Here is a 288,358-nt window from a genome sequence, read left to right as displayed (position 1 = left end):
TGTAACTTGTGCTGTGCAGGTGATATCAGAGGAGGGTCCTGTGTAACATGTAACTTGTCCTGTGCAGGTGATATCAGAGGAGGGTCCTCTGTAACATGTAACTTGTGCTGTGCAGGTGATATCAGAGAAGGGTCCTGTGTAACATGTAACTTGTGCTGTGCAGGTGATATCAGAGAAGGGTCCTGTGTAACATGTAACTTGTGCTGTGCAGGTGATATCAGAGAAGGGTCCTGTGTAACATGTAACTTGTCCTGTGCAGGTGATATCAGAGAAGGGTCCTGTGTAACATGTAACTTGTGCTGTGCAGGTGATATCAGAGAAGGGTCCTGTGTAACATGTAACTTGTCCTGTGCAGGTGATATCAGAGGAGGGTCCTCTGTAACATGTAACTTGTGCTGTGCAGGTGATATCAGAGAAGGGTCCTGTGTAACATGTAACTTGTGCTGTGCAGGTGATATCAGAGAAGGGTCCTGTGTAACATGTAACTTGTGCTGTGCAGGTGATATCAGAGAAGGGTCCTGTGTAACATGTAACTTGTGCTGTGCAGGTGATATCAGAGAAGGGTCCTGTGTAACATGTAACTTGTCCTGTGCAGGTGATATCAGAGGAGGGTCCTGTGTAACATGTAACTTGTCCTGTGCAGGTGATATCAGAGAAGGGTCCTGTGTAACATGTAACTTGTGCTGTGCAGGTGATATCAGAGAAGGGTCCTGTGTAACATGTAACTTGTGCTGTGCAGGTGATATCAGAGAAGGGTCCTGTGTAACATGTAACTTGTCCTGTGAAGGTGATATCAGAGAAGGGTCCTGTGTAACATGTAACTTGTGCTGTGCAGGTGATATCAGAGAAGGGTCCTGTGTAACATGTAACTTGTCCTGTGCAGGTGATATCAGAGAAGGGTCCTGTGTAACATGTAACTTGTGCTGTGCAGGTGATATCAGAGGAGGGTCCTGTGTAACATGTAACTTGTGCTGAGCAGGTGATATCAGAGAAGGGTCCTGTGTAACATGTAACTTGTGCTGTGCAGGTGATATCAGAGAAGGGTCCTGTGTAACATGTAACTTGTGCTGTGCAGGTGATATCAGAGAAGGGTCCTGTGTAACATGTAACTTGTCCTGTGCAGGTGATATCAGAGAAGGGTCCTGTGTAACATGTAACTTGTCCTGTGCAGGTGATATCAGAGAAGGGTCCTGTGTAACATGTAACTTGTGCTGTGCAGGTGATATCAGAGAAGGGTCCTGTGTAACATGTAACTTGTGCTGTGCAGGTGATATCAGAGGAGGGTCCTGTGTAACATGTAACTTGTGCTGTGCAGGTGATATCAGAGAAGGGTCCTGTGTAACATGTAACTTGTGCTGTGCAGGTGATATCAGAGGAGGGTCCTGTGTAACATGTAACTTGTGCTGTGCAGGTGATATCAGAGAAGGGTCCTGTGTAACATGTAACTTGTGCTGTGCAGGTGATATCAGAGAAGGGTCCTGTGTAACATGTAACTTGTGCTGTGCAGGTGATATCAGAGGAGGGTCCTGTGTAACATGTAACTTGTCCTGTGCAGGTGATATCAGAGAAGGGTCCTGTGTAACATGTAACTTGTGCTGTGCAGGTGATATCAGAGAAGGGTCCTGTGTAACATGTAACTTGTCCTGTGCAGGTGATATCAGAGAAGGGTCCTGTGTAACATGTAACTTGTGCTGTGCAGGTGATATCAGAGAAGGGTCCTGTGTAACATGTAACTTGTGCTGTGCAGGTGATATCAGAGGAGGGTCCTGTGTAACATGTAACTTGTGCTGTGCAGGTGATATCAGAGGAGGGTCCTGTGTAACATGTAACTTGTGCTGTGCAGGTGATATCAGAGGAGGGTCCTGTGTAACATGTAACTTGTCCTGTGCAGGTGATATCAGAGAAGGGTCCTGTGTAACATGTAACTTGTCCTGTGCAGGTGATATCAGAGAAGGGTCCTCTGTAACATGTAACTTGTGCTGTGCAGGTGATATCAGAGAAGGGTCCTGTGTAACATGTAACTTGTGCTGTGCAGGTGATATCAGAGAAGGGTCCTGTGTAACATGTAACTTGTCCTGTGCAGGTGATATCAGAGGAGGGTCCTGTGTAACATGTAACTTGTGCTCTGCAGGTGATATCAGAGGAGGGTCCTGTGTAACATGTAACTTGTCCTGTGCAGGTGATATCAGAGGAGGGTCCTGTGTAACATGTAACTTGTCCTGTGCAGGTGATATCAGAGAAGGGTCCTGTGTAACATGTAACTTGTGCTGTGCAGGTGATATCAGAGAAGGGTCCTGTGTAACATGTAACTTGTCCTGTGCAGGTGATATCAGAGAAGGGTCCTGTGTAACATGTAACTTGTGCTGTGCAGGTGATATCAGAGGAGGGTCCTGTGTAACATGTAACTTGTGCTGTGCAGGTGATATCAGAGGAGGGTCCTGTGTAACATGTAACTTGTGCTGTGCAGGTGATATCAGAGGAGGGTCCTGTGTAACATGTAACTTGTCCTGTGCAGGTGATATCAGAGAAGGGTCCTGTGTAACATGTAACTTGTCCTGTGCAGGTGATATCAGAGAAGGGTCCTCTGTAACATGTAACTTGTGCTGTGCAGGTGATATCAGAGAAGGGTCCTGTGTAACATGTAACTTGTGCTGTGCAGGTGATATCAGAGAAGGGTCCTGTGTAACATGTAACTTGTGCTGTGCAGGTGATATCAGAGGAGGGTCCTGTGTAACATGTAACTTGTGCTCTGCAGGTGATATCAGAGGAGGGTCCTGTGTAACATGTAACTTGTCCTGTGCAGGTGATATCAGAGGAGGGTCCTGTGTAACATGTAACTTGTCCTGTGCAGGTGATATCAGAGAAGGGTCCTGTGTAACATGTAACTTGTGCTGTGCAGGTGATATCAGAGAAGGGTCCTGTGTAACATGTAACTTGTCCTGTGCAGGTGATATCAGAGAAGGGTCCTGTGTAACATGTAACTTGTGCTGTGCAGGTGATATCAGAGAAGGGTCCTGTGTAACATGTAACTTGTCCTGTGCAGGTGATATCAGAGGAGGGTCCTCTGTAACATGTAACTTGTGCTGTGCAGGTGATATCAGAGAAGGGTCCTGTGTAACATGTAACTTGTGCTGTGCAGGTGATATCAGAGAAGGGTCCTGTGTAACATGTAACTTGTGCTGTGCAGGTGATATCAGAGAAGGGTCCTGTGTAACATGTAACTTGTCCTGTGCAGGTGATATCAGAGAAGGGTCCTGTGTAACATGTAACTTGTGCTGTGCAGGTGATATCAGAGGAGGGTCCTGTGTAACATGTAACTTGTGCTGTGCGGGTGATATCAGAGAAGGGTCCTGTGTAACATGTAACTTGTGCTGTGCAGGTGATATCAGAGAAGGGTCCTGTGTAACATGTAACTTGTGCTGTGCAGGTGATATCAGAGAAGGGTCCTGTGTAACATGTAACTTGTGCTGTGCAGGTGATATCAGAGAAGGGTCCTGTGTAACATGTAACTTGTGCTGTGCAGGTGATATCAGAGAAGGGTCCTGTGTAACATGTAACTTGTGCTGTGCAGGTGATATCAGAGAAGGGTCCTGTGTAACATGTAACTTGTCCTGTGCAGGTGATATCAGAGAAGGGTCCTGTGTAACATGTAACTTGTGCTGTGCAGGTGATATCAGAGAAGGGTCCTGTGTAACATGTAACTTGTGCTGTGCAGGTGATATCAGAGAAGGGTCCTGTGTAACATGTAACTTGTTCTGTGCAGGTGATATCAGAGGAGGGTCCTGTGTAACATGTAACTTGTGCTGTGCAGGTGATATCAGAGGAGGGTCCTGTGTAACATGTAACTTGTGCTGTGCAGGTGATATCAGAGGAGGGTCCTGTGTAACATGTAACTTGTCCTGTGCAGGTGATATCAGAGAAGGGTCCTGTGTAACATGTAACTTGTCCTGTGCAGGTGATATCAGAGAAGGGTCCTGTGTAACATGTAACTTGTGCTGTGCAGGTGATATCAGAGAAGGGTCCTGTGTAACATGTAACTTGTGCTGTGCAGGTGATATCAGAGAAGGGTCCTGTGTAACATGTAACTTGTGCTGTGCAGGTGATATCAGAGAAGGGTCCTGTGTAACATGTAACTTGTGCTGTGCAGGTGATATCAGAGAAGGGTCCTGTGTAACATGTAACTTGTCCTGTGCAGGTGATATCAGAGGAGGGTCCTGTGTAACATGTAACTTGTGCTGTGCAGGTGATATCAGAGAAGGGTCCTGTGTAACATGTAACTTGTGCTGTACAGGTGATATCAGAGGAGGGTCCTGTGTAACATGTAACTTGTCCTGTGAAGGTGATATCAGAGAAGGGTCCTGTGTAACATGTAACTTGTCCTGTGCAGGTGATATCAGAGAAGGGTCCTGTGTAACATGTAACTTGTGCTGTGCAGGTGATATCAGAGAAGGGTCCTGTGTAACATGTAACTTGTCCTGTGCAGGTGATATCAGAGAAGGGTCCTGTGTAACATGTAACTTGTGCTGTGCAGGTGATATCAGAGGAGGGTCCTGTGTAACATGTAACTTGTCCTGTGCAGGTGATATCAGAGGAGGGTCCTGTGTAAGATGTAACTTGTGCTGTGCAGGTGATATCAGAGAAGGGTCCTGTGTAACATGTAACTTGTGCTGTACAGGTGATATCAGAGGAGGGTCCTGTGTAACATGTAACTTGTCCTGTGCAGGTGATATCAGAGGAGGGTCCTGTGTAACATGTAACTTGTGCTGTGCAGGTGATATCAGAGAAGGGTCCTGTGTAACATGTAACTTGTCCTGTGCAGGTGATATCAGAGAAGGGTCCTGTGTAACATGTAACTTGTGGTGTGCAGGTGATATCAGAGAAGGGTCCTGTGTAACATGTAACTTGTGCTGTGCAGGTGATATCAGAGAAGGGTCCTGTGTAACATGTAACTTGTGCTGTGCAGGTGATATCAGAGAAGGGTCCTGTGTAACATGTAACTTGTCCTGTGCAGGTGATATCAGAGAAGGGTCCTGTGTAACATGTAACTTGTCCTGTGCAGGTGATATCAGAGAAGGGTCCTGTGTAACATGTAACTTGTCCTGTGCAGGTGATATCAGAGGAGGGTCCTGTGTAACATGTAACTTGTGCTGTGCAGGTGATATCAGAGAAGGGTCCTGTGTAACATGTAACTTGTTCTGTGCAGGTGATATCAGAGGAGGGTCCTGTGTAACATGTAACTTGTGCTGTGCAGGTGATATCAGAGAAGGGTCCTGTGTAACATGTAACTTGTGCTGTGCAGGTGATATCAGAGAAGGGTCCTGTGTAACATGTAACTTGTGCTGTGCAGGTGATATCAGAGAAGGGTCCTGTGTAACATGTAACTTGTGCTGTGCAGGTGATATCAGAGAAGGGTCCTGTGTAACATGTAACTTGTGCTGTGCAGGTGATATCAGAGGAGGGTCCTGTGTAACATGTAACTTGTGCTGTGCAGGTGATATCAGAGAAGGGTCCTGTGTAACATGTAACTTGTGCTGTGCAGGTGATATCAGAGAAGGGTCCTGTGTAACATGTAACTTGTGCTGTGCAGGTGATATCAGAGGAGGGTCCTGTGTAACATGTAACTTGTGCTGTGCGGGTGATATCAGAGGAGGGTCCTGTGTAACATGTAACTTGTCCTGTGCGGGTGATATCAGAGAAGGGTCCTGTGTAACATGTAACTTGTGCTGTGCGGGTGATATCAGAGAAGGGTCCTGTGTAACATGTAACTTGTGCTGTGCAGGTGATATCAGAGAAGGGTCCTGTGTAACATGTAACTTGTCCTGTGCAGGTGATATCAGAGAAGGGTCCTGTGTAACATGTAACTTGTCCTGTGCAGGTGATATCAGAGAAGGGTCCTGTGTAACATGTAACTTGTGCTGTGCAGGTGATATCAGAGAAGGGTCCTGTGTAACATGTAACTTGTCCTGTGCAGGTGATATCAGAGAAGGGTCCTGTGTAACATGTAACTTGTCCTGTGCAGGTGATATCAGAGAAGGGTCCTGTGTAACATGTAACTTGTGCTGTGCAGGTGATATCAGAGAAGGGTCTTGTGTAACATGTAACTTGTGCTGTGCAGGTGATATCAGAGGAGGGTCCTGTGTAACATGTAACTTGTGCTGTGCAGGTGATATCAGAGAAGGGTCCTGTGTAACATGTAACTTGTGCTGTGCAGGTGATATCAGAGAAGGGTCCTGTGTGACATGGAACTTGTGCTGTGCAGGTGATATCAGAGAAGGGTCCTGTGTAACATGTAACTTGTCCTGTGCAGGTGATATCAGAGGAGGGTCCTGTGTAACATGTAACTTGTGCTGTGCGGGTGATATCAGAGAAGGGTCCTGTGTAACATGTAACTTGTGCTGTGCAGGTGATATCAGAGAAGGGTCCTGTGTAACATGTAACTTGTCCTGTGCAGGTGATATCAGAGAAGGGTCCTGTGTAACATGTAACTTGTCCTGTGCAGGTGATATCAGAGAAGGGTCCTGTGTAACATGTAACTTGTGCTGTGCAGGTGATATCAGAGAAGGGTCCTGTGTAACATGTAACTTGTGCTGTGCAGGTGATATCAGAGAAGGGTCCTGTGTAACATGTAACTTGTGCTGTGCAGGTGATATCAGAGAAGGGTCCTGTGTAACATGTAACTTGTGCTGTGCAGGTGATATCAGAGGAGGGTCCTGTGTGACATGGAACTTGTGCTGTGCAGGTGATATCAGAGAAGGGTCCTGTGTAACATGTAACTTGTCCTGTGCAGGTGATATCAGAGAAGGGTCCTGTGTAACATGTAACTTGTGCTGTGCAGGTGATATCAGAGGAGGGTCCTGTGTAACATGTAACTTGTGCTGTGCAGGTGATATCAGAGAAGGGTCCTGTGTAACATGTAACTTGTGCTGTGCAGGTGATATCAGAGGAGGGTCCTGTGTAACATGTAACTTGTGCTGTGCAGGTGATATCAGAGAAGGGTCCTGTGTAACATGTAACTTGTGCTGTGCAGGTGATATCAGAGGAGGGTCCTGTGTAACATGTAACTTGTGCTGTGCAGGTGATATCAGAGAAGGGTCCTGTGTGACATGTAACTTGTCCTGGTAAGTGTTTTTTGATTGAAAGAGCTCTTGATTATCAGTAAATATGACCTCCTGATGCTGCAAATTCAACAAATGACTATTTTACTTCTCTTTACAACCTGTAAATGTTCTGATCTCTGTGGTGCATAATAATGTGAAGCAAAAAAAATCTGTTCTCATTAGGAGATTTGTTCAATAAAATTCTCATTATCCTCCAGCGGTTGATGCTGAAGATTATACTGACTGTCATTGCATCGACTATTTAGGAAAATCAGCCAAAAATAACATTTGCATAATAATTTGGAACGCGGTATACGTACTGAGCTTTGTTCTGGTGCTGTATATATGTATAGAGCTTGGTTGTGGTGCTGTATATATGTACTGAGCTTTGTTCTGGTGCTGTGTATATGACAGAGCTTGGTTGTGGTACTGTATATATGTACAGAGCTTGGTTGTGGTACTGTATATATGTACGGAGCTTGGTTGTGGTACTGTATATATGTACGGAGCTTTGTTGTGGTGCTGTATATATGTAATGAGCTTGGTTCTGGTGCTGTATATATGTATAGAGCTTGGTTGTGGTGCTGTATATATGTAATGAGCTTGGTTGTGGTGCTGTATATATGTAATGAGCTTGGTTCTGGTGCTGTATATATGTATAGAGCTTGGTTGTGGTGCTGTATATATGTACTGAGCTTTGTTCTGGTGCTGTGTATATGACAGAGCTTGGTTGTGGTACTGTATATATGTACTGAGCTTGGTTCTGGTGCTGTATATATGACAGAGCTTTGTTGTGGTACTGTATATATGTACTGAGCTTGGTTCTGAAGCTGTAATTATATAGGATATAATTATAATAACAAAATTGCAGGGCAGATGGTGATGTTTTCAGTTCATTTAATAGGAACCTGTCTGGTAGTTTTAACCCCTTGAACTGCCACCTTGTGGTAATACATGGCCTGACAATATTCCCCAGTATGTTTTTTTTTCAGATTCAGCAAAATCTATAAAATCAACTTTTAAAACGGCACACGCTATATGCTAATTACTCATTAAAGGGTCATGGGGCGGTGCCGCTATCCTGAAGAGTCACATAGTCCGGCCTCCAAACGCACCTTTCCATGTTTGATTGACATCCCCCTGGCTGTAATATAGCACTACCAGTCTCCTCCAACTTTCTCTGATGCGCCATTGCCTTGTACTACTTGGGCACGCACTGTGCAGCGAGGTGTACTCTCCCCAGCTTCATCGCTGCACCGTGCATGCCAGGCCATGGCGCATCCGCAAGAGTTGTAGGAGGCTGCTAGTGATGTAGAACAGACAGGGGGATGTCAATCAAAATCTGGGGGCGCCATTTAAATTTTCGCCTCAGGCAGCAGAAAAGCTAGAATCGGCCCCGGTAGCCATAATGTACCGCGTCAGAGAGGTGCCGCGTTATAAGGTCTGCAGTGTCCATCAATCTACACAAGCGATGTAGGGGAAGACGGGTGTGGGGAGGCTAAACCAAGGCCTGCAGCAGTGATAGATAGAAGGGCAGGAGTAAGGCCCCATGCACACGACCGTGTTCGGTCCGTGATATACGGTCCGCATGTCGGCTGCATGTCCCGGACCGAACACAGTGCAGGGAGTCGGGCTCCTAGCATCACACTTATCTATGACGATAGGGGTCACTGCCTGTCCGCGGAACTACTGTCCCGTACTGTAATCATGTTTTAGTGTGTGACAGTAGTTACGTGGATAGGCAGTGACACCTAGCGTCATAGATAAGTATGATGCTAGGAGCCCGGCTCCCTGTACTTTGTACGGTCCGGGACAAGCGGCCGACATGCGGACCGTATATCACGGACCGAACACGGTCGTGTGCATCAGGCCTAAGACAACCCAAAATCAGAGCGTTAGGATGAAGGGCCTGACTATCAATATGCTGGGGGAGTAGACCTAGGTGCTACGTGTCTCAGGTGGAGTAGTATAGGGTTGGATTGACACACTATTTCATACGTTTTTTGTGTCGTTTTTGCATTGTTTTTTGTTTGGGCCAGATGTTACATATCTATAGTAAAATATAAAATTCACTGCACACAACTGTGTTTTGGTTTGTGGATGTTTTGAGGCAATTTCGAGGTCATTGGCGTCTTTTTCCCCAAACGCAGCGTGCCCTGGGTATAGTTTTTTTCCGGCGTTTTTCCCCATAGGATTCTCTATAGGACTTCAAAAACGGCAGAAAAAAGCATGTACAATATGACACCAAATGAAAAACACCACTAAAAAGACTTTAGAAACGCAGGTTACATTTTTATATCGCTAGCGTTTGTTTAAGTGTTTTTTGATGCAGTTTAAATTGGCAGAAAGTTTTTGTGTGTGAAGGAGGCCTAAATGTCTGGGAGGGGTAGCCCTCCGCGTGTGCTGCCAGTCCCCAATACTGTCTGAGGGATGAACCTAGGATCTTTACCAGCAACACCTCAAATAAAGAACCTTGAGCCGTATCCAGCGACCGTAACGTGCAGTTTTGCCGCGGTTTTAACCACTTATTATTCAGCATTGGTGCAGCACAAAGTGTGACTCTGGTTTACAGTCCGGATTTAATTGAACGAAAAATAGGACATTTACAGTTTTCATTATAGAAAGAAAATAACCCCTGGCGGGCATTGCACCCGACAGTAAGAACAAAGCGGACAATCATTTACTGAAGGTGATGAGATACTCGGGATACGCCTGGATGTCGTGGAATATGACAAACATTGTCGGCGTGGCCGGGTTGTCAGTGACGCTGTCGTACAGCTCAGTGGAGTTATTGGGGTTCTTGGCTGGAGGAGCCACCATTCCCTGCCGTCCCGCACAGAAGACCCCAGTAAGGACCCGGGCCAGGTACATGTATTTAAGGCCATTTGCATCTGGTTTGGAGTACTGGTCATGTGCAGAATAATTGGAATCCACCGCAAAGTACGTCCCATTTCCATAACAAGCAGCTGTGTATTGAAAGATGACAAATAAGAGAATCATTTTTTAGTGCTATACACTGTCATATATCCCATGAATCCCTCCTTGGGTCCCTGACTGTCATATATCCCATGAATCCCTCCTTGGGCCCCTGACTGTCATATATCCCATGTATCCCTCCTTGGGCCCCTGACTGTCATATATCCCATGAATCCCTCCTTGGGTCCCTGACTGTCATATATCCCATGAATCCCTCCTTGGGCCCCTGACTGTCATATATCCCATGTATCCCACCTTGGGCCCCTGACTGTCATATATCCCATGAATCCCTCCTTGGGCCCCTGACTGTCATATATCCCATGAATCCCTCCTTGGGCCCCTGACTGTCATATATCCCATGAATCCCTCCTTGGGTCCCTGACTGTCATATATCCCATGAATCCCTCCTTGGGCCCCTGACTGTCATATATCCCATGTATCCCTTGTTGGGTCCCTAATTGTCATATATCCCATGTATCCCTTGTTGGGTCCCTAACTGTCAGGTATCCCTTGTTGGGCCCCGGACTGTTATATTCAATGAATCCCTCCTTGGGCCCCTGACTGTCATATATCCCATGTATCCCTCCTTGGGTCCCTGACTGTCATATATCCCATATATCCCTCATTAGGCCCCCGACTGATATGTATCCCTCGTTATGCCCTTGACTGTCATATATCCCTTGTATCCCTTGTTGGGCCCCTGACTGTTATATCCAATGAATCCCTCCTTGGGCCCCTGACTGTCATATATCCCATGTATCCCTCGTTAGGCCCCTGACTGTCATATATCCAATGAATCCCTCCTTGGGACCCTGACTGATATATATCCCATGAATCCCTCGTTGGGCCCCTGACTGTCATATATCCCATGTATCCCTCATTGGGCCCCTGACTGTCATATATCCCATGAATCCCTCGTTGGGCCCCTGACTGTCATATATCCCATGAATCCCTCGTTGGGCCCCTGACTGTCATATATCCCATGTATCCCTTATTGGGCCCCTGACTGTCATATATCCCATGTATCCCTGATTGGGCCCTTGACTGTCATATATCCCATGTATCTCACCATTCTTCCCCGCGTAGCTCCGGTTAAATCCATTCTGGTTGACAGTTTTCATCGTGCTGGGGTCCGTGCCATGGAAGAGCCGCTTCTCGTTGGTGGTTGTCACGTTCTTGGTGTCGATTGCCTGTTTCTTTATCTGGTAATTCATCCACAGATTCTTGTTCTGAATTCTCTCTATCTGCAGAGACAGGAATACGAGGTCAGCGCGGCTGCGACTCAGCATGTGATGTTACACTACACCCATCATCCGCAGTGTTACCTGTTGTGTCTAGAGGATCTGGTCTCTTTACAAGGATGCAGGAGCAATGGCCCCCCTGCCAGGACCAGTGCCATAATGATGGACCACATCACCTCACACAAGTGACAATACACGTCAGGGTTCACATCGTGTGAGGAAGCTTTCAGATTAGTGTAGGACATACATCACAGCCTGCAGCTGGAAAGCCACATACAGCCCTCCGCAGAAGATGCCGCTACAATGTGTCAGCCTGAAGTCTATTAGGCCCTGATCAGACGCAGTTTCTTTACGCGTTTTTTGCCGCAGAAACTGTGGCAAAAACCGCGACAAAAAGCTACCAAATTGCCTCCCATTAATTTCAATGGGAGGTGGAGGCATTTTTTTCCCGCGAGCGGAAAAAGAAACCACAAGCCCTATCTTGAGGCATTTTCCGTCTCAAAAACCCCATTGAAATCCATGGGAGATGGGAAAAAACGGCGCAAACGGCCTACGTATTTTTTACACGGTTTTTGACAAAAACGATTGCGTTTTTTTCCTTTGCCTGTTGTGCAAAATTACTTTAAAAAAACCGGAGCTGATTTTTACAGGCAGAGTTTTCTGCCTACAAAAAACTCAGTGTGAACAGGGCCTTAGATAGATTTACATCTGCACACTTTCAGCAGTACAACATCTTTTATGAACACATCAGGACACCGCTTGTTCCCAGTCAAACAGGTAAGGAACGCTCGGTCATCGGCTGATTGCATTGTTTATGCAGCCGAAAATATTATCGTTGTCAGCAGCACATCTCCCAGCGTAAACAAAGCTCCTTGTGAACCTATCATGTACTGATCCTGAGTTATATCCTGTATTATACTCCAGAGCTGCACTCACTATTCTGCTGGTGGAGTCACTGTGTACATACATTACATTACTTATCCTGTACTGATCCTGAGTTATATCCTGTATTATACTCCAGAGCTGCACTCACTATTCTGCTGGTGGAGTCACTGTGTACATACATTACATTACTTATCCTGTACTGATCCTGAGTTACATCCTATATTATACCCCAGAGCTGCACTCACTATTCTGCTGGTGTAGTCACTGTGTACATACATTACATTACTTATCCTGTACTGATCCTGAGTTACATCCTGTATTATACTCCAGAGCTGCACTCACTATTCTGCTGGTGGAGTCACTGTGTACATACATTACATTACTTATCCTCTACTGATCCGGAGTTATATCCTGTATTATACTCCAGAGCTGCACTCACTATTCTGCTGGTGGAGTCACTGTGTACATACATTACATTACTTATCCTGTACTGATCCTGAGTTACATCCTGTATTATACTCCAGAGCTGCACTCACTATTCTGCTGGTGGAGTCACTGTGTACATACATTACATTACTTATCCTGTACTGATCCTGAGTTACATCCTGTATTATACTCCAGAGCTGCACTCACTATTCTGCTGGGGGAGTCACTGTGTACATACATTACATTACTTATCCTGTACTGATCCTGAGTTACATCCTGTATTATACTCCAGAGCTGCACTCGCTATTCTGCTGGTGGAGTCACTGTGTACATACATTACTTATCCTGTACTGATCCTGAGTTATATCCTGTATTATACTCCAGAGCTGCACTCACTATTCTGCTGGTGGAGTCACTGTGTACATACATTACATTACTTATCCTGTACTGATCCTGAGTTATATCCTGTATTATACTCCAGAGCTGCACTCACTATTCTGCTGGTGGAGTCACTGTGTACATACATTACATTACTTATCCTGTACTGATCCTGAGTTACATCCTATATTATACCCCAGAGCTGCACTCACTATTCTGCTGGTGTAGTCACTGTGTACATACATTACATTACTTATCCTGTACTGATCCTGAGTTACATCCTGTATTATACTCCAGAGCTGCACTCACTATTCTGCTGGGGGAGTCACTGTGTACATACATTACATTACTTATCCTGTACTGATCCTGAGTTACATCCTGTATTATACTCCAGAGCTGCACTCGCTATTCTGCTGGTGGAGTCACTGTGTACATACATTACTTATCCTGTACTGATCCTGAGTTATATCCTGTATTATACTCCAGAGCTGCACTCACTATTCTGCTGGTGGAGTCACTGTGTACATACATTACATTACTTATCCTGTACTGATCCTGAGTTATATCCTGTATTATACTCCAGAGCTGCACTCACTATTCTGCTGGTGGAGTCACTGTGTACATACATTACATTACTTATCCTGTACTGATCCTGAGTTACATCCTATATTATACCCCAGAGCTGCACTCACTATTCTGCTGGTGTAGTCACTGTGTACATACATTACATTACTTATCCTGTACTGATCCTGAGTTATATCCTGTATTATACTCCAGAGCTGCACTCACTATTCTGCTGGTGGAGTCACTGTGCACATACATTACATTACTTATCCTGTACTGATCCTGAGTTACATCCTGTATTATACTCCAGAGCTGCACTCACTATTCTGCTGGTGGAGTCACTGTGTACATACATTACATTACTTATCCTGTACTGATCCTGAGTTATATTCTGTATTATACTCCAGAGCTGCACTCACTATTCTGCTGGTGGAGTCACTGTGTACATACATTACATTACTTATCCTGTACTGATCCTGAGTTATATCCTGTATTATACTCCAGAGCTGCACTCACTATTCTGCTGGTGGAGTCACAGTGTACATACATTACATTACTTATCCTGTACTGATCCTGAGTTACATGCTGTATTATACTCCAGAGCTGCACTCACTATTCTGCTGGTGGAGTCACTGTGTACATACATTACTTATCCTGTACTGATCCTGAGTTATATCCTGTGTTATACTCCAGAGCTGCACTCACTATTTTGCTGGTGAAGTAACTATTTTGCAGCTTCAGAGCTGAAATCTCCCAGCATATCCTGCTTGTTCAGTGTCTATACATTGTTGGGAAGGTGATTTGCCTTCCTGGAAGTGTTGCCTTTATAACCAGGCACCAGTACAATAATTTCCACTGAAGTGGAGATATATTTTAAGGTAGCACTACATAGTTACATCTGTCCGGGCAGTGACACAGGACTATAGTGTATTATTGACCACAGATTGCTGTGACAGGATCTAAAATGTCAACATGTCCCTCTTCATTATATAGATCTGGTCTTGCTCAGAACTTTGATGAACACAAATCTCATTGAACTCAGAACTAAATGTTCTGCCAGTTTGTGCTATACACCATGTCATCATGTAGCTACAACCCCTTTATATAGTGCAGTCCGACCATGTGACCCATTAGCCAATAAAAGTTTGTGCACCCCCGATGTAGGAGAAGGTTAATGTAAGGACAATTACATTGACTATTCTCATCTGACAGGTCTTTTTGAATTGCACTTCAACATCATTGTATTCTTGACTTCCAGACGTTAATGGAACCACAGTCACATCGCTGTTCATCGGTGTCCAATCTGTAGGCAGCTCGAACTGTCCTGGAAGAGAAACTCTTATTAGTCGCTCATGTTCTTGTATTGATTTTTACTTCACTGTTGTTCACAAGGCGAGCTTTCTGTGTGGATGGGGCCATTAGTGTCTATACTCTGCCATACCAGGTCTATGCTATAACCTCTGCATCAATCCTGCCACCCCTTGAGCCTCCAGTATCCTATAGTGTCCAATCAAGGTGGGATTTTATCCATGGCATCTACATAAACGGATCTTCAGCAGCCCCAGCTCCTGGGTGGACTATATTGGTAGAGGCTAAAGCTGATGAGAAAAGTGCCGGAGCAAATATTGAGGAGGGTCTGATAACAAGGGTAGAGGTAGGAAGGGTTAAAGTATAAATGACAGGTGGGTAGGTAAAGGGCTTATCGCAGGGTGGCTACCAAAAACTGGTTTATCTGGGGAGGGGGGCTGGCCCTTTCTCTTCTGGACAGTCCAGTGTCCTGCCCTCTTTATTGGTCGATGTTTTTTTGGGAAATTTATTAATGTCACAGCAATAGAGCGGAAAAAGGTGTTTGTAAAGTGAAATAAAAGGCTTCAGTCAGGAAATTGTAGTAAGTAAAGAAATATCTCGGATAGGCCCAGAGGTCTCTATAGAATGTAATAGATGATGTTTGCTTATGTCTTGTGACAGCAGATGCTTATTTTTCTGGCGGATTCATACAGAATCTGACATAAAAAGATTGGATGCCTCTGCATGAAATCCAAGTCCTACAGACAAGCAACCAGTGTCAGACGGCTGCTGCCAAGGCAACTAAAATTATGGGACGCATCAAAAAAGCATAGATGTACGTAGAAAAAATCTATTAAAGAAAAGTCAGACCACACAAGTAATATTGTGTAAAATTGGGGCACCTGAGTATAAGGGTATGTGCACACACACTAATTACGTCCGTAATTGACGGACGTATTTCGGCCGCAAGTCCCGGACCGAACTCAGTGCAGGGAGCCGGGCTCCTAGTATCATACTTATGTACGATGCTAGGAGTCCCTGCCTCTCCGTGGAACTACTGTCCCGTACTGAAAACATGATTACAGTACGGGACAGTTGTCCTGCAGAGAGGCAGGGACTCCTAGCATCGTACATAACTATGATGCTAGGAGCCCGGCTCCCTGCACGGTGTTCGGTCCGGGACTTGCGGCCGAAATACGTCCGTCAATTACGGACGTAATTAGTGTGTGTGCACATACCCTTAGAACGACATAGTGAACTAGGGCAGGTGCAGAGGAGGGCGACAAGGTAATTAAGAGAATGGGTGGATCTAATTCCTATGTACAACTATATGAATGGACAGTACATACACTAGAATGGCAGCCCTTGTACAAGGCTTAATACGAGTGCATGATGCTTAATTAGAAACACAGGGCAGTGATTACCATGTTTAGAAACTCGTTCAATGTCCATCTCTTTTCCTGTAGGATCCCGCATAGAGTTCAGCTCCATCACTACTGTGTAGGTTACTCCGGCCACCTCAATCTTTAGACTTTGCACATTTGTGCTTTTGGCTTTTTCCAGCTCCAAGTTTGTCATTCGATCAAATAGGACAATTTTGGTGCCGTCGTGATATCTCCATTCCACCAGGTTACTGCAGAGTTCTGCCTCCCGCTCTTTGGTCTTCTTCTCTCGCATCTTCTTGATCATATGCTGGATTTTGTTGGTCATTTCTAGAACGTCTCTGGTGAGACCTCTTATTTTAACTGTGGAACCAGGAGATTCAAAAGAAACAAACACTTCGAGTCTCCTTTGATCCTGGGCCAAGGTGGCATGGTCCTGTTCATCAAACTCCAGGATCCAGTCATCGGTGATGAGGTTCTCGTGCTGTTCCTTCAGTATAAGATCTTGGAGCCAGGTGGATGTGTCCGTCACGGCTTTCTTGGTCTCCGCGCACAGGTGGAAAATAGCCGGCTCAATGTTCTCTCTTAACTCAAACACTTTTGGCTCCTTCTCCTCATCAGATTTTGATGTGAAATAACTGACCACAACTGTGTGATAGTAAAGATAAAGTTATGATATCAACATAAGGAAAGCTTTGGTATTTGTAAAGGTCCAGGCCAGTTTTATTAATGAAAAGTTCTGCAACTTTCTAATAGACTTTGTGTTTTTAAATTGCTTATCATTTTCAAGATCTCTGCTTGCTGCCAATTAATGGGAACAACTTCTCCTGACCTGGTTCTTCACTTGTACCTGAAAGTTTGTTACACTGTATCACTACAGGTACCAGCTATCAGCCTTGAGTCCAGGACAGAGATTTGTGCTGTTGTGTGTAGCTCACAGAGGATTGTCTACATTAATACATTGTAAAAACTCTCAGCTTTGCGATCAGGACTAAGAGAGTACAATTTTATAGTAAAACTCACGGCACATTTTTAGGGTGACTTGACATACCAGGGACGTTAATGTTTTCACTCTGGTCTATTACGTGCAGGTTTCCCAGGGCCTGTGTACACTATAGGTCCCTAACACTACAGGCTATAATAAAACGACTGCATGTTAAAGGGCTGTGGAGGAGAAGTTGCTAAAATGACACCCCCTTCTCTGACATCACTTAGCTCTCTGCTGCTTTTTAGTTAATTTCCCTTACTCTCTGGTCCAAATACAGGAGGAGCCAGCAAAAAGTGAGCAGCGTGTTAATATTACCATATGATGTGCAGCAGGGGGCGGACAGAGCAGGAAGTATGTGAGGTGCAGCTTCAGCCTATAGCTGCAGAGCAGAAAGTATGTGAGGTGCAGCTTCAGCCTATAGCTGCAGAGCAGAAAGTATGTGAGGTGCAGCTTCAGCTTATAGCTGCAGAGCAGGAAATATGTGAGGTGCAGCTTCAGCCTATAGCTGCAGAGCAGAAAGTATGTGAGGTGCAGCTTCAGCTTATAGCTGCAGAGCAGGAAATATGTGAGGTGCAGCTTCAGCTTATAGCTGCAGAGCAGAAAGTATGTGAGGTTCAGCTTATAGCTGCAGAGCAGGAAATATGTGTGGTGCAGCTTCAGCCTATAGCTGCAGAGCAGGAAATATGTGAGGTGCAGCTTCAGCTTGTAGCTGCAGAGCAGGAAGTATCTGAGGTGCAGCTTCAGCCTATAGCTGCAGAGCAGGAACTATGTGAGGTGCAGCTTCAGCCTATAGCTGCAGAGCAGGAAATATGTGAGGTGCAGCTTCAGCTTGTAGCTGCAGAGCAGGAAGTATCTGAGGTGCAGCTTCAGCCTATAGCTGCAGAGCAGGAACTATGTGAGGTGCAGCTTCCGCCTATGGCTGCAGAGCAGGAAGTATGTGAGGTGCAGCTTCAGCCTATAGCTGCAGAGCAAGAACTATGTGAGGTGCAGCTTCCGCCTATAGCTGCAGAGCAGGAAGTATGTGAGGTTCAGCCTATAGCTGCAGAGCAGGAAATATGTGAGGTGCAGCTTCAGCTTATAGCTGCAGAGCAGAAAGTATGTGAGGTTCAGCCTATAGCTGCAGAGCAGGAAATATGTGAGGTGCAGCTTCAGCTTGTAGCTGCAGAGCAGGAAGTATCTGAGGTGCAGCTTCAGCCTATAGCTGCAGAGCAGGAACTATGTGAGGTGCAGCTTCAGCCTATAGCTGCAGAGCAGGAAATATGTGAGGTGCAGCTTCAGCTTGTAGCTGCAGAGCAGGAAGTATCTGAGGTGCAGCTTCAGCCTATAGCTGCAGAGCAGGAACTATGTGAGGTGCAGCTTCCGCCTATGGCTGCAGAGCAGGAAGTATGTGAGGTGCAGCTTCAGCCTATAGCTGCAGAGCAAGAACTATGTGAGGTGCAGCTTCCGCCTATAGCTGCAGAGCAGGAAGTATGTGAGGTTCAGCCTATAGCTGCAGAGCAGGAAATATGTGAGGTGCAGCTTCAGCTTATAGCTGCAGAGCAGAAAGTATGTGAGGTTCAGCCTATAGCTGCAGAGCAGGAAATATGTGAGGTGCAGCTTCAGCTTGTAGCTGCAGAGCAGGAAGTATCTGAGGTGCAGCTTCAGCCTATAGCTGCAGAGCAGGAACTATGTGAGGTGCAGCTTCCGCCTATGGCTGCAGAGCAGGAAGTATGTGAGGTGCAGCTTCCGCCTATAGCTGCAGAGCAGGAAGTATGTGAGGTGCAGCTTCAGCCTATAGCTGCAGAGCAGGAAGTATGTGAGGTGCAGCTTCCGCCTATAGCTGCAGAGCAGGAAATATGTGAGGTGCAGCTTCAGCTTATAGCTGCAGAGCAGGAAGTATGTGAGGTGCAGCTTCAGACCTATAGCTGCAGAGCAGGAAGAATGTGTGGTGCAGCTTCACCTTATAGCTGATGAGCAGGAAGTGATGTCGGGGGTGTAATTTTGGGAACTTTTAATGTACAGCCCTGTACCATGCAGCCATTTTGTTTTTTTTATTATATATTCCCGTGTGGACATGCAGCTAATTGTTCTCTTTTACCAGTTTAGTATTTTTCTGCCATTTTTAAGTAACTTTCCCATTGCAATAAATGAGTCGTTTAAAGCTGCAGTGAGGGCTCTGACCAATCAGATTCAGTGTAGATCAGCAGAATATATGAGGTCACCAATCAGCTGCTAAATCCTGCATTCTAAGAGGGCTGGACAAGAGCGGAGCCCCTAATGAATATTCATTAGCCACAATTTTTATGATTATAATACTATAGAAAATATACATAAGGGAATATCCAGATAGGAATCCCTGACTGATGTAGCCAAAATGCTACACGGAGCCGTCCCAAAAGAGAGAAGCTCTGAAGAGATATCTGGGACATATCCAGCAGTCGCCAGACTAGAAAATAGAAGATTTATTCATTTAACTATATAAAATGAGGTGAGAAACCATTCCCCAGCATATTGCCTTAAAGTGGGTTCAGTTAAAATACCACCTGGCCAGGTGTTACCTATAAGGTGCCAAATAACATTTACTGCAGTTTATCAAATAATCACATATGGTAGAAATACATATATACACGCATCAAGATATACAAAATATACTGGTATGGAAACCCGGCAAACGGGAAACAACTATAATGATACAGAAGCCCAGAAAAGTGAATTGCAACATTTTATCCAAATGAAATCACTCAGTGTCCCAAATAGGGACCGAATTATAGAGGGACTATAAATTATACACAATAAATCACTGAATATAGCGAAAATTGGCCGCACCTGACCCTAGACAAAAGGATTGGTTTGCTGGTGTGAGTACCCCTAGCATGGTTCCTAGAAAGGCACCAACCTTAAAAGATCTCTTCGTAAAGTCTGAGTTTAAAAGAAGAACCAATTAAATAAACTCTGGTTGAATAGTCGTCCCAAAGGCCTGAACCAATGTGGTCCATGTTCATGCTGCAAGTAGGTTTCAAAAACAGATACATTTACTGATGCCAAACATGAGAGTATAAGGTGTGTGTATATAGGTATATAGTATACCTTCATTAACTGCCGTTCTGGAATATACATTGGCAAAACATAACGTGAACTACATATCCGCATTGGTGAACACATCTCTGATATAAGGGGAGGGGAGACCCCCCGGCACTTCAAGACTCATCATCAGCACTCACCAAAAGGTCTGAACTTCATGGGAATCTACCAGAGGACAGAAGAGGAGACAGAAACAAATGACTTCTGCAAAGGAAACTGTGGATTTATACCTTGTACTTCATCCCCGAATGGTGTAAATGATGAAATGAAGTGTAATCTGTCTCTGATTATATCTGCCTCTCCCTGCCGACTATCAAGTGGACAATCTATTTACTATCACGTGGACAATCTATTTACTATCACGTGGATCTAGACTTTACCGTTGATTTTATCAGGGTTACAGTTTATTTCCATCTCCAGACCGGGTTGGGCTTCTCTGTCGATCTCTGTATTATTTTTGTTCCTGACTTCACCCCTTTTCATGTCCTCTTCATCCATACAAGGTGAGATACAATATTTTTCTCGTGGGTGCTCCCTACCAGCCTGGACAGATGCCCTCCCTGATGTCCCTTATTTGAAGGCTATATTGGCTTCTTTTCATCGTGGAATACGGCTTGTGTCTGTCACGGATGATGGGCTCCCGGTCTGTGGCCCCTTGGGTCTCTGACTGGCTCCCCGCCATCTCTGACAGATTTTCTCTAGTCTGTTTTTCGATCCAAGACATATTACTTTTATAAATGTGAAACTGCGGACATATATTTTGAGTTCTCTCCTCTTGAATGCTTTGTATGAGGAAATTGAATTGGTTAGTCCTTTCTACCCTAATATATTTTTTGGGGTCCCTGTGGGGTGGACCTCTTTTGGGTCGGCTGTGTTACGAGCGCCCCAGATGATTGCCTCCCCCCTCAGACCCATCAGGATTCTTCACCTTATCACATGACGGTATATGGGAGACAGGGAGTTGTATATTGTTTGGTACCTGTTTTCTGCCTTGATAGGGTTACATGGGACCCAGTCCCTGATCTGTAGACTCTCCCTCAGCCATTTTTTGTCATTTTTCTGTCACGGATGGTGGGGACCTGGTCTGTGGCTTTTTTATGCCCCCGGCTGACTCCCTGACAGACCTTTCTTAGTCCCCTTCTTGTGTAAAGGATGTCTATATATAAATCTCCATAAGCAATACTTGTTCATTTTCTCTTATGAAAGGGGATATCATTATCTGTCTAGGCTTGGGGTTATCTATGGACTTTTCATTGAATATGTCCAAATACTCCCCTCCCCCCCTTCTTTTTTTCTCCCCCTTTTCCCCTCCCCTATTTTTCCGTAGGGCGCGGGACACCTCCCTGAATATGTTCTTAGAATTTCCTGCAAGATTTTCTATATGAATGTTGGTTTATTCTTTAATTGTATTGATAGATATTTATCTTTATAATATGATGAGAGCTCCTACTAAGATATCTGTCTGTTCTTCTCTCAAATAAATACACAAGATGCATTAGCAATATAAATGGAGGTTTTGGTGACTCCATGGATTAATAACCAAAATGAAAACAACGATTTCCAAATAGGTAATACACCTTTAAATGTCTATAATACAACCGGATGCTGGGAACGTGATCCAGCGGCTCTGAGGGAGTCCCAATGGGGATGAAACGCGTCAGCCTACTGCGCAGTCCTGAGTGACGTCATCACACCGCGCTCTCTCAGCGTGTTTGAATGCTACAGCGCGCTGAGGGCCACACCGTCTGCCACCTTGGTCTTTAGAAACCCGGCTGAGTACAATTGGTGCAGTCTGGTGCGTTACAATCTATCTTTTAGTGATTAATGTCCAAAAGGCATTGCAGTTTCTCTGGTGAAGCATTTGACGATCTGGATGGACAAATATCGCTACTTACCTGCTTGCTGCTGAATATGGGAGCCGGACTGACTTCTGTCCGGATAAGAATGGAAAACAACGACAGATGAGTGTTATCGAGTCCTTTATCTGATCGCCTATTATGATTATCATTTGCTGGCAGAACTGATTTTGCACCGTTAAAATGAAGGATGTAACCTGGATCCATTTATCCAACAGGATTACCTTTGAAACCCCATGAAATAGAAATGCCAAACAAGCTAATCGCTATGTTCAGTGATTTATTGTGTATCATTTATAGTCCCTCTATAATTCGGTCCCTATTTGGGACACTGAGTGATTTCATTTGGATAAAACGTTGCAATTCACTTTTCTGGGCTTCTGTATCATTATAGTTGTTTCCCGTTTGCCGGGTTTCCATACCAGTATATTTTGTATATCTTGATGCGTATATATATGTATTTCTGCCATATGTGATTATTTGATATACAGTGAAGGAAATAAGTATTTGATCCCTTGCTGATTTTGTAAGTTTGCCCACTGTCAAAGACATGAACAGTCTAGAATTTTTAGGCTAGGTTAATTTTACCAGTGAGAGATAGATTATATAAAAAAACAGAAAATCACATTGTCAAAATTATATATATTTATTTGCATTGTGCACAGAGAAATAAGTATTTGATCCCTTTGGCAAACAAGACTTAAAGGAACAGTGTCATCACAAATTATTTTTTTATATGTTAAAGATGTTAGTGCTTTATTAAAAACGTTTATATTCATTTGTGTGTTTGTGTTTTACTTTTTCTTATTTTTACACTTTTTCTTCCCTATGGGGGCTGCCATTTTTTGTTCCATTTCTGTGTGTGTCGATTAACGACACATACAGACATGGAATACGGCAGCCACAGTCCCATAGGGACTGCGAACGGCTCCCGTCCCATTGACTGCAGTGTACGGCGTCTGTGTGGGAACTGCGCATGCGCCGCTCCCACACAGTCCTATTCGAAATTGGCGCCGTCCGGCGCCATTTTCCTGTGGACCGGAAGTCGCGGCCGGACAGTAATATTACTACTTCCGGTCGCGGCTTCCGGATTTGTGCACTTGCACCAGCGGCAGCAAACGGAGCGGACGGGCCGGAGGGAGCCGCGGCGGCAGGAGCAGGTAAGAGATTTCAATGTATGTTCGTGTTTGTGTGTGTTTACTACTGTATGTAAACCTACTACACTGTGGGTTAGCTCAAAAAATGGCGACACACAGTGTAGGAGGTTACATCGTTCAAACCCCTCGTTTATCCCGGCACTAGCCAGGATAAAGGAGGGGGGGATGCTGAGAGCTCACTAGAGCGAGGGCTTTTAACCCAATGTTGCAATGCTGCAATTTTGGGAACAGCTCCATCTAGTGACCAAAAATGGGTAGTATTATAAATTAGAAATAATTTATAATATTTCCTGGACTCGTGCAAAAAAATAAAAAAAATTTGAACAATGTTTAATCACCCACACACTAAATATTTAATTTTTTTTAAAAAAACATGTTTTTCTGGCAACACATTCCCTTTAATACTTGGTGGCAAAACCCTTGTTGGCAAGCACAGCAGTCAGACGTTTTTTGTAGTTGATGATGAGGTTTGCACACATGTTAGATGGAATTTTGGCCCACTCCTCTTTGCAGATCATCTGTAAATCATTAAGATTTCGAGGCTGTCACTTGGCAACTCGGATCTTCAGCTCCCTCCATAAGTTTTCGATGGGATTAAGGTCTGGAGACTGGCTAGGCCACTCCATGACCTTAATATGCTTCTTTCTGAGCCACTCCTTTGTTGCCTTGGCTGTATGTTTCGGGTCATTGTCGTGCTGGAAGACCCAGCCACGAGCCATTTTTAATGTCCTGGTGGAGGGAAGGAGGTTGTCACTCAGGATTTGACGGTACATGGCTCCATCCATTCTCCCATGGATGCGGTGAAGTAGTCCTGTGCCCTTAGCAGAGAAACACCCCCAAAACATAATGTTTCCACCTCCATGCTTGACAGTGGGGACGGTGTTCTTTGGGTCATAGGCAGCATTTCTCTTCCTCCAAACACGGCGAGTTGAGTTAATGCCAAAGAGCTCAATTTTAGTCTCATCTGACCACAGCACCTTCTCCCAATCACTCTCAGAATCATCCAGATGTTCATTGGCAAACTTCAGACGGGCCTGTACATGTGCCCTCTTGAGCAGGGGGACCTTGCGGGCACTGCAGGATTGTAATGTGTTACCAATGGTTTTCTTGGTGACTGTGGTCCCAGCTGCCTTGAGATCATTAACAAGTTCCCCCCGTGTAGTTTTCGGCTGAGCTCTCACCTTCCTCAGGATCAAGGATACCCCACGAGGTGAGATTTTGCATGGAGCCCCAGATGGATGTGGATTGACAGTCATTTTGTATGTCTTCCATTTTCTTACTATTGCACCAACAGTTGTCTCCTTCTCACCCAGCGTCTTACTTATGGTTTTGTAGCCCATTCCAGCCTTGTGCAGGTCTATGATCTTGTCCCTGACATCCTTAGAAAGCTCTTTGGTCTTGCCCATGTTGTAGAGGTTAGAGTCAGACTGATCATTGAGTCTGTGGACAGGAGTCTTTTATACAGGTGACCATGTAAGAGCTGTCTATAATGCAGGCACCAAGGTGATTTGGAGCAGTAACTGGTCTGGAGGAGGCTGAACTCTTAATGGTTGGTCGGGGGTCACATACTTATTTCTCTGTGCACAATGCAAATAAATATATATCATTTTGACAATGTGATTTTCTGTTTTTTTTTTATATAATCTATCTCTCACTGGTAAAATTAACCTAGCCTAAAAATTCTAGACTGTTCATGACTTTGACAGTGGGCAAACTTACAAAATCAGCAAGGGATCAAATACTTATTTCCTCCACTGTATGTAAACTGCAGTAAATGTTATTTGCCACCTTATAGGTAACACCTGGCCAGGTGGTATTTTAATTTTTCAATAAAAATAAATAAACAATATATATTTTCCCATTTATTGACAAGAAGCAGAACTTTTCATTATAGAATGATGAAGGTTTCCTCACATTAATCTGGACACCGGCCCTTTAACCGTCTATAAAATGTGGAGTACTTACAGTTTGTTAATCTAGATAAGTGGGACCTCTGCTTGGGCAGGTCGGTTCCTTCCTTCTTCTTCATACTGGTGTAGAAGTCGGGGAGCATTTGCTCCTGGAAGATGATCACTTTCACCGTTTGAGGACTCTGGGCGGGTCTGGAGTTGGCAAATTCTGTTACAGCTTCTAATATGATATCCGCCACCACAGCCGAGGACACATTGCCCAAACCTGAGCCACAAAAAGCAATTACTTATATATTGCGGCATCTACCCGCGCTATCCATGAGTTGGGGAATATCTAGCAAATGGCGCATGTGGCATAATATATGTAGCGTTAACCAAAAAGCAATAAAAAAGGAGTAATAAACTGCCCAAATAAAGATGAAAAAATATAACGTTTATTTCTACCAGTTAAGAATGATTAACCCTTTACTAACCAGAATATTTTAGGCCTTAACGACCAAGTTATTTTTTAAGTTTTTCCATCGTCGCATTCAAAGAGCTAAAACTTTTTTATTTTTGCGTCGACATTGCTGTATAAGTTGTTGTTTTTTGCGGGACAAATTGTATTTTTTGGGGTACATATCATTTATTGATTAACTTTTATTAACTTTTTTGGGGGGAATAGAAAAAACAGCAATTTAGATTGCATCCTAAATCTACGCGGTTTACCGTGCGGTATAAATAACACTATAACTTTATTCAGCGGGTCCTTACGATTGAGGCGATACCAAATTTCTATATTTTTTTTATGTTTCACTTCTTTTACACACTAAATGCACTTTTTTTTTTTCTAAATTATTAGTTTTTGTGTCTCCATATTTTAAGAGCCATAACTTTTTGTTTTTCCCCCGCTGCGGCTGTACGAGGCTTTTCTTGGCAGGACGGCTTGTCGTGTTTATTGGCGCCATTATGGACTCTTGCAACTTTTTTTGATCACTTTTTATCACATTTTTTTTAAAGGCAGGATGAACAGAGAAATGCAATTCTGTCATTATTTTTTTATTTTGTATTTTACAGCGTTCACCGTGCGGGTTAAATAACGTAAAAGCTTTATAGTTGGGGTCGTTACAGACGCGGCGATACCAAATATGTGTAACTTTTTTTGTTTTTTTTATGATAAAGCATTTTTATAACAGGAAAAAGTGGGTTTTTAATTTTTTTTTACTTGGGATTTTTATTTATAATTAACTTCTTTTTTAGTCCCGCCAGGGCATTTTATTAGGCCATCATTTGATCGCTTTTATAATACACTGCAATACTTCTATATTGCAGTGTATTATGCCTGTCAGTGTAACAGGTATTCACTACAGGCAGATCTGGGGGCCTTCGTTAGGCCCCCGGCTGCCATAGAAACCATAGGCACCCTGCTTTGTGGGTTTGCCGGTGGAGTAAGAGAGGGAGCCCCCTCTCTCTCTAAAACCACTCATATGCAGCGGTTGCTATTGACCGCTCCATTAAGGGGTTAAACAGGCGGGATCAATGATGATTTTGATCCCACCCGCTTGAACAAATCTGCTCCCAGCCCTTAGTTACCACCGGTAGCCGAGAGCAGAGGGCCGGTCAGCTTCTTCTGATGCAGCGCCGTAAAAATGCTACTGCATCAGAATAAAGCCCGTTAGTGGCTGCCGTAAAAACACATATGGACGGTCACTAACGGGTTAACAAGCAATATGAGGTAAATAGAGAATCACTCCAAACAAACGACAGCTGCAAACGACAATCTACTCTCAGCACATGGATCACTCTTCCAATAGGTGGGATCCTGCGCATGTGCTGGGAGGAGACGGTGATTTGCCAGGTGTAGGTCACGTGGGTTATGGGACAATATATAAAAGAAGTGTCAACAGTTTAGAACAATACCCCCTGAGGAAGCGGTGACGTGAAATGTGCGTTGGGGCACGGTGTGGTGCAGTTGGAAAGACTCAGGATAATGGGTAATGTACCTTCCTGATTTCTTTGGGTCCCCATCGTACCTAGTGGTACCACGTGGGACTTAGTGGAAGGCAGTGAGGTTATTTTGTTGGGGCCCCGGTTATTTCATGTTCCATTTGGATATACAGCAACCCATGGCGTGAGTCCGGCCCTTCTCCGTTGTGCAGCTGTCCTTTGTTTGGAGTGATCCCTTATTGATCTCATGTTGTCTGTTAATCCATTTTAACTGGTCGAAATAAACGTTTGATTTTTTTATCTTTATTTGGGTCGTTTTACTCCTTTTATTATTGCTTTTTGGTTAATGTGTTACATGGAGTTTGTACCGATGTGAATATTAGTGTTGATTGTGTCCAGCCCCGCTGTTCTGCTGGCGTGTGAGCTTAATCTTTGCGGATAATATCATTTTCTGGATAGATTACACATTTCTCTCTCCACTGCCTCGTGGTTGACGGACATTTCCATGAATATTTTTCTGTAAGTCATGGAGCACGTCTTTAGTAAATGTGGGGTATATTACAGCTCTTCTTAATCAGTCTCCAACCACATAATAAACGTGGAGCACACCATGCACTCCACTGTGCAGTTCTGGTTAAATCTCCCCAACTAAACAATCTCTTCCTCAGTTCATCTCACGATCAGCACACAGTAGGACCCCATGCACGCGTCCGTAGTATTCATCCGTAATTAAGGATTAGGTCATTACGGATGAAATTGTGGACTTATTCATTTCTATTGGCCACGGACACCTATCCCTATACTTACGGATGTGTGTCCGGGACGCAGAAATGATCCGCAAAATATAGAACATGTCTTATTCCTGTCCACATTCGCGGCATGGACTCACCCATAAAAGTCTTTGGGTGTTTCCACAATTGGGGACGGCTACGGATGTGGATCTGTAGCCGTTGGATCGGTATTTGCGGATAGTAAAAACCCTTACGGTCATGTGCATGAGGCCTAAAGAGACAGCACCAAAAACACAGATATGATGGAAGTCAGACCTGTCCCTATGGCTGGGAACGCGACCGAGGAGGCTCCGAGGTTCCCACACTCGCTGAGAGACTCCGATATAAAGTCTTTGATTCCTTTTGCTGAATTTCTGCCGACAACGTGAAGAATCTGTTTGCAGAGAAGATTTCCGCTCTGAGTTGTAATGTAACTGCTCTTGTTTTGGGATCCTGCGGATACAATCATTTCCGAGCTATAAATGTATTACAATGTAGCAGAATGAATCATTATCTATGGAGAGATTACATGACATATCCAGGAAATATCACTCCAAGCTGATCCTCCTGCTCTCCCGGCCGCACGCTCTGGAGATATTTACTGTAACGTGTCCGTCCTGTGTCTGCAGATGACGATGAAATGTGGAGATTCACGGACAACCGCCATGAGGCCGCGGCTCCCACATTCTCTGTACGACTTGTCAGACGATGGATCGGCTTTAAATCCTAATCTTTGTATAATGAAAAGGTCTTTTGTTTTCTATTTTGGTGCATTTAGATGAGATGTTTATGGCCGCGCGGTAAAAAAAACACAAAAAAAAAATCGCAGTTTGCGATGCGATTTTTGCCTGTGCATTTTTTAAAGCTGAAGCTTGTATATTAAATGTGCATCACCAGTAAAAAAAACGCACAGGTGAAAACCGCATCGCAAACCGCAGCAATTCAAAATAAAACCACCTGCGTTTTTGCCACAATTTTTTAGGTGTTTTTTTTACCGCACCACCAAAAAGTCTCATCTTAATGCACCTTTAGACACATCTCTGCTTGCTGCTATTGACTGAAGACATGGAAACCTGTCCTGATCTTGTCCAGCAGATGCAGGTGCAGGGTTCATTACAGTGTATCAGAGCTCTGTTTAGTTACGAACAATGCAACTGCGTAACTTTGACATGTACAGGAGAGATTTTTTTAACCAATAAATCTTCCCATTGATTGACAGCAGGCAGAGATCTTGAAAATGGTGAGGAGGTGAAATACAAAGTCTATTAGAGAGTTGCAGAACTTTCCATTACACGATAAATAAGCTTTATTAATGTGTCAGATTCACACTGTGCAGTTTTTGATGAGTCTTTTTTAGAGGTGTCAGTTTTTTTGTTTTACTAAAACTGCACTGTATGAACCAGGCCATAAACCGGGAACCCCCTAAGTCAGTGGTCACCAGAGCCAGAAATGGTGTCTTACCGAGCAGAGCGCATTCGTCCTGAACACTCGGCCCCGCTGCCTCCAGGATAGATTTAGAGACACCTGCAAATAAAAGAGGATTTATATGAACACAGCGTAATGCAGAAGCCGATGTGACACCTGCCCTCCCCCGCTCAGCGTCAGATCGCCGCTCACACAATGATACTAGAAGGGGGGGGTTTATACTGCAGTAAAATGATGGGGAGTGCTGGGTACAAGGTTTTATTCTAATCTCCATGATCACAATGAGCGCAGGTATCAATAGAGGGGGGCAGATGGATTTGGTGGAGCCATTTTGTCCTGATACGTGTTACAGATTGGAAAAACCATTCATCAAAGGGACATGCAAATAATTGCTTCAAATTTATTACGGTCTTTGTCAGGGTTGTCCGGCAGCCATGAGGTGATGAAAGTCTCTCCAGAACAACAAATGTATGTGAGGACGCAAGGACGGGTGAAGTGGGGCAATGCTGTGGATTATGGATCAGCCAAGACTCAGGTCTAAAGGCGAATCGTGACTCACAGATAAATATTTATAGTAAAGGCTCGGAGACTTGGTTCCCCTCTTATGGTTATTGCCCGTTTGGTACTCGTTTCCCCGGTTCATGCATTGTGGGTAACATGCCCGTTAGTCCAGTATAGGGTGAATTTCAGGTGACATTGCTTGTTTTTGGTTTTTGCAGAGGTTGCCCCAATTCCCACCCTGTGGTTAAGCCGTTTGGGTAAATACCTGATCTGAGGTTAAAGGTTTGATCAGTAGAGTTGACAATGACGTCGGTGTCTTCCTTGGTTATGTCTCCAGTCTTCACCTGATAAGTGATGGATCCGACCCTCATTTCATGAACTCCCAGATTCAGAGTTTTCACTGCCCCAAAGAAAGCTGCAGGGAACGAGGTACATTGCATAAGCTGAATGAGGAGATGGAAGACTTAGACATGAACTGCGAAAGACAAATGTATGGAAGGAAAAACCAAGGCAGGATTTATCATTGGGACATGAACAGCAGCCATCACTGTGGAGCCTTCCATCTTCACCTTCACTAAAAACAACTGCAATTATATCAAATGTCTTATCACTTATGGATACTCTTAAGTCTACAGACGGTAGACGACTCTATACACGAGGAGCAGGAGTCACCAGAGCCGCCCGTACAGCCAATATCCTCAACCTATAACTCGCATATCTCACGATTTCTCCAGGACTGGAGATGTAACTAAGATCACCATCCGCTAATGATGATTATGGATGACTTCTGGAGAGATGTACTGGAGCTACACAAGATCTGCAGGCTGGGGGCCCCATAGCAAGGAAAACAATGTGGGCCCTTTCTGATGCTGCCTGACACCACCGCACTCCCAACCACCCGGTACAGGAAGGGCTGCGGCCGCCATCACAGTTTTTTTTTTAGTAGATTCTCCATTTGCTCCTTGTTTGCAGATTTCATCACTGTAGAGACCACATACCTGTGCAGGTTCTCCCCACCCATAAAATTGGGGACAAGACTAACCTGGAATAGCCCCAAAGCAGCCACATGGTCTGCCTGTATGGTACGAATGCCTCGGATGCTGCCTGGTTTAATAATGAGCTGGTCCTGGTCTCATGGAGTCTCCACAAAGCTCTTACCTGCGGCTGGACTCGTTGGGGGCTTCTGCTTGGCCTTTGAGGGGGTTTTGGACACTTGACTACTCTGCGTAGGATTTTTGCTCTTTCTTGCACTTAGTTCTTTAGAGAATTCCTAAATATAATATAGTAATGATGTTGAGTTCTGCTTGTATTAGCAGATGAGGTTACACAATATATATATATACACACACACACATATATGGAACAGATAGACCAGTAAGACCGGTGGTGGGCTACTGCCATTAGGAGGCCGACTGGTAGAATGAGAAAATGGAAGTCTTGAGTCCCCTGTTCATAGAGAGGTGGCCACACCTGCCCAGTCACCCTTCATTTTAGTGAGGGAGAGATTCACTTGACTGCTTCCATATCTCCCATAGACTGTAACCTTGTATGTGTGGCCACCATTCCAGTGCAAGCTGGAGGAAGCAGGACGTTGACAGCCCCCGGATGGAGTCAAAGGCCACATCTGAGACCCCCTAATATGCTACATCTGCCTGTAGAGACTGTATACATGATGTCAACAGCTATATAATACAACTCAAACACAAGGCACCATGCTCAGGTGTCTCACAGGTGTCTCACACTCAGTCCCATCCGCTCCACGGGACCATTTTCAGTCTTATATCTTTATGGGACATAAATGATTCAATGTAATTATCCATCCCATGAAGAACTTATATTATTATAGTACCCTCCACATCATTTGCTATTACAATCATCACCGTACATCACCTTAATAATTTCCCTGTCTTTTGGATGCAGCATGAAAGTCACTTGCTGAAGGAACTGATTTTCGGATGTGGTGCTGAAGTTGAGAACTTCTTCAAACATGAGAGCCGCCACAAGGTTTTTAGGAAAACCAAGAATTCCAGTTCCGATGGCTGGAAAAGTAATGGAGGTGAACTGTCTCTTCTCTGCCATATGCAGACAGGCCTTTATTATTTGTCTGAAAATCTAAAGTGAGAGACATTGGATAATAAGGTTAATAAAGGCTAGCGGGTGCCGGACCAGTAAATACAGAGGAGCATGAGCTAACATTGAAGACACATGAGAAGTGATACCACCGACTCACTACCTGACATGTAAGTATGAACCTGGATAATATAATACAGTCAGAGAAGATACCACCTTATGTAGTGAAGAGACGACCGCCGGATACCTAATCAGCGAGGAGACTTTATAGGGAGACATACAGGCTGATGGTGGGTGCCGGACACGTCGAATCATCAGGAATATTGTGTCTGACCTCTGTATATAATGCAGGGTTTGTAGAACTACCATGAGAGTCAAGAATCGGGTGTGAAAATCTATATTGATCGTCATGTGTGAAGATCAACCAGAAGATATTTAACATCAGAAGATCTTGACCATCCCATGTAGGGATCGCCGTCTTCTTTATATTCATATTGATCATTTTATATGGAGACGGACCACAATGTATCTGACGTCTACCATAGGGTGTATGACATGTGTGGAGGGATCGGAGCCACCATGAGATCTCTATTGTTATAATATGTGGAGATATAACATGAAATGTTTCAACTCTGAAGACCTCGATCATCATAAGATACATGACCTCTTTGTACCTTGTAAATCTGTCACCTAGAGACCCTCCTTGAGATGTCTGACCCCTCTATAGAGGGTAGGGTAGATGTCTGACCCCTCTATAAATTGGGTAGGGTTAGGGCTACCGTCTAGATTTATGAGCTCTTTATATACTGATAACGTTCCGTGTAGATCTACCAGGAGATTTCTGATCGCTATATACAGTACCTTTATAGAGATCAACCACAAGTTGTCTGACCGCTGTGGAGCTTGGATTTCTCATGTAGACGTCAATGATAAGATGGATGCTTAACATTGAAAATACAGTAAGAAGTCTGTCTATATAAATGCCCAGTCTCTGACCTCTATATAATGGGTGTAGAACGTTATATGCTCCGTTACTGGTCATTCATTATTTCCATATAGACCGGTTACCTTTTCTGAAGAACCTTTTCCTCCATCCCATCTTGGAACGACGACATGAATAATGATTTGACAGGACAGTTTGTAGCCCGAAGTTTCAAGAATCGCCCCATCAGCCACCAGGGCTCCAGATGCTGCTTTCGATAGAGATGCTTGCAGTGACTGTCCTGCCTTTTCATATAGCGCTCTGGATGCTCCACCACTGTCCAGACAGAGGTCCTTCCCCACACTGTTCACAATCACATCTGTCTGATCACACAGAGACACAGGGAACAGCAGTTAATAGAGGGGGTTCCTAGTTTGGTCCTTTTGTCAATTTGCCGGAGGGGAGCGCAGCTACAAAAGGTTTGTTACTGCTCTCTTTCTAAAGGATCCGGCATGTCTGTGCAGTACACAGAGGGCCCATTGGTTTCAGTAAGCACCAGGTAATGCTTCATTTCTCCTGTGGGAGCGCTGCAGATAAACTGAACACTTGCTGCCAGGTTTCCCCACAGATTACTGCGGATCATTTAGTAGAACAATCTGTTATCAGCTAAAAAGTAGAGCTCCGCTTTATGTTCAGATAAATTTTTCTAACTCTGTAAAATTTGTTAAAAGTTTGACTATATGTACCCTGCAAGACTTTTATGCCACAAACAGCATACAAGATATTTATGTTTTTCTACATGCTATGGAAAGGATTTCTACAGGCGGCCATTAGAGACAGAGGCTATGAGGTCGTGCATTTCTTCATTGTGAGCATCAGATCAGTTTCTACTGCCACAAAATCAAAACAGTCATCAGAAGAAAAGAAAATACTAATTGCTGTAAAAACGGTCAAATCATAGAATTGACTATCACATTGTTCTCAAAGTGCGCGGTGTACAGTCGTCCTAAAGAAGCAGTCTGAGATTTATTTCCACACAGCGCCCCTCCTGTCCATGGTTGTTTCTGGTATTGCAGCTTAGCCCCATTTAGTTGAATACTAGACATGGACATGAACAGGGGTGGCGCTGCTGCTGTAAATAAAGCTGACCCTCCCTCCTAAACTCAGACACGGCCAGAGGTGTTATATAAGAAGTTTTATAAGAAATTTACAATGTGACAAAAGTGTTTTCATTTCCTTCTACGCCTCATCATCAGTGCTGGAAGCTGCTCTGCTGCAAAGTCACAACGTCTACCTGTGTCCTGTCCTTGTCATAGAGACGTTGTGTGGATCCAACACGCAGAATAAAAAGCCTAACGTCACCACCTCAAGATGGTCTCCAGCAGCCATAACATTGCATTGCCTGGCTGCGGTCGCTTCTCGTCCAGATCACCCACCACATCAATGTTCACATTCTAACCGGGTTAATAGTGGCAGCTCTGTGTGTATATGCGGACACTGATGTGGATGGTATTTGGTTTTGACATATTTAATGTATACTCTTGTCACCTTCACAGTGTCCACCTCCGAACACCATTTTACATTAGAGAACAGGATGTGGAAAGGAAAACCACTGGAAATGTTCTACCACAAGAAGTGCAAGTAATCGTATAATGGGGTCACTACATGAAGGGATAATAAACAGCACTTACCATTGAGTCTTGAAGAAGTCCTTCTTTGACTTTTATGACTATATTTTGGTTGTCTATCATCTGACTCGCAGTAGCTCCTTGCTCTCTCCTTTGAGGCTTCGTCTCCTTCGCTCTCCTCACTGAGTTTCTTGGCGAAAGATCAAAGTTCTGATCCTTGAACTGTTCCTTGAGAGACTTGGTGAATGCTGCGATGGTTTCATCTTTGGTGTCCACCAGATTAATATTGGTAACTGAGCTGGATCTGCGTGTACCTTCCACAAACTCTTTGATGGCCTCTACAATGCTTTCTGCACATAGGTCTACAGGCAATCCGAAGATACCAGAGCTGACAGCCGGAATGGCAATGGACTTATGGCCTCGCTCATCAGCCAACGCTAAACTGTTCCTTATCGCTGTCTGTAGAAGACCCTTACATCTTTGTGATGAGGCGGCATTCCATCTTGGCCCCACAGTATGTATGACCTGCTTACATGGCAAGTTTCCTGCATCTGTGATCACGGATTCACCAGGGAACAAGCGACCTTGCTTACGGATAATACTGTCACAGTCGTTTTGGAGTTTGGGTCCTGCTGCGTCCAGTAATGCCAGCGCCAGACCCCCAATGTGTTTCAGATCTTCATTGGCTGCATTAACAATTACATCTGCATTGTGACTGCACAAGTCTCCTCTGTATACCGAGATAGTCACCCCCTGGGGCACTTGTATTTGGCATTGAGGCTCATCTGGAGTTGTTACGTTAATTACATCCTCATCTTCCCCGTCTTTCTGTAAATGGACCACACATTTGTATTTGTTCTTCGTCATTGTCACAAACAGCTCTTCATTAGACAGACAAAACTTGTTGGCTCCAGGTTTATCAATGTGCAAGGTATCATAATACACAGAGGACAGCAACTGCTGTACAAAGGAAGCCGCTTCCTCCACATAACTCTTGGTTCCCGTCAAGTGTATATTTCTAAGTCCTAAAACAACCCGAACATTAATTTGTTTCAAGTTATCCAAACTGTGTTTCTTCTCCTCCTTGATGAACTGCATGACTGCCATGGACTTGACCTGGATATTCTTCTGCATTGGAGTGTTTTTTTCTACAAATTCATGGATCATTTTGTAACCCTTGTGTACATTGGAAGACAAACCAGCGACCACCACATCATTCTCAGCTCCGGGAGGGAATTCCTGGATTATAACTGTGCAGGTCTCAGAATTGAGGGAGTCATGAAGATGAGATTGGAGACTCCGCCACTCTGGACTTTGTAGGATATTCTTGTCCTCAACTGGAATTCTCTGACAAATTAATTCTCGACTAATTTGCTCTTCTGCGTCCGTCAGGTCTTTTTTTGAGTAACCGGTCAGTTGGACGGCATTTTCTTCAATCCTCATTAGTGCATTGATTTTGTGACGTATAAAAAGAAGACAAGAGACCTCATCATTGTCGGCGAACATCAAGAACTGAAGGACGTGCGGGTTCAGCGGAATGGGTTTGGATTTCAGCTGCTGTTTGACATGAAGTATTTCACACTTGGCTTGGAGAACTTCGTCTCGCAGTCCAGTGAGCCTGACATTGTGTGTGGACGGGTCGTACTCCATCTTCAGCTCTGGGACCGCGGACAGTATCTTCTTCTCCTGGCCACTGCTACATATAATCTGATAGAGAGCTGCAGTCATAGGTTCTGTCATGGTTGTCACTTGACTGTTTCGATCTGCTTTTTTGGTGATTTCCTCCACCAGTTTCCTGAACGTCTGCTCAATCTTATTAACATCCTTCATTGTGCCGGCCAGGAAGACCGTCTCAGCATCAGCGTTGGGTTTGATCAATAGTCCGTCATAGGCAGGAGTGGAGATCTGTTCCTTGATGTCCTCCCACGCTGACGGATTTGTTTTACAGTCTATGACTTTATACCTTGAAATAATAAGTGAGAACTCAGCGGAGACTTTGTCAGTCCACATGTGGGCAACCTTCGCCATAGTCCGTATATGTGATGATAGAGAGTTGGGAAAACACAATGTGATGACGGGTTTTGAGCAGTTTAGTTCTGGCCATATGATGTCACACTTTTTATCGGACATGTTTTTCTCCATGCTTTGCTTTAGTCTTGCGTCTTTCCATATATACTCCATTAAGTATGGACTGATCGGGATCTGGATTGGCTGTGGTTTTACTACACAGGGTCTTTGCTTCCCATATAGCGCTATATCTAAGATGGGGTAGTATCGATACACAGAGATCGGCCGAGTACCAAAGATGTGTTTCTTTTCCATTATGACCTTCACAACTATAATAAAGAAAGACCTAGCATTAGTATTAGACAGATGTGTCCTCCGCAGGACGGCCTTCCATAGACTGTTCACACTTGCAGCGGGTCGTGTCTGCTTTTAGCTTCACTAAGTAATAGTATAAACAGAAACCATGCATTTCATGTAATTATTGTGTTAAGAGCAGAAAAGCAGCTGAGGGTTTTATATATATATCTCTAACAAAACTGCAATTTATCAATTGTGAGGTGCACCCCGACATTCACTGAGGTGACCTCCTCCTCCTCCTCAGGCTGACCCCGGAATGTACTTCTCCTCTCGCAGGTGGTCTATGTGACGTCATCCAGGAGTGACATCTTTGAACTTGCGCTTCCTAATGTAAGGCCGAGGAGGTCGATACGGATGGACATACATTAAAACAAGTGCAAAGGAAAAGCAGATTTGTTGGAACCGGCGCGATTGTACTCGTTCTATTATAATACAGGTCAATGAATGAGATAACAGACGGGATGAAAAAGAGGGAGACCAAAAATAGATTTAGGAAGTAATTGGGAAACTGGGGTGATGTTTGGGAAATATAAGGGTGAGTGGGGTGATACCTGTAGATGGGATGTTTGGGGGTGACAGAGCTGGGCTCATGGGGTGGGACCCGTCTGTGGGTATTTTACATATCTACTGTTGGTTTTCAGTTCAGGCATTAGTGATATAAATGATGGCAATATCCATATTATAATGTTTGTGATGACGTTTAGTCTCAAGCCCTTTTGATAGAATACGACTACAATGAGGTGATCCCGGGAAAGCTCATCTAGAACATCCGAACCTCTCTAGTTCCATTTATATTACAATCTTCTGTATTACGGTCAGGCCTCTCTACGTCACTTACTTTGTACATCAGAGAAGGTAACCAGCGCCGCCTCTTCCTCAGGGATCATCACTGCATCTTGTACTTCACCACCACCGAGCTTCGAGCTCTCGAAATAGATGATGACGTGGTCCTTTTCGGTGTTTGGGGGTAAACCTTCAGCCCTGATGCTTCTGGTCTCCTCTAGAGGCTTCGCTGTCAGTTTCAGCTGTTTTACTCTGTGGTTGTTGCAAAATTTCTGGATAAAACTGAAGACGTCTGATTGAAGAAAAACAAATGGTCTCGTCTCAGTACACATTGATGCTGGTAAAGAACCGACAGAGGTGTAGACCCGAGGAAACTGGCAAAATAAGACAACCACGTGCCCCTACGGGGCGCAATATCTAAAGTCACCTATTATTATGTGCTCAGGCAGTATGTGGGCCACATCACGAGTAAATATAAAGCTTTGTGTACTACAATATGTAAAGGAGAAATGAAGCAGGGTAAAAAAAGGTGGACAACTAATACAATAAAAGTGATGGTGGGGGGCCGGGATGATCCGGGTAATATACCAAATATATATACAAGGGTTATAAGGTCTGCTCTTTCCATGCGCTGTACAAACAACAAGGGGAAATCTCTCTGGAATTGAGGAAAAAACTTTTGTTTGTTTTTTTTGTAGGACCGGCCTAAGTGAAGCTTTTTTCATGGGACCTTCCATAATTATGGGCCAATGCTCTAACAACAAACGCTCTTTCAAAATTTCTAGTAGTCAGAACTTCCTGTCATTTCTCTAGTGCTTCATCTATGGAAGGATCAGGTCATTTTCCCCAACAATAAAGGTGGAAATCGGATATTTTTGACAAGTCTAGACTATTTTGGTGGCATCTGGGAATAGTTCTTCAAACACGACGACGCAGCAGCCAATATCTTACTACAGTCACCTACTGCTCAACGTCTACTGATCAAGTCTCATTCTCACGCCTCAAGAGATTCACAATGACTTGAAGGCAGACAAGGCGCAATGAATAATAGGTTTCCTATCCGGATGTCATATAGTCCTCTCCATTGATCTGTATAGACACTGTAAACATTCACATGATATGGATGATGGGATCAATTTCTAGTTCTACAAGACACAGTCTGATTTTTACCGATGTCACTGGTGAAGGTGATGACGGCCGAGTGGATCTCAGGGATTCTCTCCAAGTAAAAGTCGATGTCATCATTCCTGTCACTAATAGTCTCTATGAGAAGGGTCAACATCTCAGACAAGTGGGAGTCCTGGACGTTCTCGATCAGAACCACATTGGAGAGGAGGTGCTGGCCCTGACTTCTTGGTTTATTTTGTGAGATCTTTTCAGCTGTTAAATTGGGAAACATTCTGTTATTTATAAACCAGAGACTTTAACCCTCACATCAGCCCTAAATGTGGCGCACACACCCGATCCAGAGGAAGCCATTAACATTCAGATGTTTCTGGAGTGAAGAAAATGTCATTGATAAATCTGCTCTTATGTGATTTTATGGGCCTCCAAAGTTCTCACTATAAAACACATTCAGCTGTCATGTAGCAGAGCTCATATCAGTGACAGATTCTCATGCGCTATGACTGGTATCTTCAATAAGGGCCTGGCTGGACCCCACTACTACATGAGACCAGGGCCCCACTACAACATGAGACCAGGGCCCCACTACTACATGAGACCAGGGCCCCACTACTACATGAGATCAGGGCCCCACTACTACATGAGACCAGGGCCCCACTACTACATGAGACCAGGGCCCCTCTACAACATGAGACCAGGGCCCCACTACTACATGAGACCAGGGCCCCACTACAACATGAGACCAGGGCCCCACTACTACATGAGACCAGGGCCCCACTACAACATGAGACCAGGGCCCCACTACTACATGAGACCAGGGCCCCACTACTACATGAGACCAGGGCCCCACTACTACATGAGACCAGGGCCCCACTACTACATGAGATCAGGGCCCCACTACTACATGAGACCAGGGCCCCACTACTACATGAGACCAGGGCCCCTCTACAACATGAGACCAGGGCCCCACTACTACATGAGACCAGGGCCCCACTACAACATGAGACCAGGGCCCCACTACTACATGAGACCAGGGCCCCACTACTACATGAGACCAGGGCCCCACTACTACATGAGATCAGGGCCCCACTACTACATGAGACCAGGGCCCCACTACTACATGAGACCAGGGCCCCTCTACAACATGAGACCAGGACCCCACTACTTCATGAGACCAGGGCCCCACTACTACATGAGACCAGGGCCCCACTACTACATGAGACTAGGGCCCCACTACTACATGAGACCAGGGCCCCACTACAACATGAGACCAGGACCCCACTACTTCATGAGACCAGGGCCCCACTACTACATGAGACCAGGGCCCCACTACTACATGAGATCAGGGCCCCACTACTACATGAGACCAGGGCCCCACTACTACATGAGATCAGGGCCCCACTACTACATGAGACCAGGGCCCCACTACTACATGAGACCAGGGCCCCACTACTACATGAGACCAGGGCCCCACTACTACATGAGACCAGGGCCCCACTACTACATGAGACCAGGGCCCCACTACAACATGAGACCAGGGCCCCACTACAACATGAGACCAGGGCCCCACTGCTACATGAGACCAGGGCCCCACTACAACATGAGACCGGGGCCCCACTACAACATGAGACCAGGGCCCCACTGCTACATGAGACCAGGGCCCCACTACAACATGAGACCGGGGCCCCACTGCTACATGAGACCAGGGCCCCACTACTACATGAGACTAGGGCCCCACTACAACATGAGATCAGGGCCCCACTACTACATGAGACCAGGGCCCCACTACAACATGAGACCAGGGCCCCACTGCTACATGAGACCAGGGCCCCACTACAACATGAGACCAGGGCCCCACTACAACATGAGACCAGGGCCCCACTGCTACATGAGACCAGGGCCCCACTACAACATGAGACCGGGGCCCCACTGCTACATGAGCCCAGAGCTCTACTCCCTAAATCAACCCAGACGCCACTACTACATCACCTTTTATTATCTACAGCTACATACAAGATATCAGCAGTGACTCTATGATGAATTACCTGGACTGGGGAGAAGCTCGTCTCTTCCTAGTTTCTGCAAGAAAACGTAACAAAAGGTCAGAGCCAATGATTACCTGTTGCCTGCGTTTAGCTGATGTCAGTTCTGCTTTCTTTTGTTTTCCAGACTCTGATACAGTAAGGGAATCAGGGTACAGCAAATCTGTTTCTGCTGTGACAGGACACAAAAACAGTCCCCCTCCACACTCCTCTGTCCCCTCCACACTCCTCTGTCCCCTCCACACTCCTCTGTCCCCTTCACACTCCTCCGTCCCCTCCACACTCCTCCGTCCCCTCCACACTCCTCCGTCCCCTTCACACTCCTCCGTCCCCTCCACCCCTCCGTCCCCTCCACACTCCTCCGTCCCCTCCACACTCCTCCGTCCCCTCCACACTCCTCCGTCCCCCTCCACACTCCTCCGTCCTCCTCCACACTCCTCCGTCACTCGTCCCCTCCACACTCCTCCGTCCCCCTCCACACTCCTCCGTCCCCTCCACACTCCTCCGTCCCCCTCCACACTCCTCCGTCCCCCTTCACACTCCTCCGTCCTCCTCCACACTCCTCCGTCCCCCTCCACACTCCTCCGTCCCCCTCCACACTCCTCCGTCCCCCTCCACACTCCTCCGTCCCCCTCCACACTCCTCCGTCCCCCTCCACACTCCTCCGTCCTCCTCCACACTCCACCGTCCCCCTCCACACTCCTCCGTCCCCCTCCACACTCCTCCGTCCTCCTCCACACTCCTCCGTCCCCCTCCACACTCCACCGTCCCCCTCCACACTCCACCGTCCCCCTCCACACTCCTCCGTCCTCCTCCACACTCCTCCGTCCTCCTCCACACTCCTCCGTCCCCCTCCACACTCCTCCGTCCTCCTCCACACTCCACCGTCCCCCTCCACACTCCTCCGTCCTCCTCCACACTCCTCCGTCCTCCTCCACACTCCTCCGTCCCCCTCCACACTCCTCCGTCCCCCTCCACACTCCTCCGTCCTCCTCCACACTCCACCGTCCCCCTCCACACTCCTCCGTCCCCCTCCACACTCCTCCGTCCTCCTCCACACTCCTCCGTCCCCCTCCACACTCCACCGTCCCCCTCCACACTCCACCGTCCCCCTCCACACTCCACCGTCCCCCTCCACACTCCTCCGTCCCCTCCACACTCCTCCGTCCTCCTCCACACTCCTCCGTCCCCCTCCACACTCCTCCGTCCTCCTCCACACTCCTCCGTCCCCCTCCACACTCCTCCGTCCCCCTCCACACTCCTCCGTCCCCTCCACACTCCTCCGTCCTCCTCCACACTCCTCCGTCCCCCTCCACACTCCTCCGTCCCCCTCCACACTCCTCCGTCCCCCTCCACACTCCTCCGTCCCCCTCCACACTCCTCCGTCCCCCTCCACACTTCTCTGTCCCCTCCAGATAACCCCCCCCCCCTGTTCACTTTGAGCCCCTTCTCTCCCCTCCTCACTCCTCTGTCCCCTGCAGCCTTTACTGTCCATACCACACTCCTCAGACCCCTCTGGTAGATTGCTCATCTCGCAGTAGAAAATGGATTATACATGGTGAAGTCCAAGCTGCTCAATCCTAGCTTTCTGGGCAAAATCTGCTGTCAGGGGTCGACCTTATGTTGGATGGTGACCTGTGTGCAAATTCTCTGTTGCCCCCTTATGGTGTAACCAAACCAAACAATGCCTGATCATAAGTGTCATACAGAATAGTTCCCAAATATCAATGTCATAAACTGGCTAAGTAACTACTATACAATGCTGCCACCACCATACACTGCAACTATATACTGTACACTACAACATGACGTATATATCTGTATACAGTGACCATACATACTAATAACACTGCTATACAATATAGATTAAGAGTTGTGGAGGTCACAAGCCCCGAGTGCAGGGTCATCTGAGGTGCCCCCTTCAGCAGCTGACCCTGTATGACCCTTCAGGCTTATTTAGACGAACGTGTAATACGTCCGTGCAACGCAAGTGATTTTCACGCGACTCGCACGGACCTATGTTAGTCTATGGGACCGTGCAGACTGTCCGTGTGTCCGCTGCGTAAAACTCACAACATGTCCTATATTTGTGCGTTGTTCGCGCATTTCACACCCATTGAAGTCAACGGGTGCGTGAAAATCACGAGCACCACATGGAAGCACATCCGTGTGATTCGCGCAACAGCAGTAAAGACTATGAAGGAAAACAGAAAAGCACCACATGCTGTTCTGTTTACAAATCACGCATCATACGCGACTGACACACGGCACAAAACGCACACGCTCGTGTGAATCCGGCCTTAGGCGTTATGCATCAGTGTGCATTGCGAGTGGCATGCGTTTTTCACACCCTCACAAAGCACTTTATTTTTATTTTTATGGAATGGATGTGAATCCGTGTGCTGTGCGTGATTTTCACGTACCGATTGACTTCAATGTGCGTGCAGCTGCCTGAAAAACGTACCAATATAGGAAAAAACGCTGCATGAAAACTCCTGCATCTGTGAATGGCCCCATTGGTATCAACGGGCAGTGCGCTGTGCACGATTTTCACGCAAAGCACATGGTCGAGTTTTACGCTCGTCTTAATGAGCCCTTAAGGTCGGTCCTATGGAGGCCAGTCCGGGGGCCGCCATACTTAGCATATTGTCAGAGGATCCCGCATTATTAGGGTATGTTCACACGAGGGCGTCCATTACGGCTGAAATTACGGGGATGTTTCAGCCTGAAAACATCCCCGTAATTTCAGCCGTAACGGCATGTGCAGGCGCTTGAACGCCGCGTCCATTACGGGCGTAATTGGCGCTGCTATTCATTGGAGTCAATGAATAACGGCTCCAATTACGGCCAAAGAATTGACATGACACTTCTTTGACGCGGGCGTCTATTTGCGCGCCGTCATTTGACAGCGGCGCGTAAATATACGCCTCGTGTGAACAGACAAACGTCTGCCCATTGCTTTCAATGGGCAGATGTTTGTCAGCGCTATTGAGGCGCTATTTTCAGACGTAATTCGGGGCAAAAACGCCCGAATTACATCCGTAAATAGGCCGTGTGAACATACCCTGAATGTTATGTGCATGGGGAGTTTAATGAGGCAGGAGAGGAGATGATGGGGCTTATACTGACATTGATCATTAGGGGTTGTAGCTCTGTTCTCCCGCCTGTCCTGCTGATCCTTGTTGCCCCCGGGGCAGTGGCGGCTCCAGACACATCAGCTTGTTGCTGGATCTCGTGGACACCGGTGGGATTTACTGACAATTATCTAATGTGTACGTCCAGTTATCCCCACGTTATATGAGATGTGACTGGCGAGTGGTCGTTTTAAGCTTATTCAGACATCAGTAAATGTGAACATAGAAATTGAAAAGAAATTATACTTCATTTTCGCCTAAATTTTGAGGGTTATTTATTGGATGCAATTGCCCCGAACATCTCAATTAGGGGATTCTTATTTTAGGGTCTGTCCAGGGATCCAGCTTGTGGGAAGATGAGCGGCTGTTACATTGTCGCCTCTGCTATATCCTTCATTGCTTGTTATTATCAGTATCGCTCTGCACAGGGGTCATCATTCTATACTCCTACATGTATAACTCCCATCCCCCGCGCTGACCTCTCCCTGCTGCACGTACCGCTACCTCTTCCTGCGCTCCACCGCCCCTCACCGCGTCTACGGAGCTCACATTCAGCTTCAACTTCTTGCCCCCTTGTAGTTTCAGCTCATGACTCTCCTTCTGAAGAACCTGGTCCCGCTCTGAAAAATATGAATAAAATAGTTATAATATAATAATAACAGTGACCAATAAATAATACAATAGAATTCTACCGGAGTCATTTACCCCCCCCCCCCTCATCTCTGCAGTGTATCAGGATGTACCCCCAGTCCTCAGTACTTACCCCCCTCATCTCTGCAGTGTATCAGGATGTACCCCCAGTCCTCAGTACTTACCCCCCTCATCTCTGAAGTGTATCAGGATGTACCCCCAGTCCTCAGTAATTACCCCCCTCATCTCTGCAGTGTATCAGGATGTACCCCCAGTCCTCAGTAATTACCCCCCTCATCTCTGCAGTGTATCAGGATGTACCCCCAGTTTTCAGTAATTACCCCCCTCATCTCTGCAGTGTATCAGGATGTACCCCCAGTCCTCAGTACTTACCCCCCTCATCTTTGAAGTGTATCAGGATGCACCCCCAGTCCTCAGTACTTACCCCCCTCATCTTTGAAGTGTATCAGGATGTACCCCCAGTCCTCAGTAATTACCCCCCTCATCTCTGCAGTGTATCAAGATGTACCCCCAGTCCTCAGTACTTACCCCCCTCATCTCTGCAGTGTATCAGGATGTACCCCCAGTCCTCAGTACTTACCCCCCTCATCTCTGCAGTGTATCAGGATGTACCCCCAGTCCTCAGTAATTACCCCCCTCATCTCTGCAGTGTATCAAGATGTACCCCCAGTCCTCAGTACTTACCCCCCTCATCTCTGCAGTGTATCAGGATGTACCCCCAGTCCTCAGTACTTACCCCCCTCATCTCTGCAGTGTATCAGGATGTACCCCCAGTCCTCAGTACTTACCCCCCTCATCTCTGCAGTGTATCAGGATGTACCCCCAGTCCTCAGTACTTACCCCCCTCATCTTTGAAGTGTATCAGGATGTACCCTCAGTCCTCAGTAATTACCCCCCTCATCTCTGCAGTGTATCAGGATGTACCCCCAGTCCTCAGTACTTACCCCCTCATCTCTGCAGTGTATCAGGATGTACCCCCAGTCCTCAGTACTTACCCCCCTCATCTCTGCAGTGTATCAGGATGTACCCCCAGTCCTCAGTACTTACCCCCCTCATCTCTGCAGTGTATCAGGATGTACCCCCAGTCCTCAGTACTTACCCCCCTCATCTCTGCAGTGTATCAGGATGTACCCCCAGTCCTCAGTAATTACCCCCCTCATCTCTGCAGTGTATCAGGATGTACCCCCAGTCCTCAGTACTTACCCCCCTCATCTCTGCAGTGTATCAGGATGTACCCCCAGTCCTCAGTACTTACCCCCCTCATCTCTGCAGTGTATCAGGATGTACCCCCAGTCCTCAGTACTTACCCCCCTCATCTCTGCAGTGTATCAGGATGTACCCCCAGTCCTCAGTAATTACCCCCCTCATCTCTGTAGTGTATCAGGATGTACCCCCAGTCCTCAGTACTTACCCCCCTCATCTCTGCAGTGTATCAGGATGTACCCCCAGTCCTCAGTACTTACCCCCCTCATCTTTGAAGTGTATCAGGATGTACCCCCAGTCCACAGTACTTACCCCCCTCATCTTTGAAGTGTATCAGGATGTACCCCCAGTCCTCAGTACTTACACCCCTCATCTCTGCAGTGTATTAGGATGTACCCCCAGTCCTCAGTACTTACCCCCCTCATCTCTGCAGTGTATCAGGATGTACCCCCAGTCCTCAGTACTTACCCCCCTCATCTTTGAAGTGTATCAGGATGTACCCCCAGTCCTCAGTACTTACCCCCCTCATCTCTGCAGTGTATCAGGATGTACCCCCAGTCCTCAGTACTTACCCCCCTCATCTCTGAAGTGTATCAGGATGTACCCCCAGTCCTCAGTAATTACCCCCCTCATCTCTGCAGTGTATCAGGATGTACCCCCAGTCCTCAGTACTTACCCCCCTCATCTTTGAAGTGTATCAGGATGTACCCCCGGCTGCAGTCCAAGTCCCGGATCTGACATTCTCCACCATTAGACTTGTTCTTGCTCTGGAAATGCAGCAGAAGTTTGTTTTTCACTTGTTTCAGGCTGTCGGGGCCCTCGTCCCACTTAAGAGCCACAGGGAACTGGTAGGGGCCGTCTCCCATGGTCAGTGCGGTGTCGGAGGACAGTCAGGAGTGTGGGGTGCAGCTGCAGTGAGTGCAGGATCCGGAATAATAAGGCTCAGAGTTTAGTATCTGTGACATAAGCCATCACACAGTTTCACTTTCATTTCTTGCTAACATCCAGCAATGTGGACTCCACCCTCAGAAATCATGAGAATAGCTGCGTCCTCCAGGCCTTGTTCACACCTCACAGGCCTCACATGAACGCATAGAATTGACTATTACTATAAAGACCATGTAGATTATGCACAAACCTAATATCTGAACAGCTTCTCATCTCCTGGAGTAAAGTCCTGGTATCATCTTTAGAAATAGATCCCTGGTATCAGCTTCTCATCTCCTGGAGTAGAGTCCTGGTATCAGCTTCTCATCTCCTGGAGTAGAGTCCTGGTATCAGCTTCTCATCTCCTGGAGTAGAGCCCTGGTATCAGCTTCTCATCTCGTGAAGTAGAGCCATGGTATCAGCTTCTCATCTCGTGAAGTAGAGCCATGGTATCAGCTTCTCATCTCCTGGAGTAGAGCCTTGGTATCAGCTTCTCATCTCCTGGAGTAGAGCCCTGGTATCAGCTACTCATTTTCTGGAGTAGAGCCATGGTATCAGCTTCTCATCTCCTGGAGTAGAGCCCTGGTATCAGCTTCTCATCTCCTGGAGTAGAGCCATGGTATCAGCTTCTCATCTCCTAGAGTAGAGCCATGGTATCAGCTTCTCATATCCTGGAGTAGAGCCATGGTATCAGCTTCTCATATCCTGGAGTACAGCCCTGGTATCAGCTTCTCATCTCCTGGAGTAGAGCCATGGTATCAGCTTCTCATCTCCTGGAGTAGAGCCATGGTATCAGCTTCTCATCTCCTGGAGTAGAGCCCTGGTATCAGCTTCTCATCTCCTGGGGTAGAGCCCTGGTATCAGCTTCTCATCTCCTGGAGTAGAGCCCTGGTATCAGCTTCTCATCTCCTGGGGTAGAGCCATGGTATCAGCTTCTCATCTCCTGGAGTAGAGCCCTGGTATCAGCTTCTCATCTCCTGGGGTAGAGCCATGGTATCAGCTTCTCATCTCCTGGAGTAGAGCCCTGGTATCAGCTTCTCATCTCCTGGGGTAGAGCCATGGTATCAGCTTCTCATCTCCTGGAGTAGAGCCCTGGTATCAGCTTCTCATCTCCTGCAGTAGACCCATGGTATCAGCTTCTCATCTCGTGGAGTAGAGCCCTGGTATCAGCTACTCATTTTCTGGAGTAGAGCCCTGGTATCAGTTTCTCATCTCCTGGAGTAGAGCCATGGTATCAGCTTCTCATCTCCTGGAGTAGAGCCCTGGTATCAGCTTCTCATATCCTGGAGTACAGCCCTGGTATCAGCTTCTCATCTCCTGGAGTAGAGCCATGGTATCAGCTTCTCATCTCCTGTTGTAGAGCCATGGTATCAGCTTCTCATCTCCTGGAGTAGAGCCATGGTATCAGCTTCTCATCTCCTGGAGTAGAGCCCTGGTATCAGCTTCCCATCTCCTGGAGTAGAGCCCTGGTATCAGCTTCTCATCTCCTGGAGTACAGCCATGGTATCAGCTTCTCATCTCCTGCAGTAAACCCATGGTATCAGCTTCTCATCTCGTGGAGTATAACCCTGGTATCAGCTTCTCATCTCCTGGAGTAGAGCCATGGTATCAGCTTCTCATCTCCTGGAGTAGAGCCATGGTATCAGCTTCTCATCTCCTGGAGTAGAGCCCTGGTGTCAGCTTCTCATCTCCTGGAGTAGAGCCCTGGTATCAGCTTCTCATCTGGAGTAGAGCCATGGTATCAGCTTCTCATCTCCTGGAGTAGAGCCCTGGTGTCAGTTTCTCATCTCCTGGAGTAGAGCCCTGGTGTCAGCTTCTCATCTCCTGGAGTAGAGCCCTGGTATCAGCTTCTCATCTGGAGTAGAGCCATGGTATCAGCTTCTCATCTTCTGGAGTCGAGCCCTGGTATCAGCTTCTCATCTCCTGGAGTAGAGTCCTGGTTTCAGCTTCTCATCTCCAGGAGTAGAGCCCTGGTATCAGCTTCTCATCTCCAGGAGTAGAGCCCTGGTATCAGTTTGTCATCTCCTGGAGTAGAGCCCTGGTATCAGCTTCTCATCTCCTGGAGTATAACCCTGGTATCAGCTTCTCATCTCCTGGGGTAGAGCCCTGGTATCAGCTTCTCATTTTCTGGAGTAGAGCCATGGTATCAGCTTCTCATCTCCTGGAGTAGAGCCATGGTATTAGCTTCTCATATCCTGGAGTAGAGCCCTGGTATCAGCTTCTCATCTGCTGGAGTAGAGTCCTGGTATCAGCTTCTCATATCCTGGAGTACAGCCCTGGTATCAGCTTCTCATCTCCTGGAGTAGAGCCATGGTATCAGCTTCTCATCTCCTGTTGTAGAGCCATGGTATCAGCTTCTCATCTCCTGGAGTAGAGCCATGGTATCAGCTTCTCATCTCCTGGAGTAGAGCCCTGGTATCAGCTTCCCATCTCCTGGAGTAGAGCCCTGGTATCAGCTTCTCATCTCCTGGAGTACAGCCATGGTATCAGCTTCTCATCTCCTGCAGTAAACCCATGGTATCAGCTTCTCATCTCGTGGAGTATAACCCTGGTATCAGCTTCTCATCTCCTGGAGTAGAGCCATGGTATCAGCTTCTCATCTCCTGGAGTAGAGCCATGGTATCAGCTTCTCATCTCCTGGAGTAGAGCCCTGGTGTCAGCTTCTCATCTCCTGGAGTAGAGCCCTGGTATCAGCTTCTCATCTGGAGTAGAGCCATGGTATCAGCTTCTCATCTCCTGGAGTAGAGCCCTGGTGTCAGTTTCTCATCTCCTGGAGTAGAGCCCTGGTGTCAGCTTCTCATCTCCTGGAGTAGAGCCCTGGTATCAGCTTCTCATCTGGAGTAGAGCCATGGTATCAGCTTCTCATCTTCTGGAGTCGAGCCCTGGTATCAGCTTCTCATCTCCTGGAGTAGAGTCCTGGTTTCAGCTTCTCATCTCCAGGAGTAGAGCCCTGGTATCAGCTTCTCATCTCCAGGAGTAGAGCCCTGGTATCAGTTTGTCATCTCCTGGAGTAGAGCCCTGGTATCAGCTTCTCATCTCCTGGAGTATAACCCTGGTATCAGCTTCTCATCTCCTGGGGTAGAGCCCTGGTATCAGCTTCTCATTTTCTGGAGTAGAGCCATGGTATCAGCTTCTCATCTCCTGGAGTAGAGCCATGGTATTAGCTTCTCATATCCTGGAGTAGAGCCCTGGTATCAGCTTCTCATCTGCTGGAGTAGAGTCCTGGTATCAGCTTCTCATCTCCTGGAGTAGAGCCATGGTATCAGCTTCTCATCTCCTGGAGTAGAGCCCTGGTATCAGCTTCTCATCTCCTGCAGTAGAGCCCTGGTATCAGCTTCTCATATCCTGGAGTAGAGCCCTGGTATCAGCTTCTCATCTCCTGTTGTAGAGCGCTGGTATCAGCTTCTCATCTCCTGGAGTAGAGCCCTGGTATCAGCTTCTCATCTCCTGGAGTAGAGCCATGGTATCAGCTTCTCATCTCCTGGAGTAGAGCCCTGGTATCAGCTTCTCATCTCCTGGAGAAAAGTCCTGGTGTCAGCTTCTCTTTTCTTGGAGTAGAGCCCTGGTATCAGCTTCTCATCTCCTGGAGTAGAGCCCTGGTATCAGCTTCTCATCTCCTGGAGTAGAGTCCTGGTTTCAGCTTCTCATCTCCTGGAGTAGAGCCCTGGTATCAGCTTCTCATCTCCAGGAGTAGAGCCCTGGTATCAGTTTGTCATCTCCTGGAGTAGAGCCATGTTATCAGCTTCTCATCTCAGTGAGTAGAGCCCTGGTATCAGCTTCTCATCTCCTGGAGTAGAGCCCTGGTATCAGCTTCTCATCTCCTGGAGTATAACCCTGGTATCAGCTTTTCTTCTCCTGGAGTAGAGCCATGGTATCAGCTTCTCTTCTCCTGGGGTAGAGCCCTGGTATCAGTTTCTCATCTCCTGGAGTAGAGCCATGGTATCAGCTTCTCATCTCCTGGAGTAGAGCCCTGGTATCAGTTTCTCATCTCCTGGAGTAGAGCCCTGGTATCAGCTTCTCATCTCCTGGAGTAGAGCCCTGGTATCAGCTTCTCATCTCCTGGAGTAGAGCCCTGGTATCAGCTTCTCATCTCCTGGAGTAGAGTCCTGGTTTCAGCTTCTCATCTCCTGGAGTAGAGCCCTGGTATCAGCTTCTCATCTCCAGGAGTAGAGCCCTGGTATCAGTTTGTCATCTCCTGGAGTAGAGCCATGTTATCAGCTTCTCATCTCAGTGAGTAGAGCCCTGGTATCAGCTTCTCATCTCCTGGAGTAGAGCCCTGGTATCAGCTTCTCATCTCCTGGAGTATAACCCTGGTATCAGCTTTTCTTCTCCTGGAGTGGAGCCATGGTATCAGCTTCTCTTCTCCTGGGGTAGAGCCCTGGTATCAGCTTCTCATTTTCTGGAGTAGAGCCATGGTATCAGCTTCTCATCTCCTGGAGTAGAGCCATGGTATTAGCTTCTCATCTCCTGGAGTAGAGCCCTGGTATCAGCTTCTCATCTGCTGGAGTAGAGTCCTGGTATCAGCTTCTCATCTCCTGGAGTAGAGCCCTGGTATCAGCTTCTCATCTCCTGGGGTAGAGCCCTTGTATCAGCTTCTCATCTCCTGGAGTAGAGCCCTGGTATCAGCTTCTCATCTCCTGTTGTAGAGCGCTGGTATCAGCTTCTCATCTCCTGGAGTAGAGCCCTGGTATCAGCTTCTCATCTCCTGGAGTAGAGCCCTGGTATCAGCTTCTCATCTCCTGTTGTAGAGCGCTGGTATCAGCTTCTCATCTCCTGGAGTAGAGCCCTGGTATCAGCTTCTCATCTCCTGGAGTAGAGCCATGGTATCAGCTTCTCATCACCTGGAGTAGAGCCCTGGTATCAGCTTCTCATCTCCTGGAGTAAAGTCCTGGTGTCAGCTTCTCTTTTCTTGGAGTAGAGCCCTGGTATCAGCTTCTCATCTCCTGTTGTAGAGCCATGGTATCAGCTTCTCATCTCCTGGAGTAGAGCCCTGGTATCAGTTTCTCATTTTCTGGAGTAGAGCCCTGGTATCAGCTTCTCATCTCCTGGAGTAGAGCTCTGGTATCAGTTTCTCATCTCCTGGAGTAGAGCCCTGGTATCAGTTTCTCATCTCCTGGAGTAGAGCCCTGGTATCAGTTTCTCATCTCCTGGAGTAGAGTCCTGGTATCAGCTTCTCATCTCCTGGAGTAGAGCGATGGTGTCATCTTCTCATCTCCTGGAGTAGAGCCCTGGTATCAGCTTCTCATCTCCAGGAGTAGAGCCCTGGTATCAGTTTGTCATCTCCTGGAGTAGAGCCCTGGTATCAGCTTCTCATCTCCTGGAGTATAACCCTGGTATCAGCTTCTCATCTCCTGGGGTAGAGCCCTGGTATCAGCTTCTCATTTTCTGGAGTAGAGCCATGGTATCAGCTTCTCATCTCCTGGAGTAGAGCCATGGTATTAGCTTCTCATATCCTGGAGTAGAGCCCTGGTATCAGCTTCTCATCTGCTGGAGTAGAGTCCTGGTATCAGCTTCTCATATCCTGGAGTACAGCCCTGGTATCAGCTTCTCATCTCCTGGAGTAGAGCCATGGTATCAGCTTCTCATCTCCTGTTGTAGAGCCATGGTATCAGCTTCTCATCTCCTGGAGTAGAGCCATGGTATCAGCTTCTCATCTCCTGGAGTAGAGCCCTGGTATCAGCTTCCCATCTCCTGGAGTAGAGCCCTGGTATCAGCTTCTCATCTCCTGGAGTACAGCCATGGTATCAGCTTCTCATCTCCTGCAGTAAACCCATGGTATCAGCTTCTCATCTCGTGGAGTATAACCCTGGTATCAGCTTCTCATCTCCTGGAGTAGAGCCATGGTATCAGCTTCTCATCTCCTGGAGTAGAGCCATGGTATCAGCTTCTCATCTCCTGGAGTAGAGCCCTGGTGTCAGCTTCTCATCTCCTGGAGTAGAGCCCTGGTATCAGCTTCTCATCTGGAGTAGAGCCATGGTATCAGCTTCTCATCTCCTGGAGTAGAGCCCTGGTGTCAGTTTCTCATCTCCTGGAGTAGAGCCCTGGTGTCAGCTTCTCATCTCCTGGAGTAGAGCCCTGGTATCAGCTTCTCATCTGGAGTAGAGCCATGGTATCAGCTTCTCATCTTCTGGAGTCGAGCCCTGGTATCAGCTTCTCATCTCCTGGAGTAGAGTCCTGGTTTCAGCTTCTCATCTCCAGGAGTAGAGCCCTGGTATCAGCTTCTCATCTCCAGGAGTAGAGCCCTGGTATCAGTTTGTCATCTCCTGGAGTAGAGCCCTGGTATCAGCTTCTCATCTCCTGGAGTATAACCCTGGTATCAGCTTCTCATCTCCTGGGGTAGAGCCCTGGTATCAGCTTCTCATTTTCTGGAGTAGAGCCATGGTATCAGCTTCTCATCTCCTGGAGTAGAGCCATGGTATTAGCTTCTCATATCCTGGAGTAGAGCCCTGGTATCAGCTTCTCATCTGCTGGAGTAGAGTCCTGGTATCAGCTTCTCATCTCCTGGAGTAGAGCCATGGTATCAGCTTCTCATCTCCTGGAGTAGAGCCCTGGTATCAGCTTCTCATCTCCTGCAGTAGAGCCCTGGTATCAGCTTCTCATATCCTGGAGTAGAGCCCTGGTATCAGCTTCTCATCTCCTGTTGTAGAGCGCTGGTATCAGCTTCTCATCTCCTGGAGTAGAGCCCTGGTATCAGCTTCTCATCTCCTGGAGTAGAGCCATGGTATCAGCTTCTCATCTCCTGGAGTAGAGCCCTGGTATCAGCTTCTCATCTCCTGGAGAAAAGTCCTGGTGTCAGCTTCTCTTTTCTTGGAGTAGAGCCCTGGTATCAGCTTCTCATCTCCTGGAGTAGAGCCCTGGTATCAGCTTCTCATCTCCTGGAGTAGAGTCCTGGTTTCAGCTTCTCATCTCCTGGAGTAGAGCCCTGGTATCAGCTTCTCATCTCCAGGAGTAGAGCCCTGGTATCAGTTTGTCATCTCCTGGAGTAGAGCCATGTTATCAGCTTCTCATCTCAGTGAGTAGAGCCCTGGTATCAGCTTCTCATCTCCTGGAGTAGAGCCCTGGTATCAGCTTCTCATCTCCTGGAGTATAACCCTGGTATCAGCTTTTCTTCTCCTGGAGTAGAGCCATGGTATCAGCTTCTCTTCTCCTGGGGTAGAGCCCTGGTATCAGTTTCTCATCTCCTGGAGTAGAGCCATGGTATCAGCTTCTCATCTCCTGGAGTAGAGCCCTGGTATCAGTTTCTCATCTCCTGGAGTAGAGCCCTGGTATCAGCTTCTCATCTCCTGGAGTAGAGCCCTGGTATCAGCTTCTCATCTCCTGGAGTAGAGCCCTGGTATCAGCTTCTCATCTCCTGGAGTAGAGTCCTGGTTTCAGCTTCTCATCTCCTGGAGTAGAGCCCTGGTATCAGCTTCTCATCTCCAGGAGTAGAGCCCTGGTATCAGTTTGTCATCTCCTGGAGTAGAGCCATGTTATCAGCTTCTCATCTCAGTGAGTAGAGCCCTGGTATCAGCTTCTCATCTCCTGGAGTAGAGCCCTGGTATCAGCTTCTCATCTCCTGGAGTATAACCCTGGTATCAGCTTTTCTTCTCCTGGAGTGGAGCCATGGTATCAGCTTCTCTTCTCCTGGGGTAGAGCCCTGGTATCAGCTTCTCATTTTCTGGAGTAGAGCCATGGTATCAGCTTCTCATCTCCTGGAGTAGAGCCATGGTATTAGCTTCTCATCTCCTGGAGTAGAGCCCTGGTATCAGCTTCTCATCTGCTGGAGTAGAGTCCTGGTATCAGCTTCTCATCTCCTGGAGTAGAGCCCTGGTATCAGCTTCTCATCTCCTGGGGTAGAGCCCTTGTATCAGCTTCTCATCTCCTGGAGTAGAGCCCTGGTATCAGCTTCTCATCTCCTGTTGTAGAGCGCTGGTATCAGCTTCTCATCTCCTGGAGTAGAGCCCTGGTATCAGCTTCTCATCTCCTGGAGTAGAGCCCTGGTATCAGCTTCTCATCTCCTGTTGTAGAGCGCTGGTATCAGCTTCTCATCTCCTGGAGTAGAGCCCTGGTATCAGCTTCTCATCTCCTGGAGTAGAGCCATGGTATCAGCTTCTCATCACCTGGAGTAGAGCCCTGGTATCAGCTTCTCATCTCCTGGAGTAAAGTCCTGGTGTCAGCTTCTCTTTTCTTGGAGTAGAGCCCTGGTATCAGCTTCTCATCTCCTGTTGTAGAGCCATGGTATCAGCTTCTCATCTCCTGGAGTAGAGCCCTGGTATCAGTTTCTCATTTTCTGGAGTAGAGCCCTGGTATCAGCTTCTCATCTCCTGGAGTAGAGCTCTGGTATCAGTTTCTCATCTCCTGGAGTAGAGCCCTGGTATCAGTTTCTCATCTCCTGGAGTAGAGCCCTGGTATCAGTTTCTCATCTCCTGGAGTAGAGTCCTGGTATCAGCTTCTCATCTCCTGGAGTAGAGCGATGGTGTCATCTTCTCATCTCCTGGAGTAGAGCCCTGGTATCAGCTTCTCATCTCGTGAAGTAGAGCCATGGTATCAGCTTCTCATCTCCTGCAGTAGAGCCCTGGTATCAGCTTCTCATCTCCTTGAGTAGGGCCCTGGTATCAGCTTCTCATCTCCTGTTGTAGAGCCCTGGTATCAGCTTCTCATCTCCTGGAGTAGAGCCCTGGTATCAGCTTCTCATCTCCTGGAGTAGAGCCATGGTATCAGCTTCTCATCTCCTGGAGTAGAGCCCTGGTATCAGTTTCTCATTTTCTGGAGTAGAGCCCTGGTATCAGCTTCTCATCTCGTGAAGTAGAGCCATGGTATCATCTTTAGGAATACATCCCTGGTATCAGCTTCTCATATCCTGGAGTACAGCCCTGGTATCAGCTTCTCATCTCCTGGAGTAGAGCCATGGTTTCAGCTTCTCATCTCCTGGAGTAGAGCCATGGTATCAGCTTCTCATCTCCTGGAGTAGAGCCCTGGTATCAGTTTCTCATCTCCTGGAGTAGAGCCATGGTATCAGCTTCTCATCTCCTGCAGTAGACCCATGGTATCAGCTTCTCATCTCGTGGAGTATAACCCTGGTATCAGCTTCTCATCTCCTGGAGTAGAGCCATGGTATCAGTTTCTCATCTCCTGGAGTAGAGCCCTGGTATCAGCTTCTCATCTCCTGGAGTAGAGCCCTGGTATCAGCTTCTCATCTCCTGGAGTAGAGCCATGGTATCAGCTTCTCATCTCCTAGAGTAGAGCCCTGGTATCAGTTTCTCATCTCCTGGAGTAGAGCCCTGGTATCAGCTTCTCATCTCCTGGAGTAGAGCCCTGGTATCAGCTTCTCATCTCCTGGAGTAGAGCCATGGTATCAGCTTCTCATCTCCTGGAGTAGAGCCCTAGTATCAGCTTCTCATCTCCTGGAGTATAACCCTGGTATCAGCTTTTCTTCTCCTGGAGTAGAGCCATGGTATCAGCTTCTCATCTCCTGGGGTAGAGCCCTGGTATCAGCTTCTCATTTTCTGGAGTAGAGCCATGGTATCAGCTTCTCATCTCCTGGAGTAGAGCCATGGTATTAGCTTCTCATCTCCTGGAGTAGAGCCCTGGTATCAGCTTCTCATCTGCTGGAGTAGAGTCCTGGTATCAGCTTCTCATCTCCTGGAGTAGAGCCATGGTATCAGCTTCTCATCTCCTGGAGTAGAGCCCTGGTATCAGCTTCTCATCTCGTGAAGTAGAGCCATGGTATCAGCTTCTCATCTCCTGCAGTAGAGCCCTGGTATCAGCTTCTCATCTCCTGGAGTAGAGCCCTGGTATCAGCTTCTCATCTCCTGTTGTAGAGCCCTGGTATCAGCTTCTCATCTCCTGGAGTAGAGCCATGGTATCAGCTTCTCATCTCCTGGAGTAGAGCCCTGGTATCAGCTTCTCATCTCCTGGAGTAAAGTCCTGGTGTCAGCTTCTCTTTTCTTGGAGTAGAGCCATGGTATCAGCTTCTCATCTCCTGGACTAGAGCCATCAAAGCAGATTCTCATCTCCTGGAGTAGAGCCATGGTATCAGCTTCTCATCTCCTGGAGTAGAGCCATGGTATCAGCTTCTCATCTCCTGGAGTAGAGCCCTGGTATCAGCTTCCCATCTCCTGGAGTAGAGCCCTGGTATCAGCTTCTCATCTCCTGGAGTAGAGCCATGGTATCAGCTTCTCATCTCCTGGAGTAGAGCCCTGGTATCAGCTTCCCATCTCCTGGAGTAGAGCCCTGGTATCAGCTTCTCATCTCCTGGAGTACAGCCATGGTATCAGCTTCTCATCTCCTGCAGTAGACCCATGGTATCAGAAGTAGAGCCCTGGTATCAGCTTTTCTTCTCCTGGAGTAGAGCCCTGGTATCAGCTTCTCATCTCCTGTTGTAGAGCCATGGTATCAGCTTCTCATCTCCTGGAGTAGAGCCCTGGTATCAGTTTCTCATTTTCTGGAGTAGAGCCCTGGTATCAGCTTCTCATCTCCTGGAGTAGAGCCCTGGTATCAGTTTCTCATCTCCTGGAGTAGAGCCATGGTATCAGCTTCTCATCTCCTGGAGTAGAGCCCTGGTATCAGTTTCTCATCTCCTTGAGTAGAGTCCTGGTATCAGCTTCTCATCTCCTGGAGTAGAGCCATGGTATCAGTTTCTCATCTCCTGGAGTAGAGCCCTGGTATCAGTTTCTCATCTCCTTGAGTAGAGTCATGGTATCAGCTTCTCATCTCCTGGAGTAGAGCGATGGTGTCATCTTCTCATCTCCTGGAGTAGAGCCCTGGTATCAGTTTCTCATCTCCTGGAGTAGAGCCCTGGTATCAGTTTCTCATCTCCTGGAGTAGAGCCCTGGTATCAGTTTCTCATCTCCTTGAGTAGAGTCCTGGTATCAGCTTCTCATCTCCTGGAGTAGAGCGATGGTGTCATCTTCTCATCTCCTGCAGTAGAGTCCTGGTATCAGTTTCTCATCTCCTGGAGTAGAGCCCTGGTATCAGCTTCTCATCTCCTGTTGTAGAGTCCTGGTATCAGTTTCTCATCTCCTGGAGTAGAGCCCTGGTATCAGCTTCTCATCTCCTGGAGTAGAGCCCTGGTATCAGCTTCTCATCTCCTGGAGTAGAGCGCTGGTATCAGCTTCTCATCTCCTGTTGTAGAGCCCTGGTATCAGCTTCTCATCTCCTGGAGTAGAGCCCTGGTATCAGCTTCCCATCTCCTGGAGTAGAGCCCTGGTATCAGTTTCTCATTTTCTGGTGTAGAGCCCTGGTATCAGCTTCTCATCTCGTGAAGTAGAGCCATGGTATCATCTTTAGGAATAGATCCCTGGTATCAGCTTCTCATATCCTGGAGTACAGCCCTGGTATCAGCTTCTCATCTCCTGGAGTAGAGCCATGGTATCAGCTTCTCATCTCCTGGAGTAGAGCCATGGTATCAGCTTCTCATCTCCTGGAGTAGAGCCCTGGTATCAGCTTCCCATCTCCTGGAGTAGAGCCCTGGTATCATCTTTAGGAATAGATCCCTGGTATCAGCTTCTCATATCCTGGAGTACAGCCCTGGTATCAGCTTCTCATCTCCTGGAGTAGAGCCATGGTATCAGCTTCTCATCTCCTGGAGTAGAGCCATGGTATCAGCTTCTCATCTCCTGGAGTAGAGCCATGGTATCTGCTTCTCATCTCCTGGAGTAGAGCCCTGGTATCAGCTTCCCATCTCCTGGAGTAGAGCCCTGGTATCAGCTTCTCATCTCGTGAAGTAGAGCCCTGGTATCAGCTTTTCATCTCCTGGAGTAGAGCCATGGTATCAGCTTCTCATCTCCTGGAGTAGAGCCCTGGTATCAGCTTCTCATCTCCTGGAGTAGAGCCCTGGTATCAGGTTCTCATCTCCTGGAGTAGAGCGATGGTGTCATCTTCTCATCTCCTGGAGTAGAGCCTTGGTATCAGCTTCTCATCTCCTGGAGTAGAGCCCTGGTATCAGTTTCTCATCTCCTGGAGTAGAGCCCTGGTATCAGCTTCTCATCTCCTGCAGTAGAGTCCTGGTATCAGCTTCTCATCTCCTGGAGTAGAGCCCTGGTATCAGTTTCTCATCTCCTGGAGTAGAGCCCTGGTATCAGCTTCTCATCTCCTGGAGTAGAGCCCTGGTATCAGCTTCTCATCTCCTGGAGTAGAGCCCTGGTATCAGCTTCTCATCTCCTGGAGTAGAGCCCTGGTATCAGCTTCTCATCTCCTGGAGTAGAGTCCTGGTATCAGTTTCTCATCTCCTGGAGTAGAGCCCTGGTATCAGGTTCTCATCTCCTGGAGTAGAGTCCTGGTATCAGCTTCTCATCTCCTGGAGTAGAGCGATGGTGTCATCTTCTCATCTCCTGGAGCAGGGCCGCCATCAGGAATTTCAGGGCCCCCTACAGCGAAATTTTCTGGGCCCCCCTACCGTGGCACCGCCTGTTAACGGTATTCCGTCCAGCACTATATCATGGTACCTAGGGCCGCCATCAGGGGGGGTATTAGGGGTACTGATGTGAGAGGCCCGGCCAAACCTAATTGAAAGGGGGGCCCGGCAAACTGCCGCGACTTGCCTTTGGTAGAAAAAAAACAGGCCCCTGCAATGGGGCCCGTTTTTTTCACCAAAAGAATTGCATGAGCTGCGGGCCCCCCTTTCAATTAGGTTTGGCCGGGCCTCTCACATCAGTCGCCCGTGCGACCGATCGCGCGCACCCGCAAACTCCCGCGCATGCGCACCGGCGACCGCCTGGAACCGCGCACCGAATTTTGAGGCAGATTTTGACCTGCCCACACTATCTTGCCGCGTTTGTTGCCCGCGGCGATTGAGGACAGCAGACAGAAAACGCAGCGAAAAATGCATTTTCTGCCTCCCATTGATTTCGATGGGAGGTCAGAGGCGGAACCGCGGCAAGAAAGGACGTGCTGCTTTTTCTTTTTTCCGCGACTGGCTCCCATTGATTTCAGATTAAATCAATGGGAGGCGGTTTTGGAAGTTTTTTGGTGCTGATTCTGACGCAGCGTCCGAGTCAATATCAAGGCCCAAAAACTCTGTGAACTGGGCCTTATTGTTAGGGCTTATTCAGACGAACGTGTAATACGTCCGTGCAACGTGCGTGATTTTCACGCGCCTCACACGGACCTGTGTTACTCTATGGGGTCGTGCAGACTGTCAGTGATTTTCACGCAGTGTGTGTCCGTGTGTCTGCTGCGTAAAACTCACGACATGTCCGATATTTGTGCATTGTTCTCGCATCACGCACCCATTGAAGTCAATGGGTGCGTGAAAATCACGGCCAGCACTTCCGCAGCCGTATGAACTATGAATGAAAACAGAAAAGCACCACGTGCTACAAACAGAGTGTCATAATGATGGCGGCTGCGCGGAAATCACGCATCATACGCTGCTGCCACACTGAGCTGTTATGGACCTTTTGCATGCGCAAAATGCCACGTTTTTGCGCGCGCAAAAAGCACACGCTCATGTAAATCCGGCCTTAGGGTAGGAACACACTAGGCATGAACACTGCAGATTTTATGCAACACATTTTATTGTAGAGAATCCGCAGCGTATCACAGTCGCAGCCGAGGGGGTCAGATATGAACAAATCTCATCCACACGCTGCAAAAATAATGGACCTGCCGTGTGGCTTTTGGCTTTTTAAGCCGCAGCGTGTCAATGTATTCTGTGGAATCGCCGCTCCTCTGTTGCGGAAATGCTGCGGTTCTGCCGCAAAAATCACAAATGAGAAAAAAAAAGGGACTTTTTTAAATTTATAAAAAAGTCTAGACTTGCCCCGGCCGTAGTCCTGGTGACGCGATCCTCTATTCTTAGCGCAGCCCCGCCTCCTGTCATGACGTTTCATCTCATGTGACTGCTGCAGCGGTCACATGGTCTACAGCGTCATCCCAGGAGGCGGGGCTACGTTCAGAAGAGAGAGATGCGTCACTTAAACTACGGCCAGGGCAAGTCTAAACTTTTTTTTCCCTGCAGGATTCCCGCAGCGGGCATGCCTCACGAAACCTGCGCCACTATTTGGTGCGGTTTTGCTGGCAGAATTCCCTGCGGCTCCCGGGATAAGCTGTGTAGTTTTACTCAGCATATCCCCCTAGTGTGTCCCTTATGATGTCGCTCCTGGAGCTGCTGCCGGTCTCTAAATAGGCAGTTGGTCCAGTAGAATTTGGAATTATTTTTTTTTGTGAACCAGCTTAAAAAAATACAAAACTTTTGTGTTCGGGCCTGTTCACATCACCGTTCGCTTCCGTTCCGGGGTTCCGTCTGAGGTTTCTGTCGGGTGAACCCCGCAACGGAAAGTGAAAGTGACAGCACAGCTTCCGTTTCCGTCACCATTATCGCAGTCGACTGCGATATTGATTCCGTCCGAAAACCAGCCGGAATGGTGACGAACGGAAACCATTAGCGATGTTTCCGTCACCATTGAGATCAATGGTGACGGAAACGGAAGCTGTGCTGTCACTTTCACTTTCCGTTGCGGGGTTCACCCGACAGAAACCTCAGACGGAACCCCGGAACGGAAGCGAACGGTGATGTGAACAGGCCCTAACACAAAAGTTTTGTATTTTTTTAAGCTGGTTCACAAAAAAAAATAATTCCAAATTCTACTGGACCAACTGCCTATTTAGAGACCAGCAGCAGCTCCAGGAGCGACATCATAAGGGACACACTAGGGGGATATGCTGAGTAAAACTACACCGCTTATCCGCCCCGGTAGCCGCAGGGAATTCTGCCAGCAAAACCGCACCAAATAGTGTCGCAGGTTTCGTGAGGCTTGTCCGCTGCGGGAATCCTGCAGGGAAAAAAAAGTTTAGACTTGCCCCGGCCGTAGTCCTGGTGACGCATCTCTCTCTTCTGAACGTAGCTCCGCCTCCTGGGATGACGCTGTAGACCATGTGACCGCTGCAGCAGTCACATGGGATGAAACGTCATGACAGGAGGCGGGGCTGCGTTAAGAATAGAGGATCGCGTCACCAGGACTACGGCCGGGGTAAGTCTAAACTTTATCAATTTAAAAAAGTACCTTTTTTTTTTCTCATTTGTGATTTTGCGGCAGAACCGCAGCATTTCCGCAACAGAGGAGCGGCGATTCCACAGAATACATTGACACGCTGCGGCTTAAAAAGCCAAAAGCCACACGGCAGGTCCATTATTTTGCAGCGTGCGGATGAGATTTGTTCATATCTGACCCCCTCGGCTGCGACTGTGATACGCTGCGGATTATCCACAATAAAATGTGTTGCATAAAATCCGCAGCGTTCATGCCGAGTGTGTTCCTACCCTAAGGCCGGATTTACACGAGCGTGTGCTTTTTGCACGCGCAAAAAACGTGGCATTTTGCGCATGCAAAAGGTCCATAACCGCTCCATGTGTCAGCAGCGTATGATGCGCGGCTGCGTGATTTTCGCGCAGCCGCCATCATTATGACACTCTGTATGTTTGTAGCACGTGGTGCTTTTCTGTTTTCATTCATAGTTCATACGGCTGCGGAAGTGCTGGGCGTGATTTTCACCCACACATTGACTTCAATGGGTGGGTGATGCGCGAACAATGCACCAATATCGGACATGTCGTGAGTTTTACGCAGCGGACACACGGACACACACTGCATGAAACTCACGGACAGTCTGCACGGCCCCATAGACTAACACAGGTCCGTGCGAGGCGCGTGAAAATCACGCGCGTTGCACGGATGTATTACACGTTCGTCTGAATAAGCCCTAACAATAAGGCCCAGTTCACACAGTTTTTGGGCCTTGATATTGACTCGGACACGGCGTCAGAATCAGCACCAAACAACTTCCAAAACCGCCTCCCATTGATTTAATCTGAAATCAACGGGAACCAGTCGCGGAAAAAAGAAAAAGCAGCACGTCCTTTCTTGCCGCGGTTCCGCCTCTGACCTCCCATCGAAATCAATGGGGGGCAGAAAATGCATTTTTCGCTGCGTTTTTTGTCTGCTGTCCTCAATCGCCGCGGGCAAAAAACGCAGCAAAAAAACGCGGCAAGATAGTGTGGGCAGGTCAAAATCTGCCTCAAAATTCTTTAACTGGTTGCCGACACAGGACGAGTATGCTCGTCCTGAGCGGCGAGCACTTTGCGCATTAGGACGAGCATACTCGTCCTGTGTGACAGCCGTCCCTGCCGTCTCTGTGTGTGCGATCGAGAGCGGGGCAACGGCTGTAATACACAGCCACGGCCCCGCTCTGACAGCGGAGAGGAGAGAAACATCTTCTCTCCGCTGTTAACCCTTTGAACGCCGCGATGACAGCTGATCGCGGCGTTCAAGGAGAGGGGACTGCACATTGATCGCGTCACAGAAAATAACTGTGACGCGATCAAAGCCCACAACTCGTATGGCCAGACAGCCCAGGGTCCAGTGAAGGACCCCAGGGCTGTCTGAACATATTTCCTGTTGTTAGGGCATACTGAGGTATGCCCTAACAACTGCCTGTGTACGATCAGTAACAGGCTAATGTACCGGCATATAGATCTATGCCAGTACATTACAGTTACAAAATAAAAATCAAAATGATAAATCCCTTTATGGGATTAACAAAAAAAGTTAAATGAATGTAAAAAAAAAATAATGGTAAATAAATAAATAAAAAGTAAATAAAATACACAGAAATACACATTTTTTATAATAAATAAACTTTTTAAAATATAAGTCCCAAAACATGAAATAATATGGACATATTTGGTATCGCCACGACCGTAACAACGTGTACAACAAATGTATACCATTATTTATGATGATCGGTGTATGGTGTAAAAAAAAAAATATTAAAACTGCTGCGCAACTGCTTTTTTTCTGCATTTTAATCTAATTAAAAATTTATAGAAATTAAGCGATAATGTATTTGTACCAAAAAATGGTACCTACATAAAGTACAACTCGTCCCGCAAAAAACAAAGTCTCATACAACTATGTCGTACAAAAAATAAAAGCGTTATGGGCGTCGGGATGCAAAGAGGGAAATGTAAAAAAAATTGCTCTGTCCTCAAGGCTAAAATTGGCCGTGTCCTTAAGGGGTTAAGGAATTTTGAGGCAGATTTTTTTTTGCCTGCAAAATACTGTGTGAACAGGGCCATACATGATCAGCACTTTGAGATAATTTACTCACTGTGTCTGAAGAGCTGCTCCCACTCCAGTCCTCTTCCGGCGATGCCTTCCAGGCGAGGTCTTCGGTCCAGACGTCCAGTCCTTCACCTCCAGCCAGGCTCCAGGTAAGTTTTGTCCATGTGTTTCCACGGGTGCGCCGCGCGGGCGATCGCGGGCGGTCGCATGCGCGGGAGGTCGCGGGCGGTCGCGGGTGCGCGCGGTCTCGAGTGCGGGCGTTCGTGGGTGCGCGCTCGCGAGTGCGCACGCGCGGGAGCTTCGTTGTGCGCGCGATCGGGTGCGCGGGCGGACTGTTTGACGGCCCCCCATGACGAGGGGAGGGGGCCCGCAGCAGCAGCAGCTCACGACATTCTTTTGGTGAAAAAAACGGGCCCCATTGCAGGGGCCCGTTTTTTCCTACCAAAAGAATGTTGCGGCAGTTGCCGGGCCCCCCTTTCAATTAGGTTTGGCCGGGCCCCTCACACCAGTACCCCTAATACCCCCCTGATGGCGGCCCTGTCCTGGAGTAGAGCCCTAGTATCAGCTTCTCATCTCCTGGAGTAGAGCCCTGGTATCAGCTTCTCATCTCCTGGAGTAGAGCCCTGGTATCAGCTTCTCATCTCCTGGAGTAGGGCCATGGTATCAGCTTCTCATCTCCTGGAGTAGAGCCCTGGTATCAGCTTCTCATCTCCTGGAGTAGAGTCCTGGTATCAGCTTCTCATCTCCTGGAGTAGGGCCATGGTATCAGCTTCTCATCTCCTGGAGTAGAGCCCTGGTATCAGCTTCTCATCTCCTGGAGTAGAGCCATGGTATCAGCTTCTCATCTCCTGGAGTAGAGCAATGGTAGTGGCTAGGAAGCTGCAGAGAAAAACGTAAACTTGATCAGATTATGGGATATTTCCCACCAAAGCAGGAAGAAGTTCACGACTGTCACTCCAGTTAAACTCATGTAGAGCAAATATTCTGCCTAAGCCCTAATTCATACAGCAGTATTTAGATCTGTATTCTGCATCAGTATTTGAAAGTTAAAAACAGGAGTGGAACCTACACAGAGAAAATGATAATGGAAGATTTGCACGTCTGCCTTGTTATGGACCCGCTCCTGGTGTTGACTTTAAAATACTGACCGAAATACTGCCAAAAACACACAAAACTCTATTGCACCCTGAAATTTCTGCAGGAGTTTCTTCAGGTACCATATGGTTGCCTCAGCAACCGGACCACCCAGTCTGATGCTGCATCTCCCACCGCTGATCGCCACGGGGGAATCTTTAGGTTGTTCTGAGCTGTCATGAACACATGAGACGTGTCACCCAGGAGTCTGGATAGGAAATATATTGTGTCTCTCTATCTATAGTCAGGGTGGTCACTGATAAAGGAAGTCACTGACAGAGATCCGGGTGTAAGGGGGTGGGGGAGGTATCCCACCCTAATGGTATGTTCAGGCATTGCGGTTGAGGTTAAAACCGCATCAAACTAAGCCAGGTTTAAGGATGTCGGAGGTTTCGAGTTTCTTGCTGCTCTATTACATTATTTTTTTTAAAAGTGGTAAAACATAAAACAAAACATATAAATCTGGTATCTTCGTATCAACCTGTAGAATAAGGTGAATATGTAGTTTTTGCCGCCTGATGGATGCCGTAAAAACAAAACCCCCAAAAAATGGCGTAATCGCTATTTTTTGCCCATTTCACCCCACCAATAATGTTTTTTTCAGCTTCCCAGTACATTATGCGGTACAATAAATGATGCCATGAGAAACTGCAACTTGTCCCGCAAAAAAACAAGCCCTCGTATGGCTATATAGACGGAAAAATAATATTATAGCTTTTGGAAGGTGGGGAGAAAAACCAAAGTGAAAATCCGAAAAATGGAGGGACAGAGACATCAAGAAGCGCTCCAGGAGCGGAATCCCCAGCCACACCGGGATTCCGCTCCTTCAGGGAGCTACAGTGGCGCTAGTAGATAGCAGAGCAGGGAGATACCTCCCTTCTCTGATATAGTGCCGTCACTACCGCTGTAGCTACCGCCCTCATGCCCGGTGTCGCCGCTAGCAGCCGCTATGGCTGCTACAGCGGTAGCGACGGCCACTAAGTGAAAAAGCGCCTGGGCGGAAAGGCGACTGCTCAGTCGCCGGTCCCTGGCGCTTCTGAAACAAGCAGGGGAAGGGAGCCAGCACAGCGCCCCCTTCCACCTGCTGGAGTGATGCTCCCTATGCGAAGGCACAGGTCGCACACCCCTAAGGCTGGCCCTGAACGTAAGAACGGAGCATTAGTTCTCCTTACATCCACACAAGCGCTTCCCCCTCCCTTAAGGCCCCCTTCACATCACGTTGTTGCCCTAAGTTTATCGTGTAGTCAGAAAATCTCCTTGCGTACACTATAAACAACATCTACGATAATTCACAGGGCTCCATTATGTCCTTTTAGCCTACGTCGGGCTGGTAGACGTCAGTTTACCTTATTTTTGAAGGATGGAATAGCGCAGTAGACTTTGCTATTCCGGGGTCGCTAGGCAGAACATCACAAGTGCTCTACCCGTGGACTTTATCCCTGGGAAAGCTCCTGACATCACTGTCCATATATGTAAAGTGACGTCAGGGGATTCTCCAGCGTTGCCGATGCTCCGGCCGTGGACTCAGTCTTTGCAAAGCTTCGGATGTCACTTTAGGTATATGGACATCAGGAACAGCGCCAGAGTCCCTGGGCAGAGCGCTAGTAGAAGGCTCCAGCCCTGTTCATGGACAGTGACTTCAGGAGTTTCCCCAGGGTCATTCCCCAGGCGACGTATCCCACTATATGCCATACAGTCGGATACGTTTTGGCTAAATAGATCAAAATCCAGAACATTAAACGGTCACTGCCTGCTCCATGGTTTCCTTCACTGTAATTTACATCAGCAGCAAAATCAGTTAATGCGTATAATGTACAAACGTACTTTCCGTTTCCCACCCCTGGTAATGGAGGGGGGGCTCAGACATCTTGGCTGTATGGGGCCCAGAAATTCTTGATGGCAGCCCTGATTGCGGCAGATTCACTCCAGTTCATTTTAATACTGGAATATCTTCTATTAGATCAATGAACTCCATCACTCCAGAATATTGTGGACTGCTCAGCTACAATAGGATATAATCCGCATATAATATTATCCACACCATATTTGTATCCCTCTATCTCAGAGTTATCACATTTATATGAGCCATAGGCTCCATTGTTTGGGTGGAGAGGACAACCCTGTCTTGTCCCCTTTGTTAGCTGAAATGTTCCAGTAGCGAAGCCATTAATATTAATTCTGGAACATGCTCCGGTAGACAAAATATCATTCCACAGACCACAGTGCCCGCCTCCCCCACTGAATAGCATTATAAATCCCAAAAAAGCTGATGAACATTATTCAACGTAGTTCCCCCAGCAACAAAACCAACATGGCCAGAATGGATGAGTCCCGGGGCGACTGTACGTAACCTATTGGCCAGAACCTTGGCAAGTATCTTGTAATCTGCATTAAGTAATAACATTGGTCGGTGAGATGATGGATCCACCGGGTCCTTGTCAGTGAGATTCAGCCTCAGAAGATCCTCCTTCATAGAGTCGGGAAGTTCTGAAGTAATAGAAGAGATATGTTACCGTACTTAAAGGGTTATTCCCAAGTTAAAGTTCCATGTAAATACCTTCTGCTTTCTGTAGTGCAGCGTGTTGTAGTTATACCCTCCTCTGTAGCGCATCTCATTGATGTAGTTGTGCCGGTCATTTCTATGGTAACGACCACCACCGCCATTTCCTTCATTCTGTCGCACCTGCGCAATTCTCCCTATTCTACTCTCTCTTCTGTAGCGTGAGCGCGCCATAACCTACGCATGCGCACTTTCTTGCTGGCTGTCACGGCGCGGGGTGTAGACCCACTGGGCCGTACCACGTAGCGGGGTAGTAGCTGGCCAACAATGTACAAAACAATGACTATAGTCCAGAACGGGTACCTGAGGCAATGTAGACAGTAGCGCAAGCACGACTTGACTTTCACAGCAGGTGGCACCGTGGATGCAGCGGAAGACACAAGCTTGACTTTCTCCGTAGATACGATAGCACAGGATACAGGGTACAGGCTGCAGGAACGGGTAACACTGGGAACTGGAAAATACTGGGAGATCATTTGCAAGACAAACGTAGGTATACAACAACGCTCAGGCAAGGAACGAGTGGGCAGAGCCGTTTATTATAGTTCAGCTGCCATTTGGGCTAATTATTGGTTGATGACAGCTGGACACGCGCGCCCTGTGGGAAAAAGTCAGAGGACCCGGAAGTGAGTGCCGGCGTCTCCCTGGAGGGAGCGGATGCCGGGAAGACAGATGGCTGGGGCCGTCAGAGGGTAAGTCTGAACGATGGCCCCCGGCCATAGACGTTACGGTATCCCTCCTCTTACGCCCACTCTTCTTGGGACCAGGACGGGAGAGAAATTTCTTCACGAGGACAGGGGCATCGATGTTCTCCTCTGGCTCCCAAGACCTATCCTCTGGACCAAATCCCCTCCAATCCACCAAATAAAACGTCCTTCCTCCCACTTTCTTGGTGGCCAGGATCTCCCTCACTTCGACAGTTCCAGATGAACCGCCCAAAGCCACTGCGGAACTAGGAGTCCTGGAGTAGCGGTTCAGGACCATGGGTTTCAGCAAGGAGACGTGGAAGGAGTTAGGGCTCTTGAGGGTAGGAGGCAGTCGAAGCTTGTATGACACCTGATTGATCTGTAGCAGAATCTTGAAGGGTCCAAGGAACCTGGGAGCAAACTTGCAAGATGGCACCCTCAGCCGGATATTCCTGGAAGACAGCCAGACCTTTGTATCTGGAAGAAACTGGGGAGGTCCTCGTCTTCTAGTTTCTGCCTTTCTCTTCATGCGGTCCAACGCCAGAAGAATAGAAGATCGTGTCTGCTGCCATATCTGCAGAAAGTCCCTGAAGGTAGAGTCGGCTGCAGGCACCTGGGACATAGTAGAGATAGGTATTAGAGGATGTTGGCCATAGACTATGAAGAACAGACTGGAGGTGGTGGACTCACTGGTATGGCTATTATAGGAGAACTCCGCTCAAGGGAGCAGCTGCACCCAGTCATCATGTCGTCTGGAGACAAAGTGCCGCAGATAGTTCTCCATAATTTGGTTAACCCTTTTCGACTTGTCCATTGGACTGAGGATGATAAGCTGAGGAGAAGTCCAACTTTACACCAAGTGGGCCGCAGAGTGCTCTCCAGAACTTCGAGGTGAACTGGACCCCTCGATCCGAGACAATATTCAGAGGCAAGCCGTGCAGACGGAAGATCTGTTGTATGAAGAGGTCAGCCAGTCAAGCAGCAGGAGGCAGTCAGGGGAACAAAATGAGCCATTTTAGAAAAACGATCCACCACCACCAAGATCACACTGCATCCTGCTGAGAGAGGCAGATCTGTGACAAAGTCCATAGCAAACAAATATGGATTGGACCCTTGGTAGCTGGCAGGCCAGATACAACAATTGAAAAACAGATGCCAGAGGCAGAATAGCCCTATTTCCCAACTACCATTAGAATTATTTAAATTTTTATATATAATCTTTATTATGCTGATTCAGCAAACCAACATAAATGGTTAAAATTCTCAGTGCATGGATCGGGTCAGCAACCATTGACGGTTGTTTCAATATGCACGTTTATTTGCCGTCTATGCTTGCAGACCGGCAGAGTCTAGAGACCGTTGGTAGCAACAGCAGGCTCCTAAACAGTTAGATTGTTAATGGCCCCATGAACCCCTGAGGACGCTACATACGTAGCGAAACATGTCGGGAGGGCTCTCTTTTCAATTTTAATACATGCTGGAATTTAGGGTTTAACCTGCTGTTGCTACCAACGGTCTCTAGACTCTGGCACAGATTAAAGATAGCAGTGGGTGCCGACGAGACTCATCCAGGCTCCTCAAATACGGAATGGAACAACCGCACGAACCCCTGGAAGTCTCAGGTCTTGGGTCCCTGTCGTTCCCAGATTGGATTCGCCCACGCCAGGGCTTTGCCGGCAAGTAGAGATATAATGAAGGCGATCCTGGCTCCGTCCGAAGGGAATGCTCGGGCGTGCAGAGTGAAGTGAATGTGGCATTGGTTCAGAAACCCCCTGCACAAACTTGCATCTCCATAGAACCGGGGTGGCAATGGTGGACCCACTGGTTGGAACCGCGGGTACTGAGGGTCCGAACCGGGGCTGCCAGGAGGTGTAGCAGGAGGGTCGATCGGAGGAGCTTGAATAGGAGCAGTGAAGGAAGTAGCTAACGCCCCTAGCTGCTGTGCCATGGAGTCTACTGCCACAAGGAGTTGATCCTGTCATGCTTGCAGATCCTGCAGGTCCGCCTGCATGGCTTGGGAGGATGACAGGCCCTTGACTTGGCCAGCGGGGTCCATGGCCTGAGCGTATTGTCACGGCGCAAGGTGTGGACCCACTGGACGGTACCGCGTAGCGGGGTAGCAGCTGACCAACAAGGTACAAAACAATGTCTATAGTCCAGAACGAGTACCTGAGGCAATGTAGACAGTAGCGAAAGCACAACTTGGATGCAGTGAAAGACACAACTTGACTTTTAGGGTATGTGCACACGACCTATTTTCAGACGTAATGGAGGTGTTTTACGCCTGAAAAGACGGCTCCAATACGTCGGCAAACATCTGGCCATTGCTTGCAATGGGTCTTACGATGTTCTGTACAGACGAACTGTAATTTTATGCGTCGCTGTGAAAAGACGGTGCGTAAAATTACGCCTGTGTCAAAGAAGTGCAGGACACATCTTGGGACGTAATTGGAGCCATATTTAATTGACTCCATTGAAAAACAGCTCCAATTGTGTCCGTAATGGACGCCGCGAAAAACGCGTACACTTGTAAAAACATCTGAAATTCAGGAGCTGTTTTCGCCTGAAAACAGCTCAGTAATTTCAGACGTATTTTGCGTTGCCGTGTGAACATACCCTTATCAGTAGATACGATAGCACGGGATACAGGGTACAGATGGCAGGAACGGGTAACACTGGGAACTGCAAAACACCGGGAGACCATTTGCAAGGCAAACTTAGGTATACAGCAACGCTCAGGCAAGGAACGAGTGGGCAGAGCCCCTTATTATAGTCCAGCAGCCTTTTGGGCTAATTATTGGTTGATGACCGCTGGACGCATGCTGGCCCTTTAAGACTGTGCACGCGCGTGTGCCTGCCCTGCGGGAGACAGTCAGAGGACCCGGAGGCGAGTGCCGGTGTCTCCCTGGATGGAGCGGACGCCGGGTAGACAGATGTCCATGGCCGGGGCCGTCAGAGGGTAAGTCTGAACGACGGCCCCCGGCCATAGACGTTACACCGGCACTTCATCCTTCCTCTGCTCTTCACATTATTTCTTTTAGACATTCTTCACATTATTTTTTTACCATCATTGAAGCGCTCGGTGGAGATGTTGTTGAAGACTGCGATGCCGCTATCACAGGAGAAGAACAGCAGTCTCGGGAGCGCGCACATACACCAAGCAGCGTTGTGATTTTATTACAGAGCCGCTTGTGGTGAACACTGATATAAACAAATATATTGAGTAAAAAAAAGAAGAACATCTACAATTGTAATTGATGACAGAAAAAATTCTATTTTACGGACGATAAATATTTTAGATGGAAAATAATTATTTCGTTACATCTAAACAATTAGATAATAAAGAAAAATTAGGGTCAACTTGGGAATAACCCTTTAACCCAAATTTCTGCCGGAATACCATCAGACCCTGGTGACTTATTGTTCGTCAATTATCCTGCCGCTAACCGGATCTTATCCAGACCAACCCGCCATTCTAACAGTAACTCTAAGATGGCGTTCATAGCGGAAGGAGAATTCCACCTAAAAATAGATCGATATCCTGTAAGGAATATTTCCCCTCGAGGCCTATAGTTTTTTATAATATGTAATTAATTCACTTTCTTTTTTATAAATTCTTTTATTTGTCATTTTGTTATTTTATATCACAAATCGTACAAATAATATACACAACATAGTGCAAAAATGGCATTGAAAATCATGCAACAGATCACAGAACAGTTATCAGCCTCACATCAACACATGAGTTCACCTGAGAGTACCATGTCACTGAAAACACTTATGTAAGAAAACTCCGGTATGAACCCTGAACCCGCAGCCGTGCATGGTATGTCCTAAATGTGCTTAAGAGCATTAAAGAGAGCACCAGAGACAGAAAAGAAGGAGAGGCCAATTAGTAAGGAAAGAAAGAATAGAAAATGGGGAGTGAGAAAACAAGAAGGGAGGGGGGGGGGAGCTGACCTGACACTCCGGGTCTGGACAGGAATTCACGAGGCCATGATGATTTTATATTCCTCGGTCGTTTGGAAACGCCATGTTTTTAGGAAGGAGGCATGAGTCCCCTTCATTGATGCCGTGAGGTCCTCCATTCTCATGATTTCCTGGATCTTGCTGAACCACATGCCCACCGTCGGCGGACAGGACTGTCTCCACAGTGCAGGAACACATGCCCTAGCCGCGTTTACCATGTGTCTAACTACCGAACGTCTATACAATGGCAGTGGGACCTCACACAGATGAAGCAGGAAAAGGCCCGGGGATTTCGGCAGAGGGTAATCCGTAAACTTTGAGGAAATGCGCCACACCTCGGACCAGAACCCAGTCAGGAGTGGGCAGTCCCAGAAAATATGCAGGATCGTACCCACATGGTCCCCACATCTCCAGCATAATGGCGAGACCGCCGGGATCATAGCCTGCAATCTGGAAGGCACCCTGTACCAACGGGACAATATCTTAAACCCTGCCTCTTGGAATCTACTGGCCATGGAGGACTTATGTGTCATGGCGAACATACGGTCTTGTTGTTCAGGTGTAAATGTTTCGCCCAGATCCCTCTCCCAGCTGAGCAGATACGGAGGTGGCGGCAGGTTGGTGGGCGAGATCAAGAACGCATAGATTCTGGATAAAGCATGTCGGATCGTGCCTGTGCCTGTGCACAAGAGTTCAAACACGGAGCAGTCTCGCAATTGCTCTCCAGGATTTTCTAGGGACGTTAGGAAATGTCGCAACTGGTTAACCTGCCATGTCGAGAATTGGACAGGGTCCGACAGGGCTTGAATTTGATCGCTCTTCATCCACCTCCCCTCCTGCTGAAATTGTCGGGCCTGCCCCTTACCCGCCCGCAACCATACTTGGAATGGACTGCTATCCAGTCCCGGTGGAAAGGCAGGGTTGCCCAAGATCGGGAATAGCGGGGAGGGGGACGGCGAGATCTCTGCCCGAGTAAACACCCGCGCTGCGACTGCCAGAGTGGGGCCGATTGGCGGGTGTAACCCTGGGAACATGTCTGCCCCACCACGGCATAGCCTGCAATGAGATAGACATGAACGCCTGTTCCATAGACACCCATTCTTTCGTCCCGCCGTGCCGAAACCAGTCTAAGATTCGTGTCAAGTGGGAGGCGTGATGATAGGAGACAAAGTCCGGAAGACCAATACCCCCCTCCCCCTTTACACGAAAGAGCAAAGATCGGGCGATACGTGCTGGTTTCCCTGCCCATATGAATTTGTGCATCAGGGTCAGCAGGGACTGAAAGAACGGTAGGGCCTGTAGGAGATACAGAATCCGTGGCAAGATGTTAATTTTAAAAATCGCACACCTACCGAACCAGGTAAAAGTGCCCGACGTCCAAGAGTCCAGGTCCGCCTTTATACGTTGAAGAAGCAAAGGGAAGTTCACCGCATAAAGTCGAGAAAGATCCCCGGGAAGTCGGACTCCCAGGTATTTTAGCGAATCTCTTGCCCACTTGAAGGAAAAGGACTCCGACAGTTCAGTGACCAGAGCCTGTGGTAACGAGATATTAAGGGCCTCTGACTTCTGGTAGTTTATTTTAAAGTTGGATAATCTCGAGTATCTACCCAGCTCCGCCATCAGGTTAGGCAAGGAAATTCTAGGGGCTGTGAGGAAGAACAGCAGGTCATCCGCGTAAGCGGCAACCTTATGTTGTCTGCCTCCCAAGTCCACGCCTGTAATGTCCGGGTTGGAGCGGATGTGACACATCAAGGGCTCCAGGCATAAAATACAAATCAGTGGTGATAGAGGGCAGCCTTGGCGTGTGCCGTTAGTAATCGTAAAGGAGGATGAGAGTTGCCCATTGACCTTGACCTGTGCTGACGGGGAGGAGTAGAGACCAGAGATCCATGACATCATATGAGTCCCTATTCCTATATATCGAAGGGTGGCCAACATAAAGTCCCAACTGACCCTGTCGAAGGCCTTTTCCGCGTCCGTTGACAAAAAACAAGTGGGGAGTGACGTGACCGCCGCTTGGTACATTAAATTAATTGCCCGTGTGGTGTTATCTCACGCTTCCCGTAAGGGCATAAAACCCACTTGGTCAGTATGTATCACGGTTTGAAGGAGCGGAGACAACCGATATGCCAGAATCTTTGCAAAGAGTTTCAAGTCTACGTCCAGCAGAGAAATAGGACGATAACTCTGGCATAGGGATGGGTCCTTCCCTTCCTTGGGTATGACCGTAATGTGAGCCCTCAGCGTGTCCCTGGGAATGGAACCCCCTTCGGTGAGTGAATTAAAGGCCCGGATGAAGTGGGGTGCGAGCACTTCTGAATAGGTTTTATAGTACGGCAGAGACAGGCCATCCGGTCCCGGGGCCTTCCCCGTAGGGGAGTCCTTCAGTGCCCATGACCACTCTTCTGGGGAGATGGGGGCCTCTAAGGCCGCAAGATCATCAAGTGGGATGGATCCTCTCTAGGTGGCTGCCGCCGTCCTTTGAGGAGGGTGCCTTTGGGAGATTGTAGAGAGAGTGGTAATAGGCACGGAAGGTCTCAGAGATTTCATGTGGAAGTTGAAGTATTTTATTATGAGTACCTATGATGTGTGGGACGTATGTACGCGATCTGGTTTTCCGGAGGGCGCGGGCCAAGGTCCTACTGGGTTTATTACTGAATTCATAAAAGTGTCTTCTACATTTGACTAGGGTGGCCTTCGCCTTGGCCAGACAGAGTGAGTAATTCTGCCCCTAATAACCGGTTCTTTGATACTTTATGGGACTGTTCCATTCGGTGGATGCGTGACAGTAGGTCTCTGAGATGTGCCGTTCGCTCCTTTTTGAGTTTGGCTCTCAGTCGTATAAGGGAACCGCGCACCACACATTTATGCCTCCCATATACAGAATGGGTCCATCCCTGGTGTGTTATTTCTATCAAAGTATTCCACCAAGTCACGACGTACTTCAGAGACCACTGACGTATCCTGTAGGAGCGACTCATTCAGTCGCAACTGCCAGGAGGGAGGATGGGCCAATGGGCACGCTAGGGTGATGGTAATAAGGGCATGGTCAGATAACGTTATGTCGTCTATTGTGGCTGATGTAAGACTAGGGAGATGTGCGTGACGCTGGAAAAAATAGTCCAACCTGGAATAGGAGTTGTGAGACGCCGAGTAGTATGTGTAGTCTTTGACTGAAGGATGCATAACTCGCCACGTGTCAACAAGTTGATGGTCGTGCAGCAATCGCCGTATACGACGATGTGCTGCCCTGGGTAGGGAGGAGTGCCCACGTGATGTGTCTAAAACGGGGTCTAGGGTGACATTTAAATCCCCCCCATGATTAGGGTACCTTCCAGAAAGCCATCCAGAGCCCTTAAAACTCTGTCCAGGTAGGCCACCTGACCAGAGTTAGGGAGATAGTATGAGGCCAGTGTGTACAGTGCATTATCCAACTTACCCTTTATGAAGAGGTACCGTCCCGCTTCATCTGCGCAGGTGTCCACGTGTTCCCAGTGTAGGGAACGAGAGACCAGAATGGAGACTCCCTTGGTCTTGGAGTCGGGGGACGCACTATGATACCCTGCGGGGTAGTTGGTGTCCGTAAGTTTCGGGATGCTATCTGCCCGGAAGTGAGTTTCTTGCAGGAAGGCCACGTGTGCTTTTCGTTTCCACAGGAGACGGAGAATGGAGGACCTCTTTTCCGGAACATTCAGAGCCTGTGCGTTTAGGGAGACAACAGTAATGTCAGTCATGGCAGCGTAAATTTCAGGGGTGGACAGAGGGGGAAGGAGAGAGAAAGACGAGGAAGAAGAGGAGGGAAAAAAGAAGAACGAATATATTCAGAGCAAGCTCTCTAAATTCGGAGTGCAATACCTCTCCACTACTCAACGCGAGCTGTGCCGCCCGCAGGAAACCTTCAAACATGACACAGCTACACGGAACCCTATGAGGGAACAAGGAAAGACCGGAGTGCAAAGACAGCGCAACAACAGTTAAACTGTCAACTAGAAAATTCAAGTAACCAAAGTGCTTGAGAGCCCCGGACTCACCCTATTAACAGTTAACATTTCTAGTGTTCACCTTCCCCTCCGTGATAACCCAGGTTAGGCAAATGAAACAGTTAAAGCAGGTGAACCAGATAAAACCTCCCCCGACAGGTGTGGACCTGCGCGCCCCCTCAACCCACAATGATACAACCAGCTATATGGCAGTTCCAGCAATGTGTTCCTGACAGTCCTCCAGGAACCCTATGGGAAAAGAGAGAAGGAAAATGCAAAATGCAGAGCAGGAAAATGTCTACAATACAGGAGTCTGTGGACATTCAGTCCCTCTGCGGCGATCGTCGTCCAGGGGGATGGAGGTCATCTGGCCCGACCCTCGGTTTCTGCGTGGAGGTCGACGTTCCATGGCATGGAGATCGGATGGCTCTGCTCCAGGTCGGATTGGCTGACGAGACCCAAAATCCGGGTATGGGCCTCCTCTGGGAGCAAATGGCGTAGGCGGTTCGGTCCAGTCTGGTAACCGCACCGGCGTGGTCTCCAAGAATCGGAATGCTTCCTCCAGGTCGTCAGGAGAGCGGACAGCAAAAGACATTCCCTGCTTGCGAAGGATGATGTGGAAAGGGTGTCCCCACCTGTATGTTGCGCCTGCTGCCCTTGTTGCTTCCAATAACGGGCGGACCGTTCTGCGCATGGAGAGTGTCAATCTGGATACATCTGGCAGGACGGTGATATCGGCGCCATTGTATGGGACAGCCCCTTTTTCCCAGGCTCTGCGGGCAATCTCCTCTTTTTGCTTGTAGAAATGAACTCTACAGATAACATCCCTGGGTCTATTGCCGTCTCCATTCCTGGGACCTGCCAGTCTGTGAACTCTGTCCATCTCTATGGGCATATCTCGCGGACGCTCCAGGAGCTTGTTGAAAATGTGGGTCACAGCGTCGTAAAGTCCATCGGGGGGTACAGACTCGGGCAAACCCCTCAGTTTCAAGTTGTTCCGCCTTCCCCTGTTCTCGACATCATCTAAGTGTAGAGAGAGGTCTCGGAGCTGCGTAGCTTGGGTAGCCAAGGACTGGGAAAGGACCGATATGTCCAGGGAGTCGACGGAGTGCTGGCGTTCTAGTGTGTCCACTCTCACGGCTAGGGCACGTACCTCCTGGGTGACCTCACCTATTGCCCTGTCGTGTTTCTCCTCCAGTCGTGCGAGGCGGCGGTCTAAATCCGTTTTAGTGGGCAGTACCTTGACCATCTCCCAGAGTTCTGCCAATGTCCGTTCCATGGGTAATTAATTCACTTTCAATTAGACCTTAATCATCAAGTACTGAACCTCCCTGATTTTTAATAGCGGCTATATAATCATTAGTCTATTGCCCTGAAATCACCTGTGACAGATCTGCTCAGCGGTGCCCCCATGTGTATTTTCAGCAGTATCATACGTTTTTGCTGGCTTCTCTGTATCCTGTACGTTACTGGAAAGGTCCTAAAAGGTACAATCTTTAATTTTTTCTTTAAAAACAATTCCCCTCAGATGGTCTTAAAGTGTCTCATACCAATGCCAGCTTCTTTGACCATGCAGTAATGTTAACCCGTCGAAGCCCCATATCCCGCGCAGGAAGTATCTGCAATACCAAAGGGGTATGATCTGAAACCGATCTTGCCGCATCACCGACCGAGTCGAGTCCTGAGAACGAGTTATAGGATTTAGGCCTCGTTTACACGAGCGTGTGCGTTTTGCGCACGCAAAAAACGAGGCGTTTTGCGTGCGCAAAAGGCACTTAACAGCTCCGTGTGTCATCAGCGTATGATGCGCGGCTGCGTTATTTTCGCGCAGCCGCCATCATTATGACACTCCGTTTGGATGTTTGTAAACAGAAAAGGACGTTTTTTTTTTCTTAAATGTGTCTCTTGTAAGAGACTTGTAGCTGGAAGATGTGCTTTAATTAAATATCTCCAGTCCTGTAATATTCCAAGACTCTACATTAAACGCTACGTAAATCTTTGGGCACATTCTTCTTTTTTTACGTATTAGAGGTTCTAAAACAACTTTTTAATTGTTATTTTTGAGATACAGCTTCTCTTTATCCTGTATGCAGAGCAGCTGTATCTTGCGCTCAGATCCAAATCCGTCAGGCTAGCGGGACTGACTGTTTCGGTGACAGCGGGTCCTGCGTGTCCATGACACGCACGATCCACTTGTTATCAATTACATCTAAGTTCCTGAATTGGATGTGATCGATAACAGGTGGAATATGTAATTTGAGGGGGGAAAAAAAAATCGAATGCTTTTAGTGATTGAAAGCAGTGGCGTAACTACCATTGTAGCAGCCGTAGCGGCTACTACGGGGCCCTTGCCGCCTGCCGACACCCCCTCCATATGCCCGGTGGCGCCGCTAGCAGCCTTTATGGCTGCTACAGCGGTAGCGACGCTACTACAGGGCCCGCGCCGCCGAGCCTCTAACATTTATGAGCCCTCTGATGCTCGGTGGCGTCACTAGCACCTGAGGGGGCCTCGGTGCTAGCGACAGCCCCCTCTCTTGCAGTAATTGTACCTGCGTCTATAGCACGCAGGTACAAATACATGTATTAGCGCTGAATGACCGAGGACTACCCAGCCCAACCATTCAGTGCCTTACAATGACCCTGATTGGCGGGGCAAAAATGACTTGCCGTGCCAATCAGCGACTTTCAACGACGCACCACTTGCGTCATTCAGCTCCCGCAGACCTGTTCAGAAGAGGGCAGATCTGCATTGCCACTGGCTGCGCGGGAACGGGATCAGGGTGAGTATGTCAAGTTTTGTTTTTTTTCTACTAAAACTGTGAGTGCCATTATCTATAGTGGGGGCTCTGTCTACATGGGGGGTCTATATGTGGGGATGTGGAGCACTAGATACAGGGGGAGCTATATATAGGGCACTATACTATATACAGGGTTGGGCTATATGTGAAACACTATATAAAGGGGTGGGCTATATGTGGGACACTATATACAGGGGTGGGTTACCTGTGGGGCACTATCTACAGGGGGGCTATATGTGGGGCACTGTCTACAGGGGTGGGCTATATGTGGGACGCTATATACAGGGGGAGCTATATGTGAGGCACTATCTACAGAGGTGGGCTATATGTAGGACACTATCTACAGGGGTGGGTTACCTGTGGGGCACTATCTACAGGGGGGGGCTATATGTAGGGCACTGCCTACAGGGGTGGGCTATATGTGGAGCACTATCTATAGGGGAAGCTATATGTAGGGCAGCACGGTGGCTCAGTGGTTAGCACTATTGCCTTGCAGCTCTGGAGTCCATATGTGGGGCACTATCTACAGGGGCTTCTATGTAGGGCATTATCTACTGAGGCTCTATGGGGTCACTACAGGTAGGCTACGGGGGCACTATCTACAGGGGGCATAGTGTGTGTGTGTGTGTGTGTGTGTGTGTGTGTGTGTGTGTGGTACTATTATAATCAGGGACACCGTGTATGGCGATATATTTAGAGGTGTTGAGAATTTTATCTTAGTTTCTAAGTGCAGAAATAGAGGTCTGGACCGGAGGGAGAAGAAAAGAGAAAAATAACTTGAATCTGAGACGTCACCGGTGAGTCAATTAATGTAAATGTTTATTCTGCCTCTAATCAGCACTGTAGTCACTGTATGATCTGCAGCGAGTTGATTGGTGGTAGGATTTTTTTTTTGTGAAACAGCATCTCCCAGCATATCTTTACTACTGTTCGGGCAATGCTGGGAGCTGTAGTTTTATGGCGTACAAACCTATACGGCAGGGGTTGCACTAAATTGAGCTGTATTTGTTCTGGTGTTGTATATATGTACTGAGCTTGGTTCTGGGGCTGTATATATGTACTAAGCTTTGATCTGGGGCTGAATTTATGTACTGAGCTTTGTTCTGGTGCTGTATATATGTACTGATCTTGATTCTGATGCTGTATTTAAGTACTGAGCTCGGTTCTGGATATATGTACTGAGCTTTGTTCTAGTGCTGTATGAATGTACTGATCTTGGTTCTGATGCTGTATTTAGGTACGGAGCTTTGTTCTGGTTCTGTATATATGTATGAGTTTGTTTCTGGGGGTGTATTTATGTACAGAGCTTGGTTCTGGAGATGAATTTATGTACTGTTCTTTGTTCTGGTGCTGTATTTATATGCAAAGCTTGGTTCTGGTGTTGTATAGTTATGCATTGAGCTTTGCTCTGGTGCTGTATATATGTAATGAGCTTTGTTCTGGTGCTGTATATATGTAATGAGCTTTGTTCTGGTGCTGTATATATGTAAAGAGCTTGGTTCTGGTGCTGTATATATGTAATGAGCTTGGTTCTGGTGCTGTATATATGTCAGAGCTTTGTTGTGGTACTGTATATCTGTACTGAGCTTGGTTGTGGTACTGTATATATGTACTGAGCTTTGTTCTGGTGCTGTATATATGTCAGAGCTTTGTTGTGGTACTGTATATATGTACTGAGCTTGGTTCTGGTGTTGTATATATGTACTGAGCTTGGTTCTGGAGCTGTATATGTATTGAGCTTCGTTCTGGTGCTGTATAGATGTACGGAGGTTGGTTCTGGTGCTGTATATATGTATTGAGCTTGGCTCTCGTGCCGTATATATGTACAGAGCTTTGTTCTAGTGCTGTATATATGTACTGAGCTTGGTTCTGGTGCTGTATACATATATATGTACTGAGCTTGGTTGTGGTACTGTATATATTCATGAGCTTGGTTCTGGAGCTGTATCTATGTATGAACTTGGTTCTAGTGCTGTATTTATGTGATGAGCTTGGTTGTGGTACTGTATATATGTCAGAGCTTGGTTCTGCATCTGTAATTATATAGGATATATTTATAGTAACAATATTGCATGGCAGATGGAATTGTTCTCAGATCATTGTATATTTCATTGGAACCTGTCTGGTAGTTTAAACCCCTTGAACTGCCACCTTGCGGTAATACAGGACCTGACAATATTCCCCTGTATGTTTTTTTTTTCAGATGCAGCAAAATCTATAAAATCAACTTTTAAACCACCGCACACTATATTCTGATTACTCATTAAAGGGTCATGGGGCGGTGCCGCTATCCTGAAGAGTCACATAGTCCGGCCTCCAAACCCACCTTTCCATGTTTGATTGACATCCCCCTGGCTGATAAAACTCTCGGATACGACATTGCCTTGTACTATTTGGGGAGCTGTGTGGCACTATTTACAAGGGGGAGGGTTGCGGCTCTATCTACAGGGGGCTGTGTGTGGCGCATTCTCCAGGGGTCAGTGTGTGGCACTATCTACTAAGGGGGGCTGTGTGGCACTATATACAGGGGGGCTGTATGGCACTATCTACAAGGGGGAGGTTCGGGGCGCTATCTACAAGTGGGGGGCGACACAGTCTACAGTGGTGCTGAATGGCACAATCTATAGGAGACAGTATCTATAAGGGGGGCTGCAAGTGAGTCAAGCGTTTGCGATGGGGCCCAGGCTTTCCTAGTTAGGCCCCTCAATAACAGCAAGAAGAGATCTTGAAAACCAGCACAATTTTGCCAGTAATTAGCATTAAATTAATGTAGTCATTAGAATCCGCATGTGGGTGTAGTTTCTGTTGCATGTATCTGACAATATGTGGGACTGTACCTTTAAAGAAAGTATATTGGAAAATTGTGAAACTTTTCATTATATAAAGAAGAATCCCTTTAACCAATCAGACTATTTGGATGCAATAGAGCGGCGGTATTTATACAACTCAGAAGTAAAATAAAATGAAGGCCATATTAAAGGGGTTGTCCACTTCTGGACAACTAATGACCTATCCACTGGATAGGTCATCAGTACATGATCTGTGGGGGTCAGACACACGGACCCAGCACTGTTAAGCCGCTAAAACACCGAAAAAGGCCATACTTACAAATGGAGATAGCCAGGTCAGAAACACTGATGGAGAGTGAGCAGGTGCTTTAAATAATAATAGCCACTCCCACTAGTCTTGAGGAGAGTGGTGTGTGGTGCATGGGATGTGTACTAAGAAATAATAAATGAATAGTGTGTGTGCAAGTGTAATACTATAAGTGAAATATAGGGGGCAGTAATGAGTGAAGTGCCTCAATAGAAATAAATGGATAATGGGGTGCAAGTGAGTGAAACATGGAGGTAGAAGTCTATTTGTGACGCCTTGATAGTTCATAGAGCGGGCTACCCTGCTTGCTATGCCAAACAACAACACACCATGCTCTCCCAGCATCAAAGACCCGGCTGTGTCCAAGAGAAGCGAATATACGTAATAATGAAAAATACCTGGGGTATTAGTGATCATTTTGGCCAAAAGGACGCAAGCTCGCAATCCACAACAAGGATCCCCCCCAGACTTGCGAGTCCCTAAATCCTAAACTGGAACAGAATGTTCCTGATGCACAAACAAAACAGATAAAAACAAGGGGACATATACAAAAACACCGAAAAAGGCCATACTTACAAATGGACACAGCCAGGTCAGAAACGCTGATGAAGGAGTGAGCAGGTGCTTTAAATAATAATAGCCACTCCCTCCAAGTTTCACACACTTGCACCCAATTATCCATTTATTTCTAATGAGGCACTTCACTCATTACTGCCCCCTATATTTCACCTATAGTATTACACTTGCACACACACCATTTATTATTTCTTACTACACATCCCATGCACCACACGCCCCTCCCCTCAAGACCAGTGGGAGTGGCTATTATTATTTAAAGCACCTGCTCATTCCTTCATCAGCGTTTCTGACCTGGCTGTGTCCATTTGTAAGTATGGCCTTTTTCGGTGTTTTTGTATATGTCCCCTTGTTTTTATCGGTTCTGACTGTTAAGCCGCTGCGGATGCCTCCGAGAACCGGACGTACATGCTTGAAGTAGTTGGCTCCGGCCACGGAATAGTGGCCGAGCTGCAGTGCAGTATTCAAGTGAATAGGAGCAGAGCCGCAGTTTGTCAGCATGACCGCTACACGATGTAAGGAGCCAACTGCTTCCGATTCCGTACATAGCATAATGGGCCATAACATCCAGTGCCTGGAGATAGCCGGAGCGGCTTAATGGTGAGAGGTCCGGGTGTTGGACCCGCACCGATGATATACTGATGACCTATCCGGTCAGTTGTTCAGTAGTGGACAACCCCAAAAAGATCTGTCAACAGCAGCTTCTCAGCAGTTCCCTGTGGCAACATGGCAGGCGTAAAGTCAAAGTAAAACACATGAAAAGAGTGGAGAAGCTCATGAGGACGTGATGAGACGCTGCTGGAGGTACAGCTACTATAGAGACGGAGCTTCATAACCCATGTCCAAGTGTCCGTGCAGCCATTACAACCAGAGTTCAGCTTTTTATTTAATAAATTTAACAGTTGCTATGAAGAACTAGGCGTTAGCAACAAGAGATAGTTTGACACATGAGGCCTCGTAGACACCCTTGTGGCTGCTAGACAGGGGTTGTGTTCCTACAGGATATGGCAGTGAGGTCCAGGGCTGGGATTACTCTTCTCAGTGGTGCCCCCTCTCATTGTATTATGACCGCTGCTTAGCAGAAGGTGATGTGATACTCAGGGTACGCCTGGATGTCGTTGAATATTATAAACATGGAGGGGTTTCTTTGGTTGTCAGTGACGCTGTTGTACAAGTCAGTGGAGTTATTGGGGTTCTTGGCTGGAGGAGCCAACATTCGCGCCCGTCCCACACAGAAGACCCCAGTAAGGACTCGGGCCAGGTACAGGTGCTTGTGTCCACTAGCATCAGGTGGGGAGTAGCCACTGGCAGAGTAACTGGCGCTTACAGCAAAGTATGTTCCATTTCCATACATTGCGGCTGTGAGGAGACAAAACAACGAGAATTAGAAAGATGCAGATGTTCCCGGGGAGATTCACATTGTCCATAAGCAAGAAATGCTGGGGCCAAGGGGCATGCATACCATAGGGGGTGCCTATACAGCTGATGTGGGGGAAGTGGAGAGAGGGGGAACCCCAGATTAGGTTGACCTTCTCCTGTGGAATCCCGTTCTCTAGAACCAGCCAGAAGGCCCCTCATTCACCGCGTAGATATTAGTGTATATTGGGAGTGAACCGCCACCAATAAGTAGGGACCCCGTTTAGTTTTTGGTGTGGGAGCCTTTCTGCTGTAGCCGGACTTCCCCTGCACCCCTTAACAGTTACTTTGGAGCCAGAGTTAATTAAATTGATCACTTTGTCAGGTAGAATTATTAATAGTCGCTCCTCACCGTGTCTTCCTGCGTAGCTCCTGTTGAACCCATTATGATTGATATGTTTTATTGAATTGAGGTCAGTCCCGTGGAAGAGCCGCTTCTCGTTGTTGGTGGAGCCGTTCTTGGCGTCGAGGCTCTGTCTCTTTATCTGGTAGTTCAGCCACAAATCCTTGTTCTGTATCCTCTGGATCTGTGAGGAACAGAAGTCTAATCATTATATCAAGTATAAGAGACTAAAGAATACAAACAACATTAGCCACAGGACCAGCACACGAGATCCCAGAGGATCACAGGTCCAGCACCCAGAGGATCACAGGTCCAGCACGCAGAGGATCACAGGTCCAACACCCAGTATCTCAGAGATCACAGGATTAGCACCCGGAATATCACGGGTTTACAGGACCAGTACTCAAGATCTTAGGGTTCACGCATCTCAGGGGACCACATGAGCAGCACCCGGGATCTCAGGGGGTCACAGGACCAGCACCCAAAATCTGAGGACAACAGGCCCCCACCCTGGATCTCAGGACCAACGCCTATGATCTAAGGGAATAACACAATAAGCACCACGAATCTGAGGGGTTCACATGACCAGCACCTGGGATCTTAGGGGGCCACAGGACCAGTATCTGGGTTGTCAGGGGGCCACAGGACCAGCACCCGGAATCTCAGGGGGTTACAGGACCAGCACACGAGATAGATCTTTGGCTGCATGGCCGTAGCCCGAGTTACCTGTCCTAGTGTTGTAGTCTTGTGGGCTTCTATTAGACTTTATGGATCAGGCGGAAGCATCATGGACGGCGTGGACAAGAGAGCTTTAGCTCATCATGTGGAAAAGTGGTCATTTTGAGGGTTACAGGGTTAGCGGCAGTCCTCAGCATCAGTGACCTCCTTACCTTCAGTATTTGGCTTTTACACGTCTGTGCAAACAGCTGCTCAACCTGTAAATATTCAGTAGAAGCGGCGGAGACGTCGACCTCCATCACCAGACTGTTATTCATTGGCTGCCAGTGGTCCGGTAACTTAAAAGACGTTTCCTCTGTAATACAAAAGGTCTCATCAGTGCACCTATAATAACACTGCTACCTGTGCACCTCTGGTTATTTCCAGCTGTAATGTTCCTGGCTCTTCTCACTAAACCTTTGTGGTGTACGTTCGGCAGATGGGCACGGAAACGCCCCTGAAGTATTCAATGAACGTGTCCATGAGCCCGGCGTATGGCAATAGAGCGTTCTTACATCATTCGTCTGGCGATGTTATTTAATACAGGAGATCCCGCAGAAAATACGGCGCGGGAGTCATTGAGCATCGTAGAATACTGCAGGGCGTACAGCGAGAGTATACGGTCACAAAATGAACGCGATTAGTCACGAGATTCCCAGACACCCTGAGGTTCTGATCTGATCTCCACTGCAGAGAAAACATCGGGCTCTGTGTTACTTATTTCTAAATTAGAAATTTCAAGACGGAAAGTGCCAGTCCAGGTGTGATCTCAGGTATACGAGTAAGATTCCTGTCATTTTGAGGGTGCACTTTCTCCGTCAACACTAGGGGTAACCATTTCGGGCATGTTCACGTTGCTTATTTTTAGGCCTATTTCAAAAGCATAAAACACTCGTATTCTGCTCCAAAATACACTAGAAATCCACCTGCAAACAGATTCCCATTGATTTCAATTGAAAATTCTCCGTGTAATTCATATTCGGCGTATATCTACGCTGCGGAATTCAAAAGGCGCCTCTTAAAAATACGCCTAGAAAAAAAGGAGACGTCACTTCTTGAAGCTGATTTATGGACACTAAAAAAAAAATGCTTTGTAAATCCACTCCAAAAACGCTTGGATTTAAAGGCTGCGGTCTCTTGAAATCAGCCTCGTATTTTTCTGCCTCAAACATGTGCGTGTGAACATGTCCTTATAAACTCATTGCTCAGAGCCAATACCAGTCATAGCGAAGTACTGAACCGTTACCGGCATGTCACACGAAATATCACTGTGTGCAAAAAGACATGAGATCCACACATCTTATATACAGTAACAGCTATTCATCTATTACTACTGACAACTAGCCTGTATATCATGTGTGAGAGGTTGTCACAGCTCCGCCCCCTGTTACTGACATCACTGATATATAATATAATTACATGTGATCAGACATGAGATCCACACATCTTATATACAGTAACAGCTATTCATCTATTACTACTGACAACCAGCCTGTATATCATGTGTGAGAGGTTGTCACAGCCCCGCCCCCTGTTACTGACATCACTGATATATAATATAATGACATTGTGATCAGACATGAGATCCACACATCTTATATACAGTAACAGCTATTCATCTATTACTACTGACAACCAGCCTGTATACCATGTGTGAGAGGTTGTCACAGCCCCGCCCCCTGTTACTGACATCACTGATATATAATTACATTGTGATCAGACATGAGATCCACACATCTTATATACAGTCACAGCTATTCATCTATTACTACTGACAACCAGCCTGTATATCATGTGTGAGAGGTTGTCACAGCCCCGCCCCCTGTTACTGACATCACTGATATATAATATAATTACATTGTGATCAGACATGAGATCCACACATCTTATATACAGTCACAGCTATTCATCTATTACTACTGACAACCAGCCTGTATATCACGTGTGAGAGTTTGTCACAGCTCCGCCCCCTGTTACTGACATCACTGATCTTGTATAACCTATTATGTAACTATATGTATCACTTTTACTCATGATGCTTTGCTTGGTTGGAGTTCACCTTTAAGATCAGACATTACCATGTTTGAGGGTTCGCTCGATCTGTATTTGGTTTCCATGTTGGTCTGTGGCCGTCAGGTTTTTCAGGTTAACAGTGATTGTTCGGTTTCGGCTCTGGACTGCGACGCTGGTTTTATTTGCGTTCTTTTCCTCCTCCAGCTCCAGGTTCACCATAATGTCGAATGGAATCATATTAGAGCCGTGCTCGTACCGCCACTCCACCAGGTTGCCGGTGAGCTCCGCCGCCCGCTCTCTGCTCTTCCTGTCCTTTACACGATTCACAATCTTCTGGATCTCACTAGACACATGGAGGACGTCCCGCGTGAGGCCAGATATCCGAATAGAAGGGTCGGGTGGTGTGTAGACTAGAGAGACCTGGAACTTTCTCTGGAGATTCAGTATTTTCTCATATTCGCTCTCCTCCAGTTCGGAGACGCTCTCGTCTGTGAGCGTGGTCTCGGTCTGCTCATATGCGATTTGCTGTTGCAGCCACTGCTTGGTCTTGTGCACCTTCTCTTTATCATCAGAGCAGAGACTGAAGATCACCGGCTCAATGTTATCCAAGAGCTGGAAGGCCGTCAACTTCTGCACCGGCTTCTTCTGGATCTTCGGCTTTAGGGAGGCCGGAACCGAAGTGAAAAAGTCTAAAGACAAGAAAGACGAGAGAAGTCATCAGATGAGCCAAAAGAACAGTCACAAAAACCTCATTATGAATAATCCCCCCAGGTTCTCATGGAGATGATTTACTAGAGAGCCCCTCACAATCATTAACCCCTTAAGGACGCAGCGATTTCTTGTTTTTTTGATTTCTGCATTCCCCAAGCCATAAGTTTTGTTTTTTTAAAGTCCAACTATAAAACGTGAACATTTGATCTCCTGATCGCTTCTATAGTACTTTGCTATACTTCTATATTGCAGTGTATAATGAATGTCAGCGTTACATTGCCTCTGGTAGGGTCTAACAGGCTCTCGACATGGCAAACCTTGGGGGCCATTGTGAGGCAAGCAGCCACCATGACAACTCATCGGCACCCCGCAAATCTCATTGCATGGGCACCAATTGGGCTTGCAGAGGGATCCCCCACCTTCTGTAAAACCAGTTAGGTGCTGTGGTCACAATTGACCACAGCATCTAAGGGGTTAAGCGGCCAGGATCAGAGTTATTCTCCATCCCAGGCCAAGAGAGCGGGGTGTCGGATATATAATACATACACAGCCGATTTGTACACATGAAGCACTAATGGGCTATCTAAATAAACAATGATGCCGTATGTATGGCAATAAACAAAGTTATATCAAAATTGTATACCATTAAAGATGAACATAACCACATATATAAAGCAAGAACATGCACAAGGACCTATAAACAGAAATGGTCAAAAAACTAATACAGATCGATACAAAACAAGATTTAACATTTTGAGTCATACAATGTATAAAATGGCGTCAACTAAATGCAGGATAAGGAGTATAATCGGGGTATGAATAAGCATAAAAGAGGCCTATGAAATAACAACGTATCCAGAGTGTCCTAGCTGGACCTGAATAGTGAAAAATAGACGGCTGTTCAATCTATAAAGCACCGTTAAGTGTATGTAAATGCATTACAGGACATGAAGCCGGAATCTGAGCCTCACAGCAGAAAACGGCCATCAGCCCTATAAGGTTAGAAACAGCCTGAGGCCTCAGGCACACAACCGCATTTTTGTCCACCCGTAAATACCGGTCCTTGGTCACATGTATTACACCCGTATTTACGGGCACGTTTTTGGCTGCAAAATTACACTGCAGTAATCGGCAGCCCCTTCTCTCTATCAGTGCAGGATAAAGAGAAGGGACAGCCCTTTCCGTAATAAAAGTAAAAGAAATTCATACTTACCCGGCCGTTGTCTTGGTGACGCGTCCCTCTTGACATCCAGTCCCACCTCCCTGGATGACGCGGTAGTCCATGTGACCGCTGCAGCCTGTGATTGGCCTGTGATTGGCTGTAGCGGTCACATGGGCTGTAACGTCATCCCAGGAGGCCGGACTGGAGGAAGAAGCAGGGAGTTCTGGGTAAGTATGAACGTATTTTTTTTTTTTTTACAGCTTTATCTATATTGTGATCGGTAGTCACTGTCCCTGGTGCTGAAAGAGTTACTGCCGATCGTTTAACTCTTTCAGCACCCTGGACAGTGACTATTTACTGACGTCGCCTAGCAACGCTCCCGTAATTACGAGATCCCCATAGACTTCTATGGGCTGCCGGTGCCGTAATTACGGCCTGAAATAGGACATGTTCTATATTTTTCAACGGCGCGGGCACCTTCCTGTAAGCATGCGGGGAGGTACCCGTGGCCAATAGAAGTCTATGGGCCCGTAATTACGGGAGTTTTTACGGTCGTGTGCGTGGGGCCTGAATGAGTGAAAGTGCATACCCAAATTCATGATCCCGCATGAAGGAGACGCCAGACCTCTTTTATGCTTATTCATACCCCGATTATACTACTCCTTATCCTGCATTTAGTTGACGCCATTTTATACATTGTAAGACTCAAAATGTTAAATCTTGTTTGTATCTGTCTGTTAATAAAATGAATTTCTATTTATTTATTACGTCTGTATTCGTTTTTTGACCATTTCTGTTTATAGGTCCTTTGGCTATATAATACAGCAGACACTCAAGTGATGGTGTGGACATATCTCCTGTGCCAACGCCATCACTGCAACGTACGGTTACGGTGGTTCGCAGGAATGTGATAGTATTTCAGGGGGCAGGAAGGGGTTAAAGGGGCAGTGTCCAGTCTACTGTAAATAAAACGTCATAATTGCATCATAGAAAGTTGCAGAATTTTTCAACATAGTGTTACAATTCCACCATTTTCAAGATCTCTGCATGCTATCAGTGAATGGGAAGATTCTTGTTTACGTCCAGAAGTTGAAAATCCATCCTGACCGAATACTTCTCACAGCTGAGGGTTAGTTACAATTGTATCCAGTCAGAGCTAAATAGTCTGGACGCTATTTTACCTGCACTGATACATTGTAACAAACTATCAGGACAGAAGAGAGATTTGTGCTGCTGCGTTTACCACAGAAGATTGTCTACGCTGATACGTTGTAACAAACAACTCAGAGATTCTGCAAACGGTGAAGATTTGAAAGAAAGTGATTCTATTAGGAAGTAATTATAGGATGATTCGGCGTCATATACAGAGGTCTGGACTCCGGCCCTTTACTCTTTATCCGTATTCTTGTGCTGGTTACTTATATTGACTTCTAGGTCCATGAACTACGTGCCCCCTCATACCCTCACTCATGACTTACCTACAGCTGACCAGAAACCAGAGATTTTGGACGGCCGATTTAGACAATTTTCTGCTGGCGTCTTTTCATGACACGAGCGTGACAGACACCGCCTGACTAACGAAATCTGTGGATAACTTCAGTCAGTCGGGCGCAGTCCTGTAAAGTCGTTCATGACGACAGATCTGCGTCCCATCAATAAAAGTCCAGACCCGGCCACAGATCAAGGCAGAGATCAAGCTTTTCATTAGAACTTATGGCGTCGTCTAGAACGACCTTCACAGATCGATCGGGTCAGACAAAAAACGGCCGTCTGACACCACTAACTTCCCTCTCCACCGCGCCGCCACCGCAAAGTCTTCTGTATGCGGCATCCAGTTTACTGCTTTCGCGGTCCTTGGTCCTGTGCAGCCTCCTGAGGACCTGACGATGACCTAAAGGATGGTTCCCCCCCCCCCCACTATTACAGAAGACTCACTAGTAAGTTTATTAAAAATAGATTTGGGTCCAGACAGCGCCGTCCCCTCCATCTTCTTCATGCTTATATAGAAGTCGTTCAGCATATGCTGCTGGAATATCACCACCTTCACGGTCTGAATGGACTTGGCTGATCCAGAGTTGATAAAATCCGTCACGCCATCAAGAATGGAATCAGCCACCGCTGCAGGCGCTAATCCACCGGCCCCTGGAGCGACAGAAACAAGATCATTAATGTGGGTGAGGCCCAGGCCACATCCAGGCTGAACGTGACCACGATCTAGTGCGATCTCCCATAGGCCTTCCTGTTCGGGAATACGTTCTAGTGACTGGCGTAATCACATCCAGGGCCTAGAGGTCCACAGAGCACACGGCAGAGGCGTACGGTGGCGTCCATGTGCCGCTGTATAGTGCGTTCTATTACGACACTTTACATACAGAATCTGACAGAAGTAAACCTACGTATTCCTACATATCGCGCTACAGTGGGAGCCATTGAAGTCTACGGATGCCCGATTGTGGCTCCGTACACCATAGAGCCATACAGCCATGTACATAAACCCTGGGAAATGGACAACATTGTTATAGGAGACGCCCAGCAACATCCCGAGCACACCCGCCAACCCCACCCCACACAAGACAAACACCGGATGTGCTGAAAAAGCTGCACGAGCCAGAGCTTTACTGCCCCAACGATAACCCCAGCGTCCGTACTAACCACAGATCTGCCCTATCTTATACCTGTCCCCAGAGCCGGGAAGGCGACACAAGCCGCCTGGTACTTCTCGCTCTCCTGCAGACAGTCCAGGACAATCTTTTTGATGTCCGCCGCTTGTGACGGCCCCGATATATGGAGGATCCAGCTGCTCCCAACAAGGTTCCCCGACTTGGTCATGACGTAACCCTTGTGTGGCTGAGAACCTGAGGAAAAGAGACAGCAGAGCAGATATACATGAACGATTAGAATCAGGGGCATAACTAGAATTCATGGGGCCCCATATCAAAAATGAGTTGTGCCCTCACCACCTAGTGACGGGAAAATGAAACAGCAACATATAGAGCAATGGCGAATAGCGCTATAGTACCCACATAGCAGCGCTGGATAGCAGAAAGCCACCAACTTGTTCTTCTCCACAAAATAGAACAATGTCCTTGCACCGGAGTGGCCCCTCAACCTCTGGGCCCCATAGCAACTGCTGTGACTATAGTTACGCCCATGAGTATAATCCAGTCATGAGAGTCATTGACAGAAGATGCACAGCAACAAACACTGCAGATATTCTACAGGACTATAGAACGTGCGTGTGTTACATCTGCCCTATATGAAGGGTTATAGACACATGTAACAGTAACAAGACTGGGACGGTCTCCCACATAAGAGCTTCTCTGTGTATCAGGGACTGCAGAGGGGCCGGTATATGGGGTACCCGGAGTCTGGGAGGTCCGCACCAAGCGGAGAAGAGGAAGACCCCGAGGTAAAGGTCCTGCCCGTGATTGTAAGAGAATTGGGGGAATAAGAAAGGGATTACTAAAAAACAACAGTAAATAAATCGGTGGCGTTCTACCTAATGCTCTCGCGGCTGCCTGAACGCTGGGTCCGGCGGCTTCCAGGATGGCTTTCGAGACCCCTGAAAATGAGAAGATTGCACAAGATCACCAAGCGCCAACACACGAACGATCTGGATCTACCCCAAATATGTGACGTCTGAGCGCACTTCAAGACGGAAACTTACAGCAGTAGGGGGTTTATGTGTCCGGTGTATAGATTACAGCAGCAGGAGGTTTATGTGTCCGGTGTATAGATTACAGCAGCAGGGGGTTTATGTGTCCGGTGTGTAGATTACAGCAGCGGGGGGTTTATGTGTCCGGTGTATAGATTACAGCAGCAGGGGGTTTATGTGTCCGGTGTATAGATTACAGCAGCAGGAGGTTTATGTGCCCGGTGTATAGATTACAGCAGCAGGGGGTTTATGTGTCCGGTGTATAGATTACAGCAGCAGGGGGTTTATGTGTCCGGTGTATAGATTACAGCAGCGGGAGGTTTATGTGTCCGGTGTACAGATTACAGCAGCGGGAGGTTTATGTGTCCGGTGTATAGATTACAGCAGCGGGGGGTTTATGTGTCCGGTGTATAGATTACAGCAGCGGGAGGTTTATGTGTCCGGTGTATAGATTACAGCAGCAGGGGGTTTATGTGTCCGGTGTGTAGATTACAGCAGCGGGGGGTTTATGTGTCCGGTGTATAGATTACAGCAGCAGGGGGTTTATGTGTCCGGTGTATAGATTACAGCAGCAGGAGGTTTATGTGCCCGGTGTATAGATTACAGCAGCAGGGGGTTTATGTGCCCGGTGTATAGATTACAGCAGCAGGGGGTTTATGTGTCCGGTGTATAGATTACAGCAGCGGGGGGTTTATGTGTCCGGTGTATAGATTACAGCAGCGGGAGGTTTATGTGTCCGGTGTATAGATTACAGCAGCAGGGGGTTTATGTGTCCGGTGTATAGATTACAGCAGCAGGGGGTTTATGTGTCCGGTGTATAGATTACAGCAGCAGGGGGTTTATGTGTCCGGTGTGTAGATTACAGCAGCAGGGGGTTTATGTGTCCGGTGTATAGATTACAGCAGCAGGGGGTTTATGTGTCCGGTGTATAGATTACAGCAACGGGAGGTTTATGTATCCGGTGTATAGATTACAGCAGCAGGGGGTTTATGTGTCCGGTGTATAGATTACAGCAGCAGGGGGTTTATGTGTCCGGTGTATAGATTACAGCAGCAGGAGGTTTATGTGTCCGGTGTATAGATTACAGCAGCGGGAGGTTTATGTGTCCGGTGTATAGATTACAGCAGCGGGAGGTTTATGTGTCCGGTGTATAGATTACAGCAGCAGGGGGTTTATGTGTCCGGTGTATAGATTACAGCAGCGGGAGGTTTATGTGTCCGGTGTATAGATTACAGCAGCAGGGGGTTTATGTGTCCGGTGTATAGATTACAGCAGCAGGGGGTTTATGTGTCCGGTGTATAGATTACAGCAGCAGGGGGTTTATGTGTCCGGTGTGTAGATTACAGCAGCAGGGGGTTTATGTGTCCGGTGTATAGATTACAGCAGCAGGGGGTTTATGTGTCCGGTGTATAGATTACAGCAGCAGGGGGTTTATGTGTCCGGTGTATAGATTACAGCAGCAGCGGGTTTATGTGCCCGGTGTATAGATTACAGCAGCAGGGGGTTTATGTGTCCGGTGTATAGATTACAGCAGCAGGGGGTTTATGTGTCCGGTGTATAGATTACAGCAGCAGGAGGTTTATGTGTCCGGTGTATAGATTACAGCAGCAGGAGGTTTATGTGTCCGGTGTGTAGATTACAGCAGCGGGGGGTTTATGTGTCCGGTGTATAGATTACAGCAGCAGGAGGTTTATGTGTCCGGTGTATAGATTACAGCAGCAGGGGGTTTATGTGTCCGGTGTATAGATTACAGCAGCAGGAGGTTTATGTGTCCGGTGTGTAGATTACAGCAGCAGGAGGTTTATGTGCCCGGTGTGTAGATTACAGCAGCGGGGGGTTTATGTGTCCGGTGTATAGATTACAGCAGCGGGGGGTTTATGTGTCCGGTGTATAGATTACAGCAGCGGGGGGTTTATGTGTCCGGTGTATAGATTACAGCAGCAGGAGGTTTATGTGTCCGGTGTATAGATTACAGCAGCAGGAGGTTTATGTGTCCGGTGTGTAGATTACAGCAGCAGGGGGTTTATGTGTCCGGTGTATAGATTACAGCAGCAGGAGGTTTATGTGTCCGGTGTATAGATTACAGCAGCAGGAGGTTTATGTGTCCGGTGTATAGATTACAGCAGCAGGGGGTTTATGTGCCCGGTGTATAGATTACAGCAGCAGGAGGTTTATGTGTCCGGTGTATAGATTACAGCAGCAGGGGGTTTATGTGCCCGGTGTGTAGATTACAGCAGCAGGGGGTTTATGTGCCCGGTGTGTAGATTACAGCAGCAGGAGGTTTATGTGTCCGGTGTATAGATTACAGCAGCGGGAGGTTTATGTGTCCGGTGTATAGATTACAGCAGCAGGAGGTTTATGTGCCCGGTGTGTAGATTACAGCAGCGGGGGGTTTATGTGTCCGGTGTATAGATTACAGCAGCAGGAGGTTTATGTGTCCGGTGTGTAGATTACAGCAGCAGGAGGTTTATGTGTCCGGTGTATAGATTACAGCAGCAGGGGGTTTATGTGTCCGGTGTATAGATTACAGCAGCAGGAGGTTTATGTGTCCGGTGTATAGATTACAGCAGCAGGGGGTTTATGTGCCCGGTGTGTAGATTACAGCAGCAGGAGGTTTATGTGTCCGGTGTATAGATTACAGCAGCAGGAGGTTTATGTGTCCGGTGTATAGATTACAGCAGCAGGGGGTTTATGTGTCCGGTGTATAGATTACAGCAGCAGGAGGTTTATGTGTCCGGTGTATAGATTACAGCAGCAGGAGGTTTATGTGTCCGGTGTATAGATTACAGCAGCAGGGGGTTTATGTGCCCGGTGTGTAGATTACAGCAGCAGGGGGTTTATGTGCCCGGTGTGCAGATTACAGCAGCAGGGGGTTTATGTGCCCGGTGTGTAGATTACAGCAGCAGGAGGTTTATGTGTCCGGTGTATAGATTACAGCAGCAGGAGGTTTATGTGTCCGGTGTATAGATTACAGCAGCAGGGGGTTTATGTGTCCGGTGTATAGATTACAGCAGCAGGAGGTTTATGTGCCCGGTGTATAGATTACAGCAGCAGGGGGTTTATGTGCCCGGTGTATAGATTACAGCAGCAGGGGGTTTATGTGTCCGGTGTATAGATTACAGCAGCAGGGGGTTTATGTGTCCGGTGTATAGATTACAGCAGCAGGAGGTTTATGTGCCCGGTGTATAGATTACAGCAGCAGGAGGTTTATGTGCCCGGTGTATAGATTACAGCAGCAGGGGGTTTATGTGTCCGGTGTATAGATTACAGCAGCAGGGGGTTTATGTGTCCGGTGTATAGATTACAGCAGCAGGAGGTTTATGTGCCCGGTGTATAGATTACAGCAGCAGGGGGTTTATGTGTCCGGTGTATAGATTACAGCAGCAGGAGGTTTATGTGTCCGGTGTATAGATTACAGCAGCGGGGGGTTTATGTGTCCGGTGTATAGATTACAGCAGCAGGAGGTTTTTGTGTCCGGTGTATAGATTACAGCAGCAGGGGGTTTATGTGCCCGGTGTATAGATTACAGCAGCAGGGGGTTTATGTGTCCGGTGTATAGATTACAGCAGCAGGGGGTTTATGTGTCCGGTGTATAGATTACAGCAGCGGGGGGTTTATGTGTCCGGTGTATAGATTACAGCAGCGGGGGGTTTATGTGTCCGGTGTATAGATTACAGCAGCAGGGGGTTTATGTGTCCGGTGTATAGATTACAGCAGCGGGGGGTTTATGTGTCCGGTGTATAGATTACAGCAGCGGGGGGTTTATGTGTCCGGTGTATAGATTACAGCAGCAGGGGGTTTATGTGTCCGGTGTATAGATTACAGCAGCGGGGGGTTTATGTGCCCGGTGTGTAGATTACAGCAGCAGGGGGTTTATGTGCCCGGTGTATAGATTACAGCAGCAGGGGGTTTATGTGTCCGGTGTGTAGATTACAGCAGCAGGGGGTTTATGTGCCCGGTGTATAGATTACAGCAGCAGGGGGTTTATGTGTCCGGTGTATAGATTACAGCAGCAGGAGGTTTATGTGCCCGGTGTATAGATTACAGCAGCAGGGGGTTTATGTGTCCGGTGTATAGATTACAGCAGCGGGAGGTTTATGTGCCCGGTGTATAGATTACAGCAGCAGGGGGTTTATGTGCCCGGTGTATAGATTACAGCAGCGGGGGGTTTATGTGCCCGGTGTATAGATTACAGCAGCGGGGGGTTTATGTGTCCGGTGTGTAGATTACAGCAGCAGGGGGTTTATGTGTCCGGTGTATAGATTACAGCAGCGGGAGGTTTATGTGTCCGGTGTATAGATTACAGCAGCAGGGGGTTTATGTGTCCGGTGTGTAGATTACAGCAGCAGGGGGTTTATGTGTCCGGTGTATAGATTACAGCAGCAGGAGGTTTATGTGCCCGGTGTGTAGATTACAGCAGCAGGAGGTTTATGTGTCCGGTGTGTAGATTACAGCAGCAGGGGGTTTATGTGTCCGGTGTGTAGATTACAGCAGCAGGAGGTTTATGTGCCCGGTGTGTAGATTACAGCAGCGGGAGGTTTATGTGTCCGGTGTATAGATTACAGCAGCAGGGGGTTTATGTGTCCGGTGTGTAGATTACAGCAGCAGGGGGTTTATGTGCCCGGTGTATAGATTACAGCAGCAGGGGGTTTATGTGTCCGGTGTGTAGATTACAGCAGCAGGGGGTTTATGTGTCCGGTGTGTAGATTACAGCAGCAGGAGGTTTATGTGTCCGGTGTATAGATTACAGCAGCAGGGGGTTTATGTGCCCGGTGTATAGATTACAGCAGCAGGAGGTTTATGTGTCCGGTGTGTAGATTACAGCAGCAGGGGGTTTATGTGTCCGGTGTGTAGATTACAGCAGCAGGAGGTTTATGTGTCCGGTGTGTAGATTACAGCAGCAGGGGGTTTATGTGTCCGGTGTATAGATTACAGCAGCGGGGGGTTTATGTGTCCGGTGTGTAGATTACAGCAGCAGGAGGTTTATGTGTCCGGTGTATAGATTACAGCAGCAGGGGGTTTATGTGTCCGGTGTATAGATTACAGCAGCAGGAGGTTTATGTGTCCGGTGTGCAGATTACAGCAGCAGGAGGTTTATGTGCCCGGTGTATAGATTACAGCAGCAGGGGGTTTATGTGCCCGGTGTATAGATTACAGCAGCAGGGGGTTTATGTGTCCGGTGTGTAGATTACAGCAGCAGGAGGTTTATGTGCCCGGTGTGTAGATTACAGCAGCGGGAGGTTTATGTGTCCGGTGTGTAGATTACAGCAGCAGGAGGTTTATGTGTCCGGTGTATAGATTACAGCAGCAGGGGGTTTATGTGCCCGGTGTGTAGATTACAGCAGCAGGGGGTTTATGTGTCCGGTGTGTAGATTACAGCAGCAGGAGGTTTATGTGTCCGGTGTGTAGATTACAGCAGCAGGGGGTTTATGTGTCCGGTGTATAGATTACAGCAGCGGGGGGTTTATGTGTCCGGTGTGTAGATTACAGCAGCAGGAGGTTTATGTGTCCGGTGTATAGATTACAGCAGCAGGGGGTTTATGTGTCCGGTGTATAGATTACAGCAGCAGGAGGTTTATGTGTCCGGTGTGCAGATTACAGCAGCAGGAGGTTTATGTGCCCGGTGTATAGATTACAGCAGCAGGGGGTTTATGTGCCCGGTGTATAGATTACAGCAGCAGGGGGTTTATGTGTCCGGTGTGTAGATTACAGCAGCAGGAGGTTTATGTGCCCGGTGTGTAGATTACAGCAGCGGGAGGTTTATGTGTCCGGTGTATAGATTACAGCAGCAGGGGGTTTATGTGTCCGGTGTGTAGATTACAGCAGCAGGAGGTTTATGTGTCCGGTGTATAGATTACAGCAGCAGGGGGTTTATGTGTCCGGTGTGTAGATTACAGCAGCAGGGGGTTTATGTGTCCGGTGTATAGATTACAGCAGCGGGAGGTTTATGTGTCCGGTGTATAGATTACAGCAGCAGGGGGTTTATGTGTCCGGTGTATAGATTACAGCAGCGGGAGGTTTATGTGTCCGGTGTATAGATTACAGCAGCAGGAGGTTTATGTGCCCGGTGTATAGATTACAGCAGCGGGGGGTTTATGTGTCCGGTGTGTAGATTACAGCAGCGGGGGGTTTATGTGTCCGGTGTATAGATTACAGCAGCAGGGGGTTTATGTGTCCGGTGTATAGATTACAGCAGCAGGAGGTTTATGTGTCCGGTGTATAGATTACAGCAGCGGGGGGTTTATGTGTCCGGTGTGTAGATTACAGCAGCAGGAGGTTTATGTGCCCGGTGTGTAGATTACAGCAGCAGGAGGTTTATGTGTCCGGTGTGTAGATTACAGCAGCAGGGGGTTTAGGTGTCCGGTGTATAGATTACAGCAGCAGGGGGTTTATGTGTCCGGTGTATAGATTACAGCAGCAGGGGGTTTATGTGTCCGGTGTATAGATTACAGCAGCAGGAGGTTTATGTGTCCGGTGTGTAGATTACAGCAGCAGGAGGTTTATGTGTCCGGTGTATAGATTACAGCAGCAGGAGGTTTATGTGTCCGGTGTGTAGATTACAGCAGCAGGAGGTTTATGTGTCCGGTGTATAGATTACAGCAGCAGGGGGTTTATGTGCCCGGTGTATAGATTACAGCAGCATGAGGTTTATGTGTCCGGTGTATAGATTACAGCAGCAGGGGGTTTATGTGTCCGGTGTGTAGATTACAGCAGCAGGGGGTTTATGTGTCCGGTGTATAGATTACAGCAGCAGGAGGTTTATGTGTCCGGTGTATAGATTACAGCAGCAGGGGGTTTATGTGTCCGGTGTATAGATTACAGCAGCAGGGGGTTTATGTGTCCGGTGTATAGATTACAGCAGCAGGGGGTTTATGTGTCCGGTGTATAGATTACAGCAGCGGGGGGTTTATGTGCCCGGTGTATAGATTACAGCAGCAGGAGGTTTATGTGTCCGGTGTATAGATTACAGCAGCAGGGGGTTTATTTGTCCGGTGTATAGATTACAGCAGCAGGAGGTTTATGTGTCCGGTGTATAGATTACAGCAGCGGGGGGTTTATGTGTCCGGTGTATAGATTACAGCAGCAGGAGGTTTATGTGTCCGGTGTATAGATTACAGCAGCAGGAGGTTTATGTGTCCGGTGTATAGATTACAGCAGCGGGGGGTTTATGTGTCCGGTGTATAGATTACAGCAGCGGGAGGTTTATGTGTCCGGTGTATAGATTACAGCAGCGGGGGGTTTATGTGTCCGGTGTATAGATTACAGCAGCGGGAGGTTTATGTGTCCGGTGTATAGATTACAGCAGCGGGAGGTTTATGTGTCCGGTGTATAGATTACAGCAGCAGGAGGTTTATGTGTCCGGTGTATAGATTACAGCAGCGGGAGGTTTATGTGTCCGGTGTATAGATTACAGCAGCGGGAGGTTTATGTGTCCGGTGTGTAGATTACAGCAGCGGGGGGTTTATGTGTCCGGTGTATAGATTACAGCAGCGGGGGGTTTATGTGTCCGGTGTATAGATTACAGCAGCAGGGGGTTTATGTGTCCGGTGTATAGATTACAGCAGCAGGGGGTTTATGTGTCCGGTGTGTAGATTACAGCAGCAGGGGGTTTATGTGTCCGGTGTGTAGATTACAGCAGCAGGGGGTTTATGTGTCCGGTGTATAGATTACAGCAGCAGGGGGTTTATGTGTCCGGTGTGTAGATTACAGCAGCAGGGGGTTTATGTGCCCGGTGTGTAGATTACAGCAGCAGGGGGTTTATGTGCCCGGTGTGTAGATTACAGCAGCAGGAGGTTTATGTGTCCGGTGTATAGATTACAGCAGCAGGAGGTTTATGTGTCCGGTGTATAGATTACAGCAGCGGGGGGTTTATGTGTCCGGTGTATAGATTACAGCAGCAGGGGGTTTATGTGTCCGGTGTGTAGATTACAGCAGCGGGGGGTTTATGTGTCCGGTGTATAGATTACAGCAGCAGGAGGTTTATGTGTCCGGTGTGTAGATTACAGCAGCAGGGGGTTTATGTGTCCGGTGTATAGATTACAGCAGCAGGAGGTTTATGTGTCCGGTGTATAGATTACAGCAGCAGGGGGTTTATGTGTCCGGTGTGTAGATTACAGCAGCAGGGGGTTTATGTGTCCGGTGTATAGATTACAGCAGCGGGGGGTTTATGTGTCCGGTGTATAGATTACAGCAGCAGGAGGTTTATGTGTCCGGTGTATAGATTACAGCAGCAGGAGGTTTTTGTGTCCGGTGTATAGATTACAGCAGCAGGGGGTTTATGTGTCCGGTGTGTAGATTACAGCAGCAGGGGGTTTATGTGTCCGGTGTGTAGATTACAGCAGCAGGGGGTTTATGTGTCCGGTGTGTAGATTACAGCAGCAGGGGGTTTATGTGTCCGGTGTATAGATTACAGCAGCAGGGGGTTTATGTGTCCGGTGTATAGATTACAGCAGCGGGGGGTTTATGTGTCCGGTGTGTAGATTACAGCAGCAGGAGGTTTATGTGTCCGGTGTATAGATTACAGCAGCAGGAGGTTTATGTGTCCGGTGTATAGATTACAGCAGCAGGAGGTTTATGTGTCCGGTGTATAGATTACAGCAGCGGGGGGTTTATGTGTCCGGTGTATAGATTACAGCAGCAGGAGGTTTATGTGTCCGGTGTATAGATTACAGCAGCGGGGGGTTTATGTGTCCGGTGTGTAGATTACAGCAGCAGGAGGTTTATGTGTCCGGTGTATAGATTACAGCAGCAGGAGGTTTATGTGCCCGGTGTATAGATTACAGCAGCAGGAGGTTTATGTGTCCGGTGTATAGATTACAGCAGCAGGAGGTTTATGTGTCCGGTGTATAGATTACAGCAGCAGGAGGTTTATGTGCCCGGTGTATAGATTACAGCAGCAGGAGGTTTATGTGTCCGGTGTATAGATTACAGCAGCAGGGGGTTTATGTGCCCGGTGTATAGATTACAGCAGCAGGGGGTTTATGTGTCCGGTGTATAGATTACAGCAGCAGGGGGTTTATGTGTCCGGTGTATAGATTACAGCAGCAGGAGGTTTATGTGCCCGGTGTATAGATTACAGCAGCAGGGGGTTTATGTGCCCGGTGTATAGATTACAGCAGCAGGGGGTTTATGTGCCCGGTGTATAGATTACAGCAGCAGGGGGTTTATGTGTCCGGTGTATAGATTACAGCAGCGGGGGGTTTATGTGTCCGGTGTATAGATTACAGCAGCAGGAGGTTTATGTGTCCGGTGTATAGATTACAGCAGCAGGGGGTTTATGTGTCCGGTGTATAGATTACAGCAGCAGGGGGTTTATGTGCCCGGTGTATAGATTACAGCAGCAGGGGGTTTATGTGCCCGGTGTATAGATTACAGCAGCAGGGGGTTTATGTGCCCGGTGTATAGATTACAGCAGCAGGGGGTTTATGTGTCCGGTGTATAGATTACAGCAGCAGGAGGTTTATGTGTCCGGTGTATAGATTACAGCAGCAGGGGGTTTATGTGTCCGGTGTATAGATTACAGCAGCAGGGGGTTTATGTGTCCGGTGTATAGATTACAGCAGCAGGAGGTTTATGTGCCCGGTGTATAGATTACAGCAGCGGGAGGTTTATGTGTCCGGTGTGTAGATTACAGCAGCAGGGGGTTTATGTGTCCGGTGTATAGATTACAGCAGCAGGGGGTTTATGTGTCCGGTGTATAGATTACAGCAGCAGGAGGTTTATGTGTCCGGTGTATAGATTACAGCAGCAGGAGGTTTATGTGTCCGGTGTATAGATTACAGCAGCAGGAGGTTTATGTGCCCGGTGTATAGATTACAGCAGCGGGAGGTTTATGTGTCCGGTGTGTAGATTACAGCAGCAGGGGGTTTATGTGTCCGGTGTATAGATTACAGCAGCAGGAGGTTTATGTGTCCGGTGTATAGATTACAGCAGCAGGGGGTTTATGTGTCCGGTGTATAGATTACAGCAGCAGGAGGTTTATGTGTCCGGTGTATAGATTACAGCAGCAGGAGGTTTATGTGCCCGGTGTATAGATTACAGCAGCAGGAGGTTTATGTGTCCGGTGTATAGATTACAGCAGCAGGAGGTTTATGTGTCCGGTGTGTAGATTACAGCAGCAGGAGGTTTATGTGTCCGGTGTATAGATTACAGCAGCGGGAGGTTTATGTGTCCGGTGTATAGATTACAGCAGCGGGAGGTTTATGTGTCCGGTGTATAGATTACAGCAGCAGGAGGTTTATGTGTCCGGTGTATAGATTACAGCAGCAGGGGGTTTATGTGCCCGGTGTGTAGATTACAGCAGCAGGGGGTTTATGTGTCCAGTGTATAGATTACAGCAGCAGGGGGTTTATGTGCCCGGTGTATAGATTACAGCAGCAGGAGGTTTATGTGTCCGGTGTATAGATTACAGCAGCGGGGGGTTTATGTGCCCGGTGTGTAGATTACAGCAGCGGGGGGTTTATGTGTCCGGTGTATAGATTACAGCAGCAGCGGGTTTATGTGTCCGGTGTATAGATTACAGCAGCAGGGGGTTTATGTGTCCGGTGTATAGATTACAGCAGCAGGAGGTTTATGTGTCCGGTGTGTAGATTACAGCAGCAGGGGGTTTATGTGTCCGGTGTATAGATTACAGCAGCAGGGGGTTTATGTGTCCAGTGTGTAGATTACAGCAGCGGGGGGTTTATGTGTCCGGTGTGTAGATTACAGCAGCAGGAGGTTTATGTGTCCGGTGTATAGATTACAGCAGCAGGGGGTTTATGTGCCCGGTGTGTAGATTACAGCAGCAGGGGGTTTATGTGCCCGGTGTGTAGATTACAGCAGCAGGGGGTTTATGTGCCCGGTGTATAGATTACAGCAGCGGGGGGTTTATGTGTCCGGTGTGTAGATTACAGCAGCGGGGGGTTTATGTGTCCGGTGTGTAGATTACAGCAGCAGGGGGTTTATGTGTCCGGTGTATAGATTACAGCAGCGGGAGGTTTATGTGTCCGGTGTATAGATTACAGCAGCGGGGGGTTTATGTGTCCGGTGTATAGATTACAGCAGCAGGGGGTTTATGTGTCCGGTGTATAGATTACAGCAGCAGGGGGTTTATGTGTCCGGTGTATAGATTACAGCAGCAGGGGGTTTATGTGTCCGGTGTATAGATTACAGCAGCAGGAGGTTTATGTGTCCGGTGTATAGATTACAGCAGCAGGAGGTTTATGTGTCCGGTGTATAGATTACAGCAGCGGGGGGTTTATGTGTCCGGTGTATAGATTACAGCAGCGGGAGGTTTATGTGTCCGGTGTGTAGATTACAGCAGCAGGGGGTTTATGTGTCCGGTGTATAGATTACAGCAGCGGGGGGTTTATGTGTCCGGTGTATGGATTACAGCAGCAGGGGGTTTATGTGTCCGGTGTATAGATTACAGCAGCAGGAGGTTTATGTGTCCGGTGTATAGATTACAGCAGCAGGGGGTTTATGTGTCCGGTGTATAGATTACAGCAGCAGGGGGTTTATGTGCCCGGTGTATAGATTACAGCAGCAGGAGGTTTATGTGCCCGGTGTATAGATTACAGCAGCAGGGGGTTTATGTGTCCGGTGTATAGATTACAGCAGCAGCAGGTTTATGTGTCCGGTGTATAGATTACAGCAGCGGGAGGTTTATGTGTCCGGTGTATAGATTACAGCAGCAGGGGGTTTATGTGTCCGGTGTATAGATTACAGCAGCAGGAGGTTTATGTGCCCGGTGTATAGATTACAGCAGCAGGGGGTTTATGTGTCCGGTGTGTAGATTACAGCAGCAGGAGGTTTATGTGTCCGGTGTATAGATTACAGCAGCGGGGGTTTATGTGCCCGGTGTATAGATTACAGCAGCAGGGGGTTTATGTGTCCGGTGTATAGATTACAGCAGCGGGAGGTTTATGTGTCCGGTGTACAGATTACAGCAGCGGGAGGTTTATGTGTCCGGTGTATAGATTACAGCAGCGGGGGGTTTATGTGTCCGGTGTATAGATTACAGCAGCAGGAGGTTTATGTGTCCGGTGTATGGATTACAGCAGCAGGGGGTTTATGTGTCCGGTGTATAGATTACAGCAGCAGGAGGTTTATGTGTCCGGTGTGTAGATTACAGCAGCAGGAGGTTTATGTGTCCGGTGTATAGATTACAGCAGCAGGGGGTTTATGTGTCCGGTGTATAGATTACAGCAGCAGGGGGTTTATGTGTCCGGTGTATAGATTACAGCAGCAGGAGGTTTATGTGTCCGGTGTATAGATTACAGCAGCAGGGGGTTTATGTGTCCGGTGTATAGATTACAGCAGCAGGAGGTTTATGTGTCCGGTGTATAGATTACAGCAGCAGGAGGTTTATGTGTCCGGTGTATAGATTACAGCAGCAGGGGGTTTATGTGTCCGGTGTATAGATTACAGCAGCAGGAGGTTTATGTGCCCGGTGTATAGATTACAGCAGCAGGGGGTTTATGTGTCCGGTGTATAGATTACAGCAGCAGGGGGTTTATGTGTCCGGTGTGTAGATTACAGCAGCAGGAGGTTTATGTGTCCGGTGTATAGATTACAGCAGCAGGAGGTTTATGTGTCCGGTGTATAGATTACAGCAGCAGGAGGTTTATGTGTCCGGTGTATAGATTACAGCAGCAGGGGGTTTATGTGTCCGGTGTATAGATTACAGCAGCAGGGGGTTTATGTGTCCGGTGTATAGATTACAGCAGCAGGGGGTTTATGTGTCCGGTGTATAGATTACAGCAGCAGGAGGTTTATGTGTCCGGTGTATAGATTACAGCAGCAGGAGGTTTATGTGTCCGGTGTATAGATTACAGCAGCAGGAGGTTTATGTGTCCGGTGTATAGATTACAGCAGCAGGGGGTTTATGTGTCCGGTGTATAGATTACAGCAGCGGGGGGTTTATGTGCCCGGTGTATAGATTACAGCAGCGGGGGGTTTATGTGTCCGGTGTATAGATTACAGCAGCGGGGGGTTTATGTGTCCGGTGTATAGATTACAGCAGCAGGAGGTTTATGTGTCCGGTGTATAGATTACAGCAGCAGCAGGTTTATGTGTCCGGTGTATAGATTACAGCAGCAGGAGGTTTATGTGTCCGGTGTATAGATTACAGCAGCAGGAGGTTTATGTGTCCGGTGTATAGATTACAGCAGCAGGGGGTTTATGTGTCCGGTGTATAGATTACAGCAGCGGGGGGTTTATGTGTCCGGTGTATAGATTACAGCAGCAGGGGGTTTATGTGTCCGGTGTATAGATTACAGCAGCGGGGGGTTTATGTGTCCGGTGTGTAGATTACAGCAGCAGGGGGTTTATGTGTCCGGTGTATAGATTACAGCAGCGGGGGGTTTATGTGTCCGGTGTATAGATTACAGCAGCGGGGGGTTTATGTGTCCGGTGTATAGATTACAGCAGCAGGGGGTTTATGTGTCCGGTGTATAGATTACAGCAGCGGGAGGTTTATGTGTCCGGTGTATGGATTACAGCAGCAGGGGGTTTATGTGTCCGGTGTGTAGATTACAGCAGCAGGGGGTTTATGTGTCCGGTGTATAGATTACAGCAGCAGGGGGTTTGTGTGTCCGGTGTATAGATTACAGCAGCAGGAGGTTTATGTGTCCAGTGTGTAGATTACAGCAGCAGGGGGTTTATGTGTCCGGTGTATAGATTACAGCAGCAGGGGGTTTATGTGTCCGGTGTATAGATTACAGCAGCAGGGGGTTTATGTGTCCGGTGTATAGATTACAGCAGCAGCAGGTTTATGTGTCCGGTGTATAGATTACAGCAGCGGGAGGTTTATGTGTCCGGTGTGTAGATTACAGCAGCAGGGGGTTTATGTGTCCGGTGTATAGATTACAGCAGCAGGAGGTTTATGTGTCCGGTGTATAGATTACAGCAGCAGGGGGTTTATGTGTCCGGTGTGTAGATTACAGCAGCAGGAGGTTTATGTGTCCGGTGTATAGATTACAGCAGCGGGGGGTTTATGTGTCCGGTGTGTAGATTACAGCAGCAGGGGGTTTATGTGTCCGGTGTATAGATTACAGCAGCAGGGGGTTTATGTGTCCGGTGTGTAGATTACAGCAGCAGGGGGTTTATGTGTCCGGTGTGTAGATTACAGCAGCAGGGGGTTTATGTGTCTGGTGTATAGATTACAGCAGCGGGAGGTTTATGTGTCCGGTGTATAGATTACAGCAGCGGGGGGTTTATGTGTCCGGTGTGTAGATTACAGCAGCAGGGGGTTTGTGTGTCCGGTGTATAGATTACAGCAGCAGGAGGTTTATGTGTCCAGTGTGTAGATTACAGCAGCAGGAGGTTTATGTGTCCGGTGTATAGATTACAGCAGCAGGGGGTTTATGTGTCCGGTGTGTAGATTACAGCAGCAGGAGGTTTATGTGTCCGGTGTATAGATTACAGCAGCAGGGGGTTTATGTGTCCGGTGTGTAGATTACAGCAGCAGGAGGTTTATGTGTCCGGTGTATAGATTACAGCAGCGGGGGGTTTATGTGTCCGGTGTATAGATTACAGCAGCAGGGGGTTTATGTGTCCGGTGTGTAGATTACAGCAGCAGGGGGTTTATGTGCCCGGTGTGTAGATTACAGCAGCAGGAGGTTTATGTGCCCGGTGTATAGATTACAGCAGCAGGAGGTTTATGTGCCCGGTGTATAGATTACAGCAGCGGGAGGTTTATGTGTCCGGTGTATAGATTACAGCAGCAGGGGGTTTATGTGCCCGGTGTATAGATTACAGCAGCGGGAGGTTTATGTGTCCGGTGTATAGATTACAGCAGCAGGAGGTTTATGTGCCCGGTGTATAGATTACAGCAGCAGGAGGTTTATGTGTCCGGTGTGTAGATTACAGCAGCAGGGGGTTTATGTGTCCGGTGTATAGATTACAGCAGCGGGGGGTTTATGTGTCCGGTGTGTAGATTACAGCAGCAGGAGGTTTATGTGTCCGGTGTGTAGATTACAGCAGCAGGAGGTTTATGTGCCCGGTGTATAGATTACAGCAGCAGGAGGTTTATGTGTCCGGTGTGTAGATTACAGCAGCAGGGGGTTTATGTGTCCGGTGTATAGATTACAGCAGCGGGGGGTTTATGTGTCCGGTGTATAGATTACAGCAGCAGGAGGTTTATGTGTCCGGTGTATAGATTACAGCAGCAGGAGGTTTATGTGTCCGGTGTATAGATTACAGCAGCAGGGGGTTTATGTGTCCGGTGTATAGATTACAGCAGCAGGGGGTTTATGTGTCCGGTGTGTAGATTACAGCAGCGGGGGGTTTATGTGTCCGGTGTATAGATTACAGCAGCAGGAGGTTTATGTGTCCGGTGTATAGATTACAGCAGCAGGGGGTTTATGTGTCCGGTGTGTAGATTACAGCAGCAGGAGGTTTATGTGTCCGGTGTATAGATTACAGCAGCAGGGGGTTTATGTGTCCGGTGTGTAGATTACAGCAGCAGGGGGTTTATGTGTCCGGTGTATAGATTACAGCAGCAGGAGGTTTATGTGTCCGGTGTATAGATTACAGCAGCAGGGGGCTTATGTGCCCGGTGTGTAGATTACAGCAGCGGGGGGTTTATGTGTCCGGTGTGTAGATTACAGCAGCAGGAGGTTTATGTGTCCGGTGTATAGATTACAGCAGCAGGGGGCTTATGTGCCCGGTGTGTAGATTACAGCAGCGGGAGGTTTATGTGTCCGGTGTATAGATTACAGCAGCAGGAGGTTTATGTGTCCGGTGTATAGATTACAGCAGCAGGAGGTTTATGTGTCCGGTGTGTAGATTACAGCAGCAGCAGGTTTATGTGTCCGGTGTATAGATTACAGCAGCGGGGGGTTTATGTGTCCGGTGTGTAGATTACAGCAGCAGGGGGTTTATGTGTCCGGTGTGTAGATTACAGCAGCAGGGGGTTTATGTGTCCGGTGTGTAGATTACAGCAGCAGGGGGTTTATGTGCCCGGTGTATAGATTACAGCAGCAGGAGGTTTATGTGTCCGGTGTGTAGATTACAGCAGCAGGGGGTTTATGTGTCCGGTGTATAGATTACAGCAGCAGGAGGTTTATGTGTCCGGTGTATAGATTACAGCAGTAGGGGGTTTATGTTTCCGGTGTATAGATTACAGCAGCAGGAGGTTTATGTGTCCGGTGTATAGATTACAGCAGCGGGGGGTTTATGTGTCCGGTGTGTAGATTACAGCAGCAGGGGGTTTATGTGCCCGGTGTATAGATTACAGCAGCAGGAGGTTTATGTGTCCGGTGTGTAGATTACAGCAGCAGGGGGTTTATGTGTCCGGTGTATAGATTACAGCAGCAGGAGGTTTATGTGTCCGGTGTGTAGATTACAGCAGCAGGGGGTTTATGTGTCCGGTGTGTAGATTACAGCAGCAGGAGGTTTATGTGTCCGGTGTATAGATTACAGCAGCAGGGGGTTTATGTGTCCGGTGTATAGATTACAGCAGCAGGAGGTTTATGTGTCCGGTGTATAGATTACAGCAGCAGGGGGTTTATGTGCCCGGTGTATAGATTACAGCAGCAGGGGGTTTATGTGTCCGGTGTATAGATTACAGCAGCAGGGGGTTTATGTGTCCGGTGTATAGATTACAGCAGCAGGAGGTTTATGTGTCCGGTGTATAGATTACAGCAGCGGGGGGTTTATGTGTCCGGTGTATAGATTACAGCAGCGGGGGGTTTATGTGTCCGGTGTATAGATTACAGCAGCAGGAGGTTTATGTGCCCGGTGTATAGATTACAGCAGCAGGAGGTTTATGTGTCCGGTGTATAGATTACAGCAGCAGGGGGTTTATGTGTCCGGTGTATAGATTACAGCAGCAGGAGGTTTATGTGCCCGGTGTATAGATTACAGCAGCAGGGGGTTTATGTGTTCGGTGTATAGATTACAGCAGCAGGAGGTTTATGTGTCCGGTGTATGGATTACAGCAGCAGGGGGTTTATGTGTCCGGTGTATGGATTACAGCAGCAGGGGGTTTATGTGTCCGGTGTATAGATTACAGCAGCAGGAGGTTTATGTGCCCGGTGTATAGATTACAGCAGCAGGGGGTTTATGTGTTCGGTGTATAGATTACAGCAGCAGGAGGTTTATGTGTCCGGTGTATGGATTACAGCAGCAGGGGGTTTATGTGTCCGGTGTATGGATTACAGCAGCAGGGGGTTTATGCGCCTAGTTTGGAGCTTACAGGTGTATAGGGCCTAACATATCCAGTGTGGAGTCTATGGGCGGCTTTACACAGGTGTCCATCTTCGGGGCTAGAACAATGGTCCCAGATATTGGTTGGATATAAGTATTTTGAAGACTCACCTGAGTGAAGGCTAAAATTGTTATTGGAGGAGTTGACGACGACTTCAGCCTCTTCCTTGGTTATATCTCCGGTCTTGACTTGGAAGGTAAGAGATCCGATCCTCATTTCATGAACTCCCAAAGATGAATTTGTGACCGTTCCACAAAAAACTGCAAGACAGAAGAGGTCAAGGATCATCTGCATAAAATAGAACTAATTTCCAGTGGCGAAACTCAAAGCTTGTAAAGGAAACCCCGGCAATGCTTCCGACCGCCTCACCGCATGTCCTCCCTTATTATTGGCAATCAAAGCTTTATATTTATTTGTCCTGTGTCTTTAATGGATTGGACGGACAAACTACAGGGAAGAACTTGGATGACAGTCACCCACGGGAGCACGAACGATCTCGGATGAAAGCCTTACGAATCTTTTATATAGATTTAAATCTCCTTGCTTGGCAGACCTCCCACTCCAGACTGTAGCCCGGCCCAGGAGGAACGCACAGGTTGTTACCGGACTCTGCGGCTACATTATATTCACCCAGAACCCCACTATGGTGTAATTCAGGTCTGTCTCGCCTGGAGTCTCTGCCGGGCGCGGTGCGGTGGGCAGGGGTTAAATTCTTGGATCAACTTTACTCTACTGATACTGGTTTTCTATCCTTTTCTGACCTTGAGGGACACTATGGGGTCTCGAGAAAGACCTTTTTTACATTACCTTCTATTACGACTCGCCTGTGTGGCTCAATTTGGCTGTTTAACCTCGAGTGAAGTTTCTCTAAATTGGAAAACCTCCCTGGTGTCCTGAACCTTTCTAAGGTCTTCACTAAATGCTTTGCTACGCTCTCCTGGTCATAGTCCCTTTGTCAGGGCTTTTGCTAAGAGTGTGTTCACCTCCACGTTCAATTCCGTTGACTGGTTCCATCAGACCTTGCCATGGGAGGAACCATCAACGGAAAGACAGTCGGAAACCATAGCTTTCCGTTAGCATGACTAGTGATTTCAATGGTAATGCTTCCATTGCTAAATGTTTCCATTTGTCTCTATTCGGTAAGGTTTCAGTTTTTTGGACTGAATCAATAGCACAGTCGCCTGCGCTATTGTTTCTGTCAAAAAGAACCGAAACCTTACGGAATAGAGACAAACGGAAACCATTAGCAACGGAAGCATTACCATTGAAATCACTAGTCATGCTAACGGAAAGCTATGGTTTCCGACTGTCTTTCAGTCGATGGGTTCCTCCCACGGAACCCATCAACGGAACCTAACGCGGATGTGAACAGGCCCTAAGTGGCATGGTGATATCCCTGAGGTGACGGAGGAGGAGTGGAGGGAGGTGGAACTCAACTGTTTTGATTCAGTAGTGAATGCAAGAGACTTCCTGACACAATCTCGTTTTCTGCACCGGATTTACTATATTGCGGTCAGGCTTCAGAAAATGGGAGCGTCCGTTTCAGATTTTTGTTTTAGATGCCAATCCACCGTTCGCCATATACAGTGAAGTGCCATGTCCCAAGGTCTCACCCTTCTGGACTGAAGTGATAGAGTTCCTTTATGTTCATTTTGAGCTCCCTCGACGCCTCACCCCACAGATCTATCTCTTGGGTATTATAAACAATATTGTCCCAAAGTATTATGAAAAAAATGTATTCCGTTTTACTCTATTTTGCGCCAGAAAAGTCTTGATCATGACTTAGGCCACAACATGTCGGAGCTTAAAGGGTAACTAAACGTTTGACAAACTGACATGTCAAAGTGAAGTGTCAGAAGTTTTGATTGGTGGGAGTCAGAGTACGGAGACCCCCACCAATCTCTAAAACAAAGCCGTAGAAGCGCTCGTGTAAGCGCTCAGCCACTAAGTTTCTGTTTGGCTTTTTCCCGGAAAGCCGATGTATTGGAGGACGGGCTCATAGACTTTCTTTTGAGCCCGTACTCGGATACATCGGCTTTCCAGAAAAAGACGGCCAAGAAGCAGCTCAGCGATCACATGAGACTTTCTGCCGCTTCGTTTTAGCGATTGGTGGGGGTCCCAGTGCTCGGACCCTCACCAATCAAAACTTATGACACGTCACTATAACATGTCAGAAGATTGTCAAATGTTTAGTTACCCTTTAATCCATTGGTTGCAATTTATCAACAAATATATACCCATGTACCAAAAACTAGATCACAATAGAAAATGTCCTTATAAATTTGGGAAGATTTGGGCAAGGTGGTTGGAGACTTCGGTAACTGCGGTGTAAACCATCCTTCAGTATTGTGTAGGGTTATGTGACGCACTTGTTTTAATGTGGTAGGATTGGTGGTTTTTACTTTAAGCGTACGTGCACACACAAAATAAAAAACGTCAGAAAATACGGAGCTGTTTTCAAGGGAAAACAGCTCCTGATTTTCAGACCATTTTTTAACCAGTCGCGTTTTTCGTGGCATTTTTAACGGCTGAAATAGTGACATGCACTTATTTTTCGTGGCAGTTTTTTTAAGTGACCGTTTTGAAAAACAGTCGCGTAAAAAACGCCCCGTCGGAACAGAACGCCTTTTCTCATTGAAATCAATGGGCAGATGTTTGGAGGCGTTATGCTTCCGATTCTTCCGTCGTTTACGGCCCGAAAATGCCGAAATACACTCGGTGTGAACAAACCCTTAGAGGCAATGACTGACTATTATGATAATGCATTATATACACTTGCTATGTATCCTGCTCCTGTCTCTTGCCTCCTTGTATGATGTACGGTTGTCATATTCCTTGTTCAATAGCAAAAATAAAAAACAATCCACAGTCATCCACCAGGACGACTGAATGAGTGACAATGGCGGAGCACCCAGAACCAAGGAGCTCAGTGGTTGTCACCCAATACATGGCCTAGGTTGTTGCTCTGCAAAGGTCCCGGCAAATTCTGGGTTCCATTTTAAATAGAAGAATAAAAAGAGGAAACCTCAGCCGGAGACCGATGATCAACAGAAAGATCCTGGTTTTCACTGGGGTTTCCCATTTAAGAGGTTTTTTTAATGAATTTTTATTTGGTACAATTTCTATTGAAACGTTTTAAACTTTTTCTTTAACAAAAAACCAAACTCCTTTCTTAACCCCAAAGTATAAAACATATGCAGCAAAGTACAGCAATGGAGAGTCTCAACAGCTTTAACCCCTTCCCTCTTTAGCCACTTTTGACCTTCCTGACCAAGCCTCATTTTTCAAATCTGACATGTTTCACTTTATGTGGTAATAACGTCGGAATGCTTGTACCTATCCAAGCGATTCTGAGATTGTTTTCTCGTGACACATTGGACTTTATGTTACTGGCAAAATTTGCCCGATACATTCAGTATTTAATTGTGAAAAACACCAAAATATAGTGAAAAATTGCAAAAAATAGCATTTTTATCAATTTAAATGTATCTGCTTGTAAGACAGGCAGTTATAACACACAAAATTGTTGCTAATTAACATCACCCATATGTCTACTTTAGTTTGGCATCGTTTTTTGAACATCCTTTTATTTTTCTAGGACGTTACAAGGCTTAGAACTTTAGCAGCAATTTCTCACATTTTCAAGAAAATTTCAAAAGGCTATTTTTACAGGGGCCAGTTCAGTTCTGAAGTGGCTTTGAGGGCCTTATATATTAGAAACCCCCAAAAAGTCACCCCATTTTAAAAACTGCACCCCTCAAAGTATTCAAAACAGCATTCAGAAAGTGTTTTAACCCTTTAGACGTTTCACAGGAATGAAAGCAATATAGAGGGGAAATTTATAAATTTCGGTTTTTTTTGCAGAAATTCATTTTGAATCCATTTTTTGTGTAACACAGAAAGTTTCACCAGAAAAATGCAACTCAATATTTATTGCCCAGATTCTGCAGTTTTTAGAAATATCCCACATGTCGCCCTAGCGTGCTTATGGACTGAAACACCGGCCTCCGAAGCAAAGGAGCACCTTGAGGATTTTGGGGCCTTGTTTTTATTACAATATATTTTAGGCACCATATCCGGTTTGAAGGACTCTTGCGGTGCCAAAACAGTGGAAACCGCCCACAAGTGACCCCATTTTGGAAACTACACCCCTTGAGGAAATTATCTAGGGGTATAGTGAGCATTTTGACCCCACAGATTTTTTGCAGAAATTATTGGAAGTAGGATGTGAAAAATGAAAATCTACATTTTTCCCAATAAAACGTAGGTTTAGCTAATTTTTTTTCATTTTCACAAGGTCTAAAAGAGAAAAAGCACCACAACATTTGTAGAGCAGTTTGTCCCGAGTAAAACAGTACCCCACATTTGATCATAGACTGCTGTTTGGACACACGGCAGGGCTTAGAAGTGAAGGAACCCCATTTGGCTTTTGGAGCTCAAATTTAGCAGGAATGGTTTGCGGATGCCATGTCGCATTTGCAAAGCCCCTGAGGGCACAAAACAGTGGAAACCCCCAACAAGTGACCCCATTTTGGAAACTACACCCCTTGAGGAAATTATCTAGGGGTATAGTGAGCATTTTGACCCCACAAATTTTTTGCAGAAATTATTGGAAGTAGGATGTGAAAATGAAAATCTACATTTTTCCCAATAAAACGTAGGTTTAGCTCATTTTTTTTCATTTCCACAAGGACTAAAAGAGAAAAAGCACCACAACATTTGTAGAGCAGTTTGTCCCGAGTAAAACAGTACCCCACATTTGATCATAGACTGCTGTTTGGACACACGGCAGGGCTTAGAAGGGAAGGAACCCCATTTGGCTTTTGGAGCTCAAATTTAGCAGGAATGGTTTGCGGAGGCCATGTCGCATTTGCAAAGCCCCTGAGGGCACAAAACAGTGGAAACCCCCCACAAGTGACCCCATTTTGGAAACTACACCCCTTGAGTAAATTATCTAGGGGTATAGTGAGCATTTTGACCCCACAGGCTTTTTGCAGAATTTATTGGAAGTAGGCCGTGAAAATGAAAATGTAAATTTTAACCAATAAAACGTAGGTTTAGCAAAATTTTTTTTCATTCCCACAAGGACTAAAGGAGAAAAAGCACCACAACATTTGTAGAGCAGTTTATCCTGAGTAAAACAGTACCCCACATGTGGTCATAAACGGCTGTTTGGACACACGGCAGGGCTCAGAAGGGAAAGAACACCATTTGGAGTTCAAATGTAACTGGAATGGTTTGCGGTGGCCATGTCGCATTTGCAAAGCCCCTGAGGGGTCAAAACAGTAGAACCCCCCCACAAGTGACCCCATTTTGGAAACTACACCCCTTGAGTAAATTATCTAGGGGTATAGTGAGCATTTTGACCCCACAGGCTTTTTGCAGAATTTATTGGAAGTAGGCCGTGAAAATGAAAATGTAAATTTTAACCAATAAAACGTAGGTTTAGCAAAATTTTTTTTCATTCCCACAAGGACTAAAGGAGAAAAAGCACCACAACATTTGTAGAGCAGTTTATCCTGAGTAAAACAGTACCCCACATGTGGTCATAAACGGCTGTTTGGACACACGGCAGGGCTCAGAAGGGAAAGAACACCATTTGGAGTTCAAATGTAACTGGAATGGTTTGCGGTGGCCATGTCGCATTTGCAAAGCCCCTGAGGGGTCAAAACAGTGGAAACCCCCCACAAGTGACCCCATTTTGGAAACTACACCCCTTGAGTAAATTATCTAGGGGTATAGTGAGCATTTAAAAAAATGTTTCAATTAAAATCCATGGATGTGTGATAAACTTTGAAGCACTCTTTTATGCACAGGCCAGGTTTGTCGGGACAGGTTTCACAATGATAAGTTGTGTCTCGTCTTCTCCCTCTGTTGTAACACACTTTACACCTTTTTTGGCTCCTTCCCTTTTTACCAGTGGGGGGGATTTCGCCAGGAAAGTGTTGCCCTGGTACAATACGTGGACCATCGCTTCTAGAAGTACTGGGGCTCTCCCCTTCCTGGTCCCCAAATACAAGGGCCTTGATAACCGCTTCTTGAAACTGAAGGAATGTCCCTGTCCGGCCTGCACATCGGTATAGCACGTAAGCGTTATACAATGCCATCTGTACCACGTGCACGGCCAGCTTTTTGTACCACGTCTTTGTTTTACGCATGGCACTGTACGGCTTCAGTACTTGATCAGAGAGATCAACACCTCCCATGTACTTATTGTAGCCGAGGATGCAGTCTGGCTTGGGGGTCATTGTGGTGCTACCTCGGACAGGGACAGGGGTGATGCCACTACCGTGTATTGTGGTCAACATAAGGACGTCCCTCTTGTCCTTATACTTGACCAGCAACAAGTTATCGCTGTGTAGTGCCCTGCTTTCTCCTTTTCTTAGGGGTTGCCCAATCAGATTTTTAGAGAGGCCTCTCTGATTTTTGCGCACGGTGCCGCATGCTACAGTACTTCTGGTGGAGAGGCATTTAAATAGTGGGATGCTGGTATAGAAGTTATCCACGTAAAGGTGATAACCCTGGTCCAGCAGTGGGTGCATCAAGTCCCACACTATTTTTCCACTAACTCCCAGGACAGGGGGGCATTCTGGAGGTTCTATCCTGGTGTCCTTCCCTTCATAAACCCGAAACCTGTAGGTGTACCCTGAGCTGCTCTCGCACAGCTTGTACATTTTAATTCCATACCTCGCCCTCTTGCTTGGCAGGTATTGGCGGAATTTTAGTCTCCCCTTAAAATGTACAAGGGACTCGTCTATTGCTATGTTCTTTTCGGGGGTGTACACTTCCTGAAATTTGGTGCAGAAATAATCAATCATTGGCCTGATTTTGAATAGGCGGTCGTATGTGGGGTCATCACGGGGCGGGCACTGTGCATTATCATTATAATGCAAAAATTTCAGAATAATTTCAAATCGTGCCCGGGTCATTGCCATGTGGTATAATGGGGTGCTGTATAAAATGTCCGCACTCCAGTATTGCCTAATCTCTGGTTTTTTTACTAGGCCCATATGTAGGACAAGGCCCCAAAATTTCATCATCTCCGCTGCCTCTATGGGGGTCCACCTAGCAAATGATGACGTGGGGTTTTGGGCTAAAAATTGTTGGGCATATAAATTTGTTTGGGCCGCCATTACATTAACAAAATCCTCAGTGAAAAACAGATTGAAATAGTGAATTTCTGCGAGGCCTACAGTCTCAAATAGAATTCCAGAGCTCCCTGTGAAATCTGGAATGTGAGGCTCATAATTATCAGGGGGTGGGTTCCACAGGGTATCGCTCATTTGGGGGGTTGCCTCAGCTGATGTCCTGGGGCGTCTTTGCGGGGGTTCCTCATCACTGGATGAGGATGATGAGGTCAAGATGAATGGGGCAATTTCCTCTTCTCCCTCGCTGGCCGATTCAGTGTCAGAGGCCAGGATGGCGTATGCCTCCTCAGCGGAGTAGAGCCTTTGAGATGATTGGGCCATTTTTATTAGGGGGGTATGTAGTGCTTCAACACGTGTAATACTCTTTATAGAGGTGGTTTTGTATGTTGTGCTTTTACACGTGTAATATGAAATTTATAGGAAAAAAAAAAGAAAAAGAAGAGAAGAATAAGAAAAATTTAGGAGAAAGAAATTTATTGAACGTTCAATATAGAACTGTAAAAAAAACTGAGCTACAACTGTGTCGCTACGCTATCAGAAATTTAGTGAACAAATTTCAGTTAAAAAAAACTGAATGTCCGTCACTAAACGGACGCTGACTATAACGCTATAAATTTATACTAACTGTCGCTACGCTATCAAAAATTTAGTGAACGAACTAAATGTCCGTCACTAAATGGACGCTAACTATAAGAAGTCAATTTATTCAAACTGTATAAAAAAATATATAGCTAGAACTTCTGCTATATATCTTTTTTTACAAAACGGACGTCAGTAAACGTCCGCTACTCTAATGCTAGTCTTTTTTTTTTACAGTTTTATAAAATGAAGAAAAAAAGGCCAAAAAAAAACCTGCGTAAACAAATTACCACTGAGGCTGATTATTAGACTCAGCACTCAGTAGCCGCAGGGCGCACGCAAAAAAAAGGTGCAGTAATAAAAAAGGCCAAAAAATAAAAAAAATTACCACGGATGCTGATCAGTGATGGCGGTCACTGATCAGCACTCAGTGGCCGCAGGGCGCACACAGGGAGGTGCAAAATACAAAAAAAAAGGAAGTCCTGTGCCAAAAATTGGCGGTCAGTGATGGCGGTCACTGATCCGCACTCGGCGGCCGCAGGGCGCACACAGGGAGGTGCAAAATACAAAAAAAAAGGAAGTCCTGTGCCAAAAATTGGCGGTCAGTGATGGCGGTCACTGATCCGCACTCGGCGGCCGCAGGACGTAAAAAGGGAAAGATGGGGAGGGTGGGATGGGGGGGGAGGGTACAGGGATAAGAAGTTTAGGAAAAAAAACAAGTGCTGCTGCTAAAAAAAAAAAAAATCAGCAGCAGCACAGTTGATGATGATGACGGTTCACTCTTCTGCAGGAAGCAGTCGGATGAAGACGTCACAGCAGGATCGCAGCACAGAAGGCCTCAGATTCGGTAAGTTGGCTTCACAGACGGTCACACCAGCTCTGCTCACCGTTCCTAACCGGAATGAGGTGGGCAGGGCTGGTGTAGGGTGTTTCAAACACCCGCCATGGCTGCGATTGGTCGGTCGGTGCTGACCGACCAACCATAGCGATCTGGGGGCTGGCATCACCGCCATTTTTTACATGGAACATGGTAGTCATTGGTGCTGTCCTAGACAGCACCAATCACCACCATATCACTGTGCCCTGTGGCACAGTGATTGGCAAAAGCCGCAAACAGCCGCAATTGGCCGGTCTGAATTGAACGGCCAATGGCGGCGATCGCCGATGCGGGGGGGAGGCGACACCCCCCTGGGCATCGTGTACAGATGTCCTGCTGTTATGAACAGCAGCCATCTTTACTTTAAAACTTTTATTTTTGATACGGTAACCCCTTCTGCATTTGACGTACATGTACGGCAAGATGCGGGAAGTCAATGCTTTCCATGACGTACATGTACGGCAAATGTCGGGAAGGGGTTAAAGGACCTGTTCACACAGAGTTTTTTGCACGCCGTTTGCCGCGTTTTTCGCCATGGCCATTGAGCGCCACGGGCAACGCTTTCTCTGCCTCCCATTGATGTCAATGGGAGGTCAGAGACGTAAACGCATGAAGATAGGGCATGTCGCTTCTTTTTCCCATGAGCTGGTTTAACCACTCGCGGGAAAATAACGCCTTTGTCTCCTATTAAAGTCAATGGGAGGCGTTTTCGGACGTTTTATGGCGCGTTCTCAGACGTAGTTTCCGCATAAAAAAAAACTGTGTGATCTGCTGTGTCCAGGCTGTACAGTGTGCACGAGGTCTTGGATGTGGCAGAATCTCCGTCACTTCCATATCCCGCACTCACACTTTACATGAAATAAATTCTAGCACAATATTTTAAAAAAAAACTGATATTCAAAGCTAGACTCGTGTCACCTGGAACTTACCCGAGCCTGGCGGGGAGATTTGCTTTTTGCTTGATGAGCTGCCATCAGAGTAATTCACCAACTGATTGTTAAACGCCTTAAAAATGACACAAAAATGTAAAAATTGTTCAATAACAAAAAAAATCATTGCGAATAAAAAGCTAAACATTTCACATGGACGTTCTTAACCAATTATGTTAAAAAAAAACTTCTACATAGGGGGCAGTATTAGAGTAGTCACATAGGTACAATTAAGCAGAGACAGGTTAATTAGCAATAAGCATTAAATAATTAAGGACTTCCCCTATAAGTATGTACCGGTAACCGGGCCCCAGCGTATTTATACTCTCTCTCTAGGTCGGTTCAGAGACCCTTCCCTATCCTACCCAAGAAAAAGGTGTACCAAGATGGCGGACGTTCCTTGGTACACGGCGACGGGGGGCACCTTACCTCACCTGAGATAGCGGCAGCAGGAAGGGTATGGTTTCCTTCTTGAGCATCCCCATCGTCGAGGTCCGAGACGATTTGGCGGACCGGTCGCCTGCGCTTTTCCGATATCCGGAAGTGCTGCTCGGCGTTACAGAGGCATGGATGGGGGGGCGGAAGTGATGTCGTCCCTGGCCCCACCCCCAGATAGGACGCGTGGACGCAGCGGGCATGAGATGCCGACGTCTTTTCGAAATGATGGCACGCTCTGCCTCTGCTTGCTAAAAAGTTAGTATGGCTGTCTATTTGATAGGTCCTCATGTGTTTCTATGCTGTCGGCTATGCACATTTTCTACCATACGTTTGTCTCTCTCTGCTCCTATGTAGACGTCGGCCTCTAGAGGAGAAGGTAGGAAACAGAACCACAAATCAAGGTACAGACTTTGCAGGAAATGTCGTTAGCCCCTTCCTGATGACGTGGAGTCAGATCTGTGTGTATCGTGCTCCACCCCAGTCAATTCCTCTCCTAGGGAGGATTCTAGGGGATTTATGCAATAGTTCAAGCAACAGTTATCAGTTGATTTTGAGGAAGCAAAAAATCACCACACCCTGCTAAACAGGCCAGGCACTCTTCCTCTGAAACTCGTCAATACCAAGAGGATTCTTCCCCAGCAGGGGGTTCAGATTCAGAGGTGGTCCCTGATGCTCCAGATTTGGTCGACCATGAGGATTACATCATATCCGAAATAAGGATAAGCTCCATGATCTCCTCAGAGAGGTGAAGGATACATTGGAGATGGGGAAAGAGGTTCAACACAAACCTAAAAAAAGGACAGACTTTATTTTCCTATTTCCAAGGGGAACATTTTTCCCAGTCATCCTGTCCTAACGGAATGGATGAAACGAGATTGGGATAAGCCGGAATAGATGGCAGAACTGGTTTAGAACTCTTTACAGGCTGGATGAATCCGGCTCAAAAGGAGAGAATGTACCGAAGGTACATTTACCAGTAGTGAAATTGGCAAAGAAAGTAGTCTTTCCATCTGATGAAGCGCTACTGAAAGACCCTATGGACCGCAAAGAGGATTCCCCTTTGAAGAAAGTGTATACTTCGTCAGTTGGCTAATGCAAAGCCTCCTTGTCTTCAGTGTCAGTGGCTAGAGCACACCGGGTCTGGTTGAGCCATTTATCGAGAGATCCAGAAGGTGTCCCAAGGGCAGAAATTCTCCAGTCTCTCCCAGTAATGAAGGCAGCCTTGGAGTTCCTGTGTGACTCCCAATTGGATAGCATAAAGCATGCATCTAGAGCCCGATCCCTTTAGAATGCAGCCAGAAGAGCTCATTGGCTTAAGTTATAGTCGGGAGATAAACTCTCCAAAAATAATTTTTGTAGTCTACCTTTCCAGCCAGAGTCCTTGTTCGGTCCCCTACTTACAGATATCTTGGAATCCTTAGGGGAAGGCAAAGGGGCAAGGTTTCCTGAACCTAAAAGAAAGGCTACCCGGCGGTACTTTCGGGATCAGAAAAGGAGATCTCCAAAGTTCAAAAGAAGGTTTCCAGACAGTCCACGCACGTTTAGCGCAAAGCGGGAAAACCCTTCCTCCTTTCAGAAGAAAAACCCCAATCAAAAGCTCAGTGATTTGAAGCCAAGCCAATCCCACAAGTAGGGGCGAGGCTTCAGAAGTTCTCCTCACGGTGGTCGATGACATCATTCAACAAGTGGGTGACGACAACCATCAAGAGTGGATACTCGGAGTTCAAAGAGTTCCCCCCAGACCACTTTGTCCTCAATGTGCATCACAATCCGATAGTCCATCAGTTTTTACAGGTTTTTCTCCAGAAAGCAGCCTTGGAAGATGTTCCAGTCTTAGAGAGGGCGCAAGGAGTCTACTCCAGAGCGTTTCCGGTGCCCAAATCAGACAGCAGTTGGAGACTGGTTATAGATCTGACCTTTCTCAATCAATATCTGTTGAGGAGAACTTTCAAGATGGAAACCATCTGGTCAGTGAGGAACCTTCTGGAGTAGAACGTTGTTCTTGCAACGATCGACCTTAAGGACGCATAATTGCATGTCCCTATTCTGTCCGCTCACAAAAATTTCCTTCGACTAGCAGTCCAGACTCAGACTCAGGACACTCTGTGGTCCGGCAAGTCTCTCATTCCCCCACCGCAGAAAGTCCTCACAACGGATGCCTCCTCCTGGGGTTGGGGAGCCCATGTAGATCACCTATGGGTTCAGAACAGATGGAGTCAGAAGGAAGTGTTACTATCCTCTAACATGAGGGGGCAGTAAGATTGTCGCTAATATTTTTTCAAACTCATCTAAAGAATCTCCAGGTCCAGACGGACAACCTAGCAACCGTTTTTATATAAACAAGCAAGGAGGAACGAGGAGTGTCTCAATGTCGGCCGAGTGCAGATGACTTATGAGTTGGGAGGAACAACATTCTTTAGGAATTTCAGCAGTTCACATCAAGGGCTCGATGAACCATACTGCGGATTTCCTCAGCCGCAACACACTCTATCCGGGGGAGTGGAGTCTCAACCCTTAGGTCTTCAGCAGCTTAAAGGACGAGTGTCGCGAAAAAAAATATTTTTAGATCAATTTGCTTTTAGTGTTTTATTTAAAAAAAATATATTTGTGTGTTTGCGTTTTACTTTTTTTTATTTTTTAACTTTTTCTTCCCTATGGGGGCTGCCATTTTTTTTTCCATCTCTTTATGTGTCGATTAACGACACAGAGAGACATGGAATACGGCACATACAGCCCCATAGTGAATGCGAACGGGGCCCGTTCCATCCACTATGCTGTACGCCGTCTGTGTGGGAACGGCGCATGCGCCGCTCCCACACAGTCCAAATTGAAGGTCTTCGGCCGAGCAACGTCCGGCGCCATTTTCTTGTGGACCGGAAGCGGCCGGACAGTAAGATTACTACTTCCGGTCGCGGCTTCCGGACTTGTGCACTTGGAGCGGAGGGAGCAGACGGAGCGGACGGACCGGAGGGAGCGGCGGTGACTGGAGCAGGTAAGTTATTTCTGTGTATGTACGTGTTTTAGTGTGTGATTACTACTGTATGTAAACCTACTACACTGTGTGTTAGCTCAAAAAATGGTGACACACAGTGTAGGAGGTTTGACCGTTCAAATTTTGCAGCATAAAGCAATGTGGTTGCTTTACCACATGCCAGTGCTGCAATTTTGGGAATTGCTCCCTCTAGTGACCAGCACTGGGAAATGTTATAAATTAGAATCTAATTTAGAATATTTCCTGTCTCGTGAAAAAATGTAAAAAATTAGAACAATGTTTAATCACTTATACACTAACTGTTTAACTAAAAAAAAAAAAAATTCTAGCGACACACTACCTTTAACTGCCACATGGGGAATGCCAGACCTGGATGCGATGGCATCGGAGGAGAACAACAAAGTCCTCAGCTTCTGTTCTCTGTACCACATGCGCCATGCGGTAGCATTGGATGGCCTGTCTGTCAGCTGGAGAGAAAAATTAGTTTGTTTTTCCTCCCCTTTCCTTAATACCCAGAGTATTGAGAAAAGTTGAAGTTGAATACCCTTAAAGTTCAGTTTACAGCAATCAATGCCCAACTGCAAAATAGTTTCTCTAACCAAAAGTTGAAGACCTTCAAGGCTTTAAGAAACCTTCGCCCAGTCTCTCAGGTACCCTCTCCTTCCTGGGATCTTTCAGTGGTTGTGTTGGCTCTGACAAAGCCACCGTTTGAACCCATGAAAGAGTCATCCATCAGATTTCTCCCCTTCAAGACCTTCTTCCTGGTGGCAATCACATCTGCCAGGCGCATAAGCGAGCTGCAGGCCCTTTCCTTCAAAGAACCATATTTAAGAGATCTTGGAGATGGTCTTCTATGTACCATGCCTGGGTTCTTGTCTAAAGTTCCCTCTTTCAAAAATGTCAATCAATAATTATTGCCAGTCCTTTTCCCTCATCTCCAAGGTGAAGATCAGGAGAATTGGCATACACTGGATGTGAGAAGAGCAGTTCTCACCTACATTCATAGGACAAAGGCTTTTAGGAAAGCAGAAAATTTGTTCCTTCAGCATGCCGGTCCTAATAAAGGGCAAAGAGCAAGTAAAGCCCCCCCTAGCAAGGTGGATTAGGTCAACCATTGAAAAATGCTATCATCTCAGTGACCTTCAATCTCCTCTGCAGATCAGGGCACATTCCACGCGCTCTACAGTTACTTCATGGGCAGAAGTCGGGCATATCCCCCTGGACCATATCTGCAGAGCGGCTACCTGGGCATCCGCATCAACCTTTATCAAGCACTACAGGCTTGACTCAATAAACTGGACTTGCCAGTGGTTAAATTGGCAGAGAAAGCCGTTTTTCCACCCAATGAATCAGCCCTGCTGAAAGACCACATGTATCGCAAGGCGGATTCCCTTCTGAAGGTGTATACTAGAGCAGTGGGCTCGTGCAAAGCCTCCTTGTCAAGGTGGCTAGAGCACTCCAGGTCCGGCTAAGCCACCTGTCAAGGGATCTAGAAGATGGAGTCCCAAGGGCAGAAATTCTCCAGTCCCTCCCAGTAATGAAGTCAGCTTCAGAGTTTCTCTGAGACTCTCCGCTGGATAACATCAAGTATGCATCCAGGGCCTTGTCCCTATAGAATACAGCCAGAAGGGCTCATTGGCTTAAGTTATAGTCTGGGGATAATCTCTCCAAAAATAATTTTTGTAGCCTCCCTTTTCAGACAGAATCTCTGTTTGGTCCCCAATTAACAGATATTTTGAATTCCTTAGGGGAACGCAAAGGGGCTAGGTTTCCTGAACCTAAAAGGAAGGATACCAGGCGTTACTTTCGGGATCAGAGAAGAAAATCCCTGAAGTTCAAAAGAAGGTTTCCAGACAGTCAGCGCACGTTTAAAACGAAGCGGGAAAACCCTTCCTCCTTTCAAAAGAAAAACCCTGCTCAAAATCCAAAACAGTTTATGACGCTCAGCCAATCCTACAAGTAGGAGCAAGTCTTCAGAGATTCTCCTCTCGGTGGTCGGTGACATCATCCGAGGACTGGGTGACAGCAACTCTCCCCCCAGACCACTTTTTCCTCAACAAGCATCACAACCCGATAGTCCATCAGCTTCTGCAGGTCCCAGTCTCAGAAAGAGGGCAAGGCATTTCAGAGTGTTCCCTGTCCCCAAATCAGAGGGCACTTGGAGGCTGATAATAGACCTGACTTTCCTCAATCAATATTTGGTGAGGAAAACCTTCAAGATGGAGACTATCCGGTCAGTGATGAACCTTCTGGAAAGGAACGACGTGCTGGCAACAATCGACATCATGGATGCATACTTGCACGTCCCAATTCTGGCCGCGCACAAAAGGTTCCTCCGATTGGCGGTCCAGACGCAAGGCGGAGTACAGCACTTGCAATTTACCTGCCTACCCTTTGGGATTTCGTTGGCACCCCGTGTGTTCACGAAAATCGTGGTGGTCCGAACAGCAGCACTGAGGCTGAAAGGAATATGTGTGGTCCCTTACTTGGACGACTGGCTAATAAAAGCATCAGAGTCCCTTCTACAAGAACATCTCCAAACCACATTGGAGTTTCTTCACTTTTACGGGTTCCTGGTGAACTTCAGAAAGTCACAGCTCTCACCATCACAGAATCTGAAATTTTTGGGGTTCATGGTGAATTCCCAGTTGATGACAGTCAAATTGTCTCCAGAGAGGATTGCTACAATCCGGGGTTCAATAGAACGCCTTATTTGCCATCTGAATATATCGGTTCGAGGAGCTATGAAAATCCTAGGTCTAATGACCTCATCCATAGATGCGGTCCCCTGGACCAAAGCCCACATGAGATCATTAGAGCTTGACATCCTCAGAGCCTGGGACAAAAATGTCAGAAACCTGGACACCGTCTTCAAAGTCTCCAACTTCACCCTTCAAGACCTCAGCTGGTGGTTAATCCCGGACACTCTCCGGTCCGGCAAGTCTCTGGTTCCCCCACCACAGAAAGTCCTCACAATGGATGCCTTCTCCTGGGGCTGGGGTGCCCATGTAGATCACCTATGGGTTCAGAACAGATGGAGTCAGAAGGAAGTGTCACTATCCTCCAACATGAAGGAACTCAGAGCAGTGAGATTGTCGCTAATGTCCTTTCAATCCCATCTGAGAAATACCCGAATCCTGATCCAGTAGGACAACCTTGCAACTGTGTTCTATGTGAACACACAGGGAGGAACGAGGAGGCCTCAATGTCAACCGAGTGCAGATGACTTATGAGTTGGGCAGAACAACATTCATTGGGAATTTCAGCAGTTCACATCAAGGGCTCCTTGAACCACACCGCAGACTTCCTCAGCCGCAACATCCTCCATCCAGGGGAGTGGAGTCTCAACCCTCAGGTTTTCAGCAGCTTAGTTGCTACGTGGGGAATGCCGGACCTGGATGTGATGGCATCAGAAGAGAACAACAAAGTCCTCGGCTTCTGTTCTCTGTACCACACTCGCCATGCAGTAGCATTAGACGGCCTGTCTGTCAGTTGGGGAGGAAAATTAATCTACATTTTTCCTCCCCTTCCCTTAATACCCAGAGTATTGAAAAAAGTTCAGGACGAGAAAGCGGAAGCTATTGCAATCCTGCCATTTTGGCCCCGCAGGACCTGGTTCTCCCTAGCATTATCTCTCGAAGAAGGGCAGGTTCCTGAAACTACCAGTATCACCGAACCTCCTGTATCAGAAAGGGCTATATCACCTGAACCCCCGCAGTCTACATCTCACGGCCTGGAGACTGACCGGGAGAACCTGGCAGAAATGGGACTATCAGAAGTTATTAATACTTTGCTGTCAGCTAGACGACCTTCAACAGTCAAAGTATACAACAGAATTTGGACCCCGTTTACCTCCTGGTGCTCTAAAAATTCAGCAAACGTAGTCGCTCTGAATACTATCCTACAATTTCTTCAGGAGGGCTTCAATAAAGGTTTGAAGCGAAATACCTTTAAAGGTGCAGTTCACGGCAATTAATGCCCAATTGCAAAATCGTTTCTCCCACCAGCAGTTGGTGAAGACCTTCTTCAAGGCTTTAAGAAACCTTAGCCCAGTCTCTCAAGTACCCTCTCCTTCCTGGGACCTTTCAATAGTGGTGTCCGCTCTAACAAAGCCACTGTTTGAACCCATGCAACAGTGATCATCAGATTTCTCTCCTTCAAGGCCTTCTTCCTGGTGGCAATCATGTCGGCCAGGCGCATAAGCGAGCTGCAGGCCCTTTCCTTCAAAGAACCATATTTGAGGGACCTGGGAGATTGTCTTCTACTACGTACCATGCCTGGGTTCTTGCCTAAAGTTCCTTCCTTTAGGACTATAAATCAAGAGATATTATTGCCAGTTCTCTTCCCTCATCCCCAAGGTGAAGATCAGAAGAATTGGCATACAATGGATGTGAGAAGAGCCGTTCTCACTTATATTCAAAGGACAAAGGCTTTTAGAAAAGCAGAAAATCTGTTCCTTCAACATTCCGGTCCTAAGGGGCAAAAAGCAAGTAAAGCCGGACCCTAGCCTGGTGGATTAGATCAACTATTGAAAAATGCCATCAGAGCAGAGCAGCTACGTGGGCATCCGCATCAACCTTTGTCAAGCACTACAGGCTCGAATCACTGGCATCAGAGGGTTCTCTATTTGGCAAAAGAGTGCTTGAAATGGTGTCTGCTATCCCGCCCATATAGCTATTGCTTGGCAAGTCCCATTTGTGTTGCGCTGCCAAGGACGATCAGGAAAAGGAAAATTTACTCACCGAAATTTTTATTTCCTGGAGTCAGTAGGCAGCACATATTATACTTATATTCTTGTATATAGGGGCAGTATTATAGTAGTTATATTCTTGTATATAGGGGGCAGTATTATAGTAGTTATATTCTTGTATATAGGGGGCAGTATTATAGTTGTTATATTCTTGTATATAGGAGCAGTATTATAGTAGTTATATTCTTGTATATAGGTGACAGTATTATAGTAGTTATATTCTTGTATATAGGGGCAGTATTATACTTATATTCTTGTATATAGGGGCAGTATTATAGTAGTTATATTCTTGTATATAGGGGGCAGTATTATAGTAGTTATATTCTTGTATATAGGGGGCAGTATTATAGTAGTTATATTCTTGTATATAGGGGGCAGTATTATAGTAGTTATATTCTTGTATATAGGGGCAGTATTATAGTAATTATATTCTTGTATATAGGGGCAGTATTATAGTAGTTATATTCTTGTATATAGGGGGCAGTATTATAGTAGGTATATTCTTGTATATAGGAGCAGTATTATAGTAGTTATATTCTTGTATATAGGAGCAGTATTATAGCAGTTATATTCTTCTATATAGGGGCAGTATTATAGTAGTTATATTCTTGTATATAGGGGCAGTATTATAGTAGTTATATTCTTGTATATAGAAGCAGTATTATAGTAGTTATATTCTTGTATATAGGGGGGCAGTATTATAGTAGTTATATTCTTGTATATAGGAGGCAGTATTATAGTAGTTATATTCTTGTATATAGGGGCAGTATTATAGTAGTTATATTCTTGTATATAGGGGCAGTATTATAGTAGTGATATTCTTGTACATAGGGGGCAGTATTATAGTAGTTCTATTCTTGTATATAGGAGCAGTATTATAGTAGTTATATTCTTGTATATAGGGGCAGTATTATAGTAGTTATATTCTTGTATATAGGGGCAGTATTATAGTAGTTATATTCTTGTATATAGGAAGCAGTATTATAGTAGTTATATTCTTGTATATAGGAGCAGTATTATAGTAGTTATATTCTTGTATATAGGGTCAGTATTATAGTAGTTCTATTCTTGTATATAGGAGCAGTATTATAGTAGTTATATTCTTGTATATAGGGGCAGTATTATAGTAGTTATATTCTTGTATATAGGGGCAGTATTATAGTAGTTATATTCTTGTATATAGGGGGCAGTATTATAGTAGTTATATTCTTGCATATAGGAGGCAGTATTATAGTAGTTATATTCTTGTATATAGGGGCAGTATTATGGTAGTTATATTCTTGTATATAGGAGGCAGTATTATAGTAGTTATATTCTTGTATATAGGAGCAGTATTATAGTAGTTATATTCTTGTATATAGGGGGCAGTATTATAGTAGTTATATTCTTGTATATAGGGGCAGTATTATAGTCGTTATATTCTTGTACATAGGGGGCAGTATTATAGTAGTTATATTCTTGTATATAGGGGGCAGTATTATAGTTGTTATATTCTTGTATATAGAAGCAGTATTATAGTAGTTATCTTCTTGTATATAGGAGCAGTATTATAGCAGTTATATTCTTCTATATAGGGGCAGTATTATAGTAGTTATATTCTTGTATATAGGGGCAGTATTATAGTAGTTATATTCTTGTATATAGGGGCAGTATTATAGTAGTGATATTCTTGTACATAGGGGGCAGTATTATAGTAGTTATATTCTTGTATATAGGGGACAGTAGTGTAGTAGTTATATTCTTGTATATAGGGGCAGTATTATAGTAGTGATATTCTTGTACATAGGGGGCAGTCTTATGGAAAGCGCATTTCTTTACGGTGTAGCCTACTGACTATCACTGCTAAGAAGCCAGCAGGGCAAAATTACAGTCACTCTCTTAACATTTGTACAATAAATATTTCTAGGATTTCTCTGCTCTGACTGATACAGTATCTGGTGATTTAATCATTACCTGAATTGTGTCTTTATCATTTGGATGAAGAACAATTTCCACTTCTTGAAGATTTTGGGGTTTATTTCTGGAGCTGAACTGGGAAATTTCATCAAACATCACGGCTGCTACAAGAACCTTTGGGAAGCCCAGATTTCCGGTTCCTAGGGCCGGGATGGACACGCGCTTCATTTGCTGCTGGTTTGTCCATGTCAGGCAACGTTTGAGAATTGCTCGCAGTATCTGATATAAGGATTACAATGCGATCAATAATAAGACTCAATCCTCTGACAGATAATATTAACCCTTTACTGCTCAGTGCAGCCGCTTATCAGACGAGAAGCAGAATTACAATACCGTCTCTGAGGCTCCTTGTCCATGGTCCCACTGCGGAGTCACGACATGAAGAATATTCTTGCAGCGGAGATTGCAGCTGTCTGTTGAAATGATTGTGCCGGGGGACGCCTGGGCCCCCACATTCTGATCCATCACAAGCTGCTGTAGGCCAGCACCAGCACGAGTGTATATGGCGTTGGAGACGTTGCCCTTGCTTAGATCCAGATCGCTCCCCACACTGTTCACTATCACATCTGTCTGTAATGTGGAGACACAAGTCATAGGAAGTCACATCTGGAAAATGGGGGTATTTATCATAAAAAGATCTAATAATGGAAGAGGTGGTCCCGCTTATGTTTTTGAAGCCCCTTAGTTTTGATTTATCAAAAGATTGTGGCCCAAATATTTACTGACCGCAGCTCTTTTACTATACGATTACACCAGTGTCCTTATATATCACCGTATAATGTCCAGTACATATAAACTCCATCCGGTACAACTCGTGCCCCAAGCAGTTTATGTGGACGCCTTTCTATTAACTGGTGTATTCATATCCGTGATGCTTCCAAATGGATTGCCCCGCAGACCACCAACCACACCATTCAGGCCACAGTTTTCAACCCCAAAGAGACCCGCGAGGCCTAACAGTGGACTCCGCAATCTGGAGGGGACACAGGAGCAGATTCTGCTGGTATTACTGGCAGCCATAGATGCTCAATTATATTATACAGTGTGGATTAAAAACAGGCGCTGGATCATAAAAGGCTATGTTACCCTTTGAAAGGCTTAATAAAAAAATAAAAAGAATTTAAAAAAAGATCAAGACTTCCGGTTCCGGGGATGCAGGACGCGAGTGACTGAGCTCCCGCTCCCGTCCAGCCTGTTTGAGCGCAATAGTCGCTTCGGCGGCGACAATCAGCGGTGAAGTCACCAGCCCTGCACACGGAAACATACCCGGTGGTGGCTGTATGGACAGGTACCTCCTCAGAAGCGCGCAGAAGCCAGCCATGGAAGACTCAGCCGCGGCCGTGGTAAAGGGAGGTAAGATGGCGGCGCTTCCCGCCACTGCGACCCTGCTATACACACAGGAAGATGAGCTGCAGCACCATCAGTCCCAGCTTTCAAGCCCGGCAGAAGACATAATGTCCTCTCATCCTGCAGCCATTGATTATGTAGCCCTGGCCCGTGAAGTAGCCAAACAGATAGCGCCAGACCTGCAAAAGGCGCTGGAAAAAACGGTGCAAGATTCCCTAAACCGCGTGCATGCGGAGCTGGCACAAGTCACTATCAGAGCTGATGAGTTAGAACAGCGTATGACGCTGCTGGAGGATGAAAATGAGCGCCTGCAATCCAAACTCAGAGGGGTGCTGTCTGTTACTACGCAGCTGGGAGACAAGGTGGAGGATCTGGAGAACCGCTCCAGGAGGAGCAACCTGTGACTGGTGGGGCTGAAAGAAGCGGTGATATCGTCTGATTTACAGCGACTATGTGAGAGGACATTGCCGGAAGCCTTAGGTCTCCCCCGTCCCTGCCGGGTGGAGAGGGCGCACAGAGTGGGGCCGGACCCCAGAAACCTCCCAGAAACAGACGACCACAGTTCGCTTCGTCCCAGACAAGTAATCTTTAAGCTGTTGGATTACAATGATAAGGTGGCACTCATGAAAGCATTCCGCAGCAGATCGCGTCCTTTGGAAATACTGGGCATGAAAGTGCTACTTTGAGGATTTCTCGGCGGAGGTTGCAAAACGAAGGCGGGCTTTCAGCAAGATCTGCACCGCGCTGTTCCAAGCGAAAATACGCTTTAACCTGCAGTACCCAGCCATCTTGCGGGTGTTTCAAGAGAACGGGCGGAACAAGGTTTTCACCACTCCACAGGAAGCGGAGGACGCACTTACAGAGCTTTGCAGGCACAGACCCCAGCAAGAGGAGCGTCACAGTCCAGCACACAATCCAAATCGCAAGTCAAGAGAAGACAAGTGGAACCGACTAAGTATGGAGCGAACCTGGGCAGAAGCCTTAAATGCCCACACCAGGAAGATCCCGGGGGAGTCGAGCCGAAAATGGAGGGGACTCTCCGAAACCGCAGATGCGAACGCGGGACCGCACCCAATCCACGTCTCCTGATTGACGGACGAAGGCATTTTCAGCACCATTTTATTTAAGCTGATGGGATGTTGATCTTGTGGACGCTGTAGACCAATTGCAGATTTCGACCGGCTACAGATAAGTTTACAGATAATTTGAAAGTTATGAGGGCGATATTTGGCGGTCGTATACGGCACTCTGTACCGGTCAATAGCTGACCTAATGTTATAATGTTACAATGTTGAAATGTATGCATTCTGATATTCCCTTGCATTCTCGCTACAGGAGATTAGTGAGGGAGTTCGATCAGGTTCTGAGATTTTTCCTTGTGGACGGGATCGACCGGGAATGACACAATGCCTCCCCTACGCAAGGGATTAGCTATATCTATTACAGATGACGGACTGGGGGAAGTTGTGGTAGGAGATCTGGGAAAAGGAGGCAGGGAAACCTAGAGGTGAAACAAGATTCATGTGGATATGTGAGGATATAATCCAAACGGACCCTAGGCTGTTAAACTGGTGGTATGGAAATGTATAAAATGTGTGCACAGGCGACAAAGAGGTAATGAGGTGGCAAGGGCAGGTGCTGCTTCCTCATTGAAGGAGACATATATGCAGGTCTGGGGGGGAGGGGGAGGGAGGGGCGTGTTTTGACACAACAGAAAAAAGTGAAGTCACGTACACCAGTGGGTATGAAGGGGCTGATAACCCTTGCCGTAGGTGATTTTATGGTGGTGTTAGAGAAGGCCCGGATGGCCTTGACAGGGAGTTTGGTTCTGGCTTATAAGCCGGGTTTGGTTATGTTGTTAATGTTTGTACATGGCTCTTGGAAAAAGGCGGATCTGACTCCCTGGACCTGTTACAACTTTAAGGCATTTTAGCTCATCTTATACATGGCCCAATAACATGAAAATAGTCTCTTGGAACGTAAAAGGGCTGAGATCCCCGCAGAAACGAACCAAACTTTTGCGACACATGAAACGATTGCACCCAGATGTGGCCCTATTGCAGGAAACTCACCTTACCGAGCCGGAGTTTAAATATTTGCAAAAATTCTGGGTGGGTCAGGTTTTTGGCTCGTCGGCAAGGGAGGGTAAGGCGGGAGTTATTATTTTGGTACATAAAAATTTTGCGTTTACGCTGGTGTCCCAGGAGCGGGATGACGAGGGCCGTTGGATCCATCTAGTGATGGAGCATGCAGGGGAAACTATCAGTATTCATAATGTGTATGGCCCAAATACGGTTAACACTGCTTTTTTTTGTCATTTGGAAACCCAACTCCAGCAGGATCGCACTAGGTTTTTGATTCTAGGGGGGGATCTTAACACTGTAAGGTCTTCAAGGGAGGATAGGAGCGCAGGGACTAGTTCGCAGAGAAATAGAGATAAGATCTTGCCCGACTTTTTAAGACACACGGCCCTAATAGATGCGTGGAGGAGTCTACACCCAGATGCGCGGGAATATACACACTTCTCCCATGTTCATCAGTCATGGTCGCGTATTGATTACTTGCTAGTTAGTGACGCACTATCGCGGCGTTTACGTGAAGCGGCAATTGAAGATCTAGTTATTTCGGATCATGCCCCGGTTACCATTACCTTGGCCGACACAGTAGCTAGAGGAACGGATTTTATCTGGAGGTTTCCCGCCTTTCTGGCAAAGGATGAGGGCTTTATACAGAAGCTTAAGGGGTGGTGGATGGAATTCGATGGGGATAATGTATCGCATTGCGCGGAACAGTCATTGTATTGGCGTACAGCCAAAGTGGTAATAAGAGGGAAAATCATGCAGTATATGTCCAATCTTAAACGCAAGACGACCGAAGGATACAAGGCAGCGAGCGACAGATTACGGTGTGCATACACAGCATTTCTACACTCTCCATCACCGCCATCGGGGGAGGAATGGAGGGAAGCCAAGCGACAGTTTGATCAGTGGTTAGACAAAAGAGAGAGTATTTACCGGTCCCAATTTGATGCCGATTTGATGCGCTTTGGCAATAAAGCGGGCAAATTATTAGCGCGATTAGGGGAGGTATGCACCGTCACACATTTCAACACTTAACGAATCAAATGGAACTTCTACCTCAGACCCAAAAAAAATCAACACCATATTAAGTAAATATTACCAAGCCCTTTACTCAGAAACACCCATAGATCTCCAGAAAGGGAGGTAATTTCTGGAGAAGGTGAAGCTGCCAGGGCTCACTCAGGAGCAGAATGGTCATTTGAGCGCAGAGATTACACTAGAGGAAGTCTGGAGCGCCATTAAGACCTTATCTAACGGAAAGGCCCCGGGTCCGGATGGATTCACAGGAGAGTTTTTTAAATCTCTGAGAGAAGAAATCAGCCCTACCTTGGTGGCATACTATAATATTTTACTAGGCACGGGGGCTTTACCAGCAGAGGCCAAAGTAGCGCATATAAAAGGTGTTACCCAAGAAGGGGAAGAATCCTCTTGACCCGGGGTCGTACCGTCCCATTTCACTGATAGACCAAGATCAGAAATTGCTCACAAAAATGTTGGCCAATCGGCTGGCTATGTATCTACCCATACTGGTGGGAAAGTCCCAAGTAGGATTTGTAAAGGGCAGGGCAGCAGTGACGAATCTACGTAAAGTGTTGACGGTGCTAGAAACAGTCAGGCACGATCCCCAGCCAGGTACCAGGCCGGCTCTTTTAGCGCTAGACGCAGAGAAAGCCTTTGAAAACATACAATGGGAATGGCTGGGGATGGTGCTGGACAAAATGAACGTTCAGGGAGACTTTCGGGTCTTCCTGAGGGGAGTCTACAATAGCCCGCAGGCACGTGTTCACTCCTCGGGGTTCCTGTCAGATCCCTTCCAATTACATAAAGGAACCCGGCAGCGTTGTCCCCTGTCGCCCCGGTTATTCAATCTGGCATTGGAACCTATGGCTAGATTCCTGGAGGAATCGGATATGTTCAGAGGCATTCAAGTAGGGTCTCGTGCAGTGAAGTTAGCCCTGTTCGCTGATGACGTTATACTTTTTATGTCAAATCCTCAAGAACACTTAGGGATGGTTTTTCAATTTTTGCAGGAATTTGGGCAATGCTCGGGATATAAAGTCAACATAGCTAAGAGCGAACTGCTGGAGTTGGGAAGGCCATTGCCTAAGACCTTTTGGCAATCCTTGGGCTGCGGGATATCCCCGGTTGAACACTGCATTACTTATCTGGGTATCAGAATAAGGAGGGTACCAGACACTCTTTATGGCCTAAATTATCCCCCGTTAATTAAAAAAATACAAGCGGAACTCACTAGATGGGGCCAATTGCCGTTGTCCCTCCTGGGAAGATGCCACCTGATTAAGATGGTTAGTTTCCCCAGATTGCTATACCCCTTTCAAACAATCCCTCTCTTATTGAAGCATGTGGATGTCTCGAAACGGACGGCTTCATTCACTAAATTTATATGGGCAGGAAAAAGGCCGCGCATAGCACTTACCAAGCTCATGATGGGCAAACAAGAAGGGGGGGTGAACTTTCCGAATGTCAGGGGTTATAACGTGGTCTGTCTTCTGCGCCATGTAGTAGATTGGCTTCATGAAACAAGCAATTATTCCAACTTAGATCTGGAGGGGGAGTATGCTTCACCCTGGAACCTGAAAGCTTTGTTAGGCTATGTTCACACGGAGTATTTTGGGGGAGGAATATCTGCCTCAAAATTCCATTTGGAACTTTGAGGCAGATATTCCTCTCCCTGCACGCCAGTTTTCGCGGCGATTATCGCGCTGTTTTTCGCCCGCGGCCATTGAGCGCCGCGGGCATAAAACAGCGAGAAATACCCTTTCTCCTGCCTCCCATTGAAGTCAATGGGAGGTCAGAGGCGGAAGCGCCCGAAGATAGGGCATGTCGCTTCTTTTTCCCGCGAGGCAGTTTTACTGCTCGCGGGAAAAAGACGCCGACGCCTCCCATTGAAATCAATGAGAGGCGTTCTCGGGCCGTTTTTGCTGAGTTTTGCGACGCGGTTTCCGCGTCAAAACACTCGGCAAAATACCACGTGTGAACATAGCCTTACATTGTAGAGTTGCTTCTCTTCCGTGCCGTCTCAAAACATCCATTGTATTGAGAGATACAGTTCTAGCTTGGAAAGTGGTACGTAAGCAGTTTGGGTTACCTCACCTGGTGTCGAAATATATGCCGTTGAGCGGGCACCCGGAATTTTTACCGGGAATAGGTAAGGGGGACGGACTTGCCTCATGGGGGAGGGTAGGCATTGACAACGCAGGGGATCTTATGCACATAGAGGAAAGGAGGTGGTTAACCGGGGAGGAAATCACCACTAAACTCAGACCCATAGAAGGTAGGGTTAATTTTTTGCAAGTACTTCAGGTACGAGCCTTTTGTACCTCCAGGCTCAGGGATTTGAGTAAGGAAGCTACCTCGCACACTCTGGATGAGGTCATGGGTCCAACAACTGGGCGGGCGACCATTTCAGGGTTGTATGGAGCACTGAGAGATGGTTTTATTAGTCCGCAATCAAGGGTTAGTTTCAAAATCTGGGAACGGTGGACTCAGGATCCAGATATAGGAGAGACCATACTGGGGGGTTGGGAGACGGTACGGAAGAGTGTTATAAATGAGGGCTGGAGGGAAACCTATTTTAAGTTGATGCATGCAGCTATATATGGCTTTAATATTCTGCCTTCACAATCTTTCCCTGACCGTATCACATGTTGTCCAAAATGCAATACACCACTGACGAATTTGTGGCATGGAGTATGGGGGTGTGTACACACGAAACGATTTTGGGGGATGGTACAAAAATATATTAAGGACCATTGGAAAACGAACCTCCCAATGACGCCTCAAGCGCTACTTTTCCATCAGGCGCAGCCGCCGGAGGAAGAGGGTGCTCGAGGAGTGAGATGACCTCCCCTGCTGGTGCACACGATTTTACTGGTAGCTTTGAGATGCCTCCTCAGTAAATGGCTAGAGGCAGACACGCCGGGGTTAGAAATGATTGTGTCGCGGCTGAAACAGTTATTAGTTCTTGAAAGGGCGGAGGTGGAAAGGCGGAAGGAAATGGGAACCAAGAAGCTATTTGATAAGTGGCAAATATTCATAGAATCGCAATGTACAACAGCCGAAATAGCGGAAATTGTTAAGCCTTTCCAGTACACAAAATGGTACTGCACGCAGCTCTTGGCAGGCACTTTAGGGGGTCTGCAACTTTGAGCCAGCTGGGGGATAAATGATAAGTAGACACTCATTGATGATCTAGGTCGTGCCGGGGTTGGGGGAAGTCAGGCTTGAGGTTCAATTGAAGATCGCCACTTATGCCATGTTCATGTGTTTATATGTTAATATGTTATGTTAAATTTAATTCTAAGTTAATTCCATGACAGTAGAGTGCTGCGCACTTATGATGTAACTTTTATGTGAAATGTTTGTAAGAAAATGTGAACTGATAATAAAAAGGATATTTAAAAAAAATAAAAGATCAATGTGATTGGTGCAACTTTATAATTAGTTTTTATTTTTTTAAAAATTACTTTGAGATACAGCTGCTTTGTGTCCTGTATATGCTGTAGAGCAGCTGTATCGTGCGCCAAGACCTGAATCCGTCAGTCCCGCGAGTCCTGTGTCTCTGACAGTTCATAATTTAGACTACAGGTGGATCCGCAGACACTGAACCCGTCAGGCCCGCTGACCTGACAGATACAGTGAATAGCGAACGATACAGCTGCTCTACAGTATATACAGGATACAAAGCAGCTGTATCTCAGAAAGTAAAATAATTTTTAATAACTAAATAAAAAATTGCACCAAATCACACTAATTGACCTTTTTATGAAAAAAAAAACCAAAAGAACACCTTTCAAAGGAGAACATAGCCTTTAAATGAATCCCCTCAACATTGACGTGATTAGGATTTGTCACTTAGAGCCCAACTAATCCCAAAAATGTGCCATGCCGACCGAACCATCACAGGAAAGTTGCCATACATGTGTGGTCACTGAAAAGAATGAAAGCTTCAGAAATCTACTGGTGAGAGCTCTGAGGGTGGCATCATTCTCCTTCATTTCAGCCAAGAGTGGGTGGGAATCTGGCTGAATCCCAACCTTGTAACAAACCCTCAGCTGTGTGAGCGGGACAGGTTTTGAGCCCCTGAATGGAAACAAAGAATGTTTCTACTCGTTGACAACAAGCAGAGATCTTGAGAATAATGAAGACATAAAACACAAAAGGTGGGATTTATTAAAGTTTGTGCGCCAGAATAGCGGTGTAAAAAAGTTGCACGCCATACTTGCGACTTTTTTCACCACCTCTCTAAAAAAAAAAAGGGTCGGGCTGCGATTAAGGGCAGGACTTTCCGCAGCGTTACAAATTGACATCACATCTATAGCGTATACGGGGAGCCGTGTACAGTAGGTGCCATTTATGTTGCTATAAATAGTTGTGGCTCCTGGATTGGAAGTCCATGCTACATATATAAGCCCGGCCGGCACCTTATAACGGACGTCTACGTTCCCTTTAGGCACCAGGGCCCGGGTGTGACTGCTTCCTCTGCACCCCCTACAGCGCCGCCCCTGCTTATTAGTAGAGATACTTACCGTGGCATCTTCTATATTCCTCAGAACGAGCCTGACGGTCAGCCCCTCTGTGGTCCGCACTTCATCTTCCCGGATCACTTTAACTTGTGGCTTCTCACTTCTTCCTGATCTTTGGGGCCCATGTGTTTTAGGGGCCCCCGTGTTCTGGTCTCCAAATCTGGCTTTTAGAAGCTCTGAAAAAATTTTAATGGTCTGGACGTTCATATCAACAAGATGTATTCGCTGTAAACTGGTCGCCCCCTCCTTTTTCTCCACATAATCTTCTATGGCGTCCAGTATATTTTTAGCACATTCCTTCACAGGAAACCCAAATATTCCAGAACTAACGGCAGGGATTGCTATGGAGCTGTGGCAATTTTCTGCAGCTAGTTCTAAACTGGTGGTTATTGCTCTCCGCAGAAGTCGCTCGCATCTCACATGGGACTGAGAATCCCACCTAGGTCCAACTGTATGTATGATTTGTTTGCACGGTAGGTTTCCTGCATCGGTAATGGCGGAATCGCCGGTGGATAACGGACCCTCCTTTTTGATGATACGATCACAATCGGCTTGGAGTTTGGGTCCTGCTGCTTTCTTCAAGGCCAGAGCCAGACCCCCAGTGTGTTGCAGATCTTCATTAGCGGCATTAACAATGACATCCACATTGTGACGGCACAGGTCGTCCTGATACACTGCGATGATAACCCCGCTTTGTAGCTTCACTTCATAATGGGCTTTATCTAGTGGTTTGTTATTTTCACCTGTCTCTAAGAGGATCACACAATTGTATTTGGTCTTGGCTGTAGTGGCGTGAATATCTTCATGGTTCTTACAGAATTTCTTAGCTCCTGGTTTATCGATGCGCAGGGAGTCCACATATAACAAGGACAGAAGGGTGCGGACCTGAGCCGCCGCGTCCTCAGCCTGCATCCTTGGGGCAAACAAGGACACACTGTTCTCATTCTTCTCAATTTTCACCTTCGTCTTAATCTTCTGCCACATCTGCTGCTTTTCTTCCTCAATGAAGTGAAGCATGACCCTGGACCTGACGGGAACCTTCACTTCTATCATCAAGTTATTGTTCACAAAGTCTCTCATTTGTTGGTAACCCTTGTGTACATTGGAAGACAAACCAGCGACCACCACATCATTCTCAGCTCCGGGAGGGAATTCCTGGATTATAACTGTGCAGGTCTCAGAATTGAGGGAGTCATGAAGATGAGATTGGAGACTCCGCCACTCTGGACTTTGTAGGATATTCTTGTCCTCAACTGGAATTCTCTGACAAATTAATTCTCGACTAATTTGCTCTTCTGCGTCCGTCAGGTCTTTTTTTGAGTAACCGGTCAGTTGGACGGCATTTTCTTCAATCCTCATTAGTGCATTGATTTTGTGACGTATAAAAAGAAGACAAGAGACCTCATCATTGTCGGCGAACATCAAGAACTGAAGGACGTGCGGGTTCAGCGGAACGGGTTTGGATTTCAGCTGCTGTTTGACATGAAGTATTTCACACTTGGCTTGGAGAACTTCGTCTCGCAGTCCAGTGAGCCTGACATTGTGTGTGGACGGGTCGTACTCCATCTTCAGCTCTGGGACCGCGGACAGTATCTTCTTCTCCTGGCCACTGCTACATATAATCTGATAGAGAGCTGCAGTCATTGGTTCTGTCATGGTTGTCACTTGACTGTTTCGATCTGCTTTTTTGGTGATTTCCTCCACCAGTTTCCTGAACGTCTGCTCAATCTTATTAACATCCTTCATTGTGCCGGCCAGGAAGACCGTCTCAGCATCAGCGTTGGGTTTGATCAATAGTCTGTCATAGGCAGGAGTGGAGATCTGTTCCTTGATGTCCTCCCACGCTGACGGATTTGTTTTACAGTCTATGACTTTATACCTTGAAATAATAAGTGAGAACTCAGTGGAGACCTGCTCAGTCCACATGTGGGCAACCTTCGCCATAGTCCGGAGATTTGTAGATAAGGTCTGAGATATCTCAAGTTTTATCGCAGGATTCTGGCAGTCAGGACTCGGCCATTTGATCTTACAGTATTTATCCTCCATCTTTCCATCTATGCTGAGTTTTATCTGGTCGTTATTTTGGATGTGCTCCAGTATATATGGACTGATGTTGAACTCTATAGGACCAGGTAGTGTCACACGAGCTTCACTCTTCCCGTAGAGATGAATATTTAATATGGGATAGTAAGGATACACACTTATGGCAGTCTTATTAAACACGTGCTCCTTCCTCAATATCATCTTTACAGCTGGAAATGAGAAAAAACTCAATTACACCTTATATTTTTATACCGCTTTACATCTCTATATACCTCTTTTTATCTCTATCTACCTTTATACCACTCTAGACCTTTTTATACTCTCTTTACATCAACTCATACCGGTTTACACCTTTTTACTCCTCTTTGTACGTCTATAAAATATTCTTAGACAAGTGAAGATTTTTTATACCCTTGACACCCTCATATCTAAAGGCGTACCTTCTGCATCACAAAATTTAAGCAGCGCTGCCCCCTCCTCAGGTAACATCACAGTTTCTTGCACCTTTTTCCCTCCATGTTTGGGGCTCTCAAAGTAACATGTGACGTGCTGCTCGGATGTGTTACGGGGTAAATTTTCCACTCTAATACTCGTGGTTTCCTCCAGAGGCTTTGCTTTTAGTTTAAGCTGGTTCACTCTGAGACTTCTGGAGAAATTCTTGATGAAGTCGTGAATATCTGCAAATAAAAGAAAACTGTAAATATATGAAACCTGAATTACAGTTTATAATAGCTGGAGATTCCCATATAACTAATCAGATTGTCAGGTAGGAGACACCAATGTCGGCGTCCTCTTTGGACGGAGTGGCTCTTACTCCGGAGGACTGATGACTGCCATGTGTTACCCAGCTGTGGATTTCGGTAGGTGTTGTGTAATGTTTCACTCCCTGGATAATGCCGCAGCAGGGAAAATAAAGTCGAAATAAGCGACTATAAAATATAACCTCAAGCAAGGAAAATAAGGAGACACCGGAGAGATCCCTCACGTTGGTCTCCGCTCATGACTCAGGGGAAGGAGCCGGCAGCCTTGGAGGGGCTCACACCACACTTCTCGTATCTCGCGCTGAAATATTTTCCTCATTTTTCATTTAGATGAAGGAAGTTTTTAATACTGCGACGTACATATAAGACACAGCACAATACAAGTGAAACAACACAGGAGCCATGATGTCATGTTACGGAGATGAGCTCCGTGCACTGTATATAGGGGGAGCGGTGAAGATGACCTGAGCGGATAACAGAAGAGAATTCATACCGTTATCTGACCCTGACTCACCTGTGTCACAGGTAAAGGTGATGACGGCAGAGTTAAGCTCAGGAATCGGCTCTACATAGAAGTCCTTGTCCACATTTTTATCACTGATGTTTTCCACCAGGGGGTTCAGCACGTCAGGAGGGCAGGAGTCCGGGACATTCTCTATCAGAACCAGGGAGGACGTGGTATCCAGCGACCCGCCTTGTGCCCCAATTGCAGCGGTTGTGAGTCCTACAAGTACAAGTGGTTATAGAGCACTCTATTGTCACAGTACAGGAGCAGGGGCTGCGTACACCTGTCAGAGGCTCAGGGACGCGTCAGAGGCTCAGGGACGCGTCAGAGGCTCAGGGACGCGTCAGAGGCTCAGGGACGCGTCAGAGGCTCAGGGTCAGGGACGCGTCAGAGGCTCAGGGTCAGGGACGCGTCAGAGGCTCAGGGTCAGGGACGCGTCAGAGGCTCAGGGTCAGGGACGCGTCAGAGGCTCAGGGTCAGGGACGCGTCAGAGGCTCAGGGTCAGGGACGCGTCAGAGGCTCAGGGTCAGGGACGCGTCAGAGGCTCCTCTGTTTTTTAGGTCAGGCATCCCAGCTGTAAGATAAGGGTATGTTTACATGGAGGGAATTTTGTGGCGGTTTCCGCACTAAAATTCTGCCTCTCATTCCATTAAATGGAAGTCGGACGTTTCTTTTTCCCCGCTAGCCGATTTTTTTCAGCTAGTGGGACAAAGAAGCATCCTGCCCGATCTTCAGGTGGATTCCGCCCGTACCTCCGATTGAAGTCAACAGGATGAGGAATATTCCGCTGCAGATTTTGTGGCGAGACCTGCCATGTAAACAGGGCCGAACTGTTCCTCGACACAGATGACACAACTGATACTATAATATTATATTATTACAGGACTGCAAACAACGTTTCACATCCTCCCATTAAAGTAAACGCAAGTGGGATTTAGAGGGCGACTCAGCGTACGTGTGCAGTTATTACTGGGTACAGTCATCATCTCTCGTCTCTTACCTGTATCCACACTGGGGTTTGGTTGTGGCTCCTAAAAAAACAGAAAGAAAAAAAAAAGTCGCTCAACCTGGATTATTGCTGGAGATTACCGATTGATTTATTGATTTTCCCATTATAGTGAGTGATTGATGACCGATCCCGGTGTGTGTGACATGTGACGTCTGTATGTGGCACGTGTGTGTGACGCCGGTGTATGTGGCGCGTGTGTGTGACGTCGGTGTATGTGGCGCGTGTGTGTGACGCCGGTGTATGTGGCGCGTGTGTGTGACGCCGGTGTATGTGGCGCGTGTGTGTGACGCCGGTGTATGTGGCGCGTGAGTGTGACGACGGTGTATGTGGCGCGTGTGTGTGACGCCGGTGTATGTGGCGCGTGTGTGTGATGCCGGTGTATGTGGCGCGTGTGTGTGACACCGGTGTATGTGGCGCGTGTGTGTGACACCGGTGTATGTGGCGCGTGTGTGTGACGCCGGTGTATGTGGCGCGTGTGTGTGACGCCGGTATGTGTCCGCAGATGATAATTGGTCAGGGTATGTACTTACGGCCTGTGTAGATTTTGGGAGTGTCAGTCTCAGGCTTAGCTTCTTTCCTTGGGTTAGTTTCAGCTCATGGTTGTTGTTCTGCAGAACCTGATCCCGGACTGTAGAGGAAGAGAGACGGGAATGTTACCGGACACATCACTGCCTGCCAAAACCTCTTTCTACATCTTCTCTGAAAGGAAATACCGGGGGCACACCTGACAACAATCCCTGTCCCATGAACTGGACCATAAATGATCTGCAGCGCAGGTATGGACATATTACCGGCACTGCCGCTTCAGCTGCACAGGGGCCCGTAGGGGGTGGGGGGGGCCCCTCAGCTGCCCTAAACGCTGTGCACATAGTTCGGCACGGCCAACTCACAAATCGGTCCCCCTTCCTTCACATATGTCATTAATGCCATCAATAACATTTGTTAAAGAAGGGGGCCCGATCTTTGAGTTGCTGAGAGCACACAGGGTGGGAGGGGCCCCCTCCATCTGCCGCGGTGATCTACTACTTACACCTAAACGTATTAGGAGGGCAGGGGCCTGGCGAGACGCGCTCTGTCTGGTGGTCTACGTCACCTAGTAACCAGCGTCACTGTCATATGCAGGGCAATATCACCAGATAGAGCGCGTCGCGCCCAGCAACCAGCATAGCCATCATCTGGCCAGTTATTGATCCGGGATAGCGGTGATGTGGAAATGAGAAAGAACGAGGAGGTGGTGGTGCCGCCCGGTCTGTAGAAAATGCTTGAGTGGAGCTCAGTGGACAGTTAAGGGTTTGTCCTTCTTTAACATTTATGACATATCCACAGGATCCACCATAAATGTCCGATGGTCCCACCTCTGGGACCTGCACCCATCTCAATACGGGGCCCCTGAGCCTCGTTCTGCCTTTCTTGGCTCCTGCTGCTTCCTGATTAGATGGTCAGGAGTTACGAAAATAGCAAAGCTCGCTGATCTGCGCCGCATCCGTAACCGACCTTCACTTCTATGGGAGTTACGGATGCGGCGCAGATCAGCGAGCTTTGCTGTTCTCCTAACTCCCGACCATCTAATCAGAAGGAGCTAAGAAAGGCAGAACAGTGTTCGGGGGGCTCCGTTCTAGAGATAGGTGCGGGTCCCGGGGGTCTATATGCGTGGTTTCATATGCGCGTGGTTAGGTTATGGGGGGGCCCAGGTCCATGCTTTGCACAGGGCCCCTCTGCTGTCTGTGGCCGCCTCTGCCGCAGCGGATTATAGCCTGCCACGTGCGTGACATTTCTACATTCTCATCCACGTGCTGCAGAACATTTTCCGCCCAGATTTCGGAGCATGCTTATTCTCTTCTGGATGTTCACCGCAGTTCTTACACTTTTGAATGTAGAAGAGAAGAAATCCGCAGCAAAATCCAAACAACGTGCAGATTGTGCTGCGGAAAATCTGCCGCATTTCCCTCCTGTGTGAATCCAGCAAAGGGACGTTTTTAAGCCGTTTTGTGGGCGTTTCTGATCAGAATTTGGCATGGATTAAATTGTTTCTGTAGTGATTTGTTTTGAGAGGTCGGGCCTCACACCGATCTAATAGTGATCACCTATCCAGTGGATAAGCGATAACTTCTTGTAACTGGAACACCAAAGAGTGCAACTGCCAAGCCAAGTGCCCAGAAGAGGCTGGAGCTGCCATATAAACTCATGTAGAAGATTTTACTACAGATTTTCAGTGAATTTCACCGTTTGCAAGGGTTACAATACATCTTCTTGTATAAAGTCATATGGAGCATTCTACTATACAACAAGATGTATAACTTATACCAGCTGTACATATATAATTATATACAGAAGATACCCAGGTTATACCAGCATGCTCCATATCACTATATACAGGAAGATGTGTAACTTATACCAGCTGTACATATATAATTATATACAGAAGATACCCAGGTTATACCAGCATGCTCCATATCACTATATACAAGAAGATGTATAACTTATACCAGCTGTACATATATAATTATATACAGAAGATACCCAGGTTATACCAGCATGCTCCATATCACTGTATACAAGAAGATGTATAACTTATACCAGCTGTACATATATAATTATATACAGGAGATCCCCAGGTTATACCAGCATGCTCCATATCACTATATACAAGAAGATGTATAACTTATACCAGCTATACAGATATAATTATATACAGAAGATACCCATGTTATACCAGCATGCTCCATATCACTATATACAAGAAGATGTATAACTTATACCAGCTGTACATATATAATTATGTACAGAAGATACCCAGGTTATACCAGCATGCTCCATATCACTATATACAGGAAGATGTGTAACTTATACCAGCTGTACATATATAATTATATACAGAAGATACCCAGGTTATACCAGCATGCTCCATATCACTATATACAAGAAGATGTATAACTTATACCAGCTGTACATATATAATTATATACAGAAGATACCCAGGTTATACCAGCATGCTCCATATCACTGTATACAAGAAGATGTATAACTTATACCAGCTGTACATATATAATTATATACAGGAGATCCCCAGGTTATACCAGCATGCTCCATATCACTATATACAAGAAGATGTATAACTTATACCAGCTATACAGATATAATTATATACAGAAGATACCCAGGTTATACCAGCATGCGCCATATCACTATATACAAGAAGATGTATAACTTATACCAGCTGTACATATATAATTATATACAGAAGATACCCAGGTTATACCAGCATGCTCCATATCACTATATACAACAAGATGTATAACTTATATCAGCTGTACATATATAATTATACACAGAAGATACCCAGGTTATACCAGCATGCTCCATATCACTATATACAGGAAGATGTATAACTTATACCAGCTGTACACATATAATTATATACAGAAGATACCCAGGTTATACCAGCATGCTCCATATCACTATATACAGGAAGATGTATAACTTATACCAGCTGTACATATATAATTATATACAGGAGATGCCCGGGTTATACCAGCATGCTCCATATCACTATATACAGGAAGATGTATAACTTATACCAGCTGTACATATATAATTATATACAGAAGATACCCAGGTTATACCAGCATGCTCCATATCACTATATACAAGATGTATAACTTATACCAGCTGTACATATATAATTATATACAGAATATACCCAGGTTATACCAGCATGCTCCATATCACTATATACAAGATGTATAACTTATACCAGCTGTACAGATATAATTATATACAGAAGATACCCAGGTTATACCAGCATGCTCCATATCACTATATACAAGAAGATGTATAACTTATACCAGCTGTACATATATAATTATATACAGAAGATACCCAGGTTATACCAGCATGCTCCATATCACTATATACAGGAAGATGTGTAACTTATACCAGCTGTACATATATAATTATATACAGAAGATAACCAGGTTATACAAGCATGCTCCATATCACTATATACAGGAAGATGTGTAACTTATACCAGCTGTACATATATCATTATATACAGGAGATACCCAGGTTATACCAGCATGCTCCATATCACTATATACAGGAAGATGTATAACTTATACCAGCTGTACATATATCATTATATACAGGAGATACCCAGGTTATACCAGCATGCTCCATATCACTATATACAGGAAGATGTATAACTTATACCAGCTGTACATATATAATTATATACAGAAGATACCCAGGTTATACCAGCATGCTCCATATCACTATATACAAGAAGATGTATAACGTATACCAGCTGTACATATATAATTATATACAGGAGATACCCATGTTATACCAGCATGCTCCATATCACTATATACAAGAAGATGTATAACTTACACCAGCTGTACATATATAATTATATACAGAAGATACCCAGGTTATACCAGCATGCTCCATATCACTATATACAAGAAGATGTATAACTTATACCAGCTGTACATATATAATTATATACAGAAGATACCCAGGTTATACCAGCATGTTCCAGATCACTATATACAAGAAGATGTATAACTTATACCAGCTGTACATATATAATTATATACAGAAGATACCCAGGTTATACCAGCATGTTCCAGATCACTATATACAAGAAGATGTATAACTTATACCAGCTGTACATATATAATTATATACAGAAGATACCGAGGTTATACCAGCATGCTCCATATCACTATATACAAGAAGATGTATAACTTATACCAGCTGTACATATATAATTATATACAGAAGATACCCAGGTTATACCAGCATGCTCCATATCACTATATACAGGAAGATGTATGACTTATACCAGCTGTACATATATAACTATATACAGAAGATACCCAGGTTATACCAGCATGCTCCATATCACTATATACAAGAAGATGTATAACTTATACCAGCTGTACATATATAATTATATACAGAGGATACCCAGGTTATACCAGCATGCTCCAGATCACTATATACAGGAAGATGTATAACTTATACCAGCTGTACATATATAATTATATACAGGAGATACCCAGGTTATACCAGCATGCTCCATATCACTATATACAGGAAGATGTATAACTTATACCAGCTGTACATATATAATTATATACAGAGGATACCCAGGTTATACCAGCATGCTCCATATCACTATATACAAGAAGATGTATAACTTATACCAGCTGTACATATATAATTATATACAGAAGATACCCAGGTTATACCAGCATGCTCCAGATCACTATATACAAGAAGATGTATAACTTATACCAGCTGTACATATATAATTATATACAGAAGATACCCAGGTTATACCAGCATGCTCCATATCACTATATACAGGAAGATGTATAACTTATACCAGCTGTACATGTATAATTATATACAGAAGATACCCAGGTTATACCAGCATGCTCCATGTCACTATATACAAGATGTATAACTTATACCAGCTGTACATATATAATTATATAGAGAAGATACCCAGGTTATACCAGCATGCTCCATATCACTATATACAACAAGATGTATAACTTATACCAGCTGTACATATATAATTATATACAGAAGATACCCAGGTTATACCAGCATGCTCCATATCACTATATACAAGAAGATGTATAACTTATACCAGCTGTACATATATAATTATATACAGCATATACCCAGGTTATACCAGCATGCTCCATGTCACTATATACAAGATGTATAACTTATACCAGCTGTACATATATAATTATATAGAGAAGATACCCAGGTTATACCAGCATGCTCCATATCACTATATACAACAAGATGTATAACTTATACCAGCTGTACATATATAATTATATACAGGAGATACCCATGTTATACCAGCATGCTCCATATCACTATATACAAGAAGATGTATAACTTATACCAGCTGTACATATATAATGATATACAGAAGATACCCAGGTTATACCAGCATGCTCCATATCACTATATACAAGAAGATGTATAACTTATACCAGCTGTACAGATATAATTATATACAGAAGATACCCAGGTTATACCAGCATGCTCCATATCACTATATACAAGAAGATGTATAACTTATACCAGCTGTACAGATATAATTATATACAGAAGATACCCAGGTTATACCAGCATGCTCCATATCACTATATACAAGAAGATGTATAACTTATACCAGCTGTACATATATAATTATATACAGAAGATACCCAGGTTATACCAGCATGCTCCATATCACTATATACAGGAAGATGTGTAACTTATACCAGCTGTACATATATAATTATATACAGAAGATAACCAGGTTATACAAGCATGCTCCATATCACTATATACAGGAAGATGTGTAACTTATACCAGCTGTACATATATCATTATATACAGGAGATACCCAGGTTATACCAGCATGCTCCATATCACTATATACAGGAAGATGTATAACTTATACCAGCTGTACATATATCATTATATACAGGAGATACCCAGGTTATACCAGCATGCTCCATATCACTATATACAGGAAGATGTATAACTTATACCAGCTGTACATATATAATTATATACAGAAGATACCCAGGTTATACCAGCATGCTCCATATCACTATATACAAGAAGATGTATAACGTATACCAGCTGTACATATATAATTATATACAGGAGATACCCATGTTATACCAGCATGCTCCATATCACTATATACAAGAAGATGTATAACTTACACCAGCTGTACATATATAATTATATACAGAAGATACCCAGGTTATACCAGCATGCTCCATATCACTATATACAAGAAGATGTATAACTTATACCAGCTGTACATATATAATTATATACAGAAGATACCCAGGTTATACCAGCATGTTCCAGATCACTATATACAAGAAGATGTATAACTTATACCAGCTGTACATATATAATTATATACAGAAGATACCCAGGTTATACCAGCATGTTCCAGATCACTATATACAAGAAGATGTATAACTTATACCAGCTGTACATATATAATTATATACAGAAGATACCGAGGTTATACCAGCATGCTCCATATCACTATATACAAGAAGATGTATAACTTATACCAGCTGTACATATATAATTATATACAGAAGATACCCAGGTTATACCAGCATGCTCCATATCACTATATACAGGAAGATGTATGACTTATACCAGCTGTACATATATAACTATATACAGAAGATACCCAGGTTATACCAGCATGCTCCATATCACTATATACAAGAAGATGTATAACTTATACCAGCTGTACATATATAATTATATACAGAGGATACCCAGGTTATACCAGCATGCTCCAGATCACTATATACAGGAAGATGTATAACTTATACCAGCTGTACATATATAATTATATACAGGAGATACCCAGGTTATACCAGCATGCTCCATATCACTATATACAGGAAGATGTATAACTTATACCAGCTGTACATATATAATTATATACAGAGGATACCCAGGTTATACCAGCATGCTCCATATCACTATATACAAGAAGATGTATAACTTATACCAGCTGTACATATATAATTATATACAGAAGATACCCAGGTTATACCAGCATGCTCCAGATCACTATATACAAGAAGATGTATAACTTATACCAGCTGTACATGTATAATTATATACAGAAGATACCCAGGTTATACCAGCATGCTCCATGTCACTATATACAAGATGTATAACTTATACCAGCTGTACATATATAATTATATAGAGAAGATACCCAGGTTATACCAGCATGCTCCATATCACTATATACAACAAGATGTATAACTTATACCAGCTGTACATATATAATTATATACAGAAGATACCCAGGTTATACCAGCATGCTCCATATCACTATATACAAGAAGATGTATAACTTATACCAGCTGTACATATATAATTATATACAGCATATACCCAGGTTATACCAGCATGCTCCATATCACTATATACAAGAAGATGTATAACTTATACCAGCTGTACATATATAATTATATACAGAAGATACCCAGGTTATACCAGCATGCTCCATATCACTATATACAAGAAGATGTATAACTTATACCAGCTGTACATATATAATTATATACAGAAGATACCCAGGTTATACCAGCATGCTCCATGTCACTATATACAAGATGTATAACTTATACCAGCTGTACATATATAATTATATAGAGAAGATACCCAGGTTATACCAGCATGCTCCATATCACTATATACAACAAGATGTATAACTTATACCAGCTGTACATATATAATTATATACAGGAGATACCCATGTTATACCAGCATGCTCCATATCACTATATACAAGAAGATGTATAACTTATACCAGCTGTACATATATAATGATATACAGAAGATACCCAGGTTATACCAGCATGCTCCATATCACTATATACAAGAAGATGTATAACTTATACCAGCTGTACATATATAATTATATACAGGAGATACCCAGGTTATACCAGCATGCTCCATATCACTATATACAAGAAGATGTATAACTTATACCAGCTCTACATATATAATTATATACAGGAGATACCCAGGTTATACCAGCATGCTCCACATCACTATATACAAGAATATGTATAACTTATACCAGCTGTACATATATAATTATATACAGAAGATACCCAGGTTATACCAGCATGCTCCATATCACTATATACAAGAAGATGTATAACTTATACCAGCTGTAGATATATAATTATATACAGGAGATACCTAGGTTATACCATCATGCTCCATATCACTATATACAAGAAGATGTATAACTTATACCAGCATGCTCCATATCACTATATACAGGGAGATGTATAACTTATACCAGCTGTACATATATAATTATATACAGGAGATACCCAGGTTATACCAGCATGCTCCATATCACTATATACAGGAAGATGTACAACTTATACCAGCTGTACATATATAATTATATACAGAAGATACCCATGTTATACCAGCATGCTCCATATCACTATATACAAGAAGATGTATAACTTATACCAGCTGTACATATATAATTATGTACAGAAGATACCCAGGTTATACCAGCATGCTCCATATCACTATATACAAGAAGATGTATAACTTATACCAGCTGTACATATATAATTATGTACAGAAGATACCCAGGTTATACCAGCATGCTCCATATCACTATATACAGGAAGATGTGTAACTTATACCAGCTGTACATATATAATTATATACAGAAGATACCCAGGTTATACCAGCATGCTCCATATCACTATATACAAGAAGATGTATAACTTATACCAGCTGTACATATATAATTATATACAGAAGATGCCCAGGTTATACCAGCATGCTCCATATCACTGTATACAAGAAGATGTATAACTTATACCAGCTGTACATATATAATGATATATAGAAGATACCCAGGTTATACCAGCATGCTCCATATCACTATATACAGGAAGATGTATAACTTATACCAGCTGTACATATATAATTATATACAGAAGATACCCAGGTTATACCAGCATGCTCCATATCACTATATACAAGAAGAAGTATAACTTATACCAGCTGTACATATATAATTATATACAGAAGATACCCAGGTTATACCAGCATGTTCCAGATCACTATATACAGGAAGATGTATAACTTATACCAGCTGTACATATATCATTATATACAGGAGATACCCAGGTTATACCAGCATGCTCCATATCACTATATACAGGAAGATGTATAACTTATACCAGCTGTACATATATAATTATATACAGAAGATACCCAGGTTATACCAGCATGCTCCATATCACTATATACAAGAAGATGTATAACTTATACCAGCTGTACATATATAATTATATACAGAAGATGCCCAGGTTATACCAGCATGCTCCATATCACTATATACAAGAAGATGTATAACTTATACCAGCTGTACATATATAATTATATACAGAAGATACCCAGGTTATACCAGCATGCTCCATATCACTATATACAAGAAGATGTATAACTTATACCAGCTGTACATATATAATTATATACAGACGATGCCCAGGTTATACCAGCATGCTCCATATCACTATATACAAGAAGATGTATAACTTATACCAGCTGTACATATATTATATACAGGAGATACCCAGGTTATACCAGCATGCTCCATATCACTATATACAAGAAGATGTATAACTTATACCAGCTGTGTATATATAATTATATACAGAAAGATGTACCCCCCAGTCCTCAGTACTTACCTGCCTTATCTCTGCAGTTTATCAGGATGTACCCCCCAGTCCTCAGTACTTACCCGCCTCATCTCTGCAGTTTATCAGGATGTACCCCCAGTCCTCAGTACTTACCCGCCTCATCTCTGCAGTTTATCAGGATGTACCCCCCAGTCCTCAGTACTTACCCGCCTCATCTCTGCAGTGAATCAGGATGTGCCCCCAGTCCTCAGTAATTACCCCCCTCATCTCTGCAGTGTATCAGGATGTACCCCCAGTCCTCAGTAATTACCCCCCTCATCTCTGCAGTGTATCAGGATGTACCCCCAGTCCTCAGTACTTACCCCCCTCATCTCTGCAGTGTATCAGGATGTACCCCCAGTCCTCAGTAATTACCCCCCTCATCTCTGCAGTGTATCAGGATGTACCCCCAGTCCTCAGTACTTACCCCCCTCATCTCTGCAGTGTATCAGAATGTACCCCCAGTCCTCAGCAATTACCCGCCTCATCTCTGCAGTGTATCAGGATGTACCCCCAGTCTTCAGTAATTACCCCTCATCTCTGCAGTGTATCAGGATGTACCCCCAGTCCTCAGTACTTACCCCCCTCATCTCTGCAGTGTATCAGGATGTACCCCCAGTCCTCAGTACTTACCCCCCTCATCTCTGCAGTGTATCAGGATGTACCCCCAGTCCTCAGTACTTACCCCCCTCATCTCTGCAGTGTATCAGGATGTGCCCCCAGTCCTCAGTACTTACCCGCCTCATCTCTGCAGTGTATCAGGATGTACCCCCAGTCCTCAGTACTTACCCCCCTCATCTCTGCAGTGCATCAGGATGTACCCCCAGTCCTCAGTACTTACCCCCCTCATCTCTGCAGTGCATCAGGATGTACCCCCGAGTCCTCAGTAATTACCCCCCTCATCTCTGCAGTGTATCAGGATGAACCCCCAGTCCTCAGTACTTACCCCCCTCATCTCAGCAGTGTATCAGGATGTACCCCCAGTCCTCAGTAATTACCCCCCTCATCTCTGCAGTGTATCAGGATGTACCCCCAGTCCTCAGTAATTACCCCCCTCATCTCTGCAGTGTATCAGGATGTACCCCCAGTCCTCAGTACTTACCCCCCTCATCTCTGCAGTGTATCAGGATGTACCCCCAGTCCTCAGTAATTACCCCCCTCATCTCTGTAGTGTATCAGGATGTACCCCCAGTCCTCAGTACTTACCCCCCTCATCTCTGCAGTGTATCAGGATGTACCCCCAGTCCTCAGTAATTACCCCCTCATCTCTGCAGTGTATCAGGATGTACCCCCAGTCCTCAGTAATTACCCGCCTCATCTCTGCAGTGTATCAGGATGTACCCCCAGTCCTCAGTAATTACCCCCCTCATCTCTGCAGTGTATCAGGATGTACCCCCAGTCCTCAGTACTTACCCCCCTCATCTTTGAAGTGTATCAGGATGTGCCCCCAGTCCTCACCCCCCTCATCTCTGCAGTGTATCAGGATGTACCCCCAGTCCTCAGTAATTACCCCCCTCATCTCTGCAGTGTATCAGGATGTACCCCCAGTCCTCAGTACTTACCCCCCTCATCTCTGCAGTGTATCAGGATGTACCCCCAGTCCTCAGTACTTACCCCCCTCATCTTTGAAGTGTATCAGGATGTACCCCCAGTCCTCAGTAATTACCCCCCTCATCTCTGCAGTGTATCAGGATGTACCCCCAGTCCTCAGTACTTACCCGCCTCATCTTTGAAGTGTATCAGGATGTACCCCCAGTCCTCAGTAATTACCCCCCTTATCTCTGCAGTGTATCAGGATGTACCCCCAGTCCTCAGTACTTACCCCCTCATCTCTGCAGTGTATCAGGATGTACCCCCAGTCCTCAGTAATTACCCCCCTCATCTCTGCAGTATATCAGGATGTACCCCCAGTCCTCAGTACTTACCCCCCTCATCTCTGCAGTGTATCAGGATGTACCCCCAGTCCTCAGTACTTACCCCCCTCATCTTTGAAGTGTATCAGGATGTACCCCCAGTCCTCAGTACTTACCCCCCTCATCTTTGAAGTGTATCAGGATGTACCCCCAGTCCTCAGTAATTACCCCATCATCTCTGTAGTGTATCAGGATGTACCCCCAGTCCTCAGTACTTACCCCCCTCATCTCTGCAGTGTATCAGGATGTACCCCCAGTCCTCAGTAATTACCCGCCTCATCTCTGCAGTGTATCAGGATGTACCCCCAGTCCTCAGTACTTACCCCCCTCATCTTTGAAGTGTATCAGGATGTACCCCCAGTCCTCAGTACTTACCCCCCTCATCTTTGAAGTGTATCAGGATGTACCCCCAGTCCTCAGTACTTACCCCCCTCATCTTTGAAGTGTATCAGGATGTACCCCCAGTCCTCAGTACTTACCCCCCTCATCTCTGCAGTGTATCAGGATGTACCCCCAGTCCTCAGTACTTACCCCCCTCATCTCTGCAGTGTATCAGGATGTACCCCCAGTCCTCAGTAATTACCCCCCTCATCTTTGAAGTGTATCAGGATGTACCCCCAGTCCTCAGTACTTACCCCCCTCATCTCTGCAGTGTATCAGGATGTACCCCCAGTCCTCAGTACTTACCCCCCTCATCTTTGAAGTGTATCAGGATGTACCCCCAGTCCTCAGTAATTACCCCCCTCATCTCTGCAGTGTATCAGAATGTACCCCCAGTCCTCAGTACTTACCCCCCTCATCTCTGCAGTGTATCAGGATGTACCCCCAGTCCTCAGTACTTACCCCCCTCATCTTTGAAGTGTATCAGGATGTACCCCCAGTCCTCAGTAATTACCCCCCTCATCTCTGCAGTGTATCAGGATGTACCCCCAGTCCTCAGTACTTACCCGCCTCATCTCTGCAGTTTATCAGGATGTACCCCCAGTCCTCAGTAATTACCCCCCTCATCTCTGCAGTGTATCAGGATGTACCCCCAGTCCTCAGTACTTACCCCCCTCATCTCTGCAGTGTATCAGGATGTACCCCCAGTCCTCAGTAATTACCCCCTCATCTCTGCAGTGTATCAGGATGTACCCCCAGTCCTCAGTACTTACCCGCCTCATCTCTGCAGTTTATCAGGATGTACCCCCAGTCCTCAGTACTTACCCGCCTCATCTCTGCAGTGTATCAGGCTGTACCCACAGTCCTCAGTAATTACCCCCCTCATCTCTGCAGTGTATCAGGATGTACCCCCAGTCCTCAGTACTTACCCGCCTCATCTTTGAAGTGTATCAGGATGTACCCCCAGTCCTCAGTAATTACCCCCCTCATCTCTGCAGTGTATCAGGATGTACCCCCAGTCCTCAGTACTTACCCCCCTCATCTCTGCAGTGTATCAGGATGTACCCCCAGTCCTCAGTACTTACCCCCCTCATCTCTGCAGTGTATCAGGATGTACCCCCAGTCCTCAGTACTTACCCGCCTCATCTCTGCAGTTTATCAGGATGTACCCCCAGTCCTCAGTAATTACCCCCCTCATCTCTGCAGTGTATCAGGATGTACCCCCAGTCCTCAGTACTTACCCCCCTCATCTCTGCAGTGTATCAGGATGTACCCCCAGTCCTCAGTAATTACCCCTTCATCTCTGCAGTGTATCAGGATGTACCCCCAGTCCTCAGTAATTACCCCCTCATCTCTGCAGTGTATCAGGATGTACCCCCAGTCCTCAGTAATTACCCCCTCATCTCTGCAGTGTATCAGGATGTACCCCCAGTCCTCAGTAATTACCCGCCTCATCTCTGCAGTGTATCAGGATGTACCCCCAGTCCTCAGTACTTACCCCCCTCATCTCTGCAGTGTATCAGGATGTACCCCCAGTCCTCAGTAATTACCCCCTCATCTCTGCAGTGTATCAGGATGTACCCCCAGTCCTCAGTAATTACCCCCCTCATCTCTGCAGTGTATCAGGATGTACCCCCAGTCCTCAGTAATTACCCCCTCATCTCTGCAGTGTATCAGGATGTACCCCCAGTCCTCAGTAATTACCCCCCTCATCTCTGCAGTGTATCAGGATGTACCCCCAGTCCTCAGTACTTACCCCCCTCATCTCTGCAGTGTATCAGGATGTACCCCCAGTCCTCAGTACTTACCCCCCTCATCTCTGCAGTGTATCAGGATGTACCCCCAGTCCTCAGTAATTACCCCCCTCATCTCTGCAGTGTATCAGGATGTACCCCCAGTCCTCAGTACTTACCCGCCTCATCTCTGCAGTTTATCAGGATGTACCCCCAGTCCTCAGTAATTACCCCCCTCATCTCTGCAGTGTATCAGGATGTACCCCCAGTCCTCAGTACTTACCCCCCTCATCTCTGCAGTGTATCAGGATGTACCCCCAGTCCTCAGTACTTACCCGCCTCATCTTTGAAGTGTATCAGGATGTACCCCCAGTCCTCAGTAATTACCCGCCTCATCTCTGCAGTGTATCAGGATGTACCCCCAGTCCTCAGTACTTACCCCCCTCATCTCTGCAGTGTATCAGGATGTACCCCCAGTCCTCAGTACTTACCCCCCTCATCTCTGCAGTGTATCAGGATGTACCCCCAGTCCTCAGTAATTACCCCCCTCATCTCTGCAGTGTATCAGGATGTACCCCCAGTCCTCAGTACTTACCCGCCTCATCTTTGAAGTGTATCAGGATGTACCCCCAGTCCTCAGTACTTACCCCCCTCATCTCTGCAGTGTATCAGGATGTACCCCCAGTCCTCAGTACTTACCCGCCTCATCTTTGAAGTGTATCAGGATGTACCCCCAGTCCTCAGTAATTACCCCCCTCATCTCTGCAGTGTATCAGGATGTACCCCCAGTCCTCAGTACTTACCCGCCTCATCTTTGCAGTGTATCAGGATGTGCCCCCAGTCCTCAGTAATTACCCCCCTCATCTCTGCAGTGTATCAGGATGTGCCCCCAGTCCTCAGTAATTACCCCCCTCATCTCTGCAGTGTATCAGGATGTACCCCCAGTCCTCAGTACTTACCCCCCTCATCTCTGAAGTGTATCAGGATGTACCCCCAGTCCTCAGTAATTACCCCCCTCATCTCTGCAGTGTATCAGGATGTACCCCCAGTCCTCAGTACTTACCCCCCTCATCTCTGCAGTGTATCAGGATGTACCCCCAGTCCTCAGTACTTACCCCCCTCATCTCTGAAGTGTATCAGGATGTACCCCCAGTCCTCAGTAATTACCCCCCTCATCTCTGCAGTGTATCAGGATGTACCCCCAGTCCTCAGTACTTACCCGCCTCATCTCTGCAGTGTATCAGGATGTACCCCCAGTCCTCAGTACTTACCCCCCTCATCTTTGAAGTGTATCAGGATGTACCCCCGGCTGCAGTCCAAGTCCCGGATCTGACATTCTCCACCATTAGACTTGTTCTTGCTCTGGAAATGCAGCAGAAGTTTGTTCTTCACTTGTTTCAGGCTGTCGGGGCCCTCGTCCCACTTAAGAGCCACAGGGAACTGGTAGGGGCCGTCTCCCATGGTGGGGGCTCAGTGGAGTTGTTTTGGGTCTGCGGGTCTGTAGGAGCCTGTTCTGGGGGTGAGATCTATAGGGAGTGTCACACAAACAGCCCTGAGTTTCACTTTCATTTACTGCTGGCGCTTTACTCTCCCTGGGAAATCCCTCATTCTCCGCCATCAGCTGCTGAGTAATGTAGACACAAGAGCTAACACTCCACTGCGGGGGAGGGTAACCTGTGATAGCAAATGGAGATCCCTTATCCAGAGATTATTAACCCCGACACCCCCGGGCTGCTGCAGGAAGGTGATTGGTATCACATGTTCTAAGGTTCGGCCCCTGTAAATGTTGATCCATGTCAGACTTTGTGATGGTCGGAATATTACTTGCGCCTATTGTTTTTCATAGTGGAACACTGAGGTCGCGGTCTTGACGCAAATTTACCGCAACTTCCAGATGTCGCTGTGGAGTCCTCCCGTTATCAATAGCATGAATGATTCAAAGCGTTACCGCAAGGTGCGATACCGGACACCGACGTTACAATGTTGGGAATTGGCAGATCTGGACCCAGTTCACACTTTGTGATCCGGTTATTTGCAGCCGTCACATATACGGCCCCTCCATAAACTGCGTGAACGTTTCCCTAAAATATACTGGTTGAAGAGGAGAAACAAGGAGCGCACATCCACAATCTAATCAATAAACAGGAGATTCTCCGTTACCATTTTGATCATTGTATAAGACACTTGTCACTTCACGGCGACCTCCGATAAGTGGGTCCCAACTCTATTAGTTGCGCCCGCCACCACAATACCGCACCCCCAGAGAGAGCGGCCCAGAAGCACCCCTGCTGCCAAGCCACCTAGACTCTGGGCCACGTCCCCCCACAACAAGTGAAAAGATGGCAATCACTCACCTTTAGGGTATGTTCACACGAGGGCGTCCGTAACGGCTGAATTTACGGGGATATTTCAGTCTGAAAACATCCCCGTAATTTCAGCCGTAACGGCATGTGCAGGCGCTTGAACGCCGCGTCAATTACGGGCGTAATTAGCGCTGCTATTCATTGGAGTCAATGAATAACGGCTACAATTACGGCCAAAGAAGTGACAGGTCACTTCTTTGACGCGGGCGTCTATTTACGCGCCGTCATTTGACAGCGGCGCGTAAATTACGCCTCGTGTGAACAGACAAACGTCTGCCCATTGCTTTCAATGGGCAGATGTTTGTCAGCGCTATTGAGGCGCTATTTTCGGACGTAATTCGGGGCAAAAACGCCCGAATTACGTCCGTAAATAGGCCGTGTGAACATACCCTTAGATGCGCCCCCAGTGGCAATCTGAGAGCACAAGAGCAGAAACACTTATGAGGTCATTCCTTAATTAAAATCAGCTGGGCCAAATGCGTGGAGCGCTGGTACCAGACGTTGCAAAAAAGGGAAAGAATCTATAAGGGCACTGGCGGTCACAATTGCGACCGGACCCCAAAACTAGGGAGGCCCGTGGCCCCCCGCACCACATTAATGAAAAGTTACTATAGTAACTGGGGACTATGCAATAAACGACACGGGTCCCTGTTACTATAGTAACTGACCACTCCCCCTCCTCGTTCCAGAGCGCAGCGGCGGTTCTGACGTCACAGCGCCGCGCACAACATCCCGACCCTGGATGGAGTCAGGACCTCGGCTGCGGCTGAAGAGGAGGGTAAATTTAATATCCCTGTCTGCTGGAGCTGATGGGTCAGGGTCCGACTCCCGGGACCCCCACCAATCAGCTGTTTTGAAGGGGGTGCAGAGCTGGTACGGGCGCTACTTCCCCTTCATTCCGGACACTTTCTCACACTGAATCGCCGACACGACGTGTGAGGGAAATGAAGGGGAAGCAGCTGTCGTACGAGCCATGCACCCCCTTCTAAACAGCTGATTGGCGGGGATCCCGGGAGTCGGACCCCGACCCATCAGCTATTAATGGCCTATAGGCCATCAATGTTTAGGGACTGGACAACCCCTTTAAGCCTACCGTGTGTTAGGCTTAGATACAGGGTCCAACAACCGGTATCACACATGCACATGGCCCCTGTATCTAAGCTGACCACATGTGTTAGGCTGTTCACATCACTGCTGCCCTTCCATTGAGGGTTCTGTCGGAGGTTTCTGTCGGGTGAACCCCTCAACGGAACGGCAAACTGAAACCCCATCTTCCATTTCCCTCACCATTGATCTCCATGGTGACGGAAACATTGCTAAAGGTTTCTGTTTTTCACCGTTGTGATGTTTCCGTTGTTTTTAATGGAATCAATAGCGCAGTCGACTCGGGTACTGGTGGCGGTGGGTACCGGGGTAATAATGGGGGTGTGTTCGCCTCTTCATGTCTAACATCCGCCAGCGGCCATTACTAAGGTGGTAGTAATAAAGTTTCAAAAAATACAAGGACATAGGAAAAATATTTTATTGAAATAAAAATCCCCCCCCCCACAATCCTCATTAACCATTTTATTGAGAATAAAAAAAATTGTAATCGCAGTAGTCCTTGAATCTGAAGTAGTCCAACAACCAAACTTGTAAAAAAACACAAATACACAAGAATAAAGTAACACATAAAAAAGCAAAACAATTCTTATACTTACCTTTCCTGGGTCCAGCGCTGGAGCCGCAATGTCAGCGAGCTGAGCCCTGTATCTAATCCTATCATGTGTGATACTGTCTTCTGAGCTGTGTATCTAATCCTATCATGTGTGATACTGTCTGCTGATCCCTGTATCTAATCCTATCATGTGTGATACTGTCTGCTGAGCTGTGTATCTAATCCTATCATGTGTGATACTGTCTGCTGAGCCAATGTATCTAATCCTATCATGTGTGATACTGTCTGCTGAGCTGTGTATCTAATCCTATCATGTGTGATACTGTCTGCTGAGCGGTGTATCTAATCCTATCATGTGTGATACGGGCTGCTGAGCCTTATATCTAATCCTATCATGTGTGATACTATCTGCTGAGCCACTGTATCTAATCCTATCATGTGTGATACTGTCTGCTGAGCTGTGTATCTAATCCTATCATGTGTGATATGGGCTGCTGAGCCTTATATCTAATCCTATCATGTGTGATACTGTCTGCTGAGCCCTGTATCTAATCCCATCATGTGTGATACTGTCTGCTGAGCTGTGTATCTAGTCCTATCATGTGTGATACTGTCTGCTGAGTCATGTATCTAATCCTATCATGTGTGATACTGTCTGCTGAGCTGTGTATCTAGTCCTATCATGTGTGATACTGTCTGCTGAGTCATGTATCTAATCCTATCATGTGTGATACTGTCTGCTGAGCTGTGTATCTAATCTCATCATGTGTGATACTGTCTGCTGAGCTGTGTATCTAATCCTATCATGTGTGATACTGTCTGCTGAGCTGTGTATCTAATCCTATAATGTGTGATACTGTCTGCTGAGCTGTGTATCTAGTCCTATCATGTGTGATACTGTCTGCTGAGTCATGTATCTAATCCTATCATGTCTGATACTGTCTGCTGAGCTGTGTATCTAATCTCATCATGTGTGATACTGTCTGCTGAGCTGTGTATCTAATCCTATCATGTGTGATACTGTCTGCTGAGCTGTGTATCTAATCCTATCATGTGTGATACTGTCTGCTGAGCTGTGTATCTAATCCTATCATGTGTGATACTGTCTGCTGAGCTGTGTATCTAGTCCTACCATGTGTGATACTGTCTGCTGAGCCATGTATCTAATCCTATCATGTGTGATACTGTCTGCTGAGCTGTGTATCTAATCTCATCATGTGTGATACTGTCTGCTGAGCTGTGTATCTAATCCTATCATGTGTGATACTGTCTGCTGAGCTGTGTATCTAATCCTATCATGTGTGATACTGTCTGCTGAGCTGTGTATCTAATCCTATCATGTGTGATACTGTCTGCTGAGCTGTGTATCTAGTCCTACCATGTGTGATACTGTCTGCTGAGCCCTGTATCTAATCCCATCATGTGTGATACTGTCTGCTGAGCTGTGTATCTAGTCCTACCATGTGTGATACTGTCTGCTGAGCCATGTATCTAATCCTACCATGTGTGATACTGTCTGCTGAGCTGTGTATCTAATCTCATCATGTGTGATACTGTCTGCTGAGCTGTGTATCTAATCCTATCATGTGTGATACGGTCTGCTGAGCTGTGTATCTAATCCAATCATGTGTGATACTGTCTGCTGAGCTGTGTATCTAATCCTATCATGTGTGATACTGTCTGCTGAGCCCTGTATCTAATCCTATCATGTGTGATACTGTCTGCTGAGCTGTGTATCTAATCCCATCATGTGTGATACGGTCTGCTGAGCCGCTGTATCTAATCCTATCCATAGCTATAGGGTCGTGGTGCTATAGATATGCTGTCTCCTATATACACATATACATACACGCGCACACATTGGTTTTTGGGGGTCACATATGTATTGAGGCTATTTCCCCTGACGTTTTAAGTCCTTAGTGACGCCCCCGGCTGCTGTTGCTGCATTGTTGTCACGTAGGAGACCCAGCAATGTAGATGAGCTGCGGGCCGTCGGCCATGAGAAGTTTGGGGGGCCCAAGAAGAACCTTTGTGTCGGGGCCCATGAGCCTTTAGCTACGCCCCTGTATAAGGGCTTGTCCACACGAAGCGGAATTGCGGACGGAAAATACGCAGCAGAATACAGAAGCAGCAAAGTGGATGAGATTGAACAAATCTCATCCACACGCTGCGTAAATACCGAGCGGAAAATACGCTCAGAAATTGACCTGCGGTGCGGAAATTCATTCCACAGCATGTCAATTGTATTTGTCTAAACGCTTCTTATTTGTTGCGGGAATTTGCCATTAAATTTAATGGGGAGCTAAATCTCGCAACAAATAGTTGTTACGTTTTTTGCGGCGGGTTCGCAGCGATCCCGCTACAAAAAACGCAATTCAGAAAAGAAAAAAAGCCTAATACTTACCCAGAAGTCTGTGTTCCTTCCTCCAGCGTGACCTCCTGGGATGAGATTCCATCCCATGTGACCGACGCTGCAGCGAATCAAAGGCCAATCACAGGCTGCAGCGGTCACCTGAGATGAAACGTCACTCCAGGAGGCCGGCCTTCTGACATCACCCAGGCCGGCCTCCTGATTGGTGCTGCAGTTTCCCGTAGCGGAAATTCCGGGCAGAAAACTGCAGCACAGTTTGGTGCAGTTTTTCGCCCGGAATTCTCTGCAGCGCACAGGGTGGATACGCTGCGTGTGAACCAGACCTTAATATACTGGATGAGGAGGAGAAACAAGGAGCGCACATCCACAATATTAATCAATGAACAGGAGATTCTCAGTTACATTTTGATCATTGTATAAGACACTTGTTGGGTGAAGTCATAAGTGGCTTATATACAATTTGATCAAAATGTAACTAAGAATCTCCTGTTCATTGATTAATATTGTGGACGTGCGCTCCTTGTTTCTCCTCCTCATCCAGTATATTTTCCTAAAATGGGCTGTCCAGAAACACCACGTCTGTCCATGTGTCTGGTATTCACTTGACTAGTGATAAGCTGCAATACCAGACACAACCATAGACAGGAGGGGCGCTGAAATGTTTTCTAACCATGGACAGTCCCTTTAAATTTTTTTATTATAAACCACATATTTTGTGATCATGCACACCTCCGTGACCTTTTATACGGCCGCAAAAAAACAGATCCGCAAAACACGTAAAGTAGGATCCGCAAGTGGGATCAGCAAAACATGTTTCCGTAAGTCCCATAGAAATTAATGGTAGTTACGGAAAAAGCACAGCTCGCATGATAGACGGCTTCCGTAGCTGCCATTCACTACTATGGGCGTTACGGAAAAGTCATGGTCAGAAATCACACGCAACACAGAGCGGTAGAACAGGGTTTAGGGTAGGGCTGCGCAATTATGACCTAAATCAAAATTACGGATAATTGAACATGTAACCCCGATTACGATTGATGAACGATTATTTAGGCCACACCCCTTTTGCATGCTGCGCTATTGAATTAATATTTCTTTTCTGAGCCTGTTGTATACTACTGTATATAATATACCCTCTGACACTGCCCCACATATTACATTGCCCCCGTAGTGCTTCCCACACAGTATAATGTCCCTATAACTGCCCCCACACAGTATAACGCCCCTATAGTTGCCTTCCACACCGTATAATGCCCCTATAGCTGCTCCCCACACAGTATAAAGTCCCCCATAGCTGCCCCCACACATTATAGCAGCCATCCATACAGTATAATGCCTCTATAGTTGCCCTCCACACAGTATAATGCCCCTATAGTTGCCCTCCACACAGTGTAATGCCCTATAGCTGCCCCCACACATTATAATGACCCTATAGTTTCCCTCCACACAGTATAATGCCTCTATAGTTGCCCTCCATACAGTATAATGCCCCTATAGTTGCCCTCCACACAGTATAATGCCCCATAGCTGCACCCACACATTGTAATGCCCCTATAGTTGCCCTCCACACAGTATAATGCCTCTATAGTTGCCCTCCACACCTTATAATGTCCCTATAGTTGCTCCCCTGACATTATAATGCCCCTATAGTTGCCCTCCACACAGTATAATGCCCCTATAGTTGCCCTCCACACAGTATAATGCCTCTATAGTTGCCCTCCACACAGTATAATGCCCCTATAGTTGCCCTCCACACATTATAATGCCCCTATAGTTGCCCTCCACACATTATAATGCCCCTATAATTGCCCTCCACACAGTATAATGCCCCTATAGTTGCTCCCCTCACATTATAATGCCCCAACAGCTGCCCCCAATAGTGCCTGATAAAAATAATAATATACATACTCACCTAACCCGTTCCTATTACGAGTGGAGGAGATCCCTCTGGTCCTCTGGTCTGCGCAGCTCGGAGCAGACAGGCGCAATGACGTCACTGCCTCATGTCCGGCGATACATAGTGAATGGTAGAGAAGAGACCTTACGGCTCCCGGCTCTACCATTGGGTTTAACTGTATCTGCGTCCTGAAGATACAGATACACTTTAAACGGGGGAAAATAATTGTTAAAACAGAAATTCGCAAGATGACAACGATTAATTGTACTGAATTTATATTATTTTTCGTTTCAATAGTTTTTATAAGAAAAAAAAATAACAGTATTTCATACAAACATTGCAATGTCATCAGAACAGTAAAACCATCTCTACACAAAGAGTAAGTGTTAAGGCAGTCGCGGTTGGAGAGACGTCACGGTTACACAACAAGGAGAAAGGAATAAGCAAAAAGAAAACATGTATATCATCTATATCATCATAGCAGACGGCCCTTTCCCCTACCGGGGAGTAATAGTGACATCAAGACCGTAGTGAGCAAGCGCGCCACGTAGCAGAATACACACTAAGGGACCATGGATTCCATACTAGTGAGAATTTGTGAAATGAGGAGTTGCCCAAGGATATGATTTTTTCATATGCATAGGTCATGTTAATGAGTGTAGTCAGTTCTCCTAGCGCTCTCCTTCCAGTGGCGGCTCACCACCAGCTTAGCCATGACCAGAATTTTACAAATTAAGCACCGTAATGGTACAGGGAATGAGCCCATGTCTAGAAACAGCAGGGCCAGTTGAGGGGACTGGGGGATGTGACATTTGGAGACTGTGGACAAGAGGTCAAAGGCCTGAGACCAGTATGGGACATGCCCATAACGTATGATAAAGAGTGCCAGTATGGCCACAGCTTCTCCAACATAATGGGGACGACTCAGGGAACATTCTGTGCAGTCTATCTGGCGTTAGTACCATCGCAGAGAAGTTTTAACCGGGGCTTCTATATGTTCAATACAAGGTAAGGCTTTATAAATTAATTTAAATGCAGACACCCACGCTTCTTGAGAAAAGGAGCACCCCAAGTCTCTCTCCCAGGACCGCATGGGATGTGATTTAGAAAAAAGGGAGTGTGAGTGAAGCATATTATACACGAGTCTCCTGCCCCTGCTACGTTTAGAGAAATATCCAAACACTTTAAAAAGACATACAGCATCAAAATTATTGTAAGTGGTAACACAGTCCCTGATCTGGAGATATTGGGAGAAATCTGAAACAGGTACAGAGTATTGAGATGTGAGATGTTCAGAACTCACTAAGCGATTATCTTTAAACAAAAGTGAGGCATTAGTGATGGCTTTCAGAGACCACAAAGACAATGAGAAATTGGGGACAATCATAGAAAAAATATCCATAGGAATGTATGACTTTAATAGGGGGCTGTGTTCAGTAGATGTGCAAGAAAGACCAACACTGCAAGGTCGCCTGAGTTAATGGGGATAGGGAGTGGGGAGATGGAAGATCCCAAAAGGTCAAAAACAAGTCAGTTTTTAGGCTTATCGGAGATATGTATGAGGATTCTGTTTGAAGCCAGTGGATATTTTGATCATCATGCCACCAATCTGTGATTTGCGCCACAAGGGTGGCAGTATAGTAACTGTGTATGTTTGGGACACTCAAGCCACCCAACTTTTTGTCACGAGACAGTATATGCCGAGAGATTCTGGCCTTGCATCCAGACCAAACAAAGAGGGAAAGGGTTTTTTGGGCCGCCACGAAAAATTTAGAGGGCAAGCTAATTGGGAGGGTACGAAATAGGTACAACAGCCTTGGTAGAAGAAGCATTTTATATGTGGCTATTCGGCCAATCCATGACGTATCATATTGGAGGAGTCTATCAGATTCCGCATGGATGGATTGAAGAACAGGTTCATAATTAACTTTGTATAGGTCACAGAAGGAAGATGTAATAGTGATGCCTAAGTATTGAATCCCATCCAGTCTCCAGTCAAAGGGGTATTTCATTTGTAGGAAATATAATGTATCAGAGTCTAAATGTAAAGGTAACATCTGGTATTTTTGAGTGTTCAGCTTACAATAGGAGAGTTTACCAAAGGAGTTAATAACATCCATAACTGAGGCAAGCGAAATGGCAGGCTGGGAGAGGGAAAGAATAATCTCATCCGCGTACAGTGAGATGGTGTGTGTTCTGTGTCCAATTTTTATGCCATGAATTGAGCTATGTAGTTTGATTTGTTGGGCTAGGGGTTCCATAGAAAGGCTAAATATTATTGGGGACAAGGGGCAGCCCTGACGAGTGCCATTGGATATATTAAAGTCCTGAGAGAGGACACCATTGGTGTATACTCTGGCTGAAGGGGCAGAGTAAAGAGCCTGAATGGCGGTTAGGATGTTGCCATCAAACCCCATTTTTTGGAGGGTCGAAAAAGCATATGACCAATTAATGCGGTCAAACGCTTTTTCTGCATCTAGGGCCAGTAGTGTCGCCGGCTCGTTGGATGTTTCAATATGATGCAATAGATTCAAGACACGGCGGGTATTGTCAGACGCTTGTCTGCCCTTAATGAAACCTACTTGATCACTGCTTATTAAAGTGGGAATATAGGAGTAAGTCTATTGACTATCAGCTTAGCGTAGAGTTTGAGATCGGAATTAAACAGCGAAATGGGCCGAAGATTCTGAGGGGCGTCAGTGGATTTCCCCGGTTTGGGTATCGTAACAATTAGTGCCGCTTGATTCTCCCAAGGTGAGCCAAGGGACATAGCCTGTTGGAAAAATCTGCTCAAATAAGGAACCAGTTGGGGAGCAAACATTTTATAATATAAGTTAGTAAGTCCATCGGGACCAGGGGTCTTCCCCTGTGGAAGGGATTGTATAATTTTCTAAATTTCCGGTTCTGTGATAGGGGCGTTCAGTATCTGTAGCTGTTCTGGGGAGAGACTGGGTAATGAGGCAGATTGGAGGAAGTCATGTATGTCAGAGGGGATTGGTCGCTCTATAAAAAGGTAATCTTTAATATTATACAAGGAGGAGTAGTATTTACGGAACTGTTCAGCTATGTCTCTAGGGTCTAAAATCTTATTTCGAGAATGAGGATTCAGTAGATCTGGTATTCTAGACCTTTGATGTTGAAGCTTGAGGCGTGCAGCCAATGGCTTTCCTGCCTTATTATTTTGGGAGTAAAACTTCGCCTTCGTTTTCCTGAGAGATTTTTCATAATCTGAAAGACGGCACAGTCTAAGACGTTGTGTGAGAAGTAGCAGCTGTGAGGCCTGGGACTCTGTAGGAGTAGATTTGTTTTTATTATCTAGACGGCGAATTTCATCCATCAGAGATGAAATTTCCGCCAACCTCTGTTTTTTAAGCATATGGCCTAGTCTGATAAAGGTACCTCTGATATAGGCTTTATGAGCGTTCCATAGGGAAGTAATTCCGACATCTGGTGTGTCGTTATTTGTGAAGTAGTCCGCCAGATCTGTTCCTAAGGTAAGTCTATGTGTGGGATGGGAGAGGAGAAAGGGGCTGGATCTCCACAAGTATGTAGGAGGGGCGTTATAAGTTTCCATAAGTGTCAGTGTGATAGGTGCATGGTCCGACCAGCAGACATCACCAATAGTCATGGACTCAACTAGGAAGAGAGAATCCCTGTCTACCAGGAACATATCCAGTCTGGCATAGCTATTATGTACATGAGAATGATGAGTGAAATCCCTTTCTGAGCTTTGCTGCATGCGCCACATGTCATGTATTTCTTCCCTCCAGAATAAGTCACCTATAACAGAGTGTGAATGGTGAAATTGCGACGTAGAATCCAACTCAGCATCCATTATTGAATTAAAGTCTCCACACAAGATCAATTTGCCCTGTTTGTACTTGGAGACTAAGCGTATCATCTTGCACAGGAACTTCAATTGATGTTGGTTGGGGGCATACACTGTAACTATGGTATATTGGACATTGTTAATAGAACACAGCAAAATAATAGATCTGCCATTAGGATCAACTATTAACTCAGACATTTGGAAAGCAACCGTATTTTCACAGCCAGCAACGCACCCCTAGTTTTGGTTGAATAATGAGATTGGAAAGTGTTGGGGAATGCGGGATGTTTCAGGCGGGCGACATCATTCTTTAATAAATGTGTCTCTTGTATACAAAGGACATCACAGGAAAGTTTGAGAACTTCTTTCCACATAGTAGAACGTTTATATGGGTTATTCAAGCCATTAACATTGAGGGAGGCAAATTTAAGAGCCATGTCTATAACAGGTGTGCTGCTGTTTGCGAACCAATGAAAAGAATCGCATATTAGATAGGCCTTGCACCTGTAAATACCAACGCAGTTTAGATCTCATCAGAAAAGAGACATTGCGGCAAAACATGGAGATACAATGGCAGGTCTGCAGATATATCTAACAAAGTTAGGAAGAACATTAGAGGAAATGTGTCTGAACATTGATTATGTTCAGAAAGAGGAGGGGGGAAAACAGTCGTCTTGAAGACCGATACCGTGAACGGCAGTGCATCCAAATAAGCAAGCCACCTCAGCGTCATGGACGATTGCGAGATCGAGCCATGTGCCACTCATCTGTAACAGGTGGAGGAGCAGCTTTCGGCGTAGTATCCAGGAAAGTAACCCGAATGTTCCACAATTGAAGGAGAGAAATGCCGTCCTTTACAGATCTGATGATATGTAAGGAATCATTTTTGTGAACAAGCAATCGAACAGGGAAGCCCCATCTGTAGAGGATTTTGTTATCTCTGAGCGCAGAAGTGATGGGCAAAAAATGCCTCCGGAGTTGCAATGTAGCGGCAGAGAGATCTGCGTAGACGGAGACCATCTTATGTTGGGAGGGTAACGCATCTTTCTTCCTAGATGCAGACATGAACAAGTCCTTAATGTGGTAGAAATGAAAGCGAGCTAGCACATCTCGTGGGACATTGTCGGACAGGTGCTTCGGCTTGGGAAGCCTGTGTGCTCTATCAATGATAAGATCTCTAGAGGAGCAATCTGGAAGTAGGGCTTTGATAAATTCCTGTATGTAAGGCGTTAAATCTTTGGTAGCGACGTCTTCATGAATACCTCTGAATTTGACGTTGTTCTGACGAGACCTATCTTCCAAGTGAGCAACTTTTGCTTGTATGTGAGAAAGATCTGTTTCAAGATCATAGTGAGCATCAATGAGGTCGTCATGGGATGCAGTGAGCACCCCCATCTTGGATTCCACATGTTGGACCCTATCCTCCACTGCATGAAGTGAGTCAGACAGAGGCTTAAAGGAACAGTGTCATCACAAATTATTTTTTTATATGTTAAAGATGTTAGTGCTTTATTAAAAACGTTTATATTCATTTGTGTGTTTGTGTTTTACTTTTTCTTATTTTTACACTTTTTCTTCCCTATGGGGGCTGCCATTTTTTGTTCCATTTCTGTATGTGTCGATTAACGACACATACAGACATGGAATACGGCAGCCACAGTCCCATAGGGACTGCGAACGGCTCCCGTCCCATTGACTTCAGTGTACGGCGTCTGTGTGGGAACTGCGCATGCGCCGCTCCCACACAGTCCAATTCGAAATTGGCGCCGTCCGGCGCCATTTTCCTGTGGACCGGAAGTCGCGGCCGGACAGTAATATTACTACTTCCGGTCGCGGCTTCCGGATTTGTGCACTTGGACCAGCGGCAGCAAACGGAGCGGACGGGCCGGAGGGAGCCGCGGCGGCAGGAGCAGGTAAGAGATTTCAATGTATGTTCGTGTTTGTGTGTGTTTACTACTGTATGTAAACCTACTACACTGTGTGTTAGCTCAAAAAATGGCGACACACAGTGTAGGAGGTTACACCGTTCAAACCCCTCGTTTATCCCGGCACTAGCCAGGACAAAGGAGGGGGGGATGCTGAGAGCTCACTAGAGCGAGGGCTTTTTACCCAATTTTGCAAAGCTGCAATCTTGGGAATAGCTCCATCTAGTGACCAAAAATGGGTAGTATTATAAATTAGAATTAATTTATAATATTTCCTGACTCGTGAAAAAAATAAAAAAAATTTGAACAATGTTTAATCACCCACACACTAAATGTTTAATTTAAAAAAAAACAACATGTTTTTCTGGCAACACATTGCCTTTAAGCAGCTCGGCAAACCCAGAATGGATGGATTGTTGTAAAGCTTGTAGCATGTTTCTAAGCGTAAGCTCAGTGATAGGTTCAGTGGAGGAGGGTAAAGAAGCAAAAATGTCCCCTGGTGAAGGAGGGTCAGATGCCATAGCACCAATGTGTCCTATCTGATCTTCGGCAAGGAGAAGTAAGGACCGGCTCTGAGTGCATGTTGCAGGCTGTCTGGAGGTGAGAGGAGAAGACGGCTGTGTGGAGGTGCCACGTGCAGCCTCTCTAAGATAGCGGCTCCGGAGGTCCGGAGGGGAGATGGCCTCCTGCTCTTGCTGTTCGTGTCTCTGCGGGCTTACCGCTGATAGTGTCGGCGGCATGGCAGGAACAGAGCTGCTCCTGCGAGGTGGTGCGAAGTTGAGGGAAGGGTCGGACGCCAGGGAGTCTGCACGTGAGCTCCCCTCAGCGCCATCTTGGTCAGACGGGCGGCTGTGGGGAAAGTAAAAGTCCAGGATTTTAGCCGGTCTGGCTACTGATTTGCGCCTCCTTGGCATCCTGGGTGATGAGGACCACAACCGAGGGTACAGACAGGTGAAAGTGAGGTACTTGTGAGGTGTTAGTTGCTGTGAGCCGCTGATGCAGAGAGGAGCCGAGCTCTCAAGCAGCCATTCACTCCGGCAGCCAAGCCACGCCCCATATATATATACACTACCATTCAAAAGTTTAGGGTCACTTAGAAATTTCCTTATTTTTGAAAGAAAAGCAGTTTTTTCAATGAAGATAACATTAAATTAATCAGAAATACACTCTATACATTGTTAATGTGGTAAATGACTATTCTAGCTGCAAACGTCTGGTTTTTAATGCAATATCTACATAGGTGTATAGAGGCCCATTTCCAGCAACCATCACTCCAGTGTTCTAATGCTACATTGTGTTTGCTGACTGTGTTAGAAGGCTAATGGATGATTAGAAAACACTTGAAAACCCTTGTGCAATTATGTTAGCACCGCTGTAAACAGTTTTGCTGTTTAGAGGAGCTATAAAACATTACCTTCCTTTGAGCTTGTTGAGAATCTGGAGCATTACATTTGTGGGTTACATTTGGTTTTAGGCTTTCCCTAGTTGCAGTTGCATAGTCCCACGTTTGACTGGAATACTGGGGATCTTACCAAATGGGGTAATGAATGCATGACGTCATGTTTTTCTGTTAATTTTATTTCTCTCCCTGAGGAGGTGAACACGCTACCTGAGTTTGTTCGGGACTTCGCTGATGTTTTCTCTAAGGAGGCCTCCGAAGTGTTACCTCCTCATAGAGAATACGATTGCGCAATCGATTTGGTACCAGGAGCTAAGCTCCCTAAGGGTAGGATATTTAATCTATCTTGTCCCGAATGTGAAGCCATGAGAGAGTATATCCAGGAGTGCCTGGCCAAGGGTAACATTCGCCCCTCTACTTCTCCGGTAGGTGCTGGCTTCTTCTTCGTAGGGAAGAAGGATGGTGGTCTTAGGCCGTGCATCGACTACCGGAACTTGAATAAGGTCACTGTAAGGAAACAGTACCCCCTTCCTTTGATTACTGACCTTCAATCAGGTTCAGGGGGCTCAATGGTTCTCTAAGTTTGATCTACGGGGGGCTTATAACCTTATCCGCATCAAAGAGGGGGATGAGTGGAAGACTGCGTTTAACACGCCCGAAGGTCATTTCGAATACCTCGTCATGCCCATTGGGTTGTGTAATGCTCCCGCGGTCTTCCAGAATTTCATAAATGAGATTTTAAGAGACTATCTGGGGGTATTTCATGTAGTGTACCTTGATGACATACTTGTGTTTTCCAAGGACTGGTCCTCCCGCATTGAGCATGTCAGGAAGGTGCTCCAGGTCCTTCGGCAAAACAAACTGTTTGCTAAGACCGAAAAATTTGTGTTTGGGGTGCAAGAGATACCATTTTTGGGTCAAATCCTCACTCCTCATGAATTCCGCATGGACCCTGCCAAGGTCCAGGCTGTGGCGGAATGGGTCCAACCTGCCTCCCTGAAGGCGTTACAGTGCTTCCTGGGATTCGCTAATTATTACAGGAGATTTATTGCTAACTTCTGGGTCATCGCTAAGCCTCTTTCGGATCTCACTCGCAAAGGTGCTGATCTTCTCCACTGGCCTCCTGAGGCTGTCCAGGCTTTTGAGGTCCTTAAGAAGTGCTTTATCTCGGCCCCAGTGCTGGTTCAGCCCAACCAAATGGAGCCATTCATCGTGGAGGTTGATGCCTCCGAGGTGGGAGTGGGTGCTGTCTTGTCCCAGGGTACCAGGTCCCTCACCCATCTCCGTCCCTGTGCCTACTTCTCCAGGAAGTTTTCGCCCACTGAGAATAACTATGATATTGGCAACCGCGAACTCTTAGCCATTAAATGGGCATTTGAAGAGTGACGCCACTTCCTGGAGGGGGCTAGGCACCAGGTAGCGGTCCTTACCGACCACAAGAATCTGGTTTTCTTAGAATCTGCCCAGAGGCTAAACCCGAGACAATCTCGATGGGCGTTATTTTTTACCAGATTCAACTTTTTGGTCACCTATAGGGCTGGGTCTAAAAATATTAAGGCTGACGCACTGTCGCGTAGCTTCATGGCCAGCCCTGCTTTGGAGGAGGATCCTGCTTTTGTTTTGCCTCCAGAATCAATAAAGGAAATGATTATACCTGATTTAGTCTCCGAAATTGCGGCTGATCAAGGTTCAGCTCCAGGGAACCTTCCTGAGAACAAGCTGTTTGTTCCCCTGCAACTCCGGCTAAGGGTACTTAGGGAAAATCATGACTCTGCACTATCTGGCCATCCAGGCATCCTGGGTACCAAGCACCTCATTGCCAGAAACTACTGGTGGCCTGGGTTGCTTAAAGACGTTAAGGCCTACGTCGCCGCTTGTGAGGTTTGTGCTAGGTCCAAGACTCCCAGGTCCCAACCAGCGGGCTTACTATGTTCTTTGCCCATTCCCCAGAGACCTTGGACCCATATCTCCATGGATTTTATCACCGATTTGCCTCCATCTCAAGGCAAGTCGGTGGTGTGGGTTGTAGTAGACCGCTTCAGTAAGATGTGCCACATTGTGCTCTTCAAGAAACTACCCAATGCTAAGATGTTAGCTACCTTGTTTATCAAACACATCCTGCGTCTCCATGGGGTCCCTGTCAATATTGTTTCTGACAGAGGGGTACAATTTGTTTCTTTGTTTTGGAGAGCCTTCTGTAAAAAGTTGGAGATTGATCTGTCCTTCTCCTCTGCCTTCCATCATGAAACTAATGGCCAAAGTGAGAGGACTAATCAGTCTCTAGAACAATATTTAAGGTGTTTTATCTCTGACTGTGAATATGATTGGGTCTCATTCATTCCCCTCGCCGAATTTTCCCTTAATAACCGGGTCAGTAACTCGTCAGGGGTCTCCCCCTTTTTCTGTAATTTTGGGTTTAATCCACGGTTCCCCTCCGTTTCACCTGGTAGTTCCAACAATCTCAAGGTAGATGTCGTTCATCAGGAACTGTGAACAGTCTGGGCCCAGGTTCAGAAGAACCTAGAGGCATCCCTGAGCATACAAAAGACTCAGGCAGATAGAAGACGTTCTGCTAACCACTTGTTTGTGGTCGGGGATCTGGTGTGGCTATCTTCTAAAAATTTGCGCCTTAAAGTCCCGTCTAAGAAATTTGCTCCCCGGTTTATAGGGCCGTACAAGGTCATTGAAGTCCTTAACCCTGTCTCCTTCCGACTGGAGTTGCCCCCGTCTTTTCGAGTGCACGACGTCTTTCATGCCTCCCTCCTTAAACGCTGCTCCCCGTCCTTGGCTCCCTCGAGGAAACCTCCGGTCCCTGTTCTCACCCCTGAGGGGGTAGAATTCGAGCTGGCCAAGATTGTGGAGAGCAGGATGGTCCAAGGCTCCCTCCAGTACCTGGTACATTGGAGAGGATACGGGCCTGAGGAGAGGACTTGGGTACCCGCCCGGGATGTTCACGCTGGGGTATTGCTCAGGAGGTTCCACCTTCGTTTCCCCAATAAACCAGGTCCACCTAGAAAGGGTCCGGTGGCCCCTCATAAAAGGGGGGGTACTGTAAAGGATTTGCCAGACACAGGTTCTGTGTCGACGCCCGTGGGCAATCAGTCTGCACCTGCTCCTATGTCCACTCAGGATGGCAGGCTTAGGAGTGGGAGAGCCTATCACAGCCTGGCCAGACGGAGCTAGTTCCCGCCCACTGTCTATTTATACCTGCCTTTCCTGTTCCTCCTTTGCCTGTGATTCTTCTATGCTTGTTTCCTGGCTTGCTGCTGCTGCTTGTACTACTGATCCTCTGCTTGTTATTGACCTTGGCTTTCTGACCACTCTCCTGCTCAGCGTTTTGTACCTCACTCTCTCCTGGTTTGACTCGGCTCGTTCACCACTCTTGCTGCTCACTGTGTTCCGTGGGCAGCTGCCCCGTTTCCCTAGCTTCTGTGTACCCCTGTCTGTTTTGTCTGTCTTGCACTTACTGAGTGTAGGGACCGTTGCCCAGTTGTACCCCATCGCTTAGGACGGGTCGTTGCAAGTAGGCAGGGACTGAGTGGCGGGTAGATTAGGGCTCACCTGTCTGTCTCCCAACCCCGTCATTACAGAGGGGTTGCTGGAAGTTGGGAGCCAACCTAGGAAGCCTTCTCTCTCGACGAACCTCTTGGGATCTTTCTCTGAGCCTCGTATAAACCCGGGTAGCAAGTAGAATTAGGTCGTCCAAGGTAGGTGGTAGATCACGAGCAGCCAGTTCGTCCTTGATCTCAGATGACAGTCCATGCCAGAAGGAAGCTACTAACGCCTTGTTGTTCCAGGACAGCTCACCTGCCAGGGTCCGGAACTGGATGGTGTACTCACCCACGGAGGTGTCCTCCTGGCGAAGGTTCAGTAGAGAGGTAGCTGCCAACGAGACTCGTCCAGGCTCCTCAAACACAGTGCAGAATAAACGCAGGAACCCCTGGATGTATCGGGTCCCTAAAATTCCCAGACAGGATTCACCCACGCCGTCCGAGGGAAATGCTCTGGCGTGCAAGGTGAAGTGGATATGACACTTGTAACGTCCGTGGTTGCTGACCACGAACTCCTTCCATCCAGTCGACACCTTGTCTGCACATACGGCTGTCCTGTTCCACAGTGACCACCAGGGTGCGCTCGCGAGCTCAGTCCAGACTTAAGAATCCAAAGCGCACGCAGGTGGGAAATTGAGCTGATTGCTGCCAGAGCACCCTAGGTTATAAGAAGGTCCCAGCCCCTTCCTTTAATGCCTGAGCGTTGTTTGTCGTATCCTAGTTTGTCTATGCAAATGGTCTCCTAGTGTCTTCCAGTTCCCAGTGTTTCCCATACCTGTATCCGGTATCCCGTGCTATCCTGGTCAGGTGCCGTGCTGAGCTGTAGTCATGCTGTGCTGTATACCACACCTGTCCTGCTACACCACGCCTGACGTCTGCCTGTTGCCTAGTCCCAGCCGAGCCTGCCTTGCTACTGTCCGAGCTGCCACAGGTATCCTATAAGAACTATAGACTGTTTCCTGCACCCTGTTGGCCAGCTGCCATACCGCCAAGGCGGTACGGTCCAGTGAGTCCACGAACCTAACGTGACAACACTGGTTGAGAAATCCCCTGCATGAGCTTGCGTCTCCGTTAAAACGATGCGGTAGTGGCAGCGAGATCTGAGGATCAGAACTGATGCTGACAGGAGATGCAGCAGGAGGATCAGCCGGAGAAGCTGGAACAGGAGCAGAGGAGGAAGCAGCTAGCACCCCTAGCTTTAGTGCAATGGAGTTTACTGCTACAAGGAGTTGATCCTGTTGTGTTCGCAGGTCCTGCAGGTCCTCTTGCATGGCTTGAGAAGGTGACAGGCCCTTGAATTGACCAGCGGGGTACATGGCCTGAGCATACTGTCACGACGTGGGGTGTGGACCCACTGGGCCGTATCACGTAGCGGGATGGCATCTGGCCAAACAGGTATATATGCAATGTCTGTAGTTCTGAAAGGGTACCTGAGGCAACGTAGACAGTAGCGGTGATTTCAGGCTAAAATTAGGCTCTGGCAGTAGACAGACACCCGGCGCTGTGTGGCACAGTAGATGCAGCGGAGGATAAAACTCCAACTCTTTAAGGCACAGAAGCATGGTAGCACGGGATACAGGGTACAGGCGGCAGGAATGGGAAACACTGGGAACTGGAAAACACTTAAAGAGGCTCTGTCACCAGATTTTGCAGCCCCTATCTGCTATTGCCTGTGATCGGCGCTGCAATGTAGATTACAGTAACGTTTTTATTTTAAAAAAACGAGCATTTTTGGCCAAGTTATGACCATTTTTGTATTTATGCAAATGAGGCTTGCAAAAGTCCAAGTGGGCGTGTTTAAAGTAAAAGTCCAAGTGGGCGTGTATTATGTGCGTACATCGGGGCGTTTTTACTACTTTTACTAGCTGGGCGTTTTGACAAGAAGTATCATCCACTTCTCTTCAGAACGCCCAGCTTCTGGCAGTGCACAGACACACAGCGTGTTCTCGAGAGATCACGCTGTGACGTCACTCACAGGTCCTGCATCGTGTCGGCCACATCGGCACCAGAGGCTACAGTTAAGTAGCTACCCCTTACCTGCAAACGCTGATGCTGCTGCAGAATCAACTGTAGCCTCTGGTGCCGATGTGGCCGACACGATGCAGGACCTGTGAGTGACGTCACAGCGTGATCTCTCGAGAACACGCTGTGTGTCTGTGCACTGCCAGAAGCTGGGCGTTCTGAAGAGAAGTGGATGATACTTCTCGTCAGAACGCCCAGCTAATAAAAGTAGTAAAAACGCCCCGATGTACGCACATAATACACGCCCACTTGGACTTTTACTTTAAACACGCCCACTTGGACTTTTGCAAGGCTCATTTGCATAAATACAAAAATGGTCATAACTTGGCCAAAAATGCTTGTTTTTTCAAAATAAAAACGTTACTGTAATCTACATTGCAGCGCCTATCACATGCAATAGCAGATAGGGGTTGCAAAATCTGGTGACAGAGCCTCTTTAAGAGACCATTTGCAAGGACAAACTAGGGTAACACAACAACGCTCAGGCAATGATTTAGAGGGCAGAGCCCCTTTTATAGTCCAGAGGCATTCTGGGCTAATTGCAGCTAATCTGCAATGTGCACACACTCGCCCTTTAAAGGAACAGTGTCATCACAAATTTATTTTTCATATGTTAAAGATGTTAGTGCTTTATTAAAAACGTTTATATTTATTTGTGTGTTTGTGTTTTACTTTTTCTTATTTTTACACTTTTTCTTCCCTATGGGGGCTGCCATTTTTTGTTCCATTTCTGTATGTGTCGATTAACGACACATACAGACATGGAATACGGCAGCCACAGTCCCATAGGGACTGCGAACGGCTCCCGTCCCATCCACTTCTGTGTACGCCGTCTGTGTGGGAACTGCGCATGCGCCGCTCCCACACAGTCCAATTTGAAATTGGCGCCGTCCGGCGCCATTTTCCTGTGGACCGGAAGTCGCGGCCGGACAGTAAGATTACTACTTCCGGTCGCGGCTTCCGGACTTGTGCACTTGGACCAGCGGCAGCAGACGGAGCGGACGGGCCGGAGGGAGCCGCGGCGGCAGGAGCAGGTAAGAGATTTCAATGTATGTTCGTGTTTGTGTACGTTTACTACTGTATGTTAACCTTCTACACTGTGTGTTAGCTCAAAAAATGGCAACACACAGTGTAGGAGGTTAGACCGTTCAAACCCCTCGTTTATCCCGGCACTAGCCAGGATAAAGGAGGGGGGGATGCTGAGAGCTCACTAGAGCGAGGGCTTTTTACCCAATTTTGCAATGCTGCAATTTTGGGAATAGCTCCATCTAGTGACCAGCAATGGGAAATATTATAAATTAGAATCTAATTTATAATATTTCCTGACTCGTGAAAAAAATAAAAAAAATTTGAACAATGTTTAATCACCTACACACTAAATGTTTAATTAAAAAAAAAACAAAATGTTTTTCTGGCAACACATTCCCTTTAAGGCGGGAGCCAGTATCAGAATGAGGAAATGAGTTCCGGCGTCTCCCAGGAGGGGGATGCCACCCGGAACTCACTTGTCCATAGCCGCGGCCGTCAGAGGGTAAGTCAGGACGCCGGTCTGCGGCCATAGACGTTACACTTACTTAAAAAGGAGAAAATTCCTGACTTGATAAAGGCTGTAAAAAAAAACAACGGAGTCTTTTAAAAACATCAAAGACAAATAAAAAAAAAGAGCTTTTTTTTTTACTTTCTGGTTTAGAAGTACAAATCTCTTCCATCCCATCCGGTATTCTCGGACTGGTTTAAAAAAAGATTGTGAAAACAAGGAGGAAAAAATAATTTCCGCCTGCTTCTTTTTTCCCATCATCCCTCTTGGGTACAGAACTAGAAGGCATGCTGAAATATTAAATGAAGACAAAGACTTGCCTCTCTTCATCCCCCAGGAGGTCAAATTGAGATCCCTTTGTGGCTAAAGGAAAAGATCACCTAGGACATGGCGCAATTTCCAACAATAGACAGACGTTCCAGATACAACAGAGATAGAAACTTCAAGACCAAGAAGTCCTCTGACCAGAAAAGTCTGAGCCAATGAGGCCAGGCTACTGGATCCACCTATAGGGGGCAGACTCCAGACCTTTGCAGATCAGTGGTCCAAAACTTCATCAAAAGCCTGAGTCTCCTTGACTATCCAGCGGGGGTACGCCCCGGAGTTAAAAACTCATCCACCGTAACGGTTCCTGTTAAATGAAAACTCTATGGCTTTGGCTCCTTCATCTGGCCTTCAGGATGTCCCCGATTAGGCAGGACAATTCTTACTCGTTCAAGAGATGCCTGTGGGGTTGGTTTGCCGAACTGTCGTCTCTATTACCTTCCGACGACCCACGCACATGTTCTTGACTTTTTTCATAATCACAAATCCAAAATTTGGGTTAGATTAGCCCAACAGTTATGCACTCGTGCCCTGTCTACTCTGCCGTGGACATGGACCTTGCCTAGGAACAGAGTGACTCAAGCTTCATTTGTTGTCTCCAAAACACTTTTGGCATTACGCTCTTCCGGGGTTGGAGTTTCTCTAATTGACACACTGGGCCCCTTAACCCCTGTTACTGACAACCCAGCATTTCCTGCAGGCGAGGCCCGACTCTCCTTCCTATGCAGGTCATCCACCAATCCCATGTACTTTACTCAAGTCCTTTCTGATTCCTCCCAACTCCCATTGGCCACAATCTTCATAACTGATGCGCCTTCAACACACCACATGTTTGGATATACCCAATTAAAACACTTTTATAATGTAACCAACCACCAAGCCCACCTTCACCATATGCTAACAGACTTTGAACGCTTATGTGTCTCTACCCTGCCCCCTATACAGGAACACCTGATGTCACAATCCCCAGCTGCCTCTACACCATACACGTCTACATGGTCCCATTGGACTACGTTTCGCTCTTCTCCCACATATATAAATGTAGTGACTTGAGACCCAATCCACCTTCCCATGATTTTTAGACTGGGGAGACATTGCTTGCTATTTTGTGTGGTTTTACCCGCTTCCACCATGCCTCTGCCATATGAATAACTGCTGTTACTTCTCTTTACTCATAATAATACAGAATTGGAGTCCAGGCTCACCATGACCTTTGCCCTCCTCCAGTATTTCCCTCCCCTCCCTTGCCTAATTGAGAGGAGCTTCGCTCCCTGTGATTGCGTTTGTGGAATGCTGTTACAAACTTTATGCTGTGTAGGAGACTAAGTTGTTATGTTTCTACTTACTTTTTATGCAATGCTCCTGTTCATTATGCTTCTGCACGCCGCTGTTGTATACCATCGCTTGTCATAGGATGTGATGCTCACCTCTTTGTTGGGGCTTTACCCCCATTCGTTATTTTTTTTTTTTTCTTTCTTGTGGATGTATTTCTTCCATTTGTGTTTTATACTTGTTTGTTTTACAACCAATAAAAATTTTGAATATGAAAAAAAAAAAACAAAAACTCCATGTCCTTCAACTCCTACATGAATTTATACAAAAAAGGGCTTTGGAAGAGGTTCCACCACTAGAAAGAGGCCAGGGAGTGTACTCTCTTGTATTCGCTGTTCCCAAAGTGGGAGGAAGATGGCGGTTGGTCATAGACTTGACATATTTGAACAATTTTGTCAAACGGAAATTCAGGATGTTAACATTCAATCGCTGATCAACATCCTTCAGTTCAATGATATGATGGCTACTATCAACCTCATGGATGCGAAACCTACGTATTCCAGTCCTTGAGGATCACAGGAAGTTCCTTCACATTACTGTTCTTATTCAGGGTCAAATTTTAATTTCCAATTTCCCTGCCTAGCCTTCGGTATTTACCAAGGTGTTCGCAGCCCTCAGAATGAAAAGTATTTTGGTGAACCCATACCTAGAGGAATGGCTCATCAGTGCCCCTTCTCAGGAAGTTCTTTAGGATCAACTTCATACCACGCCGTAGATGCTTCAAAGTCATGGATTCCTGATCAATTACAAAAAAATCCCACCTTCTTTCATCATCTCGGCTGAAATATTTGGGGTTTATTATAGATACTCAACAGATAAAGTTGTTTCTGACCGAGGACAGGACCAGAGCACCAAGGAAGCCATCATGAAAATTCTCATTCTTTGGGTTTACTCTGTTCGCTTTGCCATGAGTCTTGGGTCCACTAAACTCATCCATCGAGGTGGTCCCATGGGCCGAAGCCCACATCAGAATCCTCCAGTCAAATATCTTAAGGCTGCGGAACAGAAATCCCAAATCTCTGGTTCTCATTATGCCGTTCTCAGCCTAGGCCAAGTTAGATCTCAAGTGGTGTTTGTCTCCTCGTCTCTCCAGGGGACGGTCCCTCATGGCTCCCCACCCGACTGTCCTCACTATGGATGCCTCCAGTTCAAGCTTGGGTGCCCATGTAGGGACGCACTGGGTACAAATGAAATGGTCCAAAACAGAAATGTCCTTATCCTCCAACCTCAAAGAAATGATAGCGGTCATGTTAGCCCTGTTTAATTTCCAGCAGCCTTCCGACTGTGTTCTCTCCGAACAAACAGGGAGGTACCAGAAATGCTTCCATGACACAGGAATGTGGTCAAATCATGGGATGGGCAGAAAACAACCTCCTGTCTATTTCAGCCATCCATATCATAGGCGACTTCAACACCAGAGCAGACAGGTTAAGCAGATATTCCGTAACGTCCAGGGGAGTGGAGTCTCAATCAGAAGGTATTCCTACAGATCACGGCCTGAAGCAAACGACGGCCTATCCATATCCTGGGATGTTAGCTTTATTGTGAGGAAGATCATGGAAGCTGCCATCACACAAGTATCCACTGTTCCAACAAGGGTTCCTGCATCCCAATCTCGACTACCTTTGCCTGATAGCCTGGAGGCTGAGCAGAGCTCCTTAAAATCCAAGGTCCTTTCTGAAGAGTTGTCAACACTCTACCAGCCTCTACGAAACCAAGTACCTCTGTCAGGTCCGTATATCAGGGTAGCTCCCTTCTCCATGTTATTTCACACCGAATTACCAACTCTGTAAATTGAAAGCTGAAGGCATGCCTGGAAAGAAGTAAACCAGCCAAAGATGTTGGTACACAGTTTTCCCTCGATCGGACAGGAGGAGAACTGCCCTTTATTCAGAACAAAGAAACACACAGCGAAAAGACACATGCCCCTCCCTAGAGATGTGGGACTTGCTTAAGTCCCATTGGCTCCTCAGCTGTAAGTTCTCCTGTACATTCTTCTGCACACTCCTCTTTGCATTCCAGGGGGCGGTGTCTTCCATAGGCGTGTTATGCTTGCTCTTTGTGCTCCATGAATCCAATCTCCTTGTGTAATATACTGAATATATATATATATATATATATATATATATATATATATATGTAAGGATAATATTTTTCAAACAATATACATGGTAATGATCGCTGACAGTCCCCCCTAAAAATATTATTATTCTATCCCTGAGTTTTGCCTATCAACCTACCACTGACCACTCGAACCAGGCGGGTAGGGGTTGTTTTGGATTTCTTCACCAGCTTGAGACGAGCTACTCCTGATGAGTAACCCCCCTTTGTACCTGGACTTCCAAGGTGTCGGAGTGGTCCTAACTTTCCCTATTCTCCTCAGGATACAGGATGGTTGTCTTGATATAATCTACAAGCCGCTGCTGGTTGTAATATATATAATTAATCCAGTCTACATTTTTATGTATGGTAATAACTGTCGCACTGTCACTTACTGTCCTAAGGGACTTTTACCCCTGCAGATATAACAGGTCATGGGCAGCACAGTGACCTTCACCTCACACCTTCACATAAACTCCTCAGATTGTAATTTGCAGCACCGTGGCATATTTACACACATTATAATTATAAACCTCAGACATTATAAACAATAGGGCCTCAGCTAATAACATAATGCTATCACCAATCTCATGCTATCACCCTCAGGTTTTCGGGTCCCATCAGTTCATTGCAGTCCTGTACACCATCGTCCCCTTCTTCTCCTGTCTTCTGCTCTTCACTGACTGTCACCCTCAGGGTAACCCACATAATTGTGGAGTCAGACTACGTTGGTATCCAGTGGGGGAGTTATTATTACCCCCTCCTAGCCACTTACTTATCAAACACTTGATACTGCTGACGGATTCACTCAGGTCTTTGGTCTTTACTTTGATCCTTGCTGATGTCATCAGGACTTGGTTTGGTCCTTCTCATCTGTCAGACAGCGTCTCCTTTAGTTTACGTCATCAGGCTGTACATAGCACCTCATACTGTGAGCCTGGGGTGAGATCCCACGTAGACGGAATAGTGGAGTTGTATTGTGACTACCACCAACCCTCCGCATCTGTCCTCTTCCTCTGGCAAGTTACTTGTCTGGGCGGCCGCTTAGTATTGTGACACTGCCGTCAGTTCATGATAAACGCGTTGTAGTGGCTCAGGCTGCGCCTGCCGCATCTCAGTGATGGAGTTCATCGTGTTAAAAGTCTTTTAGTTCATGTTTACTGGCACTTGCTGGGGACCCCCAACTCTTGTCAATTGTTAAAATAAATACTAATCTGGTGATAACATCATCCGCATACATTATAAACGTTGTTCTAAGTACATACAATAATGTCAGGCCCTTAAACGACATCAAACACCTTTATATAAGGAAAAAAAAAACTTCTCTGTTACAATGGACAGGGCACCTAGAAGATGTGTAATTATTGGGTACATTTCATTTGCACTTGGTGATACTTTTTCAGCAGGATTTGTACCTTGATCTCAGCTGATTGCCTAGAACATGTCCACCTCACAGAAACATACACAGATTCCACATGTTTATCTGACAAGTGTCTTAAAGGAATAGTGTCGCCCAAAAAAATGTTTTGATATCAGTTTGATGTTAGTGTTTTATAAAAACTTTTGTATTTATTTGTGTGTTTGTGTGTTACTTTTTTTTATTTTTTCACTTTTTCTTCCCTATGGGGGCTGCCATTTTTTACTCCATTTCTGTATGTGTCGATTAACGACACATACAGACATGGAGTACGGCAGCCCCAGTCCCATAGTGAATGCGAACGGGGCCCGTTCCATTATCTATGGTGTACGCCGTCTGTGTGGGAACGGCGCATGCTCCGCTCCCACACAGTCTAAGTTGAACTGAGCGCCGTCCGGCGCCATTTTCCTGTAGACCGGAAGTCGCGGCCGGACAGTAAGATTACTACTTCCGGTCGCAGCTTCCGGACTTGTGCACTTGGAGCAGCGGCAGCAGACGGAGCGGACGGACCGGAGGGAGCGGCGGCGACAGGAGCAGGTAAGTGATTTCTATGTATGTTCGTGTTTCAGTGTGCTTACTACTGTATGTTAACCTTCTACACTGTGTGTTAGCTCAAAAAATGGCGACACACAGTGTAGGAGGTTAGACCGTTCAATCCCCTAGTTTCTCCCGGCACTAGCCAGGATAAAGGAGGGGGGGATTCTGAGAGCTCACTAGAGCGAGGGATTTTTTCCCAATTTTGCAGCATAAAGCAATGTGGTTGCTTTACCACATGCAATGCTGCAATTTTGGGAATTGCTCCATCTAGTGACCAGTGCTGGGAAATATTATAAATTAGAATCTAATTTATAATATTTCCTGACTCGTGAAAAAAATATAAAAAATTAGAACAATGTTTAATCACCTACACACTAATTGTTTAACTAAAAAAAAAAATATATATATATGTATATAGGGAACGGTGGGGGCACATACATTTTCAATACCCCGTGTCTCACTGTATCTGTAGTTTAAGACATCTGAATTAACATCAAAACACATTAAATCTGATCACATCATAACACATAAATATCGCAACTTTTATAAACAACAGCGCATGCGCAAAGAGAAGAAATTTATTTAGGTTTGTAGACATTACTGATATATATATATCTAAAAGCAGTGCATATTGAAATCCTTTGTCTGCAGACTGCACCCAGTCAGCTCCCCCTCCTCCTCCCAAACACAGAATAATACAGGGGGGGGGGGGTCACACACTCATTCCTCACAGCTTCTAGTCTCACAATCTTAACACTTTCAATGCCGACAAAACAACATACGTATCTGCAATCATTCATCACACCATTGTATAGGAATTATCTACGTTCAAATCATCAAACACATAATCTGTAACAGTCCAATCTGTCGACCACCATATTCTATATTATGATGACATGTTGTTTCATCAGTGAACAGCGTCCCGCACACTAGAATGGAATCTAAAAAAAATAGAAAAGACACTGCAGCATGTGCTACAAATGACAAAATTAACAAGACGGTTATTTCATACTGATTTGGTTGGGCCGGGCGTGGCCACATCAGGGGTGGGTGGAGGGCAGCCTCTCCCATTGGAAACACATTGCGCAGCTGTGAGGGGGGGTTTCCCACCCACAATGAGGACACACTCAACATGAGGTACGGACGCCATTACCGTGCGTCGGCTGGTCCTGTGTTTTCTAATACATATAACATACAATACCTTTCTTATTCCTAACTTCCATTCGCTACACCAAATCATGAATAGGATCGGGTGATCCTGATGATTTGAATATGGACCGTAAACCATCCATTCTAACAGTCTATATTATACACGCAATTTATATAACAATTTTGGTCTGCAACCTTCTAGGTCTGGCCAACATATTACCTACAATTTATTACACGACTTATCAGTGCATGGCACCCTGCGTGCGCCTGTCTTATCACACGTCTTATCAGTGCATTGCACCCCGCGTGCGCCTGTCCCACATCTTATCACACGTCTTATCAGTGCATTGCACCCCGCATGCCCACTTATAGGACAGGTTATAATACTATCCACAACTTATCAGTGTTTAGACACACCCCGCGTGCACCTGTATAAGACAGGTTATAATACTATCCACGACTTATCACACATGTATATTGTGCCCGCGTATTTTCTATCTAGTCACTAATTACCCAGAGGATGGTTAGTCGGGCGCGACTAAGGTCTCACAGGTTTTCGACCTCACAGCGGAAAATATCACCTCTGTCGCCTGAGATAATGCAGGAAATCAACAAAAGGGTTCTACAGATCGCCACAAGACTGTCCACTAACACAGATAAGTCGTAGATTTATAAAATCAATTGACTTACCGTGCTTAGTATGGAGATGATCAGACTCTTTCAGTGGGCAACTTTGGGTCCTCTGTTTCACCCTGTGATTGTCGGTTGTCCGGATTTTGATATTTCCTCGAGTGAGGTCCCTGTTCGGGCGCCAAAGATGTCAGGTCCGTATATCAGGGTAGCTCCCTTCTCCCTGTTATTTCACACCGAATAACCACCTCTGTAAATTGAAAGTTGAAGGCATGCCTGGAAAGAAGTAAACCAGACAAAGATGTTGGTACACAGCTTTCCCTCGATCAGACAGGAGGAGAACTGCCCTTTATTCAGAACAAAGAAACACACAGAGAAAAGACACATGCCCCTCCCTAGAGATGTGGGACTTGCTTAAGTCCCATTGGCTCCTCAGCTGTAAGTTCTCCTGTACATTCTTCTGCACACTCCTCTTTGCATTCCAGGGGGCAGTGTCTTCCATAGGCGTGTTATGCCTGCTCTTTGTGCTCCATGAATCCAATCTCTTTGTGTAATATACTGAATATATATATATATATATATATATATATATATATATATATGTATGTAAGGATAATATTTTTCAAACAATATACATGGTAATGATCCCTGACACCTCCAAAGTCATTTCCCACTTCTGGAATATATTCTTTTCTTGGGGAAACATACCTCTTTGATTTGACTTCCCTTCTTCAGTTTTTACAAGAAGGGCCTCAGACCTGACACGCTTAAAGGACGGGTGTCGCGAAAAATATTTTTTTTATATAATATTGCTTTTAGTATGTTATTAAAATAAATTTTATTTATTTGTGTGTATGTGTTTTACTTTTTTCGAACTTTTACTTCACTATGGGGGCTGCCATTTTGTTTTTCATCTCTGTATGTGTCGATTAATGACACATACAGAGATGGAATACGGCAGCTACAGGGCATAGGAGTCAATGAACGGGAGCCGTTCCATGGCTTCTGCTCTCTGGCTCTGTACAGCACAGACGCAGGTCAGAGTCACTCAGCAGAGCAGATGTTTGCAGGGAGACAGCAGGTGCCATCATGAAGACCAGCTGCACTGCAGGTAAGATGTGTTTCTCTGTCTGTCCCTCTCTCTCTCACAGACCGCCGGTCTCATGACCCCCGGCGGGCCCCTCCCCCCCTGACGAGCCCCTCCCCCAATCTGGCGCCCCCCCACCCCCCCGACGGGCCCCCCTGTAGTCGTGCAGGAGACTCTGTATAAAGGACACATGATGTAACTGTCCTGGGAAAGCTGGGTGATAAACAATATGCCCGCTGTTAGAGTGGTATCCAGCTTTCCTAGGCCCCTGAACGATAAATCTCTCTAGTTGTGCTGAGACTGAGAGGTTCATTAGTCACATCCCCAAACAGTCTCAGTACAGCTAGAGAGATTTACCGTTCAGGGGTCTGAGAAAGCTGGGTGACGACCATTACCCCTCCTACTGGAGTGTGAGAGGTTCATTAGTCACATCCCCAAACACTCCAGTATGAGGGGTAATGGTGGTCACAGATATAACCAGGAAAGGGCTGGATGGACGGGCTGAGGGTGCGCAGGGTTTTTGGTGATCCCCTCTGTCATGTGATCGGACCTAGGTTACCGGTTCATCAGACGGGGTTCATGTGACTATAAATCTGTCCATAACCAGAGACAGTGCACTCAGGACAAGCCCTGCCCTCATGCCGTAGTTGTGTGGTTCTGTCTGCAGTGATGCTCTGACACCCGCCTCCCCCGTCGGGTCATCTCAGGACAGAAGGGGTGTCCGGATTGGAGACACAGTGCCGCACCTGTCCTCAGATTGTGTCTGGTATTGCAGTTCACCTCCATTGAAGTGAATAGGACAGAGCTATAATACCACATACGACCTGAGGACAGGTGCGGCGCCATGTTTTCCTGGACGACCCCTTTAAGACTTTTCCCGTGTGTGTGGCAGAGCGGAGTGTGCACGGGCGCCGCTGATACTTCATAGCCGCTTATCAGCTGTTTTGAAGAATCAGCGGCAAGCACCCCCCCCCCACACACACACACACAAATCCCCCCCAAACACGCAAAATCAAGTGTAATCAAGCGTTTTTTTAAGGTGGTTTTTTGCACGTAAAATGTGCAAAAAAAGAAACATGTCAAATACACAGTGTGTGAACCGGTCAACTGAAAAGTCATTCACTTCACTTTCATCATTCTAAGGCTGGGTTCACACAACCTATTTTCAGGTGAAAACGAGGCGTTTTACTCCTCGATTTACGCCTGAAAAGACGGCTCCAATACGTCGGCAAACATCTGCCCATTCATTTGAATGGGTTTGCCGACGTACTGTGCCGACGGCCTGTAATTTTAAGAATTGTTGTCGGCACACCTTGCTTGTGTTTCAAAAATTATATTTATTAGATTCTCAGGATAGATGCCAGAGGCTATATGTGCGACGTCGACGTTTCGGTCGTAAGACCTTCGTCGGGCACTGAGCCGTACTGGGGACTGGATCGATATGAGTCTATAAAGCGTTGTAGCGCTGCTATGAATCGTACGGCGGCTTACCGCTCTTCATGGGATCCTACCTCGAGCACCCTAGGATACCGGTGCTATCTGAACACAACCATAGACCTGTAATTTTACGCGTCACTGTCAAAAGACGGCGCGTAAAATAACAGCCTCAGCAAAGAAGTGCAGGAAACTTATATACATTATATGCAGGACACTTATATACATTATATGCAGGACACTTATATACATTATATGCGGGACACTTATATACATTATATGCAGGACACTTCTTGGGACGTAATTGGAGCCGTTTTTCATTGAATCCAATGAAGAACAGCTCCAAATTATGTCCGTAAAAGACGCCCCGCAAAACGCGAGTACGAGCAATTACGTCTGAAATGCAGGAGCTGTTTTCTCCTGAAAACAGCTCCATCATTTCAGACGTAAATGCAGTTAGCGTGTGCACATACCCTAAGGGTATGTTCACACACAATGTATTCAGCTGAAAAATCGGAAGCAGAACGCCTACAAGCATCTGCCCATTGGTTTCAATGAGAAATACGGCGTTCTGTTCCGACAGGGCGTTTTTTACGTGGTAGTTTTCCAAAAACAGCACGTTAAAAGATGCCCGACCAAAATGAAGTGCACATCACTTCTTGGGACGTTTTTGGAGCCGTTTTTCATTGACTTTATAGAAAAACAGCTTCAAAAACGGCCGTTAAAAAACGCGAGTTTGATTAAAAAATGGCTGAAAATCAGGAGCGGTTTCCCTTTGTTTAGTAAGTGTGTGAACATACCCTTAACCTTTTGGTGTGTCCTATAACTTCTGCCAGCTGCAGAATCACACCCAAAATGGCTGCCGGACACTGCTTAGCAATTTGAAGACACCTTTTCCTGGCTTGTGGGAGGGGGTGAGATTCCCTCCCACATTTACAGCAGCTGTGAGTCAGGTTGCTTTGCCTTATTCACCTTGCTGTAATTCTGGGAAGTGCTCCCCCTGGTGGCCAACATAGGAAAACATGTCAAATTATTATTTAATTTTTAATACTTTCCACCATATGGAAGAAAAAAATAAATACAGCAAAAAACGTAAAAAATATAATAGAAATAAGTAACGACACTTAAAAAAAAGGTTTCATTCGCGACACATTCCCTTATATAACAGCAATTATTGCCTTCTCTGATGAAAAGTTTACTCATCACCCCTTGGTGTCCAGATTCTTCAAGGGAATCAATAGACTTAGACCTATATTCCATAGACCCGTACCATCGTGGGACCTTTCTACTGTCCTTTAAGGAGATTTCTTTCTGACGCTATCGTCCTCAGAACCGTACCAAGGTTCCTTCTATCCTTCCGGTCCAGAGCCATCCTTGAACCTGAACCTACTTCATGTGAGGAAAACAGTCCTGACATATCTTCAGCACTCTCGACCCCTCAGGAGTTCCGAGACATTATTCCTTCAATTTCACGGGCCCAATAAAGAGAATCAACTCTTGCCAGGTGGATTAGAAATCTTATCAAAAAGTACTATAAAACTAGGTCAATATTCCCCCCCTTAATAACAGGGCTCATTCAATCAGATCCACCACCGCCCCATGGACGGAAAAGTCAAATCTCTATGGATCAAATCTGTAAGTCAGCAACATGGGTGTCACGATGCGGGGTGTGAACCCACTGGGCCGTACCGCGTAGCGGGATGGCAGCTGGTCAAACAGGTAAGTACAGAGTTCAAATAGTTCTTGATTCAATGTGTTGACGCCCAGGGTTGTCTCTCCAACCAAACCTAGGCGCTGGGGTTTTTTGGCTTGTGAGGACACAGGCGCACAACATGGCCAGCGAGGCCACAATATAAGCAAAGTCCAGAGGTGCGCCTGCGCTGTTTCTCCTGGACCGATAATTTTAGTCGGTCTACTTGCATCGGGACCTCGGGCAAAGCAATAGAAGCAGGCAAGAGGGGTTGCTGAAAGTTGGGAGCCAATCTAGGGCGCCGACGCTCCTGACGAATCTCGTGAGATCTCTCCCTTCAGCCTTATGTCTACCCGAGTGGCAAGCAGAATTAAGTCGTCCAAGGCAGGAGGCAGGTCTCGAGCGGCCAGTTCATCCTTGATCTCAGACGACAGGCCATGCCAATAGGATGCCACCAAGGCTTCATTGTTCTAGGATAGCTCTCCGGCCAGAGTCCGGAACTGGATTGTATACTCGCCCACGGAGGTGTCATCTTGGCGAAGGTTGAAGATGGCAGTGGCTGCCGATGAGACTCGCCCAGGCTCCTCAAAAACAGTTCGGAATATTCGCACGAACCCCTGGAAATCTTGGGTCTCGGGTCCCTGACGTTCCCAGATAGGATTAGCTCATGCCAGGGCCTTGCCAGTCAGGAGGTGAGATGATGAAGGCGATCTTTGCTCCGTCCGAAGGAAATTCTTGAGAGTGCAGGGTAAAATAAATGTGGCATTGGTTCAGAAACCACCGACAAGCACTGGCAGCGAGAACCGAGGATCCGGACAGGAACTGCCAGGAGGAGTAACAGGAGGATCGGCTTGAAGGACTTGCATAGAGGCAGGAAGAGAAGCAACTAGCGTCCCTAGCTGCTGCACCATAGAGTCCACTGCAACGAGGAGCTGATCCTGCCTAGCTCGGGGATCTAAGAGATCCGCCTGCATGGCTTGGGAGGGTGCCAAGCCCTTGAATTGACCAGCGGAGTTTATGGCCAGAGCGTACTGTCACGATGTGGGGTGTGGACCCACTGGGCCGTACCGCGTAGTGGAATGGCAGCTGGCCAAACAGGTAAGTACAGAGTTCAAATAGTTCAGCGAGCGTACCTGAGGCAATCGTAGCCAGTAGCGAGGCAGGCACGTCCTGGACCAGGTGGCGGGAAAACATCAGGTGAGGTGTAGCAAATCAAGCGTAAACTGTAGCACAGCACGACAACAGCACAGCACGGGACTAGAACTGGGTAGCACGGAAACAGTATACGGGATACAGGAACAAGGTACACTGGGAAACTGGAAGACACTGGGAGACCATAAGCATGACAAACTATGGGTAACAAACAACGCTCTGGCAAAGAGCAAGAGGGCAAAGCCCTTTTCATAGCCCACGGCATCCTGGGCTAGATTGCAGACTTCCTGGAAAATGCGTGCACTGGCCCTTTAAGACCGTGCACGCACGCCCGCCAGAGACACTCGAAGTCCGGAAGTGAGTGCCGGTGCCTCACAGGAGGACGACGCTGCAGAGCTAAGATGTCCATGGCCACGGCCGTCGAGATTTACGGCAGAACGACGGACCGTGGCCATAGACGTTACAATGGGCATCACCATCCAACTTGGTGAAGCACGACCGGCTGGATGTCCATTCTGCAGAGGGTTTGGCCTTTGGCGAACGAGTGCTTAAAGCTGCTCCCCCCCTGGATACACAGCTTTATAAGTCCCCTGTGTAAGTTCTGCCGTGGGACCAACAGGAACTGGAAAGTTTACTACCTGAAATTTCATTTCAGGTGGGAAGGCAACACAATATCCCAACCAATAATTTTCTACTGCTTGCAACTCTGCATCTTCATTCTGTCTCTGGCGGCTTTATAGTGGGGGGGGGGGGGCTGAGTGCTTAATTGTTTTTTTTTGCATGTTCTGCTTATTAACCTCGTCTCTTCTATCCAGCAGTTGATAGACTTTAACTCCTGTGTATTTGCTGCCGTAGGACAAACATATAATGAAAATTTCAGGTAAATTTAATAGCCGCGGTTGCGGACTGCCACCTCCCCTTACATGCTAACGGACCTTCCTCCTCTGGCCGACGTTTCCTACCCCAGAGAGGTCAGCACATCCGGCCGCTCTGTCCTGCAATGTCCGTGTGGGGGCACGGCCTTTAAGGCCGGGTACCAGCGCGCGTTTGCCCCCTCGTGCATATGTAATGAATTAATTATTTCCCGGATCACCCTGGACTATAAAAAGGGCCCTGCCCTTTCACTCCTTGCCTGAGCGTTGTTGTCAACCCATGTTCGTACTGCAAATGATCCCTTAGTGTTATCCTGCTCCCAGTGTTCCCGTGCCCTGCGTCCTGTATCCCGTGCTGTGTTCCTGAGCCTTTCTAATGTTGAAATTGTGTTGCGCCGCCTGCTGTTATACACGTCTGGTGTCATCTGCCACTCATCCACCACGTCTAGCCCCATCTGTGCCAAATCCTCTGTCACTGTCTGGACTATCTCAGGTACTTTCATGCTGCAAACTTTTGTATAGACTTTGCATAGACTGTGACTTGTCCAGCTGCCTCTCCGCTACGGTGGAGCGGCCTAGTGGGTCCACATTCCCCTAGATCTTGACAGTAAGTCCATTTTCCAAATATTAAAATGGGATCTAGGGACTTCCAGTTCCGGCGCTGGTATGTGAAGACGCGTGTAACATCGCTCCCGCTCCTCCAGATCTAACAAAGCTGTCTGCTCTTACAAATCTCCCCTCAAGATACACTGGGGTGGAGAAGACCTAACATCTAAACGACTGGCGTTACCTATATGGAGCGTTACTTGCTGAGGAGCAGCAGAAAACCGGATTTAGAAGACATAGGGGACGACGCTATAGAGGAACAGCCGCCCAAGATGGCGCCGTTAGAGGAGAGACGGGACAGAGCTGACTTGCCGACTCAGCCTCCTCCCACGCAACTTCCTACCTTGCAAGAAACTTTGGATTACAAATTATTGGCAAAAGCAGTGGTCGACCTTATAGCTGCGGATTTGTCCAGCACTCTGGTATCGACGGTGCAATCCACCTTAAACTGCTTACAAGAGAGCATTACCCAGCATGAGGGCCGCATAAACGAAGCTGAACAGAGGATTTCTAATGCTGAGGACGAGTTGATTGCGGTGGTGTCCCAGACAAGTGATCTGCATCAGACCGTTAAACAGCTTTACGACCGCATTGAAGACCTTGAAAATCGGTCCCGCCGGAACAACTTGAGACTGGTCGGGTTGCCGGAGTCCATACCAGTTAAGGCTCTTAGAAAGCTGTGTGAGTGTGATTTACCACAGGCCCTGGGCTTATCAGGGCTCAGACGGGTGGAACGTGCTCACAGGGTCCAAACCGCCTGCCTCTGACCATAATGCTGGCAATACTGAGCGGCCCCAACAAGTCATAATGCGATATTTGGATTTTGTGGATTTAGAAGACATCCTTCATGCTTACCGTACCCGAAAGGAACCACTTACCTTTCAAGGTGCACGTATACTCCTCTTCGGAGATTATTCAGCAGATGTGACAAGACAACGACGAGCTTTCAGTGCCACGTGTTCCTTGCTGTTTCGGAAGAACATTCGATTTCAACTCCTGTATCCTGCTACTCTTCGCATTAAACACCCAGATGGAACTTTCCAGACGTTCAGAGATCCGGCGGCAGCAGACCGATTCCTAGCTTCTGAATCTTCACCTACTACATCGGTGATCTCGGAGGCGGGGACATCCATCTCCTCACCTAGACGCAGGCCACCCTTGTCGGCCCAGTCGACACGAAGCTCTCCTTCTTTGACCGAAGCAAAGGGGTCCCCATATATATATGTGAATTTTACTTTTATTCAGTATGCTATGATTAAGGACCCTAGTGGTCTGAAACGCTTAAGCGTGGTCCCGGGATTGTTGTTTTTTATACATCAGAGTGCTGGATCTGCCTTTCCTACACACCATTTTTGTCCCCATGTAGTTCGAAGTCACAGCGCACAACACACCGAGGACGTCAAAGCGGATGGCGACTGCCAGACTGAGGACTGAACCTGAGCGGGATGGTTTAGTGTCGCAACATTGGGACTTACTTGAGTATACCTAGCTAATTGTCAATATGGTTTACATTGCTGCGGGAGGGAAGGGTATGAGTCTGGTCTCCCAAAAAAGTCATGTATTGGGGTTTATCTTCTGAGGTTGTTTCCCCTTGTTCTTAACTGTACAACAGGGAGGGGAGTAGATGTGTAACGTTAAGTACCAGAATAATGGGAGTCCTAGACATATATTGTTGGATATACTTGTTACTTGTTCCTATGCACTGTTGCACTTTGTTTAATGTGCCTTTTGCTGCATTAGTTCCCATTGGAATCTACTGTTGCACTTTTAGACTGCAGTTACTCACTCGGGAGATATCTTTTAGCTGTCACTATCTTGGCCACTCAATAGGGATTGGCGCCCGCGTATTAATGACCTATCCAGTTGCTCATAATTATAGTACACCTGTGACATGAAAATCGTAACTTGGAATGTTAAAGGGCTTAGGTCCCCAGTCAAACGTATGATGGTCTTGCGCCATTTGAAAAAACTTCGGGTAGATGTCGCCCTACTGCAGGAAACCCATCTCCTTAAAGAAGATTTCCCGCGTATGCTCAAATTATGGGTTGGGGAGGTGTATGGGTCCCCTGCAGTGGAGCGGAAAGCAGGGGTTTTGGTATTGATTCGTAGGGCATTTCCTCATACGGTCACTGATGTAGTTACAGATGACGAGGGCAGGATGATACACCTCCAACTCCACAGTCCACAGGGTACAATGAGATTATATAATGTGTATGTTCTGAATAGCTCGCAAAAACCCTTCTTTGATAAGTTCCGTGCCACCTTGCTGCTTGATTCATCTCTGGAAATAGTGGTGGGAGGGGACTTCAATGGGGTAGTGTCGCAACAAGAAGATAGATCGTCCAGACTAGCTACAGATCTGACGACCCCTGTCGCGGGCTCTTATTTGGCGGGTCTTTTGTCGGTTGCATCGTTGATTGATGGTTGGAGACATGTTCATCCTGGTGACCGGGAGTATACTCATTTTTCTCACCCCCACTCTTCTTGGTCGCGTATTGACTATGTATTACTTAGTCGTGCATTAATTCCCAAGGTCAAAGAGGTCTCAATTACACACTTAGTTATTTCAGACCACGCACCTGTCTTAATAGACCTGCTTGATACTCATCCTAAGGGAGACGCTTATCTGTGGCGCTTTCCATCCTTTTTGGCCAAGGATGAAAGTTTTCTGACGCTTCTGAGAGGTTGGTGGCTTGAATACGGGGCTACAAATGAGCAGCATGTATCCGATCCTCAGCTATTTTGGAACACGGCAAAAGCAGTTTTGAGGAGACGCATTATAGCACATGTTAGTAAACTTAAAAAAGTGGTACGGGTACAATACAAGAAGACAAGTGCAGCGTTGCGACGGGCATATACCGATTTTTTAGTAAAGCAGACCCCACTCTCTAAAACCTTATGGATATCAGCCAGGGGAGACTTTGATATATGGGCAGAGCGTCGGGAGGATTTTATTAGGACCCAGCAGGAAGTAATTTATAGACGTTTTGGAGATAAACCTGGGAAATTGTTAGCAAACCTGGCTAGGGGAAAGAGACCTTTCCACTGTATCCAACGCCTGAGATCCCCGGGAGGCAATGTTACAGAAGACCCAAAGTCCATTAACACATTACTGGGGAATTATTATGCTTTGCTGTACCGGGATGACCCCGGGGAACTGCCGGAGGGCGAGACCTTTTTGCAAAACCTCTCTTTACCTCAAATCTCTGAGGAACAATTACACGTGCTCAACGCGCCGATAACCGCGGAGGAGGTGCGGAGTGTAATTATGGCATTGCCCTCGGGCAAGTCTCCTGGGCCTGATGGATACCCAGGTGAATTTTATAAGGTTCTGGGGACGCAAGTGGCGCCCAACTTGACTAGCCTGTTTAACAACGTATTGTCAGGACAGGATCAGGCTTTCCGAACTAATTTAGCCTACATCAAGCTAATACCCAAAGAGGGTCGAGATCTTGATTGTCCCTCCTCGTATCGGCCGATTTCGATCAGGACCTCAAGATATTGGCTAAGCTCATGGCCAACCGTTTGGCTTTGATATTGCCTTTACTGATAGGCCCATCGCAGGTGGGTTTCGTAAGGGGCCGTTCAGCCGTGACAAACATCCGAAGAGTTCTATTGGCAATGGATAAGGTTGGAGATGGCCGAGGGGGAGAACCGCCCGCCCTGATCACCCTAGATGCAGAAAAAGCATTTGACAACTTGAGATGGGGGTGGTTGGGTCAGGTGCTGGATGCCATGGGTTTTCAGGGGGCTTTTAGAAGATTTCTGAGAGTTCTTTACACACAACCTAAAGCTAGTGTACATACGCCTGGATTTATCTCCCCGTCCTTTCCTAAAGGGGACGAGACAGGGATGTCCGTTGTCCCCTTTACTATTTGATCTGGCTCTAGAGCCCTTGGCCCGGTCCCTGGATACAGACCGGACCTTTCAGGGTATTTCAATCGGGGGGGGGGGGGCGACTCTGAGGCTGGCTCTTTTTGCGGATGATATCATCTTATTTATGGCTCACCCAGATACAGAGCTGCCTAAAGTACCGGATGTCATATCGGATTTTGGCGTTTTTTCGGGATTCAAACTGAATGTGTCAAAATGTGAGGCTCTGTTTCTGGGCACCACAGACCCCCGGGGGGGGGGGGTGGTTACCCACTCAGTTGCATAATATTCCGGTGGCCAAACGATCCATCAAATACCTGGGTATACATATTGGGCGCACAGCCGACTCCCTTTATCGTTTGAACTATCTCCCCTTATTTACGAAGATCTTACATGACTTGAAAAGGTGGCATGGTTTACCACTCTCTCTATTGGGTAGGAATCACCTTCTTAAGATGATGAGCTTCTCGAAGCTATTGTACCCTTTACAAACCCTGCCACTTCTTTTGAAGCATACAGATGTCTCAAGACTACAGTCGGCTTTTGGTCACTTCTTATGGAAAGGGAGGAGGCCTCGAATCCGTATAGACAAGCTCATGGCCACTAAAGAGAGGGGTGGTATTAACTTACCTAATATACGAGGGTACAATTTGGCCTGTTTAGCAAGACATGTCATAGACTGGGTGGCATCTACTAGTTATCATTCAGATCACGCGCTTGAATCACATTTTTGTGCCCCATGGGACCTCTGCACGCTCCTACACTCGTCCCTATCAGCCATGCAGGGGTACATAAAGAAATCGGTGATCTGTAGTGTGAATGCAATTCTAGCATACACTACGCCTTGAGTTCCATCCAGCTCCAAATTAGCTTTTAAAAATCATCCTATGAATACGAGCAGCTCGGAGTAGCAAAAACACACAGACACGTTACTGTATGAAAATGCTTCTACTTTATTCTTATCAGCACGGATATTTATAACAAAATTTCAACAACAAATGAGTCAGAAAGTTTAGATAAAGTTCCACAACTTAATTGGCTCTTAGGGGGGCCGTTCCCTCATCTTCCCAATTATTGCTGCGTAGCTTTGCACACAGCACTGATTCTCCATTTTAATTCTTATTATTGCTGCGTAGTGTTTTGCACACGCACTATGATTCTCCATTTTAATTATTATTATTGCTGCGTAGTGCTTTGCACACGGCACTACTCCTTAAAGTCCCAGAGCATCTACCTTCTAATATAACTAACTTGTACAAGCATATAAGGATATAAGTATATAAGATATACATTAAGTCTAAAACACTTTGGAAAATATTTTTGCTTTCACATTTCCCCCCTTTTGTGACTTTATAGGTCTGGTAATCTTTACCTGCCTCTAATTTCACAACAACCTGTCACTTATCTCCAGAGACCTCGCTGTGAGAGCTCTCCGTATCTTATAAAACACATAACAATTAAAACAAGTCATAATAACAAAAACAATCATAATACATATTAATAGTTGGAATAAATAGCTTAACACTGAACTGGCAGAAACCCCTGTGTACAGTACATATATATCATACCAGTGATGAGCCATGTCCTCCTTAATCTGGGATCCTAAATGTCTTCCCACTTATAACAGCATTCATTTTGACTGTTTGTAGTGTAACATTATGTCTCCTAACCATCTCTTTTAACTCTTCTGCGTCTTTTAGAACTTTGTTCAACTCATCTAAGGGGAAACTAATATTAAGTGTTGGCAATGGGTCCGGTACCCATACTGTGCTTACAATCTCATCCAAATCCGGGAGAAATACAATAGTCTGGTTCTTCCATTCTATATAACTAACATTAAATGTACATCCAGAAAAGGGTACCTGTAATAAAAAGGTTTTAGTGTGTTGGGTCCTCCGTAACCATACATACACTCTGTGGTTTTATCTCTATATACAAACATTTTCTGTAAGATGGGGGAGGCTCTCCCACAAGCATATTTGCCACTCTCCCTTCTCACTCCCTGTTCTTTCTCTACAAACTTCATATGGGAGCCCAAAATCAAAGATAAAACATATGAAATCAACATAACTTGTGTTAAAGGAAATGACTTTCTTATTCACTACAAAAGAACCAAGATGGGAACTCCAGACAAAATGGCTGCTGCACAAAACTAAATCATTTAAACATTATCATAATCACTTTCACATCATACATATCTTTGTAATTCGGCATCCTGCTTGATAATTCACAATGTAATTTCATACAGAGAATATAAGCAAATAAACCGTCCTTTACAAACCCTCCCTTTTCTCATATTTTAATTACAGAAATTATATATTATGATTATAATACTCAAACTATATAATTAATAGGGCCACAACTTATATGATGCCATCACCAATGTCCAGTTTGGGTATGGGGTCCCACTAGTGTATTGACAAGTCTTGTACATCATCATTATCATCATCATCCTCTTCTATCTTCTGTTCTTCACTGACTGTCGGCCTCAGGGTAACCCATACAATTGTGGAGTCAGACTGCACAGTGGTGTCCAATGGGGGATTTATGATTACCCCCTCCTAGTCACTTACTTATTAAAACGCTTGATACTGCTGACAGATTCACTCAGGTCTTTGGTCTTTACTTTGATCTTTGCTGATGTCATCAGGACTTGGTTTGGTCCTTCTCGTCTGTTAGACACCGTCTCTCTTAGTATACGTCACCGGGCTATGCACAACACCCTTGCTGTGAGCCTGGTGTGAGATCCCACGTAGGCGGATTAGTGGGGTGTTATTGTGACCCCACAAACCCTCCGCTCAGCTGTCTTCTTACTTGTCTGGGCGGCTGCTTGGAATTGTGACACTTCCGTTAGTTCATGACAAACGCGTTGTACTGGCTCCGGCTGCGTTTGCCGCATCTCAGTAATGGAGTTCATCGTATTAAAAATCTTTTAGTTCATGTTTACTGGCACTTGCTGGGGAACCCCAACCCTTGTCAATTGTTACTAATCTGGTGATAACATCTACGTACTATAAAAGTTGTTCTAAGTACATACAATAACAATGTCAGGCCCTTAAACTAAATCAAACAAACACCTTTTATATATGGAAAACTTCTCTGCTCCAATGGACAGGGCACCTAGAAGATATGTAATTATTGGGTACATTTCATTTGCACTTGGTGTCACCCTTTTCAGCAGGATTTGATCTGAGCTGATTGCCTGGAACATTTCCAGCTCACCAAAATATACACAGATTCCACATGTTTATCTGACAAATGTCGCAAACCAATTTTTCCTACTCTAATTTGTATTGCATGGGAAGGCCTCTCATGGTCTGTTCTCTTCGTGGGAGGCGGGTATGATAAGGTTGGCACCGGTCTGCCAGGACTGTTCTGTAGGCAAATCAAACAGCTCTAACAGAATTTAGCAGCAACAGCTGTAAAGCCTGGGACATACCAATTAGATCTTACCAAATCGATCCTTGCAGTCTTGGGGCATATGTGAGGTCATACACCATCAATACAAGTGCTATCAAGAGTGCCTTGGGTGTTACCGGTTCACGTTCCCTTATCCGTCCACATTCTGTCAGAATCTGGTTCTCACGCCTTCCGCTCCCAGTTGGACTCTTCCTGTGGAGAACAAACTTTTTCATCGCATAAACATTAATTGATCTTAATTAGATAATTCAATTAGGGGAAAAAAAACATTAACAAATAACATCTTTACATTAAACGTTCACATTGAGCAATAACCAAGAGTGATACATGCAAACTCATTTTTCTTCTTTTATATATATATATATATATATATATATATATATATACAGCACATAATTTTCTTTTCACAATTTTCCTTTCCAACAACAGGAAAAAAAAAAAAGAATAAATAAAAATGTTTTCAAATGGGAATATTCCATTTCTGTACCTTTATCTGACGCCTCCTATAGTCCAATACTGAGGCACGCTGGTCTAGAACTCTACATAAAACGTAACCACAGTTTTTACTTCTTGAATACAGTTATTAAACAAACTAACTTTGGGACAACATTTGGAGAACTACTGACATCTTATTGTACAAACATCAGTTCAATATTTTGGAGAACACTATTCCCCTGTCACTACACACAAGTTCTGCAGTGGGGAAGATACAGGCCGGGCTTCAGGCCTCCCTGAGAACAGGTCTACACACACGATCACATTGTCATACACTTCTACCTCCGGTAGTTGTATGTTCTGCCTTCGCTGGGACGGGTAATCTGGTCGGGCTGCACTTTTCACAGGTACCTTTGCTGTTTTACCTATGTCATGCCGTGCGCACATCATGCCGGCTGCTACAAACCTAGTGGTGGCATTATTGTATCCAGGGACAAGCCAATTTACTGATACCTGGCTGCACATTCTCTTGTTGTCATGTCTGTCTTCTCTTGCTCTGTCAATTGGCTTACCCGATGATCCAATAAAGTTCCTACTACCAATGGGCCCATAATTGTGGGCGATGCCAAAAGCGTACCTAGAGTCAGTGTAAATGTCGGCCGTCTTACCTTCTGCCAGGTTACAAGCCTCAGCGAGCACCTCCAGCTCTGCTCCTTGAGATGAACAAGAAGGTGAGAGTGGTTTCTGGGTAATTTACCTTGTGCCTCGTATCCTGTTCTACACATGCTGTATGATAAAATATCTCTTTATTACAAATTTACATTGGAAACCCATGTCACATATAGATAGAACATTTCAAAAGGATGGAGTTTTATTGTTCCACATTCATCTGATAATCCAGAACACTTGTAAATCCCACCCACCAGGTCCTGTAAATACCTGATTAATACAAAAACAAACAAAATATGTTACTGAAATCTGGCATAAAATAAACAATGTTCCGACAAAAATGTTATTTTTTATTTTTTTATTTTTTTTCCTTCTCCCCATCTAAATCTGTAAAGACTCATCTGTGAGTGACGTCACCTCTGCCTCCTGTGTAAATATGCTGGAGGGGGATGGTCCTTGAAGCTCATACACATTTTGTACATCTCCTAGAACCAAATTCATTAATTCAAAACAAAATAAAACACAAAACAAAACGACCTGATCAGTCCCTTCAACATTGGGAAATCTTTCTCAGCCACTGGGATAGGGCAGTGCTTGGCATAGCTCCCTCTGGCTGTGAAGGGGCTATAAAATTGCCTGTAAAAAGGAGAACAAAAAAAAAAAAAAAAACTACCTGATCAGTCCCTTCAACATTCCCTCCTATTTGGACTCTGCGAAAATAATGTAGCAGGGTTCAAAACTACATATTAACATAATGAGATTAAACACTCTATTGGGGGGGCACTAATTTAACCCCTTGTAATACACAACAGCCTGGAACAAAAAAGATGACTTTCTCCTGACAATAATACATTTTATCTTTAAAATGACCTGCAACCATTTACCTGTAAAACATCTCACATTTTCAAAAATAACATTTAGGCAGCACCATAGCACGTGCCTCATGTGTGATAACAAAAACAAAACAAATATAATTAGTTATTCAATAACACAGAAAATAATATATCTGGTAATATTAATTACTGCAAACCAATAAGCTGTACATAAGAATAGGGAACAGAGGGAGCACATACATGTTCAAAACCCCGTGTCTCACAATATCTGTATTTTAATTAATTTGAATCAACATCAAAACATTCCAACATTAAATCTTATCACATTATAACACATAAATCTGCAGTGTAAATTTTATCTTTTTATAGACAGATCCAGCCGGCTGTTATATTTTTCTCGCTTGGTGTAGTTACAGACGACTGCGCGTGCGCGAAGATAAGAAACATTCCATTCGGATTTTTAACCCCATACACAAAACACTAGGAATTTTAGACATTACTGCTGTTCAAGATAAGAACATACAATATAGTTCTGCTTTATAGTGTGGCCATTAGTTTCAAACTTCAGACATGTTACATTACACACATCACACAGATGTCTCATCACATCACACATGTTACATTACACACATCACACAGATGTCTCATCACATCACACATGTTACATTACACACATCACACAGATGTCTCATCACATCACACATGTTACACTCCACACATCACACAGATGTCTCATCACATCACACATGTTACACTCCACACATCACACAGATGTCTCATCACATCACACATGTTACACTCCACACATCACACAGATGTCTCATCACATCACACATGTTACACTCCCCCTGTTCTGACCCACATTAGTCACTGCATTGTACCCGGCTGCTCCGTTTCCTTCACTCCTCCTATCAAAATTTACACCTTTTTCCAAATTGTTCTTTCTCACATCAACTTACTTGTCACCACCTGTAATCACCTGCTTTGTCATTTTAACTTATGCCTTGTCCTGGCCACTCCACTCCATTTCTCAACATTCCACAAACCATTGTCTTTATCACATGCAAACTTCCCATCGTACGGCTGCCAGCCTCTTCAACAATCTTTTTCCTTACAGTGTGTTCTTTTGCCTTCACATACTTTACAAACCTCCATTGAATCAAACAGGAGTTAGTCACATTCATTTCACACATCTACAAACCCTTCACTGCCGGGGTATAGCTTTTGGTACTACAATCCTTTCATTTCAAATACTTCACATGTGAGTTACGACTTCTCTCCGCCATGCGCTACGTCACTGCATTAGAGGGGGAGGTCTTACACTTCTCACAATTTTTTTTTTTCCTCTGTTTTAACAATATAATTGCTGGCAAAAATTCTCTCATGTATTTCATATCAACAGTTCAAAATCACGTACGCACCTCTGCAACCTTTCATTACACAGAAAGTTTCAACATACCTTTTTGGATTCATCTTTCATACCACTGCTGGATAAACTGCCAGCTAAATTTTGAGGCTTACGCAATACATGTGTGAATGGTGTAAGAATAAGCTCCTTACCTACCGCGGTTTTTTGTAATTCACAGATGCAAAGCCAGACCTCTCCATCAGACCAGCAAACTCCCGGGTTTCTTTATCTTTTTGTAAAGGATCTGCCAGGCACTGCTTCGGGGTTAATTCCCAGAATTAATCAGTCAACACCTGAGTGTACATCCCTGAGACAGACACCAGCTTCCTCCACTCAGGCTGGCAGGCTTAGGAGTGGGAGAGCCTATCGCAACCTGGCCAGACTCAGCTAGCTCCCGCCCTCGGTCTATTTAAGCCTGCTCTTCCTGTCCATCTGTGCTTGTGAATTCTTTCCTTGAGGTTTCCTGGCCCAGCTACAGCTCCTGCTACTTTTTGATCCTGCTCCATACAGACCCCGGCTTACCGACTACTCTTCTGCTTTTCGCTTTGTACCTCGCACTCTCCTGGCTTGACTCGGCTCGTTCACTACTCTGTTGCTCACGGTGTTTCCGCGAGCAACTGCCCATTTCCCTTGCTTGTATTCCCTTGTTTGTTTGTCGTGTTTGTCATGCACTTACTGAGCGCAGGGACCGCCGCCCAGTTGTACCCCGTCGCCTAGGGCGGGTCGTTGCAAGTAGGCAGGGACAGAGTGGCGGGTAGATTAGGGCTCACTTGTCCGTTTCCCTACCCCCCCCACCATTACAAATTCACAAGCCCTATACCTAGTCTACCCTGGTCCCTGACACCATTATGGAACCCCGTGAAACCCTGGCTCAGCAAATGCAGGGTCTCTCCCTACAGGTCCAGGCCCTGGCTCAGAGGGTCAACCAGCCTGATGCTACCTTGGTAGTTCCCCTCACCGCACCCCTTGAACCCCACCTCAAGTTGCCCGACCGGTTCTCAGGTGACCGGAGGGCTTTTCTCTCCTTTCGGGAGAGTTGTAGGCTTTACTTTCGCTTAAAGCCTCACTCCTCAGGTTCTGAGAGCCAGCGGGTGGGTATAATTATGTCCCGGCTCCAGGAAGGGCCCCAAGAGTGGGCCTTCTCCTTGGCTCCTGGCGCCCCTGAACTTTCCTCCGTTGATTGTTTCTTTTCTGCCCTCGGACTTATTTATGACGAGACTGACAGAACTGCCTTTGCCGAGAGTCAGCTGGTGACCTTACGTCAGGGTAAGAGACCTGTTGAGGAGTATTGCTCTGACTTTAGGAAGTGGTGCGTAGCTTCTCGGTGGAATGACCCTGCCTTAAGGTGCCAGTTTAGGTTGGGTCTGTCGAATGCCCTGAAAGACCTGCTAGTTAGTTATCCCTCTTCTGACTCCTTAGACCAGGTTATGGCTTTAGTGGTACGACTTGACCGACGTCTCAGGGAACGACAACGTGAACGTTTATGTGTTTTTTCCTCCGACTCCCCCATGATGCCTCCCGAAGTCCCGTTGCTTCGTTTCTCCCCTAAAGACTCAGAAATACCTATGCAACTCGGGGCCTCCGTGTCCCCTCAACAACGTAGAGAATTCCGCAGGAAGAATGGTCTCTGCTTCTACTGTGGGGATGTCAAGCATCAAGTAAACAACTGTCCCAAGCGTAAGAATGCTGTCAGAGAGCTCCCGCGTCTAAGTGATCATCGGGGAGGTCACTTGGGCGCACAGGTATTTCCCGTAAATATGAAACGTACTAAGATATTGCTTCCCTTTCAGGTCTCTTTTGGTGGTAGGTCTGCTACCGGCAGTGCCTTCGTGGATTCAGGGTCCTCTACTAATATCATGTCTGTGGAATTTGCTATGTCTCTCGCTATGCCTCTGATTGATTTGCCTAAACCTGTTCCGGTAGTGGGTATCGACTCCACTCCTCTTGCTAATGGTTATTTTACACAGCATACCCCTGTTTTTGAACTCCTTGTTGGCTCCATGCATTTGGAGCAATGCTCTGTACTATTGATGCAGGGATTATCGTACGATTTGGTTCTAGGTCTTCCCTGGTTGCAGTTGCATAATCCTACGTTTGACTGGAATACTGGGGAGCTAACCAAATGGGGTAATGAATGTTGTACGTCATGTTTTTCTGTTAATTCTATTTCTCCCCCTAAGGAGGTGAATACGCTACCCGAGTTTGTTCAGGACTTCGCTGATGTTTTCTCTAAAGAGGCCTCCGAAGTATTACCGCCTCATAGAGAATACGATTGCGCTATCGAATTGGTACCAGGAGCTAAGCTTCCTAAGGGTAGGATATTTAACCTTTCTTGTCCCGAACGTGAAGCCATGAGGGAGTATATCCAGGAATCCCTGGCCAAGGGTTACATTCGTCCCTCTTCTTCTCCGGTAGGTGCTGGCTTCTTCTTCGTAGGGAAGAAGGATGGGGGTCTTAGGCCATGCATTGACTACCGTGGCCTGAATAAGGTCACGGTAAGGAACCAGTATCCCCTTCCTTTGATTCCTGATCTCTTTAATCAGGTTCAGGGGGCCCAATGGTTCTCTAAATTGGATCTACGGGGGGCGTATAACCTTATTCGCATCAAAGAGGGGGATGAGTGGAAGACTGCGTTTAACACGCCCGAAGGCCATTTCGAATACCTCGTCATGCCCTTTGGGTTGTGCAATGCCCCTGCGGTCTTCCAGAACTTCATAAATGAGATTTTGAGAAATTACCTGGGGATATTTCTTGTAGTGTACCTTGATGACATATTGGTGTTTTCCAGGGACTGGTCCTCCCACATAGAGCATGTCAGGAAAGTGCTCGAGGTCCTTCGAGAAAACAAACTGTTTGCCAAAATCGAAAAATGTGTATTTGGGGTACAGGAGATACCATTTTTAGGTCAAATCCTCACTCCTCATGAATTCCGCATGGACCCTGCCAAGGTTCAGGCTGTGGCTGAATGGGTCCAACCTGCCTCCCTGAAAGCGCTACAGTGTTTTTTGGGGTTCGCTAACTATTACAGGAGATTTATTGCTAACTTCTCGGTCGTCGCTAAGCCTCTTACGGACCTCACTCGCAAGGGTGCTGATGTCCTCCATTGGCCCCCTGAGGCCGTCCAGGCTTTTGAGACCCTCAAGAAGTGCTTTATCTCGGCCCCCGTGCTGGTTCAGCCCAACCAAAGGGAGCCATTTATTGTGGAGGTTGACGCGTCCGAGGTGGGAGTGGGGGCCGTCTTGTCCCAGGGTACCAGCTCCCTCACCCATCTCCGCCCCTGTGCTTACTTTTCTAGGAAGTTTTCGCCCACGGAGTGTAACTATGATATTGGCAACCGCGAACTTTTAGCCATTAAATGGGCATTTGAAGAGTGGCGCCACTTCCTGGAGGGGGCTAGGCACCAGGTAACGGTCCTTACCGACCACAAGAATCTGGTTTTCCTAGAATCTGCCCGGAGGCTAAACCCGAGACAAGCTCGATGGGCGTTGTTTTTTACCAGATTCAATTTTTTGGTTACCTATAGGGCCGGGTCTAAAAATATTAAGGCGGATGCACTGTCGCGTAGCTTCATGGCCAGCCCTCCTTCGGAGGAAGATCCTGTTTGTATTTTGCCTCCAGGTATAGTCATTTCCTCTATCGAGTCCGATTTAGTCTCTGAAATTGCTGCTGATCAAGGTTCAGCTCCTGGGAACCTTCCTGAGAACAAGCTGTTTGTTCCCCTGCAATTCCGGCTAAGGGTACTTAGGGAAAATCACGACTCCGCACTATCTGGCCATCCAGGCATCCTGGGTACCAAACACCTCATTACCAGAAATTATTGGTGGCCTGGTTTGCCTAAAGACGTTAAGGCCTACGTCGCCGCCTGTGAGGTTTGTGCCAGGTCCAAGACTCCCAGGTCCCGACCAGCGGGCTTACTGCGTTCGTTGCCCATTCCCCAGAGACCTTGGACACATATCTCCATGGATTTTATCACCGATTTGCCTCCATCCCAAGGCAAGTCGGTGGTGTGGGTGGTGGTAGACCGCTTCAGTAAAATGTGCCACTTTGTGCCCCTCAAGAAACTACCCAACGCCAAGACGTTGGCTACCTTGTTTATCAAACACATCCTGCGTCTCCATGGGGTCCCCGTCAATATTGTTTCTGACAGGGGGGTACAATTTGTTTCATTGTTTTGGAGAGCCTTCTGTAATAAGTTGGGGATTGATCTGTCCTTCTCCTCTGCTTTCCATCCTGAAACCAATGGCCAAACGGAGAGGACTAATCAGTCTCTAGAACAATACTTAAGATGTTTTGTCTCTGACTGTCAATTTGATTGGGTTTCTTTCATTCCCCTCGCCGAATTTTCCCTTAATAACCGGGTCAGTAACTCGTCAGGGGTCTCTCCCTTTTTCTGTAATTTTGGGTTTAATCCACGGTTCTCCTCCGTTTCACCTGGTTGTTCCAACAATCCCGAGGTGGAGGTCGTTCATCGGGATCTGTGCACAGTCTGGGCCCAGGTTCAGAAGAACCTAGAGGCGTCCCAGAGCATACAGAAGGCTCAGGCCGATAGAAGACGTTCTGCTAACCCCCTGTTTGTGGTCGGGGATCTGGTGTGGTTGTCATCCAGGAACTTGCGTCTCAAGGTTCCGTCCAAAAAGTTTGCTCCCCGGTTTATTGGGCCGTATAAGGTCATTGAGGTCCTCAGTCCTGTCTCTTTCCGGCTGGAGTTACCCCCGTCTTTTCGTATACACAACGTGTTTCATGCCTCCCTCCTGAAACGCTGCTCCCCGTCCTTGGCCCCCTCGAGGAAACCTCCTGTTCCCGTCCTCACCCCTGAGGGGGTGGAATTTGAGGTGGCCAGGATCGTGGACAGCAAGATGGTCCAAGGCTCCCTCCAGTACCTGGTCCATTGGAGAGGATACGGGCCCGAGGAGAGGACTTGGGTACCCGCCCGGGATGTTCACGCTGGGGTATTGGTCAGGAGGTTCCACCTGCGTTTCCCCAGTAAGCCAGGTCCACTTAGAAAGGGTCCGGTGGCCCCTCATAAAAGGGGGGGTACTGTAAAGGATCTGCCAGGCACTGCTTCGGGGTTAATTCCCAGAATTAATCAGTCAACACCTGAGTGTACATCCCTGAGACAGACACCAGCTTCCTCCACTCAGGCTGGCAGGCTTAGGAGTGGGAGAGCCTATCGCAACCTGGCCAGACTCAGCTAGCTCCCGCCCTCGGTCTATTTAAGCCTGCTCTTCCTGTCCATCTGTGCTTGTGAATTCTTTCCTTGAGGTTTCCTGGCCCAGCTACAGCTCCTGCTACTTTTTGATCCTGCTCCATACAGACCCCGGCTTACCGACTACTCTTCTGCTTTTCGCTTTGTACCTCGCACTCTCCTGGCTTGACTCGGCTCGTTCACTACTCTGTTGCTCACGGTGTTTCCGCGAGCAACTGCCCATTTCTCATGTATTTCATATCAACAGTTCAAAATCACGTACGCACCTCTGCAACCTTTCATTACACAGAAAGTTTCAACATACCTTTTTGGATTCATCTTTCATACCACTGCTGGATAAACTGCCAGCTAAATTTTGAGGCTTACGCAATACATGTGTGAATGGTGTAAGAATAAGCTCCTTACCTACCGCGGTTTTTTGTAATTCACAGATGCAAAGCCAGACCTCTCCATCAGACCAGCAAACTCCCGGGTTTCTTTATCTTTTATTTTATTATACTGAAATTTAGACAAGTCCAACAGACACGCACGCTCATGCAAACAACTTCTAATACAACTAAACTGGGTCTCTTTTCAACCCCAAAAATCTAATACTACTATTCTGGGTCTCTTTCACCCCAAAATCTTCTGGGTCTCTTTCACCCCAAAAGTCTAATTGTTCTGGGTCTCTTTCACCCCAGAAATCAAACTAAACTACTATTCTGGGTCTCTTTCACCCCAGAAATTAAACTAAACTACTATTCTGGGTCTCTTTCACCCCAGAAATCAAACTAAACTACTATTCTGGGTCTCTTTCACCCCAGAAATCAAACTAACTAAACTGGGTATCCTTTCAACCCTAAAAATCAAACAACTAAACTGACTTCTAACAGGAGTTTCCTCTTTGAGCAGCACTTTCCGACACGCACACACACACAAAATAGATTAGAAGTATAACAAACTAAACTGACTTCTAACAGGAGTTTCCTCTTTCACACAAACTGAGATGGAAGTCAGGCACTTACTTTCTAAGGGAGTACAGGGTTCTGGAACTGCGGCTTCATACCTTACTCCCTAAGGTGGAGCCTTAGTCATCCGAAAATAGGGGGGGCCAGACGGGGAGATGCAGAGCAAAATGTGAGAATCAAATCTTCTTACACTATGCTGCAGCTCTTGGTCTACACGTTCCCGTCCGGTCTCCTCTGCCTGGTTCGGGTGGTCTCTGGCTCCTAGTGCCGCAGTCCCTGTTCGGGCGCCATAAACTGTGAATGCAATTCTAGCATACACTACGCCTTGAGTTCCATCCAGCTCCAAATTAGCTTTTAAAAATCATCCTATGAATACGAGCAGCTCGGAGTAGCAAAAACACACAGACACGTTACTGTATGAAAATGCTTCTACTTTATTCTTATCAGCACGGATATTTATAACAAAATTTCAACAACAAATGAGTCAGAAAGTTTAGATAAAGTTCCACAACTTAATTGGCTCTTAGGGGGGCCGTTCCCTCATCTTCCCAATTATTGCTGCGTAGCTTTGCACACAGCACTGATTCTCCATTTTAATTCTTATTATTGCTGCGTAGTGTTTTGCACACGCACTATGATTCTCCATTTTAATTATTATTATTGCTGCGTAGTGCTTTGCACACGGCACTACTCCTTAAAGTCCCAGAGCATCTACCTTCTAATATAACTAACTTGTACAAGCATATAAGGATATAAGTATATAAGATATACATTAAGTCTAAAACACTTTGGAAAATATTTTTGCTTTCATGACTTGGAGGGCGATTAGACAGAGTTATGGTTTATCTTTTCGGATTTCCAAATATCTTCCCCTATGGAATCATCCGGAATTTGCTCAAGGAAGACATAGTAGTCTTTTTGCAGAATGGAGGGCGATGGGCATTCTAAGGGTGGAACATCTACTCCATGACACGGATCCGAGATGGCTTACGGGTCAAGAATTGATAGCCAAATTTGGGTTGAGACCTTTCCAAAGTATCCAATATGCTCAGGTCCAGCATTTCTTTGGGAATGCGCTAAGGGAGGTGGGGCTAGAGGTGATCGCAAACAAAATGGATAAAGCAATTTTTCAACATACTGGAATGCTGTCTGTATCACAAATCTACTGCAAAATTAGGGATAGCTTGATTGTTACTCCGCCGGAACAATTTTTTACAAAATGGGAAGAACAATTAGGAGACGGGGACCTTAGGATGGGGTTCAGGTCGGAAGCATGTGATGAGGGAGGTGTGGAAGGATACTCAGTTTCGCATAATGCACAGGGCAATCTTCGGTTTTACTATACCGCCGAGCACTGCTATGCCTGACCGCCTGGTGGCCTGTCCTAAATGTCATATTCAAAAAACAGATCTGTTCCACGGTTTATGGCAGTGCTCGGCAATTCAGCCCTTGTGGTCTCAGGTCCGTGACATGATGGATACACTGTGGGGATTGACTTTGCCAATGTCACATGTCCTTTTCCACTATTGGGAAGAGGAGACGGATGGTGGCAGAGCGGAAGGGAGACACCTGCCCCAACGGTTTCACCTGATCTGTTTGGTAGTTAAGTGACTACTGCTACAACAATGGTTGGTATCGACAATACCAACTATGCCAAATGTAATGAACCAACTAAAGCAATGTTTACACATAGAACGAATAGATGCGGAACGTATGAAAACCAAACGCACTAAAAAAAAATTCATAAAATGGAAGGCATTTATGATACGGCATCTATCTGAATCGGAACTTAAACAGGCGGTGTCTCCCTTCACGCTCACCAAATGGTACTTGTTGGAAGTCTTAAAGGGTACGCTGGGACGTCTGCATTTGCGAGACAGCTGAATTCTTATCAAACTAAACTAGGATTTTCTCTTCCCGAGAAAGGGTTTGCCCCCCTTTTTCCTTACTACTGCTTCGTGTATAATTTTATTTAATTTTTTGATACAAACTAATGTGCAATTTCTTTTTTATTTGTTATATTACACCTTGTGGTAATACTGTTTAATATGTTTGAGCCTGCGTGCTCTTATTTGTTGTATGGTTTTGTATAACTTGAAGAAAATAAAAATGTTAATAAAAAAAAAAATTCTCATTATACTCCAACGGTTGATGCTGAAGATTAGACTGACTGTTATTTGCATCGACTATTTAGGAAAATCAGCCAAAAATAACATTTGCATAATAATTTGGAATAAGGTGTAGTTATTTAGGAGCGGAGATCACGCAGGAACACGCCGGTGCTGGTGTCACAATTTAATTATTATCACAACATTTCAGCCAATCAACAAAATCCAGGACATTGTGAGCGGACGTGACGTCACCAGCTGAACGTAAGCAGCTAGAGGAAAATGCTATGTGACCCGCGCGCCCCGTCCAGGGTGAAGTCTGACATTACACGGATAGTAACCCCCCACCGCACCCCCCCCCCCCCCCATCAATTCTTACAGCCCTTTAAAGGTAATTCCCAGCAGAACTCTCCCACCCGCTTGGTTTACATTTCCCGCCGCCTTCCGCCTCTTCTCGGCACTATGGGTAAGCTCCAGGATGTCATGTGACATGTTCTGGCCGCTCTATGTCACATGACGCACTTGTTACGGCCCGCCCGAGGCTATTGGTCAGGCTGTTTGCGGAATAATTGGTGGTGGGATAAAAAGGCCGGTGGAGGACGATGTGGGAGAGACCAAATAAAGTTCCGATTCCCCATAAATGATAGAAAGTCAATAATCAGAAGGGATTTCTTGTCTACAGAATTATTTCTACTTCATTTCGATTCCTTTGGCTTTCAGCTCATCACGAACTCGGCTCAGATAGTTCGGATCCGGGTACCCAAACCTGCAAGACAAGAACACAAAAGGTTTTACCAACGTATAAAAAGGAAAATCAGGGCTGGAGTCCCCCAGAGCCACATCCATCGTCCAATAAAACGCTCTGTATTATGATTCCCAATGAAGAACCTCTAAGGGTGGATTTACGCCTCGCGGTCACGCCGCGGTAATAACGCTACAGAGATGCAACGTGTAAACGTTTTCTTTTCTTGTGCCCTCTTCCCCCACTATATCCAACAAATGGGTCTGTCACTTTTGGGGGAAGGGACAGGTCAGGGCCCCCATAGTCCGCATCTTATGAGACTTTAGATGTGACGCTCAAGTGTGAGTAAAGACGACAGAAAAAGCCCAAGTCAAGAAGGAAGACGGAACGTCCGGCGCCTGAGAGAAGGAAAAAAACGGTAAGAATTGTCTCCAGCAAAGCCGAATATGTGGAAATTGAACCGGACAGAGCAACCGAGAGAAGCGCGACGTGTGGCGGAGAATGTGCCGGCAGCCGGAGATTAAGCTGAGATTCTCCCCCAGGACTTCCTCGGGCGTTCGATCCAGACGTTTCCTGCTAGGTCGGTGTACGGATGCGGAGCGGCACATGGGTTTGGCCACGGTTTTACACCCGCTCAGCTGCAGGTTTTTTCGCTGTGCGCGCGCGGCATTCTACGTCCTATTCACATGCATTATACTTTCTAGTGCAGATTCTGCACAACGAATACTCCACGTGTGAACATGGCCGAACGCTGCTACAACAACCACCAACTATTCAGACTCTCATCCTCCCCTTACCCTGCTGGGCCACCGTACATGCTGGTCTTATGATGAATATCGTTCCAGGTCACGGTGTCTTTAGCGCCGGTGGTGCGAGACTCCCCCACGGTGAAGATCAGTTTCTGATCGAAGGCTTTTCTTAGTAGGTGTAGAATCTCCCTGCCCTCCGGATTATCGGGTAGGTAGCCCGTGCGATGAGTGCCGGAGAACGACGTCCCGGGATTAGGATGATTTTTCTGAAATGGGAGAAGACAGAGACAATGCAGATTAACGTGTGGTGGGAGTCGCTCCCATAACGACAGCGGCTGGAGAAAGGTCGACACACGGCGTCGGTAGCGTCAGAATCTTGGGCCGCGCTCAGACGTGCGGTACTGACAGATTTTACTGTAGATCTAAAATCAACAAGAAATTCACAAAATATAAATCATGTTGTGGATCTGGAAAGCGGCAAAACGTTTCCACCGCGTGCGAATTCTTTATTTGTCAACCCCCATTCACTACTATTTTACTTTACTTTGTTGAGGATCTGCAGAAAATCCACCACATCTGAACGTGGCCTTAAAGGAACCTGAAAGATGAAGAGGATTTCCCACCACGGACACTGATGGTATATTTTTAGGATATGCGATCAATGATCGATCGGTGAGGATCGAACTGCTGGCACCTCCACAATATTGAGCCTTTTGCCTGAGACAGCAGAACTCGTTCCATGGGAACTCTCTGCACAGCCCCAGGGCAGGACTGTCAAGGGGCAGCCAAACGGCCCAAGGCCTCCCGAAAGGCAGGGGCCAGCAGTTGGACCTTCCCTGATTACACATTGATGGTGTACCCCATCAATATTCGGGGGTCCCTAGAACAACTTCTATCCCGTTCACTCACCTGCTGAGTACCCCCTGGGATGTCATATTGAATGGAGATGGTTCCACATCCAGGAAATCCCGGCAGGGTTTGGTGGTGGGTTATAGTTGTCATAGTCCCATCAGGCTGGTTCCCTATGACAACTCCATATGGCACAGAGCACACCGGGCAGACGGGCTTCAGGCTCGCACATTGCTGGATACAAAGATCACAGAATTCATGTTTACACTTCTGCAGTATCTTCTTGTTCTTGATCTGGTCCAGGCAGATGGGACAAGTCTCCTCTTCTGCGCTCGTCTTTTTGTCAGGGGCTTTACTAGTGTCCATCGCCTCATCAGTGCCACCTCCAGGGGCAGCAGCTTCCCGGGGATCTTGTATCTTAAGGAACTCCTGGAGCTTCTCTTCAGCAAAGTCCACAAGGATTGAAGAGGCGATGAGGGTTACGGAGCCGCGGTCCCGCTCCACAATGACATCTATGCCGCCCCTCTGGAGCTTCCTACTGAACTGGGCGACTCTTTCTTCTTCGATCTCCAGGTTCCCATTGATGTTTTTGCTCTGAAGGTTCATGATGGTCTCCTGCAGGAGACTGGTGAAGCGGTGGCAGGCGTGCGGTCCCAGATCAGGGACTCCCTTCACGGCTTTGAAGGTGACACTTACATTTCTGTCTTTGCTTTCTTCGTCCATCCTCACTCTGTATTTCTGCTGGAGCTCCTCAATCTCTCTGGACTTCAATTTCTTCAAGATGTCCATGTGCTTGGCGTCCACCAGCACCTCGCTCCTCGTGTCCTTGGATGAGATGGTTATGACTCTGCGGGAGAGCGGAGATCTGCACGCTCCTTTCTGTAAAGCCTCCACCGCCAGGGTCAATTCACGTTCAGGTCCACGAAGAACTAAGCGGCCGCGCTCCTCTAGGACCAAGGTCTTGTGATGTTCCTTCATGTACAGTTTCGTGGCTTCTAGTGACGCGGTCATGGCGGATAGCGGCGCTTCCTTTTGGCTCCAGTCCTTGGTTACGGCCTGGACCTTATCAATAAACATTTTCTTTGCTTGTTCCATTAAGGAATTTAGTCCCAGAGGTTTCAGTTTTATAACAGAATTGTCCACGGACTTCCTCACTTCTACAATCTGAACGTTACATCGCTTCTGCATCTTTTCCATCTCCTCTTTGTAGATTTCTGCAATGTACTCATACAAAGCGGACTGAAGATTCAAGTCGTCCTCTCCGTCTTCTTCATGTTCCTCATCGTTAACAGCGGATGAGCTCCTTACCCCTCCCCCGAGCTTCACCTGGAGGAAACGATGCAACTTTCCTATTTCCCCGAAGGATCCTCTCACTTCGATGCCGGCTTCAGACTCCGTCATTTTCAGAGATGGAAACTTGTGTGCGATTTCCTGTAGGAGCTCCTTGTGGATCAAGTCGGGGTTTAATCTGGTTGAGGTTTCAGAAAAGATCTGAAGGTAAAAGAAAAAAAAGAAATAGTGAGATGAAGCAGAGCCGTCATCTTCTGTGCGCTGCCGGGTCATTACTAAGGAAACCCAGACACGTAACCCCGGGCCCACCGGCGGGCGGAGGGAACGGGCCTGTGAGGACAAAGCTCTGTATTACAAGGAACCTCCAGCTCTTATTGTCAGGGGGTTTTTGGATCCAGCATTCTGCACTGGTTATTTCCATTCTATATCACGGGGGGGGGGAGCTGTATACTGGTTTATTATGGAGCTCAATGTATAAGAGTGTGCCGTAACCTCCTAGGACGAGTATAGACCATGCAATTGGTGGCACAATCCACGGCTCTCTTCACATTTGCGCTGTGACTTCAGTTCATACCGGAAACCACAATGCACTGCTGGAACCATCGTAAAACGGAAACCACCGATCTCCAATGGACTCCACTGATCGCCCCAACAATGGGCTGTCACGTGATATCCCTCTAATTTTTTTTTATAATCAGATCATTTTTATTAACCCATTGAATATTTGACATTATGCAAAAAAGAAAAAAGGGGAGGAGCAAAATGAACCCAACCCCCAACCCCCCCCCAACAAAAGCTTTTTTTTTTTTTTCAGTCCAGCTTGAGGACATGTAAGAAGTGCAGAAGAGCGAATTTCTTTAACATTTGATCCGAATAAATTTGCCGTGAATCACATGTGCCCGGCTCGCCCTGTCTGGCCCTCTGAGGTCTTCTAGGACTGTTTCTAAGTTGGTTTTAGAAGATATCGGAGGGCCAGACAGGGCGAGCCGGGCACTTGCGATTCCCGGCAAATTTATTCGGACCAAATCAAATTTCAGGAAATTCGCTCCTCTTCACTTGGTACTTTTTTCTTTTTTTCATTTCTTCTTCTCCCACTTCTTTTTTTTCTCTAATCACTAAAATGGCGGAGAGCGTTCACCCTGCCGGTGAATCGTATCGGTATGAATCAAATTTGGTCCAAATTCCCCAGGGGTTCACAATGCAAAAATCTGCACGTCGTGTGCCGTACTCCGCTGCCGAGCGAAAATCTGCACGTCGTGTGCTGTACTCCGCTGCCGAGCGAAAATCTGCACGTCGTGTGCCGTACTCCGCTGCCGAGCGAAAATCTGCACGTCGTGAGCTGTACTCCGCTGCCGAGCGAAAATCTGCACGTTGTGAGCTGTACTCCGCTGCCGAGCGAAAATCTGCACGTCGTGAGCTGTACCGTCCGCTGCGGACCGTAGCCGAAGAATGACCCAAAATCTGCAACAAATTTACCACGTCTGATCGAGGTTCACTGGTGGCGGCCGGCAGAATCTCACGATGTAACTTTATGTCTATGCAGAAGATTTGGAGCTTTGTATCAGAAGAACAGACCTCCGCCCATTATAATGATATATTCTGAAATTAATTAGCGCAGAAATTTGGATCCATTTAGATTATAAAAACAAAATGGTGTCTGAAGTCGGACCTTCGCCTTGAAGTGGAGCACATGTATAACAGGCAGAACCTGTAACTGTTTATAAGGGTCTATTCACACGGTGCGGGCAAATCCTGGTTTCTGCCCGTGTTTGTGAAATCATGACAAAAACTTGTAAACGCTGCAATAAATTGTGATTTGACTGCACCGTGTGAATAGACCCTAAGAGGTTGTAGTCTTCAATGAACCATTTGAAAAGTCGCAGATTTATAAAACCTATCTACGCAATAATGCTAAAAACGGCACTGCCCCTGGGCCTGCCCCCGCACAGTCCCCGGGCCCGCCCCCGCAGTCCCCGGGCCCGCCCCCGCACAGTCCCCGGGCCCGCACAGTCCCCGGGCCCGCCCCCGCACAGTCCCCGGGTACGCCCCCGCAGTCCCCGGGCCCGCCCCCGCACAGTCCCCGCCCCCGCACAGTCCCCGGGCCCGCCCCCGCACAGTCCCTGGACCCGCAGTCCCCGGGCCCGCCCCTGCACAGACCCCGGGCCCACCCCCACAGTCCCGCCTCCGCACAGTCCCTGGGCCCGCCCCTGCACAGTCCCTGGGCCCGCCCCTGCAGAGCACACCAGCACTAAGTTACTGAGAGGCCTATTCAAAAACGATACTGAAAATGTTAAAGAGAAATGGCGAAGGTGACATTTGGCATATTTTTGATAGCCTTTCACCATTTTCTAATTTTTGGGCACAAAATACTGGGGTACGTGTATGAAAGCCAAGAGGTGGTGTCAGTGTGTCTAGTATGTTGTGCCAAATGTATTCTATAACATGCATTCCATTATTCCTGTATAAAGTCACTGAGCCGCACAGACCGGTGAAGCCAATATGGCAGCTACAGCCGGAGAATCACAATTATATTCCGTAATCACCGGGAACCCCGACAATAATGAAGGAGATCCAATTATCACCTCTGGGTAGGGAGATATCCCACCCCCTGCGCCGGCAGCGCTGCTGCGATAACTTGTCTTCAGATCTGCGGAGTGTGAGCCGGACCCGTCATCGCCCCCAGGACGGCCCTCGTCTCTGTAATCATTTCCGGCATCTGTATACAGATCTGCACTCTGCGGTGTCCGGGAGGTTTGGCTACTGCGGTGGAGTTCATCGCTCTTCATGTCCCCGACCATCGTCACCTGAACAGACATGGATTCTATCACGTGGTCCTTCTTCTTGAGAACTCGGTCCTGAGCTGAAGAAAGAGAAGAAATGCAGGTCAACCTCCGAGACTGCTCCTTCTACCCCACAGACAGCTCCCCATCTGCTGACTATCCTCATTATCTGACTGCTCCTTCTACCCCACAGACAGCTCCCCATCTGCTGACTATCCTCATTATCTGACTGCTCCTTCTACTCCAGACAGCTCCCCATCTGCTGACTATCCTGATTATCTGACTGCTCCTTCTACTCCACAGACAGCTCCCCATCTGCTGACTATCCTCATTATCTGACTGCTCCTTCTACTCCAGACAGCTCCCCATCTGCTGACTATCCTCATTATCTGACTGCTCCTTCTACTCCAGACAGCTCCCCATCTGCTGACTATCCTCATTATCTGACTGCTCCTTCTACTCCACAGACAGCTCCCCATCTGCTGACTATCCTCATTATCTGACTGCTCCTTCTACTCCAGACAGCTCCCCATCTGCTGACTATCCCCATTATCTGACTGCTCCTTCTACCCCACAGACAGCTCCCCATCTGCTGACTATCCTCATTATCTGACTGCTCCTTCTACTCCAGACAGCTCCCCATCTGCTGACTATCCTCATTATCTGACTGCTCCTTCTACTCCACAGACAGCTCCCCATCTGCTGACTATCCTCATTATCTGACTGCTCCTTCTACTCCAGACAGCTCCCCATCTGCTGACTATCCTCATTATCTGACTGCTCCTTCTACTCCAGACAGCTCCCCATCTGCTGACTATCCTCATTATCTGACTGCTCCTTCTACTCCACAGACAGCTCCCCATCTGCTGACTATCCTCATTATCTGACTGCTCCTTCTACTCCAGACAGCTCCCCATCTGCTGACTATCCCCATCATCTGACTGCTCCTTCTACCCCACAGACAGCTCCCCATCTGCTGACTATCCTCATTATCTGACTGCTCCTTCTACTCCAGACAGCTCCCCATCTGCTGACTATCCTCATTATCTGACTGCTCCTTCTACTCCAGACAGCTCCCCATCTGCTGACTATCCTCATTAACTGACTGCTCCTTCTACTCCAGACAGCTCCCCATCTGCTGACTATCCTCATTATCTGACTGCTCCTTCTACTCCACAGACAGCTCCCCATCTGCTGACTATCCTCATTATCTGACTGCTCCTTCTACTCCAGACAGCTCCCCATCTGCTGACTATCCTCATTATCTGACTGCTCCTTCTACTCCAGACAGCTCCCCATCTGCTGACTATCCTCATTATCTGACTGCTCCTTCTACTCCAGACAGCTCCCCATCTGCTGACTATCCTCATTATCTGACTGCTCCTTCTACCCCACAGACAGCTCCCCATCTGCTGACTATCCTCGTTATCTGACTGCTCCTTCTACTCAACAGACAGCTCCCCATCTGCTGACTATCCTCATTATCGGATTGCTCCTTCTACCCCACAGACAGCTCCCCATCTGCTGACTATCCTCATTATCTGACTGCTCCTTCTACCCCACAGACAGCTCCCCATCTGCTGACTATCCTCATTATCTGACTGCTCCTTCTACCCCACAGACAGCTCCCCATCTGCTGACTATCCTCATTATGACTGCTCCTTCTACCCCACAGACAGCTCCCCATCTGCTGACTATCCCCATTATCTGACTGCTCCTTCTACCCCACAGACAGCTCCCCATCTGCTGACTATCCTCATTATCTGACTGCTCCTTCTACTCCAGACAGCTCCCCATCTGCTGACTATCCTCATTATCTGACTGCTCCTTCTACTCCACAGACAGCTCCCCATCTGCTGACTATCCTCATTATCGGACTGCTCCTTCTACTTCAGACAGCTCCCCATCTGCTGACTATCCTCATTATCTGACTGCTCCTTCTACTCCACAGACAGCTCCCCATCTGCTGACTATCCTCATTATCGGACTGCTCCTTCTACTCCAGACAGCTCCCCATCTGCTGACTATCCTCATTATCTGACTGCTCGCTGGGTGTCACGATGCAGGAGACCCTGGACGAACCATCGGCTGCTGAGCGCTGGGGATGGCAGAGGTGGCACCTTCACCACTTCTTCACACCACAGAAGGCCTTCCAGGTCACTGCCACATGCGTTATATGTGCCGGATATCATCGGGATGGTTAGGCCCTGTTCACACAGAGTTTTTTTGCAGGCAGATTTTGACCGTATTTCAGCTGTGGCCATTGAGCGCTGCGGGCAAAAAACTCTGCAAAAAACTCTGCAAAAAACGCTTTCTCTGCCACCCATGGATGTTAATCGGAGGTCAAAGACGGAGACGCCTGAATAAAGGGCATGACGCTTCTTTTTCTCGCGAGCGTTTTTTTACTACTCGCAGGGAAATCCGCCTCCGCCTCCCATTGAGATCAATGGGAGGCAATTTCGATAATTTTTGGGTGCTGTTTCCACGTCAAAAACAGTGGCAAAAAAAACTGAACTGACCCGAACGGCCAGTTCACACGGAGGATTTTGGCGCCGATTTTGATGTGGAAACAGAAAAGGAATCAGTGGCAAAAAACTGTTGAAATCGCCCCCATTGATTTCAATGCGAGGCAGAGGCGGTTTCTTTTCCAGAGCGATTTTCTGGCCGTGAACGGTAAAAAAACAACAACAAAGAAAAACAAAAAGACATTGAGCAGTTTTTGCCTCTGACCGTCCAGAAACGTCACCGGGAGGCAGAAAAAACCCGCGCCGCTCGTTTCTGAGCATTTGTTTCAGTGTTTTTTGCTCACAGTCCTGCAGTAGATTCAACGGCCGCGGCAAAAACGACAACAAAATCTGCCTCAAAATTCCTGACAGCAAAAACTCTGTGTGAACTGGGCCAAAAACATCCCATTCACACAATGTGGGCAATAAATCGGCGTTCAGGGCGAGATGCGGATGTTACAAATCACAACGTGTCTGATCTGCCGCTGATCTCACGTCACTGGTGAAAAACGCGGCACGGAAAACCACATGATCTGACACGCAATGAGGTTTTCTATTAACCTCTGGGGGGAGGGGGCGGCTCCTCTGGGGGGTGTACGCGGGGGGGGCGGCTCCTCTGGGGGGTGTACGCGGGGGGGGGGGCGGCTCCTCTGGGGGGAGGGGTGTCTGCTGGGGGGGGGCTCCTCTGGGGGGAGGGGTGGACGCGGGGGGGCTCCTCTGGGGGGAGGGGTGGACGTGGGGGGCTCCTCTGGGGGTACATGGGCCAGTACTTACCCGCTCGGTCCTGGAAGAGGACCCGGTAGGTCTTTGGGTTGATCTCCGTCACTTCACAATTTTCTTCTCCTCCTGATTTATTATTAGATGAAAAGTATTTCCTAATCTTTAGGTAAAATTTTGGCAGATATTCAGGGAGATGAACCAGGACCGGGTACCCCAATCCAGGGGGGTCTCGCTGCCCCAATCCAGGGGGATCTCGGTGCCCCAATCCGGGGGGGTCTCGGTGCCCCAATCCGGGGGGGTCTCGGTGCCCCAATCCAGGGGGGTCTCGGTGCCCCAATCCAGGGGGGTCTCGCTGCCAGATATTGCTAAGGGGAAGCCCAGAATCTTCCAGACACCATGTACCGCTGCGCCCCTGACCCTCCACGCCCCGCTGCCCCGTATATTGTACGCCTGTAGTCCCCCTGGTATACGGCGGCTGATCTCCGGGGTGAGGGCCGTGGTGTCCGGGGTCAGACATGTCGGGTGTCGGGCGTCTTTCCGCGGTTTCACTTTCGCTTAAGATTCCGAGAAATGGGCGGAGCAAAGAAGGAACAGAAAGTAACTCACCCGACACACCCGGATCTCCGCACACCAGACCCGAATACCCGGAGCGACCGCAGGCAGGTAACGAACTCTGGACCGGGGATCCCGGGTGTAACAGGAATAACAACCCCCAGAACACGGACAGATCCCGATTATATACGGCGCAGGGAAACGAAACAGGAGACTCCTGCCCCCCCCCTATACACACACACACACAGTGCCCCTATACACACACACACTGCCCCCTATATACACACACTGCCCCTATATACACACACTGCCCCTATATACACACACACACTGCCCCTATATACACACACACACACACACACACACACACTGCCCCCTATATACACACACAGTGCCCCCTATACACACACACTGCCCCCTATATATACACACACACACACACACAGTGCCCCCTATATACACACACACTGCCCCCTATATACACACACTGCCCCTATATACACACACTGCCCCTATATACACACACACACACACACACACACACACACACACACACACTGCCCCTATATACACACACTGCCCCTATATACACACACACACACACACACACACACACTGCCCCTATATACACACACACACACTGCCCCCTATATACACACACAGTGCCCCCTATATATACACACACACACACACACACACACACACACACACACTGCCCCCTATATACACACACACTGCCCCCTATATATACACACACACACACTGCCCCCTATATACACACAGTGCCCCCTATACACACACACTGTCCCCTATATATATACACACACACTGCCCCCTATATACACACACACACACACTGCCCCCTATATAAACACACTGCCCCCTATATACACACACTGCCCCTATATACACACACTGCCCCCTATATACACACACTGCCCCTATATACACACACACACACACACAGTGCCCCTATACACACACTGCCCCTATATACACACACACACACACTGCCCCCTATATACACACACTGCCCCCTATATACACACACAGTGCCCCCTATACACACACACTGCCCCCTATATATACACACACACTGCCCCCTATATACACACACACACATACACACACTGCCCCCTATACACACACACTGCCCCCTATATACACACACTGCCCCCTATATACACACACTGCCCCCTATACACACACACTGCCCCTATACACACACACTGCCCCCTATATACACACACACACTGCCCCCTATATACACACACACACACTGCCCCCTATACACACACATACACACACTGCCCCCTATATACACACACACACACCCACTGCCCCCTATATACACACACTGCCCCCTATATACACACATACATACATACACACACACACACTGCCCCCTATATACACACACACTGCCCCCTATACACACACACACACTGCCCCCTATATACACATACATACACACACAGTGCCCCCTATACACACACATACACACACTGCCCCCTATATACACACACAGTGCCCCCTATACACACACACACACACACACACACAGTGCCCACTATATACACACACACACACACACACACACACACACTGCCCCCTATATACACACACAGTGCCCCCTATACACACACATACACTGCCCCCTATACACACACACACACACACTGCCCCTATATACACACACACAGTGCCCCCTATACACACACATACACACTTCCCCCTATATACACACACACACACTGCCCCCTATATACACACACACACACTGCCCCTATATACACACACACACTGCCCCTATATACACACACAGTGCCCCCTATACACACACACACACACTTCCCCCTATATACACACACACACACACACACACTGCCCCCTATATACACACACACACACACTGCCCCTATATACACACACACAGTGCCCCCTATACACACACACACTGCCCCTATATACACACACTGCCCCTATATACACACACACACACACACACACACACTGCCCCTATATACACACACACACACACACACACACTGCCCCCTATATACACACAGTGCCCCCTATACACACACACTGCCCCCTATATATACACACACACACACACTGCCCCCTATATACACACACAGTGCCCCCTATACACACACACTGTCCCCTATATATACACACACACTGCCCCCTATATACACACACACACATACACACACTGCCCCCTATATAAACACACTGCCCCCTATATACACACACTGCCCCTATATACACACACTGCCCCCTATATACACACACTGCCCCTATATACACACACACACACACACACACACACACAGTGCCCCTATACACACACTGCCCCTATATACACACACACACACACACTGCCCCCTATATACACACACTGCCCCCTATATGCACACAGTGCCCCCTATACACACACACTGCCCCCTATATATACACACACACACTGCCCCCTATATACACACACACACACATACACACACTGCCCCCTATACACACACACTGCCCCCTATATACACACACTGCCCCCTATATACACACACTGCCCCCTATACACACACTGCCCCTATACACACACACTGCCCCCTATATACACACACACACACACTGCCCCCTATATACACACACACACACACTGCCCCCTATATACACACACACACTGCCCCCTATACACACACATACACACACTGCCCCCTATATACACACACACACACCCACTGCCCCCTATATACACACATACATACACACACACACACACACACACTGCCCCCTATATACACACACACTGCCCCCTATACACACACACACACTGCCCCCTATATACACATACATACACACACACAGTGCCCCCTATACACACACACACACACACTGCCCCCTATATACACACACAGTGCCCCCTATACACACACACACACACACACACAGTGCCCACTATATACACACACACACACACACACACACACACTGCCCCCTATATACACACACAGTGCCCCCTATACACATACACACACACACTGCCCCCTATACACACACACACAAACTGCCCCCTATACACACACACACACACACACACACTGCCCCTATATACACACACAGTGCCCCCTATACACACACATACACACTTCCCCCTATATACACACACACACACACACACTGCCCCCTATATACACACACACACTGCCCCTATATACACACACACACTGCCCCTATATACACACACACAGTGCCCCCTATACACACACACACTTCCCCCTATATACACACACACACACTGCCCCCTATATACACACACACACACACACACACTGCCCCTATATACACACACACACAGTGCCCCCTATACACACACACACACACACACACTGCCCCCTATACACACACACACATACACACACAATGCCCCCTATATACACACACACACACACAGTGCCCCTATACACACACACACACACACACACACACACACACACACACACACACACACACACACACACTGCCCCCTATATACACACACAGTGCCCCCTATACACACACATACACACACACACTGCCCCCTATACACACACACTGCCCCCTATATAAACCCACACACACTGCCCCCTATACACACACATACACACTGCCCCCTGTATACACACACACACACATACACACTGCCCCCTATATACACACACACAGTGCCCCCTATACACACACACAGTGCCCCCTATATACACACACACACACACACACACACACACACACACACACACACAGTGCCCCCTATATATACACACACACACACACACACACACACACACACACACACAGTGCCCCCTATATACACACACACACACACTGCCCCCTATACACACACAGCCCCCTATATACACACACAGTGCCCCCTATAGATACACACACACACACACACACTGCCCCCTATATATACACACACACACACACACACACACAGTGCCCCCTATATATACACACACACACACACACACACACACTGCCGCCTATATACACACAGTGCCCCCTATACACACACACACAATATGTGAGGAGTACATCAGGATATATGTAATATGTGAGGAGTACATCAGGATATATGTAATATGTGAGGAGTACATCAGGGTATATGTAATATGTGAGGAGTACATCAGTGTATATGTAATATGTGAGGAGTACATCAGGATATATGTAATATGTGAGGAGTACATCAGGATATATGTAATATGTGAGGAGTACATCAGGATATATGTAATGTGTGAGGAGTACATCAGGGTGTATGTAATGTGTGAGGAGTACATCAGGATATATGTAATCTGTAAGGAGTACATCAGGATATATGTAATATGTGAGGAGTACATCAGGATATATGTAATATGTGAGGAGTACATCAGGGTATATGTAATATGTGAGGAGTACATCAGGGTATATGTAATATGTGAGGAGTACATCAGGGTATATGTAATATGTGAGGAGTACATCAGGGTATATGTAATATGTGAGGAGTACATCAGGGTATATGTAATATGTGAGGAGTACATCAGGGTATATGTAATATGTGAGGAGTACATCAGGATATATGTAATATGTGAGGAGTACATCAGGGTATATGTAATGTGTGAGGAGTACATCAGGGTATATGTAATATGTGAGGAGTACATCAGGGTATATGTAATATGTGAGGAGTACATCAGGATATATGTGAGGGGTACATCAGGATATATGTAATATGTGAGGAGTACATCCGGGTATATGTAATATGTGAGGAGTACATCAGGATATATGTAATATGTGAGGAGTACATCAGGATATATGTAATATGTGAGGAGTACATCAGGATATATGTAATATGTGCGGAGTACATCAGGGTATATGTAATATGTGAGGAGTACATCAGGGTATATGTAATATGTGAGGAGTACATCAGGATATATGTAATATGTGAGGAGTACATCAGGATATATGTAATCTGTGAGGAGTACATCAGGGTATATGTAATATGTGCGGAGTACATCAGGGTATATGTAATATGTGAGGAGTACATCAGGGTATATGTAATATGTGAGGAGTACATCAGGATATATGTAATATGTGAGGAGTACATCAGGATATATGTAATCTGTGAGGAGTACATCAGGGTATATGTAATATGTGAGGAGTACATCAGGGTATATGTAATATGTGAGGTGTACATCAGGATATATGTAATATGTGAGGAGTACATCAGGGTATATGTAATATGTGAGGAGTACATCAGGGTATATGTAATATGTGAGGAGTACATCAGGGTATATGTAATATGTGAGGAGTACATCAGGATATATGTAATATGTGAGGAGTACATCAGGATATATGTAATATGTGCGGAGTACATCAGGGTATATGTAATATGTGAGGAGTACATCAGGGTATATGTAATATGTGAGGAGTACATCAGGGTATATGTAATATGTGAGGAGTACATCAGGATATATGTAATATGTGAGGAGTACATCAGGATATATGTAATCTGTGAGGAGTACATCAGGGTATATGTAATATGTGAGGAGTACATCAGGGTATATGTAATATGTGAGGTGTACATCAGGATATATGTAATATGTGAGGAGTACATCAGTGTATATGTAATATGTGAGGAGTACATCAGGGTATATGTAATATGTGAGGAGTACATCAGGATATATGTAATATGTGAGGAGTACATCAGGGTATATGTAATATGTGAGGAGTACATCAGGGTATATGTAATATGTGAGGAGTACATCAGGATATATGTAATATGTGAGGAGTACATCAGGGTATATGTAATATGTGAGGAGTACATCAGGGTATATGTAATATGTGAGGAGTACATCAGGGTATATGTAATATGTGAGGAGTACATCAGGGTATATGTAATATGTGAGGAGTACATCAGGGTATATGTAATATGTGAGGAGTACATCAGGGTATATGTAATATGTGAGGAGTACATCAGGGTATATGTAATCTGTGCGGAGTACATCAGGATATATGTAATCTGTGAGGAGTACATCAGGGTATATGTAATATGTGAGGAGTACATCAGGGTATATGTAATATGTGAGGAGTACATCAGGGTATATGTAATATGTGAGGAGTACATCAGGGTATATGTAATATGTGAGGAGTACATCAGGATATATGTAATATGTGAGGAGTACCTCAGGGTATATGTAATATGTGAGGAGTACATCAGGGTATATGTAATATGTGAGAAGAACATCAGGGTATATGTAATATGTGAGGAGTACGTCAGGATATATGTAATATGTGAGGAGTACATCAGGGTATATGTAATATGTGAGGGGTACATCAGGATATATGTGAGGAGTACATCAGGGTATATGTAATATGTGAGGAGTACATCAGGATATATGTAATATGTGAGGAGTACATCAGGGTATATGTAATATGTGAGGAGTACATCAGGGTATATGTAATATGTGAGGAGTACATCAGGGTATATGTAATATGTGAGGAGTACATCAGGGTATATGTAATCTGTGAGGAGTACATCAGGGTATATGTAATATGTGAGGAGTACATCAGGGTATATGTAATATGTGAGGAGTACATCAGGATATATGTAATATGTGAGGAGTACATCAGGATATATGTAATATGTGAGGAGTACATCAGGGTATATGTAATATGTGAGGAGTACATCAGGATATATGTAATATGTGAGGAGTACATCAGGGTATATGTAATATGTGAGGAGTACATCAGGGTATATGTAATATGTGAGGAGTACATCAGGGTATATGTAATATGTGAGGAGTACATCAGGGTATATGTAATATGTGAGGAGTACATCAGGGTATATGTAATATGTGAGGGGTACATCAGGGTATATGTAATATGTGAGGAGTACATCAGGGTATATGTAATATGTGAGGAGTACATCAGGGTATATGTAATATGTGAGGAGCACATCAGGGTATATGTAATATGTGAGGAGCACATCAGGGTATATGTAATATGTGAGGAGCACATCAGGGTATATGTAATCTGTGAGGAGTACATCAGGGTATATGTAATATGTGAGGAGTACATCAGGGTACATGTAATATGTGAGGAGTACATCAGGGTACATGTAATATGTGAGGAGTACATCAGGGTATATGTAATATGTGAGGAGTACATCAGGATATATGTAATATGTGAGGAGTACATCAGGGTATATGTAATATGTGAGGAGTACATCAGGGTATATGTGAGGAGTACATCAGGGTATATGTAATATGTGAGGGGTACATCAGGATATATGTAATATGTGAGGGGTACATCAGGGTATATGTAATCTGTGCGGAGTACATCAGGATATATGTAATCTGTGAGGAGTACATCAGGGTATATGTAATATGTGAGGAGTACATCAGGGTATATGTAATATGTGAGGAGTACATCAGGGTATATGTAATATGTGAGGAGTACATCAGGATATATGTAATATGTGAGGAGTACATCAGGATATATGTGAGGAGCACATCAGGGTATATGTAATATGTGAGGAGTACATCAGGGTATATGTAATATGTGAGGAGTACATCAGGATATATGTGAGGAGCACATCAGGGTATATGTAATATGTGAGGAGTACATCAGGGTATATGTAATATGTGAGGAGTACATCAGGGTATATGTAATATGTGAGGAGTACATCAGGGTATATGTAATATGTGAGGAGTACATCAGGGTATATGTAATATGTGAGGAGTACATCATGATATATGTAATATGTGAGGAGTACATCAGGGTATATGTAATATGTGAGGAGTACATCAGGATATATGTAATATGTGAGGAGTACCTCAGGGTATATGTAATATGTGAGGAGTACGTCAGGGTATATGTAATATGTGAGGAGAACGTCAGGGTATATGTAATATGTGAGGAGTACGTCAGGATATATGTAATATGTGAGGAGTACATCAGGGTATATGTAATATGTGAGGAGTACATCAGGGTATATGTAATATGTGAGGAGTACATCAGGGTATATGTAATATGTGAGGAGTACATCAGGGTATATGTAATCTGTGAAGAGTACATCAGGGTATATGTAATACGTGAGGAGTACATCAGAGTATATGTAATATGTGAGGAGTACATCAGGATATATGTAATATGTGAGGAGTACATCAGGATATATGTAATATGTGAGGAGTACATCAGGGTATATGTAATATGTGAGGAGTACATCAGGATATATGTAATATGTGAGGAGTACATCAGGGTATATGTAATATGTGAGGAGTACATCAGGGTATATGTAATATGTGAGGAGTACATCAGGGTATATGTAATATGTGAGGAGTACATCAGGGTATATGTAATATGTGAGGAGTACATCAGGGTATATGTAATATGTGAGGAGTACATCAGGGTATATGTAATATGTGAGGAGTATATCAGGATATATGTAATATGTGAGGGGTACATCAGGATATATGTAATATGTGAGGAGTACATCAGGGTATATGTAATATGTGAGGAGTACATGAGGATATATGTAATATGTGAGGAGTACATCAGGATATATGTAATATGTGAGGAGTACATCAGGATATATGTAATATGTGAGGAGCACATCAGGGTATATGTAATATGTGAGGAGCACATCAGGGTATATGTAATATGTGAGGAGTACATCAGGGTATATGTAATCTGTGAGGAGTACATCAGGGTATATGTAATATGTGAGGAGTACATCAGGGTACATGTAATATGTGAGGAGTACATCAGGGTACATGTAATATGTGAGGAGTACATCAGGGTATATGTAATATGTGAGGAGTACATCAGGATATATGTAATATGTGAGGAGTACATCAGGGTATATGTAATATGTGAGGAGTACATCAGGGTATATGTGAGGAGTACATCAGGGTATATGTAATATGTGAGGGGTACATCAGGGTATATGTAATCTGTGCGGAGTACATCAGGGTATATGTAATATGTGAGGAGTACATCAGGATATATGTAATATGTGAGGGGTACATCAGGGTATATGTAATCTGTGCGGAGTACATCAGGATATATGTAATCTGTGAGGAGTACATCAGGGTATATGTAATATGTGAGGAGTACATCAGGGTATATGTAATATGTGAGGAGTACATCAGGGTATATGTAATATGTGAGGAGTACATCAGGATATATGTAATATGTGAGGAGTACATCAGGATATATGTGAGGAGCACATCAGGGTATATGTAATATGTGAGGAGTACATCAGGGTATATGTAATATGTGAGGAGTACATCAGGATATATGTGAGGAGCACATCAGGGTATATGTAATATGTGAGGAGTACATCAGGGTATATGTAATATGTGAGGAGTACATCAGGGTATATGTAATATGTGAGGAGTACATCAGGGTATATGTAATATGTGAGGAGTACATCAGGGTATATGTAATATGTGAGGAGTACATCATGATATATGTAATATGTGAGGAGTACATCAGGGTATATGTAATATGTGAGGAGTACATCAGGATATATGTAATATGTGAGGAGTACCTCAGGGTATATGTAATATGTGAGGAGTACGTCAGGGTATATGTAATATGTGAGGAGAACGTCAGGGTATATGTAATATGTGAGGAGTACGTCAGGATATATGTAATATGTGAGGAGTACGTCAGGGTATATGTAAGATGTGAGGAGTACGTCAGGGTATATGTAATATGTGAGGAGTACATCAGGGTATATGTAATATGTGAGGAGTACATCAGGGTATATGTAATCTGTGAGGAGTACATCAGGGTATATGTAATACGTGAGGAGTACATCAGAGTATATGTAATATGTGAGGAGTACATCAGGATATATGTAATATGTGAGGAGTACATCAGGATATATGTAATATGTGAGGAGTACATCAGGGTATATGTAATATGTGAGGAGTACATCAGGATATATGTAATATGTGAGGAGTACATCAGGGTATATGTAATATGTGAGGAGTACATCAGGGTATATGTAATATGTGAGGAGTACATCAGGGTATATGTAATATGTGAGGAGTACATCAGGGTATATGTAATATGTGAGGAGTACATCAGGGTATATGTAATATGTGAGGAGTACATCAGGGTATATGTAATATGTGAGGAGTATATCAGGATATATGTAATATGTGAGGGGTACATCAGGATATATGTAATATGTGAGGAGTACATCAGGGTATATGTAATATGTGAGGAGTACATGAGGATATATGTAATATGTGAGGAGTACATCAGGATATATGTAATATGTGAGGAGTACATCAGGGTATATGTAATATGTGAGGAGTACATCAGGGTATATGTGAGGAGTACATCAGGGTATATGTAATATGTGAGGGGTACATCAGGGTATATGTAATCTGTGCGGAGTACATCAGGGTATATGTAATATGTGAGGAGTACATCAGGATATATGTAATATGTGAGGGGTACATCAGGGTATATGTAATCTGTGCGGAGTACATCAGGATATATGTAATCTGTGAGGAGTACATCAGGGTATATGTAATATGTGAGGAGTACATCAGGGTATATGTAATATGTGAGGAGTACATCAGGGTATATGTAATATGTGAGGAGTACATCAGGATATATGTAATATGTGAGGAGTACATCAGGATATATGTGAGGAGCACATCAGGGTATATGTAATATGTGAGGAGTACATCAGGGTATATGTAATATGTGAGGAGTACATCAGGATATATGTGAGGAGCACATCAGGGTATATGTAATATGTGAGGAGCACATCAGGGTATATGTAATATGTGAGGAGTACATCAGGGTATATGTAATATGTGAGGAGTACATCAGGGTATATGTAATATGTGAGGAGTACATCAGGGTATATGTAATATGTGAGGAGTACATCATGATATATGTAATATGTGAGGAGTACATCAGGGTATATGTAATATGTGAGGAGTACATCAGGATATATGTAATATGTGAGGAGTACCTCAGGGTATATGTAATATGTGAGGAGTACGTCAGGGTATATGTAATATGTGAGGAGAACATCAGGGTATATGTAATATGTGAGGAGTACGTCAGGATATATGTAATATGTGAGGAGTACATCAGGGTATATGTAATATGTGAGGAGTACATCAGGGTATATGTAATATGTGAGGAGTACATCAGGGTATATGTAATATGTGAGGAGTACATCAGGGTATATGTAATATGTGAGGAGTACATCAGGGTATATGTAATATGTGAGGAGTATATCAGGATATATGTAATATGTGAGGGGTACATCAGGATATATGTAATATGTGAGGAGTACATCAGGGTATATGTAATATGTGAGGAGTACATGAGGATATATGTAATATGTGAGGAGTACATCAGGGTGTATGTAATATGTGAGGAGCACATCAGGGTGTATGTAATATGTGAGGAGCACATCAGGGTATATGTAATATGTGAGGAGTACATCAGGGTATATGTAATATGTGAGGAGTACATCAGGATATATGTAATATGTGAGGAGTACATCAGGATATATGTAATATGTGAGGGGTACATCAGGGTATATGTAATATGTGAGGAGTACATCAGGATATATGTAATATGTGAGGAGTACATCAGGGTATATGTAATATGTGAGGAGTACATCAGGGTATATGTAATATGTGAGGAGTACATCAGGGTATATGTAATATGTGAGGAGTACATCAGGGTATATGTAATATGTGAGGAGTACATCAGGATATATGTAATATGTGAGGAGCACATCAGGGTATATGTAATATGTGAGGAGTACATCAGGATATATGTAATATGTGAGGAGTACATCAGGATATATGTAATATGTGAGGAGTACATCAGGATATATGTAATATGTGAGGACATCAGGGTATATGTAATATGTGAGGAGTACATCAGGGTATATGTAATATGTGAGGAGTACATCAGGGTATATGTAATATGTGAGGAGTACATCAGGGTATATGTAATATGTGAGGAGTACATCAGGGTATATGTAATATGTGAGGAGTACATCAGGGTATATGTAATATGTGAGGAGTACATCAGGGTATATGTAATATGTGAGGAGTACATCATGATATATGTAATATGTGTGGAGTACATCAGGGTATATGTAATATGTGAGGAGTACATCAGGATATATGTAATATGTGAGGAGTACCTCAGGGTATATGTAATATGTGAGGAGTACGTCAGGGTATATGTAATATGTGAGGAGAACATCAGGGTATATGTAATATGTGAGGAGTACGTCAGGATATATGTAATATGTGAGGAGTACATCAGGGTATATGTAATATGTGAGGAGTACATCAGGGTATATGTAATATGTGAGGAGTACATCAGGGTATATGTAATATGTGAGGAGTACATCAGGGTATATGTAATATGTGAGGGGTACATCAGGATATATGTAATATGTGAGGAGTACATCAGGGTATATGTAATATGTGAGGAGTACATGAGGATATATGTAATATGTGAGGAGTACATCAGGGTGTATGTAATATGTGAGGAGCACATCAGGGTGTATGTAATATGTGAGGAGCACATCAGGGTATATGTAATATGTGAGGAGTACATCAGGGTATATGTAATATGTGAGGAGTACATCAGGATATATGTAATATGTGAGGAGTACATCAGGATATATGTAATATGTGAGGGGTACATCAGGGTATATGTAATATGTGAGGGGTACATCAGGATATATGTAATATGTGAGGAGTACATCAGGGTATATGTAATATGTGAGGAGTACATCAGGGTATATGTAATATGTGAGGAGTACATCAGGGTATATGTAATATGTGAGGAGTACATCAGGGTATATGTAATATGTGAGGAGTACATCAGGATATATGTAATATGTGAGGAGCACATCAGGGTATATGTAATATGTGAGGAGCACATCAGGATATATGTAATATGTGAGGAGTACATCAGGATATATGTAATATGTGAGGAGTACATCAGGATATATGTAATATGTGAGGACATCAGGGTATATGTAATATGTGAGGAGTACATCAGGGTATATGTAATATGTGAGGAGTACATCAGGGTATATGTAATATGTGAGGAGTACATCAGGGTATATGTAATATGTGAGGAGTACATCAGGGGTATATGTAATATGTGAGGAGTACATCAGGGTATATGTAATGTGTGAGGAGTACATCAGGGTATATGTAATATGTGAGGAGTACATCAGGATATATGTAATATGTGAGGAGTACATCAGGGTGTATGTAATATGTGAGGAGTACATCAGGGTGTATGTAATATGTGAGGAGTACATCAGGATATATGTAATCTGTGAGGAGTACATCAGGGTATATGTAATATGTGAGGAGTACATCAGGGTATATAATATGTGAGGAGCACATCAGGGTATATGTAATATGTGAGGAGTACATCAGGGTATATGTAATATGTGAGGAGTACATCAGGGTATCTGTAATATGTGAGGAGTACATCAGGGTATCTGTAATATGTGAGGAGTACATCAGGGTATATGTAATATGTGAGGAGTACATCAGGGTATATGTAATATGTGAGGAGTACATCAGGGTATATGTAATATGTGAGGAGTACATCAGGGTATATGTAATATGTGAGGAGTACATCAGGGTATATGTAATATGTGAGGAGTACATCAGGGTATATGTAATATGTGAGGAGTACATCAGGGTATATGTAATATGTGAGGAGTACATCAGGGTATATGTAATATGTGAGGAGTACATCAGGGTATATGTAATATGTGAGGAGTACATGAGGATATATGTAATATGTGAGGAGTACATCAGGGTATATGTAATATGTGAGGAGTACATCAGGGTATATGTGAGGAGTACATCAGGGTATATGTAATATGTGAGGAGTACATCAGGGTATATGTAATATGTGAGGAGTACATCAGGATATATGTAATATGTGAGGAGTACATCAGGATATATGTAATATGTGAGGAGTACATCAGGATATATGTAATATGTGAGGAGCACATCAGGGTATATGTAATATGTGAGGAGCACATCAGGGTATATGTAATATGTGAGGAGTACATCAGGGTATATGTAATCTGTGAGGAGTACATCAGGGTATATGTAATCTGTGAGGAGTACATCAGGGTACATGTAATATGTGAGGAGTACATCAGGGTACATGTAATATGTGAGGAGTACATCAGGGTATATGTAATATGTGAGGAGTACATCAGGATATATGTAATATGTGAGGAGTACATCAGGGTATATGTAATATGTGAGGAGTACATCAGGGTATATGTGAGGAGTACATCAGGGTATATGTAATATGTGAGGGGTACATCAGGGTATATGTAATCTGTGCGGAGTACATCAGGGTATATGTAATATGTGAGGAGTACATCAGGATATATGTAATATGTGAGGGGTACATCAGGGTATATGTAATCTGTGCGGAGTACATCAGGATATATGTAATCTGTGAGGAGTACATCAGGGTATATGTAATATGTGAGGAGTACATCAGGGTATATGTAATATGTGAGGAGTACATCAGGGTATATGTAATATGTGAGGAGTACATCAGGATATATGTAATATGTGAGGAGTACATCAGGATATATGTGAGGAGCACATCAGGGTATATGTAATATGTGAGGAGTACATCAGGGTATATGTAATATGTGAGGAGTACATCAGGATATATGTGAGGAGCACATCAGGGTATATGTAATATGTGAGGAGTATATCAGGATATATGTAATATGTGAGGGGTACATCAGGATATATGTAATATGTGAGGAGTACATCAGGGTATATGTAATATGTGAGGAGTACATGAGGATATATGTAATATGTGAGGAGTACATCAGGGTGTATGTAATATGTGAGGAGCACATCAGGGTGTATGTAATATGTGAGGAGCACATCAGGGTATATGTAATATGTGAGGAGCACATCAGGGTATATGTAATATGTGAGGAGTACATCAGGGTATATGTAATATGTGAGGAGTACATCAGGGTATATGTAATATGTGAGGAGTACATCAGGGTATATGTAATATGTGAGGAGTACATCAGGATATATGTAATATGTGAGGAGTACATCAGGATATATGTAATATGTGAGGGGTACATCAGGGTATATGTAATATGTGAGGAGTACATCAGGATATATGTAATATGTGAGGAGTACATCAGGGTATATGTAATATGTGAGGAGTACATCAGGGTATATGTAATATGTGAGGAGTACATCAGGGTATATGTAATATGTGAGGAGTACATCAGGGTATATGTAATATGTGAGGAGTACATCAGGGTATATGTAATATGTGAGGAGTACATCAGGGTATATGTAATATGTGAGGAGTACATCAGGATATATGTAATATGTGAGGAACACATCAGGGTATATGTAATATGTGAGGAGTACATCAGGGTATATGTAATATGTGAGGAGTACATCAGGATATATGTAATATGTGAGGAGTACATCAGGGTATATGTAATATGTGAGGAGTACATCAGGGTATATGTAATATGTGAGGAGTACATCAGGGTATATGTAATATGTGAGGAGTACATCAGGATATATGTAATCTGTGAGGAGTACATCAGGGTATATGTAATATGTGAGGAGTACATCAGGGTATATAATATGTGAGGAGCACATCAGGGTATATGTAATATGTGAGGAGTACATCAGGGTATATGTAATATGTGAGGAGTACATCAGGGTATCTGTAATATGTGAGGAGTACATCAGGGTATCTGTAATATGTGAGGAGTACATCAGGATATATGTAATATGTGAGGAGTACATCAGGGTATATGTAATATGTGAGGAGTACATCAGGGTATATGTAATATGTGAGGAGTACATCAGGGTATATGTAATATGTGAGGAGTACATCAGGGTATATGTAATATGTGAGGAGTACATCAGGGTATATGTAATATGTGAGGAGTACATCAGGGTATATGTAATATGTGAGGAGTACATCAGGGTATATGTAATATGTGAGGAGTACATCAGGGTATATGTAATATGTGAGGAGTACATCAGGGTATATGTAATATGTGAGGAGTACATCAGGGTATATGTAATATGTGAGGAGTACATCAGGGTATATGTAATATGTGAGGAGTACATCAGGGTATATGTAATATGTGAGGAGTACATCAGGGTATATGTGAGGAGTACATCAGGGTATATGTAATATGTGAGGGGTACATCAGGGTATATGTAATATGTGAGGAGTACATCAGGATATATGTAATCTGTGAGGAGTACATCAGGGTATATGTAATATGTGAGGAGTACATCAGGGTACATGTAATATGTGAGGAGTACATCAGGGTACATGTAATATGTGAGGAGTACATCAGGGTATATGTAATATGTGAGGAGTACATCAGGATATATGTAATATGTGAGGAGTACATCAGGGTATATGTAATATGTGAGGAGTACATCAGGGTATATGTGAGGAGTACATCAGGGTATATGTAATATGTGAGGGGTACATCAGGGTATATGTAATCTGTGCGGAGTACATCAGGGTATATGTAATATGTGAGGAGTACATCAGGATATATGTAATATGTGAGGGGTACATCAGGGTATATGTAATCTGTGCGGAGTACATCAGGATATATGTAATCTGTGAGGAGTACATCAGGGTATATGTAATATGTGAGGAGTACATCAGGGTATATGTAATATGTGAGGAGTACATCAGGGTATATGTAATATGTGAGGAGTACATCAGGATATATGTAATATGTGAGGAGTACATCAGGATATATGTGAGGAGCACATCAGGGTATATGTAATATGTGAGGAGTACATCAGGGTATATGTAATATGTGAGGAGTACATCAGGATATATGTGAGGAGCACATCAGGGTATATGTAATATGTGAGGAGTACATCAGGGTATATGTAATATGTGAGGAGTACATCAGGGTATATGTAATATGTGAGGAGTACATCATGATATATGTAATATGTGAGGAGTACATCCGGGTATATGTAATATGTGAGGAGTACATCAGGATATATGTAATATGTGAGGAGTACCTCAGGGTATATGTAATATGTGAGGAGTACATCAGGGTATATGTAATATGTGAGAAGAACATCAGGGTATATGTAATATGTGAGGAGTACGTCAGGATATATGTAATATGTGAGGAGTACATCAGGGTATATGTAATATGTGAGGAGTACATCAGGGTATATGTAATATGTGAGGAGTACATCAGGGTATATGTAATATGTGAGGAGTACATCAGGGTATATGTAATCTGTGAGGAGTACATCAGGGTATATGTAATATGTGAGGAGTACATCAGGATATATGTAATATGTGAGGAGTACATCAGGATATATGTAATATGTGAGGAGTACATCAGGGTATATGTAATATGTGAGGAGTACATCAGGATATATGTAATATGTGAGGAGTACATCAGGGTATATGTAATATGTGAGGAGTACATCAGGGTATATGTAATATGTGAGGAGTACATCAGGGTATATGTAATATGAGAGGAGTACATCAGGGTATATGTAATATGTGAGGAGTACATCAGGGTATATGTAATATGTGAGGAGTATATCAGGATATATGTAATATGTGAGGGGTACATCAGGATATATGTAATATGTGAGGAGTACATCAGGGTATATGTAATATGTGAGGAGTACATGAGGATATATGTAATATGTGAGGAGTACATCAGGGTGTATGTAATATGTGAGGAGCACATCAGGGTGTATGTAATATGTGAGGAGTACATCAGGGTATATGTAATATGTGAGGAGTACATCAGGGTATATGTAATATGTGAGGAGTACATCAGGGTATATGTAATATGTGAGGAGTACATCAGGATATATGTAATATGTGAGGAGTACATCAGGGTATATGTAATATGTGAGGAGTACATCAGGGTATATGTAATATGTGAGGAGTACATCAGGATATATGTAATATGTGAGGAGTACATCAGGGTATATGTAATATGTGAGGAGTACATCAGGATATATGTAATATGTGAGGCGTACATCAGTGTATATGTAATCTGTGAGGAGTACATCAGGATATATGTAATATGTGAGGAGTACATCAGGGTATATGTAATCTGTGAGGAGTACATCAGGATATATGTAATATGTGAGGAGTACATCAGGGTATATGTAATATGTGAGGAGTACATCAGGATATATGTAATATGTGAGGAGTACATCAGGGTATATGTAATATGTGAGGAGTGCATCAGGGTATATGTAATCTGTGAGGAGTACATCAGGATATATGTAATATGTGAGGAGTACATCAGGGTATATGTAATCTGTGAGGAGTACATCAGGATATATGTAATATGTGAGGAGTACATCAGGGTATATGTAATATGTGAGGAGTACATCAGGGTATATGTAATATGTGAGGAGTACATCAGGGTATATGTAATATGTGAGGCGTACATCAGTGTATATGTAATATGTGAGGAGTACATCAGGATATATGTAATATGTGAGGAGTACATCAGTGTATATGTAATATGTGAGGAGTACATCAGGATATATGTAATATGTGAGGAGTACATCAGGATATATGTAATATGTGAGGAGTACATCAGGGTATATGTAATGTGTGAGGAGTACATCAGGGTATATGTAATATGTGAGGAGTACATCAGGGTATATGTAATATGTGAGGAGTACATCAGGATATATGTAATATGTGAGGAGTACATCAGGGTATATGTAATATGTGAGGAGTACATCAGGGTATATGTAATATGTGAGGAGTACATCAGGGTATATGTAATGTGTGAGGAGTACATCAGGGTATATGTAATATGTGAGGAGTACATCAGGATATATGTAATATGTGAGGAGTACATCAGGGTATATGTAATGTGTGAGGAGTACATCAGGGTATATGTAATATGTGAGGAGTACATCAGGGTATATGTAATCTGTGAGGAGTACATCAGGATATATGTAATATGTGAGGAGTACATCAGGGTATATGTAATATGTGAGGGGTACATCAGGGTATATGTAATATGTGAGGAGTACATCAGGATATATGTAATGTGTGAGGAGTACATCAGGGTATATGTAATATGTGAGGAGTACATCAGGATATATGTAATGTGTGAGGAGTACATCAGGATATATGTAATATGTGAGGAGTACATCAGGGTATATGTAATATGTGAGGAGTACATCAGGGTATATGTAATATGTGAGGAGTACATCAGGGTATATGTAATATGTGAGGAGTACATCAGGGTATATGTAATATGTGAGGAGTACATCAGGGTATATGTAATATGTGAGGAGTACATCAGGGTATATGTAATATGTGAGGAGTACATCAGGGTATATGTAATATGTGAGGAGTACATCAGGATATATGTAATATGTGAGGAGTACATCAGGATATATGTAATATGTGAGGAGTACATCAGGGTATATGTAATATGTGAGGAGTGCATCAGGATATATGTAATATGTGAGGAGTACATCAGGGTATATGTAATATGTGAGGAGTACATCAGGGTATATGTAATATGTGAGGAGTACATCAGGATATATGTAATATGTGAGGAGTACATCAGGGTATATGTAATCTGTGAGGAGTACATCAGGGTATATGTAATATGTGAGGAGTACATCAGGATATATGTAATATGTGAGGAGTACATCAGGGTATATGTAATATGTGAGGAGTACATCAGGGTACATGTAATATGTGAGGAGTACATCAGGGTATATGTAATATGTGAGGAGTACATCAGGATATATGTAATATGTGAGGAGTACATCAGGGTATATGTAATATGTGAGGAGAACATCAGGGTATAATATGTGGGTATAATAATGGGGTAATTAAATAATATCATAGGTGAGGGGTTCGCTGTTTCCGTTACTCCCAACCATGTGATCGGGGGGGGGGCAGCGTGAGCACAAAAAGATAGAACCGGGTTTAGGTGTCCAGTTCTGGTCCTGGTCCTGGAGGTGGGACCCGCATCTGTCTGACGTTTTAGAAGTTTGTTGAGTGTTTAGTTTCCCTTTACAATCGGTAGGAATGTCGCGGCCCGTGCACGTTTTTAACTCCGCCATGTCAGTTTTTTATTCGTCCGTGTACGGCAGCCCCCATTTTCGGGGGCGACGTGATCACATGCAGCATTTTTTGGGGCGACGTGATCACATGCAGCATTTTTGGGGGCGACGTGATCACGTGCAGCATTTTTTGGGGCGACGTGATCACATGCAGCATTTTTGGGGGCGACGTGATCACGTGCAGCATTTTTTGGGGCGACGTGATCACATGCAGCATTTTTTGGGGGCGACGTGATCACATGCAGCATTTTTGAAGGCGACGTGATCACATGCAGCATTTTTGAAGGCGACGTGATGACATGCAGCATTTTTTGGGGCGACGTGATCACATGCAGCATTTTTTGGGGCGACGTGATCACATGCAGCATTTTTTGGGGCGACGTGATCACATGCAGCATTTTTGGGGGCGACGTGATCACGTGCAGCATTTTTTGGGGCGACGTGATCACATGCAGCATTTTTTGGGGGCGACGTGATCACATGCAGCATTTTTGAAGGCGACGTGATCACATGCAGCATTTTTGAAGGCGACGTGATGACATGCAGCATTTTTTGGGGCGACGTGATCACATGCAGCATTTTTTGGGGGCGACGTGATCACATGCAGCATTTTTTGGGGCGACGTGATCACATGCAGCATTTTTGGGGGCGACGTGATCACATGCAGCATTTCCGGCGTTGTATTTTTCTTCTTTACGGCGTTGACCGTGCGGGGTTAATAAGGGGACACTTCTGTCGTTTTGGGCGCGGTGATCGTTATGTTTGGCTTTTTTTTTTATTCCCTCATTTTTTCCCAATAATAAAAGATTTGATAACGAAAAATGGTAATTTATTGTTTTTTGTAATTTTAAATTTGAATTGCATTTTTTTGTCGTCCTAGCGGAGGGTCGGGTGTCCTGATTGCTTCTATGATACGTTGCTGTGATTCTGTATAATTCCGGGTATTTTTTCATAACCTCTGACACGGATCTCTTACATGACAGACCTGGCGGCCATTGTTAGACTTCTGGTTGCCATGGCAATTATCGGCCTCTGAGCGGGGGACGGGCAATGGCTCTGTAAACCACTTAGATGCTGCGGCATCTTAGGGGTTAAATGGCCAGGATCAGCGTTCGCTCTGCTCCTGTGCCCCACGGTCTCCTTCATGTACCTGTGTACTTGCCGCCTGAGGTAGATGTAGGTCAAATGTCGTTAAGGGGTTAAAAGAGGACGCCGTGCAGCGGCTTATCGGGTTTGATCTAAATGTTTACGAAGACCCTCCTGTTCATTTCTTATTTTTTCAGCGGTAGATGTCATGCGGACTGTTTTTTGGTTCATGTACGTTACTGACAGCAAGCAGAGATCTTATCTCCTACGAGTGGTTCATGTACATTACTGACGGTTTTTGCTGATTTATCTCCGGCCGTTCCCTCCATGATTCCCTCTGTTTTCTTGTTAGGAGATGGAGATCATCAGGAAGGTTCCTGTCCCAGAAGACGAGTACCGCGTCCTCGTCCGCTGTAAGGAAGAAGTGAACGACCTCTTCATCAGGAGGTTCCAGTGCACGGCCGAGGTGACCGGACCCAGACTTGCTGCAGGTCCTGCCCCAGTGAGGGTTTATGAGAAGCAGCTCCCCAAAGGACCCCTGATCAGCGTGTGGAGGGACGACCTCACCAGACAAGACGCCGACGTGGTGGTGAATGCCGCTAACGAGCGCCTGGATCATATCGGGGGGCTGGCGTACGCGCTGGCGGAGGCCGGAGGACAACAGATCGTTCAGGAAAGTAAAGATCATATCTCTAAGAAAGGAATATTGAAGGCAGGAGACATCGCAGTGACCAGCGCAGGAATGCTGCCCAGTAAAACCATTGTCCATGCGGTGGGGCCAATGTGGCATGAGAGTTCTGCAGAGAAATGTAAGAGTCAGCTGCGGGAGGCCATCGAGAAGGTGCTGGACTATGTGACCAACCAGACTGACCTGCACTCCGTGGCCATCCCAGCCGTCAGCTCCGGCATCTTCGGCTTTCCTCTTGACCTCTGCGCCAACATCATAGTCAACACAATTCTTGTATTTTATACCCCTGAGAACAAAGGTCGTCTGAAGGAGATCCGATTAGTGAACAACGATGACAAAACTGTGCAAGCCATGAGGTCCGCGTGCGAGCAGATACTGGGGCATAGTGTCACCCGTACTACTGAAACATCCTCCTCGTACCCGGCACCGTCCTCCCCGTACCCGGCGCCGTCCTCCCCGTACCCAGCGCCGTCCTCCCCGTACCCGGCGCCGTCCTCCCCGTACCCGGCACCGTCCTCCACCTACCCGGCACCGTCCTCCTCGTACCCGGCACAGACCAAGCAATGGCTTCCAGAATCATCTTTACAAGTGAACCAACCCATCACTATCAATGGCCTGAACCTTCAACTCAAAACTGGAATGATTGAGGATGAGAAGGTTTGTGTCATGTCTTTAATGACTGCCCAAATATAATGCATCCGAGTGTCATAACCACAGGCGTATCATGAGATCTACACCCATGTTTAAGGCATGCTGGGAGACTTAGGCTCTGAAGCTGCAGAATATTGAGTGCAGCTCTGGAGTATAATACAGGATATAACTCCGGATCAGTACAGGATAAGTAATGTAATGTATGTACACAGTGACTCCACCAGCAGAATAGTGAGTGCAGCTCTGGAGTATAATACAGGCTGTAACTCAGGATCAGTACAGGATAAGTAATGTAATGTATGTACACAGTGACTCCACCAGCAGAATAGTGAGTGCAGGTCTGGAGTATAATACAGGATATAACTCAGGATCAGTACAGGATAAGTAATATAATGTATGTACACAGTGACTCCACCAGCAGAATAGTGAGTGCAGCTCTGGAGTATAATACAGGATATAACTCCGGATCAGTACAGGATAAGTAATGTAATGTATGTACACAGTGACTCCACCAGCAGAATAGTGAGTGCAGCTCTGGAGTATAATACAGGATGTAACTCAGGATCAGTACAGGATAAGTAATGTAATGTATGTACACAGTGACTCCACCAGCAGAATAGTGAGTGCAGCTCTGGAGTATAATACAGGATGTAACTCAGGATCAGTACAGGATAAGTAATGTAATGTATGTACACAGTGACTTCACCAGCAGAATAGTGAGTGTAGCTCTGGAGTATAATACAGGATGTAACTCAGGATCAGTACAGGATAAGTAATGTAATGTATGTACACAGCGACTCCACCAGCAGAATAGTGATTGCAGCTCTGGAGTATAATACAGGATATAACTCAGGATCAGTACAGGATAAGTAATGTATGTACACAGAGACTCTACCAGCAGAATAGTGAGTGCAGCTCTGGAGTATAATACAGGATATAACTCAGGATCAGTACAGGATAAGTAATGTAATGTATGTACACAGTGACTCCACCAGCAGAATAGTGAGTGCAGCTCTGGAGTATAATACAGGATATAACTCAGGATCAGTATAGTATAAGTAATGTATGTACGCAGTGACTCCACCAGCAGAATAGTGAGTGCAGCTCTGGAGTATAATACAGGATAAAACTCAGGTTCAGTACAGGATAAGTAATGTAATGTATGTACACAGTGACTCCACCAGCAGAATAGTGAGTGCAGCTCTGGAGTATAATACAGGATATAACTCAGGATCAGTACAGGATAAGTAATGTAATGTATGTACACAGTGACTCCACCAGCAGAATAGTGAGTGCAGCTCTGGAGTATAATACAGGATAAAACTCAGGTTCAGTACAGGATAAGTAATGTAATGTATGTACACAGTGACTCCACCAGCAGAATAGTGAGTGCAGCTCTGGAGTATAATACAGGATGTAACTCAGGATCAGTACAGGATAAGTAATGTAATGTATGTACACAGTGACTCCACCAGCAGAATAGTGAGTGCAGCTCTGGAGTATAATACAGGATATAACTCAGGATCAGTACAGTATAAGTAATGTATCTACACGGTGACTCCACCAGCAGAATAGTGAGTGCAGCTCTGGGGTATAAGGCTGGGTTCACACGAGCACATTAACGTCCGTAATGGATGGAACGTATTTTGGCCGCAAGTCCCGGACCGAACACACTGCAGGGAGCCGGGCTCCTAGCATCATAGTTATGTACGACGCTAGGAGTCCCTGCCTCTCCGTGGAACTACTGTCCCGTACTAAAAACATGTTTTCAGTACGGGACAGTTGTCCTGCAGAGAGGCAGGGACTCCTAGCATCGTACATCACTATGATGCTAGGAGCCCGGCTCCCTGCACTGAGTTCGGTCCGGGACTTCCGGCCGAAATACGTCCGTCCATTACGGACGTTAATGTGCTCGTGTGAACCCAGCCTAATACAGAGTTCTGTTTTTCTGATACAGCGCTCCAAATCCCATGCATAGACATAGTTACATGATAAAATTCTGTTTCCTGCAGCGACCACTAGAGGGAGCTCACTACATAAAGATATATATACAGCTCCCATACAGTTATACGATAATATTCTGCTGCCTGCAGTCACCACTAGGGGGAGCTCACTACTTACAGATATATACAGCTCCCATAGAGTTATATGATAATATTCTGCTGCCTGCAGTCACCACTAGGGGGAGCTCACTGCATAGTGATTTGTATCACCCCCATTGTACACTATAATAAATCAGTCTTTAGTGAGCTCCCCCTATTGGTGACTGCAGGCAAAGAGAATCTTTATTATGTAACCTTGTGGGGCAGATTTACTTTTATTGTTGCGGCAGAATTCGGCCTAAGTTGCACGTTTTTTTTTAGCGGAATTCAATTCAGACAAATTTATTATATATTTGCGCTAAAAAGAACCTCACTAGAAACTTTCCAAAGGCGTCTAGTAAAGGGGCCCGGCCTAGTATGTCTAACAAATGCACCAAATCTATTATACAGCGAGCAGCACTCTGATAAATTTGGCGCCTCTTCTGACCGCTTGGTCTTCGTCTACACAGTATTAGTAAATCTGCTGCAATGTCTTTAATAACCGGTAAGGATATATTCGTCTTTGTTCGGCGCCGCCATTGCAGATTCTGTAGTTTTTCTGGAGTAACTAGCGCAGCATTCAGCTCTGCTGTGTCTGGAAAGATGACGGAAACCGGACAAAACAATTAGGGCCTCTTCACATCACCGTTCATTTCCGTTCCGGGGTTCCGTCGGGTGAACCCCGCAACGGAAAGTGAAACTGAAACCACAGCTTCCGTTTCAGTCACCATTGATCTCAATGGTGACGGAAACCTCGCTAATTCTTTCCGTTCGTCACCATTCCGGCTGGTTTACGGTTTTCCGACGGAATCAATAGCGTAGTTGACTGCGTTAGTGATTCCGTCGGAACACCGGAAACCAGCCGGAATGGTGACGAACGGAAAGAATTAGCGAGGTTTCAGTCACCATTGAGATCAATGGTGACTGAAACGGAAGCTGTGGTTTCAGTTTCACTTTCCGTTGCGGGGTTCACCCGACGGAAACCTCGGACGGAACCCCGGAACGGAAATGAACGGTGATGTGAACAGGCCCTTAGTTCCATTGGGCGCCTTTGTTTTTCGTCATGCGTTGGTTCCGCCACTTCTGTTTTCTCGTTTATCTGATTCTTTGATGGGACAGAATAACGGAAACCCAGCGCAGATGTGAACCCGTCATCATGGAATTATGCAGCAGAAAATGTGAAGGTAAAGAACAGTCGAGGGAGCAGCGTAATCCTGCGGTCTGACCGCTCTGCGGGGGATGTATACGGAGTGCAGTGGGAGAGCTCATTATACAGACTCGATCACACAGGATCCATAGTGATCTGTTCAGAACCGCATGATTCCTCCGGCACTAGTTTTGCTGAGACATTAGGAGGGGGGGCTTATAAAATGTAAATCTGTGGAGTTCTGCATCGCACATGCGCCCCCCCCCCCCCCCGCGCTCCTGTCAGGGTTACATCTTTTCACCATGTCTAGAACACGTATAATGAGCGCGAGATCCGCCATGTGACATGAATGATTCTCATGATGATTTTTCTCTTCCAGACGACAATCATTGTGAATTCAGTCGCCCCGGATCTAAACCTGTCTTATGGAGTCATATCCGCCGCCATTTATAGGAAAGCCGGCAGGCGGCTGCAGGAGGAAATCTGGGGGAAATATCAGTGGTCGAGCAACATGATCCCGACCAGGGGCTACCAGCTGCCCTGCCAACATGTGTATCATGTGATATTGTCTGGTGGCCCAGAGCAGGCAGCGAGGGTGAGTGTCTCCTGCACCCTGACTACACACACCAGGACTGAGTGTATACTGAGGGACCCGCCATCATATCAACATCACATTCTAACCTCAGTCATTTAATATTAAATCTTTAGAGGGGTCAGAAAAATGTTTTTCTAATACAGAGCACCAAATCTCCTTCTACACTGCCATAGTTACATGATAAGCTCTCACTGCCTGCAGCCACCACTAGAGGGAGCTCACTACATGCAGATATATACAGCTCCTGTAGAGTTACATGATAACATTCTGCTGCCTGCAGCCACCACTAGGGGGAGCTCACTACATACAGATATATACAGCTCCTGTAGAGTTACATGATAACATTCTCCTGCCTGCAGCCACCACTAGGGGGAGCTCACTACATACAGATATATACAGCTCCTGTAGAGTTACATGATAACATTCTGCTGCATGCAGCCACCACTAGGGGGACATCACTACATGCAGATATATACAGCTCCCATAGAGTTACATGATAACATTCTGCTGCATGCAGCCACCACTAGGGGGAGTACCCTACATACAGATATATACAGCTCCCATAGAGTTACATGATAACATTCTCCTGCCTGCAGTCACCACTAGCGGGAGCACACTACATACAGATATATACAGCTCCCATAGAGTTACATGATGATATTCTCCTGCCTGAGCTCCCCCTAGTGGTGGCTGCAGTCAGCAGAACGTTATCCTGTAAGTCTATAGGAGTTGTATATATCTGTATGTAGTGAGCTTCCTCTAGTGACTGCAGGCAGCAGAATGTTATCATGTAACTCTATGGGAGCTGTATTTATCTGTATGTAGTGAGCTCCCCCTAGTGGTGGCTGCAGGCAGTAGAATGTTATCATGTAACTCTATGGGAGCTGTATATATCTGTATGTAGTGAGCTCCCCTTAGTGGTGGCTGCAGGTAGCAGAATGTTATCATGTAACTCTATTGGAGCTGTATATATCTGTATGTAGTGAGCTCCCTCTGGTGGTGGCTGCAGGCAGCAGAATGTTATCATGTAGCTCTATGGGAGCTGTGTATATCTGTATGTAGTGAGCTCCCTCTAGTGGTGACTGCAGGCAGCAGAATGTTATCATGTAACTCTATGGGAGCTGTATATATCTGTATGTAGTGAGCTTCCCCTGGTGGTGGCTGTAGGTAGCAGAATGTTATCATGTAACTCTATGGGAGCTGTTTATATCTGTATGTAGTGAGCTCCCTCTAGTGGTGGCTGCAGGCAGCAGTATGTTATCATGTAACTCTATTGGAGCTGTATATATCTGTATCTAGTGAGCTCCCTCTAGTGGTGGCTGCAGGCAGTAGAATGTTACCATGTAACTCTATAGGAGCTGTATATATCTGTATGTAGTGAGCTCCCCTAGTGGTGGCTGCAGGCAGCAGAATGTTATCATGTAACTCTATTGGAGCTGTATATATCTGTATCTAGTGAGCTCCCTCTAGTGGTGGCTGCAGGCAGTAGAATGTTACCATGTAACTCTATGGGAGCTGTATATATCTGTATCTAGTGAGCTCCCTCTAGTGGTGGCTGCAGGCAGTAGAATGTTATCATGTAACTCTATTGGAGCTGTATATATCTGTATCTAGTGAGCTCCCTCTAGTGGTGGCTGCAGGCAGCAGAACGTTATCATGTAACTCTATAGGAGCTGTATGTAGTGAGCTCCCCCTAGTGGCGGCTGCAGGCCGCAGAATGTTATCATGTAACTTTATGGCTTTGTGATGGGGAAAAAAATGCTCCAACCCCTGTAAAGATTTATAATGAAATTAATCGGCAGATCATTTTTAACCCTATTTCGCTTTCTTGTGGACTCGCCTGTAGATGAGAAGCGCTTGGTGATCTGCCTTTATCTTCGGAGGAACTGTGGGCGGCCGCTGCAGGAAAAGTGAATGAGCGCTGTGTATTGCAGGATTGTACTGAGGTCTCCGCACGAGCAGCTCTTAAACAGTCTTTCCGCAGTGGCTAATAGAGGGGTGGGGGGCCGGGCTGAGGACTCCCCTTAATAATGTCCACATGACCTCTGTTACTTGTAGTCCGGGGCTCATCATTCAGGTCCAGCTCGTCTTGGTGTGTAATAATATAATGTGTGTGCTGCTCTTTCAGACTCTACGGGAGGCCACTAAGGAGTGTCTGGTGACCGCTCACAAATATAACGCTCGGTCCATCTCATTCCCGGCTTTGGGCACTGGAAATATTGGTTTGCACAGAGATTTGGCGGCAGACGTCATGATGCAGGCGGTTTTTGACTTCGCCAGAGCAAACCAATGCAGGATGGACGTGTATTTCGTCATCCATCCAAGTGACAAGGACACATTTAAGGTTTGTCTCGAGTTTTAGAGGCGATTTTTGAATTCTTTTCTGGATGGGATTTGGGATTTGTGTGATGACAGATAATGCGGGATATAAGGGGTTAACATGCTGCAACCGTTTATAGGGTGAGATGTAGGACATTGTGTCGGGTTGGATTATTTCTGCCATCATTTTCACGTTTTTGGTGCTGTCCATCAGTAAGAAGACTTATTCTGTATCCTTTATAGGGGTTGTGTGAGATTCTGACATTCTCTCCAAAGTCTCTAAAGGCTTATTCCATTCTCAGACATTTATGGGGATAATGAAGTCGGGTAACCACCGTTCTTGACATAGGGGCAGGTCACAGAGCTGTGAGAGAAAGGAGGAGCGGAGTTGTCCCAATCACCTATTGACTTGTATATGAGAGTGCAGTGAGCATGCTCTGTGACCTGTACAAGGAGAGGGGGGAGCTGAGTTGTCCCCATCACCTATTGACTTGTATGTGAAAGTGTAGTGAGCATGCTCTGTGACATTGTAGGGAGAGGGAGGAGCTGAGTTGTCCCCATCACCTATTGACTTGTATGTGAAAGTGTAGTGAGCATGCTCTGTGACATTGTAGGGAGAGGGGGGAGCTGAGTTGTCCCCATCACCTATTGACTTGTATGTGAAAGTGTAGTGAGCATGCTCTGTGACATTGTAGGGAGAGGGAGGAGCTGAGTTGTCCCCATCACCTATTGACTTGTATGTGAGAGTGCAGTGAGCATGCTCTGTGACCTGTACAAGGAGAGGGAGGAGCTGAGTTGTCCCCATCACCTATTGACTTGTATGTGAAAGTGTAGTGAGCATGCTCTGTGACATGTGCAGGGAGAGGGAGGAGAAGCTGAGCTGTCCCCATCATCTGTAGTCAGGGGTGTGATCTGCTCTCACATGTGATGATAATGGGATGAAGTGACCTCTACAAGAAGTGTTGGGTTATGGTGAGGTCGGCGGTCAGGGTGAAAACCGCAAAACATCAGGAATTTATTTTAATACAGATAATGACCTGGAAACGAACAAATCACCAAAATAAAATACCATAAAAATTCTGTTTTCATTAGCAGTAAATGCTGAGGGTTATATCCTTGTGGGGCAGGTACAATATTTCCCAGCATGCACCATTTATGAGGACTGACATATCTGCTCCCAGCAAGCTTGCCGTGTCTCGCTCCATAACTCCCACAATTCATTGTCACAGCACAAGGACAGATCTGAACGTCTGTGGATCCAGATCACCAAATACATCAATATCTACATCCATGGCAGCAGATGTGTGTGGACAGTGATGCGGATGGGGATTTGGATCCACAAAGATCTTCATGACAAAACCTCAACTGGCGGGAGTGCAGCCCCCGATACTGGGATCTCGGCATAGAAATAGGAGAGGACACATTTAATGTGCACCAAGGCACCGGCACAAAGTCCTGTTCACCCTTTATCTGCCTGATCTCAAAGATTAGAAGGAGCGCTGGTTTAACATCATAATCATCACCTTTATTTTATTTTCTTGCTTCCTCCTTTAAGGCTTTTCAAGACAAGTTCAGACTCTCTGGGAGCATTAGTGATAAGATTGAAAAATTTACCGAGAGGCCTAGAGGTGAGCGTGTGCAGGAACAAAATAACTGCCCCAAGAAGGGACACACTAAGGGGGGTATCCTACTGACCAGAGTCTCAATAGAGATGCATGATAACATTAGGCTGCCTGCAGTCACCACTAGGGGGAGCTCACTACATACAGATATATACAGCTCCCATAGAGCTACATGATAACATTAGGCTGCCTGCAGTCACCACTAGGGGGAGCTCACTACATACAGATATATACAGCTCCCATAGAGTTACATGATAACATTCTGCTGCCTGTAGCCACCACTAGAGGGAGCTCACTACATACAGATATATACAGCTCCCATAGAGTTACATGATAAAATTCTGCTCCCTGCAGTAACCACTAGGGGGAGCTCACTACATACAGATATATACAGCTCCCATAGAGTTACATGATAACACTCTACTGCCTGCAGCTACCACTAGGGGGAGCTCACTACATACTGATATATACAGCTCCCATAGAGTTACATGATAACATTCTGCTGCCTGCAGTCTCCACTAGGGGGAGCTCACTACATACTGATATATACGGCTCCCATAGAGTTACATGATAACATTCTGCTGCCTGCAGTCACTACTAGGAGGAGCTCACTACATACTGATATATACGGCTCCCATAGAGTTACATTATAACATTCTGCTGCCTGCAGCCACCACTAGCGGGAGCTCACTACATACAGATATATACAGCTCCCATATAGTTACATGATAACATTCTGCTGCCTGCAGTCACTAGAGGGAGCTCACTACATACAGATATATACAACTCCTATAGACTTACAGGATAACGTTCTGCTGACTGCAGCCACCACTAGAGGGAGCTCACTACATACAGATATATACAGCTCCCATGCAGTGGGCAACAATGCGCTTTGCGTTTGCCTGGGGGAAGAGGGTGTCATGGCACATATTGAATACCCTAATGTGAAATCTGAGAAATTTTGGAAAATGGCACAATCTGTGGGGCTGTCTATAACTGCTGGGTTCTCGCACCCCTCAGGGTCAGCACTGTCCATATATGAGAACCTTTCGCCCTCTTTTTCTGTATTGCAGGGCCGGAGCAGTCAGTTGAAGAAATGTGTGTGATGATTGCAGGACTGGGCAGTGAAGATGTAGAAGCGGCTGAGTCCTGGCTCCGCGATGTCCTCTCCCCCGCACCTCTGCTCATACACAACAACCACCTGCTGCTCTTTGGTGGTAAAGAATTTGACGCTTTAGCATCTTGTTCTCTAAGTGTTGATATCGAAGAAGATCTGAGAGACGGGAAAGCCACCCTGAAGATCAGCGGTCCTCGGCCAGACAGGGTAACGGCGGCCTTACAGGCAGAGCGCCTCCTCCTGGATGTTCAGGATAAACTCGCAGAATCCCTGCAGGAGGAGCTGCTGGAGGCCGCAGTTATCTGGTTCTATGAAAATACATCGGAAAGTCACAGATACCCAGCAAAAGCGAACAGAGAAGTGGAGGAAGCCTACGTCTCCCGCACCAACGTCACGCTGAAGGCGGAGCCCGGACACGTGATTAACATTATGAATCTCACCGCACAGGATCGCGAGCAGACGTTTACCATCCGGAGACGCTGTAAGTGTTTATAATATATTGTCACCAGCGACCGAAGTATGGAGGAAACTTTCATCATATAGTCAGGCACCAGCGGCTCATCTACTGATACTGGCGCACTGCGGGGCTCATCTACTGATACTGGCGCACTGCGGGGCTCATCTACTGATACTGGCGCACTGCGGGGCTCATCTACTGATACTGGCGCACTGCGGGGCTCATCTAGCGATACTGGCGCACTGCGGGGCTCATCTACCGATACTGGCGCACTGCGGGGCTCATCTACTGATACTGGCGCACTGCGGGGTCATCTACTGATACTGGCGCACTGCGGGGTCATCTACTGATATTGGTGCACTGCGGGGCTCATCTACTGATATTGGCGCACTGCGGGGCTCATCTACTGATACTGGCGCACTGCGGGGTCATCTACGGATACTGGCGCACTGCGGGGCTCATCTACTGATACTGGCGCACTGCGGGGTCATCTACGGATACTGGCGCACTGCGGGGCTCATCTACTGATACTGGCGCACTGCGGGGCTCATCTGGCGCACTGCGGGGTCACCTACCGCTACTGGCGCACTGCGGGGCTCATCTACCGATATTGGCGCACTGCCGGGCTCATCTACCGATACTGGCGCACTGCCGGGCTCATCTACCGATACTGGCGCACTGCCGGGCTCATCTACCGATACTGGCGCACTGCGGGGCTCATCTACCGATACTGGCGCACTGCGGGTCTCATCTACCGATACTGGCGCACTGCGGGTCTTATCTACCGATACTGGCACACTGCGGGTCTCATCTACCGATACTGGCGCACTGCGGGGTCATCTACCGATACTGGCGCACTGCGGGGCTCATCTACCGATACTGGCGCACTGCAGGGCTCATCTACCGATACTGGCGCACTGCGGGGCTCATCTACCGATACTGGCGCACTGCGGGGTCATCTACCGATACTGGCGCACTGTGGGGCTCATCTACCGATACTGGCGCACTGCGGGGCTCATCTACCGATACTGGCGCACTGCGGGTCTCATCTACCGATACTGGCGCACTGCGGGTCTCATCTACCGATACTGGCGCACTGCGGGTCTCATCTACCGATACTGGCGCACTGCGGGTCTCATATACCGATACTGGCGCACTGCGGGGTCATCTACCGATACTGGCGCACTGCGGGGGTCATCTACCGATACTGGCGCACTGCGGGGTCATCTACGGATACTGGCGCACTGCAGGGCTCATCTACTGATACTGGCGCACTGCGGGGCTCATCTACGGATACTGGCGCACTGCGGGGCTCATCTACCGATACTGGCGCACTGCGGGGCTCATCTACCGATACTGGCGCACTGCGGGGCTCATCTACCGATACTGGGGCACTGCGGGGCTCATCTACTGATACTGGCGCACTGCGGGGCTCATCTACTGATACTGGCGCACTGCGGGGCTCATCTAGCGATACTGGCGCACTGCGGGGCTCATCTACCGATACTGGCGCATGGCGGGGCTCATCTACCGATACTGGCGCACGGCGGGGCTCATCTACCGATACTGGCGCACGGCGGGGCTCATCTACCGATACTGGCGCACTGCGGGGCTCATCTACCGATACTGGCGCACTGCGGTGTCATCTACCGATACTGGCGCACTGCGGGGTCATCTACTGATATTGGCGCACTGCGGGGCTCATCTACTGATACTGGCGCACTGCGGGGTCATCTACGGATACTGGCGCACTGCGGGGCTCATCTACTGATACTGGCGCACTGCGGGGTCATCTACGGATACTGGCGCACTGCGGGGCTCATCTACTGATACTGGCGCACTGCGGGGTCATCTACGGATACTGGCGCACTGCGGGGCTCATCTACTGATACTGGCGCACTGCGGGGCTCATGTGGCGCACTGCGGGGTCACCTACCGCTACTGGCGCACTGCGGGGCTCATCTACCGATATTGGCGCACTGCCGGGCTCATCTAGCGATACTGGCGCACTGCGGGGCTCATCTAGCGATACTGGCGCACTGCGGGGCTCATCTAGCGATACTGGCGCACTGCGGGGCTCATCTACCGATACTGGCGCACTGCTGGGCTCATCTACCGATACTGGCGCACTGCGGGGTCATCTACCGATACTGGCGCACTGCGGGGCTCATCTACTGATACTGGCGCACTGCGGGGCTCATCTGGGACACTGCGGGGCTCATCTACCGATACTGGCGCACTGCGGGGCTCATCTACCGATACTGGCGCACTGCGGGGCTCATCTACCGATACTGGCGCACTGCGGGGCTCATCTACAGATACTGGCGCACTGCGGGGCTCATCTACCGATACTGGCGCACTGCGGGTCTCATCTACCGATACTGGCGCACTGCGGGTCTCATCTACCGATACTGGCGCACGGCGGGGCTCATCTACCGATACTGGCGCACGGCGGGGCTCATCTACCGATACTGGCGCACTGCGGGGCTCATCTACCGATACTGGCGCACTGCGGGGCTCATCTACCGATACTGGCGCACTGCGGGGCTCATTACCGATACTGGCGCACTGCGGGGCTCATCTACCAATACTGGCGCACTGGGGGCTCATCTACCGATACTGGCGCGCTGGGGGCTCATCTACCGATTCTGGCGCGCTGGGGGCTCATCTACCGATACTGGCGCACTGCGGGGCTCATCTACCGATACTGGCGCACTGCGGGGCTCATCTACCGATACTGGCGCACTGCGGGGCTCATCTACCGATACTGGCGCACTGCGGAATCATCTACCGATACTGGCGCACTGCGGGGTCATCTATTGATAATGGCGCAGAACTACTGATATTAGTGCGCTGGGGAGCAGGGCCTGGCAGAGAGCAGCAGTCTAGTGTGGGGCATGTTCCCTATCATGCTCAGCTGACACCAAGGCATCAGCCAAACGCATGTGCCGCCTCGTAGTCTTGCTTGGCCAATCAGCTCGCCATCGATTAGGAGGATCATTCATATGGTGGGGAAGATGTGTCTTTCTTTTGTCGCTCCATGGACTGTGGTCTGATTGACCTGTGAATGGTCGTCCTTACAGTAAGGCCATACACAAGGCAGCTGGACGGCGTCTATAGAGTAATGGCCGCGGCACACGACTTAGCGGCACCTGATCGTTTTCATGGACCCAGTCGCATTAGCGGGTGAATTGGGTCCGTGGAAGAAACAGACCCGACTTTCCGATCCGTGGAATGATAGTACATGTCCTATATTTCCGCGGATCATTTCGGGATTCGGCCGGTGCGCGCTGTCGTGTGCATGAGGCATCAGAGGGGCCTGTGTGTCCGGGGTTCATGTCATTATTGGACCTCTGCTGTAAGTGCCCCCCCGGGTGCAGGTCTCTTTCCTCCGGTGAAGCCTTTACAATGGTTCTTTCTTTCAGTTTTACGTGACTCTCTCCAAAATGCCCAGAGAAGTCTGATGCCTGAGAAGTGTCCGTCACTGACTAAGCCGGTGGAGCAGAGCAGTCAGGAGTTCAAAGACCGGAGCAATGAATTCAGGAAAGCAGGTTTCATCCTTCTGAAGGTAACGCTATTATTAAAGTGATCCTCCTGATGTCAAACCGTCCTCGGCACTGGGGTAGCCACGGGAGCGCAGACGTAGCAGCGACCAATCGGGAGCAGCAGCATAGTAGCGCACGTGTCCTCACCCCCCGCAATAACCTCACAATTCACATTCATGGCGAAATTTGGTCATCAGCCGACTTTATTACTGAAATAAACGCACAGTGAAAGGGGAGCCCAACCAATCACGACCCCACGCCGGCCCCGGCCCCCTACTACAAGACCACCTGAGCCTGCCTGCTATCCGTCAGTCCCCCGGGCAACCGTCAGCCATCCCAGCTGACCTGCGTAGCTACCTGGACCGTGATCTTACCTGGTAACCTGCGTACGGCTCGTGGCTTGCTCGCTGTGGCCAACCAAATCCATCCGTCCTCAGAGCTGGTGTCTCGTCCGCCTCGACCACCCCTTATCTACCCCCCTCCCCTCCCGCCGCCCTTTTTACCAATCATCATTTGTCGGGCTTTTCCTGGCAAAACGCCCCTTTTCCACTGCAGGTGGGCTTTTTACCTAGACCACCTCAGACTTGCCCCCGGCACTGCCTTTTTTACCTCCTACCTACGGTAAGGGACCCGCGTGGCGTCCCTCATGCTTCCTTGCTCGGATCCCTCTTTGTATGTGGTGTGAAGGTGCAGAACGGTCGTCTCTCTACACAAGTAATGGCGTATCGTACGAGGATCCTGATGTCATCCTACATGGCGGCGGCGCAGGGCGTTGTCTTGTCAGGTGGCTCCTCCCACATATGTAAATGAGGCGGGCTCTTATACGCAATGCAGCATGATGGGAGAGATGGGGTCATATACAACAAGTTATTCCATTAAAGGGGTTTTCTAATTTTTTTTTTTTTTAATGAATGCAACGCTTCCCTCTGATATGTTCCTGCGCTCTGACCATCGTTCTTTAGTGACCGTACGAGCCGCAGCCATATCAGCCAGCAGAGCGTGCGGAGAGTCCACCACGCGTGGTATAAATAGGAGGGGGACATTGTACAACCCATAAACACCCGGTACAGGGACGTCATCCGTGACGAACACTCAGAACCGGAACTTGTCTGCGGAGGAAGTTGTCATTTTGGGTCAGCAAGTGGTCACGTGACTGGAGGGGGGACGCGCCGCTACAAACATCGGATGCAACGGACGTATATTGCGAAATGAACGGATTTGCATTGTTTCGATTGTTTGGTTCCAGAAAACCCCTTTAAGTCCCCGAGGAGGGGGTCCGGCCGAGCAGAGTAAAGGTGGCTGTTTCTGTCCCCCCGACTTTTCACATTCATCTCTTCGCAGATGGAGAAAGTGCAGAACTCGCTGCTGTCCGGCGTCTTCCAGTCCAAGAAGGAAGCGGTGGAGCAGCGGCAGCAGAAGCCGAGCACCGAGCAGTTGTATCAGCTGGTCCCTGAACAGTCCCTGAAGAAGATCTGTCAGGTCGGGTTCCACAGACTGTATGCCACGCCCAGAGGTGAGAAGCGGCGCTCGTCCGGTACCGCGGCACTTACTGCTCATCAACTCCTCGCGATAGATCAGCGTCACATAAAGATAGAATGTTCTGCTCGTCTCCTCCATAATGTCCTGAATATACAGTAAAAACCGATCCATCAAAACAGCGACATCGCTCAGCCCGGCTTTTTCGGCGCATTCTTCGTGCATATTTTGGTTACGTCGTCTGTGTTACAACTTTGCGCCACTTTCCTCCGCAGCGGGTGACTAAACGCGACCCCCAAAATCCCCGCAACGTCTCCAAATGAAAATGCAACAAATGTGACACATTCTGCAAGAAGTGACACTAAATTGCTACCCCCCCCCCCCCCCCGGTCAGGATACAAAGCCCCGCCCCTTTTAACCCTTTGTGCTGTCCTCTAGCTTCATGGTGGCAGGGGGTCCGGGGTGTCCTGGGAGTCCCTGTGAATTATGCGAGTTTTGCGGCTGCGCATTGATGGGGCGAAGAACCTTTTATTGCAGTGAATGGGATTTGCGGACGTGCTGTTGCTGCGTGTGGGGGTGCCTGGCGCCGGCGGATCTTCTCCGTGTGCCGCGTACGATGATCGCTGTTCTCTCTTTTTCAGAAACAAAGTACGGAGCGGGGGTTTACTTCAAGAAGAGTCTGCAGAACATCGCACAGAGGTTTATCGCCCCGGACAAGGACCGGCTGCTCTATATCCTCCAGGCAGAGGTGGTGACCGGCGCCGCCACCAACTATGTCCGGAAACAGCCGGTTCTCCCCTGTGTGGGGTCAGATGCTCTGCGGGTGTACGACAGCCTGACAGATGGGGGGAAGCCTGCAGAGTATTACGTCATATTTGACCGTTTTCGAGCAAACCCCAAGTATGTGTTCACCTGCGTCTGTAAATAGTAACGCTCTGCGGCGGCCGCGCTTCACACCGCTGGACATTCTCACCCCTCGTGCCTCTGGTCACCGGATCGACACGTAACTTCTCACCACGTACCGTAAACACTGCAGATTTTCTCGTAACTGATTTCATTGTGGAAAATGCGCCGTATATTCCAGCATCGGCCGATTGGAACAAATGTCATCCAGACGCTGCGTAAAAAATCTGCCGCAAAACCGTTCATAAAGTGACCTGCGGAGCGGCTTTTTATTCTGCAGCTTCGGAATCGCTGTTTTTTTGTTGCCGGTTTTTCACATTGAATTCAACGGGAGGTAAAACCCGCAACAAAACGCAAACGGGATCTTTGTGAGGAAAAATCTGCGGCTCCGCCGCAAAAATCACAACTTGGGAATGAATAAAATGTTTTCTGCTTTCCCTCCGGGCGTTGTCATAGCGACGCTCCTGTCTGTTCTGCGGCCGGGCCGATCTCCTGAGATGATGTTTATTCCCATGTGACAGCGGCAGCCAATCCCACGGCCTGAGGCTGCGCACATTGCGGTTGAATTGCGAAATATGCCGCAAAATCCACAGTAGAACCGCAGAGTGTGAACAAAGCCCAAACTGATCCAACTCTACCACAGACCGGTGATTACCGACTGCGGCACCAAATCTGCTATATCGCGTGCCTTATAGATGCATAAAGAGCGCAGTGGGAGGAGCCTATTTACTGTTTCATTTCATAATTTTGTATGAAATTAAACGTATAATCTTACGTTCCTGTGAATTATTGCTTTACTGTCAGCGGGGGCAGCGGGACCTCTGGGAGGGAAGATCTCATGGTCGGGGACCTCTGGGAGGGAAGATCTCATGGTCGGGGACCTCTGGGGGGGAAGATCTCATGGTCGGGGACCTCTGGGGGGGAAGATCTCATGGTCAGGGACCTCTGGGAGGGAAGATCTCATGGTCGGGGACCTCTGGGGGGGAAGATCTCATGGTCGGGGACCTCTGGGGGGGAAGATCTCATGGTCAGGGACCTCTGGTGGGGAAGATCTCATGGTCGGGGACCTCTGGGGGGGAAGATCTCATGGTCGGGGACCTCAAGGGGGGGAAGATCTCATGGTCGGGGACCTCTGGGGGGAAGATCTCATGGTCGGGGACCTCTGGGGGGAAGATCTCATGGTCGGGGACCTCTGGGGGGGAAGATCTCAAGGTCGGGGGCTCCTGGGCGGGGAAGATGTCAAGGTCGGGGGCTTTTGGGGGGGAAGATGTCAAGGTCGGGGGCTCCTGGGGGGGGAAGATCTCAAGGTCGGGGGCTCCTGGGGGGGAAGATCTCAAGGTCGGGGGCTTCTGGAGTCCGATAGAAACGATCACACGTATAGTGAATACTTTTATCAAATGAAATGCGCCAATAACCGTCACACACGCGGCGTCCTCATTTAGGATGCGCGCCATTTAAATCTCTGCCACGTAGGAGTGATTAATAAAATGAGGCATCGAGAGACATTCTGAGCAGTCTAATATGAGACAGACGGAGCCCACGAGGTCCTGACAACCTGAGAAACGTGGCCCCCGGGGGCTGCACCGCGGCCCCTTCAGAGTTTTATTTTATTTCTTTTTGTAAGACTGGACAAGTCCCCGAAATATAAACCGAGCAAGAAACAGACAGAAGGTGCAGCGTGCGGACAATGTTCCCCGCCGCCCGCGGTTATAGTGACGTCCAATGTACAAGGCGCCATGTGACATCGGAGCGGCACAGTCCTGGCCCCAGACACTAAACCGCACGTTCCAAAAGTATTCACACCCTTCACTTTTTTTAAAAAAAATGCCCCAGTCCTACAATAAGAACGTAAAAGCAGAAATCCGACCTTTTCAGACGTCTTCACAACCTTCAGGGGGCGCACGACCTCGTCTCAGGCGTAATGGGGGCGTTTTATGCCTGAAAAGACGGCTCCAATAGATCGGCAAACCTCTGCCTATTGCATGTAATGTGTCTTACGATGTTCTGTGCAGACGAGCTGTCAAAAGACGGCGTGCAAAATTACGCCCGCGCCAAAGAAGTGTAGGACACTTCTTGGGACGTTTTTGGAGCCGTTTTCTCATAGACTCCATTGAAAACAGCTCCAAAAACGCCACGAAAAAAGCGAGTTTCTCAAAAAACGTCTGAATATCAGGCGCTGTTTTCCCTTGAAGCTCCGTATTATCAGACGTAACACGGCCTTATTTTCAGGTCTCTGCAGTGATGTTGGGTGAAGCCCAGGTTCTGTCTGGGACACTCAGGGACTTGTCCCGGCTCCACCTCCTGCGTAGTCCCGGCTCCACCTCCTGCGTAGTCCCGGCTCCACCTCCTGCGTAGTCCCGACTCCACCTCTTCTCCTCGGGCCCCGTACACACGACCGTCTGAGGTCTGCAGCGCTCCATTATAATCCGGCACCCCAGGACTCCGCTCTGTTCATCCCCTGCCCCGCCACAGATGCCGCCATTACGTATTGGCCAAGTGATGGGCGGCGCCTTGTTTCCTCCAGACATGACGCTTGGCATTTATCAGATCACAGAATCTTGTTTCTTACGGTCTGCAGGTCCTAAGTCAATGGTCCCCAATCACCGGGCCCCCGCAGGGAATTCCAGGCGAAAAACCGCACCCAAGAGCGGTGCAGATCTTTACCCGGAATGTCGGCTGCGGAAAACGTCAGCATATCGTATCATTCCTGGAGGAAGAATAAGGCCATGTTCACACGGAGTATTTTGCAGGAGGAATATCTGCCTCAAAATTCCGTTTGGAAGTTTGAGGCAGATATTCCTCTCCCTGCACGCCGATTTTCGCGCCGTTTTTCGCCCGCGGCCATTGAGCGCCGCGGGCATAAAACCCCGCGAAATACGCTTTCTCTGCCTCCCATTGAAGTTAATGGGAGGTCAGAAGCGGAAACGCCCGAAGATAGGGCATGTCGCTTACTGCTCGCAGCAAAAAGACGCCGACGCCTCCCATGGAAATCAATGGGAGGCGTTTTCGGACCGGTTTCCGCGTTAAAAAACTCGGCAAAATACTCCGTGTGAACATAGACTTACTTTTTTTTTTTCCTAGTTGCATTTTTTCCGCGAACTACGCAACGTGTGAACTGACCCTAAAAACGTCTTCATTTTATTTCTATTTAATTGCAGTGTGTTTTGTAATGTGCGTGATACCTAAAATGTCTCTGGAGGATATAATAGTACTGGAGTGATATAAGAGGAGCGGCTGATATCAGTCACACATATGATGTAATGTCTCTGGAGGATATAATAGTACTGGAGTGTTATAAGAGGAGCGGCTGATATCAGTCACACATATGATGTAATGTCTCTGGAGGATATAATAGTACTGGAGTGATATAAGAGGAGCGGCTGATATCAGTCACATATGATGTAATGTCTCCGGAGGATATAATAGTACTGGAGTGTTATAAGAGGAGCTGCTGATATCAGTCACATATATGATGTAATGTCTCTGGAGGATATAATAGTACTGGAGTGATATAAGAGGAGCGGCTGATATCAGTCACACATATGATGTAATGTCTCTGGAGGATATAATAGTACTGGAGTGATATAAGAGGAGCGGCTGATATCAGTCACATATGATGTAATGTCTCTGGAGGATATAATAGTGCTGGAGTGATATAAGAGGAGCGGCTGATATCAGTCACATATATGATGTAATGTCTCTGGAGGATATAATAGTGCTGGAGTGTTATAAGAGGAGCGGCTGATATCAGTCACATATATGATGTAATGTCTCTGGAGGATATAATAGTGCTGGAGTGTTATAAGAGGAGCGGCTGATATCAGTCACATACATGATGTAATGTCTCTGGAGGATATAATAGTACTGGAGTGATATAAGAGGAGCGGCTGATATCAGTCACACATATGATGTAATGTCTCTGGAGGATATAATAGTACTGGAGTGTTATAAGAGGAGCGGCTGATATCAGTCACATATGATGTAATGTCTCTGGAGGATATAATAGTGCTGGAGTGTTATAAGAGGAGCGGCTGATATCAGTCACATATGATGTAATGTCTCTGGAGGATATAATAGTACTGGAGTGATATAAGAGGAGCGGCTGATATCAGTCACATATGATGTAATGTCTCTGGAGGATATAATAGTACTGGAGTGATATAAGAGGAGCAGCTGATATCAGTCACACATGATGTAATGTCTCTGGTGGATATAATAGTACTGGAGTGATATAAGAGGAGCGGCTGATATCAGTCACATATGATGTAATGTCTCTGGAGGATATAATAGTACTGGAGTGATATAAGAGGAGCGGCTGATATCAGTCACATATGATGTAATGTCTCTGGAGGATATAATAGTACTGGAGTGATATAAGAGGAGCGGCTGATATCAGTCACACATATATGATGTAATGTCTGTGGAGGATATAATAGTGCTGGAGTGATATAAGAGGAGCGGCTGATATCAGTCACACATATGATGTAATGTCTCTGGAGGATATAATAGTACTGGAGTGATATAAGAGGAGCGGCTGATATCAGTCACACATATGATGTAATGTCTCTGGAGGATATAATAGTGCTGGAGTGATATAAGAGGAGCGTCTGATATCAGTCACACATATGATGTAATGTCTCTGGAGGATATAATAGTACTGGAGTGTTATAAGAGGAGCGGCTGATATCAGTCACATATATGATGTAATGTCTCTGGAGGATATAATAGTGCTGGAGTGTTATAAGAGGAGCGGCTGATATCAGTCACATATGATGTAATGTCTCTGGAGGATATAATAGTACTGGAGTGTTATAAGAGGAGCGGCTGATATCAGTCACATATGATGTAATGTCTCTGGAGGATATAATAGTACTGGAGTGATATAAGAGGAGCGGCTGATATCAGTCACACATATGATGTAATGTCTCTGGAGGATATAATATTACTGGAGTGATATAAGAGGAGCGGCTGATATCAGTCACACATATGATGTAATGTCTCTGGAGGATATAATAGTGCTGGAGTGATATAAGAGGAGCGGCTGATATCAGTCACACATATGATGTAATGTCTGGAGGATATAATAGTGCTGGAGTGTTATAAGAGGAGCGGCTGATATCAGTCACATATGATGTAATGTCTCTGGAGGATATAATAGTACTGGAGTGATATAAGAGGAGCGGCTGATATCAGTCACACATATATGATGTAATGTCTCTGGAGGATATAATAGTACTGGAGTGATATAAGAGGAGCGGCTGATAGCAGTCACATATGATGTAATGTCTCTGGAGGATATAATAGTACTGGAGTGATATAAGAGGAGCGGCTGATATCAGTCACACACATGATGTAATGTCTCTGGAGGATATAATAGTGCTGGAGTGATATAAGAGGAGCGGCTGATATCAGTCACATATATGATGTAATGTCTCTGGAGGATATAATAGTGCTGGAGTGATATAAGAGGAGCGGCTGATATCAGTCACACATATGATGTAATGTCTGGAGGATATAATAGTACTGGAGTGTTATAAGAGGAGCGGCTGATATCAGTCACATATGATGTAATGTCTCTGGAGGATATAATAGTGCTGGAGTGATATAAGAGGAGCGGCTGATATCAGTCACATATGATGTAATGTCTCTGGAGGATATAATAGTGCTGGAGTGATATAAGAGGAGCGGCTGATATCAGTCACACATATGATGTAATGTCTGGAGGATATAATAGTACTGGAGTGTTATAAGAGGAGCGGCTGATATCAGTCACACATATGATGTAATGTCTCTGGAGGATATAATAGTGCTGGAGTGATATAAGAGGAGCGGCTGATATCAGTCACATATGATGTAATGTCTCTGGAGGATATAATAGTGCTGGAGTGATATAAGAGGAGCGGCTGATATCAGTCACACATATGATGTAATGTCTCTGGAGGATATAATAGTGCTGGAGTGATATAAGAGGAGCGGCTGATATCCGTCACACATGATGTAATGTCTCTGGAAGATATAATAGTGCTGGAGTGATATAAGAGGAGCGGCTGATATCAGTCACATATATGATGTAATGTCTCTGGAGGATATAATAGTACTGGAGTGATATAAGAGGAGCGGCTGATATCAGTCACACATATGATGTAATGTCTCTGGTGGATATAATAGTACTGGAGTGATATAAGAGGAGCGGCTGATATCAGTCACACACATGATGTAATGTCTCTGGAGGGTATAATAGTACTGGAGTGATATAAGAGGAGCGGCTGATATCAGTCACACATATGATGTAATGTCTCTGGAGGATATAATAGTACTGGAGTGTTATAAGAGGAGCGGCTGATATCAGTCACACATATGATGTAATGTCTCTGGAGGATATAATAGTACTGGAGTTATATAAGAGGAGCGGCTGATATCAGTCATATATGATGTAATGTCTCTGGAGGATATAATAGTACTGGAGTTATATAAGAGGAGCGGCTGATATCCGTCATATATGATGTAATGTCTCTGGAGGATATAATAGTGCTGGAGTGATATAAGAGGAGCGGCTGATATCAGTCACACATATGATGTAATGTCTCTGGAGGATATAATAGTGCTGGAGTGTTATAAGAGGAGCGGCTGATATCAGTCACACATAAGATGTAATGTCTCTGGGGGATATAATAGTACTGGAGTGTTATAAGAGGAGCGGCTGATATCAGTCACACATATGATGTAATGTCTCTGGAGGATATAATAGTGCTGGAGTTATATAAGAGGAGCGGCTGATATCAGTCACACATATAATGTAATGTCTCTGGAGGATATAATAGTACTGGAGTGATATAAGAGGAGCGGCTGATATCAGTCACATATATGATGTAATGTCTCTGGAGGATATAATAGTACTGGAGTGATATAAGCGGAGCGGCTGATATCAGTCACACATATGATGTAATGTCTCTGGAGGATATAATAGTGCTGGAGTAATATAAGAGGAGCGGCTGATATCAGTCACACATATGATGTAATGTCTCTGGAGGATATAATAGTGCTGGAGTGATATAAGAGGAGCGGCTGATATCAGTCACATATATGATGTAATGCCTCTGGGGGATATAATAGTACTGGAGTGATATAAGAGGAGCTGCTGATATCAGTCACACATATGATGTAATGTCTCTGGAGGATATAATAGTGCTGGAGTTATATAAGAGGAGCGGCTGATATCAGTCACACATATGATGTAATGTCTCTGGAGGATATAATAGTACTGGAGTGATATAAGAGGAGCGGCTGATATCAGTCACACATATGATGTAATGTCTCTGGAGGATATAATAGTGCTGGAGTTATATAAGAGGAGCGGCTGATATCAGTCACACATATGATGTAATGTCTCTGGTGGATATAATAGTACTGGAGTGATATAAGAGGAGCGGCTGATATCAGTCACATATGATGTAATGTCTCTGGAGGATATAATAGTACTGGAGTGATATAAGAGGAGCGGCTGATATCAGTCACATATGATGTAATGTCTCTGGAGGATATAATAGTACTGGAGTGATATAAGAGGAGCGGCTGATATCAGTCACACATATATGATGTAATGTCTGTGGAGGATATAATAGTGCTGGAGTGATATAAGAGGAGCGGCTGATATCAGTCACACATATGATGTAATGTCTCTGGAGGATATAATAGTACTGGAGTGATATAAGAGGAGCGGCTGATATCAGTCACACATATGATGTAATGTCTCTGGAGGATATAATAGTGCTGGAGTGATATAAGAGGAGCGTCTGATATCAGTCACACATATGATGTAATGTCTCTGGAGGATATAATAGTACTGGAGTGTTATAAGAGGAGCGGCTGATATCAGTCACATATATGATGTAATGTCTCTGGAGGATATAATAGTGCTGGAGTGTTATAAGAGGAGTGGCTGATATCAGTCACACATATGATGTAATGTCTCTGGAGGATATAATATTACTGGAGTGATATAAGAGGAGCGGCTGATATCAGTCACACATATGATGTAATGTCTCTGGAGGATATAATAGTGCTGGAGTGATATAAGAGGAGCGGCTGATATCAGTCACACATATGATGTAATGTCTGGAGGATATAATAGTGCTGGAGTGATATAAGAGGAGCGGCTGAGATCAGTCACATATATGATGTAATGTCTCTGGAGGATACAATAGCACTGGAGTGATATAAGAGGAGCGGCTGATATCAGTCACATATGATGTAATGTCTCTGGAGGATATAATAGTACTGGAGTGATATAAGAGGAGCGGCTGATAGCAGTCACATATGATGAAATGTCTCTGGATGATATAATAGTACTGGAGTGATATAAGAGGAGCGGCTGATATCAGTCACACACATGATGTAATGTCTCTGGAGGATATAATAGTGCTGGAGTGATATAAGAGGAGCGGCTGATATCAGTCACATATATGATGTAATGTCTCTGGAGGATATAATAGTGCTGGAGTGATATAAGAGGAGCGGCTGATATCAGTCACACATATGATGTAATGTCTGGAGGATATAATAGTACTGGAGCGTTATAAGAGGAGCGGCTGATATCAGTCACATATGATGTAATGTCTCTGGAGGATATAATAGTGCTGGAGTGATATAAGAGGAGCGGCTGATATCAGTCACATATGATGTAATGTCTCTGGAGGATATAATAGTGCTGGAGTGATATAAGAGGAGCGGCTGATATCAGTCACACATATGATGTAATGTCTCTGGAGGATATAATAGTGCTGGAGTGATATAAGAGGAGCGGCTGATATCAGTCACATATGATGTAATGTCTCTGGAGGATATAATAGTGCTGGAGTGATATAAGAGGAGCGGCTGATATCAGTCACACATATGATGTAATGTCTCTGGAGGATATAATAGTACTGGAGTGATATAAGAGGAGCGGCTGATATCAGTCACACATATGATGTAATGTCTCTGGAGGATATAATAGTACTGGAGTGTTATAAGAGGAGCGGCTGATATCAGTCACATATGATGTAATGTCTCTGGAGGATATAATAGTACTGGAGTGATATAAGAGGAGCGGCTGATATCAGTCACATATATGATGTAATGTCTCTGGAGGATATAATAGTGCTGGAGTGTTATAAGGGGAGCGGCTGATATCAGTCACACATATGATGTAATGTCTCTGGAGGATATAATAGTACTGGAGTGATATAAGAGGAGCGGCTGATATCAGTCACATATATGATGTAATGTCTCTGGAGGATATAATAGTACTGGAGTGTTATAAGAGGAGCGGCTGATATCAGTCACACATATGATGTAATGTCTCTGGAGGATATAATAGTGCTGGAGTGATATAAGAGGAGCGGCTGATATCCGTCACACATGATGTAATGTCTCTGGAAGATATAATAGTGCTGGAGTGATATAAGAGGAGCGGCTGATATCAGTCACATATATGATGTAATGTCTCTGGAGGATATAATAGTACTGGAGTGATATAAGAGGAGCGGCTGATATCAGTCACACATATGATGTAATGTCTCTGGTGGATATAATAGTACTGGAGTGATATAAGAGGAGCGGCTGATATCAGTCACACACATGATGTAATGTCTCTGGAGGGTATAATAGTACTGGAGTGATATAAGAGGAGCGGCTGATATCAGTCACACATATGATGTAATGTCTCTGGAGGATATAATAGTACTGGAGTGTTATAAGAGGAGCGGCTGATATCAGTCACACATATGATGTAATGTCTCTGGAGGATATAATAGTACTGGAGTTATATAAGAGGAGCGGCTGATATCAGTCATATATGATGTAATGTCTCTGGAGGATATAATAGTACTGGAGTTATATAAGAGGAGCGGCTGATATCCGTCATATATGATGTAATGTCTCTGGAGGATATAATAGTGCTGGAGTAATATAAGAGGAGCGGCTGATATCAGTCACACATATGATGTAATGTCTCTGGAGGATATAATAGTGCTGGAGTGATATAAGAGGAGCGGCTGATATCAGTCACATATATGATGTAATGCCTCTGGGGGATATAATAGTACTGGAGTGATATAAGAGGAGCTGCTGATATCAGTCACACATATGATGTAATGTCTCTGGAGGATATAATAGTGCTGGAGTTATATAAGAGGAGCGGCTGATATCAGTCACACATATGATGTAATGTCTCTGGAGGATATAATAGTACTGGAGTGATATAAGAGGAGCGGCTGATATCAGTCACACATATGATGTAATGTCTGGAGGATATAATAGTGCTGGAGTTATATAAGAGGAGCGGCTGATATCAGTCACACATATGATGTAATGTCTCTGGAGGATATAATAGTACTGGAGTGATATAAGAGGAGTGGCTGATATCAGTCACACATATGATGTAATGTCTCTGGAGGATATAATAGTGCTGGAGTAATATAAGAGGAGCGGCTGATATCAGTCACACATATGATGTAATGTCTCTGGAGGATATAATAGTGCTGGAGTGATATAAGAGGAGCGGCTGATATCAGTCACATATGATGTAATGTCTCTGGGGGATATAATAGTACTGGAGTGATATAAGAGGAGCGGCTGATATCAGTCACACATATGATGTAATGTCTGGAGGATATAATAGTACTGGAGTGATATAAGAGGAGCGGCTGATATCAGTCACATATGATGTAATGTCTGGAGGATATAATAGTACTGGAGTGATATAAGAGGAGCGGCTGATATCAGTCACATATATGATGTAATGTCTCTGGAGGATAGAATAGTACTGGAGTGATATAAGAGGAGCTGCTGATATCAGTCACATATATGATGTAATGTCTCTGGAGGATATAATAGTGCTGGAGTGATATAAGAGGAGCGGCTGATATCAGTCACATATGATGTAATGTCTCTGGAGGATATAATAGTGCTGGAGTGTTATAAGAGGAGCGGCTGATATCAGTCACATATGATGTAATGTCTCTGGAGGATATAATAGTACTGGAGTGATATAAGAGGAGCGGCTGATATCAGTCACACATATGATGTAATGTCTCTGGAGGATATAATAGTACTGGAGTGTTATAAGAGGAGCGGCTGATATCAGTCACATATGATGTAATGTCTCTGGAGGATATAATAATGCTGGAGTGATATAAGAGGAGCGGCTGATATCAGTCACATATGATGTAATGTCTCTGGAGGATATAATAGTGCTGGAGTGTTATAAGAGGAGCGGCTGATATCAGTCACATATGTAATGTCTCTGGAGGATATAATAGTGCTGGAGTGATATAAGAGAAGCGGCTGATATCAGTCACATATGATGTAATGTCTGGAGGATATAATAGTACTGGAGTGTTATAAGAGGAGCGGCTGATAGCAGTCACATATGATGTAATGTCTCTGGAGGATATAATAGTACTGGAGTGATATAAGAGGAGCTGCTGATATCAGTCACACATATGATGTAATGTCTCTGGAGGATATAATAGTGCTGGAGTGTTATAAGAGGAGCGGCTGATATCAGTCACACATATGATGTAATGTCTCTGGAGGATATAATAGTACTGGAGTGATATAAGAGGAGCGGCTGATATCAGTCACACATGATGTAATGTCTCTGGAGGATATAATAGTGCTGGAGTGTTATAAGAGGAGCGGCTGATATCAGTCACACATATGATGTAATGTCTTTGGAGGATATAATAGTACTGGAGTGTTATAAGAGGAGCGGCTGATATCAGTCACATATGATGTAATGTCTCTGGAGGATATAATAATGCTGGAGTGATATAAGAGGAGCGGCTGATATCAGTCACATATGATGTAATGTCTCTGGAGGATATAATAGTACTGGAGTGATATAAGAGGAGCTGCTGATATCAGTCACACATGATGTAATGTCTCTGGAGGATATAATAGTGCTGGAGTGTTATAAGCGGAGCGGCTGATATCAGTCACACATATGATGTAATGTCTCTGGAGGATATAATAGTGCTGGAGTAATATAAGAGGAGCGGCTGATATCAGTCACACATATGATGTAATGTCTCTGGGGGATATAATAGTGCTGGAGTGTTATAAGAGGAGCGGCTGATATCAGTCACACATATGATGTGATGTCTCTGGAGGATATAATAGTACTGGAGTGATATAAGAGGAGCGGCTGATATCAGTCACACATATGATGGAATGTCTGGAGGATATAATAGTGCTGGAGTGATATAAGAGGAGCGGCTGATATCAGTCACATATATGATGTAATGTCTGGAGGATATAATAGTGCTGGAGTGATATAAGAGGAGCGGCTGATATCAGTCACATATGATGTAATGTCTCTGGAGGATATAATAGTACTGGAGTGATATAAGAGGAGCGGCTGATATCAGTCACACATATGATGTAATGTCTCTGGAGGATATAATAGTGCTGGAGTAATATAAGAGGAGCTGCTGATATCAGTCACACATATGATGTAATGTCTCTGGAGGATATAATAGTGCTGGAGTGATATAAGAGGAGCGGCTGATATCAGTCACATATGATGTAATATCTCTGGAGGATATAATAGTGCTGGAGTGTTATAAGAGGAGCGGCTGATATCAGTCACACATATGATGTAATGTCTCTGGGGGATATAATAGTGCTGGAGTGTTATAAGAGGAGCGGCTGATATCAGTCACACATATGATGTGATGTCTCTGGAGGATATAATAGTACTGGAGTGTTATAAGAGGAGCGGCTGATATCAGTCACACATATGATGTAATGTCTCTGGAGGATATAATAGTACTGGAGTGTTATAAGAGGAGCGGCTGATATCAGTCACACATATGATGTAATGTCTCTGGAGGATATAATAGTACTGGAGTGATATAAGAGGAGCGGCTGATATCAGTCACATATGATGTAATGTCTGGAGGATATAATAGTACTGGAGTGATATAAGAGGAGCGGCTGATAGCAGTCACATATGATGTAATGTCTGGAGGATATAATAGTACTGGAGTGATATAAGAGGAGCGGCTGATATCAGTCACATATGATGTAATGTCTGGAGGATATAATAGTACTGAAGTGTTATAAGAGGAGCGGCTGATATCAGTCACATATGATGTAATGTCTCTGGAGGATATAATAGTACTGGAGTGTTATAAGAGGAGCGGCTGATAGCAGTCACATATGATGTAATATCTCTGGAGGATATAATAGTACTGGAGTGTTATAAGAGGAGCGGCTGATATCAGTCACACATATGATGTAATGTCTCTGGAGGATATAATAGTGCTGGAGTGATATAAGAGGAGCGGCTGATATCAGTCACATGTGATGTAATGTCTCTGGAGGATATAATAGTACTGGAGTGATATAAGAGGAGCGGCTGATATCAGTCACATATGTAATGTCTCTGGAGGATATAATAGTGCTGGAGTGATATAAGAGAAGCGGCTGATATCAGTCACATATGATGTAATGTCTGGAGGATATAATAGTACTGGAGTGTTATAAGAGGAGCGGCTGATAGCAGTCACATATGATGTAATGTCTCTGGAGGATATAATAGTACTGGAGTGTTATAAGAGGAGCGGCTGATATCAGTCACACATATGATGTAATGTCTGGAGGATATAATAGTACTGGAGTGATATAAGAGGAGCGGCTGATATCAGTCACATATGATGTAATGTCTGGAGGATATAATAGTACTGGAGTGATATAAGAGGAGCGGCTGATATCAGTCACATATGATGTAATGTCTCTGGAGGATATAATAGTGCTGGAGTGATATAAGAGGAGCGGCTGATATCAGTCACATATATGATGTAATGTCTCTGGAGGATATAATAGTGCTGGAGTGTTATAAGAGGAGCGGCTGATATCAGTCACATATATGATGTAATGTCTCTGGAGGATATAATAGTACTGGAGTGATATAAGAGGAGCGGCTGATATCAGTCACACATATGATGTAATGTCTCTGGAGGATATAATAGTACTGGAGTGTTATAAGAGGAGCGGCTGATATCAGTCACATATGATGTAATGTCTCTGGAGGATATAATAGTGCTGGAGTGTTATAAGAGGAGCGGCTGATATCAGTCACATATGATGTAATGTCTCTGGAGGATATAATAGTACTGGAGTGATATAAGAGGAGCGGCTGATATCAGTCACATATGATGTAATGTCTCTGGAGGATATAATAGTACTGGAGTGATATAAGAGGAGCGGCTGATATCAGTCACATATGATGTAATGTCTCTGGAGGATATAATAGTACTGGAGTGATATAAGAGGAGCGGCTGATATCAGTCACATATGATGTAATGTCTCTGGAGGATATAATAGTACTGGAGTGATATAAGAGGAGCGGCTGATATCAGTCACACATATATGATGTAATGTCTGTGGAGGATATAATAGTGCTGGAGTGATATAAGAGGAGCGGCTGATATCAGTCACACATATGATGTAATGTCTCTGGAGGATATAATAGTACTGGAGTGATATAAGAGGAGCGGCTGATATCAGTCACACATATGATGTAATGTCTCTGGAGGATATAATAGTGCTGGAGTGATATAAGAGGAGCGTCTGATATCAGTCACACATATGATGTAATGTCTCTGGAGGATATAATAGTACTGGAGTGTTATAAGAGGAGCGGCTGATATCAGTCACATATATTATGTAATGTCTCTGGAGGATATAATAGTGCTGGAGTGTTATAAGAGGAGCGGCTGATATCAGTCACATATGATGTAATGTCTCTGGAGGATATAATAGTACTGGAGTGTTATAAGAGGAGCGGCTGATATCAGTCACATATGATGTAATGTCTCTGGAGGATATAATAGTACTGGAGTGATATAAGAGGAGCGGCTGATATCAGTCACACATATGATGTAATGTCTCTGGAGGATATAATATTACTGGAGTGATATAAGAGGAGCGGCTGATATCAGTCACACATATGATGTAATGTCTCTGGAGGATATAATAGTGCTGGAGTGATATAAGAGGAGCGGCTGATATCAGTCACACATATGATGTAATGTCTGGAGGATATAATAGTGCTGGAGTGATATAAGAGGAGCGGCTGAGATCAGTCACATATATGATGTAATGTCTCTGGAGGATACAATAGCACTGGAGTGATATAAGAGGAGCGGCTGATATCAGTCACATATGATGTAATGTCTCTGGAGGATATAATAGTACTGGAGTGATATAAGAGGAGCGGCTGATATCAGTCACATATATGATGTAATGTCTCTGGAGGATATAATAGTACTGGAGTGATATAAGAGGAGCGGCTGATATCAGTCACACATATGATGTAATGTCTCTGGTGGATATAATAGTACTGGAGTGATATAAGAGGAGCGGCTGATATCAGTCACACACATGATGTAATGTCTCTGGAGGGTATAATAGTACTGGAGTGATATAAGAGGAGCGGCTGATATCAGTCACACATATGATGTAATGTCTCTGGAGGATATAATAGTACTGGAGTGTTATAAGAGGAGCGGCTGATATCAGTCACACATATGATGTAATGTCTCTGGAGGATATAATAGTACTGGAGTTATATAAGAGGAGCGGCTGATATCAGTCATATATGATGTAATGTCTCTGGAGGATATAATAGTACTGGAGTTATATAAGAGGAGCGGCTGATATCCGTCATATATGATGTAATGTCTCTGGAGGATATAATAGTGCTGGAGTGATATAAGAGGAGCGGCTGATATCAGTCACACATATGATGTAATGTCTCTGGAGGATATAATAGTGCTGGAGTGTTATAAGAGGAGCGGCTGATATCAGTCACACATAAGATGTAATGTCTCTGGGGGATATAATAGTACTGGAGTGTTATAAGAGGAGCGGCTGATATCAGTCACACATATGATGTAATGTCTCTGGAGGATATAATAGTGCTGGAGTTATATAAGAGGAGCGGCTGATATCAGTCACACATATAATGTAATGTCTCTGGAGGATATAATAGTACTGGAGTGATATAAGAGGAGCGGCTGATATCAGTCACATATATGATGTAATGTCTCTGGAGGATATAATAGTACTGGAGTGATATAAGCGGAGCGGCTGATATCAGTCACACATATGATGTAATGTCTCTGGAGGATATAATAGTGCTGGAGTAATATAAGAGGAGCGGCTGATATCAGTCACACATATGATGTAATGTCTCTGGAGGATATAATAGTGCTGGAGTGATATAAGAGGAGCGGCTGATATCAGTCACATATGATGTAATGTCTCTGGGGGATATAATAGTACTGGAGTGATATAAGAGGAGCGGCTGATATCAGTCACATATGATGTAATGTCTCCGGAGGATATAATAGTACTGGAGTGATATAAGAGGAGCAGCTGATATCAGTCACACATGATGTAATGTCTCTGGTGGATATAATAGTACTGGAGTGATATAAGAGGAGCGGCTGATATCAGTCACATATGATGTAATGTCTCTGGAGGATATAATAGTACTGGAGTGATATAAGAGGAGCGGCTGATATCAGTCACATATGATGTAATGTCTCTGGAGGATATAATAGTACTGGAGTGATATAAGAGGAGCGGCTGATATCAGTCACACATATATGATGTAATGTCTGTGGAGGATATAATAGTGCTGGAGTGATATAAGAGGAGCGGCTGATATCAGTCACACATATGATGTAATGTCTCTGGAGGATATAATAGTACTGGAGTGATATAAGAGGAGCGGCTGATATCAGTCACACATATGATGTAATGTCTCTGGAGGATATAATAGTGCTGGAGTGATATAAGAGGAGCGTCTGATATCAGTCACACATATGATGTAATGTCTCTGGAGGATATAATAGTACTGGAGTGTTATAAGAGGAGCGGCTGATATCAGTCACATATATGATGTAATGTCTCTGGAGGATATAATAGTGCTGGAGTGTTATAAGAGGAGTGGCTGATATCAGTCACACATATGATGTAATGTCTCTGGAGGATATAATATTACTGGAGTGATATAAGAGGAGCGGCTGATATCAGTCACACATATGATGTAATGTCTCTGGAGGATATAATAGTGCTGGAGTGATATAAGAGGAGCGGCTGATATCAGTCACACATATGATGTAATGTCTGGAGGATATAATAGTGCTGGAGTGTTATAAGAGGAGTGGCTGATATCAGTCTCACATATGATGTAATGTCTCTGGAGGATACAATAGCACTGGAGTGATATAAGAGGAGCGGCTGATATCAGTCACATATGATGTAATGTCTCTGGAGGATATAATAGTACTGGAGTGATATAAGAGGAGCGGCTGATATCAGTCACACATATATGATGTAATGTCTCTGGAGGATATAATAGTACTGGAGTGATATAAGAGGAGCGGCTGATAGCAGTCACATATGATGTAATGTCTCTGGAGGATATAATAGTACTGGAGTGATATAAGAGGAGCGGCTGATATCAGTCACACACATGATGTAATGTCTCTGGAGGATATAATAGTGCTGGAGTGATATAAGAGGAGCGGCTGATATCAGTCACATATGATGTAATGTCTCTGGAGGATATAATAGTGCTGGAGTGATATAAGAGGAGCGGCTGATATCAGTCACACATATGATGTAATGTCTGGAGGATATAATAGTACTGGAGTGTTATAAGAGGAGCGGCTGATATCAGTCACACATATGATGTAATGTCTCTGGAGGATATAATAGTGCTGGAGTGATATAAGAGGAGCGGCTGATATCCGTCACACATGATGTAATGTCTCTGGAAGATATAATAGTGCTGGAGTGATATAAGAGGAGCGGCTGATATCAGTCACATATATGATGTAATGTCTCTGGAGGATATAATAGTACTGGAGTGATATAAGAGGAGCGGCTGATATCAGTCACACATATGATGTAATGTCTCTGGTGGATATAATAGTACTGGAGTGATATAAGAGGAGCGGCTGATATCAGTCACACACATGATGTAATGTCTCTGGAGGGTATAATAGTACTGGAGTGATATAAGAGGAGCGGCTGATATCAGTCACACATATGATGTAATGTCTCTGGAGGATATAATAGTACTGGAGTGTTATAAGAGGAGCGGCTGATATCAGTCACACATATGATGTAATGTCTCTGGAGGATATAATAGTACTGGAGTTATATAAGAGGAGCGGCTGATATCAGTCATATATGATGTAATGTCTCTGGAGGATATAATAGTACTGGAGTTATATAAGAGGAGCGGCTGATATCCGTCATATATGATGTAATGTCTCTGGAGGATATAATAGTGCTGGAGTGATATAAGAGGAGCGGCTGATATCAGTCACATATGATGTAATGTCTCTGGAGGATATAATAGTGCTGGAGTGATATAAGAGGAGCGGCTGATATCAGTCACACATATGATGTAATGTCTCTGGAGGATATAATAGTGCTGGAGTGTTATAAGAGGAGCGGCTGATATCAGTCACACATAAGATGTAATGTCTCTGGGGGATATAATAGTACTGGAGTGTTATAAGAGGAGCGGCTGATATCAGTCACACATATGATGTAATGTCTCTGGAGGATATAATAGTGCTGGAGTTATATAAGAGGAGCGGCTGATATCAGTCACACATATAATGTAATGTCTCTGGAGGATATAATAGTACTGGAGTGATATAAGAGGAGCGGCTGATATCAGTCACATATATGATGTAATGTCTCTGGAGGATATAATAGTACTGGAGTGATATAAGCGGAGCGGCTGATATCAGTCACACATATGATGTAATGTCTCTGGAGGATATAATAGTGCTGGAGTAATATAAGAGGAGCGGCTGATATCAGTCACACATATGATGTAATGTCTCTGGAGGATATAATAGTGCTGGAGTGATATAAGAGGAGCGGCTGATATCAGTCACATATATGATGTAATGCCTCTGGGGGATATAATAGTACTGGAGTGATATAAGAGGAGCTGCTGATATCAGTCACACATATGATGTAATGTCTCTGGAGGATATAATAGTGCTGGAGTTATATAAGAGGAGCGGCTGATATCAGTCACACATATGATGTAATGTCTCTGGAGGATATAATAGTACTGGAGTGATATAAGAGGAGCGGCTGATATCAGTCACACATATGATGTAATGTCTCTGGAGGATATAATAGTGCTGGAGTAATATAAGAGGAGCGGCTGATATCAGTCACACATATGATGTAATGTCTCTGGAGGATATAATAGTGCTGGAGTGATATAAGAGGAGCGGCTGATATCAGTCACATATGATGTAATGTCTCTGGGGGATATAATAGTACTGGAGTGATATAAGAGGAGCGGCTGATATCAGTCACACATATGATGTAATGTCTGGAGGATATAATAGTACTGGAGTGATATAAGAGGAGCGGCTGATATCAGTCACATATGATGTAATGTCTGGAGGATATAATAGTACTGGAGTGATATAAGAGGAGCGGCTGATATCAGTCACATATATGATGTAATGTCTCTGGAGGATAGAATAGTACTGGAGTGATATAAGAGGAGCTGCTGATATCAGTCACATATATGATGTAATGTCTCTGGAGGATATAATAGTGCTGGAGTGATATAAGAGGAGCGGCTGATATCAGTCACATATGATGTAATGTCTCTGGAGGATATAATAGTGCTGGAGTGTTATAAGAGGAGCGGCTGATATCAGTCACATATGATGTAATGTCTCTGGAGGATATAATAGTACTGGAGTGATATAAGAGGAGCGGCTGATATCAGTCACACATATGATGTAATGTCTCTGGAGGATATAATAGTACTGGAGTGTTATAAGAGGAGCGGCTGATATCAGTCACATATGATGTAATGTCTCTGGAGGATATAATAATGCTGGAGTGATATAAGAGGAGCGGCTGATATCAGTCACATATGATGTAATGTCTCTGGAGGATATAATAGTGCTGGAGTGTTATAAGAGGAGCGGCTGATATCAGTCACATATGTAATGTCTCTGGAGGATATAATAGTGCTGGAGTGATATAAGAGAAGCGGCTGATATCAGTCACATATGATGTAATGTCTGGAGGATATAATAGTACTGGAGTGTTATAAGAGGAGCGGCTGATAGCAGTCACATATGATGTAATGTCTCTGGAGGATATAATAGTACTGGAGTGATATAAGAGGAGCTGCTGATATCAGTCACACATATGATGTAATGTCTCTGGAGGATATAATAGTGCTGGAGTGTTATAAGAGGAGCGGCTGATATCAGTCACACATATGATGTAATGTCTCTGGAGGATATAATAGTACTGGAGTGATATAAGAGGAGCGGCTGATATCAGTCACACATGATGTAATGTCTCTGGAGGATATAATAGTGCTGGAGTGTTATAAGAGGAGCGGCTGATATCAGTCACACATATGATGTAATGTCTTTGGAGGATATAATAGTACTGGAGTGTTATAAGAGGAGCGGCTGATATCAGTCACATATGATGTAATGTCTCTGGAGGATATAATAATGCTGGAGTGATATAAGAGGAGCGGCTGATATCAGTCACATATGATGTAATGTCTCTGGAGGATATAATAGTACTGGAGTGATATAAGAGGAGCGGCTGATATCAGTCACACATATGATGTAATGTCTCTGGAGGATATAATAGTGCTGGAGTGTTGTAAGAGGAGCTGCTGATATCAGTCACACATGATGTAATGTCTCTGGAGGATATAATAGTGCTGGAGTGTTATAAGCGGAGCGGCTGATATCAGTCACACATATGATGTAATGTCTCTGGAGGATATAATAGTGCTGGAGTAATATAAGAGGAGCGGCTGATATCAGTCACACATATGATGTAATGTCTCTGGAGGATATAATAGTACTGGAGTGATATAAGAGGAGCGGCTGATATCAGTCACACATATGATGTAATGTCTCTGGAGGATATAATAGTGCTGGAGTGTTATAAGAGGAGCTGCTGATATCAGTCACACATGATGTAATGTCTCTGGAGGATATAATAGTGCTGGAGTGTTATAAGCGGAGCGGCTGATATCAGTCACACATATGATGTAATGTCTCTGGAGGATATAATAGTGCTGGAGTAATATAAGAGGAGCGGCTGATATCAGTCACACATATGATGTAATGTCTCTGGGGGATATAATAGTGCTGGAGTGTTATAAGAGGAGCGGCTGATATCAGTCACACATATGATGTGATGTCTCTGGAGGATATAATAGTACTGGAGTGATATAAGAGGAGCGGCTGATATCAGTCACACATATGATGGAATGTCTGGAGGATATAATAGTGCTGGAGTGATATAAGAGGAGCGGCTGATATCAGTCACACATATGATGTAATGTCTCTGGAGGATATAATAGTACTGGAGTGTTATAAGAGGAGCGGCTGATATCAGTCACACATATGATGTAATGTCTCTGGGGGATATAATAGTGCTGGAGTGTTATAAGAGGAGCGGCTGATATCAGTCACACATATGATGTGATGTCTCTGGAGGATATAATAGTACTGGAGTGATATAAGAGGAGCGGCTGATATCAGTCACATATATGATGTAATGTCTGGAGGATATAATAGTGCTGGAGTGATATAAGAGGAGCGGCTGATATCAGTCACATATGATGTAATGTCTCTGGAGGATATAATAGTACTGGAGTGATATAAGAGGAGCGGCTGATATCAGTCACACATATGATGTAATGTCTCTGGAGGATATAATAGTGCTGGAGTAATATAAGAGGAGCTGCTGATATCAGTCACACATATGATGTAATGTCTCTGGAGGATATAATAGTGCTGGAGTGATATAAGAGGAGCGGCTGATATCAGTCACATATGATGTAATATCTCTGGAGGATATAATAGTGCTGGAGTGTTATAAGAGGAGCGGCTGATATCAGTCACACATATGATGTAATGTCTCTGGGGGATATAATAGTGCTGGAGTGTTATAAGAGGAGCGGCTGATATCAGTCACACATATGATGTGATGTCTCTGGAGGATATAATAGTACTGGAGTGTTATAAGAGGAGCGGCTGATATCAGTCACACATATGATGTAATGTCTCTGGAGGATATAATAGTACTGGAGTGTTATAAGAGGAGCGGCTGATATCAGTCACACATATGATGTAATGTCTCTGGAGGATATAATAGTACTGGAGTGATATAAGAGGAGCGGCTGATATCAGTCACATATGATGTAATGTCTGGAGGATATAATAGTACTGGAGTGATATAAGAGGAGCGGCTGATAGCAGTCACATATGATGTAATGTCTGGAGGATATAATAGTACTGGAGTGATATAAGAGGAGCGGCTGATATCAGTCACATATGATGTAATGTCTGGAGGATATAATAGTACTGAAGTGTTATAAGAGGAGCGGCTGATATCAGTCACATATGATGTAATGTCTCTGGAGGATATAATAGTACTGGAGTGTTATAAGAGGAGCGGCTGATAGCAGTCACATATGATGTAATATCTCTGGAGGATATAATAGTACTGGAGTGTTATAAGAGGAGCGGCTGATATCAGTCACACATATGATGTAATGTCTCTGGAGGATATAATAGTGCTGGAGTGATATAAGAGGAGCGGCTGATATCAGTCACATATGTAATGTCTCTGGAGGATATAATAGTGCTGGAGTGATATAAGAGAAGCGGCTGATATCAGTCACATGTGATGTAATGTCTCTGGAGGATATAATAGTACTGGAGTGATATAAGAGGAGCGGCTGATATCAGTCACATATGTAATGTCTCTGGAGGATATAATAGTGCTGGAGTGATATAAGAGAAGCGGCTGATATCAGTCACATATGATGTAATGTCTGGAGGATATAATAGTACTGGAGTGTTATAAGAGGAGCGGCTGATAGCAGTCACATATGATGTAATGTCTCTGGAGGATATAATAGTACTGGAGTGTTATAAGAGGAGCGGCTGATATCAGTCACACATATGATGTAATGTCTGGAGGATATAATAGTACTGGAGTGATATAAGAGGAGCGGCTGATATCAGTCACATATGATGTAATGTCTGGAGGATATAATAGTACTGGAGTGATATAAGAGGAGCGGCTGATATCAGTCATATATGATGTAATGTCTCTGGAGGATATAATAGTGCTGGAGTGTTATAAGAGGAGCGGCTGATATCAGTCACATATGATGTAATGTCTCTGGAGGATATAATAGTGCTGGAGTGTTATAAGAGGAGCGGCTGATATCAGTCACATATGTAATGTCTCTGGAGGATATAATAGTGCTGGAGTGATATAAGAGAAGCGGCTGATATCAGTCACATATGATGTAATGTCTGGAGGATATAATAGTACTGGAGTGTTATAAGAGGAGCGGCTGATAGCAGTCACATATGATGTAATGTCTCTGGAGGATATAATAGTACTGGAGTGATATAAGAGGAGCTGCTGATATCAGTCACACATATGATGTAATGTCTCTGGAGGATATAATAGTGCTGGAGTGTTATAAGAGGAGCGGCTGATATCAGTCACACATATGATGTAATGTCTCTGGAGGATATAATAGTACTGGAGTGATATAAGAGGAGCGGCTGATATCAGTCACACATGATGTAATGTCTCTGGAGGATATAATAGTGCTGGAGTGTTATAAGAGGAGCGGCTGATATCAGTCACACATATGATGTAATGTCTCTGGAGGATATAATAGTACTGGAGTGTTATAAGAGGAGCGGCTGATATCAGTCACATATGATGTAATGTCTCTGGAGGATATAATAATGCTGGAGTGTTATAAGAGGAGCGGCTGATATCAGTCACACATATGATGTAATGTCTCTGGAGGATATAATAGTACTGGAGTGATATAAGAGGAGCTGCTGATATCAGTCACATATGATGTAATGTCTCTGGAGGATATAATAGTACTGGAGTGATATAAGAGGAGCGGCTGATATCAGTCACATTTGATGTAATGTCTCTGGAGGATATAATAGTACTGGAGTGATATAAGAGGAGCGGCTGATATCAGTCACACATATGATGTAATGTCTCTGGAGGATATAATAGTGCTGGAGTGTTATAAGAGGAGCGGCTGATATCAGTCACATATGATGTAATGTCTCTGGAGGATATAATAGTACTGGAGTGATATAAGAGGAGCGGCTGATATCAGTCACACATATGATGTAATGTCTCTGGAGGATATAATAGTACTGGAGTGTTATAAGAGGAGCGGCTGATATCAGTCACATATGATGTAATGTCTCTGGAGGATATAATAGTACTGGAGTGATATAAGAGGAGCGGCTGATATCAGTCACACATATGATGTAATGTCTCTGGAGGATATAATATTACTGGAGTGATATAAGAGGAGCGGCTGATATCAGTCACACATATGATGTAATGTCTCTGGAGGATATAATAGTGCTGGAGTGATATAAGAGGAGCGGCTGATATCAGTCACACATATGATGTAATGTCTGGAGGATATAATAGTGCTGGAGTGATATAAGAGGAGCGGCTGAGATCAGTCACATATATGATGTAATGTCTCTGGAGGATACAATAGCACTGGAGTGATATAAGAGGAGCGGCTGATATCAGTCACATATGATGTAATGTCTCTGGAGGATATAATAGTACTGGAGTGATATAAGAGGAGCGGCTGATATCAGTCACACATATATGATGTAATGTCTCTGGAGGATATAATAGTACTGGAGTGATATAAGAGGAGCGGCTGATAGCAGTCACATATGATGTAATGTCTCTGGAGGATATAATAGTGCTGGAGTGATATAAGAGGAGCGGCTGATATCAGTCACACATATGATGTAATGTCTGGAGGATATAATAGTACTGGAGTGTTATAAGAGGAGCGGCTGATATCAGTCACACATATGATGTAATGTCTCTGGAGGATATAATAGTGCTGGAGTGATATAAGAGGAGCGGCTGATATCAGTCACATATGATGTAATGTCTCTGGAGGATATAATAGTGCTGGAGTGATATAAGAGGAGCGGCTGATATCAGTCACACATATGATGTAATGTCTCTGGAGGATATAATAGTGCTGGAGTGATATAAGAGGAGCGGCTGATATCCGTCACACATGATGTAATGTCTCTGGAAGAATAATAGTGCTGGAGTGATATAAGAGGAGCGGCTGATATCAGTCACATATATGATGTAATGTCTCTGGAGGATATAATAGTACTGGAGTGATATAAGAGGAGCGGCTGATATCAGTCACACATATGATGTAATGTCTCTGGTGGATATAATAGTACTGGAGTGATATAAGAGGAGCGGCTGATATCAGTCACACACATGATGTAATGTCTCTGGAGGGTATAATAGTACTGGAGTGATATAAGAGGAGCGGCTGATATCAGTCACACATATGATGTAATGTCTCTGGAGGATATAATAGTACTGGAGTGTTATAAGAGGAGCGGCTGATATCAGTCACACATATGATGTAATGTCTCTGGAGGATATAATAGTACTGGAGTTATATAAGAGGAGCGGCTGATATCAGTCATATATGATGTAATGTCTCTGGAGGATATAATAGTACTGGAGTTATATAAGAGGAGCGGCTGATATCCGTCATATATGATGTAATGTCTCTGGAGGATATAATAGTGCTGGAGTGATATAAGAGGAGCGGCTGATATCAGTCACACATATGATGTAATGTCTCTGGAGGATATAATAGTGCTGGAGTGTTATAAGAGGAGCGGCTGATATCAGTCACACATAAGATGTAATGTCTCTGGGGGATATAATAGTACTGGAGTGTTATAAGAGGAGCGGCTGATATCAGTCACACATATGATGTAATGTCTCTGGAGGATATAATAGTGCTGGAGTTATATAAGAGGAGCGGCTGATATCAGTCACACATATAATGTAATGTCTCTGGAGGATATAATAGTACTGGAGTGATATAAGAGGAGCGGCTGATATCAGTCACATATATGATGTAATGTCTCTGGAGGATATAATAGTACTGGAGTGATATAAGCGGAGCGGCTGATATCAGTCACACATATGATGTAATGTCTCTGGAGGATATAATAGTGCTGGAGTGATATAAGAGGAGCGGCTGATATCAGTCACATATGATGTAATGTCTCTGGGGGATATAATAGTACTGGAGTGATATAAGAGGAGCGGCTGATATCAGTCACATATGATGTAATGTCTCTGGAGGATATAATAGTGCTGGAGTGATATAAGAGGAGCGGCTGATATCAGTCACACATATGATGTAATGTCTGGAGGATATAATAGTACTGGAGTGTTATAAGAGGAGCGGCTGATATCAGTCACACATATGATGTAATGTCTCTGGAGGATATAATAGTGCTGGAGTGATATAAGAGGAGCGGCTGATATCCGTCACACATGATGTAATGTCTCTGGAAGATATAATAGTGCTGGAGTGATATAAGAGGAGCGGCTGATATCAGTCACATATATGATGTAATGTCTCTGGAGGATATAATAGTACTGGAGTGATATAAGAGGAGCGGCTGATATCAGTCACACATATGATGTAATGTCTCTGGTGGATATAATAGTACTGGAGTGATATAAGAGGAGCGGCTGATATCAGTCACACACATGATGTAATGTCTCTGGAGGGTATAATAGTACTGGAGTGATATAAGAGGAGCGGCTGATATCAGTCACACATATGATGTAATGTCTCTGGAGGATATAATAGTACTGGAGTGTTATAAGAGGAGCGGCTGATATCAGTCACACATATGATGTAATGTCTCTGGAGGATATAATAGTACTGGAGTTATATAAGAGGAGCGGCTGATATCAGTCATATATGATGTAATGTCTCTGGAGGATATAATAGTACTGGAGTTATATAAGAGGAGCGGCTGATATCCGTCATATATGATGTAATGTCTCTGGAGGATATAATAGTGCTGGAGTGATATAAGAGGAGCGGCTGATATCAGTCACATATGATGTAATGTCTCTGGAGGATATAATAGTGCTGGAGTGATATAAGAGGAGCGGCTGATATCAGTCACACATATGATGTAATGTCTCTGGAGGATATAATAGTGCTGGAGTGTTATAAGAGGAGCGGCTGATATCAGTCACACATAAGATGTAATGTCTCTGGGGGATATAATAGTACTGGAGTGTTATAAGAGGAGCGGCTGATATCAGTCACACATATGATGTAATGTCTCTGGAGGATATAATAGTGCTGGAGTTATATAAGAGGAGCGGCTGATATCAGTCACACATATAATGTAATGTCTCTGGAGGATATAATAGTACTGGAGTGATATAAGAGGAGCGGCTGATATCAGTCACATATATGATGTAATGTCTCTGGAGGATATAATAGTACTGGAGTGATATAAGCG

The 288,358-nt window shown here is 45.8% G+C and overlaps 4 protein-coding genes across 8 annotated transcripts; 1 reads left to right on the top strand and 3 right to left on the bottom strand.

Annotated features, from left to right (window-relative positions):
- Positions 1-9,662: 9,662 nt before the first annotated feature.
- On the bottom strand, positions 9,663-46,760 carry PARP14 (poly(ADP-ribose) polymerase family member 14). 3 transcript variants are annotated; one of them, XM_075829003.1, is made up of 17 exons: positions 46,428-46,760; positions 44,396-44,517; positions 40,767-40,800; positions 38,767-38,976; positions 37,652-37,888; positions 34,513-36,785; positions 32,968-33,204; positions 31,720-31,941; positions 30,988-31,099; positions 30,095-30,244; positions 29,365-29,427; positions 28,180-28,356; positions 25,263-25,472; positions 16,279-16,884; positions 14,758-14,891; positions 11,143-11,317; positions 9,663-10,063 (listed from the first exon to the last, which is right to left on the bottom strand). In XM_075829003.1, exons 1-17 carry the CDS (start codon positions 46,615-46,617, stop codon positions 9,774-9,776), a joined length of 5,442 nt encoding a protein of 1,813 aa, XP_075685118.1. In that variant the 5' UTR covers positions 46,618-46,760; the 3' UTR covers positions 9,663-9,773. The 3 variants fall into 3 exon arrangements, with proteins under 3 accessions (XP_075685118.1, XP_075685119.1, XP_075685120.1); XM_075829004.1 differs by having other exon boundaries at positions 44,429-44,517; XM_075829005.1 differs by lacking the exons at positions 40,767-40,800; positions 44,396-44,517; positions 46,428-46,760 and adding an exon at positions 40,841-40,982.
- A 36,627-nt stretch (positions 46,761-83,387) lies between these two features.
- Positions 83,388-158,647, bottom strand: LOC142655166 (protein mono-ADP-ribosyltransferase PARP14-like). The gene is made up of 17 exons (XM_075828997.1): positions 158,282-158,647; positions 143,219-143,316; positions 142,680-142,710; positions 141,689-141,898; positions 140,854-141,090; positions 138,374-140,622; positions 129,730-129,966; positions 129,394-129,615; positions 119,261-119,336; positions 109,838-109,987; positions 92,381-92,443; positions 91,557-91,736; positions 90,817-91,023; positions 87,074-87,697; positions 85,169-85,311; positions 84,288-84,462; positions 83,388-83,878 (listed from the first exon to the last, which is right to left on the bottom strand). Exons 1-17 carry the CDS (start codon positions 158,469-158,471, stop codon positions 83,595-83,597), a joined length of 5,376 nt encoding a protein of 1,791 aa, XP_075685112.1. The 5' UTR covers positions 158,472-158,647; the 3' UTR covers positions 83,388-83,594.
- PARP9 (poly(ADP-ribose) polymerase family member 9) lies at positions 143,317-261,632 on the top strand. Of its 3 annotated transcripts, none has more exons than XM_075828999.1 (9): positions 143,317-143,464; positions 244,610-245,602; positions 249,204-249,419; positions 251,548-251,763; positions 253,294-253,366; positions 254,434-254,958; positions 258,360-258,502; positions 259,821-259,992; positions 260,597-261,632. In XM_075828999.1, the coding sequence occupies exons 2-9, from the start codon at positions 244,613-244,615 to the stop codon at positions 260,881-260,883; spliced, it is 2,622 nt and encodes an 873-aa protein (XP_075685114.1). In that variant the 5' UTR covers positions 143,317-143,464; positions 244,610-244,612; the 3' UTR covers positions 260,884-261,632. The 3 variants fall into 3 exon arrangements, with proteins under 3 accessions (XP_075685114.1, XP_075685116.1, XP_075685113.1); XM_075828998.1 differs by lacking the exon at positions 143,317-143,464 and adding an exon at positions 222,501-223,087; XM_075829001.1 differs by lacking the exons at positions 143,317-143,464; positions 249,204-249,419 and adding an exon at positions 222,500-223,087.
- LOC142655168 (E3 ubiquitin-protein ligase DTX3L-like) lies at positions 213,161-223,011 on the bottom strand. Its single transcript, XM_075829002.1, has 5 exons — positions 222,479-223,011; positions 219,003-219,280; positions 215,191-216,621; positions 214,330-214,547; positions 213,161-213,556 (listed from the first exon to the last, which is right to left on the bottom strand). Exons 1-5 carry the CDS (start codon positions 222,939-222,941, stop codon positions 213,481-213,483), a joined length of 2,466 nt encoding a protein of 821 aa, XP_075685117.1. The 5' UTR covers positions 222,942-223,011; the 3' UTR covers positions 213,161-213,480.
- Positions 261,633-288,358: the final 26,726 nt, after the last annotated feature.

The sequence above is a fragment of the Rhinoderma darwinii genome, chromosome 6 (genome assembly GCF_050947455.1).
Source record: "Rhinoderma darwinii isolate aRhiDar2 chromosome 6, aRhiDar2.hap1, whole genome shotgun sequence".
In the NCBI taxonomy this organism is placed as follows: Eukaryota; Metazoa; Chordata; class Amphibia; order Anura; family Rhinodermatidae; genus Rhinoderma; species Rhinoderma darwinii.
The sequence above is the reverse complement of the archived record's forward strand: the minus strand, read 5'-3'. Positions and strand labels throughout refer to the sequence as shown.

Bases quoted from the DNA above. Each gene is read 5' to 3' on its own strand.
- PARP14 (XM_075829003.1), bottom strand. From the start codon at position 46,617: ATGGGAGACGGCCCCTACCAGTTCCCTGTGGCTCTTAAGTGGGACGAG. The intron at 33,205-34,512 runs GTAAGTGCTGTT...CTGTGTGATCAG, and splicing joins GACTTCTTCAAGACTCAATG to ACAGATGTGATTGTGAACAG. The intron at 31,100-31,719 runs GTGATGTACGGT...TATTATATTTAG, and splicing joins AAGACAGGGAAATTATTAAG to GAATTCTCTAAAGAACTAAG.
- LOC142655166 (XM_075828997.1), bottom strand. From the start codon at position 158,471: ATGGGAGACGGCCCCTACCAGTTCCCTGTGGCTCTTAAGTGGGACGAG. The intron at 142,711-143,218 runs GTAAGTACATAC...CTGTTTTTTTAG, and splicing joins TCCCAAAATCTACACAGGCC to GAGCCACAACCAAACCCCAG. The intron at 91,024-91,556 runs GTATAAGATAGG...CTGTCGCTCCAG, and splicing joins CTTCCCGGCTCTGGGGACAG to GGGCCGGTGGATTAGCGCCT.
- LOC142655168 (XM_075829002.1), bottom strand. From the start codon at position 222,941: ATGTCTGACCCCGGACACCACGGCCCTCACCCCGGAGATCAGCCGCCG. The intron at 214,548-215,190 runs GTGAGTGAACGG...CTCCCATTTCAG, and splicing joins TCCCAGGGGGTACTCAGCAG to AAAAATCATCCTAATCCCGG. The intron at 213,557-214,329 runs GTAAGGGGAGGA...CTTGTCTTGCAG, and splicing joins ATGTACGGTGGCCCAGCAGG to GTTTGGGTACCCGGATCCGA.
- PARP9 (XM_075828998.1), top strand. From the start codon at position 222,995: ATGGGCGGAGCAAAGAAGGAACAGAAAGTAACTCACCCGACACACCCG. The intron at 223,088-244,609 runs GTAACGAACTCT...TTTTCTTGTTAG, and splicing joins CCCGGAGCGACCGCAGGCAG to GAGATGGAGATCATCAGGAA. The intron at 251,764-253,293 runs GTTTGTCTCGAG...TCCTCCTTTAAG, and splicing joins GTGACAAGGACACATTTAAG to GCTTTTCAAGACAAGTTCAG.